This window comes from Panthera onca, chromosome A1 (assembly GCF_046562875.1).
Source record: "Panthera onca isolate mPanOnc1 chromosome A1, mPanOnc1 haplotype 2, whole genome shotgun sequence".
Lineage (NCBI taxonomy): Eukaryota > Metazoa > Chordata > Mammalia > Carnivora > Felidae > Panthera > Panthera onca.
This window is the reverse complement of record NC_138339.1, coordinates 158,323,435-158,537,339: the sequence shown is the minus strand read 5'-3', so window position 1 is coordinate 158,537,339 and position 213,905 is coordinate 158,323,435. Positions and strand designations below refer to the sequence as shown.

Below are 213,905 nucleotides of genomic sequence, written 5' to 3'. Positions count from 1 at the left end.
ACCAAGTGGGATGAAAGTGTGGGGGTTAGGGTCAAAGTGCGGGTGTCAGAAACAAGGTGTTGGTGGGGAGAGAAAAATTCTGCATTTCCTTCCACCATCACTTCTGTGGGTGATGATTTCAAGGTGCTGAGGCTGTTCATTTATGAATCTGCTCAATAAATCGATAAATGTGAGTTGAGTACTTGCTGTGTTGTCTTAAAAGGCAGTGTGGTGGGCGCTGACCAAACCAGTCATATTGGGTTTTCTTTGTTTTTAAAGCAGGTTTATTGAGGCATAATGGAAATATAATAAGCTACATAATAAGTTTTGTGGTATCTATGATGAACGTACATACCTGTAAACCCACCACCACATTCCTCTAGAGCATACCCATACTTTGAAAACACTTCCTCATGCCCTTTGGTAATCCCTCCCTCCTGAGTGTCCCTGCCCCACCCTCACTCCATCCCAGGCAAAATCACTGGCCCACTTTGTCCCTATAGACTAGTTTGCTCTTTTTGGAATGTTGCATAAAAGGAATCCTACAGAATGTGCTTTTTTGTCTGGCTTCTTTCACTAGGCAAATTCACTTTCAGATTCACTTACATTGTTGCACATAGTTTATTCTTTTTTTTATTCCTTTTTCTCCTCCTCCTCCTCCTCCTCCTCCTCCTTCTTCTTCTTTTTTTGCTCACCAGTATTCTGTCATGTGGATATGCCACAGTCTTTTTAGCATTCACCTGTTGATGGACATTGGCTTGTTTCCAGTTACTGGTTATTACCAACAAAGGGACTATGAGCATTCATGTATAAGTTATTGTATGCACATAAGCTTTTGCTTCTCTTGAGGAAATATGTAGGAAATAACACTGGACTGTATGGTAGGTATTTGACTTTTTAAGAAACTCACAAACTTTTTCAAAGTGAATTTCCATTTTATGTTTCCACCAACAGTATATGAAAGTTTCAAGTTGTTGCATATCCCACCCACACTTGCTAAGGTTAGTCTTTTTTTTTGAGAGAGAGAGAGAGAGAGAGAGAGAGAGAGAGAGAACGTGCATGTGCACATGGGCATGAGTAGGGGAGGATCAGAGAGAAAGGGAGAGAAAGAGAAGCAGGCTTTGAGCTGTCAACGCAGAGCTGGACACAGGGCTCGATCTCACGACCCTGAGACCATGACCAGAGCCAAAATCAAGTGGGGTGCTCAACCGACTGAGCCACCCAGGTGCCCTAGTCTTCTTAATTTTAGCCATTCTGGTAGGTGTTTGGTGGTATTTCCTTGTGACTTGAATTTGCGTTTTTCTAGGACTATGATGCTGAGCAGATTTTAATGTGCTCATTGCCATCCAAATATATTTTTTGGTGAAATGTCTGTTTTAATTTTATCATCTTTTTTTCCTTTTACTTGGGCTCTGTACTTTCCCAATTATTGAATTATTTGTTGAGTTTTAAGAGTTCTTTAAATCTTCCGGACACAAGACCTGTATCAGACTGTGATTTGCAAATATTTAGTCCAGTCTGTGACTTGGTTTTTCATTATTTTAAACAATGAAACACTGCTCTTTTTCCTCTTAATTTTGAAGTACAATTTATTATTTATCTTTTAATGAATTCTGCTTTGGAATTATATTTGCCTACTCCGAGGTCACGATATTTTCTTTCAGAAGTTTTATAGATTTACATTTTACATTTAGAACTATGACCCACTTTGAATTCATTCCCACATATTTTACATTTCTTTGTTTTATTGTAAATCTTTTTAATTTCAATTTCTGAGTATTTAAATGTTTGGTTTTTTGTACATTTATCTTTTATTCTACAACTGTGCTTAACTACTAGTTTCAATTTTTTTTAATAGATTCGGTAGAATTTTTTACATAGATGGTCATGTTGTCTGTAAATACAGCAAATCTCCTTTCAGAGCTGTGCACTTTTTGCTTCTTTCCTTGACTTATTGACTGTCTAGCGACCTCCACAACAATGTTGGCTGGAAATGGTGACAGTGGATCCCTGTGTTAGTCCTGATCCCACGTGGAAACAACTCAGTCTTTCACCATTAAGTATAATGGTAGCTACAGGGCTTTCATAGATGCTTTTTATCGTTCTAGTTTCAATTTTCTGTGAGTTCTTTTCATTAGAAATGGATGTTGGATTCTGTCAAATGCTTTTTCTGCATCTGTTGAGAGAATCATTTTTTTTTTCCTTTTTCCATTCATTAATATGTAATTACCTTGATTGATTTTCAAATGTGGGAAGAACCTCACCTGATGATGTAGTATTTTGTTAAGAATCTTTGCAACCATGGGGCCCCTGGGTGGCTCAGTCGGTTGGGTGTCCGACTTTGGCTCAGGTCATAATCTCATGGTTCACGAGTTCAAGCCCTGAGTTGGGCTCTGTGCTGACCGCTCAGAGCCTGGAGCCTGCTTCAGATTCTGTGTCTCCCTCTCTCTCTGCCCCTTCCCCACTTCATGCTCCTCATTGTCTCAAAAATAAATAAACGTTTAGAAAAATTAAAAAAGAATCTTTGCAACCATGTTAATGAGGGTATTTTCTTTTCTTGTATTGTCTTTTTTTTTTTTAATTTTTTTTTAACATTTATTTATTTTTGAGAGCGACAGAGACAGAGCATGAGCAGGGGAGGGGCAGAGAGGGAGACACAGAACGTGAAGCCGGCTTCAGGCTCTAAGCTGTCAGCATAGAGCTCGACACAGGACTTGAACCCATGAACCTTGAGATCATGACCTGAGCCGAAGTTGGACGTTTAACCTACTGAGCCACCCGGGTGCCCCTCTTGAATTGCCTTTATCTGGTTTGGCACCCAAGATATGCTGGTCTCATCAAATGAGTTGTTAAGTGCTTCCTCCTACTCAGTTTAATGGAAGAGTTGGTATGGAATTTGTGTTATTTTTCCCTTAAATGGCTGACAAATGCTGTCCGTGATGCCATACACACCTGGGATTGTCTTTGTGGGAAGGTTCTCACCTATAAATTCAGTTTCTTTCACAGATATAAATAAGGTCGTTCCGGTTGTTTCTTTGTGAGTAAACTTTCACAGTCTGTGTCTTTGAGGACATTTGCCTTTTCATCTAAGGTATTGAACATATTGGCAGGAAGTTATTCATAATATTCCTTTATATTTGTAGGTCTGTAGTGATGACACCTCTCATTCTCAGTATTGATAATTTGTGTCTTCTCTCTTTTTGTCTGAATCCTTCTGACTAGAGATTCAACAAGTGTTTCTATTTCAAGGAACCAGCTTTTGGTTTAATGATATTTCTCTATTTTTTTTTTGTTTTCTATTTTATCATTATCCATATAATTTTTATAATTTTATTTCTTCTGTTTACACTGCATTTCATTTTCTCTTCTTCATCTAGTTTCTCAGGATAGAAGCTGAGGTCATTGACGAGGTCTTATGTCTTTTTATTTATTTTTTTTTTTTAATTTTTTTTTTTCAACGTTTTTTTATTTATTTGTGGGACAGAGAGAGACAGAGCATGAACGGGGGAGGGACAGAGAGAGAGGGAGACACAGAATCGGAAACAGGCTCCAGGCTCTGAGCCATCAGCCCAGAGCCTGACGCGGGGCTCGAACTCACGGACCGTGAGATCGTGACCTGGCTGAAGTCGGACGCTTAACCGACTGCGCCACCCAGGCGCCCCTTATGTCTTTTTAATACAAACATTCCTTGACTTGTGATGCAGTTACATCCTGATAAACCCAGCATAAATCGAGAGTATGGTAAGTTAAAAGTGCATTTAATATACCTAACCTATCGAACATCATAGCTTCGTCTTGCCCTTTGTCTCCTTGTGATGATCAGCTGACCGGAGGGGGTCTCTGCAGGTCTCTGAAGTTCTTTCTCTGCATCGCCCTCTCCTACTTGGGCAGTTGGCTCTGCGTGTGTCCTCCACATATGGCAACCTCGTCTCTCCCTCTAGGCAGTGACCTTGGCAATCCTAGGGCCACCTCACTTACTTCCTGTCCCCCGGGGTTCACTCCTTTGTTGCCTAATGTCCAGTGTGTTGAAAACTGTTATTTTATATATATGTCTGCTTGCTCAGTTGTTCTAGGTGGGGAGGTAAATCTGGTCTCTGCTGCTGTCTCTTGTCCAGAAGCAGAAACCCCCAGTCACACTTTAATGAAGGTTTTTGGTTTTGTTTTTTTTTTAAGAGCATGTTTTGCAACCCACTGGTTTAGTCGGGTTTTTAATTTTGCAAAAGTTAGTGTTTTGTTAACCAGTGGTTTTTAATGATGTGGGTTAGAACAGAGGAATATATCAGAGTTTTATTGGCTGTGAGTTCCTTATTTTTCCAATATCTATTTTTGTGAATGTGGTCTGGGTTGTGATGTAAAATACGTTTATTACTGTGGGTTGTGCTCAGAAAATTTGAAGAACATTACTTACTGTCATGAATGAAGGTGGTGGGACCTCATTAAGGTGAAAGTCCTTCCATGGGTAAGTCCGCTGGGCTCCACCCTAGCTTTGCAAGGATGTTCCCAGTTTTAAAATCAAAAGTCCCAGATCCTAGACCCCCTCAGCGGGGGGCTACCAAGATGGTTACTTCCCCCGCTTGGCCCCCTAGGGGAGCACCTTTGCAGCCTGTGACTTACAAGGGGTGTTGTGCCAAATGCCCCCATATAAATGGTTTTGTGGAATGCTGTAGGGATCTTTACGTAGAACAGTGTCTGCTTCCGGTCAAGGGTGCCTACCCTAGCCAGGTTAACTCCTCCTTCATCTGAAAGGAGTTACACTCACCTGAGTCCAAGGCCCTGGTCTTCTTGAGTTTGCAGTGAAGACAGACGGGGAGGTGGGAAGAGGGACCTTGAGCTGGACAGATACATTTACCTCCTCCACTTAGAGCGATTTTCGGCCACTTTTCTCCACCACAAATTTCCTTCTCTGTGGCACACCCGGCTGGCTCAGTCTGGAGAGCGTGTGACTCAATCTCAGGGTTGTGGGCTCAAGCCCCATATTGGGTGCAGAGATTACTTTTAAGAAATTTTTCCTCATCTGCAAGCAGCATAGACTTACTGACTCTTGGTGCCTGGTGTGACAGGGAAGTGAGATGGTGGGTGGGAGCCCCTCGGCAGGTCCTAACTGACGGCCTGCCTGTGTGCCCTGGCCCTGCTCCAGCCCTGCCGCTGCCACTCCAGACTCCCTCCTGGCCTTAGGAGGGGAGAGAGGAACAACACTCTCTAGGAGCTGTCTGCTGCTACAGGGGCGACTGCGGTCCAGGCAAGTGGGCCCAGCTCAAGAGAACTGCTGTATAAGTGGTGTTGACGGGGGAGCCTCGGAGCTGAGGACCACCTGGGAAGGGTGTGGGTGCAGCTGGACAGACAGGAGGGTGTCATGCCCAGGATAGCCAGGTGGGATCTCCTCCGTGACTTGCGGGCCCGGGGAGGCCCTGAAAGCAAGCATGACTGAGGTAGCCCGATGCACCTGCATTTGGGACAGAGCACCAGCCCTGTAATGTCATTGCCCAGGGACTGCCCAGAGACTTGTGCATTTCAGTGCCGTGTTCGTCAGGGCTGGTCCTGCACATACAGACGCCCTGCAAACAGGAACGTCCTGGTTTCAGTCACTGGTCGGTTCAGACCTGTGCTGGCCTCAGGGTCTGGCCACACCATGACTGGGCCTTTCGCTCTCCTGCATGCTGTAAACGCTTCCTGTGTGAGCGGCTGGGACAGAACGCTGCCAGTGCAGGTGACATCCTCACACCAGGGGCTCGGCAGGGGGGCTCAGCCCTGCTCCTGACCATGTGTGTGCACAGCTCCAGCGGGGAACATGCCGAGGGACTCTCAGCCCTTCAGGGCAGGGCAGGGCTCCAAAAAGGCAAAGCACCAGGCGGACAAAATCCAACAGATGCCCCTTTTCTAGAAGAAAAGTTTTTTGTGTTGGAGGTGTAGATAAGTGTACATAATATGGAACGTTACCTTTTAGGGCATCTGGAACTGTAACTATTTCAGAAAACATTTTCCTCTCCAGCCAATAAAACATTTGCTGGGGAAGTCTGAGAGTTGGCTCAGACATATGTTTTCACGGCGGGAAACACTGCCGTTACTTCGTGGGGTTTGCTCTGCGCTTCACGGCAGTGACCGTCCCGTGGGAGGACCGTTGATGCACGCTTCCTCGGCCTGCCGCCGGCTTCCGATTCCCATCCATTGCCCCACACGACTACGTGTCAAAGAGACATTTTGCAAAGCCTACTAGAAGATGTTCTCTTTTCCATTTAGCGGCTCAGATAACTTATTCGCTAAGGAACTGAACACACTTCAAATGGATTTGGGTGGAAGGAAAGTCACCACAAATAGCAGCCAGAGGCTTCCTTCTGTTTGGGTCCTTCATCAGTGTGGCTGCAGGGAGGCTCCCAGAGCGGCCGGCGTCCGAGGCAGAGCGGGGACAGCCCCGGGAGATGGCGGTAGGACGCAGGGAGGCGGGGAGGGGGCCCGCGTGGCTGCCAGCTTCTCTTCACCGTGTGCTGTCGTGAGAACAGAAACAGTGAGTGCAGACGGAGCTCTCGGCCGAGGGCCTGGGCACAGCGGCCCCACCAGCTGTGTCCGCGACCACTGGTCTCACCGCTGTCACCACAGTGGCCTGCTGGGCCCGCTCATTAGCAGTGGTAGCTTTCGGGATTTGGTTACTGTGACAGTAAAGGCGAACAATGGTGAAGGTAGTGCAACACCAGGTTTCCAGAGGGAGCCTCGGTCTCTGGCTCTGAAGGAAACCCTTTTGGAAACATAATGTGCAGGGGCGCCTGGGTGGCTCAGTCGGTTGAGTGTCCGGCTTCGGCTCAGGTCATGATCTCGTGGTTTGTGGGTTCGAGCCCCACGTCAGGCTCTGTGCTGACAGCTCAGAGCCTGGAGCCTGTTTCGGATTCTGTCTCCCTCTCTCTCTGCTCCTCCCCTGCTCATGCTGTCTCTCTCTCTCAAAAATAGACATTAAAAAAAATTAAAAAAAAAAAAAAAAGAAACATAATGTGCAGCTCGGACCCTGCTGTCAGCAGCCCTGGGTTGGACTCCCTCTCGCCACTTGGAGGTGACGGAGCTGTGGGCGGGGACATCGGTGCCACGTGGTCCTTCCACCGTCTCTGCATTAAGTAGCACAGTCGTCTGCTCCGGGTCTTTCCTACTTTCCCTTCATGTGTCTCAGTAAGCTTCTCTCTTGCCCCACCTTTGTGTGACACACTCAGCATCAGGCTCCTGCCGTTGCCTCTCTGGCCTCCACAGCGGAGGGGACATTTCCCCTGCACGGCATGGCTGTGTCCCTCCAACCTGGGCCCGCTAGGGCCCACTGGCTGGCTGAAGCAGCTGGGAGCTCTGGAGGCCAGGAGGACCCCGTGTGGCCATATGAGGGTTCCCCGCCCCAGAGGTGGGGCGCACAATGTGGCCACGCACCTGCCTGCCTTCTCCCTAGCCAGCAGCCACCAGGGCCATGCTGAGAGCAGGGACACTCCCCAGGGTCGTGAAACATCAGGACGGGAAGACCAATCCTCTCTGCCTTCTTCCAGAACGCGGACACTGTGTCTGGGGGTGGACTCCGTGCGCCCCTGCTGGAGTCCTCCTGGGCTGAGGTGCTGGGCAGAGGATGGCTTCGGTCCCCATGAGATGCAAAATGCTGTCATTCTGGGTGTGGGGACAGCGCCAAGAGGGCTCTTTCTGGGTGTAGACAGTGCAAGAGCCGTCATTCTGGGTGTAGACAGCAGGAGAGGGCTCCTTCCAGGTGTAGACAGAACCAGAGAGCCATCATTCCGGGTGTGGGGACAGTGCAAGAGGCCTTTTAGGTGGTGCTCTGAAGACCAGACGCTCTGCCACAGTGGCTCTTGGACAACGTGACCTGGGGATGCCCCACAGGAGAGTCTAGTCACTGCTAACCCGCATCCACGGCCCTGGGGACATGCTCTGTGCCCTCACGGGCTCCCATCCGCCCACGGGGTGGCTCAGCTGTCAGTGTTAGGGTGCACGCCCTGTGACCTGGGCCTCCCAGACTGGACAAACAAGAATGTGAGTGTTCGTGCACACACAAACACACACGTACACACATGCAGGCACACACGTCTAGACACACACGCACACAAAGCGTGGGACATGTGTGCACACACACGTGAGCGTGCACAGACATGTACACATGCACACACATGTGCACACACATACAGATGCACACACAAGCGTGCACACACATACACACACGTACACATGCACAAATACACATGTGTACACACACAGACGCACAGATGCACACACAAGTGCGTGCACACATACACAAATGTACATGAGCACGCGTGCACACAAGCACACACAGGCACACAGGCAACACGCTCACACAGGCACACGTGTGCACACACATGCACAAGCACACACGTGTGCACATAGACATACGAGCGCGCACACATACACACACGTGCACACTCGCACAGGCACGCACACGCACACAGGCACACATGCGCACACACGCACAAACACGTGTGCACACACAGACACCCACATACACACAGATGCACACACAAGCACGGGCACACATACACAAATGCACATGTGTGCACTCTCACACACAGGCACACGTGTGCACACGCACACATGCACAAACACACATGCACGCAAGACACACATACACACAAGTGCACACACATACACACATGCACACACGCACACACTCACACAGGCATATACAGGTATGCACACACTCACGTGCACACAGGCACACATGCACACTCATGCACACACTCACGCACACACACGCATCGTGAAACGGTCAACATTGAGGAGCTGGAATTGCCCCACCTCAGGCATCTTGCTGAACCCACTGCTCACAACCCTGCAAGCCTCTTCCTTCCGGGTGGGCCCCTCCTGCCCCTGCCCTCCATCCACACCTGGCTTTCTTCCTCTGGTCCCCCTTCCCATTTCACGTGTGCTTTTCTTCCAGGGCCCTGGGGGTCGGGGGGTGAGGTGGGGAGAGGGCAGAAGGAAGGGCGTGTGTGCTGGCAGAGTCCTCATGGAGATGCCCAGAGGTGACCCCAGGGGCTGGAACGTGTGTGGAAGTCATTTCCGCATTGCTATGACTGGGGACAGAGCCAGGGGTGCTGAACCCCCCCCTCCGCCCTGGCACAGACTGTTCCAGAGAGAGTGTCATGTGTGCGTCTGTGGATGAACTGGGAGAAGAAGCAGGGAGGGAAGGTAGAGGCGTCGTGCTCCCAGCTAGGGCACTGGGACCTTCTCTGGTGATGTGTGGGACCCATCGAGCACTTTGGGAACAGAGGCACCATGGGGACTGCTTTGGTTTGGACGGGACAATCCTTCCAGCCCCAAGCCGCCCAGGACAGAGTTCCCCCGGCCCACATGCAAAACATGGGAATTTACCCTCAGGGAGGAGGCAGAACATCTGGTGGGTGGGGCGGCCTGTGGCAAGTGCTGGACACTGAGGCCTGAGGGGCGCAGGGTTGTGAAGTTTCCCCAAGATGAACCAGAGCAGGGCACTTGCAGGCGCATCTGGGTTCACAGACCTGAGAGGGGCCCTCCTGGCGGGAAGCCCTGAGCAGGTGTTTCCAGCATAGTGGCCTCTGAATGCAGGGCCTGGGACAAAGCTGTAGGAGGGAAGGACAGGATGGACACACACACAGAGGGGACCATGGTAAGAGCCCACCCGTGTGCAGAGACCCAGTCCTCGGGCCCGCTCGCAGGCCGCTGGCTGGCCTGGGACACGCTGCGTTTTCTGCACCTGCTACATTTGTGTGATGAGCATGTTACCGTTACTACAATACCACAGTGTGGCTTACAAGCATCAGCTGGCCCCAGAGGGGGCTAGTGCATGAAGAAGAACTGCTCCAGAAGCGGGAAGGGTGCGGCAGAGAGGATGGAGTGGGCTCCCTGGAATGTCCCCTGGGCTGTCCTCTGGGCCCAGGAGGGAAGCTGTGTGCCCATACTGCCTGGGGTATGTGTGACATGTTAGACGTCTCAGGTTAAAAGGCCTCATTGCACAGGTAACTAGGGTTGTTTTCCTTGTTGGGGAGAATTACTGGACAACTCTTCTAATTGTCCCCGTCTCTTGTGTGTAACAGCCATCAGGATCTTTGAAAGTCACTTAGTGAATTCATCTAGAAAATGATGCCGATAAGCACCTTCCTCCGTGAGCTGCCTCTGAAGACGGACGCGGTTCATTTATTTTCACAAAAGGAATGAGAAGGTGGTTCAGATTTCTCTGCCCAAAGGGCTGATGTTAGTTCTGAGCCTCAGCTCAGCATGAGGGCTCCAGGCTCTCTGGGAGAGGGGCCTGCGGAGAGGGCACCTGCGGGTACCCTGGGGGCACCAGGGCCATGCAGCTGTCAGTCACGGTTTACCCGGTAAACCCATGATCACCCGAGACTTACGGAGTCCCTGAAAGAAACTCTCAAAAGCCTCTTGTTTGGCGAGGGAGGGGAACCCAGTAGGTGGCCGGTGGTGGGAAGGGGTGCGGGCACCCGGCAGGATGAAACCGGGCCTGCACTTGCAGCCCTGCCCCCTCAGCGTCTTTGACGCTGGCTCCAAACCACCACATGGTGACGAGCAGGCCGACTCGGAGGGTCAGCAGTGACCTCAGTTGTGCTGGAGTCCTTGGCTTATAGGCAGGAAACCTCACTCTCTCTCTTGGTGTCTCCTCCCTTCTTCAAGGACACCATCCTGGGGTGTCATTAGGGTGTCTTTAGGGCCCCCCCCCCAGTCACTAGCTCCAGTCAGCACATCACATCTGCAACCACAATTTATCTGTGCCCTGCACCCCCCTGTGCCTTCCCACAGGTCGGCAGGACGCAGACCCGGGAGCGTCCGTGTGTCCCCAAGGCTGGTGGGGCCCAGACTGTACCATCTCTGGACGCTCCTGCTCTGAGCTGCCCTTGGGCCCTGCTTGCTGTGCTGTCTCAGGGGTAGGACAAAGTGTCCAAAACTGACTATCACACAAATACAGAATGAAAAAGATTTATTAACTCATTAAAGAGGGACCAGAAACTTGATATGGCTGTTGGAAGAGTATTTTAGGGAAGTGGGTGCTCACAGGCCTTGAAGAAAGTCGGGGCAAGGGTGCCAGGCCAAACGGGAAACTGGCTGATGGCCTTCAAGGCCATTAAATATATTCAGTACGTATTTACTAACTGATATTTTAATATAGTTACATTAATGTTTAAATAATAAAGCTTTATTTCAATTATTAATGGTTATTAGATAATTATTTACAATAACACCCCCATTAATATTTATTTAATATGAATAATACTTAATTATTTACTAATTTATCTCATATTAGCTAATTCCATTTATTTATCATTAACTGTTAATGACTAATTAAATGTTTTAAATATCTATATATTTATTAATATTATCGGTTCAACATGTATTTATTACATATGTAGTGTTAAATGTACACATAAGTACATATTTGAAGTTATTTTTTCTTGTGGGCAGAAATTACTTGCCGCTTCACAGGGAAAGATCTATGAGCCGACACGGAACTTGGGAGTCTGAATCTGTAATTCATGTTAAATAGCAAAGTGAGACAAGGCACTTTGCTCAGCTGGTGAACCAGGCCTGGGGGGCTCAGGAAAGGGCGCCCCGGTGTGACAGGGAGGGACATGCCCCCACTCTCTGGCCTTATCTCTACATCTGGGGTGTTGTTCTTGCCACAGACAGCAGCACCCTGTCCCCCAAGTGGCCCCTGCGGCACATGTCAGAAAGCATCGTGGGGACCCTTCTGCTGACCAACCCCCCCCCCCCCCCCCCCCCCCCCCCGCGGCCCGTGTCCTGTGCTGGTGGCTGGATCAGCGATGGCAGGTAACTAGACACTGTTTACTGGCCGGGTTCCTTCATGAGGGATTTGCACATGTCGCTTAGTGACCTCATGAACGTGAGCGTGGAGACGCCTGGGGACCATGCTGGACAATTCCTGATTGAAGCTACATAGAAAATAAGGGGATATTGTTGACATTTCTGTTTGGCAGCAAGAATAGCCCCTTGGACTGTGAGGCCCGTGAAGCAAACTCCAGTTGCCATAGAAAGATTTGGTCCAGTTCTGAGAATTTAGAATCAGCCACTGTGGCCCGACACGGACGACGGTGCTGCTGGAGTTCACTCGTGTTCGGTACCTGGACACTCAGACCTCGAGCGGGCCGTCCCCTAGATGCACTAGCAGATGTGGGCCACGGGCGAGGTCTCGAGCTCTCGTGCCCCCACCCCCTGCGGCCCAGCCCGCACACCCTGCGGCCTGTGTAGCCCAGAGGAAAAAGCAGTGCGCCCGGGACCCGTTTCCCTGCTTGGAGGCTACTGTTCGAGTCTCGGGCTTCAAAGTGGAAGCGTCTCTACACTAGAGGCCAGTGCCTCCCGTTTCCTTCAAAGGCAGAGCAGAGCCTCTCGTCCCTGACGCAGAGCCCCCCACCCTGCCCCCCGAGAGCTGAAGGTTTCCCCGCTTCCAGGGCTCAGGGTTTGGGATACACGTGATTTATCCGTCACATCAAAGAGGATCTTCTTTTACTGGTGTCTGTTGCAACAGGTAAAGTCATGGCTGGTCGGAGCCGCCCAAGGGCACAGAGAAGACGGCTGAGCGGGACTCAGGGAAGCACATGTCGTTGGACCCAAGTGCATAGAGACCCGCACATCCTGGTGGCAAGAATGAGCTAATGATGGCCAGCAACATCACAAAACAAGTGCTTGTGGAAGTTATACCCACAACCAAGTGTGTGGCCAACTCGTGCGAGGTTGGGGAGGCTGCAGCCAAGGAGACAGATGCCACCTTCCTCCTCCTGCGGCCGCAGCGGGGCCCCTGGGGGGCTGATGGCCTGCCGACTGCTTGTAGGTCGAGAGCTGTGGAGACACAGAGGGATCTTGCAAGGACACTTTGCTTTGTGCACAGACAGGCGCCTGGACACTGCCTTATTCCAGGCACCTTTGAAACGTGGGAGGACCCGTTCATGCTCTGTCTCTCTCTGTCTCAAAAATAAATGAACGTTAAAAAAAATTAAAAAAAAAAAAAAATGAAACGTGGGAGGAAACTCGACGGCCGCCCTCCTGTGTGTCCCTGTGAGGTAGGAGTGCGTTCATGCTCATGAGTTGTCTCCAGTTTACGCAGCTGGGGCTGAAGACACTGTCTAGCCTGCGACTGCTGTGTTCATCTAGTGTTGAGAACCGCTCGATGCTTTTCTCTGTGCAGGTCCAGGAAACAACGTCTCTTGATCGAGGAAAGTTGTGAGGGCCCGGGGATCAGCCGAGGTGGCCTTTGTGACGCCACCGTCTGCTGCACCGTCGGGGGCTTTGGTGCCTATTTCATGGCGAGCCCTGATGTCGGTCATGAAGTGGGTGAACAGAACTGGAATCCAGTCCTTCTTGCGGCTGTGGTGGAGTGGGGGGGGCGCCTCCACCTTGTGCACAGAGAGGCGTCTCCACCACTGGGAACATGTTCTGCTCCTGGAGGGTCCCGACATCCAGCCCACCATCCAGCCGATACTAACTTGATTGCCTCTTTGTGTGTGTGACACATCTTTAAAAAACAATTCATCCAGGTGGAAGTCACATAGAATCAACCATTTCATTGTGAACAACTCAGCGGCATTTAGTGAATTTGCAATGCACCTCTACCTAGCTCTAGAACATTCCATCAGGACCAGCCACTCCCTGTCCCCTGCCCCTGGCAGCCACGGGTCTGCATCCTGTCTGCAGACTTGCCTGTCTTGGACCTTTCATATAACAGTGTCACACACTGTGTGTGTCCGTTGGGCAGCTTCTTGCACTTAGCTGGTGTGTCCCAGGTCCCGCAGCCAGGCTGTAGACTGCATCGGAGGTGTGCTCCTTCTCATGGCTGAATAATACTCTGCTGTGTGGACAGACCACAGTTGGTCTGTTCACTAGCTGATGGACATTTGGGTTGTTTCCACTTTCTGGCTGTTGTGAAAACTGCTTTACTATATTTTCTTGTCTTTCCACAGGTACACCCTCCACACACGTCTTCATGTCTTTTTTCAGTCAATGGTTAATTTTTTTTCCAGGAGCCCATTTTGAAAATATTATTGATGACTTTATTTCCATTCCGTTGAATCCAATAAAGTTAAATTATAATAAATTTTATTTTTGGTGTAAATAAAATATTTAAACTGAAAATAATGTGAGTTTTAATATACCTTTTTAAAAAAGTTTTTCATTATCTTTCTCAAATACTTCAATGTTGCAGAAGAAATGTTAAAAATGTATATAAAAGCATCTATACAGGGTGCACATTTTTCCTTTTGTCTCAGGTCCCAGCATGGCCTGGCCAGGTGCTGGGGCCCCTGGGGGAGGCTTAGGGGAGTGTCACCATCCAATAGAACCCCTGCAGTGAAAGGTCATGGCCATCATAGTCATTGTGATAATGATATTGTCTGCTAAGGACAACGGATGTTTTCTTGCTGCTACATAAGGAATCGATTTTTAAAGAGTCCCTGGAAAACTGCTATTTGCATTTATTTGTCACGTGAAACTTAGCAGACGGCGCTAAGCCTTGGGCTGATGACACGGGCTGTGGGTGCAGGCTTTGGGGCAGTTTCTGCCATCCTTTCTCCCCTCTAGATGCTCAGCCCTGGGACTCAGTCGTCAGAGCAGGTCTGGGGGGGGCGGGGATGTGCCCATTTTCGTCCTCTCATCCTGGGGGCGGGGGCCACTCTGGGTGCCTGAGCTGTCCTGAGGCTGTCACTCCGGTGCCAGTTCTGCCCCTTAGTGACAGGGAGACTTCCTTGTTTCTGACAGCCACTGGATTTGGCCCTGAACCCATTCATGTGGTGAAGGAGGTGGGGCTCTATCTCAGGCATCTTTGAGAGCAAGGTGCATCAGGATGTGCCTTGGACGTGACCTCTGGGCAGCTCCCAGGCGTCTCCCACAGGCTCCCAGCCTCACCACGTCAATAGCCCAGGTGGTGCCTGGCCATGCCCCAGGCAATTGCAGCCCCTTCGTGGCTCCCCTGGGGCTCCCCGGTGCCCCAGGGGCCTCAGTCTCAGCCCCAGCCCCTCCCTGACCCCACAATCCGAGGGCCTTGCCAGGGAAGCTGCTGTAGGGTTTTGTGAGGTCATGTCCACGTGCCCCGGGGCCACAAAATCAGGGCCACACCCTGACCAAGTCTCTGGCTGAGGCTTCCCGTGTCTGTTGCTGAGGGACGGGTAAAATGCAGCAGGAGAATAAGGAAAGGGCAGTCTGCCTTGTCCACAGTTCCAGGCAAGGCCTCCGGGCGCAGCCGCCTGGAACCCCCGAGTGAAGCGTGGAATGCCAGGGAAGGAAACGCTTCTGTCCAACCTGGCTTATCTGACCTGACCAGCAGGCCACCCGTCTTACGATAACAAATCGCTTCCTCTGGTGAACAAGGCGGGGCGTTGGTAAACAGCATGCGCGCCAGGCTTAGATTTAGCGGGGTCTTTCCTTGGGGTCTGTGGCAGAGGACCCTCTCTTCTCTCGGGGGGGGGGGGGTGTGGGGACGCGGGTTCGGGTTTGGATTGGGAAGCCTCCTCCCAAGAGGGCACCGGGAGCCAGGCGAGCACGGGGCTCTGTATCTTTTCTGGGGCCTGTGTTTGTGTCCAGCCTCTCCCCCAAGGTTGTTTGAAGTGCCAGTGTCCTCCGTTTGTTCCCTCCCGGACACCCCCAGGGAATGGCGAGGAGCGGCTGCGGAGTCGGTGGCGTCCAGGCCCAAGGAGGACGATGGAGCAAAGGTCACACAGACACAAGTGGGGGAGATCTGTGAGAAGTGCATGTTCCTCCAAGGACTGTGGGTGGAGCCCCTTAGATGACCTCCTTGTTCTCGGCGACGAAGGACGTGCCCCCAACACGCTGCTCACGCCTGCCCTCTTGACTCGGGCGGTAGCCATTGGGAAAATTAGTTCACAGAGCGGTCTGCTGTCCACACGTCTGCGAGGTTCATGATGGAAACGCTGAGGCAGACACGAAGCGGAGAGGCTGGTGTCTTGAGCCCCGTCGCCCGTGAGCCCTCGCCATGATGCCAGCCCGCAGTGGCCAATTTTGTCGGCACCCCACCCACTCCCTCACCGGGCTAGTTTAAGCCAGTCCCATACATGATATTGTTTTATCCCTAATATATCAGAAAGTATTTATAAAAGCTAAGGGCTCAGCACAATTCCATGTTTGCACCTAAAAAAATGGACCCCTTGAGGCCCGCAGACGTCAGTGCTCACGCTTGCCCTGCTGCTGGTGACGCTTGTAAGTAGCTGTGTCTTCCAGTGAGGGCCTCCGCCTCCTCTTTAATCTTTCCGTCTCCCTCCCTTCCCTTTCTTTGTGATTTATTTGTCCTTCATCCCACGGCTTCCTGCGCTGGGTTTTGCCAGCCTGCACGAGGTGTTGCTACCATGTGCAGGGACAGCCTGGTCAGGGCCCCTGTGGCTGGCCCTGGTGGGATCGAGTCAGGCTGGTCTCTGCTCCCAAGAAGACCTGGTCTGCCCACCTCTCTGTGCCGCCCACGCCAGGCCCATTATTTCAGTGTCAAATGAAGGCATTCCGATTTTACTCTCCTTTTATCATTATTAGTCGTAAAAGGAGAGATGCCCTCCCCCCGACCCCAGCCGCTCGGCCACCCCTGGGCACCCCCCGTCTGTCTGCAAAAGGGAGTGAAATGCTTCTTTCTTCCCAATCATCATCTACCAGCTTTCAAAAAAGCAAGTTAGTGTTTTGACATCTGCAAAGGTGAGTTTTGTTGTTATTTTTAGTGTTGTTACAAAGTCCTGGATTTCACATATTTGATGTGTTTCTGCCCATTGTAGAGGCTCGAATTGCTGCACCCGTGGCCAGTGGGCGGTGTGCCCTTGTGGGCAGCCAGCACGCAGCTCTCCTTTCCTCGACGGCCCAGTCTCCCTCCACGTCTGTACTTCATGGTGTTGTTTTTACGGGCAGCTCGAGAGGTTTGGTAATTTTCCCGGGCTGGGATTTAGATGGCAGAAACGGGATGGGCAGGGTCACCAAACAAGGGGACAAGGTTCTTCCTTCTGCCTTAGTAACATTTCTCAAAAATTTCACTCCAAGAGCAGAACAGAGAAACTTCCCTCCCCACTGCCCTACCGTGGTTTCTTCTCACCTGCAGGTGTCATTTTACAACTCAACACACTTGCCTCAAAATAGAGGGAACAGGGGCAGAGGCTGGAAAAAGTGGGGGAGGGTTGGCCACAGAGGCAGCTGTGCTCTAGCCTCTCCTTGCAAAGCCTCCAAAACCCACAACCTGGGTGTGGCCCTTGGCGGTCAGGGCCTGCCCTTCTCATGCACCCCTGCTGTGGCTGTTCCCTGGGGGTCTCCCGTGCCCCACTGTGGGCTCTCAGCCTCATCCACACAGACAGGTTCAAGGGTACAGCACAAGAGTACTCAAGGGTGAGCGCTGGATGCAGGAGAGACTGGCAGGGCCCTGGAGGGTACCAAGCCCTCTAGGCACAGCTCCCAAGGCAGGGGCAGGCTGTCTCCACATCTGGGTGTGGGCCCGGGGAGAAGTCCCACTGGCCAGTCCCCAGGCCGCTGTCTGTGACTACCTCCTCCCTGCTCCCAGAGGACCCGAGGGAAGGGTGCTCAGCCTGCCCACAGATGTGCCATCTTGCATGTGAGGCGGCATTTCACAGAGAGAGGAAGCACCACAGGGAAAGGGGCGTACGCTCCGCCCCCACAAGGGTTTGGGTGCAGAGGAGCAGGACCGCAGTGCCCTAGCCCAGTGCGGAGTGCAGGGGTAGAGTCTGGGAGATGGGCCGGAACCCTCACTGGCATCTTGAGAGCCCTGCTTTCTCAGACCGCCAGGTGTGGCAATGCTCCCACGGGGCCATGCTGCATGGAAGGTTCTTCCAAAGTCTGTATGTTCCTTCCTCTGGCCATTGGCACCTGCCCCCACCCTCGTGCGCCTCAGTCCCATCTGGTGCCTCCATGAGTCCCCCATGCATCCCGCAGCCTGGTGGCTGCCCGGGAGCTGCATCCATGACCCAGTAATTTGCCCCCACAGAAGGTCGTCCAGTGACCCACGCGCCAGGCGTAGCCACCTCACCTGTGTGACTCATGTCTCCAGTGTTGGCTTTTACAGAGCCGGCATCTAGCGAGTACTCATGAATGAAAGAATTGGCTTCTGGGGGCCCTTAAGCCAACACATTTATTATCTCACAGTTCTGGAGGCCAGAGTCGAAAAGAATGGAATCATGGGGATGCTTCCTTCTGGGGGCCCTGGGGAGACCACGTTCTCTGCTTTTCCAGCCCGGAGGCACCTGTGCCCTCTGCCCACAGCCTCTTCCTTGATTCCAGACCAGCAGCTCTTCCCAGCCTCTCTCTGAGCCCTCCTGGCTCCCACCTCCCCTCACAAGGACCCACCCAGATAATAACCTGGATCACCTGCCACCTTAAAACCCTCAACTCAGTCTTACCTGCAGGTAACAAGGTTCTGGGCATTCAGTGTGGGTGTCTTAGGGGCGCAAGTCTGCCCACCACACGAGCCACACAGAAACCACCACACATATTCCCGTTCTCCACATCACACCCCCTCTTCAAACCAGAGTTCAGGTAAACCGTGAAAACTCACACACAGAGGGGCCAAGGTAACAAAACTGACGATTTTACCTGAGAACACAAACTCCCTTCTGCTGTCTGTGGTCTGTCCGCTCAGGGCTGCGCCAGCCAGAAATGGCCTTGCTTCGGTTCCGAGGTTCTGAGGGAGAATCTGCTGTGCCTCTGGGATGGGGTGGGGTGGGCGGCAGCATTTGGGGGCCCAGGGTCATGGGTAGGGCTGCCCTTGGCTCTCCCGAGGTTCTCAGAGAGCTGGTGTTGTCAGGTGTGAGTGTGGCCAGCAGGCCTCATCTCTGGACCCGGGACTGGAGTCAGCACGAACTGCCCCCCTGCAGTGGAGGACGCGCTTGGGCTCCTGAGACCCTCCCACCTCCCTGCCCCCAGGACCCTGGCCCTCAGTCTCTACTCCCTCGGGAATCTCTTGTTCGTTCGTCTATTTAGCAATTGTCAGGTTCACGTTACCTTCCAGGAGCCAAGGAGGATGCCGGAGATAAGGGCAAAAGTTAAGTGAGAAACATAGCCTTTCTCGCCGGCTTGACCTTTTTTCTAATGGGGGAAATTGTAACCAAGAAATGATACAAATGAACATAAAAATACAACTGGAAGGTGGGTCTGATGGATAAGGAAGGTTGGAATCCGCTCATCATGGCTGGAGATGGCCTTCCTTCCCACTTTCCCACGGGTGGACAGAGAGATTCCTCGGGGAAGGGGCAGCCAGGAAGGTGCTCCCTAGGAGACAGGAGGGCGGGCAGCAGTTGGGGCCCAGGTCAGTCCAGCTGCGTTTCCAGAAGGTACTCCAACAGGTGGGAGTCGGGGCTCGAGCGGGGGCTCTGGCGGTCTTGGTGAGAGGTGGCCCCAGGTGGTGGTCTGGGAAGAGAGGACCAGAGAGCCTTTTGGATATGTCACTTTGGAAAAGCCTGTGGCCCACTGTCTCAGTCAGAACAGGACACCAGACAATGAGGTCCAGAGGCCAGAGCCTGAGACCAGGAGGCCAGGTGGTCGGTTTGTGGGACACCCGTCTTCCTCACCAACCCCAGGATTTTGTCTCCCAGGGAGCCTGGCTCACCTGTTCACCCACCAAAGGGCGTCCTGGTCGCTTCCAGGATATAGAGTTGCTGTAAACATCCCTGCACACTTTTGTGTGGACACGTTTCCAACTCCTTCGGGTCAATGCCAAGGAGTGTGACTGCTGGACCGGGTGCTAAGAGCATGTTTGGCTTTGAGAGAAGCCTCTGGACAGTCTGGCAAGGCGGCCGCACCGTTCCGCACTCCCAGCAACACAGGACAGGGCTCCTCAGGGTGCTGTGTGTGCGGCAGGGTCCTCACGGGTGCAGGGTGGGGTCCTCGTGGGTGCCCGGCGGGGTATCCTGGTCGTGTCTGTGTGACATCCCTGGAATGCTTCTCATATGCTCAGCTGCCAGTGCCTTATGGGGTGAGTGTCTGTTAGGGTCTTTTGCTTCTTATTTGGGTTTGTTTGTATTTTTATTGTTGAGTTTGAAGAGTTCTTTATATTCTTTGGATCCCAGTCCTTTGTCAGATGTGTGCTTGTAAGTACTTCCTCTGTGACTGTGGCTTGTCTTCTCCTTTTCAGTGTCCTTATCAGAACAGAGCCTTTAATTCCCTATGTTAGGATCAGGGTCTGAGTCTATTTATTTATTATTTTTTGCACATGGACAGCCAGCTGCATCTGTCGAAGAGACTGTCCTTTCTCCTTTGTGACACGAAGGAGACACAGGCAAAATTCAGTTGCCTGTTTCTGGGCCTTCTGTCCTGTTCCACAGATGCATTCACCTGTTCTCCCGCTGATACTATGCTGTCTGAGTGATGTTGCTTCGGCGCAAGCCTTGAAGTCGGACTGCGTCTGTTCTCCAACTCTGTTCTTCTTCTTTAGTATTTGTGTTGACTACTCTGGGTCTTCTGTCCCTTCGTACAAACTTCAGAATCACAAAACACCTGCTGGGATTTTGATGGGATTGCATTGAATCTAGGGAGCAAGTTGTAGTTTGTGGTTTCCCTCAAGCAGATGTTATACATCTATGTGTTTTGCTAGGTTGTACCTAAGGACAGGGGCACCTTGGAGATACTGAAGGTCTGGTTCCTGCTTCCCACTAAAGCAAATGGCTCCATAAAGTGAGTCAAATGAGCTTTTTGGCTTCCCAGCACACATGAAAGTTGTGTTTCCACCACACTGTAGTCTATTAGATGTGTAATAGCATTATGTCTGAAAAACAATATACACACCTTAAATGAAAAGTACTTTCTTGCTAAAAAAATGTTATCATCTGAACTCTCATCTGAACTAATTGCTGAGCACAGATCACTATAAGAAATATAATAATAATGAAAAAGTTTGAAATATTGCAAGAACTATCAAAATGTGACCCAGAGACAGGAAGTGAGCAAATGCTGTTGGAAAAACGGCTGCTTGTCGCACAGTGGCCACAGACCTTCCATTTGTATAAAAGTCACAGTATCTGCAAAGCTCATTGAAACAGGGTATGTCTGTATGTCTCTCTTTTGCTTTTGTTTGTTTGGGTTTTTTTGGTGCTAATGTAAATGGTGTGTTTTTAATTCCAAATTTCAGTCATTCATTGCTGGTGTATGGAATAGCAATGGACATTGTTTTAACATACCTCGTGTCCTGCAGCCTTGCTGTTGTCACTTTATTTATTGTTGTTGCCACCGCAAGTGGGTTGGGATTTTCCACCTGGATGATCATGTCATCTGCAAACTAAGAGAGTCTTTCTCCTTCCTTCCCAATTGGTAAAATTTTTACATATTTTCCTGGTCCTACTGCATCAGCAAGGGCCTCCAGTATGATGCTAACTAGGAGTGGTGAGGAAGACATCCTTGCCTTGTCCCTGACCTTAGGAGGGAAGCTCTAGTTTCTCACCATGAAGTATGATGCTAGCTGAGGGGTATTGTAGATCCTCATATCAAAAGGCTTTCTTCTTAGTTTGCTGAGGTTTTTTCTCATGAATGAGAGTTGGGTTTTTATCGAATGCTTTTTCTCTATCTATGGATATGATCATATGATTTTTCCTCTTTGGCATACCTGGGGTAAATCCCACTTGGTCATGGTGCATATTCCTTTTATACGTTGTCAAGTTCAATTTGCTAATGTTTTTGTTGGGGATTTTTGCATCTATGTTCATGAGAGGTAGTGGTGTGTGGCTTTTCCTTTCTTATTTTTATGTTAGGGTAATGTAGGCCTTAAAAATGAGATAGAAAGTACTCCTTCTGCTTATATTTTCTGTGATAAATTGCAGAGAATTGGTATCATTTCTTCCTTAAACGTTTGGTACAATTTACCAGTGGATCCATCTGGGTCTCGTGCTGATTTGGAAGATTAGTAATTATTGATTCAATTTCTTTAACATACATATAGACCTATTGAGGTCATTTCTTTCTCCTTGTCTGCATTTTGGTGGACAGTGTCTTTCACAGAACTGGTCCCTTTCATCGAGGTTATCAAAGCTATGGGCTTAGATGTGTTCATAATATTCTTTTATAGTCTTCAACGGCCATGGGATCTGTAGTCTGTACTGATGGCTCCTCTTTCATTTTTGATGTTAGCAATTTGTATCTTATTTTCCCCCTTGGTTAGTCTGCCTAGAGATTTATCAATAGTATTGATCTTCTCCAAGAACTAGTTTTTGGTTTTGTTGATTTTCTCTATTGTTTTTCTGTTTTCGATGATCTTGATTTATTATTTCTTTTCTCCCCCTTACTTTGGGTTTAACTTGTTCATCTTTTTCCAGTTTCACAGTGTGGAAATTTAGATTATTGACTTTAGACTTTTGTTCTCTGACGTCTGTGATCATTGCTACAAATGTTCTCCCAAGAACTGCTTCCACTGTGCCCCACACATTGTGATAAATTTTCATTCAATTAATAAAAATACTTTAGGGACACCTGGGTGGCTCAGTCAGTTAAGCGTCTGACTTTGGCTCAGGTCATGATCTCACAGTTCGTGAGTTCGAGCCCTGCATAGGGCTCTGTGCTGGCAGCTCAGAGCCTGGAGCCTGCTTCAGATTCAGTGTCTCCCTCTCTCTCTGCTCCTCCCCTGTTCATACTCTGTCTCTGTCTCAAAAATAAATAAACATTAAACAAAAATTTTTTTTAATACTTTAATTTCTCTGGAGGCCTCTGCTTTGACCCACTTATCCCAATATTCTGGGACATATCTGCAAACCCACTGACCCTTTCCTCATCAATGTGCTAATGAGTCCGTCCGGGTGTACTTGATTTTCATGATGTTTTTATTTCATCATTTTTTAAAATTCTTTCTTAAAGTTTCTGTCTCTCTGTTTACATTATTCATTTATTGTTGAGTATTCTTTGTTTTATCCATGAACCTCAGCTTATTAATTGTAGTTATTTTAAATTCCTGGGCTGATAATTCTAAAATCTCTGCTGTACCTGAGCTGGTTCTGATGCTTGTTTTATCTGGTCATGCCACCTGAGCATCACCCAGGGTGACAGTGACATGGGAAATGCATGAGAACAGAGGGAGAGAGGTAGGCGGCTTGCTGGGCAGGTCTGCCAGCCCCTGCAGAGCCCCTCAATGGCTCTCTGTTGCCTTCGGTGATTGGCTGGAGCTCCTTGTGTGGCTCAGGGGTGTTCCTGCGCAAACCAACCAAGCACAGATGGTTTGTCACACAAGAACCTTAGCTCTTCCTTATTACTCTCACACTCCAAGGCCTTCATGTAGAAGTTTCTTTTTACATTTTGTCCAGAACTTACAACTGTTATTGTGGAAAGGTCAGTTCAGTGGGAGCTATTTGGCCGCTGCCAGAAGTGAGGCTGTTCCTGTATTCTTTTTATGTGATGGAAATCACCTCTTTGCCAAGTGTATGGAAAACTTCCCCCCAAGTTTTTCCTTTATGTATGATGTTTATTTCCACGAAGAGTTTAAAAAGTGTACTACGGTTGATTTTATCAACCTTTTCCTCAATGCCTCTGGATTTTGTATCCACAAAGTTGCCCAGATCCTCCCTAGAGTTGCCTTGTTTGTTCTAAGATAACAAAAATATCTGCCTCCTTGTTTGCTTGCTTTCTTCCTGATTTTTTTTTTCACATTTAAATCCTTGATTGCTCTGAAATGTATTTTAATACATGGACTAGGGGTGCCCAGATGCCTCAGTCGGTTAAACACTCATCTCTTGGTTTTGGCTGAGGTCATGATCTCATGGTTCGTGATTTTGAGCCCTGCATCTGTGGTGATAGTGCAGAGCCTGCTTGGGCTTCACTCTCTCTTCCTCTCTCTCTGCTCCTCCCCTGCTTGCACAAGCTCTCTCTCTCTTTCTCAAAATAAATAAAGCGAAATTTTTTAAAATTTAAAAAAATACATGGAATAAAGAGTAAGGAGTAAGAATACTATTTTACCCAAATGGATAATTGGTTGCCTTCATATCATTTATTGAATAATTTATCACTGAAATATTTTATTTTGAATCCTCAGTGCTCACCCTTAAATATAAGTATTTCTATCTTTATTTCACAGATGAGATCGTTGAAATCAAGTTAAGTAAGTTATTCAAGGTCATGCAGCTAAAAACTCCCAAAAGTCAGAGTCAAATGAGTTCTGCACAGTCCATGACCCACCTTCTTCCTTTCCAGACATAAAGCACCTGGTCTGATATCAGAGCACCAGGGGCTGTGGGGCCCATCTCCGGGAAGACCACCATTTGGACGAGTAGCCCAGTAGCACAAGAATCTTTGGTCTTGGGCCTATTCTTTGTAGGAGATGCTGTTTTTACAGGGATGGTTCGGTGGCACTAAGACAGCTAAACTCCCTTGGATGACCGAAGGCACCTCAATTGACACCAATTTTGCCTTTGTGGTGCACCAGCAAGATTCTACTGTTAGTTACAGAATCACTATTGTTCTTTGAGATGCCCCAATTAGATTCGGACAGAAAAGCTGGAAGAAGTAGGAAGCTGTCTGCTCCACAGAGAGTTGGCTCGTGGCTGGTACATTCCTTCCCCTTATCCCACACTTTTGTGGTGGGAAAAAGTATGCTTTGCTGAGAGGTGAGCTGGAGGAAGAGCACGTGGCCTGGCAGATGAGCCAGGAGTGATCCTTCCCAACTGGGGCCCACTGGGGGAGGGCCGGCTCATTTCATTGCCCATGACATTCCATGGAGGGAAATCAGCAGGGAAATAGTGACATCATGTTCGTGTCTCTGAGCAGCTGAACAATTCTGTGGCTCCTGACCCGTGTGTAAAGCATGTGCAGGCTGTCATACACAAGACCCTGGACACCGGGGGTCATCAGCACATTGCTCCTCCCTGGAGCCCTCGAGAGCAGTCCACACAAACACATATGTGAAAGCCTCCTAAGTGCCAGCGACTATGACAGACGCTTAATCTCAGAAGTGTACATTGGTAGGGTTGGTGGTGGAGCATAGTGTAGGATTACTATTGGAGCACGACACTGGGTTAGCGGGGAGCATGGTGTGCAGTTAGTGGGATGTGGGGTTAGGAGGCCAAACACACCAGGAAACATAGCAACATTTTGGGCAATCACTGAGCCCGGGTCATCAGGGCCCAGCCTCACTGCAAGCGCGGAGAGGCCGGGGAAGGAGTGACGAGGCTTGTGCACCTGCTCAGCCAGGTGGGCGGGTCAGGGCCCCGGGTGGGTCATCGGGGCCGCAGGCGGGTTGGGGCCGCGAGCTGATAAGGGCCGCGAGCCTGGATGCGCGGTCCAGCTGAGAGGCTGCGGGAGGCTACACAGAAACTGAGCATCACCCAAGGTGACAGTGACATGGGAAATGCGTGAGAACGGAGGGAGAGAGGTAGGCGGCTTGCTGGGCATGTCTGCCAGCCCCCGCAGAGCCCCTCAATGGCTCTCTGTTGCCTTCGGTGATTGGCTGGAGCTCCTTGTGTGGCTCAGGGGTGTTCCTGCACATACGTCCTCCCTCCCTTGTGCTCCCACTGTGGCCGCCCCCCCACCCACCCTTCTCTGATTTGCTGCATATTCTGTGTGCCCAAGTCCTTCAGACCTGCAGCTGCCCGGCCTCTCCTCTTGGCCCCTGGCTGTCCCGCTCCACCCTGCTGGCCCTGCTCAGAGACCCACTCCCTGGGACCCTTTCTGAGCCCCTGGAGGCCCACTTCAGGGTCCCTTCCATGTGTTGGGCCCTTGGAGTGGTGAGGGCACAGAGGCCTGGAAGCACATTCCCCATATTCGGGCCGCAGAGGGTGTGAGCTGGAGGGGTTGCCTGTGGGCACTGGGGCAGTGGAGTTAACAGAGATCAAGGTTGAGGCCCACAGGCCTGGGAGAAGTCACATGACCCAAATAGGTAAGATTAAAGCTTGCATTCGGTTGAAGACACCCTTAAGAAGATAACAACAAGCTGTAGATGGAGAGAAAATATTTGCAAATCACAATTCTGGCAAAGGACTTGTATCTACCCCAGGGGCGCCGGGGTGGCTCAGTCGGTTAAGTCTGACTCTTGTGGGACTCGATTTCGGCTCAGGTCGTGGTCTCACGTTGATGGGATTCAGACCCACCACCGGCTCTGCACAGATAGCACGGAGCCTGTCAGGGACGCTCTCTGCCCCTCCCCCGTGCTCTCTCTCTCTCTCAAAATAAATAAACATAAAAATGTTTAAATTCAGCTCAAGAAACAAATTGGAAAATGAGCAAAAGATTTGAACAGGCACTTCGCGGCTATTATTAATGAGGGAAATGCAAATTAAACCCACAATGTGGTATCACCACACCTGTCAAGACAGTGACAAGGCCACATGCTGCTGAGGGTGACAGGAAGAGGGTCTGTCGTCAGCAGTCGGTGGGAGGGCAAGAGGGCACAGACGTCCTGGAGTCCCTTATAAAGAGGGGTCCACACTCACCGTGCAGTTCTGCAGTCACACCCGTTGGTTTACGCTGGAAAATGAAAACGTGTCCCACGAAAGCTGATAGCAGCTTTACTCATGATTCGGCGGCACAACTGTGGGCATGGTCAAGGGTCAGTGGCGGCCAGGAGTGGGTGTGGGGGAGCCCCTTCTTGGGTGGCAGGCCCAGGCCTGAGGTGGCTTGCAGGAACTGTGAGCTCTGGTCTGAGTCGCTCAAAGCCCAGGCGCAGGGCTGGTGGAGGTGGCAACCCTGTGCTTTCAGTAAAGAGCGGGGGCTGCGATGCCTGGAAGGGGGTCCCTCTGCCGCTGGAGGGTCTGCCGGCCGCAGCCCCCACACAAACCAGCCACAGAACGGACTCTCTCTCCGCCGCACAGTCCTTGGCCTTCAGAGGCTGCTTGCTTTCAATCAAACAAAAATGGCTGAAGGCCCGTAGGTTTACTTGGCTGGAAAAGTTGTTTCAGAGGTTATATGTTTCAGTTATTAAAAGCTGCAGCCCAAGTAAAGGAAACGTGAGTAAGAGAGGTGTTTGGAGGGAAATTGTTTCTGGACCAGAATCCTGACAATGCAGAGCTGTTTTTAAATGTTTATTTATTTTTGAGAGAGGGAGAGAGACAGAGTGTGAGCAGGGAAGGGGGAGAAAGAGAGGGAGACAGACACAGAATCTGAAGCAGGCTCCGAGCTCTGAGCTGTCGGCACAAAGCCCGATGCGCGGCTTGAACTCACAAGCCACAGGATCATGACTTGAGCCCGAGTTGGACGCTTAATCGACTGAGCCACCGAGGGGCCTGACAATTCAGAGCTTTAAGCAGAATTCGGTTTTGGTTGAGAGAAGCCATCCGAGAGGAAAGAATCCCAGAAATTCTCAGCAGGGTCTGAGTCCCGGCATGTGGCTCAGGCCCAGTCACGCTTCCTAGTCCCGGCCTGTGCATCCTGGGGGACGCGGTGTTGGGAGGTAAGTGTACATGTCGCATGGTTGTGATAAACCGAGAGTTAGTGTTGTGCAACCTTCACCCAGTAAGACACAGGAAGCCCCGTCCTGCCAGAGGACGCCTCGCTCCCCCTGCTGGTGTCCCGCCTCCCGCCAGAGGCGGCCGGCGTGATCGTGCCGTCACTGGTGAGTGTGGCCTGTTGGACTTTGTGCAGATGGACACATCTGCACACTTGTGTGTCTGGCTGGTCTCTCTCGATGTGCCGAGAGGTCCATCCACGCTGTGCTGCCTAACGCTGTCGTCCTCAGGAGGGGGTGGGTCTCATACCATTTCCTCTGGAAGAAGGTGCTGCACCATAGCTGTTTGGCCGCATGGAGGTGAACCCCCTCTTCCCTGGGGCGGGGGCTCATGTCGGCGATGAAGGGCCCCAACTTCCTGGCCACTTCTAGCCAGAGAGCGTCTGTCCGCAGCCCCAGGGATGCCCGTGTAAAACACCCCCCCCCCCCGGGTGGTTTCCGGTTACGGAGGGTGACTTAAGAACCAAGTGCAGGACCCTGAGGTCCGAGGCTTCTCTGGGCATCGCTCCTGAGGCCCCACCAGCAGTTGTTGCTGACCAGACTGTCAGGTGCGGCGAACTTCACCTCAGCCGGAAGGCCCAAGCTCTTGCAGAGGGCTGGCAGGGGGCATTGGTGTTGGGGCACCGCCACAGGTGACCAAGGCATGCAGAGGTCTCCTGAGCAGTCGGGCCCAGACCCTGATGGCTGAGGCTTTAGTGCTCCTTCCGGCAGAGCAGGAATTTAGATGTTCTGAACTGTCAACAAACCCAAGGTTGTTGAAGGCTGGGGCGGAGGGGGAGGGGGGGGTCCTTATTCCACACTTGAAAGGCCTGGAACAAGAATGTGTCATCACTAATTCGACCTCAGGCTCCAAGGAGGCGAAACTCAGCTTTACCACGACCACCCACAGGCTGGAGGGAGATGAAGGGCGCAGAGAGGGGGCCAGAGGCCGAGCTGCACCAGACGCCCTGCCAGCTGGAAGCCGGCCTGAAGATCACGGGACCCCAGATCTGGGGGGAGCAGAATGGTCTCAGCCGGCCCCTCGCCCTCCCGCCCTCCTGCCCTCTTCTGCTCCCCACCCCCCCAACCTTCTGCCTTGTCCTGCTCCCTTCAGGAGACCAGGTACACTAAGCTGTCCGATCTGGAAGCAGCGAATAACTGAAAGTTAGAGTCGCCTTCCTGGGAAAGAGAGGAGGAACAGAGTCGCCCCTCCGGAGAGTCGTATTTTCTCTGCGCCATGAAATGGGGCTGAGAATAAACCCCAGCGGTACTCAGGGTTTGCTCTGTTGCTCCGCTGCAACGGAGGGACACGCTTGGGGCCTTTCCTGCCCTGGGGCTTCAGGGTTCCACGCCCTCCACCTCCTCACGCGGCCGGTTTTGTCCCACCCGGGCACCTACCTGGCCACTGCAGGCCCAGACCTCCCGGGGGCCAGGCTGCACTCACGGAAGATTCAGGCCCCGTATTCCTTTACATCACCTCAGCACCCAGCCTCGGGTGCAGGCAGGAGACGCTGCAGGAACACGGGGACGAGCCGGCCCTCCCAGGGGACCCTCCCAAACCCCGGGCTGTGCAGTGTTGGCTGTGCGCACAGTGTTTCAAAGTAGAAACATGAAGTCTCTCCCACAGCTCTCCAACAGGATACAAAGCTTTCAGGTTTTGAATGTTTTATTTAACTAAAAGCACTTGGTAAGGGGCGCCCCAGGGCTCCATCGGTTGAGCGTCCGACTCTTGGTTTCAGCCCATGATCTCACCATTCGCTGGTTCGAGCTCCGTGTCAGGCTCTGCGCTGACAGTGCGGAGCCTGCTTGGGACGCTCCCTGCTTTCTGCCCTTCCCCAGCTTGTAGCTCTCTTTCTCTCAAAAATGAATAAATAAATTTTTAAAATAATAAAATAAAAGCACTTGGTGTAAGTTCAGCCAGGTAATACGTGCCAAGAGTCAAAGACATACACATCCCGTGCCCCAATATCCTACTTCTAGGAAAGGAATTCAAAGGAAAAAATGTAAAATATGGGAAAAATCATTATACCCCAAAAGATGCATTTTGAATAGTGTTATTTGTAATAGTGGAAAATATAAACAACCCAAATGTCCAACAGGGAGATTACTAGCTGGACTGTGGTAAATTCTCATACTAGATGATGTTAAAACAATAAACACTGATGCTTATCCAGAGTTAATAACATCCACTCCTACACCCACATGTGGTCAAGTGTTCTGTGTAGTAATTCTGTTCCAAAGCAAATAAGATGATTTACATAACGTATGATAACGGGTTTTTTTTTTCTTGAGCTACAATATAAAAGGCCTCAAAGAAAATATGGCAAAAATGTCCACCGTGGATTTCTCTGGGTGATGGGAGTTTAAGTGATTTCTTCTTTTTTTTTTTTTTCCATTTGTGTTTTCATTTTCCAAATTTCCTATCATGAGCATGTAGAACGGAAACCTCCCCAGAGGATGTTGGCTTTGCTTTGCACGCAGCCTCTGCCCCTGTGCATGTTGGCGGCTGCCGTTCCGGCCCCACTTGCCATGTGCATCACTTCCTCCACGCCACGGCGAGTTCCTGCCAAAGGGGGTGACAACCTGGAGTCCCCGCAGGGCGTGGGGCTCTGCATGCGGTCGCCTCCTATCCCAGTCTTCAAGCGGGATGGATCATCTACCTGTGTGCTTCCTCTTTGCACAGATGAGGAGACAGAAAATGAGCTCAACTTGCCAAAGTACGCGGTGCAGACGGAGCCAGACCGTTGCTACAGCCCAGATAAACTTCAGTGGGGGATTCATATTTTTGGTCCGTTAATATAATTCCTGGATGCAATGCAAACCATTTCCAACACCTCCATTGTTTCAGTGCATACTTTCCTTATGAGGTTGCTTTTGGTGGCCAAGGGATTTGCACGCCACAGCAAAGTCCTCATAGCTTTCCAAACAATAGTCTCTCGTGTCTGCCTCTCTGGCAGAAGGACAGACAGTGCAGCTTTCTGGACTCACTTTCTTCCAAATATGCATAGTGTCCAAGACAGAAGACCTGTTAGTCCTTAAAAATCGGGACCTTCCTTATTGGAGTGTGTCACTTTTGTGACAGGCTTTTGGGAAGATGGCCAGAAGGACAGCTTTCCTTGGGCTACTCAGACAAAGCAAGAGTACTGCCCAAAATAAAGGACAGCCAATAAGGCCCAGCAAGGAGCTCTCCAAAAACAGTGAGGAAATTTAGAGAAAGAGACCATCACTGGCCCAGGTACCAATAACTGCTCCATGGGGAGGGGTGGGGAAGGGTAGGGGGATAGGATCGCTGTTCTGGGGCTGGAGCACCGGTTAAACACTGTTACTCAAGTTCATCTGGATTTACACTACTTTGAAAAGAGAGAAAAATGTGAATGTCTGTAAAGGCAAGACAGGTTGCTGGTATTCAAATACTAAGCTTGTAATTGTAATAGATATTTTAAAAGGTCAAGCAAAGACGTGCTGTGGATCATAGTCCAAAAGCAAGGCAGAAGCACGTGATGATGGTAACACCAAAGGAGCCGGCCGTCTCGGGGAAAATGAACCACAGAGGTTCCCCTTGCCAGCCCGAGGGGCAGTAGCGGTGGCGGGAGCCGCGATAACGAAAACGATCGTGGTAATAAGAACCCCACTCACGGGTGCATGTGAAAACATCGTCTCGTTTAATCTCACCGAGCCCAGAGGGGCAGGCACTGGGCACCAAGTGTACAAACACGGAGAGAAGGAAGGCTTGCATGGGATCACACCGCCTGCGAGCAGGGCCACGCTGCAACCCATGTAGAATTTTCAAGCCCTTACAGCAGTGTGGAAATGAATAATTCAAAAGTGAATTCCAGAAATTTTCCTGACCAAAAGCGAATCTTGGCATTGATAGTACAGGCAGCGAGCTTTGCCCACAAGCAATTTTAAAAGAAAGGCTCCACTCCCCCCTCCAACGCCAGGCACCTAGTTGTCAAGTTTTTAGATTAAAGAAAGAAAGGACCATATGAACACCATGAAGAAATGAGAGTTGAGATCTGAATATTCTGGAATTCATCCTTTAGACTTCTGGAATAAGAATGCTTTGGAAAATGTTAAATAAATAGGATTTAGAATATCACCTCTCCACTACATATACCCAACAGGTGCTTCAAACATAACACACCTCAGCCATCACACTAATCTCTGTTTTGTTAACCAGAGCTCCATCGACCTAGGCCTGGTGTCCTGCCTTCTCTGCTCCCTCTACAAGGGAGCAGACCCAGGGGCCCAGTTTCTTCCAGTCCAGTCTCTCTGAAACAGGTAATGAAACAGGCCCCAGCCCAGCAGGAATTCCTGGACCTGCTGTGGACACGCAGTCAGCCCAATCATTACGAAGCCAGTATGAAACATTGCTTGAATATGTGTGTTGGGTTGTCCAAACTTGCCCCAGTCACTCAGCCTCGCCAGACCACAGTCCCCACCTACCCATTTGGATATTTTGGGCCCCACGTGTGTTGCTGAGGTGGAGTTTATTCTATTTCAAGATTGTAGTAATTAGAAGAAAGTGATTATAATTGAATAATGCTAGGAAGTAACAAGGCATTTCATAAGTTCTACAAAACCTCAGTGTATCATACTGCAATAATATTGAAACCAACTAAGAAAAAGGATAAAAACATACCTAAGCAGAGGGAAATTGACTAGCTTCTTACATAAAAAAGAAAAGGTGCATATATGGAAAGCACTGTGAAGAGCATTTAAAAGCAATGAAAACACAGGTATAAAACACTACCTTTATAACATGAAGCCCAAGCATTACTTCATGTGGCAGTGTCTTCCAGATTTCAGTCTTCTGCATGCAAATTTCAGTTTTTTGCCATATCTGTATCATCTAAATCATTATTATTTACTTAATGCATGTTTAATAGATTCACTTTTTTGTCTGTCTGGAGCCATGTCTGTAAAGTCATGAATTCGTTGTACTGGCTGTGACTTTTCCTACAGTGCACTGAAATGAATTAGCAACTTTTAAAGTAAACAGTCTCTATCCATATGCCACCTAAAATCGTTTGCATAACGATTCCTGGGGACTTACGAAAGGGATCGTCGCACCTTCCCCTGTGAAGACGCTGGTAGCACAACAGAGGGACAGAGGCTGGTTGTGAAACAACCACCATGTTAAGGTTGGTGAGCACACTAGCACCTCACATAGTTACCGTGTGTATGGTAGACCTACCCTCTTAGCAAATTTCAAGCACGTAATACAGCATTGTTGACCATAGTCACCATGCTGTGTGTCAGATCCCTAGAACTTACCTTGTAACTAGAAATTCGTATTGTTTGATCAACATCTCCCCATCTCCCCCTCCCCCCAGCCCCTGGAAACCACCAATCTACCATCTGTCCCGGTGAGTTGGACTTTTTTAGATTCCATATATAAGTGAGATTATGCAATATTTGTCTTTCTATGTCTGACTTACTTCACATGTTGGAGGTTCATCTCTGTTGTTGTAAATGCACAATTTCCTTCTTTTTTATGGCTGGATGATTATCTACCTATCATCTATCTATCTCTCAACTATCTATCTATCTATTGATCATCTATTGATCATCTATCTACTCATCTGTCTATCTATTGATCATCTATCATCTATCTATCTATCTAATCATCTATCTATCTATTGATCATCTATCATCTATCTATCATCTATATGTCTTGATCATCTATTGATCATCTATCGATCATCTATCTATCCATCTATATTTTATATATATTTGTATATATATATATACATATTTATATATATATTTATCCATACACACACACACACAGATAAAGAAAATATACATCTGTTAATGCGATATTTATCAGTTGTGGACACTTAAATTGTTTCCACGTCTTGGTTATTGTGAATAATGCTACAATGAACATGAGGGTACTGGTTCTCTTTAAGACAGTGATTTCACTTCCTATGGTTATAAACTCAGCAGTGGGATTGTTGCATCATATGGTAGTTCTATTTTAATTTTCTGAGGAAAACTCCATACTGTTTTCCAGAGTGGCTACACAAGTTGATGTCCCCACCAACAGTGCACAAGGGTTCCTTTTCTCAAAAACATTTTTTAATGTTTATTTATTTTTGAGAAAGAGAGACAGAGTGTGAGTGGGGGAGGAGCAGACAGAGAGGGAGACACAGAACCCAAAGCAGGGTCCAGGCTCTGAGCTGTCAAACCCATGAACTGTGAGATCATGATCTGTGCTGAAGTCAGATGCTTAACTGACTGGGCCACCCAGGCACCCCTCCTTTTCTTCACATCGTCTAGAATATTTATCTCCTTTCTTTTTGATAATAACCATTCTAACATGTGTGAGGTGATATCTTCTTGTTTTTTTATTTTTTAAGTTTATTTATCCATTTTGAGAGGGAGACAGAGCGCAAGCAGGGGAGGGACAGAGAGAAGGAGAGACAGAATCCCAAGCAGGATCCACGCCATCAGTGCACTGCCTGATGTGGGGCTCGAACTCACGAACCGTGAGATTAGGATCTGAGCCAAGATCAAAAGTAGGACACAACTGACTGTGCCACTAGGTGCCCCATCTCCTTATGGTTTTGATTTGCATTTCCCTGGTGAGTGGTGGTGTTGAGCATTTTTTCATGCACCTGTTGGCCATCTGGATGTCTTCTCTGGAAAAGTGTCTACTTAGGTCCCTTGCCCATTTTTAATTAGATTATTTGTTTTGCTATTGAGATGTAGGAGTTCCTTATGTATTTTGGATATTAATCCCTTAACAGATATATGGTTGACAAATATTTTCTCCCATTTCATAGGCTGCCTTTCCATTTTGTTGATGGGTTTCCTTTGCTGAGCAGAAGCCTTTTAGTTTGATGTGGTCCCACTTGTTTATTTTTGCTTCTGTTGCTTATGCTTTTGGTGTCATTTCCAAAAGATCACTGCCAAGACCAATGTCAAGGGGTTTTTCCCTATGTTTTCTTGTAGCAATTTTACAGTTTCAACTTTTACATTTAAGTCTTTAATCCATTTAGGATTAATTTTTGTGAGTGGTATAAGACAGAGGTCCGCGTTCATTCTTCTGCATGATATTCAGTTTTTCCAACACCAGACATTATCTTCTACAGGCCTTAGGTTTCGTTTCTGTAAAATGTGCATGGTTAAGACCTACCTCATTGAAATGGTGTGACAGTGAAATGAGATATATGCATTTTCAGACATGTCAAGTGCAGACAGTGATCCTTTCTTTTCTTTTTGCTTTTAGATGTTGTATCTCTCATTTCTGCATCTGGTCTTACTACATTGGGTAGATCTTCTGGAACTCTGAGTAACAGGAGAGACGGAGGGCCTTCTTGCCGTGGCCCTGATGATGCTGGGAGATCTCAGAGCTTCACCACCAAGGTCTATGGTACCTGCTGCTATTTCCCGGTTCTCATCGGGAGTTCTTCATGGCTGCCTCCTCCCCGTAGACTGGGGAAGCTGTTTCTTTCTTTCTTTCTTTTTTTGAATGTTTACTTATTTTTGAGGGAGCGACAGAGTGTGAGCAGGGGAGGGGCAGAGAGAGAGGGAGACACAGACTCTGCGCTGTCAGCACAGAGCCTGATGTGGGGCTCGAACTCATGAACCATGAGATCGTGACCTGAGCCAAAGTCGGACGCTTAACGGACAGAGCTGTCCAGGCGCCCCCGGGAAGCTGTTTCCATGACTGGCGCGATCTAGGAACACTATTAAGGGAAAGGTAAGGAGTCTTTCAATGTTACGTGGTTCAGATGTTCAATTTTAAGTAGCTTACAATGATCTTGCTTGGCAGAGGTACAGGGTGGTCTCCAGATCAGAGGGGCTCAGGATCCAGGACCCCTGTCTGGTTCCATTGGTGCGAGGTGCCTCTCTGATGGTGCCCCCTGCCTGAGGATGTCCGCCCTCCCTCCCCATCCTCCTGCAGAAGGATCTGCTCTGGAGAGTCAGCCCAGTAATGCAGTAAGAGTTAACCTCCTCCTCCCCCTGCCCCCCCCCCTTCCCCATTGCTTATCTCAGAGTCTAAATAACACAGTAAGAGTTACCTCCTCCCCCTCCCCCCTCCCCCTTGCTTATCTCAGAGATGTTGAAATGTGTTTAGCAAAAACATCTGGGGAGCTTCCAGGTGGAGGCAGGCTTGTCTTCATCGGGAGGATTTATGACTTTAGATGTACAGCCAGGGAAGGAAAATGAAAGCTGGCATGTAGAACATATTCAAGAGAGGTTCCCACCAACTTAAAAAAGCAAAAACATGTTAAGGACGTTTCCTTCTATTTCTGTTTATCAATATTTTTATTAGGTAAATTTGCCAAATTATATCAATGCATTTTCAGCATAGGTGAAACAAGAAACAAAGAATTTTCCTTTTTTGATTTACTTCTTTTTTGTTTTCTTTATGGCGTCTTCCCAAAAACAAAAGCTTTAAATTCTTATAAAGTGTAATTCATTAAATTTTTCTCTTATGGGTCATGCCTTTTGTGTCGTAAGAAATATTTGCCTGCTCCAAGGCTGCAAAGATTTTGCTCCTACAAGTCCTATAGTTTTTAATTTTACATTTAGGGCTATAATCCATTTGAGTAAATTTTTGTGTGTAGTGTGAATTGAAGGTCAATGTTGGTTTTCTCCCTCCATATGAATATCTAGTTGTCTGAGCACCATTTGTTTAAAAGACATTCCTTTCTTCATTATCTTGGCACCTTTATTGGAAGTGAACTGACCATACAGATGTGGGTGCGTTTCTACTGAGAAGTTAAGCTACAATTAGTTTTTTATTTTATGCTTGAACCCTGTAACACTGCCAAATTCATGTATTACCTCTGGCAGTTGTCTGATCAAGCATCAATAGGTGTTCATTTCAAATGTTTTTATCTACTCAATATGACCATGTGATTTTTCTTCTTTGGTCCACTAATATGATGGATTAAGGGTCTGATTTTCAAATATTGAACCAGTATTCCATCCCTGGAATAAACCCCATTTGTTCATGGCATATAATTTTTTTTATATATTGCTGAATTCTATGTAGTAATGTTTTGTCAAGTATTTTTGCATCTATATTCATGAGAAATACTGGTCTGTAGTGTTTTGGTTTTTTTTTATATATTGTCTTTGCCTGGTGTTGGTACAGGGTGAGTACAAGCTTCACAAAATGAGCTGGCAAGTGTTTCCTCCTCTTCTATTTTCCAGAAGAGACTGCAAACCTGGTATTAATTCTTTAAACATTTGGTACAATTCTCCAGTGAAACCATCTGAGTCTGGAGATTTATTTTGGGGCAGTTTTTAAAGTACAAATTCAATTTCCTTAATAGTTACAAAACTATTCAAATTATCTAATTTCGTATTGGGTGAGTTGTGGTCATTTGTGTTTTTAATGAATTGGTGTAAGCCATCCAAGTGGCCATATTTATGTAGAATTGTTTGTATTCTTTTGGTGTCTGCAGGGTCCTTGATGATAGCCCCTGTTCAGTTTTGATCTTGCTAATTTGCGTCTTCTCTCTTTTCTTACTTTGTCTGTCTTGCTAGAGGTTTGTCTATTTTATTGATCTTTCAAAGAACTAGCTCTGTTTCATTGCTTTTCTCTTGTTTTTCTATTTTTAATTTCATTAATTTCTGTTCTTACCTTTATCATTTCTTTCCTTCTGCTTGTTTTGGGTTTATTCTGCTCTTCCCTGTCTGATTCCTTGTGGTAGGAGCTTATTGATTTGAGACACTTCCTCTCTGCTGGTGTATGTATTTACTACTAATTTTTCTCTCAACACTGTTTTAACTGTATTACTCAATTTTTGACATGCTGGGGGTCGCCTGGGTGGCTCAGTCAGTTAAGTGTCTGAATCTTGATTTCGGCTGAAGTCATGATCTCACAGTTCGTGGGATTGAGCCCCGTATCTGGCTCTGCGCTGACAGTGCAGAGCCTGCTTGGGATTCTCTCTCTCCCACTCTCTCTGCCCCTCCCTTGCTCATGCACACACCCTCTCTCTAAAAATAAATAGACAAATAACATGAAAAAAATTTCTTACCTGCTGTATTTTCATTTTCATTTAATTTGATGTATTTTTAAATTTTCTCTTGAGACTTTGTGACCCAGGGATTATCTAGAAGTTCAATGTTTAGTTTACAAGTGTTTGGAGGTTTTCCTGTTATTTTTCTGTTATTGATTTCTTTAATGATTCCATTTGGTCAGAGAACACAATCTGTGTAATCTCAATTTTTAAAAATTTGTTGGGATTTATTTATTTTCTTTTAAAGAAATATAGTTTCTTTTAAGTTTATTTATTTGCTTTTGGGAGAGAGACAGAGAGATCACAAGCATGAGCAGGTGAAAGGAAGAGAGAGGGAGAGACACAATCCCAAGCAGGCTCTGCGCTGTCAGCACAGAATCTGATGCAGGGCTCGATCCCACAAACTGTGAGATCATGACCTGAGCTGAAATCAAGAGTCAGATGCTTAACTGACTGAGCTACCCAGGTGCCCCTGTTGGGATTTGTTTTAGGACCCTGGATGTGGCTTATCTTGATATATGTCTCAAGGGCGCTTGGAAAGAAAGTATATTTGGTGTTGTTGGCCAGATGTTTGATAAATGTTGATTAGATTCTGTTTGTTGATGACATTGTTGAGTTTGGTGTCCTTGTGATTTTCTGTCTAGTTGTTTCATCAATTGCTGAGAGAGGCATGTAAAGTCTCCAACTGGAATTATGGATTTTGCCTTTTCTCCTTTAGTTCCATCAGTTTTTGCTTCACTTACTTTATAGTTCTGTTGTTTGGTGCACACACATTTAGGATTCCTATGTCTTTTTGGTGGATTGACCTTATTGTTATTATATAATGTCCTGCTCTCTCTCTCTCTCTCTCTCTCTCTGCCAGTTTTCTTTGTTTTGAAGTATATTTTATCTGATACAATATAATCACTTCTTTCCTTTGGATAATGTTTGCATGATACATCTTATTCCACTTTCAACTTTCAACCTGCCAACATTGTTATATCTGAAGTGATATTCTTGTTGGATGGCACATGGTTAGGTCATGGTTCTTAATCCATTCTGCCAATCTTCCAGTGTATTCCATGCCTTAGGCCATTTACATTTACTGTAATTAGTGGTATGTTAGGACTCATCTGACATGTTTGTTTGTTTTCTGTTTGCTTTTTGCTTCTGCTTTCTTTTTCCTGCCTGTGGATTACTTGAACAATTTTTAGAATACTTTGATTCATCTGTAATGTTTTTGAGCATATTTCTTGGTATGGCTTTTTCAGTAGTTCCTCCAGACACTACTTTATACATAATTAACTTATCACAGTCTATTAATATTACCATTTTACCAATTCAGGTGAAGTCTAGAAACCTTACCTCCATCTTGTCTTTTTACCCTCTTCTGTCTACGATGTAATTGTATTATTTCCTCTGCATCAGACAGTGGCATAATTTTTGCTTCACTTGTCAAACACAATTTGGAAAACACAAGAGGAGAAGGCTTATTGTATTTACACATATTTTTGCTTGTCATGTTCTTTCTTTCTCCTTGACGTTCAAGGTTCCTCCTTTGATCATTTCCTTTTGGTCTAGGGAAATTAAACATCCTTTTAGGGTAAGCATGCTGGTAACAAATTTTCTTGGTTTTCCTTCAGATGAAAACGGCTTGATTTTTTCCCTTCAATCCTGAAGGTTATTTTTGCTGGATACAGGACTCTAGGTTGACAGTTCTTTCAGTGCTTAAAAAAGAGAGGACTTTCTTCTGTCCTCTATGCTTTCTGATGAGAGATCTGCTGTAATTCAAACTGTTTTTCACCTTTGGGTAAAACATTGTTTCATTTTGTCTCCAGTTTTCAGAAGTTTGAAAAATGCTAGGTTTTTTGTGTGTATTTCTTAGGGTTTGTTCTGTTTGGGGATTTTTTTCAGCTTCTTAATCTTGTAGGTTTACGTTTTTGCAAATTTGCGGAGTTTTAATCCATTACATTTTTATTTACTTGTAATTTTTTCAGCCCCATCCTATCTGTCTTCTCCTCTTCTTCCAGGACTCTGATGTTGTGAATGTTAGATCTTTTGTGAGAGTCCCACAGGTCTCCAATTTTTTTTTTTTTTAAGATTGTTGTCTCTCTGTTGCTCAGATTAGTTTTTATTGTTTTATCTTTTAGTTCACTGATTCTTTCCTCTTTCCCCTCCTTTTTTCTGTTGAGACAATCCATTAAGGTTTTTATTTCAGTTCCTCTTGTCAGGAGGGCCACCTGCCTGGCTGGCCACATGGCCTGCTGAGTGTCACCTGTCTGGGCACAGCCTGGAGCTCAGCTTGTGTAGCTGGAACAGGTCACAGGAACTGAGGTTGTGTTGTTAGTTGCCTGAAGGACAGGACTAGAGTCTGGCTGAGTCAGGCAGGATGGAGTCTGGGCAGGCCACCTTCAGCTCTAGAATCAAGTGGGTGTTCAGACAGAACTGAAGAAATGCAAACCTGAAGAATGCTCAGAAGGCCTCTTCTCTTTTCTGGTCTTTGGTTACCATTAGTGGCTGCAGCTTCCCATACGGACCTCAGGCATATTGTGCTGCCCTAAGGAGCCCATCCAGCTGTCCCACCTGCTTCCCATTGGGCCACTTCCCAAAATGTAGACAAGCCACCTGGGCCAGTGTTACAGGTTGTTGTTAGGCTAATTGTTCTTTAAAAAAAATTTTTTTTATAAGTTTTATTTCATTTTTTGAGAGACAGAGCATGAGTAGGGGAGGGGCAGAGAGAGAGAGGGAGACAGAGAATCCGAAGCAGGCTCCAGGCTCTGAGCTGTCAGCACAGAGCCCGATGTGGGGCCCAAACCCATGAACATGAGATCCTGACCTGAGCCGAAGTCAGAGGCTCAACCAAATGAGCCACCCAGGTGTCCCTCTGTCTGCTTTTAAATATCTCATGGGCTCACAGAACCAGTTTATGGATCTTCCTGTAATGGTCATAACACACGCAGCAGCACTGGTTACAACTTTGTGTGTGGCTGACACAGTCCCCATTACTCTGCTCACGTGCCCTGGGAAGTTCTTTCTTCTCTGTGGATAAGGAAATCCATCCATAGGCATGGTGATGTCAGATGCCTCACCGCAGGTGATGTCTTAGTATGAGCCAGTCTAACTCCGGGCCCAGACTTGCAGCCTCTGTGCTCAGCACTGACCAGTTGAACACCCTGAAGACCCTCAGGTGCGGGACCCGCACACGGCACCTGCCTCGACAGGACGGCCACGCCGTGCCAGGAGAAAGGCCTTCTGGCTGATGTTTACCCGCTAGCTTGTGAGCAACATGATTTATCCTTCTTTTCCTGCCAAGCATTTGGACTCTTGGCATATCAAAGGGTTAAAGGTGTCTGCTCTTGGATCCACACAGTAAACATAGCATATTTTCTTAATCCCTTTCACCATGTCTGTACATGGCATTTATGTGCTAATTGTGTTTAATGGAAGGAGAACCCATGCTTGGTTCAAACAAATCCTTAAGATGGAAAGAATGTTCTTTCCTGTGGTGGATAAGAACACAGAGTGAGTGCTGAGGGAGTCGGCAGCCCGGGCGGGAGGGTGAGCAGGTTGGCGTACCACCAGGGTCGACCAGCACGGGCTTGCTGTTCTGGTGCCCCACAGCCCTGGCACGACCTGCTGCGTCTTATCCAGACACACCGTTCAGGGCATTTACTTCCTGGCTGGTCGTACCAGTTACTTACTATGTTTGCATTTAAAGAGCTGCCTGTTTTCCTCCTTGCTCACAGTCTCTGCTGCCTTGAGAGCACAATTCAGAACAATTTCGAGCTTGAAAGGCATCAAGCATACCCCTAATCACACTTTGAATCAAGAAGCTCTTTCCTGGCATCAGAGCAGCCAGGGCTGCTGGCTCAGAGTAACAACTCTTGAAGTCCCTTGCTGACTTTATCTTTCCCAAGACCAACATGTCCTTGACAAACAAGTTAGATAATCCTGCCGTGTTTCTGTGACTTTCTTCTTTGCAGCTGAGGTTCCAAACTGTAGAGTAGTTTCCTAGGAAACAAACAGCAAGGAGGAGAAAGAACATACGGGCCCATGAGCAGGTTGCTATGGGGTGGGCAGCCACCACTGGGGGGTTCACAATACATTTTGTTGTGCACACTGACGTGAAGCCGTCCTCACGGGTGTGAAGTTGCTGGAGAAGCTACAAAAACAACAGGCCTTCGGAGAATGCCAACTCTTTCAACATCTTATTTACCGTACGGAGAAAGTGCTTGTAAAATCTGGAAACTTCACAGTAGAGCTTACAAAAGTTTGGGTAATACTCAGAAGTCTCTGGTAAGCGAAGCCTAGACTTACAGCAGGATTCAATTACCCAGTGGAGGATTTGAGGACAGTTCCAGCAGAGGGACAACTGAGCTGGTGAATTACATCCTGTCTCTGCTTTTCTCTTCCTTCTGGATCCAGTAGTTGAAAACTGTCTCAACTAGCACTTAATGTTTACACAATGGCCTGAGGAACCTGTCATTTCTGAGAGGGGTTATAAAAATGGCTGCTGTCCTCCACTTGACGAAAAGAGAGAAAACTGAATTTTGCTGTTTCCAGACACACCATGGATCTGGGGGTTGGTAGAATGTCTCTCCTCCCCACGAGAAAAACAAATCTCACACTGTAAGTGAAGGACTGTTGGCACATCAAAGATATGGGGAAGTGGGGAATAAAGAAAAAAGGAAGAAAAGCAGGCACCATGGAGCCTAGAGGCAGGAGGGACACCGTCCCCCCGCCCAGGGCTGCCGTGTGGCTGGGCTGTGTCCTGTCACCTGGAGGAGAGCCAACTCTACCGCTGGGTGGGGGTCACACCTGCCAGGGAGGAGAACATTCCCAAGGAGGACGTGCCTGCACCCACTGCTGCTGCCACCAACCTTCTCAGCAGAACCCACCTTAGAAGGCACTCCCGAATTTAATGACCTGCACTGACCTGAGGCCTGGACAGGGCTGGGTGAGGGCCCTTTGCAGAAATCCGAGCAGAGAGCAGGCTCTGTGGAGGTAGAGGGTCCGAAGCCACAGTGATAACACGTCTGGGGTCCAGCCATAGGCTCAGGAGGCCCGGAGTCTGCGGTGACGGTGACGCTGTGGGAGAGGAGACGCTGGGCCAGCATCCAGGTGGCTCTCCAGTAAACGTGGCCTCAGGGTCCCCAACAACCCCCGACTCTGAGAGGTGAGCTCAGCCCCACCGTCCCGGGACAGTTACCCACAGGGCTGCACACCCAGGAGGCTGGCTGGTCTGTCCTTCAAAGGGCTCACCGCCTCACCATGCCGTGGCACTCAAGGTTGGTTTGGCTGCATGAGTTGTGGACGCCGTGTCCCCCTCCCATGCCCTTTCTCTCTGCCCAGGGTCCCCATTTCCTGTAGTTGCAGGCCCCTTCAGTCTGAGGCTCAGAATAGAGCCGGTGGGGACAGAGCCCCAGTTGACCCCAGGGCTTTGTTGGTTACGGAGCACAACCCAGCTCAGGCCGCCAGGCTCCAAGGCCACCGCACAGTCTCTGGAGCCCCGTCCAAGGCCTCACAACGTGTGGGAGGAAGTGTGGCCGCAGGCCTCTCACCCAAGGAAGATGTGTTGGGGCACCGACCTCCCGCTCTGGCCTCACTCAGTCCAGGGCTGCCCCGGGGAGCCCACCTCGAACCCTACCCTTCTCTGACACCATGACTGCCCTGCTCGGGTGGAAGGGCAGAGGGCCGGGCAGCGGGGAGCACCGAGGGGAGAAGGAGCCCACGGGAGCAGTCCTGCCTCGTGGAAGTGCTGTGGGGGTCGTCCTGGAGAGGAGTGCAGCCGTGCGGTGTGGACAGGCCCCTGGGTGCCCGAAGGCTCCTGCTGGTAGTCGCTGGTCTGGCACTGTGCTGTGTGGAGGAGCCAGCATCCGAGTGTCCTCATGTCCGTGCCTGTGCCCAGGCTGATCCCCTGGCCTCTCCTGGGGGTCACCTAAGAGCCCAAGAGTCATGGCCCCAGATACCACCTTAGTCAGCGTGCACACCGCTCCCCGCATCCCGGCCTGGGGTTGCCCATACCTGATTCCTCCTCCAGCCCTACCCCAAGGCGGCTGGGCAGGGCTTTAAGAGGTGGGTCCCAGTGAGAGGCTCTCGGGCCCTTATATCTAATTAACAGCATCTCGGTGGGCTGGAGGGTGGGACAACTTCCTGGTCCTTGCAGTGACAGCTCAGCAGGGTTGTGGAGGGGCCTAACAGAGAGAACTTGTGGAAAGTGCTTATTTAGTTCCTGGCACCTGGCAAATGCTCGATAAATTCCAAAGATCAACCCAAATCTTTCTGTCGCTGTTGAGGCTCAGCATTTAAAAACATGTGCTATCTTAGGGCACCTCCAGCGAATCACACCCTCGCCTACGTTTTACACTCCGGCCTGGGAGCTGGCCCACTGAGGGCTCTCCTGTGGGACACAGTGAGGCCTTAGGTGGGGGTTTTGGGATCCTTAATTGGTTCCTGGGGCCCTGCTGGAGCCCTACAGCCTCGTGTCCCTGGGACCAGCAGCCCAGAGAGGCGGGTGGGTGCCCAGACAGAAGCCGCAGACCCAGTGAACGCGGACATCCAAGACTCGGGATTAAGGCGATCCCGGTGCCAAAAAGCAGGCATGACTGTTCTCCTGCCAGGAAAATCCATTTTAAATACAGTGTGTTGCAATATGCCTCAATTCTTTCTACTGCCCGCCGCCCTCCCCCCCAGCTCCAAGTAAATAGTCATATGCTCGGATGGAGGGCTGTTTTCGTTCATTGTGAAACTCTCCTAGCAGAGCCCCAGGCCCTGTGTTCCTTCCTCATCGAAACCCTCAATTCTCCAGAGCCTGCCCTGCATCGCTGCCTCACCCCAAGCTGGAGAAGAGAAAGCTGCCCAGCGAGGAGGCTTAGGAAAAGGCTACACCCAATTAAACTTTAAAATGCAGGCATGAGGGGCTTCCGGGCGGCTCAGCCAGTTAAGCGTCCGACTCTTGATCTCAGCTCAGGTCGTGATCTCACAGTTGGTGAGTCTGAGTATGGAGCCTGCCTGGGATTCTCTTTCCCTCTCTGCCCCTCCCCTGCTCATGCTCTGTCTCTCTCAAAATGAATAAATAAACTCAAAAATAAATAAAATGCAGCCATGAGAGGTTTCGTCTTTAGTTTTTACTGCTTGGTAAAAACACGCATCATTTCCTAAATGCAATGTGTGCCCCTTTCCCTCACCTCCTCTGGGAAGCCCACCAACCCTTCCTCTGCAGCCCTGCTTGGACAGCCTGCCGCTAAGGCCAGCAGTGTTAAGGTCCCTGTGTGGCCACATTTATGTGCCTGCCACCGTTCAGGGCCCGGCCACCAGCTAGCCTCCAGGTAGAGCCCAGCAAGAGAGGACGGGCTTAAAGCAGAAAATCCACTTGGGTGGATGTCGGATTTAACCTAGTTATTTACTACTTGGCTACTAGACCACAGGAAGATGTAGGGCTATCCCTGCTACAAGGGAGATGCAGGGACATGTAGGCACAGGGCTCCAGGGAGACCGAGGAAGGCACAGCCCCCCCCGTTTGCCCCAATTCACCTAACTGTCCACCGTCGTCCCTCCCTGCCCATCCCTTGTGACCCCACCACATAGGATGGGCAGGAGAAGGGACACCAGTGGCTAGAGCCCCCACACATGGGACAAGCAGGGCCCTGCCTCACTGCTGCCCCTCTCATTCTTGCCCGCTCCCTCCCCAGAGGCTGGCTTAGCTAAAAGCAGTCTTTGCTGAGGGAGGTGGCAGTCGGGTGAATGGAGGCATAAAACTCCAGAGGCTGAGACCTTGTCTTCAGAAAGAATGACATCTTGCCGTTTGTGACAACACAGATGGACAGATGGACGTCAAGGCATTATCCTCAGTGAAGTCAGTCAGACAGACAGACAGACACTGCGTGACCTCTCTCACGTGCAATGTGTGTAGAATGTAAACATATCTATATGTAAAACCCAAGCTCATAGACACAGACAACAGGCTGGGGCTGCCAGAGGCTGGTGTCGGGGTGGGAGAAGTGGCTGAAGTGTTTCTGCTTAAACTGAATAAAAAATAGGGCATCTGGAGATGGTTGTAATTTTCTGTGCTTGGTGAGTTGGGCAGGAGTTGAATTACAACTTTGAATTTTTACTCCCGCTAATTCACTGCGGTCACATTTCCTCTTGTAAAGAATGGAGTTACTGACTTCTTGATAGGCCAGCTTTAACATTTACAGCTCAGTGAACAGGACAATTTCATTTTACTGGGAAAATATTAGAGACACAAAAGGCACTAACTTTTTTAAAAAATATGGTTTATTGTCAAATTGCCTAACATAGAGTATGCACAGTGTGTTCTTGGTTTTGGGGGAAGATTCCTGTGGTTCATCGCTAACACGCAACACCCAGTGCCCATCCCAATAAGTGCCCTCCTCCGTGTCCATCTCCTGTACCAGCCTTATGTATGCATTTAACCGTATGTATACACACAGTTACACACTTTCAATATTGTTCATACACTGCTTAGTGTTCTGGTGTTTTTTTTTTTCAGGTAAGAAATGTTTATTTGTATCTTTACAAATTTATATATTACCACTTACCAATGACAATAAACCATTAAATAGGTATGCCTTGATTTACTGAGTTGCCTCATTGCTGAATATTTTGAATTGTTTTCTATTTTGCAACCTCTGTACATTTTGTCAAACTGCATTCCCGGGTTTTGCTTTCTGCCATCATCTGAGTCAACCTTCGCTGTGGCCTCCTGGGCCTGAGCCCACATGTACACGTGGAGAGAAAAGGGAGGCACTCCTGCTTCATTTGCATTTCCTTGGTTATTAGTGATGATCTCCTTTGGCTGGGGTGTTTGGGGCACCTGTGCTTCTCGCTTAGTTAGCCCCCGTTTGGGCGAGTGAATCTTTTCTCCAAACCCTCACAGAGCGGTTTGCTCATGGGCTCCTGGACAGACCCAGGCCTCAGCTCTCAGCTTTGCACTTCCCTCCACGGTTCTCCTGAGCTGGATCCACTATTTTCATATCCCAATATTCCTCTTTCTTTATTTACTTCTTCATTTTTTCTGGAACACATCCTCCAGTAATTTTCTTTACAAGTGTGTGTGTGCGTGTCAAAAAACACCACCTTTTTTCTATCTTCACATTTGACCCATAATTTTTTTGGAATCAATTTCAAAGTTGAAAGCAATCCTTCAAGAGCTAGGAATTGAACCCAGTCTGCGTGATGGAAAAGCAGGGTTCTTTTTTGATCTATACACTCTCTGGCTGAGAAAGCAAGCCCAAGGTTATTACTATCACCAGCAAGTGACTTGAAAGAAATTCTTTGAAATGTAGTCTTTGATTCACAGTCAAAATAGTGTTTTCTTTCTTTTTTCTTTTTTCCTTTTTTTTTTTTTTTTTTTTTTTTAACAAATGGCTTCCTCTTACGATGACCCAAATTTACCTTTTGTGGAATGGAACCATTTTCCAACTGTTTCTTTTCTCTTCCCTGTGGACGTTGTGGACAGCTGCATGTGCAGTGTGGCTGAGAGCCTGTGGGACGTGTGTGACAGGTGGCTGTGCCCCAGGGCCTCTGGCCAGGAATGGCCACCATTCTCTGAGAGCAAGGACAAACGACCCCACAAGTACTGACTCAGCTCCAGTAACAAAACATCACACTCTGGGCCTTAACCAGCAGGGGTTTATTTTCAGGGTCCTAGAAACTGGAAGTCTGAAATCAAGGTCATGTGGGGAACAAAGGCAAAAGAAATACAGGAAAAAATTAAACCCCCTTATAACTTACAGCCCATTGACAAGTCTTTGGGACAGGCAGTGACCTTCCCTCGGGAGCTCAGCTGCCTCGATGATGACACTTTGCTGAGGGTTAAAGGCAACCTTAGCTTGACATTGTCCCAACCCCCCAGGATCCCGTGAATCTTCTCTAACATCTAAAAATCCCTTTGGAAACCTCCTTGATCTCTACCCCCCCAATATATGTCGGCAATCATCCTCCAAGCATGTGGCCCCTGCTACGCACCTACAGGGTCTCATGACTGAGGTTTTACTAGATGGCAGTAAATGACCTTCTCCTCATGGCAGCTGGATCCTCAAGGTCCGGAAACCTTGCTTCCAAATTCCGTAGAGACTTACTCTATCCCTACCCAATCCCAACTTAAAAGTATATAATCAGTCACTCCTTACAGCCCCAGTGCAGCTCTTCCTGCCCACGGATCCTGTCCTTGTGTTCTAATAAAACCACATTTTTGGCACCAAAGACATCTCAAGAATTCTTTCTTGACTATTTGCTCCAAGATCCCAACATTTCACACCAAAGGTGCTAGCAGATTTTTTCCCCCCGGGGAAGAGTGTGTCCTCACGGGAGAGCGAGCTCCAGTCTCTGCCCTTCCTGTAAGGACACTGGTGGCACTGGATGCCCTATGCCCATGGCCTCATCTAATGCTGTCACAAAGGCCCCACACCCAACAGCATCACACTGTGGGCAAGGGCTCCAGCATGTGGACTCGGGGAACACAGCTCAGTCCCCAACACCAAGCTCTCAACAGCGGGGCTTGTGTTTCTCTTGTTGACTCCTAATGAAGGTTCTGAGTCTGCCGTGAGCCAGCACAGCTCCAGGCCAGGGACAGACAGTGACAAGAATGGACATGGACCCTGCACTTGCAGGGCTCGCTCTGAGCCCTGTACCCCAGACCCTGTGCAGATGTGGCCACACTGGCTGGTAGGCCATGTGTCACCACCTGGCCTTCCCGTTCAGACACGCGGTCCAGCAAATCTGATGGCAGAAGTCTTCAAATGGGCTCTTCACAACGTGAGTATGTAACTTTAGCTTACATTCCCCAGTCAAGTTCAGAACATACTCTCAAGATCAGTGGCCAAGTTCTCCAGGATAAGGTTATCAGATGCACTCTCTCCTGGCCACACTGCATCCACTCCTTCCTGTCAAGAAAGGACTAATCTCCTGGTGGATTAACTCACCTGATTCCTGTGGACACTGGGTCCTTTGTTAACACGGTTCCGTCCTGCATTGTTATCGTTGTTATAAACCCACTGACTCTAAGTAGCCCTGAGAGCGCATTGTCATTCCTACTGGGTAGATATTGGGGCCAGGACTCAGAGATGTGTGGCTGCCTCCCTGCCCCCCCCCCCCGCCTGTGGTGGGGGGGTCACTAAAGAACTCACCAACAGCACTGGTGTTGCCCATCGACCCCACTCTGATGCAGGGAGAGCTGGGGAGCTAGGGGATGGTGGGAAGGGCCTGAGGCCAGTGGGGAACCTACCAGCCTACACCTGTCCTGTGCCAGGTGCACTTCTGTAGACAGAGGCCACTCGCTGTCAGACCAACCCCCTCTCCCCCGTCAGTGCACCTCAGATGCCCAGAGTCCATGGCATACAGCCATGCTGCAGGCTGAGCTGCTGTCACTGGGCAGCCTGCGGTCATTGGAAAATGCTTCTAGGGTTTTCTTTTCCATTTGCCCCCGGAGAGATCGAGTGCACAGCCCCTTGACTAATCACAGGGCAAACTGGGGCAGTAGAGGGCCTTGGCGAAGCTTCTGTCCTCCACCTGCTTTCTTCTCCCTTTGTAGCTAGCAGGGAGGCCCCCAGTCACATCTCACGTGCAGGCCTCCCCAGCACCAGCACTGACACTGTCCTCAGACGTTAGCATGGACCTGTCATCCTCAACCTGGGGGCTTTTCTCAACCTGATGCTGTTCCCTACTGGATCAGTGGTCTCCTTGTCCAGTCTGAAATGTTTCATCCCCTGGTTCATGGGTAGCCCACTGTGCCTAGCCTTCTCTTATCTCCCTGAAGTCTCCTCCTCCTGACACCCTGGCTGGGATACGCTTAGGCTCTGCCCCTGGTCCTGCTCTCTTCTCCAGCACCCTTCCATGGCAATCCTGTTTACTTGACAAGTTCACCTGCCTCTTAATTGACTGATCTCACATCTCCAGGCTTTATTGAGTGATTTCATATAGACAGATATTCTTTCCAGAAGACATCTTCATGCTGTATCTACCCGTCAAAGAGGACTTAACACCATGCTTCTCAAACTCTTCCAAAAACTGGAAGAGGGGACACTTCTTAACACATTTCATGAGGCCACCAGCACCCTGAAAACAAGGCCAGACAAAGATACCACAAAAAAACTATAGTCCAATATTCCTTATGAGTATAGAGGTAAAAACCCTCAACAAAATACTGGCAAATCAAATGCAACCATACATAAAAAGGATTAAACTCCATCACCAAGTGGAATTTATCAGGAACATAAGGTTGGTTCAACATATGGAAACCAATCAATGTAATACACCATATTAGTAGAATAAGGAAAAAAAAACCCATAGTCATCTCCACACAGAAAAGGCATTTGACAAAATTCAACACTCTTTCATGATTTAAAGAAAAAAAAAACAACACTCAGGTTAAAAATGCAAGGCATGATAAAGGGTATTCTCCAAAAAACCCACTGCTAACATACTCATGGTAAAAGACTGGAAGCTTTCCCCCAAAGATCAGGAACAAGGCAAGGGTACCTACTCTCACCACTGCTATTCAACACTGTACTGGAAGTGCTAGCCACGGCAATTAAGCAAGAGAAATAAATAAGCATATCAAAATTGGAAAGGAAAAAGCAATTTTCAGATGACATTATTCCATATATAGAAAGCCCCAAATAATCCACAAAAAGCTACTAGAGCTAATAAACAGATTCTGCACAATTTTAGGGTCAACTGAAAAAAAAATGACTTGTGTTTCTTTATACCATAAATGAATAACCCAAAATGAAAATTAAGAAAACAATACCACTTGTAGTAGCACCCAAAAGAATAAAATACCAAGGAATAAATTTAACCAAGGAGTCAAGAGATATGTATGCTGAAAGCTATAATACACTGCTGAACGAATGAAACAAGATATCCATGTTAATGAATTGGAAGAAAATATTGTAAAGATGGAATACTTCCCAAAGTGATTTACAGACTCAATACAACCTCTCTCTCTCTCTCTCTCTCTCTCTCTCTCTCTCTCTCTCTCTCACACACACACACACACACACATACATTACGAAAATTTCAATTCCCTTTTTGGTGGAAATGGAAAAGCCAATGTTCAAATTCCCGAACATCCAAAACAGTAGTGAAAAAGAACACAGTTAGAGAATTCACACTTTCCAGGATCAAAACTGATTACAAAGCTATAGTAATTAAAACAGTGCAGTGTGGTACTAGACCTACAGACCAATGGAATGAAACTGATAGCCCAGAAATAATCCCAAACACCTAGAACCAGCCGATTTACAATGAGGGTGCCAAGACCATTCAAATGGGGTAAATATTGTCTTCAACCAATGGTGCTGGGACAGCGGGGTAATCACAGATGAAAGAGTGAATTTGGGTCCCCAGATCACTCTATATTAAAAAATTAACTCAAAATGGATCAATGACTTAAATAAGAGCTAGAACTTACAAAAGTTTTAGAAAGAAGAAGAAGTAAATGTTCACAACCTCAAATTTGTCAGTGGATTCTTAGGCTTGACACTAAAGCATGGGCAACAGAGGAGACAATAGACAACGTGTGTATAAAGAGCTCTGATAACCCACAAGCATGAAGACAAACAATTCAGTTCCTAAAATGGGCCTAGGACTTGGCTAGACGTTTCTCCAAAGAAGATATATACATGGAAACAAGCACATAAAAAGAAATAGAACATCATTAGTCATTAAGGATACAAGTCAAAACCACAGCTGAGCTACATCACGCCCCTGAGGGTGGCTATAATTGTTTTTGGTGGAGAAAGTAGACGTGAGCAGAAACCAGAGCCCTCAGACGCTCCTCGTCGGAATGCAAAATAGAGCCACTGCTGTGGAAAAGTCTGGTGGCTCCTCAAATAAGTGATAGAATTATCATATGACCTAGCAAGTCAGCTCCTAGGTATCTATCCAAGAGAAACAAAATATCCACATAACGTCCACACAGAAACTTGTACACGGATGTTCACAGAAGGACTATTCATAGTAGCCAAAAGGTGGAAACTTGAATGTCCATCAACAAGTGAATAACCTGTTGGATCAACCAATAAAATACTATTCATCTATAAGAAGGAATGAAGCACTTCCCCCTGATACAACTTGGGTGAACCTTGAAAACATTACATTCAGTGAGGGAAGCCAGACATAAGTTTGCATATTATATGCTTCCTTTTATAGGAAATATCCAGAAGCAGTAAATCCACAAAGACAGAATGCAGATTGGTGGTTTGCCAGGGACTGGTTGTGGGGGACGGGAGAATGAGGAGTGATTACTTCATGGTTACAAGGTGTTTTTCTGGGGTGTTTTGAAAACGTTTTACACCTAGAGACAGTGGATGCTTGCACGAGACAGTAAATGCATCAATGCCACTGAGTTGTGCACTTCACATAGCTGTTATGTGAATTGTACATCAATAAAATATACAGAAGGGGGTGCCTGGGTGGCTCAGTCAGTTAGGTGTCAGACTTCAGCTCAGGTCATGTGTCATGGTTTGTGAGTTTGAGCCCCACTTTGGCTCTGTGCTGTCAGCACAGAGCCAGCTTCAGATCCTCTGTCCTCCTCTCTCTCTGCCCCTCCCCACTCGCTCTCTTTCAAAAATAAATGAACATTAAAAATATATACATATGTAAACTGGAGAGAGTTATATTTATGAGTGAACCTGTCTTTACGCTTGCAACGGTAAGTTCCCGAGACCGTCTCGGCTTCCAGAGCAAACTTCTCGCAGCCGTTTCCCCACGAGGGTTCCTGTTCTTGACCTGCTTTCGTGTCAGGGCCCCTGGGGACCTGGTTGGCCCTAGAGGCTGAGGTTTGTTGAAGACTCCCTCCTTCTGAATTGGTCACAGGAACCCTGAGCAGCGCCTGGCCACCTGTACCTGTGCCTTCTCTGCATCTGCAACCTTGGGGCCAAGTTTAGGGCCACGAGAGGCTTGCAGAGTCCTGTCTGACAAAACACCACCCATTACCTTTGGAGGAGAACATCACGCCCGTGGGCCTTATTTTCCAAGGAGGATATCATGTCCCTGACCAGAGCCCAGGATGCAGCTTCGGGTTGCCTGCTGGCGAGGCTGGAGGCTTGGAGGGTTCTGGCCAGTGAAAGTCCTGCAAGGGCTGACAGGGTGGGCACTGCTACATTGGGGTCAGCTGCTGGCTGCCTGGCGTGGCAGAGTGGCCGGGTCCTCAAGGGGACAGTGCTCCAGCATAGGCTATGGCACACCGCGGGCCCCAGCCCACCCCACCCTGCTCTGGCTGGCTCTCAGGCCCCGACCGATGAGTCCTGGGCCGTCTCTCCGTTTTCTCTCTCCTCCGCCGTCTGCCCGTGCAAGGCCTCGGGATGCTTGTTTGTGAGAAGCCACCTTCTGTGGCGGGATGGGCCCCCACCCCACTGCGGGCCAGTGGGACCAAAGTAATGGGCAGTGATGACTCAGTTGGCATATCTGGGCCTGGGGCTGCGGAGGCTGACAGTTCCCGAGGCCGAGAGCAGCATCACACACACGGGCAACGCTGAGTGGGCCATTGTATCAGGGCCAGCTGCCGCTCCGCCACCGTTCCTGCCAGTCCTCCCACGTCCCCCATCCCCGGTCAGTCCTCCCACGTTCCCGGACAGTCTTCCCACGTCCCACGTCCCCAGCCAGTCCTACCACATCTCCCGTCCCCGAACAGTCCTCCCACGTGCCACGTCCCCAACCAGTCCTCCCACGTCCCTGGCCAATACTCCCACATCCCCAGACAGTCCTCCCATGTCCCCGGCCAGTCCTCCCACGTCCCCTGTCCCTGGCCAGTCCTCCCACATCCCCCGTCCCCGGCGAGTCCTCCCACATCCCATGTCCCCGGACAGTCCTCCCACATCCCTGGCCAGTCCTCCCATGTCCTCCGTCCCTGGACAGTCCTCCCACCTTCCACATCCCAGTGAGTCCTCCCACGTCCCCGGACACTCCTTCCATATCCCCCATCCCCAGACAGTCCTCCCACCTCCCATGTCCCCAGCCAGTCCTCCCACGTCCCTGGCCTGTCCTCCCCCATCCCACATCCCCGGACAGTCCTCTGTGAGTCTCTGAGAAGTATGTGCACACGGCCCATGAGATGGTGGCCTGGCACAGCCACGTTCACCTGAGGCCTGTTCCCTGACACTGTGCAGTGACCCACAAAAACAGCGAGGCTCTTGGAAGAAAAACGGCCATGTTCCTCCAGATGTTTTGAAACGTTAGCTCTCATCGTGGCCCAGAGCAGTTAAGGCGGAACTTTTGTTTACTCTTCAGTGGTAACAACTTGTCACGTCTTCGCAGCCAGGAGTGCACCCAGTGCTGTTCCCCGGCCTCCGCACAGCGGACACGGAGAATTTGCCCTTGGAGAAGGTGGTCACATTCCTGACCTGTGAGGCTAGGGTTTTTGTCTTTATGGCTCGTGGAGGGGGCTGAGCCAGGGAAGAAAGTTTGTGGGGGTGGAGTGACCAGAGAGGACATGCATGTGCCGGGGTGGGGGTGGGGGCGGCAGAGAGGCTCTGATTCCCCTCCTCACGGACAGTGGCCTGGGAGCGGATTCTGTGAGTCCTGGAGACAAGGAAGCAGAAACAGAAGAATGAAACCAGCCTCAGGGGGCCCAGCTCTCCGCTGCTGCACTGAGACCACGCAGGCCCCGGGATGCCTCTCGGCCCCTGTTCCTCTTTGGTGGAGGGGACGGGGCGCCCAGCTGCCCCGGGGCACGGTCAGCGTGTTAGTGCATCCCTGCAACAGAAAGCATGAGTGAGCTCGCCTTCCCAAGATGGGACGGCACCCCGTGAGAGCCAGAGTGGCCTCTGATGCTGACACTGAGTGCCACGTTCCCTGGGTCACCATGCCCCACTGCTCTGTCCAAGACAGGAAATGGCCGGATGTCAAAGAGAAAGCCAGCATTTGGTTAGAGAGAAGTCCAAGGCCGTACCTAGGCCAAGGTCAGAGGAAGCTAAGCCCCGGACACACTAGCCAGAATCGGCAGGCTCCATCAAGTTGCACTGTAGCCTGGGAGGGCACGTGTGCTGTAGGAGGACAGGCGCTGCTTATAGCTGTGCGTCTTCCCCTCACGGATCTGGCTTGTGTCCCTCCAAAGGGGAGCCAAGGTTCCTTCTCCCAGAGGGACCACCTAGAGCCGGGCTGGGGGCAGCATCAGCAAAATGGAAGTACCTGGTGAAACATCCAGCCAAACGGAGATCCCGATCCCAGAGGGGGATTTCTGGTGGTTTCCTGTCACGTTCATGTGTGCGTTCCCCACCCAGCAAGGCAGGCAGCTGCCTGCTTCCTCAGGAGCCTCCAGAAAGCCCCCCAGAAAGCTGGCCTTACTGGGAAGAACCTCACCACACGTGTCCCGGGCCATCAGGTTAAGTGACCTTTTACTAGGAGTGACATCACAGGCCGATGGATACACTGGCCATCAAACCAGGCAGGGAAGAAGCCGAGGCCCAGAGCTCAGTGGTTTCTCCCATTCTCCCAACTGCCAGCAAGGTGGACCCCGAGCACGTTGTGCCACATGGGGCTCTCTCCTCCGAGTCAGGGCTCCCGCACTTTACAGGGGTTCCGAATCCTGGACTGTCAGATTCAGGAGCTCCGGGAAGGGCCTGAGAACTTGCATTGGCGACACCGTCCCAGGACATGTCGCCGATTCAGGGACTCTGCTTTGAGAACCGCTGCTCTAGATGGTCTTTCCATTTATTTACCGGGCACTTAACCGTGGCTAGTTACCTAAGCTCTCTGAGCCTCAGTTTCCTCGTCTGTAAAGTGGGAGTAACAACAACGTGCCATCAGAGGGGCCTGGGAGATTAAACACCTGTAAGCTGCTAGGGCAATCCCACCCCTTCTCCTGCCCAGCCCGCCTGCCCCCTGCTACCATCACCCCATTCACTGGGCCAAGCCCCTCCTCCCCTCCACATCTCCCTCCTCTACGGGGCAGCTCACCAAGGACCTGGGTGCAGCAGGCGGTGTAGACCACCAACCCCTCCCCCGTGGTTCAGCCCTTCGGAGCCAGGTGCGCAGCTGCAGAAAGCGGGGTGATCTTGGGCCGTGTCTCGGCTTTCCCCCGTCATAGGGAAGGAACAACAGCCAACATTTATTGACGAATTGTTTTCTTTCAGTCACCAGACGACACAATCTCTTCCCAAAGGCTGGTCACATCCTTGTGCTCACAGGGACCACTCTGGGCGTGCTGGACGTGACGGTCATGCCACACACACACCTGTCTCTTCCTGGAGGCGCTCTGCTGGGCACCCTTGGTGCCTGAGGACTAGGGGGTTCCGTGCTCTCCTGGGGTTGGGGTCCCAGGTCTGCCCAAACCCTGGCCGCTAGAGGACCAAATCTCTCTCCTCCATAAGTTTCTCGTCACCTGGGGACCCTGACACCAGAGCCACAGACCGGGATGAGGGCTCCCGAGCTGTGGCCCAGGGCCAAGGAGGCAAGGATTGTGGCCTGGGCCCCACCTGGTGTGATCCCAGGGAGGTGATGCCCAGCGGGGGCCTTGAGGGCTGGCAAGGGGCCAGAAACAGCTGATGCCCAGATGCCCAGATGCCCAGATGCCCTGGGAGGGAGTAGGTAGGAGGTGAGTGGGTGGTCAAGGCAGGCCCTCCACCCCCAATGCTTCTGTCCACCCCCTTCCTGCCCAGGCGTCTCCATCGTTTCTGTCACCACAGAAGAATTCGCACGTTGTGGAATTTTTTATACTCGGAATGATACATTACGCACACTTCTATTGCCTGACCTGGTTTAAGCTGCGTGATTATTTTCAGATGAACCCAACGATTCATCCCTTTTTAGTGCCGAGTAGTGTTCTGCCGTGTGACCGTGTCTTAATTTGTGTATCTGCTCACCTGCTGGTGCACATTTGGGTTGCTTCTGGATTTGCACTGTTAAAAGTGAAGCAGTTATGAACATTCATGTACCAGGAATGTCTGGATCATATGATCCTAAGTTTAACTTTTTAAGAAACTACCCAAGTATTTTCCAAAGTGGTTTTATTATTCCACAGTCCTGCCAGCAGTCTCTGACTTCCAGGTACCCTACCTGCTTGCCAAGTCTTGGCTGGCCGGCGAGCCTAATTTTAGCTGCTCTGGTTGGTGCGTGGGGTTCTCATTATGGCGGCAACTTGCATTTTCCGGTGACTGAATGGTACACATCTTCTTGTGCGGTTCTTGGCCATCCACATATCTGCCTTGATGAAGCATCCGTTCAAATATTCTACATGTCCTTAAATTGAATTGTTTTCTTATCGAGTTGTAAGAATTATTTATAAATTCTAGATAAAACTTCTGTGTCAGATGTATGTCTTGCAAATATTTTCTCCTGCTCTATTGCTTGCCTTTTCATTTTCTCTAGTGCCTTCTGAATGTTAGTACTTTCAGATTGATGAAATTTAATTCATCGATGGTGATCACATAGTTTGAACTTTTGCGCTATATTTCGGAAATCTTTCCCAAACTAAAGGTAACTATGATTTTGTCTTATATTTCCGCTCTAAGTTTTATCGTTATAATTCTCACATTTAGACTTAGGATCTCTTTGAAGTTAATTATTTTTCTGTGTGGTGTGAGGCAAGAGTTTGGGGGATTTTTTTGTTTTGTTTCATTGTGTGTGCATGTCTAAGTGACACAGCATCATTTGTTAAAAGAGTGTTCTTTCCCCCTGAATTGCCTCGGCACCTTTGTCAAAACCCAACTGACTATATCTGAGTGGGTCCATTTCTGGGGTCTGTGTGCTGTGTCCTGTGCTGCTGACCCTTTGCCTCCTGCAGTGATGGCAACAGAGTCTGGATTATGGTTGCCTTATTAATAAGCTTTGAGATCAAGTTATATGAATTCTCTGACTTTGTTCTTTTTTTATGTTTGCTTGGGTTACTTTAAATGCTTTGCATTTCTGTATAAACCTTAGAATTAGCTTGTCAATTTCTCCTAAAAAAAAAAAAAAACCTGCAAGGTTTCTGATAGGGACTGTGTTGATTCCAGAGATTAATCTGGGGAGATTGGCATTTTAACAATTTTAACAATATTGAGTTTTCCCTGGCATGAATACCATATTTCTTCATTTATGTAGGTCTTTCTTAATGTCTCTCAGCAATGTTTTTAGATTTCACCATAATATCTCTTGTTAAATTCATTTCTAAGTATCTGTATTTTTAACTTTGAATTTTGAACTAATTATAACTTCACAAGAAGTTGCAAAATAGTACAGAACGACTCCACATACCCCTGAATGGTGGAAACTTGCATAATGGCAGTAAATTGTCAAAACCAATAACTCGATGTTGTCACAACACAATTAACTAGCCTGCAGCGTTTGGATGACTTTAGACGGACAGTTATTCGGGTATGTCGCTGTGCAGTGATTCTGTGATGTATAGATTCCTGAAACCACAACCACATTCAAGACACAAAACCGTCTGGTCACACAAAGGGCTCCCGCATGCTGCCTCTTCCCAAACCCCTGGTTTCTTCTCCATCTGTGTAACTTGTCATTTCAGGAATACTATGTAAACGGAATATCGTACAACCTTTGAGGTCGAACCTTTTAGCCAGCACGATGCCCTTGTGTGTCTATCAGTATCTAATTCCTGTTTATTACTGAGTGGTGTTCCCTTCTGAGGGTGGCAACAGTTTGTGTAGCTACTGCAGGACATCTGGGGTGTTTGCAGAATTTTGTTAACACGAATAAAGCTGCTGTGACCATACGTGTACAGTTTCATGCGGATATAGATTTTCATTTCTCTAAGATAACTTCCCAGGAGTGCATTGCTGGGTTGCCTTGTGGAAACAATTCACATTTTAGGATACTTGGAGAAGGCAGTGTGGAGTGTTGGACGTGCTCAGCGTCTTTATGGGGCAAAGCCAGGGCTGTCTCACTTGATACACGCACACACATAATTGAACAGAGAGCATTGTCTACGTCAATTCATTTGCAAAGATTCCTCAGAACACAGAAAGCATGAAACAAATATTTAAATGGATAAATTTGCCTTCACAGAAGTTAAAAACTTTTGCTCTTCAAAGGACATCACTGAGGAAAAAGAAGCTGCAAATCATGTGAACATACACGACTATGCAGTCCGACCACCCCACTGATAGAAGTTTATCCGAAAGAAACAAACAGAGTCAGCAGTAAGATGTGTGCCCAAGGCCACACTTATGATGGATGCCACCACGACAGCCCCCCACTTGGCGAACACACGTGCACACCATCGTGAGCCATACAAGGGAGTGTATAAGAAGAAAATAAGTGTGTGCGATCGCATGGATGCGTCTCAGAAATGAGTCTATACAAGCCCAATCGTAGAAAATTCACATCATGTGAATGGTTACAGTGACCAGGGGCAGATGACTGGTTCCGGGGTTGGGTAGAGATGGGATGGGCAGCCCTTGAGGGGTTGGAAGTGCTCGTTATCTTGTGGTGATGGTTTCCTGAGCGCGTGCACATGTCCAAAAACAATCAAATTACACACTCTAGGTATATGCAGTTTATTGTACTTTAATTTTAATTCAATAAAGAAACAAACACTTTAAAAGCCGTGACTAGGTGGCCCACATCCACGGGCCCTATGTGGTCCGTGTGGACAAGACAATGTCCCTCCTGGAGCTGTCCTCCAAGCACCATGGGCCCTGCCCACAGGGTAGGGTGCCTCCTTCTTGTCTGGCATTCAAGGCCCTTGGCAGCCTGGTGCTAACCTGACATTTCAGCCTAATCTCCTCTGTCTGCTCCCTGGGCTGACTGTGGGCACATCCAGGGCAACTGCCTGGGGCCCCACGGACCCCCCCTCTGGCTGTGGTGCACCTGTCTGAACCCTACCATCCTTCACACCCCTCAGGTTCTGCACCACACCCCCACCTCAGGTGACCCGGTCCAGCTTGTAGGTCCTGATGGGTTCACATGTGAACTAACTCAGAGCTAAGTGGTGTAACTGGTGATATGGTAGCACTGGCCAGGAACCCTGGTTGAAGGTCTCCAGAAACCAGCTGGGAGGGGCTGTGATGAGAAAACCCCACTTCCTAAGATGGGGCCTGGGCCTCCATATCCCTCCAGAGTAAGGACAGGGCATGGTCTCCATGGGGAAACATCTTTGAGGTAAGTCAGCTTCCAGCTCTTCCCTCCAGGTCCAGGGAACTAGGGCCTTCTTCCCCTACTAGAGCCCACTCCTTGGAGTCTGACCTCACAAGTGACCTTACAACCCTCCTCCCACCACGCCCGAGATCCTGGCCACGGAGAGCGGGCCTCCTTGGGGTCTCTCCTCCCGAGTCCGGCCTGGTCCTCCATGCCTCAGCCCCCAGCGTCATCAGCTGGCCCTAAAAGTCTTCCTCAGCCCCAGGCCGACTTGGCCAGCATGTGTGTTTCCGCAGCAGACGTTTGGCTGAGGTCTGCGTGCTGTGAAATACGGCCTGGCCAGGCCAGAACAAACAGTGCGCTGGGCTGGCTGGCCTCCGGTCCCAGCCGCCTCCCTGACCCCACCAGCCCTAGCTTTGTTGCATTTCAAATTGTCCTCTGAATACCTCTCAGAAAATGAAGGTCCTCCTCTTCGGTGAGGAAGAAACTGGCAGCATGGGTCCCCTGACATCTGTCTCTCAGCAGCAACCTGTCTTCCAGCTTTCTCATTCCCACGGTAACCGCTGTTTGGGGGTAAACCGTGCTGTGCCCTCCAGGGTTCCTGGGTAGCGACAGCTGTTGGTGGCTGGGAATGTGTGCTCTTTTTCACGTCTTCCTTCAGCTCTGCTCTGGCAAGATGCCGGGCACAAAACAGGGGCTCCACAATTGCTTCATGGAGCAGCGAACATCATGGCTGCTTCCTGCCAGGCTCTGAGCCACATGTCTGCTAAAACCAGCAACTTTGTAAACTGCCTACAGCCAGAAAAACCTGTGCTGTACGAAACACACACAGACCACATGTGGTCGTAAGACCTGAAATTGTGCAGGACCCAGCTGACGAGGGAACGCAGGGTCCGTCACGGGTGATGCTTGTTAGTGCTGGCACGCTAAGACATCTTAGGGTGGCATCCAGTCCAAAAGCTCAGAGTCAGGAAAGGCAGACACACACTTAGGAGCAAGAAATGAGAGTCCTTCGGGGGCCAGACTGGGTGGGCGTGCCTGGTTCCTAAGTGGGAAATCACCTGGGCACACGCATAGGGCCCTGGTCCGAGAGGGAGTGAGCGGTGGCACAGGGTGTGGGCAGGAGCTGTGCACGTCCCCAGGCCACAGCTGGAATCCGGCCCACATCACGGCCATGGTGCCTGCCCATCAGGCAGTCTCAGGTATGCTGTTTTCGTGACAGCATCCGTGCCTGAGGCCTGTGGCTCCGGGAACCCAGACTCACTGACTGCGGGGATAACCTGACTGCTTCTCCCAGGTGGAGACGGCCCGTGGCTGCGGGAACACATTACGCAGACGCACCAGCTGAAGATAACACTGAAGATAACACTGTCCTACAAATCTGGAGGCTCCTCACTGACTAGTGGGGGGGGGCCCACCTCCAAGCCCTCCCCAACTTGTCTCCCTCTGCCTCTCACCAGCCTGCCCCTCTCACAAGGCCCCGGGGGTCACCACCCAGGACAATCTCCCACCTAAGATTCCTATCTTCACCCCACCCGCCAAGACCTTTTACCAGTGAGGGGGACACACCCACAGGTCCCTGGACAGGGAGACACGGGTGTCTCGGGGGAGACGTGTGCTCTGTGGGTATCACTGTGGTCAGGGCCTTCCTCACCCCATCTGGAACTACACACACATCCCTGCGGCCCAGCACCCCTTCCAAATAGCCTTTGCCGGGCTGACCTGCTCCCTTTTGGAAGCTCAGCTTCCCTCATGGCCAGGAAGCCTTCCTGAAGTTGCCCTATGCCCCTGGAGCCATGATGGGTCACCTTTCAGGACAGGGGGTGCCTGGGTACACTACCCAGAACAGAGGGTTGCAGACGTGCCTGAGGGAATCCTGGGCCTGAAGCCTTGAGGCTGCCTGGGTTTGCTTGTTTGTTTACCTGTGAAATGGACACAAATACCAGTCTTAGCCCCCAAAGCAAGGGAGAGGTCAGGCCCTGACTGACCTCATGGCCTGGAGTCCCAGACTCCTTTTGATGTGCTGTGTGTCTTGGGCCAGCATGCTGACCTCTCTATGGCCAACCTGTCATCTGCAAAATAGAGCTAATGACCATACCTGTTTCTGGAGGTTTTTATGCAAGGACCAGATGGGTCATAGGTCTGAAGTCTTGGAAGTGTTAAAAGTGGTTCACGGTGAAAGGGATTAGCTGGGGTCATAGAGAAACCAGGTGGCAGGCAGAGGGGACTGGGGGGTGGGGGCATGCAGACCCCGTGAGTGAGCTGGCCAGCGAGAACAGGTGGAGACACGGCCCCTGCCCGTGTCCCCAGAACGGCCTCCAAGTCCTCGCAGAGCAGGGGCCACAGCCTGGGATGCTGCTCCCTGCCAGCCAGCGCCTCCTGGTTCCAGCTCTGCCTGCGAAGGACTCTCGGTGTGTGAGACTGGAGGGGTCTGGGCCCAATGCTCAAGGGCCCTGGAGACCAGGGCAGTGCTGGCTGGTACTGGGCACAGAAGGACGAGGCAGCACCAGGTGCCCCCCCAGAGAAATCACCCTGAAGCAGGAGACCCTTGTCTTTCCACCTTTCCCTCGGAAAACGCGGGCTGGGGCTGGGCCAGTGAAGCGTGTCCTTGGAGAAGGAGGGGTTTTACGGCGCCAGGCCCGCACTGCCTCTGCAGGGACCATGCGCGCCTCTCCAGCAAGAGCAGGCGTAACTGTGCGTCCTCGTCTAAAAGTGCGCAGGCCAGGCGGCGCTCCGTCATTCCCGGCACACCGGAAAGGGCAGCTTGCACCTCACAGCGGCCTTGAGAGCACGCCGGGCCCAGCACCGTCTACAGTCGACAGCTTTGCCCGGTTCCTTCCTCCCCGCTTCTAGCTGCTGGCGCTGGTGCGCCCTGCCCTGGGCGGCAGCTGCCTGGGGAGCGAGGTTTGTCCCCGACCCCTCACCAAGTCCCTGTTCAGGATGTGTTCTCCTATGATCTTTTCTAAAAAAAAAAAAAAAAAAATTTTTTTAATGTTTATTTATTTTTGAGAGAGAGAGAGCACGTGAGCAAACGGGTGAGGGGCAGAGAGAAGACACAGAATCTGAAGCAGGCTCCAGGCTCCGAGCTGCCAGCACAGAGCCCGATGTGGGGCTCGAACTCACCAACCACAAGACCACGACTCAAGACGAGGTTGGATGCTTAACAGACCTTGACACCCAGGCACCCCTCTCCTACTATCTTAATCTCCTCTTTGAGCTTTCACTTTTCAGTGGGACCCAGGCCCTTGGAGAAGCGTCTGGGGCGCCCCTCGCTGGGGCAAGGAAAACACAAGGTGAGCCTGGATCGTCCTGTGGAGTTGGGGAACCAAGAAACACTCCTGAGTTTAATTAATTAGAAAAGTAAGAGCTTGTTGAAGGACACAGGGCATAGTGTGGAGGCACTGCCAGTGGCCACGGAAGGGACCCTGGCAGCAGCCACAGACGTGGTGATGCAGGACAGAACACCTGTGCCCGAGCTCGTGCCAAGGAATAAACACGTGAACGCCTCCTCTTCCAGGAGGACCCCTGTCAGCAGATAGTGGGGGTGGGAAATAGGAAGCCAGGAAAGGCATAGCACTCATTTCTACAGGCACAGCCACCACTGGGCACTAAAACCAGAGGGCAGAGTTTGCAAAGCCTCAGGATTTGTGTCCTAAGAAGAAGTGAGACTTCAGCATGAGACTCGGCAGACAGCCACCCTAACTGGGCACTCGAGGCAGACCTCGCGGTGAAGTCCTTGGGGCCCCCTCCCCGGCTCTCTAGCACCAATCACGAGGCAGGCTGGCCGCCAGGGCCGTCGTGAGCCCCGTCAGGTTTCAGGCTCTGATGTAGAAAAAGGTCCTTATGTGGAGTTGGAATCAGCGGCTCCTCCCGGTTGTACAGGAGCAAAGCAGCCTGAAGCTTCTTCAGGTGCTTTGCGTCCCTCAGGTGCTGTGCCCGAGGAGGAACTGTTTCCTTAGCTGTGTCTCACATGCTAGGTTTCAGCTGCTTCGACGCCCACACCACCTCCCTGCAAGTGCCCTCTGGATGGCCAATACTGTGGCTGATGGTTTAGGTTTTAACTGTGCTAATAGTGTGTGTTTGAGCTGGGTGTGACCCTTTGGGCACGAGACAGGGCCTTCCAGGGGTGCAACGGGGCCCTCGCAGGGAGAGCAGGCAGACTGCCCTCTCCCAGATACTACCTGGCCATACCATGGCTCATGTGACTTGTGGTCCACTGAAAACCACAGGATCTTCCTTCTGTGAACTGCTGTTGAGTCGAGGTCCCCAGGCTGGTTTCACGTGAAGCAAAGTATAGACAATTCACCTGTGTGATGCTTAATTGTGGGTTCACCCATTTGTCTACTGAGAGATGTGGAGTCTTGAGTCTACTTTCTCCCTGTTGACCCTCTCTCCCACACTTGAGAAGATTTATGTAGATTGTCAGCCTTGTGCCGTCCGCAGACAAGCCAAGACCTAAGGCAGAACCCAGTGGACATCCATGGTCACCACCCAAGGTCAACATTTGCTGGTTAGTCAATACTCAGAGGAGGATAATTCACCCCCAGGATCCAGTTCACTGCACGGTGGCCCAGAGTGCAGGGCACAAGCCCACAGCTACCTGCGTGTTAAGGGTACGTGCTCACAAGGTTAAGGATGCTCACAGAACTTGGCATTCGTTGCCAGGGTGTTTTCACTTTATCCTACAAAAGCCAGAGTGCCACATAGGCCCAGCTCTCCCCCTGGGGTCTGCCTGCTTTCTGGCAGAGACCCCACAGGTGCTCAGCGAGCACACAAGCGGGCAAGCATCTCAGGAGCGTGGCGCGTGGAGGGAAGGCACACACATCCCTCTGGATCACATGATTGGTGTGGCTCCCGCGGTTCAGACGGGATCAGGCCGTCCTCGTGATCACAGCGTGGCAGGCCTGCTCTCTGAGATGGGGCATCCTGAACACTGCAAGCGCTGAGTGCACACCGCCCCACGTGACAGATGGAACCCTCTCCCGGGGAGCCGCTGCTTTAGAGGGATGGTCTGGGGAGGCAGCTGGCTCAGGTGGTGCACAGAGTAGGTAGTTAGCTGGCTTGGGTGGTCACCTGGGTCAGATGGTCATTGGGGTAGGGGTTAGCTATGTTAGGTAATTAGCTGGCCTGGGTAGTCAGCTAGGTCAGGTAGTTAAATGGGTTAGGTAGTCAGCTGGGTTAGAGAGTCAGCTGAGTTAGGTAGTTAGTTGGGGTAGATGCTCAACTGAGCAGGTAGTCAGCTGGGTACGTGGTCAGCTGGGTCAGGTGGTCAGCTGGGGTAAGTACTCAGCCTGGTTAGATTGTTGGGTTTGTCAGCTCTGTGCTAAGTGAACACCCTGCACGGCCAGTCTGTCTGAGGCTGTGTTGCTGTATCCTATCTGGGAAGAATTTAAACCGGAGCATGATTCCCACAGAAATTCCCAGATCGGTGGTCACTTGAGTGGGAAGGCCACTGGGAAGGGTGACATGTGCTGAGAAATTGTCCAGCAACTGGGCTATCTTGGAGCTAATCATATGTGACACCCAGTGCCCTTTGCCCAGTGGGCCGCTGGGTGACCTTGATGACACCAGGGCTGCCCTGTAATGCCCTAAGTTATTTTGGCAAGAACAGGGGAGCTGCTGCTGTGGCCGTGCACCCCAGGCCAGGGCAGAGGCAGGACAAGGAGGGGAGGAGGCCCCAAGGCCAGACAGACACAGACAGGGTCCCACAGTGTGTGCACATCCATGTGTGCCCTCATGTGTGTGCTGCGGCCGTTCTCTGGAGGCAGACGAGGGCACTGCTAATCATAACAGGTGAGGAAGCCTCTGGGCGTGAGGGGCAGGGCTCTGTGCTCAGAGTAGGGTGCATGGAAAACAGTGTCCCTTAATGCTGTGGACACCCCTCCCTCCACAACCCTGCACAAGCAGAAGGCAGGGGTGTTTGTTGGGCGGGGGCCCATGAGCCCAGAGCACCAACCAGGGCAAGTCCGCGGTGCAGCCCCAAGCGGCCCTGGGATGGAGCGGGGGCTCTGACATTGTCTGCCCCTGAAGAAGTAAGGGAGCTGGTGACGGGGTTTATTCCTGCCTCCTGTGGTCACCAAGCGTTTGGCCGATGGCTCCTTGGGAAGCAGGGAGCTCAGAGTCTGACAGTCCTGTTTGTTCACCCAAGGTGATGGGACCCAGGATGAGCGAGGGCTTGCACAGATTCTAGAAGGAGCCAAGAGGGCCTGGGAAAAACATATGCATGGGGACTGGAGCTGGGACTCGGAAAGACTTGCTGAAAAGGCCAGGTGTTCCCCGGCAGATTCCAGCACACACGTGGGGCTCTCCTGCTGACCGTGGCCCTGGGCACCTACATCTGATTCTCAAACTGCCAATGCACGAACCTGTAGAGGAGATGTTCTGGCTGACAGGAGCAGGTCCCTGGACACACTGCCGTGGGAACAAGCAGGCAGTGGGGGTATAAGAAACCCCAAGGCAAGGCCCCTTTGGGTACCACCAACCAGCAGTCACCTTTGGGAGGGTCCTGGCTCCATCCCCTCCCCCAGTAGACTGTCTCTGGGAGTCAGATCTCCATGCCATCTGCCTGGGACATGTTGTGCAGGACCCAGGGGTTGGGGGCATGATGTGTGCCGTCCTGGCTCCTTCCCCTGTAATTCCGGACTGTGAGCCCTGACTGCTCGTCCTGCCTTTTCCAGGAACCCGCGTCAAGCCTTGGCACGCCGAAAGCTCCAGAGAACCAAAGCAGCCACAGGGCAGGGCTCAGCCTGTCTTCACGTCCTGCTGTGGGACCTGAGGGGCGTTTCTTATAATTCCCAAGAGCCGGTGTAGGAAAACCCAGTGCTGGACAGAACATACAGGCACCATGCTGCAGAAGGGGCTCCCCTGCTTATCTCAAGGACAATCAAACCCTGCAGACCATGGCCATGCCCCTGCTGTGGGGGAGGGGCCGGTTATGGGAGGGGCAAGAAAGACCCTGGAAGTGAATGTTTCAGGCATTGACAACATGAAATACTTCGGGATGAATCTGATGGAAGTGTGAGTGCCAGAGCGCGTTGCTGCGGGAGACAAAGAGCCAGGCAAGCCCAGGTGCCCCCTTTGTCCCCACTCCAGCACTGGGCTCCCCAAGCCCGTGCAGCCTCCCAAGTGAGCACAGTATCACTTGCTATCCACAAAGGACCCCTTTCTCCCACACCGAACTCCTGGCTCCCGGCCAGGGGAACACGACCCCGGGGAGGCTGCTGCTTGAGCCCACCCCCAGTGGCCGGAGATTGGATCCATCGCACCCTCACCATGAAGATAAAAACTCTTGGATGGTAAAGTTCACCAAGCTCTGCTTCGCAGTCCCTGGCAGAGCGCAGGAACCAGGGGTCTCCGCGTCAGTCAGCTCTGCAGTGGGGGAGCCTCTCAGGACGGAGCCCGCAGCCTGCAGGGTCCATGCTGGCTCCAGGAGTGCCAGAGTGGGATCGCAGGACAGCCAATGCCTTGGTGCCAGAGAATCGGGAAGTGGTGTTCGCACTGCCTGCTCTTGGCTCCCACACAGTGATGGGGAGGTCTCAGCAGAGGGAGGGGGCGCTCTGTTCTGACCTCTGGACACCCGCTGGAGCTCAGTCCTTCGTGCAGGGAACAGATGTGAGCAAAGCTGGGCACGAGCCTTCCCCTCCAAGGCCCCTCTTCCAGCAAGGCTTGTGCTGGGTGAGGTGATGGCCCCTCATGCTTTGGGACTGGTACCAGCAGGCATTGGACCTGGGGAGCCCATCACAGTCATGGGCTGGCCGGTGACCCTGCTGGCCCCACACCCCACCTGGATCTGTCTTCCCCTGCTCAGACCTCAGCCCCTCCACATCCAGCCCTCGTCGCTCACTAACCAGCCCTTAGCCAGGGAGCTTAAGTGGCCCCTCACCCCATCATGTGTCTCAAAGTTGGACATTGGTTTGCATTTTGCAAAGAAAACCAGCGACTGAAACAGACGTGTGTGTGTCAGAGGAACCAGGGAAATCACATTTCCCAATAATTTATGTAGAAAACCATGCCAAACAGAGACTGGAGCCCAGATTGCAATGGAGGGGTGCCGAGATGAGACTGAAACCTCAGGCGGAGGAAAACAGAGCAGGGGGGGCTGTCCAAGCCCCTCCTTCAGACCTGTTTCCTGGGATCTGTGTCCCCATCCTCTATCAGGAAGGAAACAGCACCAGGACAGCTTGTACACGACCCCATGTCAGTGGTCAGAGGCCCAAATGGAGGGGACCAGCTCTGACTGGCTGCTGGCTTTGCGGCCCAGCCTGGGAAATTTCCAGAAGGGCTCCTACATAGGTCCTGTGTGTGGCTGGCTTGAGCAATTCCCCCACAACAGAGATTTGCAGGGTGGGTGGGGACTGGGAAACAAGCTTCTCAAGGTCACACAGGCAAGTTAAGTGTTTGGGGTGTGACTGAAGGTATCAGTGCACGTGCCTGCCCCCCCACCCCAGGATTCCACACCTGGCCGGCCAGCGGCAGCCAACGGCGTGGCCCCAGGCGGCCCTGAGGGGCTGTCCCTGGGCTTCAGGTCCAGTCGGTTGAAGACAGAAGCCTGTATCCTGATGGACAGCAGTGAAGTTGCTCTGAAGCAACGAAGACAGAGACGTGATAGCGCCCGGGGTGCCGCTTTGAGAGGGGGGTGCTTAGAATATGAGGCGCAGGACGCAGTTGCCCCAGGGGATGAATCCAGAAGTGGGTGCATGCCCACCAGGGAGGGACAAGGCTGTCTCCCCGGGGATCCAGCAGCTGCGGGATCAGAGGGAGCACAGGGTCATTGGCGTGTGTCTGAGGGACCCTTGTGGGCGGGGCATGAGGACCCTGCCTTTTCCAGGTCCCCAGGGACCTAGATGGAGGACTGGAGGCCAGCGGGGCATCCGGACTGGCTTGGTGACATGGTGGGCGCAGAGCCAGGATGGGGACCTGGCTCCCTTGGAACCTGTGCTCCCTGCCGCTGCAACCTTAGTTTTCTTATCTGTGTAATGGGATTGCCCACTCCCTCTGGGTCTCAAGGCCTTGTCGGAATAGAATTCATCTAACCCTGCAGCCCAGAGGGCACATTCTCCTGCTCCCAGCAGAGGTCACGTTGGTCACAGACCATCACACCGTGGCCAGGTCCTGGGCCCAGCTGACCCCAGCATGACCCAAAAGTTGTTGAGTGGCTGCAAACCTCCTGCTTTGTGGACACTTGCACCTCCCTGAAAACCTGCCCCTCAAAACAAATGGAGGAAAGACCTTGGGGAGGCCTGGGCCTAACTAGGGCTCATGCCTCCCATCCCGGTCCCCATCCCTCTCTTCTGTCTCCAGGGCTGCCCTCCTCCTCCCCCTCCTCCCAGGACACCTGGCTGGGAGTCTCAGGCAGGCTGTGCTCTGGGGCAACAGGCCAAGGGGACAGGCTCCAGGCATATGCACCTTTGCCTCTGCCCAGGCTCGGGCTGGCCCCAGACGACCCCCCGCGGGTGCTCTCCCTGGTAAGCTTCTCACCTCCCAAGGCCTCAGCAGCCTCCGACCCTCATGCAAGGGGCAGTTCGCCCTCCCTGAGCTCCTGTCTTTCAAAGCAGACCCTCCAGCTCCCCACACGGCTGGGGACTGGGGCACCTGGCGACACCAGGGCTCATAAAAGGCCTCAGGATGACCGCACCGTGAGGGAGCTTCACCTGTTGTTTTATGGAATGAAATACTTCAGGGCATCGTGGGAAGGATCCATTTGGGGTGAGTTTCCACATGAACCAAGGATTGTCCAGGCCTGGGAGGCACCCAGGATGCTCTAAACAGAGGTGCCAGGGACAGGGCTGGGGGGCCTCGAGATCATGAGGTAGGAGGGCAGGGAGTGCCTGCTCTGGGAACTTGACCACAGAGCACAGAGTGTCTGGGTCACTCCCCTGCCCCTGAACTGATGTCCAACAATGCATTTGCATTGCAGCCTCCCCTTTAGTGAATAATGAGAGCTAAAGTTATCTACTAGTAATGAAGCCACTCGCCATCGCCTCCTCTTGGGTGGTGGCGGTGACCTGCCCGCTGAAGGGCAGAAGTGGTGAGACGCCGCACCGAGCGTGCCACCAGGGGGCGCACTGCTCAAGCGCCTTCCGCTTTCCGGGCGCGGTGGGAGAAGCGATCCTCGTGCCGCCCGGATCGGAGGCCAGGGGAGCAGCAAGAGCGGAGACAGGTGGGCGCTGTGACCCCGCTGTGACCGGTGTCCCCCGGAGTCCTTCACCACCCTCCCCCGCCCCCACCCCACTCAGCTACAAAATGGGTCTGAGAGTAGATCCCAGCTTGTGGGTCGTTGTGGAATTAATGACTTAAAATTTGCAGGACCAATCAGGACGGTTTACTGGGCCTGGCGCAGAGCAGACAACGGCTCTCAGCCCTTGCTGTGACCCGCGCGACATTTTCACATGGCAGTGACCCTGGCAGTGCACCGTGTCCTGGGGCGCCGCCACCACCGCAGGTCACTTCAAGTGACCAGGTTCGCTTCTGCGGAACGACGTGGAGATAAAGGAAACCGCGCTGGCCGCCGTCGTCTGCCCCCCGCCCCCCACTGGAGTGGAAGCTCCTGGAGGCGCTAGGGGCTCATGCCGGTGCTCATGCCGGTGCTCAGCTAGGGGCTCATGCCGGTGCTCAGGGGCGGCGCCGAGGAAGGTGCCTGTGACATGAAACCTGGTGAACAGAGGTGGGTGCGGGGTGACCCCAGTCTCATAAACATTGTATGTATCCGTCTCTCTCCATACAGAGATCTTTCTAGAGGAGAGAGGGCACGCTCCAGAGAAATACATTAAAATATTGAGAATCTGCAAGTAACTAGAAGAAAACTTAAATGCTTTTTGTGAGCTCCCATATTACCCACAAGCAAGATGCATGTTGGATTTGGGGGGGAACCACCACTAGAGAGAATAGGCTGGGGGCGAGGCTGCGGGGTGTCTTCAGGAAGGGCCCTGTGTAGCCGGTGCGGCCCCATCAGAGGTGTGGAGGCAGGATGCAGCCTGGCTTGTCCCTGCCCCCGGAGGGCTCTGTAAGCCTCTCTCACAGGTGTCTGAGTAGGAGGGGGCCAGCGGGGCAGGTCAGGCCTGCGGCCAGGGACAACAGAGGGTCACCACCTGGGACCACTGGCCAAGCCTGTTTGTGACAGAAAATGCCACCAGGGAGACTGCTTCAGGGCTGCTGGCAGGCTGAGGCAGGGGACCCAGAGGACCAGGGGGCCCCTGAACAAGGGGAAGCCAGGAGAGGGTTCGCAGGCAGCCCGGACGATGGGGTTTTCATTCCCCCCAAGTTTACAGGGCCATCTCATTGCCCACACAGGGGGCGTCCTGTCCTGCCCTCACCACCTGCCAGGTCACTCCACCCTGACCATGCCTCCCATGCTTCCGAGAGCTGGGACGGGGCCGAGGCAGCTCCCCCCGCTGCCAGCAGATGGCAGCCCAGGGCTCAGCCCGGACACTCTCGGTTCCCTCCCGGTTCCAGCAGCGAACGAAAGGCCCCACTGCTGCACGGGCTGCACCTCCCCTGTGGAAGCCTCGGCAAGGGCAGGGGTGCGGCTGGCAGGTGTTGGCAGGTGATGGATGGAGGCTTGGAGCTTTCCTTGTGTGTCCCCACCTTCAAGAGCCACCGCTGCCCCCCCCCCCCCCAGGGGCTTGCTGTGGGAGCAGAAGGCCAGAGCCACAACCACCACACCTGCAAGCCAAGTCCCTCTGGTTACCCCGGGGCCTGCCCTGGACCGGCTCCCCCGAAGATACCCCCAATGACATGTAATGAAAGTACCTCCAACCGTGAGGTTCAGAGGCCCAATGAAAAGTCAAACATGCATCTGATTTGGGAGAATTTATACCCTAAACCAGGGAAAGGTCACAACCAAGCACACGTGGGGTGTCTCTGCTCCCCAGGCCCCTAGAGGCCAGCAGCCACGTGCAATGGCAAGGGACAGACAACGAAAAGATAGTGGGGTACATGGCCAGGGCCCCCCCCCAGGCCCAGTCACCCTCCTGGCCTGTGGCTGAGAACCGCTGTGGCCTGTGCTGCTCTGTAGCAAGGGCCCTGGCCCTGAGGCCTGCTCCTCCCATCCTGGCCAAGGGGCAGACCAGCCGTCTGTCCAGAAGCTTCTGAGGCACCCTTTTAGCTGGTGGTAGCAGTGAGGGGTTGGACAGGACAGGGGCCGTCTCTTTGGGGGCTGGGAAGCAGTATTCCACATCTCGTGGTGGGGGGGGCAAGATGGGGATGAGCCGCGGCCCCCAGCCTCCAAGGTGTGGGAGGTCCTCTGTGTATTGCTTGTCTGAACCCCCAGCACATGGGGAGCACTCAGCAGGGCGGCCTTTTCTGGGACCTGGTCACGTGACAGCCCCACCCGACTGGCCAGGGAAGCGGTTTCCGTGATTGGATCAGCTGCTCCGGGGCCTCCCTGCTCTCTGGTGGATGCAGCGAGAGATGGAGGCGCCCGCCCACCTCCCAACCCACCTGCGCACACAGCGGGCGTCTGACTCCTCCAACCTTGGGGCCCCGATGTTCCTCACCCTCAGAGATGCTTGTCGCTGGCCCATGTCCTCTTGCATGCTTGAGGTTGCTTTATGTGCGTGTATGTATGTGCACGTGTGTGTGACCACCTGCCCATGTGTGTGTGTGTGCATGTGTGTATGTGCATGTGTGTGTAGGTGCACGTGTGTGTATGTGCACGTGGGTGTGACCGCCTGCCCAAGTGTGTGTGTGCATGTGTGTATGTGCACGTGTGTGTAGGTGCACGTGGGTGTGACCGCCTACCCACGTGGGTGTGTGTATGTGCACGAGGGTGTGACCACCTGCCGGCGTGGGTATGAGTGTAAATGTGCACGCACGTGTGTAGATGTGCATGTACAGTGTGCACTTGTGGGTGTGTGTGCATGTGAGTGAGTGTGAGCCAGTACATCTGCTGGGTTCTCAGTCGCAGGTCAGACCACATGAAATTGAAGTTCTTTGCCCACTTGGCCTGTGGCAGTTTGCTGAGACCTGGATGATGGACGCAGGACTCCCCACCCTTTGCTCAGCCTCCCTCTGTGCTCTGCCCCCGCAAGCCCCTCCCCCTCAAGTCCCTACCCCCTCAAGCCCCTACCCCTGGAGCCAAGCCGGATGAGGCAAGGCCCTAGTGCAGCCTCTGGCGCTGGGAGCTCCCACTCCGGCTGCACAGATGGTCTGCTTGTGGCAAAACTCACCCCCAGGTCCTCAAGGAACAATGCCTACCCTGCCTCGGGGCCCCTTGTGTTGGGGCTTGGACCCCTCGGTACACCTGGGGCCAAGTCTAGGGCTGCGTGGTCACGGCCACCACCGTGCACATGTGACCTGGGTGTGGGGGGCGTCAGTCATCTGTCACTGAACTCACCTCCCTCCCTGCAGTTACATTTCAGGGAGTGAGATGCATGGAAGGAAGGGGTAGGGATCCCTCCAGAGGTACCAGAGAGAGAGAACACCTTCTGTTCATGCTTTATTGTGTCTTTTTAAAAGATGGTGTCATTGCTCACCCAGCGGGTCAGTGGCTCACACCTGGGTGGTCATCGGGGCCCTGAAATGGTTCAAGTGGCGTTTCTTAGAGCTTCCTGTCTGCGTCCCCCGTCCCTCCCTCCCAGGTCTCTGTGGGACTGAGAAGGCCAGGAGATCAGGTGAGCAGCCCAGCCCCCTCTGTTCTGCTTCCTGTCCCCTCTAGATGCCCCCTTGGCCCCCAGCCCTGTCCTGGTGAGAACTACCTCGTCCAGAGCTGTTACACACTGTCCTTGGCCTTCCTTCTGGTGGAGTAAGGGATGCAGCACACCCAGCTGGTCCTGGTCCTAGGGGCCGACAGCGGGCCGAGCGGGGGAGAGACAGGTGCCGCCCCCACTGAGCTCAGAGCCCAGGGCCACAGGCAGCACCCCTGTGCCCCAGATGCATGCTGCCCATCAAGCCCAGGGGGCCCGGGGCCCGGCACCCACAGCCAGACTCCTGGGCAGGCTGGCTGGCCCTCCCATCAACTGCCTCCCACCCACCCAGTGCCTTTGTCCTCTGCGCTGGGAGGCCTGAGCCAGAAGGGGCCCCTGAACATGAAACACCTCAAAGACCAGCCGAGCCAAACCACTCCCCTCGGCCCCACGCCTACCCCTGCCCATTTCCAGAACACCACAACTTGAGTTTTTCCCCAGTGGTGGTCTCTGGGGTCTCCACTTCCAACTGAGGCTGCCTCTGGGGTGGGTCAGCTGCCCCCCTTCCCTTTGCAGGGACCCCACAACTCGGTGCTGAAGCGTCCCACTGGGCAGTAAGCAGCAGCTGGCCCACAGGTGCCGAACCCCACCATCTGAACAGGCCCGAAAGAGCCTGGACAGAGAAGCCATGGCTCTGAGAACTGTGAGGGCAGGTGAGCAGGGCAGTGGGACAGATGGTCCTGACACCACCTGGTGGGGCGTGAAGGCCAGGCCCACATGGAGGGCCCCCCCTACACCCCCTTCCCACTGTCCAGCAGCCCCCCAGCACACAAGCTTGGTTATGTGCCAGCCCTGGCTTGCGGGTTTTCTGAGGCCACTGAGTCAGCAGGTAGGGAGCTGAGATCATGAGGCCGAGTGGGTGACTTTGGGATTGTCTGGCCCGGGGGCGGGAGGTGGGGGAGGCAGCAGGTCAAGCCACTGCGCTGCACCACCCGTGCGGCTGAATCCATCACCACATCCGTTCAGAGACAATGAGAAGCATGGGGGCAGCCTCGATTTGGGGTGTGACAGGGCGGCCCTGACCTCCTCCAGCCTGGATCTGGGGGTGTGACAGGGAGGCCCTGACCTCTTAGCAAATGCTGGCATGAGTAGACACGGGCAGGGACGTGGGAACGTCTGAGGTCAGACTGGGTGACACTCCCTCACAGAACATACACACCTGGGGGAAAGTTTGTGGTAATAACAACACACCAAGTAAGCAAAGGCTTCGGGGCTACAGCTCAAAGCTACTGATGCGGGGTGGAGGGGGGGTGTGCCAGCGAGAGCTCACGAGGGGCCCGTGTGCCCCCGTGCCGCCCTCCCTGCTCCCAAGAGGGGCCTGGGTGACTCAGAACCTGTCCTTTTCATGAGCTGTTCCTCACTGGGCCAGTTACTTAGAAGGACAGGTACCAGCTTTAGAACAGAATATACTTTTATCTAAATATCTGTTAGAATTTCTTTTAAAAAATGTTTGAGCTAAATAAGCCAAGATAGTAACATAGTTGTTAATTCCAAGTGGGAAGTTGGATAAATTGCTATTTTCTTTTTGTGTTTCTCTGTATTGTTTAAAGTAAACTAAGCGTGCCTGGGGGGCTCAGTCGCTTGAGCACCCAACTATTGATTTTGGCCCAGGTCACGATCTCACTGTTCATGGGTTCGAGGCCCGCGTCATGCTCTGTGCTGACAATGTGGAGCCTGCTTGGGATTCTCTGTCCCTCCCTCTCTCTGCCCTTCCCTCTCTCTCTGTCTCTGTCTCTGTCTCTCTGTCTCAACAATAAACATTAAAAATATTTTTAAATAAAAAAGTAAATGGGGCGCCTGGGTGGCTCACTAGGTTAAGCATCCGACCTTAGCTCAAGTCATGATCTCACGGTTCATGAGTTCAAGCCCCATGTCGGGCTCTGTGCTGACAGCTTGGAGCCTGGAGCCTGCTTCAGATTCTGTGTCTGCCTCTCTCTCTGCCCCTCCCCCACTTACAGTCTGTCTCTCTCTCTCTCAAAATGAATAAACATTAAAAATAATTAAAAAAAAATAGGTCTAGGGGCCCTTGGGTGACCTAGCAGCCTACCCAGCACCCTTTATGACCTCAGGACTTCATGGGGGTTGACTGGCCCTACCCAATCTCTCCCCTAAGAGGGTGTAGGTAGTCAAGACAAATGTGTCTCCTACCCTAGCCCTGGGGCTCGGCCTGCGTGGCAGAGACACTGGCCAGGTGATGGGTCCTCCCTCCCAGTGACCTCTGTGGCCAAAACCCCAAACTGAGAGGCTGGAAGGACCCTCACAGCAACACTTCCCTCTCACCTCTGCCTCCTCCCACTTCACGGTCTGGCCAAGCTGTTGGCTGATGGGATGGGGAGAGCGGGTCTTGCTGTGGGGTGAGGGGGCCACAAGGTAAGGGTCATGCCTGAGTCCTGCTGCTCACGTCTCAGCCCCTCCGGGCTCATCAGTGCTGGGTCTCTACGCACACAGGTGAGAGGGGGAAGGCACGCAGTGGGGTTCTGCCCATCCTGCATGAGGTGGGGCCAGCAGACACCATGGTAGAGGAGAGCCCCCCATGTCTCCGTGTATAAACCCATAAGCATCACTCACTCGTCTTCTGATGAACCCCCCATGTCCATCTGGGACTGCTTCTCTTCTTTCATGGTGCCTGTGACCACCTGTGGGAAGTGGGAGGAGCAGTTTAGGGGACAAGGGAAGGGAGGCAAGCATAGCCACTAAGGCCGGAACTGATGCACCTGCCCGAGGATCAGACGGGGGCCCAGAAACTGTGCCGGCACTGGGTATCTTCCCATGAGTTTGGGCACCGTGAAGTGAAAATTGCCAATCGGGGGACCCTGGCCAAGGAACTGTGCCCTCGATGTGGGCCACTGTGACTTCTGGACTGTAATCCCAACTCTGCCACTGGGTGACCTTCCTTGAGTCCTTAAAACCCGTGGTGCCTCCAAGACAGCCTCATGAGTAGCTAATAACGAGCATTCTTTACTGTACGGTGTGTTCTGAGGGCAAAGACTTGGAAGAGGTAATTAAAAAACAATCCCTGGGTAGCAGCTTAAACATGAGAGAGCTGGAAAACTTGCAGAGGTAGCTGCCCATTACAGCTGAGAACTGGAGGACATTGTGGGATGCTTGTGTTGGGGCCAGACAGGCCTTTGGTCAACCCCTTCATTTCACAGAAAATGATGATACTATGACGATGAGGATGAGGATGGGGACGAGGTGGCAGTGGTGGTGGTGGTGATAATGGTGATGGTGATACCTGCTACTGAGGCTTTCTGGGTCTAGGCACTACTCTGAGAGCTTTACAGAACCACCCTGGGATGTGGGTGCCGCTAAGATCCTCATTTTGCAAACGAAACCACCGAAGCACTGGGAGGTGTGTACTCAAATACTTGAGTATTTACTGGCAGAGCCAGACGTGGAGGCCAGGTCCTTGACTCCCAAGCCTGTGCCCTTCATTCCACCCCAGCATGATCCCAGAAGAGGTTCTTAGGGCCTGGGGGTACCCTGAGGGTTGAGCCAGGCCCTAGCATCTCTGGTGATGCTGGAATGCATGCAGGTTGGAGGATAAGGAGGGGGCAAGGGTGGCCTTTGGACCCCTGCCTCTACCTCAGCCTCCAACACATGCATGTGGGGCAGGTCCCCTGGACAAGCCTCGTGGGCCCCGAGCACCAGCATTCCCGGCAACAAGCCTGGCTCTGTCGTCTGAGGGCTTTTACCTCCTCCGCATGGTCTCCCAGATCAATCTCCACAAACACAGATGGTTTCTGTGAATGGAAACCAAAGAGGTGTGGATGGTGGGCTTGGGTAGGCTGGAGAGGAGAGGAGCCTTCCTGGGAGGGGCAGTGGGCTCCGGGCCCTGGCACAGCTAGGGTCTGCATGACCACCCCCAGGACCACCACCGGTGGCTGTGCTCAGTGGGGGCTCCTGAGGAGCTGGCAGAGAGCTGCTGGCAGTACGGACGGCAAAGTGCCCACGGCCAGCTCTGGCAGAGAGGAGGGAGGGGTACGGCCTCCCCTCTCCCCCTGCTCACTCCCTCAGTTGCCCTGTCTTCACCTGTCTGAGGATGCCTCAAGGTGATGCCCAGAGCTGCGGCATCCCCTCTACATCCTCTCCAGACCTGCACGTGGCCCCACAACCCTCCTGGGACCCTCACCCCATGCCGGTGAGGACTTACACTGAGGTGTGGAAGCAGCTCGACCCAGGAGGGGTTTCCAGTGGGAGTGCTTTAGTGAACGCCACAGGTATTTGTGGGTGAGCTCCTGGAATCCCAGGGACCATCTGTCATAGGCCCAGCTCCCCCTCCCACGTGGATCAGGAAGGGGAACGAGAGCCTTCTTCCTGTGGGATGTGGCCAGTGGGGATTCCTACCGCAGCGCACATGGATCTCTGGGCAGAGCGTCAGGACATGGGACTGGGGACACTTCAAGGCTGGGCTTTCCACGGCCACCCCCATCAGGTCCCAAAGGCCTCAGGCAGCCACGTCAGGAAACAGGGGTGCCCAGCACCAGCTGGGAGCATGGAGCTTGAGCAAAGGCTCTTGGGTAGAGGTCGTGCTCGGTCCAGCCTACACGTGGTCCTGCCAAGGTGACCCCGGGCCCACGTGTTCAGCCTGCTCGTGGCCCCACAGGACTGTGCCTGTTAGCCCTGTTTGACAAAAGTCAAACGCTCTTGCCTCTTTTCCCAAAGGCTCATCCAGCTTTATGGACTCCAACTCCGGTTCCTGGGGAAGACACCAAACAAGTAAATAGCAGGGCCCGAGGACGACGGACGTGTGTCCACACTACAGGCGTGCCCGGCCCGTCCTCCCGCTCCTGCCACTGGCCTCTAGGTGGCCTCACCGCCGGCCCCGCCCAGCCACCATCAGGGTCCAACTTCCTGAGGGAGTCCTGATTCTTTTCCTGCTTCTCTTCCTCTGGGTCTGCCTTACTGTGGGAGAAGCGGGGACAACGGGTCAGCATCAGTGCCCTGAGATGCAGCTTTGGGGTGGCACTTTCTCCCCCTGGGTGTTGGGAGGCTCGGGGATGCACCCCACAGGACAGGGAGGGACAGGGTGTGGAGGACCTTCCGCGTGCCTGGGGGTGGGAGGGTGAGTGGGCAGAGGGCGAGGCAGAGGTGTCCCTTGCTAGGCATCGAGGAGTAGGCGGTGTTACTCGAGGCTGGTTCTGTGGCGCTGGGGGTGGCGCTGGGGGCCTCTGTCTGTGGTGATGATGGTGGTGCTGGGGGGGTGTCTGTGGCGAGGATGGTGGCGCTGGGGGCAGTGTCTGTGGCGATGATGGTGGCGCTGGGGGGCTCTGTCTGTGGCAAGGATGGTGGCGCTGGAGGCAGTGTCTGTGGCGATGATGGTGGTGCTCGGGGGCTGTCCGCCAATGATGCTGCACATCCACATCTTTCCCAAACAGTGAGACCTCTGGCACGACCAGTGGTCTGGAGTCGAGTGGGAACGTTTGCTAAGACAGGTGCCAGCTCCCAGACTCCAGGCCATGGCCAGCTGGGGGGCTGCCTGGGGAGGCAGGTGCTGTGGGGTGTGCGGCTTGCAGCCCTGGCACTCCCTCCCACCTTGAGCCGTCGGGGTCTTCTCAGGACACCCCAGGACTCCTTTGGGGTCCAAGCGTCAACCTTGGGGCTGGCCCCAGCCCCCACCCTGCTGTGTCCTGTGTCCTCCTCACGTCTCTGAAAACCACCTGTGCTGGACAAAGACCACTTACCAGTTGGCATCCTCAGTGTCACTCTGTAGGTCTCTTCCCTGGTCCTCGGACTCTGGGGAGGAAGGGGCAGCGATCGTCGTCAGAACTCCTTGGCCCGTGGCCGCCCTGCGAGCACTGACAGTGCATCCTACAGGCATTGAGTCCGGGAGGACATTCCAGGTCCCATTTCCCCGTGGCCACATCCAGGCCCAGAATGCTAAAGGTGGCTGCTTCCCTGTACCTGCTCCCCTTCCTGCCAGCAGCTCGGCACCCCCGTCCCCCAACCCAACACACATATGGGGCCCAAGATCCAAATGCAGTCCTGCTGCGGGGGTGGAAATTACAAAGCCTTAAATTGTCCTTCGATAGGAGGCCTTGTGGGGTGCCTTGGAGCACCCTGATCCTGCAGGGAGGATTTTCTCACAGAACTTGGTGGTGTCCCGTCCATGTGGCTCCCAGGCCTCAAGGCCGGGGGCCCCTGCAGACCAGAGAGCTGATGGCTGGGCTCCGGGAGACAGCCTGCAGGCTGCTTCTGCGTGGAGACCAGTAGAGTAACTGGGTCTCCAGCTCTCCCATGCCATCTCTGCCCTGGGCCTGGCCTCTCGGGGCCCCCTGCCTCATGTCAGGAGGCCTGCCTGGAGGGAGACCCATCTTAGCCAGGCCTCCCTGGCGCTCAGTGCACACAGCCTTGGCTGTGTTGTTTGGGCCCTTTTCAGTGACTCATGAGCCCCCTGTGGCTAAGAACTAGGGTCTTCCTCCTCCTCTCATCCGTCGCACCCACACCGGTGCAGGGACTGATGCTGATGTGTGCTCGGGTCTTCAGAGAACATTTCAGAAGCTGGTGGCTCTCGAGACGTCCTTTGGGCCAAAAAGGCTCAGCCCAGTCCCCACCTCAGAGAGAAGGACTCGAGTGATTCAGAAGCAGTAGTTTTGGGGTTTTAAAATTGACTTCTTTTGGAAAATCTTCAGCAGGCCCCTACCTGTAGGCACACGTGTGTGTGTGTGTGTGTGTGTGTGTGTGTGTGTGTTTTAGAAGACACGGCTGATCCCTGAACCTGCTGCTCCCTATGATACATATCTGGCAAGAAGAGAAGAATCACTAAAAAGAGAGACATGATTTTTTTTCTCCAAAGTAGACCCTCTGGGGCATATGTCATACGGAGGAATATTAATACTTATGTGTCTGCTGGTCTCACCTCCTTTCCCTCTTCTAAGAAAGCTCCTGAGATTATCAGGGCTCTGGGCGTACGGGGCAACCAGTGACACCTTAATCCGAAGGGCTCAGCCAATGGCCATCCACCAGGCAGAGGCCTGGGGGCTGAGGAGTGTTGCCTCAGAGCTGAGTGGGGTCTGAGGTCAGAGAAGCGGGGCCTCCAGAGGTTTAGCAACAAAGGGAATAGAACGTTTCCTTTGGTTCTGCTCTTCAGCCGAGATGTGAACATCGTCAAATGTTTGCAGATTATTTTTGGGGTGTGAGACAGCCCCTCGGGGTGCAGTGGGAGTTGGGCCTCAGCCACCTCCTGTGGGAAGTAGGAAGTCGCATAAAAGGCACTGAGCTGCCTGGGGAGGGGAGACCCTCTTAACCGGTGTTGATCCTGTGATGGGGGTCAGAGGCCTGACTTGGCCTTGCAGCCTGGCTGTGCCCACCCTGCTGACTTTATCCCTTGGAGAAAGCCCGCCTCTCAGGGGCAGCCCTCCACTTCCTCTCTGGACACACCCTCCCTGGAGCACCAGCTCGGTGGAGGGACGGCGGTGGGGGGCAGGAGGGGCGGCAAGGCAGGCCTGGGCTCTGGAGTCCGGTGGGGCATCGTGGACACAGCAGCGTGAGCCAGGCAGCTCCTGTGGTGGGTCCCATGCTGGCGGCCGGTGGCTGGATTCCTGCTGTCCCCTCCTACACCAGGCTGGTCCTGGGGCCGGCTTGGACCTCTCATCTGCAGACTTAGTCTGGCCGCCCCTCACCTGGAGCATTGGGCTAGCTGGCCTGTGTTCTGCGTCCATGGCATCTCAGTACCTGTGGGTTCGGGGGGCACCTGCCTCATTGCCCTTGCTCCCTGAAGGTGTGCAGAGGTGTGTCCTGGGCACCTGGCAGGGCCACCTCTTCTGGTCTCAGTTTACCACGTGGACAGTGGGACCGGAGCAGCCCTCCCCACTGCTCTCCATCCTGCAGGCTCCAGTGAGGCTGAGCCCCGCTGCTGAGTGGTGTCTGAGGCCACCTGGGAGCCACGTGGGGATCTGCCATCCATGCTGTTTCGGGGAAACCCTGTGGTGCTGGCGGGAACATCCAGAAATAGCGGGCACCGAGCCTGTCCTCTCCTGCAGCTGCCCCGTAGTGGTGGCATTATCAGGACACGTCTACTTGCTTCTTTGGGGAATTTTGCTCCTCTCAAGTGAGCCTCGAGTGAGACAGGGTCGCCGTGTTCAGAGGCTTTGGGGGACAGAGGGTAAGAGCCCGGCGGTGGCTCTGTGCTGCTGGCCGGCACCCCTTCCCCCGAAACAACACTTCTTTGGATGTTTACACTAAAAGAACAAATATTTTTACACCCCTACCTCTCAAAATCATCCATAGGTCTTGAACAAACAAACCACATTTCCTGCTTACTGGGTTTCATTTCCAGAGTCCTGACCTCAAAAAGGGCCGCTCGCTGGGTGACCTTCCCAGGAGAAGCAAAACTCCTGGGGGCCCTGCAAATGACTGAACCAGTCCCCTCATCTCAGCCAGCTCAGGGCCCTGCTCCTCTGGGGAGAGGACCACGAGACACCTACCCACTGGGGAGCCCAAGTGGCTAACGTCAAGGAGCGTCCATGCAAGCACTAGGTATTCCGCACCCCCGCCCCCGCCCCGCCCACGACCGCGTGTTGAGGGATATCCTAGGTGGCAAGAACTGGCACATGTAACGTTACCTAGCTGGCCTGTGTCCTGTCTGCCGGCCCCATGGGCTCACGGCTGACCTGGCCCGGGAGGCCCCCAGGTTCCCTGAGAGGGACTGACCCCCACGCTTCCCGTGGCCACGGCCCGCCTGGCCCCCCTCCTGACCTCAGCAGAGCTCACCGCGGCCCACTCAGTGGGCCCTGCCCTCGGGCTGGCCTGGTTCTGTCACCTGTAGACCCCGGCCCTTTTGGGTGTGGGCAGGGGCGGCGGGGCCGGGCCGGAAGGAGGGGCGTGGCTGGCCTACCCAGCTCCCTGCTCAGCTTCTTGACGCAGCGCAGAGGGTCCCCCTTCTGCAGCAGGCCACCCACGCTCCTGCTGCGCTGCAGCTCGACCATCTCGCTAGCTGCCTTGAGGTGTCTGGGGGCTCCCCCCGATGGAGGGGCCCCGGGGCCCGGCCTGTGCCTCCTGTGTGTGGCTGTGTCCTTCTCCATCATCCTCCCTCCGTCAGGGCTCCAGAAAGAAGAGGGACGTGGGTTCCCGAGTGCGCCCTCAGACGCAGAGCATAGCTTCCAACCTCCGTCCGATCCAATGAGCAGCCCAGTGTGCCCTGCGGGCCCCTGTTGCCAAGTGGCCCCTGTGACATCATTGCAAAGTCAGAGGTCAGCCCCACCCCCACCTGAGAAGGAGGAGGCTGAGGCCCCTCCTTGTGGACACGGCAGCACTTGTGGTGCTGGGGCCTTTGGACGATTTCCTCGTATTGAGCATCTTTGTCCTGTCAGGGACATGTCATTGTGGACCAAACTCAGGCAAAGGGACCAGGGGCTCAGAGGGGAGGGGACAAGCTGACAAACCCGGTTCTGCACCCCCCCCACCCACCGCCACTGTCAGTCCGCTCATGTGGCCGTGGAGAACAGCAGGCAACCGGGACAGATAACACTTGTCCCTCACAGTCTGGGCGAGGACCTGGGACAGATGACACTTGTCCCTCACTGTCCGAGGACCCGGGACGGATGACACTTGTCCTCACAGTCCGGGTGAGGACCCGGGACGGATGATACTTGTCCCTCACCATCTGAGGACCTGGGACGGATGACAGTTGTCCCTCACTGTCCGAGGACCCGGGACGGATGACACTTTTCCCTCACAGTCCGGGCGAGGAGCCTGCTCCCCTGGGACTGCTCTCCTGGCCTGCGTGCCGCCTCCCCGTCCCTTACTCACTTGTCTCTCTGCATGTCTGTGTCCTAATCTGTTTTTCTTCTTTTGAGTCTAGTTGACACACGTTACATCCATTTCAGGAGTACAACATAGTGACCCGACTTCTTCCTGCCATGCTCCCCGCACACGTCGTCCACTGTCATTGGCTTTATTCTGTTTCATCCTGGACTTGTCCACTTGGTAGCTGCAGGCCTGCACCTCCCCTGGCAGCCTAGTTTGTTCTTTGTATTTAGGGGTCTGAGTCTGCTTAAATGTTTATTATTATTATTATTTTTTTGACAGAGTGCAAGCACGAGCAGCGGAGGGGCAGAGAGAGGGAGACACAGAATCCGAAGCAGGCTCCAGGCTCTGAGCTGTCAGCACAGAGCCCGATGCAGGGCCTGAACCCACAAACCGTGAGGTCATGACCTGAACCAAAATCTGACACTTAACTGAGCCACCCAGGCGCCCCAGATTCTTTTTTTTTGTTCGTTTGGTTTTTTTAGATTCCACTTATGAATGAAATCATATGGTATTTGTCTTTCTCTGACTTATTTCACTGAGCATAATACACTGTAGGCCCACCCATGCCATCACATATGGTGCATCTTTCTATGGCCAATACTCCGTCCTATACAGACACATATGTATCCATTCATCTGTGACAGACACTTGGGCTGCATCCCCATCTTTGCTATTATAGATAATGTAACCATCAGAGTGTGTGCGTCCCTTTGAGTATTTTTCAACTCTTTGGGTAAATAGTGCAATTGCTGGGTTGTATGATAGTTTTATTTTTAATTTTTTGAGGACCCTCCACACTGTTTTCCAGAGTGGATGCACCAGTTTGCATTCCCACCAACAGTGCAAAAGAGATCCTTTCTCTCTGCATCCTCGCCAACATCTGTTGTTGCCTGAGTGGTTAGCCATTCTGACAGGTGTGAGGTGGTATCTCATGGTGGTTTTGATTTGTATTTCCCCGATGATGAGTGATGTTGAGCATCTTTTCATGTGTCTGTTGGCTGTGTCCTAATCATACGGGATTAGGGCCCACCCTCGTGACTTCATATAACCTTAATCACCCCTTTAAATGAAGATCCAATCTCCAAATACAGTCACAGTGTGAAGTGCTGGTGCTATGAGTTTCTTGGGGGGGGTGGGGGGTGGACACAATTCAGCCCATAACACAGCTTGACAGAGGACATCTGGTGTCATCCCAGCACATGCTTATCTGCAAACTTCCAAGGCCACGGGGACAAATCACAGTATGTGCTTCCCCTGAGCAACCAGTTGATCATAAATATTCAGAATGGGGCAAATGGTACTCCCTGGCTCCACACGCACTTCTACCCCGTCCGAAACTCTTCAGAGCATCTCCGCTGACAGGAGGGCTCAGGTCACCCAGCCGAGGGGCCGGTGCAGGTGCTGGTGTGGGGCCTAGATTCCCGAGTGCAGAGGGCTAGTCTTGGAGAGGCCAAGGGACAAAAGCCAGGATGGTGGGTCGCTTAGGTTATCTGGAGGAAGAGCAAGATTGAGGCCCCTCCTGAAAGCCACTGTGACCTGTCACTAGGGGTCCTGGGAGAGGACCTTCTGGTTCCCGTGCTCCCCAGGCTTTCCTCCTTTACGCCCTCCTGGTTCCCTGGGTCCCACATGTGTCTGAATCAGCCAGGAGCCGCCCTGTGGCCCTGTCGTGGCCCTGCCGTGGCTGCTCGTGTCCGTCCTGACTGATGCTGGCAGCCTCCGACCCGGCGGCCTCATGGGCAGGCGCTCCTCTCTGCACCCCTCAGACCCCTGGCACCACCCCACCACACTGAGCCACCAGGAGGGGCCAGAGGGAAGCAGTAATGGCACTTCACTCCCCAAGTCCATGCCCCAGGGAAGGGCTGACCCCCCACCCCCCCACCGGGTGTCCCCAGAGCCAGACCATTGGCTTCTTTCATAACAGCCGACTCAGGCTGGAACTAAAACAGCAGCTGAGTGAAAACCGAATGGAAAGAAGAAAGGACCAGGGAAAAGAGAAGGTCTGCTCTTGCCCTGCAGGCAGGGTCTCCCCCAAATGCAATGCAGCCTCCCCTCCTCCACCCACCCAGGTGGGACTGGGTCCTCAGCACCTTCCGCCTCCCGGAGGCACCTGCCCCTACCTTAGATGCTGGCCTGTGTCCGGTCCTGGAGCACGAGGCCCACTGAGTCTCAGAGACTGTGGCACAGGACAGAGCCCACCTTCCCCTCCTGGGGCTGGATGCCTGTCTCCAACCGCTCTGCAGGTTCCCAGCAGGACACAGGCCATGGCAGTCGCCGTGCTGACCCACATGTCTCCATCCTGGAGAGCATGCAGTTTCCAGCTTGATCTAAAGGCCCACAGCTGCACCTCACCTATCACAGGGATGTCACCCACCATCACAGAATGACACAAGGCTCGACCACACACCCCCAGCTCCCACGCGCTGTTATCAGCGCCTGGGAGACCAAGCCAGTCCTCAGAAAGAATAAAAGGTCTGTTTTAATTGGCCAGTAAAATACATTGCAAATCATTAGTATCTTATAAACAGAAACATTAAGTTACAAATCCATGTTAAAAATTGCAGTTCTGTGCAGCCTCATAGCTGTGTGTCCCAAAGTTTTTGCAACATTTTCCTCCACCATTTTTGTGACAAGTAATGCTTGTCTGCCATCAGTCAGAGTCTGAAGGACAGTATTTGCAAAGAAGGGCAGATACGGGCACAAGGTCTACGTGTCAGACAGTGCTTTCCAAGTGTCGAGGGCTAACTGCTCCTCATCAGGGGCCCCGACCCCTAAGAGATGCCCCTCCACTGCCTGGCAGCTTCTAGGAGCTTCAGAGACACAGCAAATTGCTGCTGCTGGGGCCTGGGGTGGGGGTGGGGGGTGTCCCGGCTCAAGCTCAGGACATCCTCACTTCCCCTGGGGACTGCGGAGGGCCTGGGACTGGCATCTGGGGGGTGCACTGCGGGCCCGCTGTCGCTCCGCCGTGGCGCCCTCCCCTTTCATGAGCACAGGTTTACATGTTTGAGGTACTTGATATCAAAGAGCTCATTAGAAGCAGTCCTTTAAAAACATTAAGAAAACCAGCTTGAAAATAATGTACATTTCTTACCTTAAAAACCTTCCCCAAACTCCCACAAGGGGCAGCCAGTGTGGATTCTACTTTGAAGCCCCACAGACGGCAAAACAACCACAGCTTTTGCTTGAAGGGGCACGCTCAGCCTGCTGCTGGCTCCGGCAGCATCTGCAGGCCACGGACTGGCCTCTGCGGCCCACGGGACGGGACTCCAGCGTCTGGGAGGCCAGACTGGAAACCCCGCCCAGGTGCTCTCTGCAGGACCCTGTACCTCCAAAACATCAGGAGCATCCTCAAATTGTGACTTCGTGCGGTTAAGCACCACGAAGCCACAAAGCGGGCCCTCCAGCCAGGAAGAACACCACCAGGAGGCAGGCTCACGGGAAACAAATCACGCCACTAGCATCCCGTCTTGTGGAAGCAGGATGTTAAGGAAGAGTGCCGGAGGGCTCCGGGGGTGCGGGCACACAGAGCCCCACAAAGGCAAAAGCACACAGACGCAAGCAGTGCTATGGGGCGCCGGCCAGCAGGGTGAGCAAAATGCACAGCCACCACAGGCAGAGTCCCCGCGGTCCCCTGAGCCCGGTGCGTGCCATCTGTGTGAGCTGAAGACGTGTGGGTCCCTTTCCCTGCTGGCTGCGGCCTCTCGTCTTTCCTCTGTCCCCTCCTTCCCGGAGACCGCGGCTCTCCTGGGGCAGCACAGCCCGGCCAGGACAGCCTGCAGGCTTCAAATGGAATGGGTGGAGGTCTCAGATTGCTGCCTGACGTAGTTCTGGAAGCTCTTGTCTCCGATGGGGTGCTCCCTGCAAAGGGGAGATGGAGGAGAGGAGGGAGTGAGGCACAGCCCCCATTGTCAATTGTCCATCTGCATGTTTTAATACTGTTTTTTCTATGTGCTACACATTCACTGTAATAAAATGAAAAATACAGACACGCAAAAAAACAAAACAAAACAAAAGCCAGAAATCACCTGTAGAAGCGTAGGTGTAACCTGGAGACAAAATGTGTGGAACTTCTGGCCCCGGAAATCTAATTTCGGAAGCAAGTGGGTTGGGAAGCAGGAGGGTCTGGGAGTCTGGGGGTCAGGAGGTCTGGGGGTCAGGAGGCTCTGGGGGTCAAGAGGTCAGGAGGGTCTGGAGGGTCTGGGGGCAGGAGGGTCCAGAGGGTCTGGGGGGCAGGAGGGTCAGGAGGTTTGGGGGGCAGGAGGGTCTGGGGGCAGGAGGGTCTGGAGGGAGGAGGGAGGAGGGTGTGGGGGGCAGGGGGTCTGGGGAACAGGAAAGTCTGGGGCGTAGGAAGGTCTAGGGGGCTGGAGGGCAGGAGGGTCAGGAGGGTCCAGGGGACAGGAGGGTCAGGAGTGTCCAGGGGACAGGAGGGCCTGGGGGGCAGGAGGGTCAGGAGGGTCTGGGGGAAAGGAAGGTCTGGGGGACAGGAGGGTCTGGGGGGCTGGAGGGAGGGGGCTATGGGGGACAGGAGGTCTGGGGGACAGGAAGGCCCTGGGGGCAGGAGGGTCTGGGGGACAGGAGAGTTGGAGGCTCTGGGGGACAGGAAGGTCCAGGGGGCAGGAGGGTCAGGAGGTCTGGGGGGCAGGAGGGTCAGGAGGGCCTGGGGGACAGGAAGGTCCAGGGGGCAGGAGGGTCTGGAGGGTCTGGGGGACAGGAGGGTCAGGAGGGTCTGGGGGACAGGAAGGTCCAGGGGACAGGAGGGGCTGGAGGCTGAGGGTCTGGAGGGAGGAAGGTGTGGGGGGCAGGGGGTCTGGGAGGCACTGGGGTAGGCTGGTGCTGTCCCCAGGACACTGTCCAGCACACCCTGGAGAGTGCAGTAAGGCCGCTCTGAGATGGGAAGCCTGCCTCAGTGGTCATGGCTGCATACAGGTGGCTTCAGGTCAGGCCTCATCCCAGCAAGCTCCTCTCAGCCACTTCCCCTGCCCCTGCCATCCAGATGCCCAGTACTCACTGGCTCCCATACTTGGTCTTTTTGAACTTGTCCCTTCGGTACTGGGCATGCTCCTGCTCCAGGGCCCCCACCCCAGTGATAACCTGCTTCAGAGTCTTGTAGGTCTCCTGGGGGTCGTCGATGATGAACGTGGAGTACTCCTCCTGCTCGGGGCCGTCGTACACAGATCTGCTGCCACAGGCCTCTGCAGCGTTGGGAGAGGCCAGAAGGTCAGGTGGGACCTCTATGGGGCAGCCTGCCAGGTAAGGGCTGACCATCCCCCCCCCCCCCCCCCCCCACACACACACACACGAAGAAGCAGAGGCTGATGCCTGTTTCTGACCAGCTCATCTCCGGGGCAACCCGCATCTGTCCATGCCCCACCGTTCAGCAAACCAGAGCTGGCAGATGTATGCTTCTGGACGATCGGCCAGGCTGGCGCAAGGGCCTATGGGGCCACCTGGGGTCAGTTTGGGGAGGTGACCTCAAGGAAAGCCCTATCTTAGAAAGGGGGTTCCTGGGCTTCACTCACTTCGGTGACCCAGCATTTACGTGCATTCCCCATGGCTGGACACGTGGGCACATGAGAAGCCATCCTCACAGGCGTCACTTCTCAACCAGTCTGTGTTAGCAGCTTCCTAGGACCTCTGTCACCCCCACCTGCTAGACAGGTGACTTTCTCATCAGATCACCTCACTCCTGCTGAAGACCATGCTGTGGCCTTCAGGCATCCACAGGAAGCACCCAATCACCTAAGCTGGGCCGGCCCCCCCCAAACCTGTCCTCAGTCACCTGAGCTGGGCCCACCCCCTCAAACCCGTCCCAGTCACCTAAGCTGGGCCCTACATTCCAGGGCCACAGAGCCAGGTTGGAAGACATGCCATCTGTATAGCATCTGGCCTAGATGAGCCTGGATCTGCGGACCCCTCACCCGTCTGTACTGCTGTCTCATTATCACAGAAGCTCTTATGTACACTTTACTGTCTTTACTTCCAACTCAGGAAAGATCCCCTAATTCTTACTGAGAAATCACAAGTTTGTAGAAAGGAAAATTGGGAAGATTTAAAGTTTCAAAGGAAAAGAGAATCTGACGTGAAGAAGATAAGTAACTGTAAACATGTGAGGAAAATGGGGGGAGAGCCTGGTGGATGCCCAGGGTGTGGAGTGTGAGTTCAGCCTTTCCCTTTTTATGTAAAACGTGAGGTTATGGTCTCCAGAGCCAGACTAGCTGGATCCCTTCCCCAAAGCCTCCACTTGTGGTAGTGACCTGGCCTTGAGCAGTTTACTTAAGTCCGAGCCTCAGCAAACCCCTCTGGGAAATGGGGGCACCGGTGTTCCAAGAGGCCCCTGCCTGGGGCCTGGCAGTATGTGTGAACTGTGGCTGTTATAAAGACAGAGGAACACAGAAGAGGGTCACAGCCGGCATGGACAGGTCAAAGAGGACACCCCCTGAATAAGCACATGTCTGTGATCAGAAGGCAACCAGAAACAAAGACTCCCACTGCCAGGGTGATGCTGGTGGAGTCAGGCAGACACCTTCAGAATGCAAGGATCTGCAGCTACCTGCATCCTGTGGGGCCCCGGAGCGGAGGGAGGAAGGCAGCGGCGGTGGCTGGGGGAAGGACACGGGCGGCCGGGGCCAGGCTCACCTCACACCTGTGCTAACTGCCTCACAGGGGTTGTTTCATCGGACCCCGGATTAACCCAGGCGGGACAGCACCGTCTCCACCTGTTCCACGGAAGAGGACATCAGGGCTCGTCTCTGGATGGAGGCCTGGGAATCCCAGACAAACCCAACGCAGGGCACTGAGGACTGTGGCCCACATGGGCCAGGGCTGGCAGCGGCTGAGAGGCCAGACCCAGGAGGAGGCCTGAGGCCCGACGACAGGCAGGTGAAGTTTGGGCTTGAGGCTTTGTGAGTCCTCCTGCTTAATCTTCCCAACACCCTGATGGAGGGGCAGGAGGGGCACTCGTGCCTACTCTGCAGAGGAAGAAGCCGGCTGCTATCCCAGGATGCACCACAAGAGCAGTGACCTGCTGTCACCTTGAAAACCTCATCTGTACTATTCTCTGTCCAGTGGCCCAAGCCCTGCGATGGCTCTTCAACCAGGACCCCACCAGGCCCCGCGCTAACCCTTCCCTGCCTGATGCACTGGGTTTTGTGGTTGGCAGACATCAGGGGCAGGGTTAAAGAACCAGGGGTGCCCAAAGGAGTGTGGCCAGGTGAGTCCATGCCACATGACAGGGGCAGAGGTCAAACCCCTCGCACAGGCAACTGTAACACAGCTTCCTCCGAGGGCCAAAAGGCTGCTCTGCCCAAGAGGCAAGGACTGACGACATCAGATAGAAATAAGCCCCATGGTCCCAGTGCTCAAGAAGACAGTTTGACTAATATAAAGGGAGTATCTCAAGATGATTAGGTTGCTCTGACAACAATCTGCCTCAAAGAAGCACTGAGACTCCAGGCAGAGGCCTGAAGACTGAGAAGTGAGTCAATGCTACAATGCCTAGGTGAAGTGTAAGGTGTCCAATCATGGTGATGCTCTATGAACACCTATCCAGATGATTCCTATACTGGGAGGGAGGCTGAATGTGCAAGACCTCTTTCCATTACTGTCCATCTACCATCCATCTATCCATCCATCATTCACCCATCCAACCATCATCCATCCATCATCCATCCATCCATCATTCACCCACCTATCATCTATCAATCCATCTACCATCTACCCACCCATCATTCACCTACCTATCATCTATCCATCCATCTATCCATCCATCCATCATCCATCTATGCATCCATCATTCACCCATCCAACACCCATCCATCCATCATCCAGAAAACAGGTATTCACCATCTATCCATCCATCATTCACCCATCCAACACCCATTCATCTATCATTCATCCATCCATCCATCCATCCATCCATCCATCCTTTACCCACCTATCATCTATCCATCTATCCATCCATCATCCATCCACCTACCATCTATCCATCCATCCATCCTTCACCCACCTATCTATCCATCCATCCATCATCCAACTATCCATCCATCATCCATCCATCCACCCATCATCCATCCACCTATCATGTATGCCTGTCCATCCATTCATCCAGAAAACAGGTATTCAGTTCCTCCTCGATATCAGGCACTGGGGTAAATACGACCTGCTTCTGGTCTTAAAGGGTCGAGTACATTGAGGGTGAGCAGATCAAAGCTGATTATCACGGCAATGAGAGATAAACACAGGGTTAGGAAAAGCTTCCCACAGCGGGAGACTCAAGACAAGCAGGTATCAGTCAGACTAAGGGGGTGGGGGTGGCATCAGGGGCAAAGGCACAGGGGCTTGCAATGGTGTGATGCTGGAAGCAAGAGGGAGGCTGTGCGTGTACAGAGGCCTGGAAGGTGGCTGATCACGCAAGGCTTAGTCAGCCTCCTTCAGGAACCTCACACGGTGGCTTCAACCTCTGTAACTCCTTGACCCTACCCTCCTCTGTTCTGGTCATTCTTCTTGGAGGGCTGGGAAGGAGCTGCCATCCCTTGGCTCCAGTGAGGCCTGGTGTAGCCCCGCGGCCACTTCTGCACGGCCTCCGGGAACCTTGGATCCAGGTGCCGTGTGTGCCACTGGGGTAGGTGACTATGCACACGTGCACAGTTGTGTGCATGTGCGTACACATGCTGTTGTCCATGCACATCTGCACGCGAGCTTGTGTTCTAGTGTGTAGACACGGTTGTCTTACATGTGCATGTGTGTGCGCACGTGTGTGTGTGTGTGTGGCTGTGTGTGCACGCACATGTGCCCAGAGCTGGGTGTGGAGTGTGATCTGAGGCTGCCAGAGGGGACTGAGCTCACAGACAGGAAGCTCACCACGTGTACCAGACCAGGACTCAGTATGGTCCAGGCTGAGGCCACCACAGACGCCGCTGGATTAGAGCAGGAGAAGGAAAAGGGAAACTATCTAACAGGCCTAATTCCAGGTCCACGAGCTTTACTTCGCATTCGGAGTGGGCTGAAGGGCCCCTTCCCAGAATCCCTGAATGTGGCTCTGAGAACGACCAAACCCCACTTGGGGACAATGCAGCTCATCTGCCTCCCAGTGGGCTCTTCTCGTGTCGGCCTCTCCTGAACGACAGCCCCAACCAGTCAGGGGTCACCTAATCTGCCCCACCCGCACTGCTACTCTCTGTGGGACATTACGGCAGTTACACGTGCAGGATAATCTAGCTGCAAAATATTACAGCTGGAGCTTCCAACACGCACATGCACACGGCCCTCTGCAATCTGGTGTCGGGGGGTATGGAAGGTTATTACACGTAGGATCTTCTCAAGAATTTGGCAGTTTGGAGATTGCAAACGAAATTCCATTTTGAAATTATCTACAGAATCTGTTGTTAAAGTAATTCTGCCACAGAGCTGCCCAAACTGCAGAAAGTGCTTCCCCTTGGTGCTGTGAACGGTAGCACACGGGCCACGGGGAACACTGCACGTGGACCACAGAGGCCCAGAGCACCCATCATCTCTGCAGAAAGCTCCAGGTGTCACTGTCACCGGGACCCAGAGCCACCTGCAACCATGTAAGACAACACCCCAGACCATGTGTTGCCTCACCTTGCATTTTCTCTAGCTTGCTCATGTACAAGTTGAAGAGGGAGTAGATACGCTCTGTCTCTCGGTCCCCATCGATGTCCAGCTGGATGTTTGCTGGGAGGCCACTGGCCGAACACAGCAAGACAAGAACAGAAAGAACGATGTGAACTGTAACATTTCTGTTTTTAAAGACGCTGAAGATGACGGAGTGACCCTACCCTGAGCTCCTCCCTGATGGGGCTGCAGAATAGTTCAGGAGCACTGAGAAGTGACCACGCACAGCCCAGAGGACCAGAGGCCTAAGAGCTGCTGTGACAGCAAGCCAACAAGCTTGTTTTGCCATGGAAAGAAATGATCTGGAATAAAAAGCCGCCCCCTCCCCCCCTGCCCCCACCGCCCTGATGTTGCACTTGGGCCACATGCCCTGAAGGGTCGGTCTGCTGCCCCAGGAGGGGCCAGGCCAGGTCCCTGCTCCTCCCTGAGCCTGCCTGCGGTGGCCCCAGCTCCTGCCCCGGGCGTGGCAGTTTCCCATTCCCCAGACACAGTGCTCAGCCTCTCCTGGGGGGGACCTGGCAGGGATTTTCCCGGGACTCAGCTTCTTCATCTGTGAACCGGATCCTCCCATTCCCACCTCCGTGAGCTTTGGGGGTATTCCTCATACCCACAACCACAACAGACGAGTCACATGGGGCACCCAGGCTGGCAGAGGGGAGCCTCTCAGGACCCTCAGGAGGCCCGGGAGATAAGGGCTGATCTGGTTTCCAAAGCAGGGGGGTGTGCAGATGACAGGTGCACAAACCAAAGCGGGTGTGAGCAGGTGGTGGGAAACGCCCAGTCTCTTCTTAGCGGAAGCCTGACAGCACCCTGCCCCTGGGAGTTTCCCCTCAGCATGGAACCCCTTCCTTCACTGCCACCCACCCCCAAGGATCACTAGGACCCCGGGCAGAGACAGGAGGAGAGTCAACAGTTGACAGAGCCCTCGTGAGGATGCAGTGTCCTGCGTGGACTCCTCAACAATTGCAAGAACAGCCTAGGAGATTCAGCTACATGTGTGCAGCTAGGCGGCAGCTGGATCTGCCCCCCAATGCAGCCCCTTGGCCAAACTTCCCTGTACAGTGCACAAGCTGGACAACTGTGCTTGGCCACACTGGGTGGCTGTGAGACAGGGGACTCTGTGGGACTCTGTGAAAATATAGCCATTTTTTCCCTTTGCTCCTTTTCCAGCTTCTATTCTTGCTAGGGCCTGTGCGCCTGCCCCACTCTACACCTGCCTTGTAACATGCATAGCATACGTCCTCCTTGTGAGGGACTGGGAAGTAATGCTGTCTTTGGAGTCTTCCAGCACAACAGGTGACAGCTAAAGAGAGACCCACTGGGGTTGTTGTAAATGTTCTCTAAGACCACTGACTCCAAACACCTTGATGCCAAGACCCTGGCTTGAGGGAATAAGTGACTTATGACACCTGGACCCTGTCCTTGCACTGACCAGTTCCTGGACCCTGAGGGGACATGTGCACCAGACCACAATCGTCAATTAAAATGCCAGGCCCCAAGCGAAGAGGAGACTCCTGCTCTTTTCCTCAATCTCCTGGGCGCTCTGTCAGTCTTTCTCTCTGGTCAACAAACTGCGTTTTCACTTCCTGCTGGCTCATGTTTGATTTCCATCCTGCATGAAGCCCAGGGCCTTCGCGGCTGGCCCGTGGGACCCGGGCTGCCGGCATCAGCGGGAGGGTCCCAGGGGCCGGAGAGGCACAGACCTACCCGGTGCAGGGGGAACAGCCAGGAGCTGTGTCTGACGAGGCCCTGCAGCAGAGCCAGTGGCCGTTCAGGTAGGCGGAGGGGTGGTAGACGGTGAGGCGCTTCTTGTTGCGCTGGCTCACTTTGGTGAGGATGTCGATCCAGGCCTTGGCCTCCACACAGTTGTTGGCCTGGATGTACAGAGCTCGCTCCGGCTGGATGACCTGGAACATCTGAGGGGGCAGTGAACTGGTTCAGAGAAGCCACATGGCAAGACATCCTGCCCAAGCCACAAGGGTCATTATTATTGATGCAGACCAGCCCAGGGGCCATGGAGGGAGGGAGGGTAGAGCCCACCCAGAGGCCTGGACAAGCCCAGGGGCCATGGTGGGCACAAAGGGCTTTCTGTTGCCCTTGAACACGATGGAGTCACAAGCCACAGCCTTCCCCCTGGGTGATTCAGGAGGCTGGGTCACTGCTGGTCAGCCCGGCCAAGACACTTCTTTTCCTGGTGTCTCAGGGGGCTCCCTCCAAGAAGCAAAGAAGTAGAACTGCTTATCCCCTAGGGGACCTCCTGAAGTTGACTGTGACCATTACATAAACGGGGCTCTCTCTATGCTGAGAGCAGAGAGCCTGATGTGGGGTTCGACCTTACAAACTGTGAGATCATGACCTGAGCCGAAGTTGGATGCTCAACTGGCTGGGCCACCAGGTGCCCCAGGTCTCCTGACCTTTAAGCTGTGGCAGGCTTCTGCTCAAGGTGTGTCCGAGCTTACCCTGCCCGTCTTCCTGTCCTCACCCCCACACCAGCCTTAGGACCTCCGCATGTGCTATTGTGTTTGCCCCACCCCACCTGACCACCCGGGGGCTCTTCTTCCAGGTAGGCGTTGCTTCCTCTGTGAGTGTTCTTAGAGCCTCCACTACCTTTCTTATTATTCATTCGACAAACATCCCTGCATACCAGGCACTGTCCTATATTCTGGGGACACAGTGTGCCCCAAACAGAGTTTCTATCTGCATGAACTTCCAGCCAGCAAGGATAAAAAATAACACAAAGTTCAGGGGCTGTGTGTATGTGTTGGGGGGGGGGGGGGTTGGAGGAAGGGTCAGGAGTCAAACTTCTAAATAAACATCCCGGCTGAGGTCAGAAAGGTGACTAAGAAACAATAAAGCTGAAGGAGGAAGCAGATGAGGAGTCCCAGGCAGAAGGACCAGTAAGTGCAGAGGTCCTGGGGCAGGTGCAGAGGTCCTGGGGCAGCGGGGAAAGGAAGTGCAGAGATCCTAGGGCAGTGGGGACAGGAAGTGCAGAGATCCTAGGGCAGTGGGGACAGGAAGTACAGAGATCCTAAGGGCAGTGGGGACAGGAGGTGCAGAGGTCCTGAGCCCAGGGAGGGTCGGGTGTTCCCAGCAGGAGCAGGCCAGGGTGTACACAGAAGATGGGGGTGGGTGGGTGAGGTGGGCAGTCCAGGGCCCTGGAGGGCTCTCAGGCTGACTTGTCAGAGGGCCCCAGGGGAGGCCTGGAGTCAGGATGTCAAAGGTGATGGTGGGCTTTTCCAAGGGGAGACAGTGTGTATGGAGAGGAGGAACAGGAGTTGATGGTTCTGGGGAGGAGAAGTTGTGTGTCTGAGCTCCTGAGTGAATAGCTTACTACAAAGACCTGGGCCCCCTGACCCTGCCCCACAAGGTCCTGTTCCTACTGCCCCAGGACCTCTACATGCACACATGCACTGTTGCACAGGCCTCAGACTGCATGAACCTGTGTATGGCTGCAATCCCCAGTGGAGGGTCAGCCTCTAGACAGGAGTTTTGTCTTAATTGTCCTCACAAACTGGCCCCTCTGATGGGGCCCAGCGTGCCACAGGACTGTCTCCCAAATGGACATTAGCCTGGTAATTAGTGAGCACTGTCAGCAGGGGAACTAGCTGATGAATAAGTGATGCTAAAATTAGGTGATTTTCTAAAGCTAAACTGCAGGCCTGATGGAATGAAAAGGCAGGCAGCTGTTTCTCGGACACCGTCCACACTTGCCCGCTGCCATAACATCTGGGAATGCCACCGGCTGAGGGCGCAATGCTCCCAGCCTGCCATCCTGGAGACAGCAGAGTCTCAGGCCCGGGAACAGCTGGAGGTGAGGGAGGCGCAGACACCCAATGCTACAGGATGCCAGTGTCCCAGTTCCTGGAGCAGGTGCATGGTGTGAACACCCCTCAAGCCCAGGAAAACACCCCACCTGCCACGGGGCCGTCTGCTTGCCCAAAAAACTGCCTCAAATAGTCCTGAGGGAGGGACGAGGAATCCAGCTGGGGACTGTACAGGCTGAACGGGAGCTTCTGTCTGTGTCTGCTGTCTGTCCAGCGGGGCGGCCGCCTCCTCTGTCTACCCAGCTAGCACCGCCCACTGGACCATGGGGTCAATCTCAGACCTAGGCGGAGATGCAAGTTCATCATGACTCCTCCTCTGCGACCCTGGGCCAGGACAAGCTCTGAAACAGACCTGCTGTGTCCCCCACAAACACAGGGTGGCCTTAGGCACCTACTGACTACTGACCAATGAGCAAGAGACAGACAGACAGACACAGAAGGAGACAGAAGACAGGTCAGATCCCCTGTCAGCTCCCAGGAGGCAGAAGCGGATTCGGGGGCCAGTCCTCTAAACCCTCAGCTGGGTGTCTGCAGCAGGGCCTGTGGGGTGAGACAGTGTGCAGGGGCCATCCTCCTGGGGCCAGTGGTTGCTGTGGATGGCTCCTGGTATCTGAAGAAGGTTCTTACCACATCCAACTCTTCTGAGGCCCCAGCCCAATCTGTGGTTGGCAGGAGGCAGCGCTCAGGAGGCACAGTGAAGCAAATGACCAGAGGTGCAGGGGAGGGAGGGGCTGGCCTGCTCCAGATGGACAGAGTTCAGGCTCTCAGGACAGGGGGTTGGGCCTGAGCTCCTGCTCCCACACGAGGGGTGCAAGCACCCACAAGCCCTTCTGAAGCATCCATGAGCCTGTCTGCTCACTTGCAGATTGGGCCAGAGTCAAACCCCAGACCTGGTGTCCAAACAGCCCTGGTGGCCTTGGAGAGCACAGACTCCAGGGTCCAGAAGGTGCTCCCGCTAAGCGCACAGAGCACCAGCTAAGCCAGCTGTTTCCCCGGACAACCACTGCTTCCGGAGCACAGGAAGTTGTCTGAATTTCTGTTTATTTGTTTGTTTGTTTGTTTTGGTGGGGAGGGGCAAAGAGAGAGGGAGAGAGAGAGAATCCCAAGCAGGCTCCGCACGGTCAGTGCAGAACTCGACACAGGGCTTGAACTCACGAATCATGAGATCATGACCTGAGCCGAAATCAAGACTCAGGCGCATAACCAATTGAGCTACCCAGGTGCCCCATCACCTGTCTGAATTTTAAAGGGAATAAACTTTAAAATAGTCAAGGCCCTGAGAATACCTCTATGCTTAAGGGACCATGTCTTCCTGTGCAAAAGGTTCCAAATTAGCACCCTTGGTTAGGACCATTGTGGGGTCCTGCTCCACTGGACCTTCCCTGAACACATTACGAGGGGAATGAATCAGTGCTGAGGAGGCCTCGGGGTTGCCCTTTATACACTATCAGCTGAGCATCGAGCCAGGGCTGGGGTATGAGCACTGTCTGCAGGCCTGGGCACAGAGGCCACGAGGGGCCATTCCCACACCCACGGAGGGCAGGCCCATGTCAGTGTCACAGGGAGACTGGCCAATGTGCCCTTTCTGTCCACTCCAGCTGCAGCCACAAGTGCAGACAGGCAAAGAGCTGCAGAGAAATGCCCGAACCAGGGCCACTGGCGGAGGCTGGCTGTGGAACAGCAGAGAACACGCACACTCTCTCCCAGGGGAAGCAGACTGTCCAACCCTCACAGCCCCACATCACAGGCTGGGGTTTCTTGAAGGCTGGAAGGCCATGGAATGAGTGGTGTTATTATTTACTCCCCACCATGCTCTACAAAAGACTGCAGATGACTTACATTAATACGCCTAATAAAACAGAAAAATGTAAAAAGTATTTAGAAAATTAGGAACAGAGGGGCACCTGGGGGGCTCAGTCGGTTGAGTGGCTGACTTGACTTTGGCTCAGGTCATTATTCAGGGTCATGGGATCAAGCCCTGTGCTGAGCTCTGTGCTGAGTGAGGAGCCTGCATGGGATTCTATCTCCCTCTGAACCCTCCACTGTGCACCAGCTCTCTCTCTCTCTCTCAAAAAAGAAAGAAAATTAGGAACAAAGAAACAGAAATGGGAACAGACCAGGGCAAAAACAGGACATACATATGCAGATTTCTGGGTGGAAACATCAGGCTCCATGCTGAGGGCCCTGGGGGTTAAGGGCGGCCATTGTACCCCAGGCACCTTACCACCCAGGCTCAGTAGGGATATCATTGTCCAGGCAAAGCCACCAGGGTGAGCAAAGCCACAGGGAACTTTCCTACACACAGAGTCCTCCCCAAGAACAAGGCCTCCAGGTGCACAGTGTGACCTCATGGTCTCCTGTGACAAGACCTGACCCAGTGGCCAGAGTGAGATACGTGGAGCAGGGCACTTCCTCCGCCACGAGATCCAAGGTGTGCAGCAACAAGAAAACTGAGACGTTCATTGCCCTTGCCTGATGCAGCCACAGCAAGTCCAGGGAAACAATATAAATTGTGTTCGCAAATCAAGTGAGAGGTCTTACAAAGATTCTCCTGGGAGCACACAGGAGGTAGCTCTGACCACGGCCTTGCTCCAAAGGTGAACTCCATAATGACTAAAAATACCCAGAGCCCACTGAGGCACGCCTGAAAAAGTCACCAACAGCCCCTTGAAACCCGCCCCGACCTACCCCGGCCCGAACAAAGCGTGTGCTGGGCAGCGGAATGAAGACACCGTTAGAAGCACTGTGAATTCGCATAGCCACATTGGGCAGGGAAGAACCTCATTCTGAACGAAATGTGGCCCTGCTGTCCTAGAGCCCTAAACCTAACCCGAAACCCTAACCATAAACCCTAACCCAACACTAACCCCTAATCTTTACCAAACCTTAAACCCTAAACCTAACTCTGCCCCACACCCCAACCCTAACCCTAACCCGTAACCCTAACCCCAATCCTAACCCCTAACCACAACCCTAAACCCTAACCCCAGCCCTAACCCCAACACTGACCCTAAACCCTAACCCTAACCCTAACCCTAAACCTTAACCCTCCATGGAGGACAGAGCCCTCCGTGGCAGGAAGCCAGGAAATAGTAGCGAAGGAATGAGGGAGGCAGGGAGCCACTGTGGATGGGCAAGAGCCTGAGGGGGTACTGATGTGGATACAGCTTGGTGTGTCTCCCACAGTCACTGCGAGTGAGCCTCCTAACAAGATGCACCCAGGGGACGTGCTCACCTCTGTGGGATCCCTGACAAAATGTGTCACCTGAACCTACCACGGTGGACCCCCCGACACTCCCAAATTGAGGGACGCCCATAAAAAACTGCCCGTGTGCTTCAAAAACACCAAGTCTGCAAACCACAGAGAAAGGCTGAGGAATGTTCCAGATGAAGGACATGACAGAATGAATGCATCACTGGGTGCTGGTTTCAGGACACACAATGGGTGTAAAGATCACTACAGCACAGCTGATGGCGAGGGGTAACAATGCCACCCCAGCGCTGGCGTCCTTTGGTGGCTGTTCAGGTCATACAAGGAAGTTCTTGTTTTTAGGGAATGAACCAAAATATCTATGTGGTTCAGAAACACATACACACGTGGAGAGAGATGAAGAGATAGAAACAATGGAGTACGCTCAGCAAATGGGAAAATGAAACAACCAGCAGTTCTGGGATGGGGACGTGGGAGCCATGAGAGACACGGGATGGGGACGTGGGATGGAAATGCGGGAGCCCTGGGATGGGGATGTGGGATGGAAACGCGGGAGCCCTGGGATGGGGACGTGGGATGGGGACGCGGGATGGGGACGCGGGAGCCCTGGGATGGGGACGCGGGAGCCACGGGATATGGACGTGGGAGCCCCGGGATGGGGGACGTGGAAGCCCCGGGATGGGGGACGTGGAAGCCCCGGGATGGGGATGTGGAAGTCCTGCTCTATTGTTGCTGCTTTCCTGTGAGTTCAAAACCAGATCAAAATTAACACTTCCACAGAAACCCCACAGGGTCCCAGAGCCGGTCCGTGGCCCCGGAGCTGCAGGGAAGCACTTTCTGGCAGGTTCTGCCTTCCCCAGCCAGCCTAGCTGCTGGGCTCTACAGCAGGTACAAGTGGGGGCCCACCATGGAGACACAACACTCACGTTCTTCATCTTGAAGGACTCCTCCTCCAGTCTCTCCACTGCCAGAATGTTCTCGATGGGAATGCTGCACAGAGGCTGGTCTCCTGTAGCAAAAAGGGGCTCTCTTAAGGGGGCGGGCGAGAGGTGGCACGGGTACGCAGCACGCAGACCACGGGCTTAAGGGGTTTGGAGTCGGGATGCTGTAGAACACCCCAACCTCACACCGTGTGCCAAGCAGGACCCGGTGCCGCCTCCCAGGAAGCCTAAACCCTCTAGCCACACACTGTCAGGAGCCACGTCAGATCTGGGGGGACACAGCCGACACGGGACCCTGATTCCTACACCTGGCGCCCACCTGCCCAGGCCACCCTGGTGATTATGCTCCGGTGGTAAGAGACGGCTTGCTCTGTGGGACACTTACTCTTTGTCCTTCATTTCACTCCGGAAAAGCAGGTGGATAAACCCATCAGGGCCACAAACAAGGCTCTGGTCTCTCAGAAAAAAGTATGTGAAATCAAATAAAAAGCTGATTTTTCCTGTTACCTTTGCTTTTCTGGTAGGCAAACTCATGGTTGGTCAGGCGGAACCATCTTTTCTTAAAATTCTTCATTCCAAAGCGTTTCCGTCCCTGTGCCCTCTTAATCATGAACCTGTGTGAGCAGGACATCTTTTCGGAGGATGCTGGGGCTCGGGGCACATACCCTGCCTTCCCCACCCCACAGCCTGAGGTCATGTCTGCAACATCAAAATAAGCTGCCCCTTTTGTGTCTGTGACACAAGATGCAGCCTGCAGACTTTCAACATTGTTCTACTTCCAAGTGATAGGATTAAAAATCAAAAGGCAAACATCTCTACTTTGGAAACGTTTAGTCCCTGTGCTGGTGTTAACTTTAAATTACAAGTTGGCAAGGACACCAGGTTCATCAGTCCCTAAGCAAGCAGCTGCCTGTCCTCATTTCCCACACTGGAAGCGTCAACTGCAGATGCCATGAGGAGAAAGGGGCCATGGCAGGTGCACCCCAGGAGGGAAAGAGGGACTGGAACCCCTCCTCCCGGGCAGGCAGCAGATGCTTCAGGAGTAGGGGGGGTCTGATGGAGGGCTGCACCAAGCTGGGTGGTTCAGCCTCCTTCCCTTCCCTTCTGCTGACGGCGTTTCTCCGCTCAATACGGTCCGCGGAGCACAGGTGTGCAGAAAGGGAAGTGAACAGCACCACGTCTCAGACATGCCCTGCGTGCAGTCTTGGTGGATCTGAGACATGCACAAAGGCCACGCTTCTCCGGTCTGGCCGCCTCTGACCTGGGAGGCCACCAGCCACGTGGCAGAGGTGCCCGGGATGCCACAGCAGACACGGGACTTACCCTTCCTTGAGCAGAATGGGCTGCTCGATGCTCTTGGGGTCTCTTCTCCCAGAAGATGAGATCAAATCTAAGAACTGGTGTGGGATAGAACGCAGATGCTTAAAGGCAAAATGGCTTGAAAACACTCCTTCTTGCACAGAAAGTTCGCCAGGACGCGGTCTCTCTGACAGCACAGCAGAGGGGAAGCCGCCCCTGGGTTCCTGGGTCAGAGTCCTGCACAATTCTCCACTGCGGCCGGAAAGCTTTGGTCCCGACCCCCCAGGGTGGGTCTCCCCAAACCCCAGCTGCTGCCTCACCTGACGGCTGCCAGGCTCAGTGACACCCAGAGGCCTCCCTGCGTGTGAACAGGTGACCCGAGGACACAGCTCTGCTGGAGCGTGAGGCAGCACAGGGCCCCTCCCGCCTTAGCCTGACTGTTCCACCACCCACCTGGATCCCCTCCAGCAATTACCACGTGCCCCCAGCTCCTGCCCCTTTCTCCCTTCTGGGTCCTGGCTTTTACGGTTTCTGAGAGCTAAACATGTGTGACTGTTTCCAAACACCACAGAAAAAGTAAAGCTTCTCAGAAGAGATTCTCCCCACATGCCATGTCCCTAACTCCGGGCCTGGGTCCCTGGGCTCTGTGACCCTGAGGCGTTTGTGGGGGTGACCAGGAGCAGACAGCCAGGAAGGGCAAGGTGAGGGGTTCACAGAACAGACGGGGCACCCCACCACTTGGTGGGGGGGGGGGTACTCAGGTATGAGATGCTGGGTCCCGAAGAGGAGTGGTCAGGAAGGAGCTGGGAGGGTGGCCACCGCCACTATGAATGCTCTGAACTCTTTAAAATGGTTAACGGTCAATTCCATGTTACGTGAACTTTAGCCCAATCTTTTTAAAGCCAACTATTTCTCAGGAAAGATGCACAACACAGGGGTAGTAAGTCCACGTTAACCGACGTCCGTACTTACGTTTTTTACTGCATCAGCATATTTTTGCTCATTGAAGAATTCATAAAACGCAGCCATGTAGGATTCCTTAAAACTGGCCTAAAATGGAACAAGTCACTTAGCAAAGGCCCACAGGTCTCTCGGCTCATGGCCCAAAACTGAGAAATCTAGAGGCACGGGTCATGACCAGCTTCTGTTGTGGGGACTTGGCGAAGGGGAGGGAGCAGGTCTCCTGGTGGTGGACCGTGAGGGCACAATGCTGCCCAGCGCTCAGCCTGGGCATGGCCCATGGCAGCCACACAAGCCACCAAAGCTGTGTTTGGGAAACTCAACTATGGAGGGTAGGGGGTCCCTCAGTGAGTTCTTTGCTACAAACGACCCAACACCCCTGCTCATGTGGACACTAACACCTAGGTTCCAGGTCTAAGGAGCCTACACTGGCACCCAGGTGAGGCTGCTGCCAGAGCCCCTTCTGTGACTGGGGTAGGGGCGGGGTCTCCCAGAGCCCTATCTGTGATGGGGAGCAGGGGCGGGGGCTCCCAGAACCCCTTCTGTGATGGGGGCAGGGGCGGGGGCTCCCAGTGTGGGGAAGTTGGGGCACCCCTCACGAATGCATGTAGGGACTTCAAAAGAACCACTCCTGATACTCTGCCCCAATGAGCACCCTTTACACACGTAGGTCACTTTACTGTTTCTGGGCATGCAATGAGGTTTGTGCAGACCTCAGACCCAGCAGGAGCTTCTTTATCCAAGTTTCCAGCTAACACAAACTGGCGTGGACGGGCAGAGAAGAGCAATCGTGCCCATCGGCTGGCTGTTGGCCACCACACAGCTCTTATTTTACTCAGTTCATAGAAAGCCAAGCGTTTCCCCAGAGGTGGCTGCTTGTCTGCCAGGGACTGGACCCCACAAAGAACAGAACGAGGGGGGCTGGGCTGGGGGCTTCTGCACATCCCCACTTGAACCCTTTCCAGACAGAAGGGGCGGCCTCACTCCACCCGATCAGCCGTCCCTGCAGATCCACCCATGGTCTTCAGCCCCAGGGAACACGCCCAGCTGTCCCCACATCACTATCACCAAACATAATGTCCTCGGACCTGCCCATCAGGACCCTTGTCCCTGGGGCAGACCCTCAGGGCCAGGAGGGCCAGCACAGGACTGCTGGCTGCCCATGGGCCACAAGCCTGCCTCTGGCACGCATCCTCAGATGCTCAAGACCAAGGCTGCTGCGTGGGGCTGGGCCCCATGGTCTCTGAATCCTGACACAGGCATGGATGTGATAGCCACCCCTTCAGGTGATGGTAACGCAGCATACGCTCCTGTGATACCCCCCAGCTGCGTGTCGGTCTGACATGATCTCAAATCTACTTATTTATGGCAAAAATGAAATTGTAGCTGGGAGCATGGCCTTCCCAGTCACTGGTAAGCAGCCCGGCCTCACTGACATTTGTCAGCAGAAACACAGGAGAAGCTCTGGCCTGGGGACAGTGAGTCTGGGAGGGCCTCAGCAGCTCCCCTAGGCTGTGTTCCCTAGCAACAGTTGCTCTAGCAACAGGGACTTTTACTTTTGTCTGGGGCCTATGTCATTGCTGACCTTTCTCTGGGGAAGACACGAAGACACGGAATTTGGACTTTATTCCTTCCCCCTCCCCTTGCCTGGAGCCCAGTGGCATTACTCCATCACTGGTTCGGGGTATGTTATTTCTTTACTGCTTATTAACAGACGCTATCCGCCATGCTACTGGGCTTATGAAATATCACTGTGAATTACAATTCCCACTGTGAACCTGCGTTAAGTACAAGATTCACAGAACTGAACTCGGTCTCTGAGGATAATTTGCCCCAAACAAAACAGTCTCAAAAAGCAAAGTTTCACAGCTCAGCAGGGCAGAGAAGCACTCGCAAGCTGCTGGAATGTTCTATGAGCATGCTGGGTGGGCATTTGGGTGGGCTATTCCTTCTCTTATAATTGTGTTGAACACACTCTCTTTTGTGTTAAAAAGATGAGACGGTTAAAATAAATGACTTACAGATTTTGATTTGGACAAGCTGCCAAGCGTTTGAATGGTCTTCGAGATAAGCGTCAGCGTTCTCGATGTCTGCGGGTCCTGCCAGGCGGGAAGGGGCAATGTGAGTTTCATTTGTTTTACAGAAATGCTTGACTGAACCCAGAATCACACAGCCACAAATGGATGACGCCACCTGAAAGCCCCCCAGCACCAGCGTGCTGCCAGGAAGTAACAGGAAGCAGACAAACACTGGATTTGGGAAAAGTCCCCCTAGGTCCCTCGTCAGCGTGTGTTGGGACCTGCTCCTGATGCAGGCTCCCAGGCCATCGCGGACTGGACCTCAGCACGTCCACGCGGCACCAGCCGGGGGTCCCCGCAGTGCAGGGTGAGGACAGTGGCTGCGAACAAGCACCCAGCCCGATACGCACGAGGGGATATCCCTGTGTGGTTCTGAGTCCCTTCAGGTGGCCTCACCCAGGGTGTCCCCTCAGGGTCTGGAGGTTTAATCTAAAACCAATAGATGGAAAGGGCCGCTTGAATCCCCGCCGCCCTGCACTTCCTGCCAAGCGCAGTCACCACTGGGCGCTCTCCGCTGGCGCATCACTAGTGTGAGCGCTCAGAGCCTGTGGCCCTGAGGAGCTCAATGTTTGCTGATTGAGTGAATATGTGCCTGAATGTATCCAAGATCACAAATGCTCCATTTTTCTCAAGGTGGGAGTGAAATCCTGGTCACAGCATCCAACTGTGTCTATAGGCACAGCTTAGAAAGGCCACCAACCCTTCATGTGCATAGAGGGGTTCAGGGCGCGTGGTTGTACAATGCGCTGCCCCTTCCCTCTTCCTCAGCACACCTGCTGGCTCAGGAGGGCGGGTGTACTGGTTTACGGGGCTGGCACTCACTTACCGTGTGGTGAGGCGTGAGCTGGAAGAGGTTGGGGGACAGGATAGCAGGAGCGAAAAACCTCAGGAAAATGAAGCTGCTCACAGCTGTGTACCGCACATCCAGGTCATCTGTGGCCAGGATACAGACAGCCAGCTCAACAAGCCTTCTGGGGGTGACAGCGGCGAGCCCAGGGGTCTGTCCAGCAACCCTGCCCCTCCTGAGGGTCTGTCCCTGCCCATTGCTGCTCTCGCCTGACCATTACTAAAAGCTCGGGACCTTTTGGTGGCCGGGTTGTAACACACTGGAGCTGGTTCACCAGCTGGCCAAAGAGTGAGGCTTGGGTGCCTGGTACCCCCCTGCCAGGCAGAGTGAGGCCTGGGTGACCGGTAACCAACCCCCCAGGTTAGAGTGAGGCTTGGGGGCCTGGTACCCCCCCCCCCCAGGGCAGAGTGAGGCTTGGGTGCCTGGTAACCCGCCCCACCTCCACCCCCGCCCAGGCAGAGTGAGGCTTGGGTGACCGGTAACCACCCCCCAGGGCAGAGTGAGGCTTGGAGGCCTGGTACCCCCCCCTACCCAGGGCAGAGTGAGGCTTGGGGGCCTGGTACCCACCCCTCCCCTCCCAGGCAGCAGTGCTCTGACATGTTTGGAAAGCAGGAGGTCCTGTCCACAGAGTGGGTGCAAGGCCCAGGCTCCAGTGCTGAAGAAGCTACCCCGGTGGGTAGGTGGGACGGGGTTTCTGTCAGGTCCATGGGGACTGCTCTGGGGGCTCAGGGGTCCCCTGAGGCAGCAGGATGCATCTGGGCTGACTCATGGACTCCTTGGGGAAGGATGGCACAGAGCCATGGGTGGGGACAGGTCAGGGCATCAGGCCCCACACTGCCCCCTCAGCCTTCCAAGCCCTGGCCTAAGCCTGCATCCTGATGCTGAGTTAGGAACCCGATGCTTCCCACCAGGGCAGGACACCGCTGTTTTGCCCGTGGTCAGGTCTGCACAGGGTGGCTCCGGTGCCTCCCTGAGGAATTGGCAGAGTTTGAAAAGAGGCTCAATCCCTGGGATCTGTCTTGCCCCAATTCCAGAAAGGGCTTCTCCGGTCTTTCTTGAAAATGCAGCAAGCCTGACCTGCATGACACTGGGCACTGAGCAGGGCCTCGACCTGCCACAGTCAGAACTGCTGAGAGCCAGGAGAGTGGCTTTTCTGACCAGACAGGCCCAGAATCAGAGAAATTCATGCTCCATCCCAAATAAACCACTGGGACAAAACCTGGCCAGCTGCCCTTCCTCTCTGGGATCGGGGCTCCCCGGGGGCAGCTGCAATTGGGCTCTGGCGCTGACTCAGCGGCTACAGCTTACAACCACCTTTACGTGAACTCTGAACGTCACTTCTTGGCCTTGTGCCATCCAGGAGAGGTAAGAGGAGCCGCCCAGTGAGGGGCTGTGGGTATGCCCGCACAGAGGACTCACCCTGGAAGCGCTTGGCAGCCGCCTCCCGAAGAGAGAAGAAAATGTCACACATGACGGTCGGGCAGCTCACTCCCGATTTGGTGATGATGTTGAAGATGCGGTCAACGTACTGCCGAAGATTCTCCTGCAACAGGATGTGGGTGGGACACCCTGCCAGTGCCTGTGCAGGTCCCGGGCCGGCCACGAGGAGCACTATGGCCACACCCGGGAGGGAGTCAGAGGCCGGGGACTGGCACAGAGCTTCCCACCGGCATTTGCAGAAGGGCCTCTCTATGCAGCCACAGTAGCCCCGTGGGGAGATACTGGAGCTCTGGGGTGCAGGGCAAGCCCCACTGACTCCCTCCTCTGCGCCGACCTCATAACTGGGCGCAGAGATACAGTTCCCTGGAATGCACCTCCCTGACGGCAAAAAGTGTTTTTTGTGAAAGCATGAAAAAGACTTAGCATAACCTGCCAAATCAGAGTTTTGCTGTTTTGAAAAACAGGACACCACTCTGCAGGGACACAGGGGCAGGTGGCCCGGGTTTGGGACCCAGGTCTGTTGCAGCTGGAGGACAGACCAGGCCAAGAAGAAGCCAGGCCATGAGGCCAGCCTGGTAGGGAGGCTCCCATGATCCCAGGAGAGGGGGAGGTGCAGGGGCCTACTGCGCCAGGCCAGGAGCGCCACTAGCCAGCAGAAAGCGGCGGAGAGTGGCGGTGCACGGCAGGTGAGATGACCAGTCCCCCACCACAGGCTCCGGTGGCATCCTGCAGGGCACATCCCAGTGGGGCCCCCACCCCAAATCTTAGAGAGATGCTAAGCACCCCAGGTGGCCCCGGGCCCCAATCCTGCATACGGGTGACGGGCCCCGGAGGGTGCTGAACAAACCAGAAATCCTTACCATGTTGTTCTCAAGGTTTTCTCCGTCTTTCAGTTTCACAGGGTCAATTTCACAGGATTTGTGGCTCTGGCATATCTGGAAAGAGAGGTTAGGGCAGGGAGTGAGGGACACAAAGCCCTGGGTCTCAGGCAGGTGCAGGTCAGGGGCATCAGCCTCAGGAAGGACACCAGGAGCCACAGCCAGCCCCCGAGACACAGGGTGGGAGGGGTGGCGTTCAGAGCAGCCAGACACCGGCCTCGGTCCGTGAGGACACAACTTCCTTGAAGACCCTTCTGGGTCAGCTCACGTGGCATCAAGCTTCATAAAGTTTAACAATGTGATTACTTCAGTGTGGCCAAGCTTGCATATGGATCAAACTGTGTGATTTTAACGCGAGTTTAAGCTTCCTCACGTTGCAAAGAGCCTGCATTTTATGAAGCTTTTCTGGGGAATGCTGCTGGGGATCCCGTCCGAGGTCAGGTGAGGAGCTCAGAGCCACGTGGAAAGGAAGTGTGTGGAGCCCCCGGCTGTGCCTGGCAAGACATGACTGGCTCACAGATTTGGGGGACCCCTGCCTAAAGAAAGGGGTGCTCTCCAAAGAATCAGTTTTTCTCTTGTATGTCCCTTTGTCTTTACCAGAATGATAGATTTTCTGAAGTGAGCAATTTTTATTTTTTTAATGTTTATTCGTTTTTGAGAGAGAGACAGAGACACAGAGAGACAGAGACAGACAGAGACACAGAGAAAGACAGAGACAGAAAGAGAGAGAGAGAGAGAGAGAGAAAGAGAAGGAGGGAGGGAGGGAGGGAGACAGTGCGAGTGGGCAAGGAGCAGAGAGAAGGAGACACAGAATCCGAAGCAGGCTCCAGGCTCCGAGCTGTCAGCACAGAGCCTGACATGGGGCTCGAACCCACGAACTGAGAGATCATGACCTGAGCTGACGTTGGGCACTCAACCAACTGAGCCCCCCAGGTGCCCCAGCCCTCCGTGCATTCTAGAGTGAGCATGGCATTTACCCTCAAGTAAGCATTTTCTTAATTTGAGGAAATGAAGGAGGTTCTGGAATACACACGGAAGGTCCCTGCGGGGATGCTGGGAAGAGGGTGACCTTAGTCTTCACGCAGGTGTTCCCCCCCCCCCCCCGGGTGCTGCCTTCTCTGCATCCGCCTATGGTCCACAGGGAAGCGCCAGTGTGGTGGGGAGGGGTCCGTCACCCCCTGACTCACTTCCTCTATGGTGGGGAGGGGTCCGTCACCCCCGTGCCTGTGGGCCCTGACTCACCTCCTCCATGGTAGGGAGGGGTCCGTCCCCCCATGCTCACCTCCTCTATGGTGGGCTTCAGGGTCACGTGCAGGTAATGCATCCCTGCCAGTTTCATTGTCTCATCGATACACTTGGAGGTCAAGGAGTTTCCTCGGAAGATGGTGTTGGGGTCCCTGTAAAACAATGGTGGAGACAACTGTCTTTCAGGTAACAGGTGTCAACAGAAGCAGAGCCTGTGAGCATAGTCCAAGGAGGAAGAGACCAGCTCACCCTGTTGAGTCTGCTTACAGATGCCCTGGAGGAAAACAGACCCGCCCCGATGTCCCACAGCTGGGAATCCTGAGCCCTGGGCCCTATCTGTGTAACAAACCCCTGTGCAGAGAGCTGCCCCACCATTCTACAGAACATCCACCTGCCCACTGCCTCACCCGTGTGAGGCTCAGTTCTGCATAAGTTCAGGCTTCTAAGGACCAAGCTGGGGTCACACAGAAGTGCAGCAGGACAGTAACCCTAACAGGCTGTGCTCCACACCTTCTTGCAACTAGGGTGCATTCTAGATCTTTCTTTTTTTTTTTTTTTTTTTTTTTTTTTAATTTTTTTTTCAACGTTTTTTATTTATTTTTGGGACAGAGAGAGACAGAGCATGAACGGGGGAGGGGCAGAGAGAGAGGGAGACACAGAATCGGAAACAGGCTCCAGGCTCCGAGCCATCAGCCCAGAGCCTGACGCGGGGCTCGAACTCACAGACCGCGAGATCGTGACCTGGCTGAAGTCGGACGCTTAACCGACTGCGCCACCCAGGCGCCCCAATTCTAGATCTTTCTAAACCAGGAGCTCCAGGGAGACATTCTTCTTGGCAGAACCCACCCCCACGGAGTGGGCGCAGGTCCTGGGGCAGCAGCGACCTGGCCTTCTGCTGCGGGCCTAATGTCAGCCGACAGGAGCTGAACCCACCCCCAAGGCAACTACAACGGGTGCCCTGTTTACCCCCTTCTCGCTCACATACCTCGGGATTTCCAAGAGAAAAGGTGTGTTTTTGAGGAACAGTGAGGGTGTCTCTGGAAGAAAACCTATAACGGTCACTTTAGCTGGCCCAAACCTGCGCTGACCAGCGTTGAGGGAGACTGCTGCTGCCCAGGTCACCCAGACTGCCCCCGCGCAGCCCCTCACTCACTGGGTCCTCCGGACCTCGGCGTTGGCGATGGCGCTGATGAAGGGCACGACCCGGCCATAGTGCAGGAAGAGCCTCACCAGCGGGATGGCGGCCTCCTGCTTTTCCTTGCACACCTCGCCCAGGATGTGAGCTGCGGATGCGGACACCGGCTGTGGGAAGGAAAGACACCATGGGACCCCAGTTGGAGCCCCCCAGCCGTTGGGGGCTGGTCAGTGGGCTGGGATCCCGACGGAGGCTGAGGGGTGGAGTCGGGCTGGGGGCGGGGTCTGGGGGTGGAGCTGGGGAGGTGGGGTGGGGGCAGGGGGTGGAGCCGGGGTCAGAGCCGGGGCGGGACTGGGGGCGGAGCCAGGGGCGGGGTGGGGGCTGGAGGGAGGGGTCCGGGGGTGGAGTCGGGCCAGAGACGGGCCCGCAGGAGAGGCCAGGGTCAGGGCTGGGGGCGGAGCCAGGCTGGGGGAGGGGTCCGGGGGCAGAGCCGGGGGGGGGGGGGGGGGGGCAGGGAGGCAGGGGGTGGAGCCAGGGGCGGGAGCAGGGAGCTGGAGGTGGAGGGCCAGAGGCTGGGGTGGAGCCAGGATCGGGAGAGAGGGTGTTGGGAGGCAGGGGGCTGGGGGTGGAGCCGGCGGGGGGGGTGGAGGGGCAGGGGCTGGGGGTGGAGCCAGGGTCGGGGTGGGAGGGGCAGGAGGCTGGGGGTGGAGCCGGCGTTGGGATGGGGGCTGGGGGCTGAGCCGGGGTCCAGGGTGGGTGGGCACGGGGCTGGGGGTGGAGCCGGGGTGGGGGGCAGGGCAGGGCGGTCCGCTGGCGTGCAGATGGTAGCAGGTGGCCCAGGGCGCAGCGCGCACAGGTACCTCCACATCCGCAGACTTCAACAGCAGGTCCCGCAGCGGGCCGTAGTAGTCGGAGGAGAAGACGTGGTCTTCAGTGTAGACCACGTTCAGCCGCAGAGATCCCAAGTCCCCTGGCTTCAGGCTCTTGCTGCCGTTGTCTCGGGGCTGAAGGAAGTACCTGGGAGCAGAGCACAGGGAAAGGGCTGTGTGAGGCGGCAGCACCAAGGGGCTGGTTCCCTCCAGGCTGCGCCCAGGGCTCTGCTCTGGCTGGTGGCCCGTCATGCGCTGTGCCGGGGTCTGAGGTAGGAGGGAGCTCCAGGGCGATTCTGCAGGACACCTCTCTGCTCCCTGTGCCAGGGGTGTGTGGATCGGCATGTTTGTCATGGGAGACCCCCCCCTGCAGGGTCCGTGTGTGTGTGGGGGGGGGGGAGGTCAGTCATTCCCCACGGCCCCCCCCTCCCGCCAGAGGCCTTTCCAATGGAGACCTGCAGGGTCTGTGCCCCGGGGCACCCCCCACAACACGTGGACTACGGGGGAAGAGTCTGCAGAGCCACAGACCTAGAAGTTAAGGTGGGAAAGTAGGGAAGGGTGGAGGGAACTGGGATGAGCAGGGGGAAGCAGGTGTGTAAGTAGTCAGGGGAGACTCTGCAGTACCAGAACTGTCCTGTGATGAATGCTCCCCCGCTAGCAATCCGCGGAACAAAGCTGCGGCTGTTGTAAGGAATGTGTGGGGCCCTGAGCATCCGAGGGGCCTGACCGGGCAGGTAGGCAGGCCAAGCACCAGAGTACATGGGCACTTTCTCGCTGTGTTCTAACCGGACGCTCTTCCCTTAGGTCTTCCGCAGTGTGGCCATGCGGGAACACTGCTCTGAGTCTAAGGGCCAGACAGACATGGGTATGGTAGCTTGTGTCTGGCCAAGGCACCTGGCTAGGGGTCCACTGGGGCTGTCATGTGAATGTCCCCTCCTGGTTATAGAACTAGGGACAGTTCAGCTCCTCAGTGCTCCTAGCAGGAACCAGAAGCCAGCTGAAGGCTGTGCTGGTGCTGTCCTCAGAATTAAAGACACAAATTCTAGTTTCCTGGTGACAGTAAGCCACCATTAGGCAGAACACAAAAATCTACCCACACGGTGAGTTTGTAGATGTGCAGGGCTCTGGTATGTGGCATATGGCCTGTGACACCCCTTGTCCCCATCTTGTGTATCTGTTAAAGGAGAGTGTCTGTGGCTTCACAGTAATGACATTCACTGTGATATAAAGTGATTTATGAAATAATCATGAAATAAAACCAAGGCACATTCCTTATGCCAAATACAAAGTACCCAGAGAAAACAGGAGAGGAAGACAGAGAGTAGTGAGGCCTGCCTCCTGGGACACATGAGTGAGGCAGGAGGCCGAGCTGAGGGAGATCTGTCTCAAACAGCACCTTGTTCCCTTCCTCAGCAGGTGACACCTGTGACAATGGGCCACGGGGCAGCCTGGAGCAGCAGGGCTCTCCAGGTCAAGGCCCTCAGCCACCATGGCACCCGTGTGCTACCTCTCACCTCACCAGAGCTAGCTGGGAGCACGTTCAAAACCGAGGAGGTGGCTAGGAGGGGGCTGACCCGTGTCATCTCATTCTGGCTGTTCCACACTGCCTCAGCCACCCTGTCCCTCCACCTACCAGGAGGGCATGGGGCCAGGCATGCAGCCACCTTACCAGGCTTCGTAAGAGCTGGACTGTCGCAGCACGTTCAGCGGAACCCTTAGTTCTCCCAGAAACTCATCTCCAAATTTCAAGTTGCTGGCATTCCAGAGGTCAACTCTGAAAAATAGCCAATGAGGCGCAGATCTCCCATCAGGGATGGCCTAGGGAGGGCAGGCCGACCGCTGTGTTCCTCATCTTCCCCAGAAGGGTCTGGGACAGGGTAGAGCCTTCAGCCCCACAGGCCAGCCTCCATGAAGAGCCACACTGACTGAGTACATTTGAGATGTGAGGTCAACGCAGGATGTAACTTTGGAATGAAGACATGTGTTCCCTGGGACTGGGGGATAGGGAGAGGAGCCGAGGGCCTGGGGTTAGGGTAAGGGGCCTCCTGCCTTGTCAATAGGATGGGAAGACCATTCACTTGGGTGGAATTCTTGCTGTTCCCTCTGATTTGGGGCCATGGTGACTGTACATGTGGGATGGAAGGATGGGATGGACGGACGGTGCTTCCGGGTGCTGACAAGCAAACATCGTGTGTCCCCCACAGTAACCAGAGATTACTCCATGAGCTGAAAGTCTACAGTTCTCACCACACTTGGTGGTCACGGGGAAAATTTTGGAAGACCATACCAGCCCTCTGTTGCCCCTGAGGTCTGAGCAGGAGCCGCAGGCATCGTTGGGGGGTATAGGGTGTGCCACAGGAATCCAGATGCGTCAGGGACATGGAGAGGAACAATGTCCCATGGCATTTTTAGCATAAACAAAGAGCCTTTAATCTGCCAAGCGACACCTTAGCAATGGGCCAAAAAGTTTCCAGCCAGTCTTTTCTTCTTTTTAATAAGAGAAGCATTTAAAAATATTTTGGGTTTGTCTGTTTACAATACAACAGCTAGAGGGGCGCCTGGGTGGCTCAGTCGGTTAAGCGTCCGACTTCAGCTCAGGTCATGATCTCACGGTTCGTGAGTTCCGGCCCCCCGTCGGGCTTTATGCTGACAGCTCGGAGCCCGGAGCCTGCTTCAGATTCTGTGTCTCCCTCTCTCTCTGTTCCTACCCCACTCACATTCTCTCTCTCTCTCAAAAATAAATAAACATTAAAAAAAATTTAATTTAAAAACAAACAACAGCTAGGGAGGGCTTCACTCTTGAATTTAAAGCCAAGTCTTGTATAAACACTTCTTTCTCTGAACAAGAAAGGGGACCCGTGTCTGGGGGAGCTGGGGGAACCTCTGAGCCCCAATGGGACTTGCAGATGTGTTTGGAAATGGAACACTTAACCTAAGTCTGTGCTCAAGCCAAGACCAGTGTGTGGAGGCTGGCTTCCCTCAGGACTCGAAGCCACAAGAGGAATGGAGAAAGAGGCCAGGGGTCCCACATGTGGGGGAGGGAGGGGCCTCAGTCCATGCCCCACACCTGACAGCCCCCACCGGCCCAATCCCCACCCTCTGCCCCCATGGCCTGGTTATGGTTCAGAGGCCTGAATTGTCACTGGAGGCTCAGGAGACACCAGGGTGCCCCCCAGTTGAACGTCTGTGGTATGTCCAGTCACATCTCATGCCCCTCAGGAAGCCCTGACCCTACAGGAAGGCAGATTGCAAACCATGTCAGATCTGAAGAATTCCTCAGGTTCTGGTGAGCAGGTCAGACCTAAACATGGATGATGGGAAAGGACGCCAGGTGATGGTCTCACAAGGTGCTGGGAGGGAGGCCGTAGAGAGGCTGGGCTCCCAGGGGCTGCAGCCAGTGGGCATGAAGCCTCGGAGTAGCCCCTAGAATGGATGCCAGGGGACCTCTCGTGCAGTCTGTGCACACCATGGGCTTGACCGTGAGCACCCCGAAAGCAACAGGACCTCGTGCTAGGCTGGGTGAGGCCACCGGGTGGACGGAGCCTCACACACACTAAGCAGCTTGACCTCGCCTCTGAAAAAATACTGCAGCGGAACTCCAAAACCACATTTGTCCCTTGGGTTAAGTAAATGTCCTCTCAGCCACCACCCAACAGCTGGGAAGTTTACACCTCTTACTTCAAGCAACTCCCAGTGTCCTACTGTTAAAATTAGCAGAAAATTGAAAATTCCTCTCTCTCCTTTCCCTTATTTGTAGAAACAAAACGAAAACCAAACAGAAGAGGTGAGTTCAGACTGCAACCCCCAAGCAGGAGCCTCAAAACCCCAATTCTCGCTCACCGGATTTCAAGTTTGTCTACGTCTTCCTCCTCAAAGTCAAAGTGGGATTTCCGGCTGTAGCTGCAGGGTCTGGTCACCTGGAGGGACAGACGGGCGGAAGCCTGTGTGTGCCACATCACTGCCCACTGAGCACCCCCACGGGCTGGCCACCCCAGGCCCAGGGGAAGAGGCCAGGGGCCCCACACCCAGAGCTGAGGTGGGATCCCAGCCTGCAGGCACACCCTGAGCCCCATCTCCAGGCGGCTGGGGCGCAGCAGGCAGGGCTGTGCCAGCACTCCACACACTCCGCCTGGCTATCCTCCCAACACCCCCTAAGCACCTGGGCCGGGCCCCTTCCTCCTCAGCCCCAAAGCTCCACACACCTCCCCTCTCCCTCTCCCTCCTGATCTCACCCCTCCCCAACCTCCCATGTCAGCACCTCCACCCTTATGGCATGTTGGCAGTCCATGCCTCTGCCTCCTGAGCAGGGCTCCCGTCCATCCACAGCCTAGCCTGGCCTCAGCCACATCCACCTTCAGCTGAGCCTTCTGAAGGCCCCCTGGAGCCCCCACTAGTTCCCCTCACCCAGCATAGGGGGAGTCTTTCTAAACCTGCACCCCCTGCCTGGCTCACCGTTGGACCTCTTCCTCACTGGGAAGCCTGAAGGTGACTGTGAAATGCCCCTTCTTCCAGGAAGCCCCTCAGAGTCTCGACTGCCTGATATGGTTCACAGTGCTGATAAGGTCTATCATTTGCTGTCTGGCTTCCAGTATGGTGGCCATGAGGTTCCTGAGTGGCACCTAATGTATCCACTGAGTGAATGAATGTGGCTTTGATAGAATTTTAAATAATTTCAATGAAACATTTAAGGGTTTTTATGTAAGTCTAGCCATTATCCTGGGACAAACTGGTCTGGAGGCTACTTCCTGTTGAAACTCCTGTAGGAGGTTGTGTGCCAGCCCAAAGCCCACCACTGGGACACCCTGCTCCTTCTGCCAGGAGCTCAGCCTCAGGGTGAGTCAGAACTGTGGGGCTGTTTGCAAGCTGAAGCAGAAGGCATGCACAGAGAACCAGCCACGGGGTGTACTTTTTGAGCAGGGCTTGGCCCTTTGAGTCTAAGACCATAAAGTCCAGCCAGAAGCATGCTCCAAGGTCCTGTGGTCTGAGGCCATGGGAGAGGCAGGTGCAGCCTGAGAGCCTACATCTAGGCCTGCCCTGGGTTCCTGTAGGATGTAGGCCTATCCCTGTGCTCACCTGTACCTGGGTCTTACTGAATTACTCTAGGGAAATGAGGCCCACATTAATGAGTGAAATATGGGTATATGAAATAGAAAACAAGCCCACAGAAGTGGACGTAGCTCTCTGGGTGATGCAGGCTGCAGCAAAAGCCTATGGCTTTACCGTGTGTTATATTAAAACAAGTTTGGAAAGTGCTGATTTAACTATTCTAGGCAGCCTAGATATCGAAGGCTCTGGCTGCTTTTAATGCTTTCATATTAAAAACTGTTCCTTATTCTCTGTTCCAGATCCCTCCCTGTCTCTGGAGCCCTGGCATGGATCCCCCTTGAAATCAGGTTGACAACATCAGCTTCCTGCCTGATCTTGAGTCTCTTAAAAACCATTTTCTTCACGCGGCTATGAAACAAGAATGTCCTTCTGGGACAGAAAATGGTGCTTTGCCTTCAGCACTCTGACCCCCATACCCCTTCTTACAGCTGCCCCAAGAAGCCTGGCTCCTCCGTTTCAGAAACCCATGGGCTTTCTGGACACCGGTCAGAAAAGGTCCAGGTTCTCTGCCCATGAGCTGCTTGGCTCTAACCCATCTGTCCAGCGTCATTTACCAAACTCCCCCTTCTTGCACCAGCCCCACTCTACATCTCAATACACTTTCCTTCAGCCTCATGATGCACCTTCCAGACTCTACTCAAGGGTCCCTGCTCTGCGAAGACTTGCTCTATTTCACCAGTTGTTTGCTTCCTGGTCCCCAAAGCCACTGACTTAGCAGCACTGAGCAAGTGCAGGAACCCACTTGTGTGCTCTCTGCATGGAAGCAAGCTCACGAAGACAGGAGTGGAGGCCTCATGCCACGTTGGCTGCCCAGGACCTGGTGTGTAGGAAATGTGCAAGAGACCTTTACAGATGGGAGCACATCAGCCTCAATGTATTTCCTACGGGTCACGTTTAAACTGAAGCATCTGCGTTTGCTCCCTGCTCTGTTCCCGGTCCTCAGCCCTCACGGCTTCCATCACACTAATTTCACTGGTTTACAGTTCTGAGGCAGCCAAGGGGTCTCTTTGTTCACATACGTTTCCTTGGGGCACCTGGGAGGCCCGGTCGGTTAAGCCTCGGACTTTGGCTCAGGTCACAATCTCACAGTCCGTGAGTTTGAGTCCCATGCCGGGCTCTGTGACAACAGCTGGGAGCCTGGAGCTGCTTCGGATTCTGTGTCCCCTCTCTCTCTGCCCCTCTCCCACTCATGCTCTGTCTCTCTTTCTCAAAAATGAATAAACATTAAAAAAAAAGCAAATACATTTCCTCTTTTGCTTCAAATCCCCTCACTATTTCTGGTCAACAAGTGTCCCTCCACAGCTCAGGAAAGACTAGTGAAGCAGGCAAAAAAAAAACCAAACCAAACCAACCAAATAATAGAAAACCACCAAATCCTGATCACTTGGAAAGTATCAGTTTGTCAGCATTCAGATCAGAACTGGGGAGGGGAGGAAAGTTCCTCCGAACACAGCACAGGCAGGAGGGAGGGGTCGTGTGCCGCGAGGTCACTGTGGGACCTATGGAAGGAAGGTGACCCTGCTTGAGGCCTGTCAGATCCACCTCCTCCCACAGGGTCTCAGTGTGACATCTGTGGCACTGAAACACCAACCTCAAAATAAAACACTTCATCAAACTGCGGGTTGTTGGTCTTCTTTTTCACCTTCGTCTTCTTTGCCTCTGATCTGAACCAGGGAGGAAGGGTGAAGGTTAAAACCGATGCTGCTGATGCCAAATCTCTCGCCCATAACTTACTGCCTCTCTTGTCTTGTAAATATTTCTGCCTGGTTACCCTCCCAACACCCCCTAAGCACCTTGGCCGGACCCCTCCCTCCTCAGTCCCCAAACTCCACACACCTCCCCTCTCCCTCTCCCTCCTGATCTCACCCCTCCCCAACCTTCCCATGTCAGCACCTCCACCCTTATGGCATGTTGGCAGCCCATGCCTCTGCCTCCCAAGCAGGACTCCCATCCGGCCACAGCCTGCAGACGAGGAACCCTTACTGAGCCAAGAATACCCAGTGTGAAGAAGCTAAGGGCTTTCTTCACAAAGCAGTTTTAAGGCAACAAAAGAAAGAAAAGTAAGCCAGAACAATATATTCCACCACAGGGCCCATCCTGCACTTCCCAGAACAAGGAGGCCTCAGCATCATCGCACCAGAGTACAGCTCGCCAGAGAGGCCTAGACATGGTACTTGCCTGCACGGTCCTGCCAGGGCCACGGTGGCGTAGGGGTCACACTGCCCGTTCACGATGGGAAGGCCTTGGCACTCGAGGATGCTGCAGAGAGAGTGGGAATGTCAGGGGCGGGAGCCGGGGGCCTGCAGGCAGCTTCTCAGGGCTACCCTGAGGTCCGAGAGGACAGCAGCCTCAACAGCCCAGGGCCGAGCGTCCTGAGTTCTGGGTGGTGGTCCCGATGCCCGGAGCTCCCGTCTAGCGAAGAGTAGTGGGTGGTGGGTGCACCGATTATCAATCCAGAAACATCTGGGGGCAGGGGACAGTGGTGCCGCATTCAGGACACCCTCCTGGTGACTCCCATGAGTGACACCTTCCAGAGCTTTCCGCGACTCATGAGCTCGCCTCCCCAGCAACCCGACACAGTAGACACTACTGCGTGTCCTCGTTGTAGGTGGGGGACCTCCGTGCCACATGGGCTTCTCGGCAGCAGAAGCTGCCACGGTGTCAGGGTCTCCTCACACCTGATCCCACCTGCAGGCCCTGGTTCCTGGTTCTCTTTGCATTCTGGAACACGGCCAGCCACACTAGTTCTGAGCACCTTTTCCATGAATTCTGTCCTATCACCCTGGGTGTGCTTCCCTGGACTGTCCCTTCTCCGGGCTGTGGGGCATGCCGTCCTGCTCCTGGCATGCAGGCTGGAGCACGTGCTGGATGTTAGGCTCTCAGGCTGCTGGAGTCCAGATGCGCCGCGTTCCGGAGAACAAGGCTGCTGGGCCTCCTGCTGCTTGGCAGTTAGCGATCTCCTGCTGCACACTGATTATGGCCATTCTTGTTTGAGGCTTTGTCGGGATAGGCACCAGGACAGGCTGGCCCCACCAGCAGGCTCTGTGCGGAGTGCCGAGTGGGAACAAGGATCTCCACTGGCGGAGAATCAGTGCTTCCCAGGGCCGCAAGAGCCCCTTGGATCCACAGACCCCACGCTCTGCCCGACCCCGTGGCGCTCGCCCTATGGGTTCACACAGGCCTGTTGAGCGCTGTGGGGCCCCTCCTCTCCAGAAACACCCATAGCGGCTCAGGCCCCCAGCTGCAGTCTGTCTCCCCACCTGCCTCCAGGCTCCACTTGGGACTCCCCCTGCCCCTCGCCACCCACACGGCTCCAGGACAAAACCAGGACCACTGTGGCCTCCCTGTCTGCTTCCCTTACTTGGGGTCAGAGAGCTGAACTGCCGACTGCCCGCCATCCAGAATGTTCCACCCTTACGGCATCTGGCTCTTTAGTTGACTGTGGTGGGGGAGGGTCCAGTTCGCAGCAGGAGTCCTGCTCCCATGGAGGGGCATCACTTTCACCGTCTCCCCTGCGACATCTCAGGGCTCGTTTCTCTTTGGTGCCGGAAAGCCGGAAACCAACCTGCTTCTCATTCCTTCCTACGTTGAGCAATCTGAGCTGCCCCTCTCAGGAATGCTTTAGCCTCTAACACTTAATAGAGTATTTCTTTCTGGGTGAGAAGTTTCATTTCCTTCGTTTCTCCTTCATAGTACTTGTGCGCCCAGAGCGTGTGCCATGCCTCTCCTGGCCAGGGCACTTTTGTACACAGTTCTTCTTTCTTCCCACTTCCCACCGCATTTCTCATGGAGCCCGTTGGGTGGGCTGAGCCTCACAGACTGCCCTGTTACTCCGATCAGCTGTACCTGGTCTTTCAGCTCTCTCTTTTACCTACTTTATGGACCATTCCAGGGTTCCCTCTCAGATTACTGACTTGGTCTCTGGTTTCCCTCCTCCCTTCACTGACTGATCATTCCAGAAACATATATTCGCCCATCGACTCATCACACATCAAATATTTGCTGAGCTCTTCTCCACTCAGGCCCATCTCCCCGAATGGGCGAGCAGCTGTGAGGAAGTCAGAGGTTCACATCTGAAGCTTGGGTCTGCTCAGCCGGCTCGGCAGCAAATACAAGACGATAAACACGTGACATGCAACTGTCACGTGTGATCATGCAAGGGAAGAAATAAACTGGAGACAAGGGCAGAGAAGTACAAGTCGGGGTCAACCTCTCGGGTGGTTGGAGGTCTCGGAGAGCAGGTGGCCTTGGGTCACGGGAAGAAGGTCCAGGATCGCCTGTCAGAAGCCAGGAGGCCCCCAGGGAGCAGCACTGTGAGACGCTGGGGAGGCAGCTTGCTCAGGATGTGTGTGGGGAGGCCCGAGCTCTCTCCCTGAGCAAACAACTCATTTAATGCAAACACGTTTTTATTACGTTCACTTGTTATCAAGAAGGTTTACATGGCAAGTATGCCCGCAGTTTGCAGCCTCAGAGATAATGGGTTTTCATGGCCATGGACTAGATGGCATCGCTAAGCATCAAACTGAAAGCAAGTTTTCTCACATCTACATCCTAGGGAAGCACCACCAGATGTGGGCAGCGGCCACCCTAGAGCAGTGAACATTGCTGTCTTTCCTTCTCCAAGAGACCAGTCTGAGAAACACTCTATTCTCTAACTCAAAACGAGGGTTGGATGCTGACTGCAGTCACACAAAGACACCTCGGAGGAAAGAATCAACACCCTCCCATCCGGCATGCCACAAGTGGGAACCACAATAAGGACGCCAGCCTTCCTGCGCTCTCCTGCAGACAGCTTCCTGCGGCTACAGCCCCGCACACAAGCTGGCAGGGGGCTCTTGCAGACCACCCGAGGCACACGAAGCCGAGGTTCATTTTACTTCACACACAGTCTGTGTCTCCAGGCCCATTCTCTTTGAAACAACTTCAACAAATGCTTCGGAAAGTTCTAGATAAATAACGGAAAGGGATGAAATATTTACCAGGTCCTGGAAAGGCACTGTGAAACATACAGTGACCCAAACAGTCAACTGAGCCGGAATCTAACACACCCCAAGTACAATATTTTGTGTGTATTTTAACATTTATAGGATTTTACCTTCAAACTGACCATTAACGCATGGTTATGCCTCTTAGCTGGAGTGACAGCCTGCAGCTTCAAACTCATTTCAATTTCTCCCTTCCCTCCATGTGGACACATGCTGGGGCCTCTGCTGCCTGCCCCACAAGGAGGAAATGCTGAACTGGGCAGTGTGCAGGCACGAGAGAGCTGGAGACACGCTGGCCGTGCAGTGACAAGGTGTCACCGGGTCACCAGCCTGCCATCTGCTCAGCCCTCTGCCCTCACACTTCAGCTTGAAAGGCTTCCTGCCTCCAGAAAGAGCCACATATCAATAGCCTGTTGGCTACTTTTTTCTTTTTGTAATTTCCTAATAACAGAAAGCAAGATCTCTGCTAGATTTGAGGTGCTATTGGAATTCCCCACCGGGGCGCACCTGGGGGTGGGGCTGCCTGCGGCCTGTGCCCGCTCCCCTGGCCATCAGCCCTGCAGTCTGGCCACATGAGCAGGGCCCTGGCCGGTCAGCACGCGCTGCTGCCAACAGGACTCTCGTCAGCTTGGGAGGCGCTGGAGCGTGAAGGCAGGAAAGTGCGGAACCCTTGCTTTCAGACAAAGCAGGTGACCACGGGACAGCAAGAGAAAGATGCTCTGCAGGGACAAGAGAGGGAGGACTGTGGAAAGGGGCGAGCAGAGGTCTCGTGCAGCGCCAGCAGAGCCGAGTGCTAGTGCACACGTGTCTTCTCTCCCGCTCATCTTCTGGCACACGTGGCCGCTGCACATTGCCCACACGCACCACTGTTCTAAAGGAAGCGGTGCATGGTCCACAGAAATGTCCACGAGCAATCGCCCCCGATGCACAACATCATGTCCACTGGCCCTGGCGTAGACCTCAGCGGTCTCACGGATACTTGCAGATCACACACATCGACTACTTAATTCACTGCACAAATGGCTTCAGAACCCTGCCTCCATGCTCAACAGGCTGGCTCACATCTGCCAGCTTTTCCAACACTTGTCTCCAGTGCAGTGACATGCCAATGCCCTCACGTGTTGACATGCAGCCAGAATGCAGACCCCGGGAGGCTGGGAACAGCCCTCAGCCTGCAGCAGGGGTTCATGAAATATTTTTGAGTGAGTGATAAAAAGGTACATTAATCTTTGTTGGGGATGAAAATAAAGCATGAGATGAGGCCCTAGAGTCCAAGCCTGAGATCATGCATAGGCATCTGTGTGACATGGGGATTGGCAGATGCCGCATCCACATACAGACGAGAACATGAAGGTGGTGGCTCACCAAACCATGTGGGCCTCGTCAGGCGTCCAGGCCAGCAGACTTGGACATACAAGTGAACAGGACAAAAAAGAGGGGTTACAATCAGGAAAAGCCATGTGTGGAAGGAACAGGGAGGTTTCCGTGAGCAAGTCCAGCAGGTGTTCCGTCCACATGACCACACGAAGCCTGGGTACTGACGGCACCACCCAGGCAGGTCAGGGAGAGGCGATAGGAAAGCCCACAGATAACAGCCACTACCAGCAGGACGCAGGATAGGTGAGGGCCATGAGCCTCCAGCCTCCCGAAGCCTCCAGGGTGTACACGGGTAATGGACACCCTCAGGAAAGAACTGCAAGCACTCACGGGACAAACTGTGGTTTTGGAGGGGAGACAGCCTCACCTTGCTCTTCAGCCTGGCAGGGAGGTGCTCCCAGCAGAGAAGGGTGCTCCTGGTTGGCAGGGAAGGGTGCTCCCAGTGGGGAGGGGTGCTCCCAGCTTGCGGGAAGGGTGCTCTCGGCTGGCGGGGAAGCGTTCTCCCAGTGGGGAAGGGTGCTCTCAGCTAGCAGGGAAGGGTGCTCCCAGCTGGTGGGGAAGGGTGCTCCCAGATTGCGGGGAAGGGTTCTCCCAGTGGGGAAGGGTGCTCTCGGCTAGCAGGGAAGGGTGCTCCCAGCTGGTGGGGAAGGGTGCTCCCAGATTGCGGGGAAGGGTTCTCCCAGTGGGGAAGGGTGCTCTCGGCTGGCGGGGAAGGGTGCTCCCAGCTGGTGGGGAAGGGTGCTCCCAGATTGCGGGGAAGGGTTCTCCCAGTGGGGAAGAGTGCTCTTGGCTGGCGGGGAAGGGTGCTCCTAGCTGGTGGGGAAGAGTGCTCCCGGCTCCAGGGAAGGGTGCTCCCGGCTCGCAGGGAAGGTTCTCCCAGTGGAGAACAGTGCTCCCGGCTGGTGGGGAGGGGTGCTCCCGACGGGGAAGGGTGTGCCAGCAGCAAAGAGGGATACGCTGGAAGCAGGGAGAGAGAACTCAACCTGGCCAGAACACCCCCAGGCACCCCATGAAAGACGACCTAGGCCAGGTGAGAGGTGACGGGAGTGGGGAAGGACCTCACAGTGCTGGTCCTGCAGCCTCTGGGTGGGTGGACTGCCGGCCCCAGTAGGAATTACTGGCTGTGTGGTGTGCTGGGTGGTGGCCCCAAAAGAGATGTGACCTTATTTGGAAAAAGGTCTTTGCAGATTTAATCCAGCTAAGGATCTTGAGATGATGAGATTATCCTGGATTCAGGGTGGGCCCTAAACTCGATCACTAGTGTCCCTACAGGAGGGAAGCTTCACAGACACAGTGGAGAGGGTCACGTGAAGGGGGAGGAGAGAGGGAAGGGACTGCCTGCAGCCCGAGAAGCTGCGGAAGGGGTCGGGGGAAGGGACCGTCCCCTGGAGTGTCCAGATTGCAGATCTGGCTTCCAGAACTGGGATAGAATAAAGTTCTGTTGAGTTAAGCCACTTAAGATTGTGGTGTTTGGCCTCAGCAGCCCTAGGAAAGTAACACCCCTGCAGTAAGGGAATGACATGTGTCAGGAAGGCTGAGAATGCATCCCCATCACGTTCTAGAGAGGAAAGTGGGGATAAATCACGGTGATGGTGCTGCCAGCCAGGAGGGAGGGCCTGGGGTGATTCTCAGGCAAAGAGAGAAGCGTATTGGAATGAATCTGCTTCTGCCCAAATGACTTCAACGGCCCATCGTCCCAGCTCTTACTTTCTCCAGAGCCCAGAACACACTGTGAGGTTGGCCCAAGCCCTTGCCAACCTTTGAGATGCCAGGGCACAAGGGGAGAACGCACACAAATAACCGCGTGTGCTCCTGCACATATGCCGGCATAGATGCCATTATTCCAATCTTACACAGGAGGTGATAGCAGAGAAAGTCAGAGTTTGCAGGCTGTTACATGGCCAGGGGAGATTCTGCTGTCTTTGGACACCAGGATTTGGGGTCCTGAGGCTTTTACACTTGATAGAGTGTCCATTGTCTCCTGTTCCATCCCAAATCAGGGCTGTTTGTGGGAAGTCCCAGGTGCACAGAACACACTTAGCTCTAAGGGAGAAAGTGATAAAATACAAAATGGCTGCAATGTCAGAGGAGACCTAGTGGCCATGATGCCCACGTTAAAAAAGAAAAAAGGATCACAAATCGATCATCCTAACTTCTACCCTAAGAAATAAGAAAAGCAAAAAACCCACAAAGGCAGAAAGAAGGAAATAGTAAAGACCATAGCAGAGATAATGAAGTAGAAAAATCAGTAAAACCAAAAGCGAGGCCTTTGTAAAGATCCACAAACTTGACAAATCTTTAGCTAGGCTGACTGAGAAAAAGAGAAGACTCATATTACTAAAATTATTAATGAAAGAGGAGACATTTCTAATGACCTTAGAGAAACAAAACCATTTTTAAAAAACATTACAGAGGAGCTAACCAAATGGGAAGGCAGTGTTTCAGGGGTTGGAAGGTTTAGTATTGCTAATTCCCCAAACTGACAGATTCAATACAATCACGATCAAAATGTCAACTGCTATTTTTGTGGAAATTGACATGGTGACCCTAAAAATCACATGGAAATGAAAAGAGCTCAGGATAACAAGTCACCAAAAAAAAAAAAAAAAAAAAGGACCAAGATGGAGACTCACGCTTCTTGATTTCAAAATGTACCACAAATCGAAAGTTGCCAAGACTGGGTGGTACCAGCATAGGGACAGGCATGCAGGTCAACGGGATAGGTTCTGAACTATTCTATTGAACTAATACATTCATCCATTCATAGCCCAGTGGTTTTCAACAAAAATGCCAAGATAATTCACATGGAAAGAATGATGCCAAGACAACTGGATATTCAAAAGCAAAAGAATCAATGCTGGCACCTTTCTAACACCACATACAACAATTACTTCCAAACGTGGTGAGGACCTGAAGCTGAGAGGCCAAACCGTACAAATGTTAGATTGGATTAGGAAATGATTTCTTAGATCTGGACCTAAAACACAGGAAACGACAGATAACTTAGAGTTCATTGAGATTTAAAAGTCTTGTATCACAAAGAACATTACCAAGAAAGTAAAGGCAGACAGCAGAATGACAAAAAATGTTTTCAAGTTATATATTTGACAAAAGCCTAGCATCCAGAATATACGAAAAAATCTTACATCTTAACAATAAAACACTAATAACCCAACGAAAAAATCAGCAAAGGACTTGCACAGACATTTCTTCAGAGAAGAAACAGAGCTGGCCAACAAGGACGAGAAAGGATGGTCAGTGTCATTTAGGGAAACGTAAGTCAACGCCGCTTCACACCCATCAGGAGCCTGCAAAAACAAACATGGAGAATCACGTGGGTTGGCAGGCATGCGGGGGGACCGGAGCAGTCGCACACAGCTGGCCGTGTAAATGCGGCGACCACTGTGACAAAACAGTCGGGCATTTCTTCAAAGAGTTAAGCAGAGTTAAGATATAATGCACTGATTCTACTCCTAGGTTACGTACCCAAGATAAATGAGAACAAGTCTGTACAAACGCTTATACAAGAATGTTCCCAGCAGTATTCACAATCGCCTCAAAGTGGGAACAACCCAAATGTCTACGAATGGACGATGATAAGAAAATGCGGTGTACGCACACGATGAACATTACTCGGCCCTAACATAATTGAAGCCCTGATGCCTGCTACTGCATGAGTGAAACTTGCCGACATCGTGCTCAGTGAGAGAAGACAGTCCCAGAGAACCACACGTTATGTGACTCCGTTTATGTGAGACATCCAGGATAAGCAAATCCATAGGCAGGAAGCAGGTCAGTGGTTGCCAAGGGCTGGAGAGTATGGGTTACAGCTGCTCCTGGGGATGGGATTTCTTTCTTGTGGTGATGAAATGTGCTGGAACTAGACAGTGGTTAGTGGTGACGGTTGCACAACCGAGTGTGCATTTTACAATGCTGAATTTTATGGTATGTAAAGGATATTTCTTAGTGAAAGAAAAATCTACAGTGCAAGGCAAAGTGAAGAAAGAAAAGTCACTGGTCCCTCAGACACCTTTGACTCATGTGATTGGAGGATATGTGCCCCTGTGGGACTCTGTGGCACCCCCAGCCTCTTTCTCCCTCATTGCACCCCTATGGGGGACCCTTGTGCCCTGGAACTCTGAACAAAGTGTACTAGCGTGTGGCAGTATGTGCCGATGGGTGTGCTGCTTTGTGCATATACGTATAGGGTGTATATACGCCAGCATGTAGACGAGTGTGTGTGCTCATGTGTACTAGCAGGTGTACCAGTGTACGTGCTAGTGTGCGCTAATGAGCATGCTAGCATGCGCCAGTGTATCCTAACATATGTACTAGTGTGTGTTCGTGTGTGCTAGCAATGTCAGCGTGTGCTAGCATGTGTGCCGGTGTGGGAAGTCGTATAGGCTGGCATGTACCTGTATGTGTAGTAGATGTGCTGCTGCGCTAGTGTATGTAGAGTATACACTAGTACATCTATCAGTGTGTACTCACGTGTGCTAGCGTGTATGCTAGTGTGCGTACTAGTGTACGCTAGGAAGAAGCAGGCAGGATCCCACCACAAAGATGCAGGAACCAGGCAAACCCCTGGTGCTCTAACCAAGGAGACTTCCAGAAGGCAGTGTCTGGGGAGCTCCCGCGGTTGGTTGGCAGGGACAACATGGATGGCAGGAACTCTGGGGGTGGGTGGGGACCGGTGGGGATGGCAGGGTGGGTAGTTGTGAAGTATCGCTCCGTCTCCTGCTCTGGGCACCACACCTGTCCTCTGATCAGGCCCACTCCCCCCACCTCTCCCTGGACAGGACCACGGCTCTGTGCCCTCCCCAGAGAAACAGCTTACTTCCACCCTCCCTCACCTGGACATGAGGCTGGACGGGATGGCTGTCAGAACAGGAATCCTGGCCCATGTCTCCTATGTTCACCCTCCTGACTCAGTGCTCTGCCCAGCCTGGTCCATTCTGTCTCCCAACCTCTAAAGCGCACTTCTTATCCTACGTAAGGCTCTTTCTGAACAGCCTTAAGTTGTTTTGGAACACGGTGAGATAAGCCTACAAATAAACAAGGAAACAGGCAACTCTCTCTCCCTGCTACAGGGTCTGAGAGCACAGCAACTACTTCAAGAACAGGAGCACAGAAGCAGCGAAGGACAAAGCTCACGGTGTCCTCCCCATGTCCCATACCAAGTCCTGTGCACGTCCTACACACATTCCCATGCGTGTCCCCCTGCAGCCAGAAGTGACCAGATGACAGGTTCCAACAATGCTGTGGGAAGCAGGCCAGGGCTCCCCAGGGTGGCAGACGATGTAGGATCCTCCTCGAGCCCCCACCCCGGGCCCTATGCAGGGACACAGGGAGCACAATCCTAAAGTGGAACTCGCCCATTCTCACTGAAGCCCTTTCTGCCAGAGATGGTTAAGAGATGAATTCAGGAAACTGTCTTCTCCTAAGATGAAGCACGCGGAAACGTCTGGTCTCTCTCCTGGTTTCTGTGAACCTTCACTCTTCACTTCCTCTTCCGAGACTCCTTTCCCACCGCCCTTCACTCAGGACATACCAGAGGCTCCAAACATGCCAGCCACAGACAGATGGGCCAGATGGCACTCTGACGCCCTCCCACGGGACCCCCAACTACTGCAGGTGTCGTCGGTAAAAACAAATGTGGGGCCCATGGGGCAAGCAGTGAGAGAACAGGGTCTTGGCCAGGGTGTGTGTGCCCCAAGGTCTCACTGGGGTAACAGGGCAAGGACCCTGCACACAATGTGAGCTTGTGCGTGTGTCCGGGCATCTCCCAAGAGTCCTCGGCCCCCTCCTCTATGGGATCCGTGACCCTAAATGTCAAGAGCCTCACCTGCTTAGACACGTGCACAGACATTCACACTCACCAAGCGTTGCAGGGTAGATGGAGCCCTGGATTCGGAGTGCAAGATCTGAGTTCAGGCCCTAGCTCTGCCGACAGGCCTCAGACACACCTCTGCACTGTTTCCTCACCTGTATTGCCCTGGGTGAGACAGCACCCGCTTTGCCTAAATGTCCCCCTGAGTAAGTATGGCTATTCACAAAAGCCAAATTCATTACCTCTAGCATTTGCTTTACTGAGGATTTCAAGAACAATGTGCCAGAACCTCTAAAAACACTGTCACTGTGGGGAATCACCGACTTTGGGATTTCTGACTCATTTGTTTGAAAAACAAGGACCCGTCCTGGGTCAGAGTTACTACTTCACGAAGACCAGGTGTCCATGTCTTACCGCGTGGCCAGCTTGTGGCAGACGACGCCCGTGTCGGTGATGACCTCACTCAGCCTCAGCTCCAGGTGGACCTTGCCCTGAAAGGCATAAGGACACAGGGTCACGAGGGGCTGGCCACGCGTAGGGGAGAGCTCCCCAGAGTCTCTGCTCATAAACGTGAAGCTGTGTCTGACCGCATGCAGCATCCACAGCGCTGCCCCCACCCTACTCAGATCCCAGGGCTCCAGATGAGGCACGGCTACCCCCGAGTTAAAGGGTCCAACCCAACAGGCACATTGCAATCCCAGCTTTAAGGACAGCAGACCGCTGTTTCAGAAGAAAGAAGTCAAAAGGCACAAGGAACAGGTGCCAGAGAAAGCAGCCTCCCCAACATGTTTGCTTGCTTTTATCTGCGTCCCTTCATACAACAGATGCCTGCGTCAGACACCTGCCCCATCGCCTCAGTACATGTGCATGTGTGTCTGTGTGTGTGTGGCCTGGACACCATGCCAGGGGAAATCAGTCCTGTGCCCCAGGCAGGAAGTTAATGCCCATGGATGCTTCTGAAGGACAGGGGAGCAGAGGTGGCTGGAATTTTGAGAGCAAGACCAGTGCTGTGTTTCTGCCTGCATCTACATCTCTGCCAATGTCAGCCCAGCTGGAGGACCCAACCAGGTTACCATCAGGGGTCAGGGGTCAGGAGAGGGAAGAGGAGAGGGGACTGCGAAGAAGAGAGGAGGTTGTTCCTAAGAAACATGCAACAGTAGCAGGTGTGACACACTGACATATTTCTAGGAGTACACACAATGTTAAAATTAACGCTCTTTTTAATTAGAAAAGTGGCTGAGCTGGATAATCTCCAAGGTCCCTTCTGACTGAAACTTCTAGACTCTGCAACTTGGGGAGGGCCCTCTGAAGGCTGCCTTGTGCTAGAAGAATCCAGGGCCCCAGACTGACAGACGGATGGATGGATGGACTGGAGGAAAGCATAGGCAGGACTGCTCAGCAGCGCCCCCAGTGGCCTCCTGGGTTCTCCTGCAGCTGCGGAGACACCTGCACAGGGCCCTGCTTGCCCAGCGGCGTTGAGGCCAGCCTCCCGGGTCCTCTGGCTCACCCACGACACTGACACGGGAGACCTGACGTGCCCCTGATGTGCCCCAGGCGCTGCCCTTTCTGGCCCTTCCCTCACCTGCAGGACAAATGGTCTCAGGAAGGGGAAGTGATGGATGATGGGTCCAGAGCAGCATCACACCTGCGTGACCCTGGACAACATCCGGTGTCCAGGGCACTGACCCCGTATCTGCAGAGGCGCTGACGGGCTCCGGCCACGCACATAACTCCAGGAATACCTCCTGAGCACCGCGCTTCCCAAGGGGTCAACGGGCCCTTCCCAAAGCCCTGGGAGCTTCTGGCCCAGAGCGCCCCTCCCATGACAAGCGTGCACACAGCAGGCTCCAGGACGCACACCACCCCATCCACCCAGCCTGGGGGGGGGGGGCGGGGGGGCTCGGTGCCGCCGGCTCTGCAGGTGCGGCAAACACACGTCCACGCTGCCAGCAGTGACCCTGGCGGGCCGCATCCTGCAGCTCCCTTGCGCGGAGCCGGGTCAGGCTCCGGGCTCCCCGCCGGCGCCCTGAGGCAGGCGCTGCCATCTGCCAAGGTGAGAGTGCGAGGCGCAGGCCACCCACTCCCCCTCGTCGCCCACGCCCCTTCGTCGCGCATGTCCCCCTCCCCCGCTCCCCTCGTCGCGCACATCACCCATGCCCCCTCGCCCCGCACGCCGCCCACGCCCCCCTCGCCACCCTTCAAACCCGACCACTCGGCAAATGCTCCACCTGAGGGAGCAGAGGAAGGACGTACCCCTAACAGGCTGCTCCCGGTTAACGCCCGCAACCTGCATTCCCAGCCGCGAAACAAAGTCCCCACGGCCGTTCGGAGATCACGTCACTACTTCTGAGAGGCTTCTGACAAGTGGGGACGTGTCCGGGCTGAGACAACCCCACCAACGACGACCGACAGCCCCATTTCTGGTTTGTCCCAGAAGAGGACCCGCACATCACACGGCAGGCCCCGCTGCTCCGCTGCTGAGCTTCCTCTCCAGGGGGTGCACCTCCGCACCGAGGGGGGCAGATGCTGAGAGGAACACCTCCCCGGCCAGGGGGCAGATTTTGAGGGGAGCACCTCCCCAGCAAGGGGGCAGATGCTGAGGGGAAGCACCTTCCCACTGAGAGGGTAGATGTTGTTGGCTAATGCATGCTGCCACCATATTCGGGAGACTAGGGAGAGGACGGGTCGAAGTTACACAAAACAGTACAAACTCAGAACATCACTGAAAGGACTCCTCCCCCCTCCTCCCAAAGTTAAGGCAATAAATCTGCAGTTCAGAAGTTCACATCCGAAGCCAGACACAGGTTAAGGGCGTGCCCCGTGCCCTGTGGGTGACACACCACCGCCCTCACAAACAACCCGGCCACAAACACCTACACGCAGGGGCACGGGGGCGCCACACCCTCCACCCCCCCGGACAGACAGGAAGTGTGGGTTCTCCAGCTCGCCTCTGCACAGCATTTGACACCCGCTAAACGCCACCCCGCCCTCGAAGAATCTGACCCTGGGCTTGTTTTGATCTCAGCAGAGGCTCCCCCCTTAGAGGCCTAGTCACAGGCGCCACGTGCTGAGCTGAGGGCAGGAGGTGGGGCCCGGCTGGGCAGGCCCCCTGAGGACTCCGCCCAAGGGCCCTGCATCTGTGAGGAGAAAAGCCTTGGAGCAGCGCGTTACAAAATGCTGACTGCATAGCTTTTCCCATTTTTATTCAATGTGAACGGTGATAGTAAGAAGTTTAAAAAGCAACTGGGAGATGAACACCTGGACCTGCGGGCCGGCCGCTGCCCATAAACACCCTGTCCCGCTGCAGAGAGGGACCCATCCACATCAGGACCCACCAGCGCGGCCAGTCCTGGGCCATAAATCACACAATGTCTGCTCTTGGATCGGAACTTGAAATACAAATCACTATCAGAAAGACAGCTTAAAATCCCCAAATATTTGAAGATTGAACAGCATACTTCCAAATAACAGACCAAAGAAAAAGTCTCAAGAGCAACTGAGAGATATTTGATTTTATTTCTTTTCATAAGTGAAAATGAAAATAAAACTTATCACAATGTGTGGGATACAGTGAAAGCAGTGCTTGCTGAGAAATTTATAGCAGTGACCGCACACATTCGAGACAAAAGATCTAACCTCAATAATCTAAGGAAACTGGAAAGAGAAGAGCAAGAGCAGAAATCAACAAAACTGAAAACAGAAAATCAATAGAAAAAAATCAACAAAACCAAAAGCTGTTTTTGTTTGTTTGTTTTTTAATGATCAATAAAACTGATTAAACCTCTAGCTAGGCTAAGAAAATAGAAAACACAAATTACTAATAACAGAATGAAAGAGGGGCCATCACTGGTGCTGCCGCGAAGCCATCCTGTGGGTTCTGAACCGGCAGTTCTGGGGGCACCTTTGTCACACCAGTGGAACTCAGGACAAAGAATGACCCTCCGTGAATGGAGGATAAGAATCTCTCGTATTGTTATACTCTAGCTCCTGGAGGCAGCTAATGCGCCACAGGGATACTAATAATAGAGGCCTAGTGGGGCAAGGACACAGGAGTCCCTTCTACTTTCTGGTCAGTTTTCTGCGAACATAAAATTGAAAAAGTTTATCACCTAAGAAAGAAAATCACAGTGGTTCCCACACATTTTTCTCAGGAAAGCATCAGATCCCTGGCCTGGAGAGAGGGCCTCGACCACGGGCTGCGATGACAGCAGCAGACTGCACCCTCCCGGTCAAGCCCCGGTCCGCACGCCTGGAGGTCGGGGCCGGAGTCAGCGCACAGGAGGGCCCCTGGTCACCAAGCACTCGGACCTTGGTGGCGCTGAGAGCAGGCGTGAGACTCCCGTGAACACAGAAGCCAAGGACCAGTCAGAAACGGCACGTGGAGGCCAGCCCTTGCCTCCCTCACTTCCCCAAACCCACAGGAAGATTCAGAGCTGGGCCCTCAATGCAGACAGCTGCTGGCTCTTGGCAAGTCCTTCAAGCAGGGTTGTCTGACACAGAGGACAGACGAAATTCCTGGGGTTTCCAGCCACGCTAAAGGTGCTGGAAGACGGCCAGAGTTTGCTGTCAGAGTTTTCTGGATGCACACTTCAACGGCAAGTCTGCTGAGACCACGGAGCACGTGGCAGAGCTCAGTGGCAGCCGGGTGTCCTCAGAGGAGCTGGGGAAGGGTCCCTGGGCCCGCTCAGGTGATGGGTGGGGACCGACTCCCTCCCCTTGCAATACGGAGAAGCACCTGTCCCTGCCAACCGCGTGGTTCTGATCCTCTCACCCAGGGTCAGGGAAAGAACAGAGCAACTAATTCTTGTGAATAAAGTGATTTTCCAGAGACTTTAACAAACATCAGTTCCAGAAGGAATCAAGAAATTTTTAATTGCCTTTCCCCCCATTACTTTGATTCCTTGATCTCTTGTTGGCCCCAGTTTTCTGGCACTTTCTTTCTGACACATGCCTTTACATATGAATTGTAGAACCGATGGATTCAAGAAACCATATACCATCCTCTGCCCTTCTAAAAATTGTAAATGAGACATTTCAGGATGAAGCAGCTGTAGGCAAAAGATTGTGCTGCACTTTTACGGGCCAGTTTGAATGTAGGGACCACTGCTCCCTCCACAGTTATGACCGCTTCCTAGGCAGGTACTCTGAGATCGAAGTACCCTAAATAAAACCCTCAGCACAGGGCCTGGACCTTGGCGGGCACTCAATACACACAGTCCTTCCTCTGTCTCCCCAGTACCAGCAATACCCATTTGCTGCTCGTAACGCTGATCCCTAGGAAGCTGGCCCAGCTACAGGCACACCCCATCTGGAGGGTGTAAGGGTCGGGCTCAGGAGGACAAGGTCCTGGTCCACAGGCACATGAAAGGCACCAGTTATGAAACAGTCTGGATGCTCCACACAGCACAGTACAATCAACACACACACCGCATTTATAAGGTTTGTGGTGACGGAGTGGTTCTGGACCCTGATTGTGGTGGTGGTTGCACAGACCTCCACACATGATGAAATGCACGGGATACACATGTGATTTGCACGTGCACGCACACACTGTATGTGTGCAGACATGTGAAAGTGGTGGGATCTGAGGTCTGTGCACTGCAGAATGTCTGTGTCCCGGCTGTGGCCAGTTACGCAGGATGTTGCCATGAGGAAAACGGCATGAAGGAACACAGGCCTTTCTTCACTTGGTTTTGTCTTTAAGGATAAATAGGAGAGCACACAGTTTGCTAATCATCATTGCCTGTGTACTATTTTCTGGGACTGTCTATGAATCTGTAAGCATTTCAAAATTAAAAGTTAAGTTTAAAAACAAGGGGAGAAAAAAGAAAAGCTACACTTGACAATGAAGTCAGACTTAAACCAGGGCTGGCCCAGTGTGAAGAACGCAGTGAAGACACATCGTGGCCGGCTGCTGGCGGAGGAGTCCTCGTCACCGCCACAGCCTGTTCCACTGCTGAACAAAAGTCATGGGGAAACCGCCAAATCAAAAGGCAGGAATGGCACGTGGCCCTGTAGCCTTCCGTCTGCAGACGGGGTTTCTGGGCAGCCCGTGTGCTCCTGGTGTTAATTAGCTCATTGTCACTGCTACAGCTGCTCTTGGAATCTGGGCACACACGGGGATTCTGCAGTAGCTGTGTGTCTACTGATTTCTGCGGCACGTGTGGGCCCCTTGGCCAGAATTCAGTGTAAGCCACTGAGACAACATCTTTCTTGGGCTCAGCTCCTCAACCCTTCCCTCCCCCTGCCTCTTTCTCCAAGTCTGTGGATTGATCGCAGGGGCCACCAGGGGCCCCACAGCACATGGAAACTGGACGCTCTGCCTTCACCCTCACAGCTCAACCAAGGCTGAGGGTCTACAAGGAACAGCAGCCAGGGGGACTGTGGGTGGGATGTGCCGGGCAGAGCGGGGTGCTCAGCAGCTACCTACTTTGGGGATTCTGTCCGAGGCACCACCTTGCCGCACATCAGGTCCCGTCCAGTATTCACAGAACCCCATTTTACATATGAGGAAACGAGGCTTGCTGGGGGCCCCGCCGACGTATTTCACTGGTGGATGGGGGCACTGGGCTTGGATCCAGGCCTGCTTATGCCAGACCCTGTGCTGGCTCCCATACCCTGGCCAAGCCCTGGCGACTCCCAGGACCGCTGACGACAGTGCTCCCATGTCCTGGTGTCACAGCGGTGCGCTATCCTCCCGCTTGTGGATTGCAGACACCAGCGCGGGCTTAGGAGCTCAGCTGGAAGCCACACAAGCAAGGTCGAGGGAGAAGAGAGGCTGTGGGCCACCCTCCCAGCGTGTGTTGTCCCAGATGCTTGGTGTGGGCATGGGCAGTGCCCCATCACAGAGAAGGGAGGGTTGGGAACTGGAACCCCACAGCCTCCCCACACCGGGGCAGGGGGTCAGTCCCTGATGACACATGGCCGAGAAGAGCCCAGGGGACACTTCAGACGACAGGAAACTCGGTGACTGGTCACTTCCCTTCTCTCCAAACCCTCCTTTGCTACATGTGGGAGCTGGAAATGCACGCGGGCCCTTCCAGCAACTGGGACCCGCAGTGCGAGGCTGTGCGTTCGCTCCTGCCCCAGCTTTGCTTTTGCTTGCCCATATTTTCTGTTCACCTTCAGTTCTGTGTAATTACTGTCCTTTCCAATTTTATGCTTCACACATGTCAAAGTGCGACAATAACCGAAAGAATGAACACAGTGAACAGGCCTAGGCGCATCGTGGATAAGAGGACGCACTTGCTAACCATCACTCCCTGTTAGGATCCCAGTCCTGCATCTGTCTCTGCAGCCACCCCGCAGCCCCTCCCACAGGCCCCACCGAGGCCTCACCTGCACTTCAGAGTCTGCATCCACGTGCTGCAGCTGGAACCATGTGTCCCTGTTGTGGTACTTGGGCAGGTCCTCCTTCTGGATGGCCACCTTCCCTACAACACACACACAGAAGAAAAGCAGTCACACGAGGGGACAAACCCCCGAAACAACAAGCGGGGCTCTCCACCACCACCGCCAGGCTTCGCAGAGGCATCGTCCAGAACAGGTAACTGGGTAACCCAATAACACCATGCTGTCTTCCTTCCAGCGGGTCAGTACGTGCCACATTTCCTCTGGAAAGCCTCACATGGGACCTGGCTGGGGCTACCCATTCTGCTCCTTGATTCGAGGTTTTAGGAGAAGAAAAGCCTGCCCATCTGTCTGGTCCCAGGGAGCTCAGAACAGGCTGCCTCAGAATAGGCCGCTCTGAGCTGGAGGCAAGTGAGTGCCAGCAGGTGCAGGAAGAAGCCTTCCCAGAGCTCCCTTGGCTGCCCGCCCCCTGCAGCCCAGGAAATGTCTGAGGAGCAGAGGCTGCCATGGACCCTCGCTCAGGAGGTGTTATGGTGAGGAGGTCAGAGGGGTGCCCCCAGGATGGTCCTGCACAAACAGCCCTAACTCCACTAACCCCCATGTGCTCACCTCCCAGTCTGCCACCCTTGGAGGCCCAAACTCTTTCCCCCTCGTCTGGTCGCTGCTCTGGACACAGACTGTCCAGCCTGCTCTTGGAGCAAGCCGTCACTGAGGTGTCCCCTGCGTGACATATGCCACAGGTGTTAACTCTCTTGTTAATCTCTCTATGAGTCCAGTGTCACAGGGAGAACCTCGGTGGGCAGAGAGAAAGGTTTCCTCCAACCTGGGACTCCAGACCCCATGAGACTTACCCACTGGGCACAGAGGGGTACTTGGAAGGCAACACACGTGCCAAGAAGCCTGTCCAAGTGCCAGAGGGCTGGGCCCTCGGGACTTGGGACAACTGACTCCCACCATTGCTACCTTCAGCCCCCATGCACCCGTCCATTGGCCATTCATCATTTCGGCATATTTGTGTGGCTCCATATTCCCAAAGAGAAGGTCACAGCACCTCGCACCTCCCAGCCGGAAAACAGCCCTGGGAAAGACCCTGGAATCATGCCACTGGGCTCACTGGCACGGCCAGCACCAGTGTCCCCCCCCACCCCCCGAGAAGCAGATGCAGTGGCAATGCCACTGACCACCTGGACCCCACTGGTTCAGCTCTCACCTGGAGGACCCTGCACAGCCACAGACCGCACGACATATCAGAGCCACTGCTGGCAGTTGACAGGTGGCCACAGAAGGGAGAAGACAGACGGCGAGAGGCAGGTGCAGAGCCAGGGACATGCAGCACACAAAGGCGCTACAGAAATGCAACAGAAGCCCAACTTACAGGCCACACGGGATCCCCTCCAGCAGCATCGTCATGGGGCAGGATGGCTCCCTCGGGACCCCCACTCCTTCTCCACCTCGGTCCTCCCTGCCCCCAGCACCTGGCCTGCTGGGTCTCGGGCCTCTGACCACCCCCCACCACCCCCACACACGGCCACCAGGCAGACTGGCGAGAAAACACTGTCCTTCCTCTCTGCAGCTCTTGCAGACCGATCCCTTTTCCTCGCCACGGGAATGTGATTCTGAGTCCATGGAATAAAGCCATGTGAAAACAATTCTTGGAATTGAATTGAGCAATATATTTCATTGAAAAAAAAAAAAAAAAAAAACCTTCAGACTGTGATTAGTGCAGCTGGATGGGAGGGTTACGTGTGAGGTTTGAAATTTTAAGTAACTGCAATGTTTTTATGAGCTTTAGTCGGAACAGGGAAGAGCCGCGTCTTTAATGCTTACGTGAAACCTACAGCTTACACATCCAGGCTTACACAGAAGTATACTAATGCGTCCTTTTTAAACGCATATATTAGAGTTTCTAAGTGCCGTTTGGAGACAATACCTAACCCACAAACTATAATATCTACTTAAATGTGTCCCCATCTATCTGAGTGACAGCAAAAGGTCACTGAGCCGCTCTGGGCCTCGCTGTCTCACAGTGGTGGTGCTGCCTGCCTTAACACAGTAAAAAGTCCAGGCTTATTTCCTCTCTGGGGTGCTACATCTGTGAGGGTCTGTTCAGAACACAGCATATGCCAGGTGGCACAAGAGGGCAGGTGACGCAGAGAACCTGGTACAGAGGGTGAGAGGACGTGGCGGAAGATGGATACAGAAACCTGCAGGAAGGTTAAGCTGACTTAATGAGGGACAGACAGATGCTTCCTGAAATGAGCCGGCAGCAGGGATGCTGCTCGTATCACTCCAGTTCACCCCGGCGTCCTAGCTAGTGTACAGAGGCAAGAAAAAGAAGCAAGGGCACGTACCCTAGAAAGGAAGAAATGTTTGCAGAATCTATAGGAAAAGATAGTAGAACAGGTGTGTTCAGCAAAACCACAGAATGCAAAGTAATACATAAAGATCAATTGTACTTGTGCATGCAAGCAATGAGAACAAAAAGTGAAATAAAGGGGCACCTGGGTGGCTCAGTTGGCTAAGTGTCTGACTCTTGATTTTGGCTCAGGTCATGATCTCAGGGCTGTGAGATCAAGGCCCACATGGGGCTCTGCACTAACAATGTGGAGTCTGCTTAATATTCTCTCTCTCCCTCTGCTCCTCCACTCACACACTCGTGCCCTCTTGGTCTCTATCTCTCTCAAAAAAGAATTGAAATAAAAAAAAAAAAGTACCATTCACAAAATGATGCTTTTATGGCTTGTGCCTCTGGTGTGCTACCTAAGAAATCTTTGTCTGCTCCATCAAAACCATAAAATACATAAGGATAAATACACACACACACACACACATGTGTGTGTGTGTGTGTGTGTGTGTGTGTGTATTTATACATATGACGCGTATACTGAAAACCTATCACAAACGCTGATGAGAGAGGTTAAGAGAAGACCAAGCATGTGCTCTATTAGAGGGTCCAAAGAGATGTTAAGATGTTAATTCTCCTCCAAATTAATCTACACACCTACACAATCTCAGTGGTGTTGGAAATTGAGAAGTGGATTAAAAAATGTGAGTCACAACTCGAAGGGCCTAGAACAGCAAAACAAGTTTGGAAAAGAACAGTTGACATGCTCACACCGCTGACTTGAGACTGGATTTGAGGCTACAGGCGCCGAGACAGCGGGCACCAGGGCCAGGCAAGGATCACAGACCAACGGACCAGGACAGAGGACCAGAAACAGACCCGTGCATATGAAGTTGGTGGTTTTCAGGAAGGCATCAGGGTAACTCAATGGATAAACCATTGCTGGATGGTCCTTCAGCAAACGAGGGTGCCACAACCCGACATTTATGAGAAAAAAAATGAACTTTGTGCCACGTGTGCAATTCACCTGGAATAGATGTAAATGTAGGAGCTAAAACCATAAGCTTTCTACAAAAAAGAAGGAGGAGGATGAGGAGGAAATCTTCACAGCCCTGGAGTAGGCAAAGATTTCTTAGATATGACATCAAAAATATAAACTATTAAAGAAAGAATTTTGACTAATTGGACTTCATCAAAATTAAAAACTTCTGGCCTTCAAGAGACACTGGTAAGAAAATGAACAAAGGGAAGAAAATATTTGTAAAACAAATGATCCAATGAAGCACTTGTATCCAGAATACACAAAAAACTTTAACAACTCTGTAATAAAACAACCCAGTTAAAAGGGCAAAAGATTTGGACAATTCACCAAAGAAGAGATATAGACGGTAGACATATGAAAACATGCCTCATTCTTCATCATGAAAATGCAGTAAAAACCACAGTGAGATCCTACACACATATTAGAATGACAAAAATGGGTTAAAAATTAAAAGTGCCAACTCTGAGTGTGTGGAGAGGCTGTGTGGTTCCTGAGGCTCTCACGCAGCTGCGGAGAATTCAAGATGGCACAGTCACGGAGGAGCACGGCATGGCAGTCTCTACCAGGGGCAGACACACACCACAGCGGAGGGGGAACCTTTTTCCTCCTACCCTTCTAGGTTCTCTAGGGCTCTGCAACAGAGGAAAGATGAACAAGAGAACAACAAACAGAAGTTTACCAATATGTCTCTCAGATCTACATGGGGGAAACTCAGCAGTGCACAGGCACTTGTGCTAATGCAACATCTTAACCTGAAACAATGACAAATTTCAGAGAAGAGACACCAAGGAAAGGCCTTCAGGTTTCCAGGGCACAAACTGCAACAAGGGGTGAGTGGACTAAAGGGTGTCATGTAGACCCCTCTGGTGTCACCTTGAAGCTAACTCTAGGGTCATCTCGGTGATTAACTTCTGGCAAGTTCATGTCCTACTTTTAGGGCAGGCTGGAGATCTTTTCTTGTGCCTGCTTATTCTCAACTGCCTTCAGCTCAAAGTAATCCTTATGCCAAAGTGTGTATTTGGGGATGGCAAATTCTGCCATCTTTCAACACTTAGACGCCCTGGCAATCTGCCTCTTAGGAATCTTCCAAGAGAAACAAAAACACGTGTCAATATAAAGACCTGGTATAACAATAAGAGTGTTGCCAGCAGCTTTATTCACAACCACTAAAAATTGGAAACAACCTTCACTTCCATCCAGTGCTGAAGTGGTAAATAGCAGCACATGTGTACAAAGGGATGCTAGGTGAGGGGAGCATACTAGATGAAGGGAGCCAGACATGGCGGCCCACGTACTGTGTGGCTCCATTTGTGTGATACTCTGGAAAAGGTAAGACTGTAGAAATAGATGCCACATGCTTCGTTGGGGGCGCTGAGGGTATAGGGAGTGCGTCAAAAGAGGCTGCAGGGAAGCTCTGGGGGATGGAAAGAAGTCTTAACTGTGGACCATTAACACGGCTGTCAACACCTGTCAGACTCCACGCCTGAAGAAGGTGCATTGCACCGCATAAAAATTATACTTCAATAAACCTCGTTATAAACAAAAGAATAAAGGTCTTGTTTCTGCCTCTCCCCTTTGGTAGAGAATCTGGAGGAAGCTGCTGCCAGTCCTGGGCTGGAGGGACAGCTGGAGAGACAGTGGTTTGAGCCAGGTCCCCCAGAGGAAGAGGGGCCTTGGGAGGACCCTGGGCAGGGGTGGCCACCAGAGCCAGAGGCTGGAGAGTGGGGAACGCCCCAGCCTCTGCCCCACCTCCCAATCCTGCCAGCCCAGACCTAACTGGAGGCTGGGTGGGTGGAGGGGGAGAAGGGGAGCCCAGGAGCGATCCAAGGGGCACAGGGACCGTTCACTAGAATCCCCCGTACCAAGTAGCATGGACTAAACACACTTCCTTGTTTTGGTCACCAAAACCATCAATGCCGTTCAGAGCCTTGGTCTGCACCACAGGACGGCTCTGTGTTGGTGCAATTCTAGCCCAAAGGAGAGCAGCCACACTTCAGTGTGTCTAGCAGCCGCATCCCGGTTAAAGGACGTCCCCTGTGCACGAGAAGCACTGAAAGCAGCTACTGGACCACGGCCCCTCAACACACTGAGGCCACCTGGCTGGAAACCCTGCCTGATATCAACTCCTTCTGGTGCTAACCTTCTCTGGCCCAGGAAACCCCAGGCTGCCGACCACATGTGATGGAGGGATCGCAGCCGATGTGCACCCTCCCGCGCAGGTCACTTCCAGTTACCCCCAAACCCACTCTGGATGTTTCTCGCCTGCAGCTGACCTTCAGCCCACAGGGGCACAGGGTGGACTGGAGGGAGGGCACCTGGACCAGGTCGCGGCACCCTGCTCCTGCAGCTCTGGGTTCTGTAATCAGCCCTCGCTATTAAGCTCCAGAGTCTGGACTATGTGTTTCCAGTGGGCACCTCCACCGGGACACACGTGCGGCACCAGGGAGCCTGGAGGTGAGTGCGGTTTCCTCCAGGTGTGCGATGCCATCAGACCCGACATCAGAAACCCCAAGAAGTCAGTGACACTGTGATTGATCCCATGGCAGGAATTTATACTCTCATCGTGGTAACAACATAATCACTAGTCCTAACTTTAGTCTCTCCCTGGAGACCCAGGTCGTTGATTATTTCTACAGCTGCAAAAATGGTGGCGGGGCATCGACATCCAACTGCTGACATAGCAGTTTCAACGCCACCAAGACTGCTAAGCCATTATGCTGCTGGTTACCTTTAAAAATGGCAGAGGCCCGGGGCACCTGGGAGCTCCATTGGTTAAGTGTCCGACTTCGGCTCAGGTCATGATCTTGCAGTTCATGGGTTCGAGTCCTGCATCAGGTTCTGTGCTGACAGCTCAGAGCCTGGAGCCTGCTTCGGATTCTGAGTCCCCCTCTCTCTGCCCCTCCCCTGATCATGCTCTGTGTGTGTCTCTCTCTCAAAAATAAATAAATATTAAAAAAAAATTTTAATGGCAGATGCCTTAAAGAGGATATCAATAAACAGCTTATTTGATTATTTTGAGGAGACATAACCAACAACCATTTGAGCAGTTTCTCTGGTTGAAATGTGCAAAAGTAGGGCACCTGGGGGCTCAGTCAGTTGAAAGTCCAACTCTTGATTTCAACTTGGGTCATGATCTCACAGCTCTTGAGTTCGAGCCCTGCATCAGGCTCCATGCTGCCATGAAGCCTGCTTGGGATTCTGTCTCTCCCTCTCTCTGTCCTTCCCCTGCTCCTGCTCTCTCTCTCAAAATAAATACACAAACATTAAAAAAAAATTTAAATGTGCAAATATAATTTTTTATCCTTAAGATTACCATTCAAAAAAGCTTTCCTATGTCTCCAAAGATAAATCAAATCTTCTTCATTATAGTGTAATCTGAGTCAACACGGAAACCATCTGGGAAGCCTCTGGGTACTGGATGACATCTGATGCTCACACTGAAGACCTATCACACACCAGCAGGATGAAAAGGGGATCCAGAGCGAGAGCAGGTTCTGGGGTGACGCGCAGGAGACCCACTAAAGGGTCTTTGGCAGGGAGGACCAAAGCGGGTGCGGACACACCCCCTCCTCCCATGCCTCTGCTAACACTGGTAACCACTCCCCTACAAAAACGACAGGAGATGCTTAGCACACGTGCTAGCTGTGCATCTTCAGGCAAGTATCTTACCCTCTCTGAGCCCACTGCTTCTTCTTTAGCAAGTGCAGGTGGTACCTACTTCCAGGGGTTATGCCCATGAAAATACTGGCACAGTGTCTGGCATGTACCTGCGTCCAATACGTGTTAGTTTCCTTTTAACTGTTAGGATCAGCTGAGGAGCCCCACAAAACCAGGGAGTTTCAGGCTCAGCCCCCGAAGACAGGCTGCACACGAGCTCATCACCACAGGCTAGTCAGATGTCAGGAAATGGAGGCGCGTTTAGAGACTTCTTGCGTTAGGAAGGTGTGGCAGGCACCCCCATGATGGTGGTGGTCTGTGTGGATGCACAGTGGGGGCCATGCTTGTGTGTGTGAATGGAGACAGAGAGGCTCCTGTGGACATTGAGATGTTTAGTCCAGATAACAATTTGAGTCAGATTACGAAAGGTCTTCAATGCATGCTACGGAGTACAGACTTTCCTCTCTGAGCCACATCCAGCAGTACAGCTACAAGCTTGACAATTTCTCCCTCCCTTCCCTTCTCTCCTTCTTTTTCTTCCCTCCTTTCTTCTCCTTCCCTCCCTTTCCATTCCTTTCTTCCTTTTTTTTTTTTTAAATATTAATCAGGCTCTACAATGGAAGCACGTAGCCCCAGAAAAGGGTTTCTTCAGGAGGGGGAGTGTCTATAAAACACTGAATTTCTAAAATGGGATAAATATAACGTATGGAGGTACGTTATATTGTCTTTCAACAAATGTTTGGTGACTGTCTCCCAAGCCAAAGCCGGATGTTAGGGAGAGACTGGGTCCAGACTGTCCTGAGCTTTCTCGTAGGTGCAGAGGGATGCCAGTGGTCAGCTGCTCACAGGGAGGAGGTGCCAATGGCCGGCATGAAGAAAGGGCAGCTCTGGAAGCTGTGGGAGAACGGAAGGATGGAGGGAGAGAGAGGCAAACTCTGCGGCCACGGTCCAAGCAGAGTGCAGGGGGTCGGGGCCACCCCTGGGATGGGAGAAAAGTGGACTCCAGGGTACTCCAGGGTACTGGGTCTCAGTGGGTCAGTCAGGAAGGTGAGGAAGGGGCAGGTGTGGGTTTTACCTGGTGATGAGGAACCTTGGGCCACCACCAGTTCAGCATGACAACCACAGGGGGCTGTGGGGCAGCCACACTTAAGGCTGGGCACCAAGGACGCAGCAGAGAAACAGCCAGCTGGGGCGGCAGCTGGACAGCATGAGGCCGGAGGCTGCGGGGGGGCGGGGGGGGGGGGGTCACCACTGCCTCGGGGCTACTGCCTGGGACAGAAATACCCCTCACTGGCTGTGCAGGTGACCTTCTCCGCAGCCGGATGCCCCAAGAGAGCGCAGGAGAGAGGCATGAACACTCCATGATTCAAATGCTCTACTGCAGAGCTAAGTCCCCCAAACGCCGCCCCAGGAGCAGCCATGGCCACAACATGGGCATCACATGGGGCCTGGAATTCAGAAACTACACTTGTGCCCACACTTAGCCTCTCAATTCCTAGTTTTCGTGCCACAGGAACATGAATAGGGTCTTCCTGGGACAAGTACCCTCTTGATTGGATAGGCCCTCCTTCCTCTCCAGCAGTGCTCCCCCGAGATGCTCGCGCCTCTGAGAGCCCCAGTACTATCCCAATCTCCGTGGAGGAAGTCAAGAGTCAGGGACAGGGACAGGGACAGCCTGGGGAAGTGGGAGGTGTCCTCTATACACTGGTTCCTCAGAGGAGCCCTTGGAAGTCATTTGGGGACAGGCTAGGGGGTCTCTGTACCCTGACTTTGAAGGACAGTTCTGAAGCCTTTGCCAGTGTGGCCTGGTGTCTGCCATGTGAATTCATGGTGTGAAGTTTCTCTACACGCCGATGGGTAGGAGGGACTTAGGCAGCTTGTCCCTGCCACGGACGACACAGGAGGCCCATCCAGGGAGGCCCATCCATGCCACAGAGGACTCAGGAGGCCCATCCAGGGCACGGGGGACGTGGGAGGCCTGCCCCAGCCACCTCGCCAAAGCTAGGCCAGCCCCGTGATCACTGCCACTCCCCACCGCCACTCTGCACGGCCAGAGAGGCCAGGCCAAGAATGCTGATGGGCACTGCTGGCTCCAAGCAGAGGACCTGGAGGAGACACTGGTGGCTGGCCAGAATGAAATCCCATCCAGAAGAGGCAGAAGAAGTGAAGAAAACATCCATTTCAGTACCTACCTATGATGGAATCCCTCCGGAAAACATCTCTATCGAAAATGTAAAATGACAGGTGCCGAAAATTCCGAGGAATTTCGCAGTAGAAGTCTTCTCCGTAGAAAGGGCTGAGAAATAAACAGAATGGGCTCTGTTAGACTGTGGGAGCCGTGGCCTTGCTATCTGCCGGCAGGTGTGGGAGCCTGAAGACTGAGCACCAGCCTAGGGCACACGTGTGTCACCTCACCTTTACATGTCACACTGCGCGAGTGGCCTGCTATGCTGGCGGAGAGCTCCACGCAGTAAGAGTTGCGCCCACTGTGTGTGCCCAGGACCGCTGCGACACTCTGAGTGTCTGGGGCAGCAGCTGGCAGGCCCCCTTTATGCATTCAAGGAAAACTCGGCGTCCCAGTTTCAGACCACACCCCTTTTGTCCCAGAAGTCGGGGTGAAACCCACACTTCTCACAGGGGAGAGGACCCCTGCCCACCAAGCTGAGCCTCCACACAGACCCTGTGCGTGAGTCACTGCGCAGGACACTCAGTGGCTTTTGGGCAGAAAGCCAGAGGCCCTGTCATTAAACAGACCCCAGGTGCTCTGGGTGGGCAGGGCTGAGGTCAGCAAATGTGGCTTGCGGACAGAGGACGTACACTGAAAACAGCCCTGCACCAGGCCGGTTGCAGCTGCTGACAAGGTGGTCAGCAGATCACTGCAGCGCACACACAGCTGCCTCGGACTTTGGTGTGTCCACCCCACGCACGCTCATGGCAAGGGTCCACAGCAGGAAACATAATCAGTCAAGGAAGAGCTAGAACAGCATGCTACATTGGTTAGAAAATGAGCCACGTTCGTTCCTGCTCAAGCTGGAAAGGTGAAGAGGGACAGTGGTTCCCGGAGTGGAAGTTTACGGGGAGGGACACAGACGTGCCCCAGAGAAAAAGGGAGGGGGCGGTGTCAGCTCACTCATCACCAGTCCTGAGATGACCCCCACCCCATGCTTAGGCATCTCTGAAGTCAGATGTCCCCTGCAGACAGCGTAAGGAAGGACTGCTCACACGTTAATTAGCCGTAACAAGATGGTGCCTCTCAGAACTGACCAATGCCACAGACCCCTGGGATACGGTGTTTCTGTGGCACGATGTGCCATGGTTCCATGTGGCTCAGTTGGTGTCTGCTTCCTACCATTCCGCTCCAGCAGGAAATAATGAAATATCCTAAAACACAGGCACTTGACACGTCAGTCAAAATTACCCAGCTCCTGAAGCTCACGGGCCTCATCTCGACTCACTCCGTAGTTGGATCAGCTCAGCATGGAAGGACAGACAGACGGAGCGTATGGGCCCTGGGATCAGCTCAGCATGGCCCGGTGGCCCCAGAAGGATGGAACATATGGGCCCTGGGATCAGCTCAGCAGGGCCCGGTGGCCCCAGAAGGATGGAGCGTATGGGTCCGTGCTGGGGCTAGAAGGAGACCCCATGAGGAAAACAGACCCACGACTGTTGGTTTGTTGATGCCAGCCCCCCAGGTAGGGGATGCACCAGCCCCTGGATGGGGGGCAGAGGGTGCGGTCAGGCCAGCCCCCCAGGTTGGGGACGCACCAGCCCCTTGGGGGGGGGCAGAGGGTGCGGTCAGGCCTCTGTCCTCTCTGCATGGCCGGGACAGGCTGCCTGAGTCCTGTCCCAGGCTCATGCTTGACATGAGGCAGAAGCAAGGAGCAGGTCAGTGCCCTGGCCTGGGCCCCCAATCCCAGCGTGTGGGACTCTGGTGTTTGCTCTCCACATGGAGCCGTCTTCACTCAGGTTGCAAGTCAGAACTACCTGCACAGGCTTGGAGAAAACGTGGCTGCCCTGGCCCTGTCCCCTGAGAACCCTCTCCAGGGTGAGGGGCCACAAAGCAGGAATCTTTAATCCCACACCCACATGAGTGTCTAACACAAGCTGCCAGGTCATTACGGTCTCTGAACCAACCACACGTTACACATGGGCAGCATACAGATCCCTTCAGTGGTGCAGAACCCCACCTTGTACCCTCAGGCATGCCACGCGGGGCCAGGCTTCATCTTAGAGGCCACAGGGAGCCACACTCCAGGTGATGCCCGGCCCTGGGCAGCAAGCCCGTGCTCCTGAGGGGCTGGTGGCATCTGATAGAGCCCAGGCCTGTGCTCCGAGGCTCTGTCTGCAGGTACTAGGTCCCTGGTGACCACACCTGTCCTTCCCCAATGGAGCAAAGGCACCCAGGAAAGACACTGTCTTCCCCGTGTGTTGATTCCTAATTAGACTTACACGGATGTTCTTGGAACTGCCCTGTGCTTTGCTCCCTTTGGCCTGAACTGTTTGCTTTAAAAAACACACACATTCGTGGATAGGAATGTTACCTATAACTGTTAACTAAAAGCAAGAAATAGCTTTTTCTTCTTAAGAATGAAACCGTATTGAGAATTTTGCTTTATAAAATCAAAAGTAGGCTCACGAGGATGGCCAGAACTGAAAAGACAGAGAACAAGTGTGAACCCTGACATGTTGCCTGCAGGAACATAACACGGGGCACCACTTGGGCAAACAGTGGCAGCTCCTCAAAGCGGTAAACAGAGTAAGCATGTGGCCCAACAACCCCCACGCCCAGAGCAGGGGAAACACACGTCCGCACAAATACTTGCACATGAAAGTTTACAGCAGTGTTCGTACCAGCCAAAAAGTGAAACCCAAAAATCCGCCAACAGAGGAACGGATACACAAGGTGTGGTTCAGTCCACACAGGGGAATATCATCAGCCGTGGGAAGGAGACACGATTTGCCACCTGCTGCCACGTGGGTGCACCTTGAAATCATGACGCTCAGGGAGAGAAGCCACAAAAGGCCACACACGGTGTGATTCCATCTGCATGAAATGCCCCAAACAGGCAAATGTGGGGAGACAGAAAGTCTACTGGCGGCTGCCAGAGAGCAGGGTACCGGCAGGAAATGGGGGGCAGCAGAGGGGATGGGTTTCTTTGAGGGAGACAAAAATGTCCCGCATTGACCGCGGTGTGAGCTACAACCCCAAATATACTAAACCCACAGAGCTGTACATTTTAAATAGTTAGTTGTATGGCATGTGGATTATGTCTCAATAACGCTATTTTTTTAAAAACCAAAATTTCAGGGGCGCCTGGGTGGCTCAGTCGGTTAGGCGTCCGACTTTGGCTCAGGTCATGATCTCACAGCTCATGAGTTCGAGCCCTGCGTCAGGTTCTGTGCTGACAGCTCAGAGCCTGAAGCCTGCTTCTCACTCTGTGTCTCCCTCTCTCTGCTCCTCCCCTGCTTGTGCTCTGTCTCTCTCTGTCTCTCAAAAATGAATAAATGTAAAAAAAATTTAAAAAAAAAACCAAAATTTCAGGGCGCCTGGGTGGCTCAGTTGGTTAAGCGTCCGACTTCGGCTCAGGTCATGATCTCGCAGTTCGTGGGTTCGAGTCCCACGTCGGGCTCTTTGCTGACAGCTCAGAGCCTGGAGCCTGCTTCGGATTCTGTGTCTCCCTCCCTCTCTGCCCCTCTCCCCACTCACGCTTTGTCTCTGAAAAATGAATAAATGTTAAAAAAAATTTTAAAAAAACCAAAATTTTAAAAATACATAAAGAAGTCAGAAAGTGAAAGCCAGAGTTAGCATTATAGGGGATATCCTGCTAGATTTTTCCTCTGGAGATATATGAATAGATATAGATGGGGGTGCATGTTTTTAGATAGAAGCGGGATTACATGATGCATCCTTATACACAGTCTGCTTTTTCCTTTGATATCATGCCAAGGACCACTTTCCAAACAAGTACATAACAAGTCTGTTGCCAAAGAGCACCTGAGGTGTGAGTGAGCACAGCAGCTTGATTCGCCCTCGCCAACCCTGACGGGCACGGGCGCCTTCCTGCCTTGCCGTCGTTGGGGGGGCGGGGGGGGGGGGGGGGCGGCTGCGGGTGGCCACCCGCCCGAGAAGGACCCCCACGGCAGAAGGGTGCTCGCGGTCTGAAGGCTGTGGTGTGGAACGCCCCTCTAGAAAGTGGGGACAGATTCAGCCCACACCTACCCACAAGATTCTCAGCAGCATTTACAAACCTGTCTGGTCTGATGGCAAACTAAGCATGCTGCTTCCACCGGCTCAACAGCAGCCACACAAGCATGAGTGTGTCCGCTGAAACGCCTCTGGCCCAGGCTCTCTTAACGCCCATCTGTGTTCAGGATATTCATCCACTGAGAACTTTCAAATTTGTGTTGCAGCTTAGGAGACAAATAACTGACACGCAGCACGTGAGAAATGCCTTATTAACTGGAAACACCACAACGTGGTTAATAGTATCGGTCATCAATGGGCAAGGATGGGCGTGTGGTCCCGCCTTTTCCGAAACGTGGGAGGGACCCTGCCCTCAGGAGCTGAGGCCGCCCAGGCAGCAAGGCCTTTCAGAAAGACCAGCTGTGGCACTGTGGGGGCAGGACGGTGGACGGCAGCAGACCCATGCGGGGTGTGAGTGGGCCGGGCCTCGCCGTCGGTACCCTTCCCCTGAGTGTCCCCCAGCCCAGGACACACTGGCATGGTCATCCGGACAACCCCACCCCCTTCACGGGCAGCAGAAGTGGAAGTGTGTTTGCAAAGAGAAGGAAACTGAAGCCTTCTCCATCCCTGCCCTTCTCCGTGTGCCCGGCAGGACAGTATCTGCCTTCTGGTGAACTCAAAGGGGCCCCAGCTCCCAGCCTCCCCTTCCTTCCCATTAGTGTCTTAACCTGGGGCATCTCTCTGCACAGACCCCACTTTGCCCCGACCAAGGTCAGCAGCTGTCAGACGTGCGATTAATGCCCCACACAGTCAGCCCGCACTTGCAGCCTCGGGGCTCCAGAAAAGCAGCCCGAAGGACCCGGCTTGCCCTAAATGCTGCTGCCTGACGGAGGAAGTCACGCGTGCCGCGGCACCCACCTCTGAGGCTGGCCAGGGTGACGAGCTCTTTCCCTCAGTAACAGCAGGAGAAACTCGGATGGAACTTCACAGCATCAAGGGATCACACACAAACAAAACACCTCCAGACCAATCTTCAACAAGGAGGAACCACCTGTGGCCCCTCCGCTCCTCCCACAGCCCAGCGGTTCACACGGGGCCTCGGCTGGGACCCGTGGGAAACCTTGTGCTTGTCCCTGAGTAATTTCCTAACGTCCAGGGTTGGGGCAGGGGGAGGGGCAGGGCTGCCTCAGCTGGGGTCGCTGGCAGATTTGGGGGAGACGGGAAGGAAAGAATAAGGAATGCCACGGAGTGACTCCGTGAGACGTCCATTCTTAGGACGGTCTTCATAACAGTCTGAGCGATGGATGTGCCACGGAGAAGGCCCGTTAAGGTCAGAGCACCCAGAAGCAGCAGGTCCGGGCTCCCAGCGGGAATGTGGGGCCCACCTCATGGCCCAGGACGAACTGGGAGCCAGGTGGGCAGAGCAGGTTTTCTAGAAAGGGCTGCAGCCCATCTCCAAACAGCTCCGAATTCAGCTAATAAAACGTGCGTGTGGTTAAATCATTAACTGAAAGCTAGATTAAAATTTCATTAAGCCAATTCATTGCATTTCATTGCATGCAATTTCATTGCATGGGGGGTCACACAGCACTCTTGCTGCTGGGACTGGAGGGGTGGAGCTACGTCTCCACCAGGAAGGAGAGAATCAGATCAGTTTTCGTCCCAATGCTGGGTGGGCAGAAGTGTCCTGCCTGGACCCCACACACTTGTCACCTGGGTCAGTCACTGCCTGCACTGGCAGTGCAGCTCCGAAGGGTCCACGGCGGCTACTGCTGACCACAGGGACACCGAGGACACTCAAGGGTGCTGGCCTGGCAGGTGGGGCCGGAGGGGCCTCAGGTCAGCACTGGGCAGGCACGGGACCAGGCAGGAAACACACACAGGGGGCTGTTCACACCCTTCCCGCGGCACCAGGACCCAAACTAGAGATATCTCCTGGAGCGCCCCAGAACCGGGTGAAGGTGAGGGGAGGGAACGATTCCCTGCCTGGTGCGCCCCAGGACCGACCATGGTGCGGGGGACGGTTCCCCACCTGGAGCACCCCAGGACCGTTGGTGGGTTAGGATCCCTGCCTGCAGCACCCCAGGATCTACTCCAGCTGGCAAGAAATGTCTGGGCCTAAAGTCCGCATTTATGTCCAAAAAACTTTTTTTTTTAACTTTAAGTGGAGAAATTGGAGATAAGAGTAAACATCAGGAGAAAATGTTACGCATGTAGCCTCATGAGTCAAAGTCAGTGTCTGCTCACCAACAACTTGGTCTTTACTGACAACTTATAGAAAATGAAGTGTGTCTTCCCAAATCACAGACCCCTTCCCGTCCCTTTCAGATTCACCATCTGGGGTCTTCCCTGGTTTAGTCACCCCCACCACATTGCAGTGCTGTCTTCTGAGCAATCTGTACCTTTCGGGGTGAGCAGAAGACGCTCCCGGGTCACAGGCCCAAGAGGCACACACGCACCCACTCCACCATCTTGCACTGGGACGTTCTCAGCAAGAAAGATGTGAGATGCTGTCACCACGCCCATGCCCGCCAACGCGATAGCGAGCTAGTGCACCTTGTCACTTGGCTCCAGAAAGTGGTTATTTTACTGTCTAACTCCTAACTTTATGTAAAAAAGCAAAACCAAAGCATACAAACAAAAGAACAAAAAAACCTCCCCAGAATCCCACTCTCCCTCCCCCACAAATAACCACATTGACATTTATGGACATAAATGTCCATGACCATAAATTCCATAAATTCCAGACCGTTTGGGGAACACAGCCTTGTAACCTGCCCTCACGACTCAGCAAACGTTACCACCCCGAAGAGCGTGGGCAGCTCCCACGTTAAGGGGCCACCGGAGCCCCCGCTCTGCAGGAAGACAAGACGGGGGCTGCAGGCCAGGACCGTGCGGTCGGCCCCTTCCCCTCACATGGCGACGCAAATGCGAGCAGGTGAGAGGAGGCAGAAGGTGGCTGCACCAGGGCCGGGTCCTGGAGCAGCTGTGGGGACAGGCTCAGCACCGCGGGCACGAGGGCTGCCGGTAGGAAAGGCGAGGCTCACATCAGGAGCCTCTCCGGCCAGGAGCTGTCACACATCCTGGGGGAAAAGGGAGCCAGTGTCACCCTCACAGTAATCACCTACACCGACAAAAGGCAATGAAGACACTAGCACTTTGTGGAACCTTCTTGCAAAGGAGTGGGCTAACCCAGCACTTAAGAGGTCTTGTTTTTAACTTCTTTTGTGCCTGTAGCATCAGTACCCTCCTTCTACTGGATAAAATGGTGATTTCCTCCAGGGTAACCTTCCCCACCCCTGTAGTGCAAGCAGGAGGTGACCCTCCTGAACGGGACCAAAGATGTGCTCGGCAGACGTGCCGTGCTGTCCAGGACCCAGTCGGTCCAATGTCCTAGAGCCTTTAGTTCAGGTACACAGTAAACAGATAATGAGGTGCCATTTAAGTGATGACACAATCACAACACTAAAAAGTTACACAAAGTTCGCTGTCAACATCAGGAAGGTTTTTTCCGAGTAAGAAAGAAACTTTGCCCAAAACCACCCTTCAGAGGAAAGGGCTCCTTCGCTCTCACAAGCGGGTCTGCAGCGGATGCTCCCCCACCCCCGCTCCCCCACATCAAAAGGAGAGGAAAGAAAAGGGAAAGAGAAGAACAAACTAGGCCCTCTCCCTAAGAAATCGGCTGAGTAATCACCAGTGAGTGCTGGGGACACCACGCAGTGTGGTCACAGCCTGCTGCCGCCCCAGAGACCACCATCTGCTGGTGAGGAGGAGGAGGAGGGAGACACGTGTCCCCTTCTCTCTCACATTCTGTCTGCACTTCCTACAGAGTCCAAACACATGCTGTGCAGCAGCTAAGCCCGAGGCTGACCTGCCCCAGAGGCTGCGGAAACTCCCGCTGGAGCTCCGTGTCCCTCCAGAGCATGAGGCCTGGCCAGGCTGCCAAGCCCTTTGGCTCTTCGAGTTCACAGACCAAATGGAGGCTCCTGTTTTCCCGGCGACTCTGCCACCTGAAGCATCGGACCCGAGAGGAAATGCTGGTCCTGGTGGAGGCGTGCTGGGGGTGCAAGATGCCACGGCGCAGTGAGGCGGGACCTCCTTGGAGGTGACTACCCCTGGGGTGTGGCGGGCCGAGCCCACACTGCAGACTGTAGGTATCACCAGCTCATGGCCCAATGTGCCCACTTCCTTCTGTCTGGCAGCCGCCGTTGGAGTTGGGGCCTTCTTCCTCCGGCCCCCGATAGCGGCAGAGGCCTACACACGGCCTTCTGCTCCTGGGCTCTGCCCTCCGGCCACGGCTGCTCAGGCCGGAATCTTAAAATACCGTCTTGTTCCAGCTGCTGTCCCATGCGGGCTCCTACCGTTCTCTCTCCCCTCACTGTGGGAAACCTCAGGACACACGTTTAGACACCATTCTGTTTGGTCCTTAACCCTCTCTTCATCCTTCCTTCCCATTTCTTTGTGCACCTGGGGTACGGCTCCACTAGGCCTTCTAGTTTACGAAGTCTCCCTTCAGCTGTGTCTCAGCAGCTATGTATTCATGCAGAGTTTTTCACTTTAATTCGTGTCTTCCTCATTTCTAGAAATTCTACCTGGTTCTTTTGTAAACTGGTTCATCACTTTACCATTTCTCACCCCGTGCCTGTTTTTAATCTTGTCTCTGATTACTTCAAATTCCTTAAACTTTGTTGGCTGACCTGCAAACTCAAAGGTCTGACTCTGTGGTCTATTGTTTCAGCAAATACACACAACACTTTATCTCTTGTGTTCCTTGTGAATCTTCTCCTCGGAGAACACAGACGAAGATTCTTTAAGGTGTGAACTGAAGGATATGCTTGAATTTGCTTTGACTGGCTTTTCATCAGCTCGGTGGACGTCACAAGCTACTAATCCAGGACTACAGTAATGTACGTGCATGGACTGAGGTTTCTGGACCACAGACACAGTATGGATTCAGGCCTGCAAACTCACAAGACAGCTGATTTTCGGTTTCAAACATTTGGCGCCAAGTGGAGGCAGCAATTTTTCTTGCCAACTTCTTGGATGGGGTGGATTTATTTGCCTTTTGTAAATAACTACTATAGAGGAGAACTCCGGGCTACCAGCTCACAAGGCCCACCAGTGTGAATAGGGTTTTGCCTCGATACTCAATGACCAAACGCACCCATGTTTTAAGCTCCTGGAATTATACTGTTGGTGTCTTTCTTTGCTATCAGCTTTCACTTTCTGCTTACAGCACCCTCTCCTTGTCTGGCATATTAGATAAGCACTCGATAAATACTCATTGAGCTAATAAAGAAACAAACAAAAACAGCCAAGCTTGTTGAAACTGTGTGTAAGGAGAGCATGAACATTCCACCAAGAGTTGGATGCTCTGATGAGCTCACGAGAGCTCACTGGCTTCTTGGGACACCATTTTGGGGGTTACCACTTGATTCTGGCTATTTCTCAGAGGGCTGATTCTCCAAACAGAACATATTACCACATCATCACTTTCATTTAGCTCTCGGCCTCCGTTTCCTTCTCTAGCACACTCTCTAGTGTCACCAAAGTCAGAAGCCACCATTTCTATTTCTAAACTTGTGTGAAATGCTTTGAAGACTGTGACTCCAATTCTCAGCCTTGTCTAAAACAGAGGCTCCCAAACACAGTCCAGGTCTGGGGGAGGTCCAGCTTCCCCGGGACTACAGGAACTTTCCAGGTGTATCCCCATGGGCCTCCAACATCAGCTGTGTAAACACGGGAAGGATTTATCCGACATCAGGACAATGGAAATAACCCTGAAGGTTCCCTGGCACCACCTTCGCCATCAGCCCCAAAGCCGGACTTGACTCCTGACAAAGTCCTCAGGCTTCTGCAGAGAATCTTGCATGAAACAACCACGCCCACTTGGCCTCGAGGGCGGCCCTGAGTGCTGGTGGCCCTGGTGCAGACGGAGCACGAAAGGTGTCCCCGAGTTTCAGGGCCAGGAGATCCTCAACAGTCAGTGGTCTGGATGTGTCACTGGCTCCCACTCCAGGAGCAGTACACAAGGATATAATTCATCTGCTAACACGTTCTCAGATCCCAGCTGTTTGCAGGGATCCACATGACAGGCTTTGCCTGGATCCTTCTCTGCTCCATCAACCGCGTGATGACAAACACTCGTGCAGGAGCGGCCTCGGTGTGCTTCTCCCCGGCCACAAACCGCAACCCCAGCCCTTGCTAACACTCGCATTTTGGGGGCCCCTCTCCCCGCCCCCAATGTGAACTGCTGTGACTTTTAGGGCGCCCTCACCTCCCATCCCTGGGTGTGGTCTAGGGCAGCAACCCAGGGAACTTGTTAGGAACGCAACTCTTCCAAGTCCTGGGCAGACATCTGGGTCCCAACGAGCCCTCCAGCGATGACAGACCCTGAGCGCCTGACCTTGAGAAGCCGTCATGTGGCCTCCTTGGTGTGAGGCCTGTTAGGTGCCTGCTCCTTGACCTGCTCTAAAGCTATCACTGAGCGGTTCCCCAGCCTCTTGCCCCCCGTGGGCATTTACCTTCTCGCCCATCTCAGGTATGTCTCTCTAGGAAAACTGAAAGGAAGGTGGTAAAACAAAAATATTCACCCTCTCAAAATGCTTGATTTGTGCTCTGCGCTTGTACACACCTTCTGGCTCATCTCTGACCGGGAGGTGCCTGCATGTGTCCCCGCAGGAGGTGGGCATTGCCACCAGCACTGTGCCCCCGTGCCACGCAGTCCTGGGTGCCGCAAGCACTTGGGAACAGTGGCGGTCCGCCCCCAGGTGGAAGCACATTGCCCGGAAAACCAGAGCTCGAGGGAAGGTGCCAGCTGGCCACGCACACGGAGCAGTGGACGGCGGCCCCAGGCCCGGGCGCCCCCCCCTGCAGAGGGAAACGTATCCAGTGAACCATCAGCAGACATTACCAGAGTGACTTCTCCACAATTTTGGTCCTAAAAACCTCCTCCTGGTCCAGGTTTACGGTGCAGTAGCAGTCTCGCATCTTGTTTGGCCCCGGGTACGTGGGAAGGTTTTTGGCTTCACCTAGAAAGAAAAGGTACATAACACTATCAACTGGGCCCGGAATTACTCACAGACGCATCTCCAAATCACGGCTTTCTTTCAGAGCAGCACTGCTTTCTCTTGTGTATACTTGGTAGCTCTTTTGTTTGTTTGTTTGTTTGTTTGTTTGTTTGTTTTGAGAGAGAGAGAGAGAGAGCAAACAGGAAGGGGCAGAGAGAGAGTCCCAAGCAGGCTCTGCACCATCAGCACAGAACCCAACGTGGGGCTCGAACTCACAACATGAGATCATGACCTGAGCTGAAATCAAGAGTCGGACACTTAACCGACTGAGCCACCCAGGCGCCCCCCATTAACTCTTTGTAATGTCCTGGTTTTCTTGTCACCACAAGTCACAATGTCACAGTGAATACCATTTGCACTATTAGAATGCAAGGGAACACACACATTAACCTCCAAAACAGACTGAAAAAGTAGGGATCCATGGGCCTACCATTTGGGGTTATTAGTTTTATTTTATTCACACTAGCCCCCTTAATTTTGTTTAACGTTTAAATGATAGTAAGGTACATATAAACTAAAATTTATCATCTTAACCACCTTCAAGTGTAGAGCTCAGCAGTGTCAGGTGTATTTACACTGTTGGGCAACCAATCTCCATAACTTTTTCATCTTGCAAAACTGGGACTCTGCACCCACCCTACCCCCAGGCCCTGGCACCCACCCTCCCACTTTCTGTGTGTGAATCTGGCCAGTCGAGGTTAATTCACAGAAGTGGGATCATTCAGCCTCTGTCCTTCTGTGACCGGCTGACTCCCTCAGCACAATGCCCTCAGGTTCATCCATGTTGTCCCAGGTGTCAGGATCTCCTTCCCTGTCAGGGCTATAGGTGGGTCACACTGTATACAGATGGGCCCATTCACCCACCCTGGGTCACTTTCTAGTCTGATTTTGATTTGATAGCATTAGAACAAAATTGGGGCAATAATTAAGGAGGACTCTCTTTTATTGACAAGCTGTTTAAAATACAGAGTGATTAGCCAGTTAGAAGTGAGTCCCGAAGGGGGACCTGCGGCACAGATGTGGGCCGAGTGTCTCCCCCTCACAGCCCCTCCTCCACATGGAAGTGTGGCTGGAGTGAAGGAGAAACCCACAGGCAGCAGCACGGCCGGCCAAAAATGCCAGACTCCTCACTGACCTGGGTCTGTCTAGAGGCCATCATCAGAACCACAACCTATGTCCTCCACTAGAAATGCACAAGCGTGAACGGCAGGCCCAAACAGCCCCGTCCACTTGCAAACGGAGAGTGATGGGTAGCTTGCAGCATGGACAGCTGATGTCCAGGTGACGTCTCCTCCGAGGAAGAAAAGCCTCAAACACACTCTTGCCTCTAAGTCTTCTGGGGGGCGTCTGCAGGCACTGGACCCAGTGCTGGGGAGACAGAGAGGTTCTGAGAGCCCAGCACCACGCCATCCACCCAACACGGCCAGTAAATACCTGTCACACTGTAAGACCAAACTACCTCATTCTTGCCGAAACTGAAAAACACACCAAAAACCAACCTCAAACCGGAGCCCAAGTTCCTCCGAGCTCAGCGCCAAAGCCACCTGGCACACACCATCCTCCACAGAACTCCAGCAAAACCAGACATCATCACTCACTTGGGGGAAATGAGCTCATTTAAAAGATGCCACTTTGCAAACAGACATATGCAAGAGTCCCCAGGAGGGCAGAGAGTGCCTTGATTTGTTCCAAGCTCTCAACTTTTCATTTAATGTCATTACAGAGTAGAACAAGTTGGGAGAGGGCGCTGACCTGGGTGGGCTTTCTGTGCCCAAACATCGTACTTCTGACCAAAGTGTCCTTCAGGACTCCTAAGAGCACCAGGTATAATCTGTGCGGGTGGCCCCTTCCTGCACACGGCCAGAACGTGAGACCCACTTCCGAGCCTCAGTTTCACCAACTGTAAGAACATGAGAACACACTAGCTCTCCAAGGCTCCTCCAACACCAAAAGTGTTTTAATTTCAAAGATTCCAGAGGTTTTTCTTTTGGGAATCATCACTGGCTCTTAGTTGGTAAGGAAAGAAATAACAGATGAGCGTTTTCTTGCACGGCCACCTCAACATTGCAATGCTCCGGAACACACCATTTTTAACATGAGTCCAACCCATGAAAACATGGCCAACCGGGTAAAAGGCACGTGAATCTGAGCCAAGCTTCAAGTCAGCTGTTAACATCAAAAAACAGACTTTGTGAAGACTCCTGGCAGATGTGAAAGGTCAGAAAAACGTGTGCGCAGGGTGGGGGACCAATCCCAGAGCCAAGGGCTGTGGCGGCGTCTTCAGGGACAGAAGGGCAGGTGGGGAGGTGCAGGATGGACATATGGCTCCTTCCGCTGAGCTGACCCAACAGGGCAGTCACATCACACACGTCACCCTGAACCAGCCCTTTCAAAAGTCTTCTGGTTCTGGACTGGGAACTGATCACTTTTGCCACGTTCACAAATCTTTAGCCTCATAAGCAGCCCAAATCTGTGGACGTCCCAGCTGACGCCTGTATGATGTGAATCAGGGCTTCCCACACTTCCCTTCGGAATTTCTTTTTGCAGCAGATGAGATACTTAGCTGCAAGTTCCTGTGTTCCTTAAAAGGAGAAGAGAAACTTGTCTGAAAGCTTCATGGGAGATGATGGTTGGTGGAAATCACAGAACTGGGATTTTGTTCCTGTTTGTTCTCCAAAGAACTTTGGAGCAGCAGGAACAGTGGCTGACACTCCTCTTCAAGGTGAGCACCGTCAGGGCACAAGAGAAAGATGAGCCCTCCCTGGACAAGATGACACTTGACACTGAAAGTGCCTGTGTGAACACAGACTGCCGCGTTCCTCCCACCCTGCTGGCCCCAGGCGGAGGGTTACAGAGGCATCCTGGCCGCCATGACGAGGGTGCCACAGAGAGCCAACCTTAACAGGCCACTCAGATCAGCAGCAGTGGGGGCAGTGGGCAGCATCGCCAGCCACGTCCTATGCCCGGGGTCCTCACAGTTGGGGCGGAAAGGTGGAGAATGATAAGCTACCCCAAGTCTCTGCGTGGAGCCCCGCTGCAGAAGGGGTGGGGGTGTCTCAGCTCTCGGGTGGTCCATCCAACCACATGAGGAACCGGCACCAATTCTTCCATGCTGACTACTTGTCCCACAGTCTAGAGGCCGTTTCCCTGGCTGACTGTGTCATGGTGCCTCCCTTTTCCTAGCATGTGGAGACACTTACCCAGGAAAGTAAAGCCCTCCTGGCATACAGTAGGTGCTGAATTATTTGTTGAGCGAACGGATAAACAAATGACCACAAGGTAAAAGAAGGTTTCGTTCTAAGAACCAGAGTAGGATCATTTTCCTCCATCTGACCACATCTGAAATGTACCCTCGGCACCAACAAGAGCCGTGTGCTGCAGACGGCAGCTCTGTCAGCCCTGAGAAAGCAGCCCCTGCCCGGTCCGGGTAGGCCGCTGGCTTCAAGGTGCCGAGAGAGAGACAAGTCCCCATCCCTGAAAGCGGATGTCGGAGGTCACAGACCCCAGTGCCCCAGGAGAGACTCTGGCGACGGCGGGGGGGGGGGGGGGGGGGGGGGGTCTGATCCTGCCTGCTGCCCCCAACACCCCAGAAGAGAAGGATAGAGGGAAGCAGGTGGGTGGAGAGCTCCGCTGACAAACCACCTCTCTTCCAGCTGTGAGCCTCGGGCGTCCTTCCTGTGTGTGCTCTGAGCCACCACATCCACACCCCTTAGTGGCCCCCCAGCCCGTGGCCTCCACCTGTGAAGGGGAATATTGTGGGAGAACGCAGGCAGGTCTCTTGGCCACTCTGGTTCAGAATACTCAAACGGGCCCAGAGATTCCGGTCACTAACTTATGCTAACAACATAAAAGTCTATTTCCCCAAAAAGATCAATTCCATGATTAAAATATTCTCTTTCCCTGAGTATATATTTTTGAATACCTTGCTATCTTATCTTGATATTAAATAGAACACAACTGCATAAAAACAGACACAATTGGGATTTCTAAATGAAGCTACATGCGATCTTCCCTGCTGCATGCAGATTCGTCCTGAAAACCCCACGTTGAGCTGCCTGGACCCCCGCAGGGCACGACCTCACAACCACTACCGCCTGCTTCCTCTGCCTTCAGGAGGGTCACAGCCCAGGAAGGGGTACTGACACACCTTTCAGATTTCCTCAAGTAGATAAGAGACAATTCACAGGGAAATTAAAAGCTCAAAATACAATGAAAAGAAGGAAAATTACACGTATCCAGCTGCCCCTCCCCCACCACGTGTGACTCAGCGGTCAGTTGAGCTCTGAGTTCCCTAGTAGCTAAGGCAAGAATGGAAACAAGGCAGAACACACTCTTCAGACTTTCTCTGAAAATAAAGCACACCATTCTCCCTCGGGAAACACTGTTTTACAGCAAGGAGGTGACGGACTGGGCCTGTCTTCTGTGCTCCTTTTACGAGAGATCACATGGCTACTTCTCAGCCCGTCTGTCATGAGATGAGGCACACAAACTACAGTTGCTGTGAGAGTCCCGGTGAACGAGGTGGGGCAGCCCCACTCGGCTCAAGGCCAGGCCTCCACGTGCTTACCACAGACTCAGACGGCCATCTCCACAGCCAAACCGTCCCACGGCCGAGGCTCCTGGAGACATCTGGATGGCCCAAGTTCAGTTGAGGGGCCTGGTAAGACCCCCAAGGAGGACAGCAGAGCCAGGCCCCAGCGGTCCTCAGTCAGGCCTCTGCCCTCAGATGGACAGCTTCCAGCCACACGGCCCCTCACTGGGCTCCTCTGTCCTCCCCGAGGAACCTGGGACATGGCTGGGTCTCACTTCTGTCTGCCTCCAGCATCTAAAACAGCATACTACCCTGGCAAACAGTAATGATCCTGTAAACGTTAGCTCAAACGAAAAGTGAGTGAATGCACTAATAAAATGACCAGCTGGGCAGGGCTTTGGGAGTACTGATTCCACACCTCTGCTGGGTATTTCGCAGGCGTCTTTGAGAGCCAAGGTGCATAATCAGGACCAGGGAGCTGGACCGTCCAGCAGTGATTGGGCAAGGACAGGGCCCTGTGGATTCCACCCCAGTCCAGGATGTGTGCTGCACCCTGAGCCAATGATCGGGCCCCTGGAGGCCACTGCTGGAGGGACAGCACAGCTGCTCTGGGAGACTGCATGAGCAGAGCCTGAACTCCCAATACCCTTGCAGACCCACAACACGTGACAGAGGCATCTGGGATCCCCAGCTCCTCCACCAGCAGACTGCCATAGCCCATCTGGACCTCACAGTACTGAGGATTCACCCGGCCAAATCCAGCCCAACCCACCAGCCCCAAATCCCTGGCCCCAAAGCTGTGAGATACAGGTGGCTGTTTCTAAGCCTTAAAACTGTGAGGAAGCCTATTCCCAGGACACACACAAGTCCAAAGCCTCACAAGCTCATACAGGTCTACCCAATGCACACACAGCTTCCTCGTATCACAAGCTCATACAGTATGAGTATCACAAGCTCAGCCGGGCACACACAATTTCTCACGTTAGAAGCTCATAGAGGACTACCCAGGGCAAATGCAATTTACTCATTTTCTGAGCTCCTATATTGCTAACCGGGGCACACACTATGTCCTCAGGTCCTGATCTCATACACTGGAAGTCAAGTGGCTTTCCTTTTCCTCCCCCTCCGGCACACTGCTGATGACCTTAATCATGCGATTACTCCAGTGACAGGGTCTGACCCCATCCAGCCATCATCTTATCTGTGTGTCACAGCCCTGAGGGGCTCAGGACATGTGTCCTGTGGGCGGCACGGGGTGGCTACAGGAGATACTTTGCACATGCCGTGGCGTGATTCGGTTCCTATTGTACATCCGTTATCCCAGATTGGAGAGGGGGAAATAAAACGTGATAGACAGACACCCATGGCGAGCCAGATGACGGCACAGCCCGGTCTGTGGGGACCTTTGAAGGCTGAACCAGCCAGAGCCACAGCTGGTTGTGACCTGACCAGTCCCCTCCTAAGAGGTCATCATAGCAGCAAGAGAGAGCAGAGCAGGTCTGTCATGATGAACTGTGCCGGCTTGCTTTACAATTTCAGGATCCAACTGCTTTTTTTAACATTCCTTAACAGACCAAGAGACTGGAACAAAGAAGCTTAAAGCCCCCGAGTGAGTGTGCAGGAGGCCTGCCTGCTCTTGCCGAAGCCACATCAGACAAGGGCTGTGTTCTCATCAGGGCCCACACAGGACCCTGGACCGGGGTGGCCCTGCTGGTCCTTCGCCTCATGGTCACCTTACGTTTACCCCCTAGAAAAGGGGCTGTTGCCCCGACCTTGATTTCCATTTGTCAGGAAGGTAGCATTCTGAGCCTGTGAGTAGAAGACGCTGTCCCCCTGCCAGCCACACTGTCATAAAAACACATAAATCAGGTGTCATGTCCTCAGGCCATGGCTCCACAGAGGCCAGGGAGACACCCTGTATTGGGTGCTCCCCTCAGGTCTCAGCCTGGGGCCCTTACCGAACACGGCGCTAAGACACAGTCTGCTCTCTAAATGCTGAGTTAGTGGATGTCATTTAAAAATGGAGTGATTTCACATTTATTTTAAATCCTTTAGAAAACTCTGAGGATCTGGCCATGCCCATAGCCACTTCCCCTTGCTGAAACGGTTGCAGCAGATCTGGTGGGGTGGCCCCTCTCAGGGGGCACCTGCTGGCCTTGTGCATTTGGAACCACCGTGCCACACATTTGGGGGACAGCCCAGACCTGTTCAGGTCTTTTTGTGCATGTGGTTGTCAGAATCCATCGCTCGAGAAAAGCCACCCCATGGTGGAAATGTCGTCAAAATACAAACCCAAGGGCCCTGGCTTCTCATGCAGTCTGCCCTCCCTGACCCCTCACTGAGTCTGCCTACACCCCACTCTCCAGAGTGCCTGTCAGCCAGGGGGCAACCGCCCCAGAGCCCTCCACCTCCCCAACAGTGCAAGTGGCATCTGGGGTCCCCTTGGAAAATGGAATCTCTAGCTGGAAGGCCACCTGTGGCAGACTGCGGGAGGAGGGGGACTCTGGGGCAAAGGCCTATAGTGCATCTGCAGGGACGGAGGGCAGGCTGGCGCCCACCTGCCGGGAGCGCCTCCCCCCTCCACGCCCCTCGCTCTGGGTCACCCCTGGCATCACTTAATCCCATGGTTCCCGAATGGCCGGGCAGACCCCTGTGCCAGGACCACTGCTACAGGTGCACGGAGCCCCCTTCACGTGGCGCTAGGGCTGCCAGGACGGGGTGAGAACGGAGGAGGCGGCCTCAGAAGTCTGAAGAACGGCCCCTGAATGAGAAACAGAAGCCTAAGACACTACAACGCCAAGACAGAAAATCAGTCACTTCTCCATTTTCCAATTAGTTCTGTACACAACAGCACATCCTCAGAATTATTTACATGTTCAATTTTGAACCAAACTCAAACTATTCAGCACCAAAAAGACACAAAACAGTAGCTAACCTCACCCTCTCACTTAAAATCTAGTCTTTTCCCAAGCGGGGAGAAATGCATGTTCTAATCTCACACTTTTCCAATGAAGCTAGAGGTGAAAACAGTGTTCTTGGACAATACCTCGATGCTGAAATAAAAAGCTGGAAAATCAAGAAAAGTGAAAAAGAAACCACCAGTTTCCTCTTCATTTTTAAAATATTGTGTTGAATGGGCCTTTGATTCCTTGGAAACTAAACTCTGTGTCTATTCGCAAAATACCTTTTCACCTAGTGCTGCATTTTCTATCTAACAGCCATGAAGATCAGAAAAGAGTAAGCAGGCCGTCGAGAGCACAGCCACTTTGCATGCTGAAGACACACTGAGTGTGCCCTCCGTGCCCGTGACCCTGACACCTCCCCACAGCAACGTGGAGACGTGGTCCCCCCAGGACCTCACGCCCCTCCCAGGCGGCACGCTCCGGGCAGACAGGTGTCCACACCGGCAGGAGGGCCGCGCTCTGGCTCTGGTCCAGGCCAGGGCTTGGCGTGTCCCCACGGTGTGTCCCCGCAGCTCCGGGTGCCCCGGCCCCTTGGCAGCACACGGGCTGCCCCCCGGCCCCAGGAGGGGAAGTCCAGTTAGGGACCCCGCGCCTCTGAGCTGCGCGCCTGCACCTGCTTGGCCCTGGCGGGGAGGGGGAAGGGGAGAGAGGTGCCACCAGCAACAGCGACTTAAACCAAAGCCCCCAGACCCGGTCCCGTGTGCCGGGGGACCTGCACATTCGCACAAATCACAGACTTTCAAAGTCACAGAAGTTATCAAAAAATACTGTTTTAGAGACATAGATGCTCCCATGCCCTCAGGTTGCAAACTGCTGTGGGGACACATGTCACCTCCCCACGACCCAGTCTGGGGCATCTCACACCTGCGAACGGCTCCATGCAGTGGCCAGAAGGGACCGTCCCTCACCGAGCTCCCAAAACATGTGTTTGCGTCCCGTGTAGGCGATTCTCTTGTGTCACTTTGCCCAGTGCCTCTCCCCCTGCAAGGGTACACCTCCAAAAGAACCTCAGAATTCTCCAGAGAACATCCTCCTGCGACCTCCTCATCTGAGGGAAAGACGACAGATTTGAACAAATCTGCATAGTGCAATTTCCCAAATTAATGTTCACATGATGAAATGTTAGCTGGTTACTAAGATCAATGAATAAGCTTCCTGAGAACACAGTAGGGACATACATAAGAAATAAATAAAGAGGGACGAAATGTCAGTAAGTGTGAAACTATAATTACTAAAACAGCAACTGTGCCTCGCTGTAAGTAATCAAACTGTAAGACTTCCCGAGTCGTCTACACCTTCCAGCACCGTTCCCCTCCCCAAAGTCTCCTGCTCCTGTCCACTTTGTTTCTACTAATCACAGACACATTCTAGAAGGGGTGAGGATGTCCAGGCAGCTGAGAAGGGTGAAGAGAACAACAGAAACAGATGGCAGGAATATTCTGAGGTGGTGTTTTTAACGTAGGAACTAAGGTGAGGCTACTATGCAAACGTATGAAAGAGTGGGGGGGCCTAGACACTGGTGAAGATAAGGATCTGAGCTGTCTTCAAGCTGAGCCTGGGCCCTCCTGGGGGCAACTTGCAGGGAGGTTACCCCACGTTATCCCTGCCCATTAGCACAGTAAACAGGAGGTGCCAATAATCACAACCACACAAAGAGCATGCAGTCTGTAGGATGCCCCTGTGCCACAGAAACCTCAGCCTGGGAATGGTTTTCACCTGGTGCTCCCACCTACAGAGGAGGTAGAATGTGAATCAAATAGGGCAGAACAGCTGGGAAATCACCTGGGAGGTCACCTGAGAGAACGTCTGGGTCAACACCTGAGAAAACACCTGAGAAAACACCTGGGGGATCGGCTGGGAGATCACCTGGGAGATCACCTGGGGGAACACCTGGCGAATGTCTGGCAGTGGACACCAGTGCCACAGGGCCACGCCCAAGGCCCACCGTTTCCTCCGGTCGAGGTGTTGTACACTTGCTTGTATGTGTGCATGTCTCTGCATATGTGTGTACACGTGTGTGTTTTGATTTCTGGTTTTTCCTTTAACAGCTTTATTGTGACAGGATCAGAATACCAAAAAATCCACCTGTTTAAAGTGTACAACATGTTTAAAGTGTACAACTCAATGTTTTTTAGTATATTCACTAGATTGTGCAAATATCACCACAATCAGTGTGAGAACATTTTCGTGCCCCTGAAATCAACAGCCTCACCCCTTCCGCCTCCCCCAGGCCCTGGCAGCTCACTCTCCATCTCTATGGTTTTGCCTGTTCTGGATGTTCATATAACACGTGACGTTTGGAGTCTGACTTCTTTCAGAAGCATAATGTTCTGGGTTCGGCCACACTGTGGCCTGTGTCAGGACCCTGTACTTTCTCAGGCTGAGTGATACTCCCCCGTATGGATGTACTATTACATATATACCCAGTTCTTCAGTCGACGGACACTTGGGTTGTTTCCAGCTTCGGACTGCTCTGAACCCTGCTGCTGTGGTGACTGTGTACAGGCTTCTGTGTGGACAGGTGCACCTGGGAGTACAGGTGCTGGGTCATGTGGTATCCCTGGGCTCTGGCCTCCGAACTGTTCCCTACGGCGGCTGCCACACTGCATTCCCGCTGGCAGTGGATGAGGGTCCAGTGACACTCACGACTGTCTGTCTTTTCAGTTACACATTGGCTTGGAATCAAAGAGATGCCTGTTCCTCAATTTGTTTTATGATGTAAAATGAGGCGATTGTGGTAACAGGGTTATGAAGACAGTAACATTTTTGGCACAGATTTCTGCACTTCCCACACAATGGCCGGACCATTGCACTCTGGTTTCATGTCCCAGGTGACTGGGCTCCCCAAGCCTTCATCCCAGCATGAGAGATTCTGGGTTTACACTGCCTGTGTCCGAGCACTGACACTGAAAGCACGGGGGGCTGGGCCTGAGAAGCTGGTGTGCGACGACAACCACGCACAACCCAATCCACCCACAAGCCTCTAGGCCGCCGGAGCTTAAGGAAAGATCCAGCTTCTTTCCTAGAGAAAGTGTGAGGTTCCCAAGGCTGGTCTACAACTCTGGCTCAGCCTCAGGGGCCAAGGAGAGAGGCGGAAACACTGTGTGTATAGGTTTCCTTTAAAATAGTTTCTTTATATGTATTTTGTCATTGCTGCTCAGAAGTACCGGTAACACAACTGTGGGAATCCAAGATTAAACACTACAGTCTTTCCACAGCCCCAGGCCCAGCCATAGACCCACCCTCTAGAAATGTCACTGGTTTCTGTTTCTTGGCCCTGGAGCAAACATCACCAATTTAAATAACAGCATCACTGATATTTCTTGGTTTATCAATTTAAAATCAACTGTTGACTCCCTGCCATGAAAGGTGAAGAATTTAGGGTCATGCACATCCCCCACTCCTGCCTCCCAATCATTTTACTACGTCAAGTAATCAACACTTCACGCTGCTCTGTACCTCTCACTGTCTCACCTACTCTCTCAGTAAGTTGACTCCAAACATGCTAACTCCACAAGACGCCTGTACATCACGACCATGTGGCTGTGTGTTGTGACCAGACACCACTGCCCCCTCCAGCTCACCCTTCACTTCGTCCCCTCCCGCTCGGCCTGAGAGCCTGCCTTCTCCAGGCTGTGCTCTGGGCCATAAGGAGGACACCCCCCCGGCCCATCCAAGGGCCTTTATCACTTGACAAAGTACGAATTCAGCATCCAGGTCCTCTCACCCTGTTTAAGGCACAATTCCATTTCTAAGAGCTTTTTAAATACATTAAATGGTCCAAATTTCCATTCAAACCTGTAGCCGCTTCCACAAATGACAATTCCTTGATTCATAAAGTAAGACCCTGGCCTGGCAAGGACGACCCCTCCCAGCCTGTGCTGGAAAGAGAGCCAGCCTCTGCAAGACCTAGGGTTTGTTTGTTTGTTTGTTTGTTTTCTCCAGAAACAACCAACATAGGATTTCAGGCTGTTCTTTTCTGCCCTGAATACTTTGGTACTTTTCTTTCTTTTTCCCACACCGTTCTCTGTAAGAATCCGGCTTGAACTTGAGAAAGAAAATTTCTTAGATGTTAACAAAAGATTAGAAAAACCATTTTCTTCCTTATAAAATCAGAGCCTGTCACTCATACCTCTAATGCAAAACCCAAAGTTCTGGAAAGACTTTTAAATAGATGATGTTCCTTTGTTCATTCATGTCTGACCCAAAGGGAAACCGCCTGGGTCCTGACAGACCCAGGGTCTGCACCAAGAGCAAGATTTCATGTTATTCTGGGGTAAAGAGACTCAGAGGCCTTTCTGATGAAAGCTTGCCCTTTTCATAAGGAACTTATTATCTCTTCGGTTGGCCATGTCTCAGGCACTTCAAATGCTGCAGTCAGGGTGGTCTCCGACTCTGCTGGGGGGTCCCCAAGTAGTGAAGGCAATTATGACAGGTGAGCACAGGGCCATGTGCTCACAGGACTTCACACATAGGTAACATCCGTGTTAGTAAGTGTCAATGCAACAGTCCTGTGCAACACCTATGAGATGCATGTGTGTGCCACGTGTGGCTCCATAAGGAAGGAGGCATTGCGGAAACCCTAGCGGTGCTAACATCTGCGTGCAGACGGCAGAGGGACTGCTCCCCCCAACAAACCCATAAAATTCCTTCTTCTTTTCCTTCCTCTCAGCGGCCAGAAGAGAGGCACAGAGAAGACAGACGGTGGCAACCCCCAGGCAGGGGCGGGGGGCTGGAAGAACCCCCCCGAGCAAGGCGCCACGACCACCAAGGCTGGCTGGCTCTGCTCCTCCGAGCCGGACAGAAAGAAACAGGCGATGAGAGCAGAGGTCTGCGGCAATGCAGAGTGTGGGAGACAGTTACCACAAAACAGAACCTGCTGGCCACAGATCTGGTAAGCATTCTGGTATCCAAAATATATAAAGAGTTCCTACAACTCAACAGCTACAAATGACCCAATTTAAAAACAGGTTGGGGCGCCTGGGTGGCGCAGTCGGTTAAGCGTCCGACTTCAGCCAGGTCACGATCTCGCGGTCCGTGAGTTCGAGCCCCGCGTCAGGCTCTGGGCTGATGGCTCGGAGCCTGGAGCCTGTTTCTGATTCTGTGTCTCCCTCTCTCTCTGCCCCTCCCCCGTTCATGCTCTGTCTCTCTCTGTCCCAAAAATAAATTAAAAACGTTGAAAAAAAAAAATTAAAAAAAAAAAAAAAACAAAAAAAAAAACAGGCAAACAACCTGAAGGACATTTTCCCCAAGATATCCAAACTGGCACACGGACAGGAAAGGACGCTCAGCATCGTGTGTCCAGGGAAACGCAAGACAGACCAGCAAGGAGAGACCCTCCACCATGAGGGCAGCTGGGATGTCTATAACACAGGAAAACACCAGGTGTCGGTAAGAAAGTGTGGCACTCCTCCACGGCCACTGGGAGCATGAGCAGCGCAGCCCTGTGGGAAGCAGGCGGCCAAATGCTCACAAGAACTGAGAACAGAAAGGTGCAGGTGAATGTCCACGGCAGCGCTGTTCACAATACCCCGAAGGTGGGGACAACCCAGACGTGTGCACCTGCCATCCAGGGACCAGCGGACATCATAGGCTGTGCAGGGGCAGGTGGGACGGGCTTGCTGGAGGAATACACACTGCTCCTGTGGGTGATTAAAAAGTCTGAAACTAAAGGTGAGTGGTGGTTGCACGACAGGAGAATGTACTAAATCCCACTCAAGTCTATACTTAAAAAGGGATAGATGGTGATTTTTTTTTTTGAAAGAGAGAGAGCCTGTGTGTGCACAAGCAGGGGAGGGAAGCAGAGGGAGCCCAACACAGGGCTTGATCTCTCAACCCTGGGATGTGACCTGAGCAGAAACCAAGAGTCCAGTCAGAAGCTCAACCAACTGAGCCACCCAGTGGCCCGAAATGGTGAATTTTATGTTATGCACATTTTATCACAATTTAAAAAAGAAAAGTAAAGATGCCTACCAGTGTTTTGACAGAGGCCATGGCTGTTCTGTGTGACTGTGGTTATGACACAGGGGCCACATTCCACCCAACATCCTTTTCTGGAGCAAGAAAGGGTATAAATAAATTCTTTTAAATTTTACATTTAATTTAATTTAATTTAAAAAATTTTTTTAATGTTTATTTATTCTTCAGGGAGAGAGAGAGAGAGAGACAGAGCGTGAGTGGGGGAGGGGCAGAGAGAGAGGGAGACACAGAATCCGAAGCAGGTCCCAGGCTCTGAGCTGTCAGCACAGAGCCCAATGCGGGGCTTGAACTCACAAACCTCGAGATCATGACCTGAGCTGAAGTTGGACGCTCAACCGACCAAGCCACCCAGGCACCACTAATTTCATTTTTATTCGTACATTTTTGTTGGGAGTGAACATACACTTGGTAAACACAACTCAGCGAATTTCACATATGTGCACAGTATGTAATCAGTAGCCAGACCAAGATGTGGAATGGTCCCAGCACTCTAGAATGTTCTTCCAGTCTTCCCAGGTCAATACCCCTCCCAGGAGGGCTTAGCACTCTTCAAAATGTTATAACATTTGTTAGTTTTGCCTGTTCTGAACCTCATAAAAATGGAGCCAGACCTGTTAAAGCACTAGATGTTGCACACTGGATTCGAACTTCATCTTTAAAAAAATTTTTTTAATGTTTATTTATTTTTGAGAGAGAGAGAGAGCACGAACAGGGGAGGGGCAGAGAGAGAGGGGGACACAGAATCCAAAGCAGGCTCCAGGCTCCGAGCTGTCAGCACAGAGCCCCATGCGGGGCTAGAACTCACAGACCATGAGATCATGACCTGAGCTGCAGTCAGATGCCCAACCAACTGAGCCACCCAGGCGCCCCTCACCTCTCATTTTAATTTATAAACTGAAGTAATTTTATACAGAGAAGCTTGCCCCTCATCTACCATTTGATAACTCTTTCGTGAAGCTCACACAGAAAGCTGGGATAAATGCTTGATTATTCCACTTATTTACCAGATTTTCAAGTAACAAATTAGTGTCCTGTCGTCTTCGAAAGGTGAATAATTTAGGCTTTTTTGTAATTTTGCAATTATTTTTTATTGACACAATTTACATATAAAATTCAACATTTTAAAATGTACAACTCAGTGCTTTTCAGTAAATTCACAGAGTTGTACAACTATCAACACTAATTCCAAAGGATTTTCATCAACTGCAAGTGAAGCCGCCCTGAGAGCATTCACCCTGTCCTGGCCTCCGCCCCCAGCAACCCACTGTTGGCTCACAGATCTGCCTCACTGGGGTCTTTCGTATAAATGCAATCATGCACATTCAGCCTCTGGCTTCTTTGGCTTGACATCCTGTGTTCAAGGGCTTCCCACTGTGGCCTCAGGACAGTGCTTCAAGGTGTGGGCACAGCTTCATGTGCAAGCACGCACACACACACACCAGTCTACACCTGCACCCCAGAGACTCAGGAGAAACAGCACGAGACAACACTACCCAAACCACATGACCTGGGCACATCAGCCTGCCTCCCTAGGGCTCAGTTTCCCATCTGTAAACTGGGTGGCCAATCATCAGGACAAGCAACACTCCGGTGGCTCAGAAAGTGGTCCCAATCATAGAGGACATGATGCTCTATGTGGAAAACCTGAAAGACTCCACCAAAAACCTGCTAGAACTGATCCACGAATTCAGCAAAGTCACAGGATATAAAATCAATGTACAGAAATCACTTGCATTCCTATGCACCAATAATGAAGCAACGGAAAGATAAAGCAAGGAATCGTTCCCATTCACAACTGCACCAAAAACCATACAATAGCTAGGAATAAACCTAACCAAAGAGGTGAAAAATCTATACACTGAAAACTATAGAGAGTTTATGAAAGAAATTAAAGAAGACACAAAAAAATGGAAAAAGATTCCATGCTCCTGGATAGGAAGAACAAGTATTGTTAAAATGTCGATACTCCCCAAAGCAATCTACATGTTCAGTGCAATCCCTATCAAAATAACACCAACATTCTTCACAGAGCTAGAACAGACAATCCTAAAATTGGTATGAAACCACAAAAGACCCTGAATGGCCAAAGAGATCTTGAAAAAGAAAACCAAAGCAGGAGGCATCACAATCCCAGACTTCAAGTTATATTTCAAAGCTGTAATCATCAAGACAGTATGGTACTGGCACAAGAACAGACACTCAGATCAATGGAACAGAATAGAGAACCCAGAAATGGACCCACAAACGTATGGCCAACTAATCTTTGACAAAGCAGGAAAGATGGAATAAAGACAGTCTCTTCAGCAAGTGGTGCTGGGAAAACTGGATGGCGACATGCAGAAGAATGAACCTGGACCACTTTCTTACACCAGACACAAAAATAAACTCAAAATGGATGAAAGACCTGAATGTAAGACAGGAAGCCATCAAAATCCTCAAGGAGAAAGCAGGCAAAAACCTCTTTGACCTCAGCCACAGCAAATTCTTACTCAATACGTCTCCGGAGGCAAGGGAAACAAAAGCAAAAATGAACTATTGGGACCTCATCAAGATAAAAATCTTCTGCACCACGAAGAAAACAATCAGCAAAACTAAAAGGCAACCAAAGGAATGGGAGAAGATATTTGCAAATGACATATCAGGTAAAGGGTTAGTACCCAAAATCTATCAAGAACTTCTCAAACTCAACACCCAAAAACAAATAATCCTGCGAAGAAATGGGCAGAAGACATGAATAGACACTTTTCCAAAGAAGACATCCAGATGGCCAATTGACACATGAAAAAAAAAATGCTCAACATCACTCATAATCGGGGAAATACAAATCAAAACCACCATGAGATACCACCTTACACCTGTCAGAATGGCTAACAACTCAGGCAACAACAGATGTTGGCGAGGATGAGAAGAGAGAGGATCTCTTTTGCATTGTTGGTGGGAATGCAAACTGGTGCAGCCACTCTGGAAAACAGTGTGGAGGTTCCTCAAAAATTAAAAATAGAACTACCCTACGACCCAGCAATTGCACTACTAGGTATTTATCCAAAGAATACAGGGGTACTGATTCAAAGGGGTACATGCACCTCAATGTTTATAGCCATGCTATCAATAATAGCCAAAGTATGGAAAGAGCCCAAATGTCAATCAACGGATGAATGGATAAAGAAGATGTGGTGTATATATATACAATGGAGTATGGAACTAGAGGGTACTATGCTAAGTGAAATAAGTCAGAGAAAGAGAGGTATCATATGATTTCACTCATGTGTGGGATTTGAGAAACTTAACAGAAGACCATAGGGGGAGGGAAGGAAAAATAAGATACAAACAGAGAGGGAGGAAAAGAAACCATAAGAGACTCTTAAATACAGAGGACAAACTGAGGGTTGCTCATGGGGGGGGGCAGGGGAGAGGGGAAAATGGGGGACAGGAACTGAAGAGGGCACTTGGGATGAGCACTGGGTGTTGTATGTAAGCGATAAACCACGGGAATCTAGTCCCAAGCCGAGAGCGTACTGTATACACTGTATGCTAACAAACTGGACAATAAATTATTTAAAAAGAAACAAAAAAGAAAGTCGTCCCCAGGAGAGCAGCGGCAGCCACACCGCGTCAGAAGGCAGATTTCAGGGCCACCCAAGGCTGGTGTGTGAGCACAGAACCTGTGTGCTACCAGCCCCAGGGGGGTTCTGGGCTCCCGGGTCACGGTCCTAAGCTCACCTTGCTGCATTTGAGTGACACCCAGCTGTTCTGACACTGTCCCTAGCCGGAGTGCCTCCTCGTTGCCTCAGGAGACCCTCCCTGAACGGACCACCCTCCTCCGTGGCGGTAAAGACCCAGAAGCCTCAGCACCCTCCCTAGGAAGAGCTGTGCTTCCACGGACATCTGTTCCGGCTGGACCACCGTTTCGCCAAACCTCCCCACATGCCTGTTCTGTACTGACAGCAAGTGGCTGACGTGCGTGGGGCACTGTCCTTCCCTCCTCTGCCCTCAAAAGCACCCATTGCCTACCAAACAAAGCACTTCTGCCCGCCGAGCATTCAGAGATCCCCACCAGCTAACACCCATCTGTGTGTGCAGGATGACCTTCAACGACTCACCTCCACGAGTCAAAACGCGGTGCTGGCCCAAGCCCCTGTGTCTCCTCTACCACGGGCCATGCTGACCCACACTCCCAGCATCCACATCCGCCCCATCCCTGGAGCCACATGGCAGGGTTACCCTGTGCCACTCCCAGGGCGTGCAGGCGCCCCCTCCCACCCCACATGATCGCTGTGTTCTGTGCACGGTCTGCCCCTGCTGAGAGCAAAGGCCAGGCCTCACGGGCCCCTCACTCACTTCCCAGAGCCAATCCTCACTCTTGGCAAACACATGCTGAACAAAAGAGCCATCCTTGGAGCTAACCAGGAACCACCCAGAGGTCAAAAGTCCTAGGCCTGCCAAGATGACCTCAGATGCATCACCCATGGAACATTCCGGAAGACAGACTTCTTCATGATAGGCTGGCAAGGAGAGAGGCAGCTGGAAGGCCCATGGGTTGAGGAGGCAGGACCTTCAGAGGGATTTTAAAAATGAAGTAATAAAAGCTTTAAAATTATTTCCAAAAGGCCACAGACTGCTGTGTTAGCTGATTCATGCACAGGAGAAAAGAAAAGGTCTGCCCATCTGCCAACCGCAAGAAAGCAGGAACCCCTGCTGGATTCCAGGCCCACCCGGCACATTTGGGCTGTGTGTCCCCACCTGACTTCACGCCCCAGACTGCAGCACAGGCTGTGGTGACCCCTCCCTCCCGGGGGCCGAAGCAAGTGTCCTTCAAACCCCTGCCCCCAACACCTCGCACGGAAGCCAGGGATCTCTGCTCAGCTGGATTTGTTTAAACTCCAAAGTTATTTTTAACGCTGCCATTGGTCTAATTAGGCAGGAAACACTGGCCAGCGTACAGGCCGGCTGTCCTGGAGGAACCATGGGCCACTAGGAATGAGGCCACGTGGACGCACACAGGATGTCTTGCAAAACTTTGCTGAAATAGTGAAAAAAAGTACCTGGAGACTCTGATTTCATCTCAACATTCAGATCACCCAGCCCCCCTCCCAGTGCTGGACTTCTATGTGGCCACTTGCCCATCCCCTCGAGCCCAGATACCTTATCTTTAAAATCCAAGGGCTGTTAGGGGCGCCTGGGTGGCTCAGTTGGTTGGGTGTCCCACTTCAGCTCAGGTCATGATCTCGCAGTTGGTGAGTTCAAGCCCCGCGTCAGGCTCTGTGCTGACACCTCAGAGCCTGGAGCCTGCCTCGGATTCTGAGTCTCCCCCTCTCTCTCTCTCCCCCGCTCATGCTCTGTCTTTCTGTCTCTCTGTCTCTCTCTCTCAAAAATAAACATTAAAAAGAAAAAGAAAAATCCAAGGACTGTGGAGAGGTCCTCTGCCTGGAGGGAGTGACACGTTGATCACAGGTGTCACAACACCCCCAATACCAGTGACCTCGCAGAGCTCACCAGCCACGGGCACAGCTTTCTGAGCATGACACCCATCTCGAAGCAGAACCGGGATTCAAAACCCACGGGGCTGTTTGGGCTCCTCACCACACCGCGGTGGCATTTTGGTCAGCACGCCACCTCCGCCTTCCTTGCTGCAGATGGCCCTCTGACACACACCAGAGCCTGAGGTGGCCTGTGGCACACAGGCAGTGATTCCAGGGCCCGGTAACACGGGTGTGGTGTTGCTGCAGGAATTTCTCAACAGCGGTCTGCACTGGGCCCACCTGCTAGACGGTGGGGATGGGGGCTTTCCTGCCGAGGAGCCTCACCGGAACAGGGCTGGGCAGACCCTGGTGCTGGCCAGGGCGGGAACCAAGCCCACAGGCAGCGCCCCTCGCCCTGTGCCATGGCGACCTGGGAAGTCTATGGCCCTCAGAGGCCTGACAGTACACTGACGTCTCCCTTCTGGGCTTGAAACTCAGGCCCTCTCTCCCAAGGGAACCGGGCATCACCCTCTCAGGGTCTGGGAGCTGTGGGACAAGCAAAGAGCAAAAGGCCAGGCTGTGGACCTGCTTCACACGGAAGGCGTGTGTTGCTCTGGGTCCCCAAGGAGTAACCAGTCCCAGAACAGGGACTAGAGTCAGAGCCTGTAGCTCCCAGCCCCTCGATGTCCTCATCTGCCAGAGTAAGGCAGCACTGCATCCTCTGCAGACTCGTGAGCCCGACCTAGGGAGTGATTGAGGGGTCTGCTTGCCACCAATGTCTCGGGGGCGTCTGGCAAAGACACGCAGCCCACCACCTCTCTGATGCCATGAGACATGTGCCTGGTTGCCCGCTGGCTGCTGGACTTTGGGTCCAAGCGGATGCTCTCTGAGCAGCACTTCCCATCAGGGTAGCTCTCCCCTGATCAAAGTGCAAGCGTCTAAAAGGCCCCAAGGCACCAAAATGTGCTGCAGAACCCCAGAGGCCCCTGTATCTATTGCAGAGACCACAGTCCTCCAAAGGGGGCTGCAGGCTGGTCACACAGACCTGGGCCCCGGAGAGAGCTCCTGCCACAGCCCGGCCCCCCGCCAGATGCAGCCAAATCTTAGGAAGGGCCTGCAGTGGCCACCAGCAGTCACCCACCACCCGCCGGCAGAGCCACTGCCGCCATCCAAGCCCGGCACTGCTGGGTTGTCATCACCTGAACCTTCAACCGGCAGCAATATCAGCCACTAGGGGTGACACCGAGGGCCTTGCCCCCAGCACCACACAGTGGGAGCGGCCACCCTCCTTGGGTCACTGGCCACATGGACGGACGGCTCCAATGTGCTGCGCCCCGCGGAGAACCACAAACCAAAGCCTGTGCTGGCCCCTGGGTTTGCATCCTAATGGCAAGTTTAGAATAGGAAGCAATGGAAAACTTGAAACTTTGGTTTTTCCTTCCTCATTTATCAGTCCGCAAGACTGGCCAGGAGAGACAGATGTACCTTCCTCTTCAGCCTAACACCACGAGGCCCCAGCTGGCACAGAAGCGCAGCCGGGGCGCCGGCGCCCTCTCCCGCCCAACAGCACCAGTCAGCCCTGGCCGGCCCTCCGCTGCCCAAACCCGAGGGCCCCAGACAGAGCCCTCCAGGTGGTCCAGGGCTGGTGGCACGCTACAGGCCTTCCCAGCTCACAGGTGAGACCAAGAGGCCCTCACTCCCTCAAGGCAGAACAGCCACCACCCACGGTCTGAAACCTCTGCCCGCAGGGGTTCCTGGCCGTGTCCCCAGTGGGCCACCAACCATGTGCTATCCCTGTGCCTCACACCCTCGTCCCAACATGCCACGGAGGCAGGCTGTGTAGCAAGCGAGGGCCTGGTGTATTTACACAGCAGCTGAGACTCTCAGAGCTTGGAGGCAGGTGCTGGTGAGCTGGCACCTCGACCGCGTCTCTGAACCTCTTTATCCTGGAACCGATGAGCAGCCACGGCTTCGGGACGGTGCCCAGGGCAAGGGGCTGTGGTGGAAAGGGGCTCGGGAGCCCCTCAACTGAGAGCAGAGCAGCCCCAGCCTCCCAGGCAGGGGCAGGGATGCTCTCCCACTTGTCCCTGAAAAGCCACCATCACATCAAGGGGCCAAGCCTGACAAAGCAGAAGTTCACTTTCCACACTTTCAAGGACCCGCAGCTTGACACTGAGGCGCCCACACATTGTTGCTATGCCATACAAGAGGCCAAGGAAGCTTCTGTCAGGCACACACTACTTTTCTGCCTCCCCTTATACCTGGCTGATTTCCATAGTTGCCATAGCTGCTCAATCTTCTAAAATATTTTTTTGAAAGCCATGAATAAATCAATATCTAGATCTCCTGGGAAAATACAACTTTACCCTTAAACAACGAATGCAGTGGTTACAGGTGATGCCCCCTGTGCAGTCACAAATCCACATATAATTTTTGATTCCCCTAAAACTTAACTACTCTTCTCAAACTATTCCAAAAAATAGAAGAAAAAGGAAAACTTCCCAATTCATTCTACGAGACCAGCATTACAAGCCAGATAAAGAGAGAACTATAGGCCAATATCCCTAATGAACATGGATGCAAACTCCTCAACAAAATACTAGCAAACCAAATCCAACATACATTAAAAAAGAATACCATCCACCACGATCAAGTGGGACCTATTCCAGGGAGGCAAGGGTGGTTCCACATCTGCAAATCAATGAAATACATCACATCAACAAGAGAATTGATAAAAACCAGAGGATCACCTCAATAGATGCAGAAAAAGCACTTGACAAAATACAACACCCACTGATAATAAAAAAAAAAAAACCAAACCCTTGACAAAATAGGTTTAGACGGAACACACCTCAACGTTATAAAGGCCATGTATGAAAAACCCACAGCAAACAACCTCAATGGGGAAAAACTGAGATTTTTCTCCTAAGATCAGGAGCAAGACAATGATATCCACTCTCCCTACTTTTAATTCAACATAGTAACAAAAGTCCTAGCTATAGCAATCAGACAAGAAAAAGAAATAAAAAGGCATCTAAATTGGTAAGGAAGAAGTAAAACTTTTAGTATTTGCAGATGGCATGATACTATTTATAGAAAACCCTAAAGACTCTACTAAAAATCTATTACAACTGATAAATGAATTCAGTAAAGTCACAAAATACAAAATTAATGTACAGAAATCTGCATTCTTTTACAGTAATAATGAAGTAGCAGAAAGAGAAATTAAGACAACAATCCCATTTATAACTGCACCAAAAATAATGAAATACCTAGGAATAAACTTAGTCAAGGAAGTGAAAGAACTACACTCTGAAAACTATGAAACTGTGAAACATTCATGAAAGAAACTGAAGACAACACAAAAAGATGGAAAGACATTCCATGCTCGTGAGTTGGAAGAACCAATACTGTTAAAATGTCCATATTACCCAAAGCAACCTACAGATTTAATGCAATTCCTGTCAGCATTTTCCACAGAATTAGAACAAATGATCCTAAAATTTGTATGGAACCACAAAGACCCTGAGCAGTCAAAGCAATCTTGAGAAAGAAGAACAAAGCTGGAGGTATCACAATCCCAGATGTCAAGAAATACCATAAAGCTATAATAAAACAGTATGGTACTAACACAAAAACAGACTCACAGATCAAGAGAACAGAATAGAATCTAGCAATAAACCTACACTTATATTTTCAATTAATCTATGACAAAGGAGGCAAGAATATGTGATGGGAAAGACAGTCCCTCCAACTAATGGTGTTGGGAAAATTGGACAGCAACATGCATAAGGACAAGGCTGCACCGCCCTCCTCCACCACATACAAAAACAAACTCAAAACAGATTAAAGATCTTGGGCGCCTGGGGGGCTCAGTTGGTTGAGCATCTGACTTTGGCTCAGGTCATAGTCTCACAGTTCGTGAGCTTGAACTGTGAGCTCAGACTCTGTGCTGACAGCTCGGAGCCTGGAGCTGCTTCGGATTCTATGTCTCCCTCTCTCTCTCTCTCTCTCTCTGCCCCTCCCCTGCTCACACTCTGGCGTGCTCTCTCTCTCTCTCTCTCTCTCTCTCTCTCTCTCTCAAAAAGAGAAAAATAAAAATAAGCATTAAAAAGGTAATAATAATAAATAAAAACAAAGTGGATTAAAGACCTAAATGTGAGACTTGAAACCATAAAAATCCTAAAGGAAAACATAGGCAGTAAGTAACCTCATGAACATTGGCCAGAGCAACATATTTATGGATATGCCTCCTCAGGCAAGAGAAACAGAAGCAAAAATAACTCCACCAAAATAAAAATCTCATGCACAGCAAAGGAAACCACCAACAAAATCAAAAGGCAACCTACTAAATGAGAGAAGATATTTGCAAAGGACATAATCTATAAAGGATTGATATCCAAAATATATAAAGAACTTGTACAACGCAACACCAGAAAAATAATAATCTGATTAAAAATAGGAAGAGGACCTCAACAGACAATTTTCTTTTTTTTTTTTAATTTATCTTTATTTTCTTTTGAGAAACCTTCATGCAAGCAGGAGAGGGGCAGAAGGAGAGGGGGAGAGAGAATCTCACGCAGACTTGGCACTCAGCATGAAGCCCAACATGGGGCTCCATCCCGTGACCCTGAGATCATGACCTGAGCCAAAATCAAGAGTCCGATGCTCAACTGACTAAGCCACCCAGGAGCCCCTGAATGGACATTTTTCCAAAGAAGGCACACAGATGGCCAACACACACATGAAAAGATGCTCAACATCATCATCATCGGGGAAATGCAAATCAAAACCACAATGAGATACCACCTCACACCTGTCAGAATGGCTAAACTCAAAAACACAAGAAACAACAAGTGTTGGGGAGGATGTGGAGAAAGGGGACCCTCATATACTGTTGGTGGGAGTACAAAATGGTGCAGCCACTGTGGAAAACGGTGCGGAGGCTCCTCAAAAAATTAAATATAGAATTAACCATATGATCCAGTAATTCCACGACTGGGTATTTGCCCAAAGAAAATGAAAGCGCTAATTTGAAAAGATATATGCACCCTTATGTTTATTATGGCTTTATTCATATTATGTTATGTTATTCATATAATATATATTATATTAACATTATTATATTATGCTATTTACATTACTGTTATACATATATATTACTCAACCATAAAAATGAAAGAAATCTTCCCATTTGTGACAACATGGATAGAGCTGGAGGTGCAACGCTAAGTGAAATAAGTCAGAGAAAGACAAGTGGCATACAATTTCACTTATATATGGACTCTTAAAAGCAAACAAACAAACACCAGACTCACAAATACAGAGAACAAACCAGCGGTTGTCAGAGGGGGTGGGGGGGGGGGTGTGAAACAGACGAAGGGGGTGAGGGGTTATATAAACTTCCAGTTATCAAATAAGTAAGTCAGGGAGATGAAAAGTACAGCACAGAGAACTGTAACAACCCTGTATGGTGACAGATGGTGACCACACTTATGGTGATGAGCCCTGAGCAACCCGTAGGACTACTGAGTCACTATGGTGCACACCTGACACTAACACAGCATTGTGTGCTAATTATACTTCAATTAAATAAAAAAACAACTACTAATAGCCTACTGTTGACCAGGAGCCTTACCAACAACACACAGTTGATTAACACATGGTTTTTAGGTACATGTGTTACACATTGTGTTCTTATAAAGAAGTAGGCCAGAGAAAAGAAAATGTTATTAAGACAACCATAAGGGAAGAGAAAAAATGAGATCATAAGGGAGAGAAAATACATTTATAGTACTGCACTGTATTTATTGGAAAAAATCCACGTGTAAGTGGACCCACCGAGTTCAAAGATACATTGTTTGAGGGTCAATTATAATACATAAAATGAAGATTCGTAAATGATCAATGTTTATTATAGCAATATTTGTGTTGGCAAAAAAACAAGGAAACAATTAAACATTCAATAATGGAGACTGCGACAGATAAAATGCCTTCGACCAGCGCTAGGCCAGGACGCGAGGCTTCAGACAGTGGGTTGGACCCCTGAGGACACAGGCAGGAAGCTCCTGGTGCCCCGAGCAACAGAGCGGCCAGGTGAGGGAGGGGAGGACAAGGAAAGCGAGGCTAGGAGAAGGCCGCACAGCAACCAAAGTGGTTTTTACAAAGAACTTCCAGAAATAAGTAGAAATGTTTGGAGTAAAATTCTCAAAAGATGTATGTAATATAGATGTATACATGTGTGTAGTTAATATCTAATAAACGTATATGTGCCCACAAGGTATCTCCCTAGGAAAAATAAGAATGGAGAAGTACCTGAACAGAAGAACCGAGATGTTACCCAAAGGCTGGCTGTGAAGCCTCTCAGTGGGGGAAGGAGTCTCTTTTTTCTTATTCTTGAAAACCTAGAACTTAGTTTTTTAAAAACATGCATTATGTTTATAATTAAGTAGAAGTGCTTATGAATTTAATAGCCAATAATACCTGTCTTTGATATTAAACACTGACCATGTCAATGTATTATGTGTAACAATAAAGGCAATTTCTGATAAAGTTTAAGTGTAAAATGAAACCTAATTCAGAGCTTTGTGATTAAATGCCCATTTCATTTACCTTAAATCAGAAACTCACCCACAAACCACAGTTAGGCCGGGCCCTTCACAGTGCAGAAAGTGAATTCCTGGTGAATGGTAGACATGCCAGATCTACCTGCTGAGTTAATCACTTAGTTATTTTCTGTTTAACTCCTGAGCCACGTGGGTCCAAATTGTAACACATGCTACAAAATCATCTATCCCATTTCTGGGAATACGGTAGGCACATAATCCACAGTAACTAATAATATACATCATCCCTTTTAGAAAGCTCTGTGTTTAACATGAAGAGTTTTAGAGGCGCCTTGGGCTGCTAAGTAAGTTGGCTGTCCGACTTCAGCTCAGATCATGATCTCGTGGTTTGTGGGTTTGAGCCCCATGCCGGGCTCTGTGCAGACAGCTCAGAGCCTGGAGCCTGCTTCAGATTCTGTGTCTCGCTCTCTCTCTGCCTCTCCCCCACTCATTCTCTCCCTCTCTTACTCTCTCAAATATAAATAAACATTTAAAAATTAAAAAAAAATTATTTTTGTTAATGTTTATTCATTTTTGAGAGCAAGACAGAGACACACAGAACACGAGTGGGGGAGGAGCAGAGAGAGAGGAAGACACAGAATCCGAAGCAGGCCCCAGGCTCTGAGCTGTCAGCACAGAGCTTGATGTGGGGCTCGAACTCATGAATGGTGAGATCATGACATGAGCTGAAGCCGGATTGCTTAACTGACTGAGCCTCCCAGGTGCCCCTTAAAAAAATTTATTTTGGGGGGTGCCCCTGGGTGGCTCAGTTGGTTAAACGTCTGAGTTCGGCTCAGGTCATGATCTCACGCTCTGTGAGTTCAAGCTCCGCGTCGGGCTCTATGCTGACAGCTCAGAGCCTGGGGCCTGTTTCAGATTCTGTGTCTCCCTCTCTCTCTGACCCTCCCCCATTCATGCTCTGTCTCTCTCTGTCTCATAAATAAATAAACATTAAAAAACATTTTAGGGGCGCCTGGGTGGCGCAGTCGGTTAAGCGTCCGACTTCAGCCAGGTCACGATCTCGCGGTCCGTGAGTTCGAGCCCCGCGTCAGGCTCTGTGCTGACAGCTCGGAGCCTGGAGCCTGTTTCCGATTCTGTGTCTCCCTCTCTCTCTGCCCCTCCCCCGTTCATGCTCTGTCTCTCTCTGTCCCAAAAATAAAAAAAAAAATAAAAAAACGTTGAAAAAAAAAAAAAACATTTTAAAAACAGATAACTAAAAATTTTAAAATATTAAAAATTTTGGGGGGGGGGGGCGCCTGGGTGGCTCAATCGGTTAAGTGTCCAACTTCGGCTCAGGTCATGATCTCACATTTCATGAGTTCAAGCCCCATATTGGGCTCTATGCTGACGGCTCAAGAGCCTGGAGCCTGCTTTGGATTCTGTGTCTCCCTCTCTCTCTGCCCCTAACCCGCTCACACTCTATCTCTCTGTCTCTCTCAAAAAAATTTTTTTAAAAGAGTTTTATAAAGATGGGAGCCTGGGTGGCTCAGTCGGTTGTGTGTCTGGCTCTTGATTTCGGCTTAGGTTATGATCTCACAGTTTATGGGATGGAGCCCTGAGTCTGGCTCTATGCTGAATGTGGAGCCTGCTTGGGATTCTCTCTCTCTCTCTCTCTCTCTCTCTCTCTCTCTGCCCCTCCCCTCTTCGAGTGCTCTCTCAAAATAAACCAGAGAGTTCTATAAATAGATTGTATTCTTTATCTATCTTTGAACATTTTTAATTACAAAGGAAATACAGATTCATTGTCACCATATGCTACAAAAGCATATATGGACACAGTAAATCATCTTTCCTCCCCTCCAACCCCCCCGCCCCCCACGCTGCTGAGTTGACCATTTGGTTGGAAAGCCTCCAGAGCTATCTCTGGTCTCACAACTGCATAAGGGTTACACGCATGGGAGGAGGTAGTTCTGAACTTGTTCACTAAAACGATAAGCTCTTTCTCTTTGCTGTGCAATAAATACGTTACTACCTGTGGATGTACCTCCATCCTTTTCAGGAATGACACAGTGTTCCACAGGCAGACCGACAGGGATGGGTCCACCCAACTGCTGTCTGGAAACAACCTGCCGCTGCTGCCAGTGGCCCTGCGTGCGCACCCCCACCACGCCTGGGTTCCTGCCTCTAGGATGGGGGCGCAAGCGAAGCACCAGGGGAATGTTGCTGCCGTGCCACTGAAACCAGACACACCTGTGCATGTGGGGCTCCTGGGGTCAGGTCCCAGACGCGCCCTGCAGATCCCGTGGCCCCCTCGTGGTTAGCGTGTCCAGTGTGAGCATGCCGGTTGGCGACAAGCAGGTAGGTCATGAGTGGGCGTCACAGACACTTCCCTCAACTACGTCATTTGTCATTTGCGGTGTCTTGCCATACTCTCATTTTTAGCTCTCATGTAGTCAAATCTGTCATGGTGTCCTCCTGAGCTCCTCCTTTACTGGTCACTTAGAAAGTTCTCCCACCTTCTAGAGGTCATTCACAATAGTCTCCAAGGGGTGCCTGGTATTCTTGTGCTATTTTTTCACATTCTAACCATTAATTCATTCAAATTTACTCTGTGTGGTGTGAGTTAGGATGACATTTTTTTCAAGACAGATGGCTAATTAAGCCAACTCCACTTACTAAACTACACGACCCTTCCTCAGTGAACTAAAATGCCATCTTCATCATAAATTAGGCTCCCGGGCATATTCTGACCTCCTCCTGCGTTCTCTGTGATACTTTTTTGTCTATTAGAAACCTAAGAATATCCTGCTGAACATTTTAAAAACCGACCACACAGCACATGCAGTAAACACCTCCTCCGTTAGTGAGTCCAGCACTTTCGTTAGTCTCCACGTTACAACTGCTCCCAGCCGCTGACTTACATACAAAGCAGGCACCCTGCCCTTTGACCTGAATAATTTTTTTTTTTTCTGGTTTGAAGTCTGGCTTCATCTAATAGAAAACCAACACTGCAATTTCACATTGATTCTTTAGTTCATCACAATTAGGCTTAAGCTGTCTGCTCCGCCCCTTAACATGCATGGTTGCTTGATGAGAGAGGGCTGTCTAGGCAAACCTGGACTCGCCCCACTTCCTCTGCCAGCCTCCTGGAGCTCAGGGCTCTGCTGTCCCTGCCAGGGCCAGCCCACATGCCCCATCTGGAGCCTCTACCCCTGCCAAACTGCCCTCTACTCCCCACTCCTATTTTTAGCTCCTAGAATCTGAGCCTTTGGCTGGCCTGAGCTGTCAATTTTCCATGAATCAAAATAAGTTTAATTCATAGAAAACCCTCAATCTCAATTTCTACCACCAAGACCTACTGCTGGCCCGACCCTGCCAAACACTGAGGAAGAAGGCAGGTTCTGGGTAGCCGGGGTCAGGGGGACCAGGAGGCAGAGAGGAGCAAAGAGGGCAGAGGGCAGGCCTGGCAGGAGGGCGGGACAAAGGCCACGACGAGGTCAGAGGGCAAAGGGCCCAGTCAGGGCAGGTAGATACACAAGGGCAGAGAGACCCAAATGTTTTGCACAACCTGAATTAGACACAGAGGAGGCCAAGACCTGTGTGTTAAGATAGTAAACGACTGCCTGGAACAGCTAAATCACAGGGAAAGGAGAAGTATCACACACAAGCCCGGGCACTAGCACAGCTCCTGGTGCCCTGTGGGGTTTCAATCACAGATGTGACATCTTGGGCCCTGCCTCTTCGTGCTATCCTTCCACGGGGTTTGCAATCCACCCTCGTAAACTGCTCTGGGAATGTCTACATCTCACGTCCCGGAAAAGTGTGTAAGTCTTCCCACGGAGCAGAGGCCAGGCCACCCCCGACCTGGATGCCTACCACAGCTAGGGAGGGCCCGTCACTCCCCCAGGAGGCTCCCCTCCCACTGAAGGCTGCCCTGGCCCCTCCACTCGCATCCCAATCCAGGGTCAGAGGAGACCAGGGTCCTGCAGGGCTCACACTACCACTGCACTTCCCGGAACAGAGCCAAGCATGATTTTCCCCAAAACAGAGGTTCACAGGGATGGCCCGCAACTAGCCAAACTGCCCTCCCCCGCTGTCACCTCAGATTGTTGTTGTTGTTGTTTACATTTCCTGAGTTTTTGTTTTGTTTTGTTTCATTCTGTTTCAGGGAAGGAGGAAGAGAGATCCCTGCAAGACCCCTTCCCAGGCTGGGGAGGGGTCAAAATGCCATCATAGTAACATGGGGATAACAGTGCCTGAGAGAGGCCTGCAGAGCAAGCACCCAGCGGTGTTCATTCTGAATCTTTTACTCCCATTCAGCCCTCACACCCAACACAGAGTTTCAGCAATTAATGTGTGAGCAGGGACCAGTCCCCACTGTACAGGCCTCTCGGCGCTCCAGCACAGAGTACACCCGCTGAGAGTACACCCGCCAAGGGTACACCCCCTGACAGTATGCCTGCTGAAAGTACACCTGCTGAGAGTACATACACTGAGGGTACACCCACTGAGGGTACACCGGTGAGAGTATACTCGGTGAGAGTAGACCCGCTGAGGATACACCCACTGAGGGTATACCCACTGAGAGTACGCCCACTGAGAGGAGACCCACTGAGGGTACACCTGCTGAAAGTCTGCTGGGGGTACAGCCGCTGGGGGTACTCCCGCTGAGAGTACACCTGCTGAGGGTACTCCCACTGAGGGTATGGTCAGAGGAGCCACGGAGCTGCAGGTCCATCAGGACACAACGTCACCTCGGGGGCTGCCATCCACAGAGGGGTGTGGACTCCAACCCCGACAACAACTACTCCACGGGAGCTTATCGCCATCCCCAAACGTCCCCCCAGTGAATCCCCATCTTCCCATAAAAATCTGGTTCTGCTCAGTTATCCGCACACCCAATTTGTCAGAGAGCGGGACTGCAGGTCACAGAGCCAGTGGCAACTGCATGCGTCACCCGACTCCCAGCCGGCCGCCGCGCCCATCTCAATCCACTCACAACTTCCAACGGGATCAAAACCCCGAGTTTCCCAGGGGAAACTTCTGGGAAGCCGTCGACCCCTCGGGTCTCTCGGCCGGCTCCACTGCAGGTTAAGCCCCTGGCGCCGTGGTATCATATGGAGAAAGGGTTACGTAAACAGCAGGTGCTCTGAGGCACAGGTCACCTGCTTCTTCTCTCCCTTCATGCCCCAGACGGGCCATGCTCTGCCTGTTTCCTCCCTGCCCACACCAGGCACCAGGAGCGCTATTCACAGCCTCCTCCGGCCTCCAGTGTTGGATGCAAAGCTTACCTCCCGTCTGCACCTCAGTCACACTCACACGATCCCAAACCAACAACAGCCCGAGGACACAAGGGTAAAACCAAGCGACATTTACCGTGCACTTTGCGTCCACAATCCGGTTCCACCTTCTCCCAAACCAGGAAACTGGCAAACCTCAACGCTAAAACTGAGCCCTAAGCACCTGACTCTAACTAGTCCTCTTAACACCTGCCCATGCTCTTGCAGAGCCACCTGTGAGGCTGAAGCCGGGCCCTCAAATCCACTGGACACCGTGCACAACCTCTTTCCGACTTCTAAAGCAGAGACTGCAGTGGGTCCCACGCACCACGGTGGGGGAGTCCTCCCAGCTTTAAGCATGGGATGACAGCTCTGAACCCACATGGGACATCGGCACGTGGAGCATCCTGGCGGCAGGTGCCCCATAAACACGCCCTGTGTCTTAGCCACCCACACCCGCAGCAACAGTCCAATCTCGCCCCCAGAAAGGAAGCGTCTGGGGGTTTTATCCATAACAAAAGACACTCGATGTAGAATAACAATTTTTCATATTCTCACTTTGCTTTCTATATCCTCCAAATCTTCTTCAGTGAGAAAACACACACACACACACACACACACACACACACACACACACACACACACAGTATCCAAAAGACACAAAGCCAACAGTTGCTGGAAACCCTCAGGAGACCTGGGTAAAGTGCACCTGTGCCAGAGACCCTTAGGGCAGGAAGAGGGGACAGAAGGCAAGGTGAGTACTGGCCCCCTAGGGGCCTCTCCTCCACTTTGGGGGACTACTGCAGCACGACTTGCACGGTGGTTAGGGTGTCTGGTGCCCTGGGGTGGGCCCCTGTCCAGGGGGGACCGGGAGCCCCTCCTTGTGTTGAGGATGAAATTCCTGTACTGGGAGGTCAGCCTGCAAGCAGCAGGCTGTGACACACCCACCAGCCTCTAGCCCCAGGCTCCTGGAGGACCCGGAGAGAGCCTCACTGCACAGGGACCCACTCCTCCCACCTGGTTTGTGGTGTCTGGGGACTGTGAATCCACCCTAAAAGCCTGATCAGCCAGTGGGACCGACCCGAGGTGTCCCGGTGCTAAAAGACCCCGGGCGCATCAATGCTTCCCCCATATGGCCCTGGCAAAGCCCTCCAGGGCTGCCCAAAGACACAAATCAGAACTACAACACAGATCGGCAAACTGGTGATGCCGCAGCTGAGCTGTCACAAAAGCCCAGTGGGCTGGTGACTCTGGGAAAGGGGTGTCACTTTCCACCCCCACACAGAACCCCACCTCCCAACAACTCCTCAGGCGAGGCTCAGGGTTTTCAAAGACATTCGTGACAACCTTCCTTTCCAAAATAGCTCCTCACCAACACAAGCTGTTCAAAAAACCCTCCAATGTAATAGCAGAGTATGTAAAACCTCCATCCAAGGTCAGTAATCAGGGCTCTCCCTACTTGTAATTTGAGCAAAACCAGTACGTCTAGGGGCGCATCAAATCCCAAGTCGTGGATCAAAATAGAACATGATCAACTTCAAGTGTCTTCTATTTATGCTGTCCGAGAAGGCACACACTTCACCCCACCCTTTAATTAAAAAATGGAGTGCGGCTGTTAGTGGAAGAAACAAAAGCAAAACCCAGATGAGCCCCTCGTGTGGCTGAGCCCGTGGCGCTGCCCTGCCCTCTCCTGTAAACCCTGGCCCTGCGCTCCCCACCGGCACTGACGTCTGGGCCCACCACACAGTCTGCATGGAGACGCCGGGGTCCTCGCCCCAGCCTGGTGACCGCAACTGCTTGTGAGGGGAACAAAGCACTCTGTCTACACAGGCTCGCTGAGGGCTCCCGAAGAGCTCCTTCCCTGAGCTGCTTAGTGGCCACGGGGAGCTGGCATGTGGCCCAGGCAGGAGGACCTCCCCAGGGACTGTGCAGAGTTCCTTCCACAGATGACGGTGCTGGGGGCACTTCTGGGTTCTCAGCTGTAAGGGGCAGCTCGCCGTGGGCCAGGGCACTCACTTCAGACTACATGGGAATGAAACATGGGTCTCCGGGCCTGGCCCCAGAGTTCCTGATTCTGTGAGTCTGGGGTGGGGCCCCAACATCTACACGTCCAGCCAGCCCCAGGTGATGCTGCTGGTGTGGGGACCCCACTGGAGAGCCTTGGCAAAGGGGCAAAAACTTGAGGAGGGGGGTGATGGACATGACCCTCTACCTCCAACTCCAAGGGGGCCCAGCAGCCTCCTCTTCCTGTAAGGCAGCAGAGCTGAGGCAGCCCAGCCACAGACTCGGCAGTCAGTACACAGTATTTCATTTACACTGGTTTTTTTTTAATGTTTATTTATTTTGAGAGAGAGCATGTGCACATGAGCAGGGGAGGGGCAGAGAGAGAGGATCCCAAGCAGGCTCTGCACTGTCAGTGAGAAGCCCGATGCAGGGCTCGATCCCACAAACCATGAGATCATGACCTGAGCCGACTGAGCCCCCCAGGCACCCCCAGTGCACAGTATTTCAAAGAGGAACCTCAGTGGGCATGAGACCCTCTCCTGGGGGGTAAGGGAGAGTGAGTGTCAGGGGGGCTGGAGGGCAGGGGGCTGGGGGTCTGGAGGGCAGGCGGCTGGAAGGCTGGAGGGCAGGGGCAGGGGGGCTGGAGGGCAGGGCGCTGGAGAAAGCACTGGGAACTTTCCTGACCTGGGGGAGGGGCTCGGGGTAGGCCTGGGACCACCCAAATGAGCAGGCCAGGCAGCTTTCCCTGCTCTGTGGTCTGAGGCAGAAGTTGCTCAAGGAGGGGCTCCCGGTCCCCCCTGGACAGGGGCCCACCCCAGTGCACCGGCCACCCTAACCCAATAGTCGCGTCCCCATGCACCCTCCAGGCAGGTCAAGAGGTCACTCAGAGGGTGCACTGCCTGTGTCTGCAGAGTGGCCCCGACGGAGTGGGATCCCTGTTAAGCCCACCTGGGGAACTGCTGTGGACAGACTGTCAAACACACGAATGAGGAAACCAGATTAGTGGGCTTGGTCACCTGCATTTCAAGATTGTGAGACAGTTTATGCTAGAGATTTCTACAATGCCCGTGAACTTACCCCACGAGCCGCTATCGAGCATGTACAGTGCACCAAGCAGACATGTGCAGGAGGCCTGCGTGGCGCTATCAGAAAGCCAGACGGCAACTTCATCCGCGGAGCAGAAAATGATTTCCTCTCGTCATGTGCTAGCTCCCTATTCTGGATTTCCTGGGGCTTCCTTTCTTAGGCTCAAGTCCAAACCAGCCTGGGAAGGATGCTGGGTCATCCTGACCTTGCCCCCCAAGGGGGGAGGGGAGGATAGGGTGGAGGGCAGACCATCACCAGCCATGAGCTCATCACACAGGGCCCAGGGGACTAAATTGTGCAAGATGGGCCAGGACCCTCATTCTACCTTGGAAAAAATAGCACCTTATTTTTGGCTGGTCTTTAAACTGCACAGGCCAACATGAGTGGAACATTATTATGTGTTTAATTTTACGTATCAAAGCAACTTGTTTTTCTTCATTCTTCACTGATCTCTGTTTACTCTCCTCCATTAATAAAATGTGGGCAAGTTTTTAGTATAAACCTAAGAGTCCATAAACACTCCCTCACCCTTGTTTGGTGTTGACCCCTTGGAAGCCCCATGTCCGTATGCAGGGAGAAGGCACTCTATAAATGACCAACGAAATTATCCAGAACTCCCAGTTAACCCCGGGGAGGGGAGAAGTCAGCTCCAGGGCTGGGGTCCTCAAGCCCAGCCAGTGCCCATGTGCAGAAGGCCCCCAGGCGCGGAGTTCCAGTGCACAGAGGTCACCGCTGCAGGAGACACAGAGCAAGGCCTGACCACCTGAAACACCTCCAGCCTGTGAGGCATCCCTTGCTGGTGGGTAACCTGCAACTGTGTCCAGCAACCCAGCATCTGTCCCTTGGGAAAGGTCACAGTTCACCCCGGCGTCTCCCCTCGACACGTGAATGTGGTGCCTCATATCCATCATGAGAAGGCCAGTGGGGGCCATGGGAGGTTGCTCAGCTCACAAAAGCAGGGCCTAGGGCGGAAGGAGGGTGGCTGCACGTTGTACATGCTGTCTCATCACGAGACAACTTCCTACAGTTTCCAAAATAGTTAACTGATTCATTAGTACCCACTTCCCACCATCAGGGCCTGTGCCACGGAGATAAAACCATGAAATGACCCAGAAAAACGCTACAGAATTCAAAACAACATGCCAAATAACTTCACCATGCACCTAGCAGGCAGCAAGGCCTGCTGTTTCTAGCTTCTTCCATAGCACATGCAGCCTCGTAAGAGTTGTTCTAACTACTCTAAATGCTTCATAAACTAGCCTAGAACTCAGGAAAACCTCCCATTTCCTACTGCACCCGCAGGGAAAACACGGCCTCCTAACGACGTTCCAACAGGCACAACTGTTCCTGCAAAACTACATTTAAGGGTGAGATTACGATTCTTGGTTAATATTTTACTTTTAAGTCACAAGCAGCTGCTTAAGGAAGATGCACAGAATGGATGGTGTTGGAAGCAGCCTGCGGTAAAGCTGGAGCTGGAGACACCTCTGGGTCCCCTTGGAGGGCAACCTGATGGGACAACCGGGCCCCAAGGCCTGTGGGGCGGGGCAGGTAATGCAGCTGAGCCCACAGAGCCAGGAGCTCGGGGACCAGACCCCAGGTGCCCGCCACCAACTCGTGCTCTCCCAGCCTGGCCCTCTGCACAGCCACGTGCTGGACGAGACAGGGACAGGCACTCAGGCCCAGCACATCACCACCACTGTCACGCAACCCTCTTAGGAACCCTAGGAAACAGCCATTATCCTCTTTTTACAGACACAGAGAGGTTAAGTGACTTGCCAACGATCACACAGCAGGTAAGGTGCAGAGCCAAGAATGCCACCAGCTGTGTGGCCACATTGCCCCTCAGCTGCCCTTCTGGTCCACACCCTAGACCCTCAGGCCATATCAGTTTGGTACACGCTGCAGGGGTCTTTCCATCTGGCCAGCATGAGATCTGTCTATGCCCTGCCCCCAAGTGTGACTGAGGCACTTCAAGGCCACACTCCTGGGGAAGCAAAGAGCTAGTCAGACACAGCCTTGGTGTTCACAGGGATCCAACATGATGCCCCCAAAAGTCCCCCCTCCCCACCCAGTGCTGATGTGCTTGGGGTGAGCACCCTATGTGCTGTCAGGGGCGAGCTGTGTGGGTGCCCCCCTCTCCCCTCCCAGCCATGACAGACAAACACCGCCAAACATGGCCAAATGTCCCCTGGGATGCAAAACTGCCCAGGTTTAAAACCACGGCATTAAAGGACAAGCTGTGTGTCTGGACACGCTCCTGGAGACCAGCGCTGCCTAGGACCAGATGTGGGTGAGCCTAGGATACCTCTTGCAGAGGTGGGGTGGAGACGATGGTGGCCCGTATGTAGGTCCAGCCCCCACCCTCTCAAGGAAGGGGCAAGGTTCACTAGTTCCCCAAGAACAAACAATCTAAGAAAACCTCACAGGCCCCCTCTCCGTTGGGTTTTCCACTCTGCTTTCACAGGATCGGTGACTCTGAGTAGTGTTTACTAAAAACCCAGGAAGCCAGGGGGCTGGGGCCTTCCCCCTGTGCTGTCACTCAAGGCCTAGAGGCCGAGGTTGAAAAACCCCAGGATCAGGAGGACCTCCCAGAAAGGGGTGAGCCTGCTGTTCCCACATTTCCCCAGTTGGGAGCCTCAGCTCTGGAGCAGCTGAATGACTGCTTTCTTCCTCTTGCTCCCGTGCCCTCCCAGCAAGGACCCTGCAAACTACAGAGGGGTCTGGAGAGGAAAAAGAAACAAACGACCCAAATCTGTGTGTTTGGGTACAGCCTGCTGCCTGCGGGCCTCTGCTGTGCCACACGGTTCTGCCCTGTCCTACGGGCCCTATTTTAGCTGAAGACGGTTTGCAACTCTGAGATGCACATGTGTAAACACAAACGTAGGAAACACTGTCCAGTCTCCAGGCCCGTCCCTAGCCCTCCCTGCTTCTGCTCCCCACTGCATGTCACTGCACCCCGTCTCAGGGAGTCCACGAAGCCTCCGTTACAAGACAGGGCGCTGTCACATCCTGCCAAGGAAGGGGAAGCAAATCTTCAGAGCTTCAAATGGGGGGAAGATTGCACTTGAGAACAGATAAGCCCTTAGAGAAGGTAAAACACTGACTTGATTTTTAATTTATTTTTAAAGATAAAATAAATGCTATTCTTATTCAATGTGGCCCGTTTGCATAATGACAATCCCGCATACATAGTTTCTGTCATTTCTAAGGGTTCTCTAGCTTTGGGAAGTACGCTGTCAGCATATGTAGTGTGCACACCCAAGTATCTGTGCCCCAGAGAAGTGGCAGGTCAGACCTGTCCAGTCTTCTTAGCACAAGGGAGAGCTCGCCTCCCCAAGACCTGAACATTCTCCACTCACTATCACTCATAAATATGAGACTACTTATCCTTCAGTCTATACAACTTGGAAGGCAAGGCCTATATTTTCTCTGCATCCTGTGAAATCCCCAGTGTATATGGCTCCATAGTCCCATATGATGGTAGCAGCCAACTACCATGGGACAGTCGGAAACGTCAGACCCCCTGGGTTGGCTTTGGTTAATGGTCGACCTGTGTGATTCAGAATCAACGCCTAAGCAACCCATGAGCAGTTTACAGCAGGACAAAATCTGAAAACTAACTTTTCCCCAACTAGCATTTGTGATTAATACATCAAGTCAAACTAAAAGTTGTTGGGGCACCTGGGTGGCTCAGTCAGTTGAGCGTCCGACTTCAGCTCAGGTCATGATCTCACACTCCATGAGTTCAAGCCCCGCATCAGGCTCTGTCTTGACAGCTCAGAGCCTGGAGCCCGCTTCAGATTCTGTGTCTTCCCCTCTCTCTGCCCCTCCCCTGCTCATGCTCTGTCTCTCTCTGTCTCAAAAATAAATAAAAACATTAAAATTAAAAAAAAATAAAAGTTGTTGCCATTGTCTTGCAGTGACCCAAGAAGTCCTCTGTCTGACACCTACTTCTGCATGCCACCCTTCCTGGCTGCCACCCCTCCCATCCCATCCCAACTCGTACTTACACACCCCATAGAACCCCCCAGATTAGGTGCCTACAGAGATTTCCCCCAACAGCCTGAAATCTCTTCTGGGAAAACAACGCCATCACCACCCTTAGGCCTCAGTGACACCGAACTCCAAGCTTCTGAGTGTGAGGCGGGGCTGTGGGCCCCGTGTGCTGTGCTGCCTGCCTCTCAACGCCAAGTGCCCTCGCCAGCCTGCCAGTTGCCTTCTCTACCGCCACTCGGCAGATATAGCCTACTTTTTCAAATCAGCATTCCCGAATTCACAAAACCGGCCCACAGGAGAGCTGACACAGGCTGTGGGGACAGCAGTCCAGAGAGGCCAGGGGCGCCTTCCAGAAGGAGGAGAGACATACCATTACACTGTCACTGATCACAGTGAATAACGACCAGGGGATGAGAAGGCCCGGACACTCTGCCGGCCCCTCCTGCCCCCTCCGCCCCCCTACCCCCTTGTCCAGGAAGACAGGAAAGGGGTTCCCTGAAGAGAACACCGGGAAACACTTTAGGAAACAGTCACAAATAGAAAACCAAGATCCTGAGCAAAAACATCATGACAAGTGGTTTTTTTCTCTCCGTGTGACCCTTTATTTCCAGTCAGGACACGCATAAACACATTCTTGGGTCCAAATGCTGAGAAAGTCTTTCTCCACACGCTTGTCGCAAGCGCTCGGAGCAGGAAATGATGAACAGAGAAAGGAATGCCAGAGTCCAGATGGATGCGGCCAGCCGGGGGCTCGGGAAGCCCAGCGGCCTCCTGCCCGGGCCTCCCTCCTTTCTCAAGGCGTGCCCTGCAGCAGGCGGCTCCGACTGAAACGGTGACCCACCGGCGAGGCCTCCTCTCCCCCAGGGAGGTGTGTGCGGGCTTCCCACCAGCAAGTCGCCAGTCCCAGGGACACGAGAGCCCGTGTTCGTGCCCCCACCAAGTTCCCAAGCGGAAAGAACTTCTCATCAAAACCTACAGTCGCTCAAGGACGACCTTCTCCTGGTGCCACCCGGTGCCCCACGGGAAGCAGGCCCCCCCCACCTCGACCCAGTGCCCCACAGGGAGCAGCCCTCCCAACCGGTGCCCCACAGGGAGCAGGCCCCCCCCACCCCGACCCGGTGCCCCGCAGGGAGCAGGTGCTGGGACCAACGCTGGCAGTGCCCCTTGTCACACCTCCCTGGAATGACAACCCTCGCACTCACTTCACTACATCCCCGGAGTCCCTGGAGAGGAACTGCCACCGCGGGCAGCCAGCTGACAAACAGGCCAGAAGCAAGTAGGAGAAAAAGCCACAAGAACACCCCAGGATGTGGGTCTAAAAAGCAAAGGCTTTTGATTCAAATACAAAAAATTAAAATATCAAAAACAGAGAAAGCTCTCAAGGCAGAGAGGGGACAGGTGGGCTGTCCCAGCATGGAGGCCCCAGGTAGGCTCAGACTAGCTGTGCCCCCAAAACACACCCGCAGACCCTGGGGGGCCAGCCCAGGGAAGCCACACCAGGCAGAAGAAAAAGGACTGATTTGCTTGAGAAACAGGAACCCTTTTTAAAGGCCACACACATTACCAAGGCAGGCAAGGCTGGCTCCCTGGTGCCGTGAGTCTCAGCGAATGGGGAGGAGCCATCACAAGTTAGTGGTAGGAGCCTCCCTCACGTCTGTGCCACCACTACACTGGCACACAGCACTGCGCTTCTACCCACAGACAAGCTCTGGGGCCCGTGTGTGTGCCCGTGTGTGTACTGTGTGCACAGGTGTGTGTGCACGTGTGTGTCTCTGTGCGTGCGCCCATGTGTGCACATGGCTGTGTGTATTCTGTGCACGCGTGTGTGCATCTGTGTGTGTGCTGTGCACACATGTGGTGGGTGCCTGTGTGTGCACGTGGCTATGTGTGTGCCTGTGTGTGTGTTCTGTGCCTGTGTGTACATCTGTGTGTGTGCTGTGTACGTGTGTGTACTGTGCACACATGTGGTGTGTGCCTGTATGCAAGCATGTGTAATGTACCTACATGTATGCATGTGTGTGTGTGCTTGTGTGCATGTGTGGTATATGCCCATGTGTGTGTTCTGTGCATGTGTGTGCACATGCAAAACCATGTTCCAACAGGAGGATGCCTCATAAGAAAGTAAAGATGGACAGCTGCCCCTCTAAGCTAAACCCTCTGCCTCATGTGGTGCAGCTCTGAGGAAAGTCCGAGAACACCTGGCCTTCCATAAGCCTGGCCAGGTCCTGGGCATGCTGCATGCTGGCAGTATGTACTCTCCACATATGTACCATACGGGCAGAGTTTATTGCCCTGGAAACTCAGCCCTATAAAGTAATAAAATATCCAATTGTTTGACCCCAAGTTAAAGACTGTTTATGGCAGCCAGCCCTAGGACAGGCCAGCCTCAGCCCTGAGTGGTCTGGAATTCCCCAGTGGGGCCCTTATCCCGAAGGCCATGGGAAGACCAGGCAGGTCACAGCACCCACCCCAGACCTCAAAACAAGTAGTAGGCTTGGCCAGGCCCCCTAGGGTCTGCACACTGATGGGTTTTCTGGAACCAGCCCGTCTTCCTGGATCTCTGCTAATAGCTCTACACCACAGTCTGACCCCAGCCTTGGAAAGCCCCAGTTTAGCTGGGCCAAAATAAACAGATGCCCAGAGGCTTAGGGGCCTGGGGCTAAATTCCCCCCTAAAGTATCGGGAGTTTAACTGCCCTGCTCAACCCATCTTCCACCTGCTACGAGGCCAGGCCCTCACTGCCTGCCTCGCCCAGAGAGCTTTCCCTGCATGAGGTAAGGTGGCACCTGGAGGAGAGAGTGGGGCCGCCCTACCAGGAGCAGATGATCAGCCAGAAGCCAGAGGGCGGGAGTCAGGAGAGGCAGTGCTGCCTGGTCATGGCAGGCCTCCTTTGGAAGGAGGTCTCAGGTGTTTTAGGCAGGTCAAGACACTCAGCTGGGAAGTGGCTCAGCAGGCTCTGAGCCCCTGGCTGTCCACATGTTCATGCAAAGGGGTCGCTCTGCTGAGTGAGTCCCATAAATGCTCATTTAAAGATCCACCACGGAACAGAAGGGTTCGGGTGGGAAGGCAGATAGCTGCTGTCTGAGGAAGTAATTTGAGAACACACCCCAGAAGGCAGTTCCTCGTAAAGGAACAAAATGCCTGGGTCTGGGGCAGATGAAGTCCCTCGCAAGCCAACACGCACAGCCACAGGCTCTCTCGCTAGTGTGATAGTGGCAAAGTCACCAGCTTCTCCGAGCCTCGGAGGCGGGGGCCAGTTAAAACAGCTGTTCTGTGCTGCACAGAATCCTTACAAGATCTGACAGGGCAGTGTACTACTTTGGCGGACACGTCCACGGCTCCCTAACCAATGACTGATCTGGTGGTGTGAAAATGGACAAAATCAAACAGTCTGTTCTTGTACCTCCCAGAAGTGGATTCAGGAACAAAGAGAGAAACCACAAGAGCTAAAAAAGGAAAACGAATCTTTTTCCTCAGAAGAAAAGAAACACACGACAAAGCCACAGAGCTCTACAGGCACATGTAACAGTCCTCCAGTCCTGCATGGGCCTGATTGTGCGGCCTCTTTTAACGGACGTGACGAGAAAGCAGGAACCAGCCCTGAGTCAGTGCACGGACAAGTGGCCCACACGAGGATCACACCTAACCAGACCCACAGTGTAACTTAGGAGACTGTGAGTCCAAAAACAAAGCTCCAGAAAGATATACACGCATAATTAACACTCTCAACTCTGTTAAGTGTCCTGAAGAATCCAGAAGCCTGAGCTCAGTCCCAGGAGACCCACAGAGGGGGAAGTTGGTTCTCAGGAAAGGCCTGGAGACTTGGTCCTGCTTCTGGTGCTAAAGGAGGCATCGACGGCACCTGCAGCTGCTGAGGAGAAAATGCTGTGGTGGGTGCACCCTGTGGTGGGTGCACAGGGGTCCGGCCAGCCTGGTCGGGAAAACACTGCCAGGCGCGGGTCTCCAGGATGAGTCACCCTGAGTCTAAGAAAGACTTAGCCACTCTGTTTACCTTTGGGTTTTATCCCATTGGTGATGAGTGGGCCAAGATAGAACAATGCTTCATATTTTGGAAATTATTCAGACAACAGGAACAGAAACAATATGAAGAGGAAAGAGCAGGCACTAGCGTCATTCCTCAACAGACAACAGTGAAGGGTACTATGGTCTGTTGTGTTTCTAGAAAAGGTTCTGATTTACAGTGTAACCCTGAGCACAGATTCCAGCCTCCTCCCAACCGTTGGAGGAGCGGGCTGCCCCTCACAGTGTGGGTCAGGTGCGTGGGATGAGGCGGCATGGGTCAGGTGCGAGATGTGGCACTTACCAGCTGACTCTAGGGCCAGGATGCCGCTGTCCCCAAAAAAGGATTCAAGCTTACTCAAAAACTGAACCAGGAACGCCAAAATTTCAAGATGAACAGAGCCACAGCCCCAGGGAGCCCAGCTCTGTGTACAGAAACACACCTCTGCTTTCAGATGCTCATCGAACAAGGAATCACTATCTTTGATCCCACAGTCAGCTTGATAATCCACCACTCCCAGCAAAGACTAAATACTCCAACCTAAAGCTTCCCAGATGCTGAGGCCCTGGTGGTCCCTGAGTCTGACCTGACAACCCTCTTGTGAGAACCACTTCCTGTGTTCTATCCCACAGGGCAAGCTGGGAAGCCAAGATGCGGGGCCATTCATCTCCTTATTGCTAAAGATGATCACGGGCCTGCATTTATACCAAAGCTGGAATGTGCTGACTGTTCATTCTGAACACTGCCTCACACTTAGAGAAAAGTACTGGGCCATCTGTTGTGACGAAATTCCCTTGCATCCATGTCAATTTCTCTGAGGGGCCAGGCTGACCGGAGGCCCGTCGCAAGCCAGCCCCTGCCCAGGGCTCCGACAGACTTGCCTTTGCCCCACTGTCTTGTTCACTGGTTCCCAACTTCAAGGGCAACTCCGCCCCAGACTCTCCCTCAACTCTCAGCAATCTAGGCAAGTTATTTTACCTTTCTGGGCCTTTCCTCTCCAGAAAGTTCTTTCCATTTTAAAGTTGTGATTTTTAATTTTTTTTATTTCTTTTATTTTTTTTTTTAATTTTTAATGTTTATTTATTTTTTGAGAGAGACAGAGACAGAGCAGGAGCAGGGAGGGGCACAGAGAGGGGGAAACAGAATCCGAAACAGGCTCCAGGCTCTGAGCTGTCAGCGCAGAGCCTGACGCAGGGCTCGAACTCAAACCGTGAGATCATGACCTGAGCCGAAGTAGGATGCCCAACTGACTGAGCCACCCAGGCACCCCAAAAGTTGTGATTTTTAGACTGTTCATTTGCCAATCTATATACATAAATCCACATGCCTGAGTAATAGTAACGCCCTTGATTTTCTGAAACCGATCTTTTCTTTTTCACTCACTTTCCTCTTCCACACTTCCCACCACAGGGAGCCCAGCTGATAGGCTTATGTGGAACTTTATCTCCACATCTGCACGTGCGTATCTGTGTTGTACTATTCTTCATAAGGAATATCTTGGTAGATTCTTCTGCATTTTGTTTTTCTTTCTAGTCATACCCCATGGAACTTCCTGCACGTCACATGGCCTGGCCTGGCTCTAACTCATTCTTCTGAAAGCTGAATAATATTCCATACTGTGGAAGCCCCATAATAGAATCACCCTTTGAAGCGGCATTTACTTCGTTTCCACATTGCGCTATTGTTCATTCAACAGTGGACTGTGGTGGTGCGCCAGGCAGTGACCCTTCGCATACACCCCCACCAGCTGGTCAAAGCAGTCTGTCCTGCGGTAAGCCCCTCCTCCACTGTTACAGACCCCCGTTCTGACGTCGGGGCGCAAAACACCAGACTATCAGTGAAGACTTCCTGCTCGGGCACCAGGATCTCCCCTCTTCTCTTGAGCGTCAGACCATCCAGGGGTGATCAGCACCACAAGGCAGGACGTCAGGTCCCCACAAGGCTCTCCCAGAGTCTGGAGGCCTGTCAGCACACAGCATTGGCTGTGCTGGCCGCGCTCGCCAACCATGTTGTCCCCCCAGGTCCACGCAAGTCTACGCCACACGCTGACTGCACACTTCTCACCGGGCAGGTTCACACCTTTCCTGATATTGCTCACGTGCAAACACACACGTGAAAGTCCAGCTCTCTCTTCCTGACGAATCCACCTTAATTGGAGCTAGCTCCACTCCGTCACCTAAGTTACAGGAGAGCCTCAAACTGCACTGGCAGGAACACCCAGAAAGATCGAGCAGTGAAAGTGCCTTTGCTCACACATGCTCATTAAGCGCCACAAAAACAGCCTTACTCTCCACTCTGACAAAGGAAGAAACTGAGGCAGAGAGGGTTTGGGAGATTCTGCTAAAGTCACAGAATCAGTGAGAAACACAGGTGGGACTCACTCTGGAGTCTGGGATCCCAAGTGCCCTTAGTCATACCCTCCTCTTCTAGGCTGATTCCCAGAGGCTTTTGTCCCTACAGCACCCAGGGATGCTTGTCTGTGCCCACAGTGGCCTGAACCCACCTCCAAGGTCATTAGGAAGTAGGGGATGTGCACTCACAGCCTCACTTCCAAGGGCAAATTGCAAACCTCAATTCTCCGGCATTACCAGCTAGCACTTCCGCTTGTTTCTAGCAAATACATCCATCTCCTTTCTAAACATGTGCACGCGCCTGGGTGGCTCAGTCGGTTGGTTGAGCGTCAGACTTTGGCTCACGTCATGATCTCAGGGTTCATGGGTTCGAGCCTGGTGTCGGACTCTGTGCTGATGGCTCGGAGCCTGGAGCCTGCTTTGGATTCTGTGGTTTCCCTCTCTCTCTGCCCCTCCCCTGCTCATGTGCTCTCTCTCTCTCTCTCGCTCCCTCTCTCAAAAATAAATAAATGCTGAAAAAAAATTTAAACGTGCACATCTATGATTAAAACATGATGTGTGATGCTCTGATTCCCCAGTGCCTTCAGGAAGGTGTGAGTGTTTACATACTCAAATGCCTCATTAGTTTCAGAGGAGCAAATCCAAACGTTCCTACCAAATGCCACCTTCCAGCCAAGTGATTCTACCTGCGGGAGCCAATGCTCTGCTCACCTGCCCGATGCCTTCTCCCAAACGTATGGGCTGCCAGTGAACCTGCTTAACGAGCCATCTCTGGATTTCTGTGCTTAAGACCCCATCGCCACAATTCCCCTCCTCTCTAATGTCTACCTCGGCAGCCTCTAGTCAATGACCACAAGTCTCAGAACAACCAGGCCGGTGTCCCTGGCTGATCACCCACAAAAGACTGTGGCCCTGTCCCCCCACCTCATGAACATCAGCTGCCTGCTGGCCCTAAAACTCAGCACTGCTCTGCTTCCCAGCACGTCACTGTACCCAACACCACTCAAACCCAAGATCACACAGAAAGACCATAACAAGTGGTGTGGAGAACAAGAACGTCACCCAAACATGGATTTAAACCCCAGCTCTCTCTTACAGGCTAGGTGACTTTGGTTAAGTTACAGGAGTCTCCCTCAACTTCAATGTCATGGAGTTGTGAGAATTAAAACGAGTTAATACACGCAAACTAGATCCCAAAAGTCTGCAACCCTCTCCACCCCACACATATGCATGGCAAACCCACTCCTTCCCAGGTAAAACTTGGAATCGAACTAAAATCACCCTTGGCCCCTGAGCCCGGTGCTCCCCAGACATAGCCCAGAGCGGCACACTAGTCCTTAGGGTTAAAAATAGTACAGGCAGCTAGCTGAGCTCGGTTAATAGAATATCCAGGTTAATTTTAGCATCAGAGAGCTCAAGAGAATATAAATCCCTGATGCCAAGAACCATGTGTGGCCCGCACGACCCCTTCTTTCACCGTCAAACACACACGATGAAAAAGCCAACATCACTGATACCACTCCCTTATACCCACAAAATGGCTTCTCTAATTGGGGAAAACCATTTCTTCTTAGCCCTGTGAAGACACTACCACTAACAACTATTTTAAATTATCAAGCAGGACAGCACCTCATCTGACCCTTACAGGCCTCTGTGATGGGCACACTACTGCTTCCCCTGTAGGAAATCCACATTTAACAGAGCAGACCCAGAACCCTAAGCTTCCAGCCCCTGTGGTCTGGGCCTTCTTCACCACACCAAACCCCTCCTAACCAGCCATTCAGCCGAGGGAGGTGCAGGCCAGAACCCTCAGCCACCACTTCCTGTTCCCCTCTCATTTGGTCCCTGCCTGACAGACCTCCTGCTTCTGGTCCCTGGGATTATGTTTGGCGACCAGTTGCGGGGAGAGCACGAGGTTTGTGGGGCGCCCCCCAGGTCCCCAGCACCAACAGCCTGCAGGGCCACGGTTTGTGGGAGGAGCAGTCAGTTCTGATGTGCTTGCGCTGGACCCAGACAACCATCGACTTCTTGGTGGACAAGTTATAATCTTCCAGAGAAGGAACACGAGAGCACGCCCTGGGCCCGGCACAGCCCAAGAGGACCGAAGGAGAAGGAAGGGAGAGCTGGGGAACGGAGGAGAGCCCGCGGCAGGGAGCTGGCGTGAGACACAAATGCCAACACACCAAGCGGATCCAAACTGTGCCATCAAACCTGATGATGAAAACCAGTGACAGAGCACGAGGGCTCTTCTCACCCCGGAATGCAGGCTGGGATTTTTTTTTTTCAGCTAGCCAGAAAAACCTTTGTATATCCCTCTTAATTGAACACATTTATCAAGGTGATACTTTTAAAAACCAGTAGTAATCACCATGGAAAAGGCAAAAATCACTGGGTAGTGACCGTAACACAGCACCTAAAGGAGCACCGTGTCCAAAATAACACTGCCCTGAAGAGCTCTCGTGGGTCCCTCGCACAAGCTCCGACAATCTCTGAGCAGCCTCCCTTCCAGCACGAAGGTCCTGACTCATGGAAAGTCAGAAGAGCGCACTTCCTCAAAATTACCATCTCGTAGGAAGTGCACTTGGCCTTACCCGACACGAGCCACTGGTGTAAAAACAGTCACGACTGTTACCAAAGGTGGACAAGGTCTAAGGTTTGCAAGTGTGCAGAAGAACTACCCAGAACGACTGTGACATTTAAGTTGGGGGGAGACAAGAACTCACAACAGTCACAACACAAATGCCTCACTCTGATCCGGCATTTGCAGAAGGTGGACAAGCAGGAGGAGGAGGAAAACGAGGAAGAGACTCTGCCCAGTGTCCCCAGCTTCTCAGTGATACCAAGTCCCATCACGCAATCCGAAACTACTTGAGACAAGAGGGCCAAGGCCCAGGCACCTAAAAATCTCTTCATCCTCCCAAACATGTCCTGCCTTTTTTCTCAGCAACAGGAGCAGTGATACTGCTTGTTGGTGTCAGCTTAGGAGGAATTTTCTTTCTGTCCTTTTCTGGGATCGAGGAGGTGGGCATCAATGTGGGCCAGAACAATACCGTCTTGTAAGCCCCCACCGGATGCAGCCAACAGCTATTGCCTGCATTTTGCAAATGGAAAAATGAGTCTATGGAAGGGGAGGGCACTTGCTCCGGGTCACCCAGCAGGCCAAGAGCACACAGGCATGCAGCCAGCCAGCCTGGAGACGAGGCTCCGAGATGAATGGACAGCCTGGCCAGCGTGTCCCCGAACAAGGAGGGGCGAGCGTGCATGTGACCGTGTGTATGATTCATGCACGTCTGCCCCTCCTCCAGATCAACTGTGGTGTTCCTCGTCATCTCGCGCCTTCAAGACCAGGACATTCAGGCAAGTCAGAGCCGAGACTGACCAGAGCAGACCAACAAAGGAAAGAAATCAAGAGCTCAGCACACCCCCTTCCAAGCTCAGGATCACCCTCACCACATTCTATTAACAGGTGTCCCTCAAGTTCAAGCCAGCACACCCACAGTTCACCTTCAGGGTCTCCAGCCCAGGCCCGAACTCAGAAGCACAGCCTAGGCCATTTCTGTGCTCAGACACAGGAGGCTGCCCTGCCTGTGCTAGGTGGAGGCCCCTGCTCCCTGAATGCCCCCCCCCCACTACAAAGGTGAGACACAGATGTCTCCCCCTTGCAGCCCAGCCCCCGCCCCCAAACATGGGGAGGGAGGGCCCCAAAGGGTCCCACGTGGGGGTAGACACGGCAGATGGGCCGGGTCGAGGCACTAACCTCAGCTGAGCTGGGTGTGTTTCTCTTGCTTGTTTAAAGTGGAACAGAAAGGACAGAAAGCCTCGCCAAGCAGCATCTTCAAAGCCCTTTCCTTCCACCCCAGGCCCCTCCTTGTCCGGTCCAGAGCCCACTCACGAACGTGCACCAGCAGGCTAGTGGAGATGCTCTCCTGGATCTTCAGGTGTCTCTCCTCACTCCCCTGCGTCACATACTGTGCCATTCTGGAGAGAAATCAACCTCTCTGCTCAACACACCGGTGTTCCAGAACGCTCCCAGGATGAGTCTGAGACTGGCTGTGCCAGGCCTGAACCATAAAGTCCTCAGACCCACTCCTGCCTGCTGTGCCCGGAAGCCTGGCACACTCCTCCACAGACAGACCCCCACCCAGGTCCTCTCCTGCTCCCCTTGATTAAGGAAGCACCTCAAACCCTCACACAGCTCAGTGGACCCAGCAACTGATGAGGGTTCTTGGCCAAAGGACCCTGGTACAGGCACCCTCCCTGCCCCCACGTCAGCAGGAAGGTAATGCCGAATCTCTCAGTGCGAAAGTGACAGCAGATCCCAACCAAGCGAACAGGGAAATGGTTGCAGGCAGCGTAAGTCCGCTTCTCAGCCAAATATCAACAGTGTCTCAGTGACGACCCATAAACCAAAATAAAGCAGACAGGAAACAACACGCTGATTTGGGGGAGCTGGAATTCCTCAGGCAGCATCGAATGTCATCAACAACTGACACTCAGTCACTGGGCGCCTGGCTGGGTTCCCAGCGGCCCCTTTTCACATGGGAATAGAAGGGACTGTGGAGGCAAGAAGGACCTGAGGACAGGCGACACTCTGGGTCCTCGGGAACCCTCTTCAACATAAACTGCCCTCCCAGCCGCACATTTATGGCACCAACGTCTAACGGTCACTCGAGGCAAGGATCTTGTTTTGGGGGGGAGGGGAAGGGGACGTGCACATCACCCTCCCGAGATAAAATGAATCCTCCAGATAAACCCAGGAAGTCCAGATATAGCCCTCCAGCCCACTCCAGAATCCGCCTGTCATTTCCCTCCCCCAGCTCCTGGACCCAGTGACAAGGGCAGAATCCTCCCCAGTGACACAGCCTGAATGGCAGGCGCTGGTGGCCAAAAGCTTCCCCCCCCCCCCGCCCCGCCCCGGCCAGTTCTCAATGGAAGGGGGGTGCTGGGGTGGCTCCCCGTCTCCCAGCCCGACGGAGCCCCGGACCGAGGGCACGCCACACACATCCGCCTACACGGACGCGCACGCCCGCACCAGTCCGCAGCCCCAGCCGGCCCCACGGCCCTGGGGGAACGCGGGGAAGGAAGTTTCTGGGTGCAGCAGCGGAGGGCAGATGCGGAACCTGAGGTCGGCGGGTCGGCCCCCGGCCATGCACGCACCCAGGGCCCCCACTCGCGCACGCTCCAGGCGGGGACGGGCCCCGTGTCCTGCACCGCACCGCCCCCCACCCCGAACCGCGCCTCCAGGGAGCCGCTTCCCCCGGAGCCGCCGCAGCCCGGCCCGTCCTCGGGGGGAGGGGACGCGCGGCGCCCCGCCGCCCCCGGCGCTCACCGATCTTGATCTTCACGCTCTGGAAGACCCGGAGCCCTTCCTCCTCCACCGCCATGCTGGGTCGCCCGCCCGGGAGCTCGCGGGGCCTCGCCGGAATTCGCGCGCCGAGCCCCGCGGAGCAGCCGGAGCCCGAGCGGCGGCGCAGTCCCCGCGCTCTGCGCCAGACCCCGCGCGCGCCGGGTCCGCGGCGCCACCGCCGCCCGGCTCCGCCCACCGGCCTGCCCAGCTCCCCATTGGCCGCGATCGCAGAGGGGCGGGGCGTGAAGGTTCCGCCCACAGCGCGACTCCAACTGCCCACTGGCTGAGGTCTAGGAGGCGGGAGCGAGACGGCTCCGCCCGCAAAACAGCCCCACCTCCACATTGGCCAAGGCTCGGAGAGGGGCGGGGTCGGTCTCTGGGAGGGATAGGAAGGGACCCCGCGGCGGTGGGGGGAAGGGGGGGCGCGGAATGGAGGGGGAACCGGGCGGGGCGAGGAGAGGAAGAGGGGGAGCTGGGAGGGGGATGAGAAACCGGCGGGGGCGTGGGGTAAAAGACTGGGCGTGGGGCGAGGGGCGCAGGATGAGAGGATGCCGGGCTGGGGGTGGGCACAGGACTGGGGGGGAGCCAGGCAGAGCATGGGGTTGGACCCTGCAGGGGCACGGGGGTGGGGGGCGGGGGGACGGGAAGAAGGGAGACCCTGAGGCTTGGGAGGGGATCATCCAGATTAATGCGCTCAAAAATCTTGAATCCTAGATGTCCCTAAATCTACAGGACCTGAAGACGTGTCCCATTTCTGCGTGTTAGACAGCGGTGCTCTCTCTGTGGTTGAAGATGATTTCAGAGACCTCTGAGACAGTAGTACACCCCGTGATCAGCCTGCAGCTCCACTCCTCCACCATGTCACCATCACCCAGCTGGAGAAGCGCCAGGCCTGAAGAAGAAGGTCCTATCTGCCAGGGAGCATCACGACCTAGGAAACATGTGCCTAGGGACTGAGAAAATCCACAGAACCGGATCCAGAGAATATTGGATTCTGGCAGGCAGGACAAGAACGTAGATCAGGTTAGAGTTTATTGATATGGGATCTTTCCATCGTGATACAGGATTTGGCACCTTAGCAAGTACCCCATGCCACTAGCGTGACCTTTGGAAGCTTATACAAAGTGGTGCCCCACACTAAGTGGAAATGCCAAACAGTCATGGCAGACAGCGGAGAAAAGCATCAAAATGCTCAGAGAAGTGGCACAGGAGAGTAAACACACTCACTAAGACCCGGAAACCTAGTTGTGAGCTAGGTTTCCTGGAAAGCCCAGAGGACACTCCATTTACAGAAAGGAGTGTGCAGATGACACCCTGAGCGGTAGCTGGCATTCTAGGACTGGTCGGGGAGTCTAGATGCTGCTACAGAGAACACTGGGCTCCCTGACAGCAGTGACCATGATCACACAGTGACAGAGGGCGAGCAGTGATGTCTAGCCACTAGAAGCAAGCCAGTTGCTATATTATACTGAGCAGCAGGACTGGAGTGGTGGCTGTGCACTCTGAACTGCAAAGAGCTACAAGATGGTCAGCTAGATGTGGTGTCAGGAGGGCACTTAGCCAGCCAGCGGGGTACTGCTCCATTCTTGCAACCAAAGGAAATCAAAGATAGGTATGAGGAGGCTGAAGGAATTTGCCCCAATAAAACCTGTGAACCAGTTCTCATCTCCAGAACCCCCTGACTGGAGGAGAGGACTTGGCCACACATATGCATAAGCGTTCCCTTAGGACTTCCCCCAATGGCAGCTGTGGCCATTTATCCAGACATTTCAAGGGCAGTTTGGCTTTGAGTCTGAATCGACATGATACCCAGTGACCCAAGATGTCATCATGCCCCTGTTAGAATAGGACTTGTGAGGTCCAGGAAATAAATGGAGGCCTGGCCCGGGGAAGACTCACAGTAGGCCCACTGGATCCAGGGACCCACCTAGTGACCATTTATTTTCTCTGGCACTGAAGGTAAAATTGGCATAGACATACGTTACAGTTGTCAGAAAACCCATATTTGTTCCTTGGTGTTGGGGCTAAGAGTCACCCCAGCAGGGAGGGCCAAGTGGGGTGCCAGGATGGAAAATAAAAACCATAACACATCCTAGGGAAGATTGGGACGAAGACTCCCCTTAAAGACCAGAAAGGTCATGTAACTCACCAGTCCCACCTATGACTCCAGACAGATTCTGGAGGGTGACAGTGGACCACACAAGCTCAAACCATGCAGTAGTCCCAATTGCAGCCACTGTACCAGAGTTGGTGCCACTGCCAGGCCACGTCAGCACAGCCTCTGGCCGTGCGCTGACATGTCCACTCTTCTCCATCCTGAAGGAGAAAGAGAATCGGAAGCAATTTACATCATGTGGCATGGACTAATGCACACTTACAACCTGCCCCACTGCTAGGCTTCCCTGCCCTCTGTTATAAAACAGTCCAAAGAGACCTGGACCATCTGGTCAGGATTCAGAATGTTAATTGGCTCACTATATTAATGACATCATTTTAATTAGGCCAGATGAGCAAGAAGTTGGCAGTTCATTGGAGGCTTTGGTAAGACATGTGTGGTCTAAGACACATGTGCTCAGAGGACAGGAAGTAAATTTGTGAAGATTCAGGGCCTCCCCACATCAGTGAGGCAAGAGGTCCACGACTATGGGCCTCTCTTTCCCTCTACAAACCACAGAGACCAGCACAGCATACTTCCAGGATCCCTTCCTTAACAAAGCCCGGCATCCACAGAACTGTGCAAGTACCCTGTCTTCTCAAAACTGTGTTCTGCACAAAGGACTTGATCGCTAGTTTTCCAAATTAAACTCAGTTCCCTTAGAGCTTATGATGATAAGAAACAGGAAAATATTGGGGGATTAAAGGAAAAGATGAGACTTTGTTGAAAGTATCTATAATCTCTTTTGTTTATTACTCACTGTTAAATTTTTCCCTCTTTGATAGAACCCTCTTTTGTGACACTCCGCAAAAAAATATTTCTTGAAAAGTATCAGTCTATCAACAGGTATTTATGAATTGCTAAGACAGCATAATTAGACCATTTATTAATCATATCTGATCAATAGACTTTCAAAGTGGCATAAAATAAGTGACTAGTATATAATAGAAAAATTTTTATTATTTTTAAAGGTTTTTATTTATTTTTGAGAGAGACAGAGCACAAGCAAGGGAGGGGCAGAGAGAGAGGAAGACACAGAACCAGAAGCAGGCTCCAGGCTGTGAGCTGTCAGCACAGAGCCCGATGCAGGGCTTGAACCCATGAACTGCAAGCTCATGACCTGAGCCGAAGTCAGACACTTAACAGACCAAGCCACCCAGGCGCCCCTAGAATAATTTTTAAAGGGTCCAAAAAAAGTAATGAAGGAAGAAGCTATTGTATCAAACATCTACAGTGAAAACAGCTACTGCAAAGAGTTCACAGCTCTGCTTCCTGGTTTTCAAGGTGAAAACAGAAATATGGAAATATGGCATTTTATACAAGTTCTATTATTTAATACACAGAAGTGTATTAGTTTTCCAGAAAAGGCTATTTTAACCAACTAAGCAATGTAAGGAATTGTTTTCATAAGGGACATTCAGCACCTTGGGGAAGGATACTTTCAATCTCAAATGACTAAGTAACCTTTGCAACAAGCTCACTTCAACACCTGGCTCAGAGTAAAAACTCAACTGGTATTTGTTGGGTAAATGTACTGGAATCTCCTATTGTCTCACAAAAACTTTAGGAACATGATGTTAACTCATAGCTTTCTGAGAAGATTCATCCAGCTCTTGGGAGTTAAGGAGCTCAGCTCCCTCATGGCCCAAGTGTCTATGAGACATGACACCACACACCTTTGGATGATGATGTTTGGGCCACACAGAGCACAGAGGCGTGCGGGGACACATCTACACTCAGGTTCCTTGTGGACACTCGAAGCCCGGATGTGCTGCTGGTAGAAAGGAGGCCCTGTGCTCCGGACGCAAGTGGACCAAGAGGCCACACCGGAGGCCTTGGTGGTGCATAGCCAAAGCTCTTCCGGGCAGCATGAGGGGCCACACTGCCTACCCTGCTCACGCCTCAACAAGCAACTGTGTGCCTGATGAGGGGAGGGAAGGGATGTCACATCTGTCTGGGAGCTGGGAAAACCCACTGGGATATTTTTCAGGCTCTCCTCCTGCTGTGGCAAATGAGAGGCCTCATTTTGAAACTCAGAGATAGACAGAGGCAGCCTGGATCCCTAAGTCACTACTGGAGGGCCACTGGGATCTGCGGCTGTGAAAGCGACAAGTGTGAAAGTTCCCTCAGGTAAAGCCGGTAAGATCTGGGAATCACGTAGCCCAAGCCTGTCCTACCCTTGCTAATAAAAACCTTAATGAAGCGTGTATGGTAAAATCCACAGCACAGGAAGCACCAGATGTTGGTGAGGATGCGGAGAAAGGGCATCCCTCCTCCACAGCTGGTGGGAATGCAAACCGGTGCAGTCACTCTGGAAAACAGTATGCAGCGTCCTCAAAAAGTTAAAACTAGAACTACCCTGTGATCCAATAGTCGCACTACTGGGTATTTGCCCAAAGAATGCAAAAACACTAATTCAAAGGATACATGCACTGGATGTTTATAGCAGTGCTATCTACAGTAACCAAATTACAGAAACAGCCCAAGTGTCCACTGACTGATGAATAGAGAAAGAAAATGTAGCATACCTATCTATCTATCTATCTATCTATCTATCTATCTATACGCACGATGGAATATTACTCAGCCATAAAAAGGAATGAGATCTTGCCATTTGCAATGACATGGATAGAGCTAGAGGGCATTATGCTAAGTGAAATAAGTCATTCAGAGAGACAAATATCATATGACTTCACTCATATGTGGAATTTAAGAAACAAAACAAATGAGTGAAGGGAAAAGAGAGAGAGAGATAAACCCAGAAACAGACTCTTTTTTTTTTTTTTTTAACATTTATTTGTTTTTGAAAGAAAGAGACAGAGACAGAGCATAAGCAGGGGAGGGGCAGAGAGAGAGGGAGACACAAAGTCCAAAGCAAGCTCCAGGCTCTGAGCTGTCAGCTCAGAATCCGATGCGGGGCTTAAACCCATGAACCACGAGATCATGGACTGAGCCGAAGTCAGATGCTTAACCGACTGAGCCCCCAGGGACCCCCAAGAAACAGACTCTTAACTCTAGAGAATGAACTGAAGGTCACCAGAGGGGAGGTGGTGGTGGCGGCGGGGGGGTGGTATGGGTGAGATAGGTGATGGGCGTTAAGGGGTACACCTGTTGTGATGTACAGAAGTGTTGAATCACCATATTGTACACCTGAAAATAGTATTACACTGTATGTTAACTAAAATCTAAATAACAACTTAAAAAATAAAGTTTACATGGTATGCTATTTTATTAATACCAATGCAATAGTAATCAATATCAATTCAATCATCTGTGAATTTGAGTTAATAATAAAATACAACCCCAGATGTCCAGTGGATTTACCCATTAAATAGATTTGTGTAATGTCTTGATTGCTTATTATGAAAATATTTGCTCAAAATAACTTTTTATCATAATAAAGTTTAATTTGCTATTTTTGACCGAATTAGTCAAATATCAAAGTACTTTTTGAAGACACCCCCTGAAATCAGCAATTAATTAGACTCCAAATCTTGTCTCATTAGCTATGGCAGGAATATATGTATTTTTTTCCTTTTAAAATCTCCATCAAATTACCCCAGAAAAAGTTAAAAGGAGGAGGGCCCCTAATTCACACCATTTGGGATGGGCATGTGCTGTTAAGACCATCGTGACTCTCAGTATTCAACAGAATCACAGCGCAAGCTCCACAGGAGAGAGAGCCCAGAACTCTAGAAAACCCTCTGTCTGCCCCACAGGTGCTTCCTGCAGGGATCCAGACACAGAGGCCAAACACAAGTGCACCAGCAAGTCCTACCCTGTTCCTCAACACCGTTACAACCCGGCAAATCAATTCATCAGCTGCCAGGAAGACCTGTTCCTTCTGTAAAACGTTAGACCCAACATAACAGTAAAAACTTTCAAAGGGTAAAAATGTATGTGTGTGCCCATCATTACAACACAAGTGTTTTTATTTCTCTTTATTTCCTTCAAGGTTTTATTAGTATTTATATGCATATAACTTGTTTAAATGCACATCTCTTGTGTTTAGCAGTTCATTTATTTAGCAAACCTTTATTGAGCACCTAGCACGTGTCCAGAACCTGCCAGGCCCTGCGGGAACACCAGAAAACAACACACACCCCTAACCTCAGGGCCCTTGAACTTCCTGTGTAGTGACTACCACTGACAGCTTTCCCTCTGGCTGCACTTAGTTCAGTTTGGAACAATATGGAAAAAAAGAGAAACAGAGGAGAAAATCCTAGAAGTAGGCACAGTCTCTGAGGTGTAGACACAACAGCAGCACTGCACAGAAAACTCAGAAAACTACCTTTGAAGCTGTGGTGGGGGGTCTGGGAACCGAAGAGCCCCCTCGGGACAGCCCCGCCCCAGGCACTGCCCTTCTGCCTCCAAGGCACCAAAGGGAATGGATGGTCGCAACTGCTGAGAAGGAGATCTGCCAGAGTGCGTGTCATGGGAGGCCAGTGACCACAGAGAGGAAGAAAGACGAAGCCGGGGGCTCGGGAACAGACGCGGTCTCTGTGGGCATGGGGACATTTCATTTACCTTTGGGCACAATGTGAGGGACTAACACTGCTTCTCCACATCTATGGACTATGACAGGCCACTGATTTTCTATTCCTGCCAAATAATGCGATGTGAACATAACCGTTCCCCACGGTGATCTCCAAGTGTGTTTGTAAAGTGGGCATAACAGCACCAGTGCACAGGGCTCTGGGACCACCAGTGGCATGGGGGGGATGGGACCACAGTCAAGCCAGACACCGCCAGTTCCTGGTGGCTTTTTCATCGTTACTCCCTGCGGGCAAGGGTGGGGCTCTTTCCTCCCTGCCCTGCTGATGCTGCAAACCCCCTGAGCACCTGGTAGACGCCAGCTGCCCCCCAACCACGGCAGGAGCCGGTGAGAAGCACAACTCAGCTTTCGTTCTGGGGTCTCAGGATATGGGTCCCTGCGGGTTTCCTCAGCAGGATGTCAGCTGCCCCTCTAGGCCCCCACCCCCTTCTGAGCACAGAGCAAGAGCCCTCTGCCCTCCTCTGGGGTGTGCTTGAGGCTAGTGTAGAGGGTGGCTTCTGGCGACCAGAGGTGATGGTGAGCTCACGTTCCTCTGCAGGAAGAAAACCTCATTCCAAAGACATGCACACAAAGCCTATGTGTGATAGGCAGAACCCAGAAACAACCTCCAACCTGTCCCCCGACGGGGAGGATGCTGAACAAGCTCAACTTAGCAACAACAAGGAACAAACTGCTGATACAAATGACAACCTGGGTGGACCTCAAGGCTGCGAGGAGAGCCTGTCACACACACCCTACAATTTCACTTACAGCACTGTTCAGGGACAAGCTGCAGAGATGGAGAACAGACAACGGGAGGAGGGACCCTGTGGGACAGAAAGGGTCTGTGTCTTGTCAGCCTTGGTGGCCACGGGAATCTGCACATGTGCTGGAATCATGCAGATCTGCACACACACGAGTGCATGTACAGCGTGCCCTCTGTGCACAGCAGGTGCATGGGACCATGCAGTCTTCTGGCTGGGGCCTTATATGCAGTCACTGCCATCCTAGAAGGTGTCACCGCTGGACTGGTGGTGAAGAGTACACAGGATCTTTGCCTTGCTGTCTACAATGCATGTGAATCTACAGGTATCTCAAAATTAAAAAAAAAAAACAAAAAACTGAGGAAAGACAATATGGCAGTAGATACCAACGTGTCGACCGTCCCCCTAGGGCTCCTGCTACAGCCCCACCTGGGCTTACATCCTCTCCTGCGGGGAGGCTGATCTCGGGCTACCCACAGGAAGGGTGTGACCTCATGTTTACCACCTGCACCTGAGGAAACTGTGCCCTCCTTGTCAAGAGGGGACAATCCTCGCTTGCAGACGCTGCCATCTGGCGTGACCTCAGGACACCCGATCCCATCTGAAGACAAACATGGTTCCCGCTGGATCCCTTCCTTTTCCAGAATTTCCTTCATCTCTCAGAGGCTCGTTTGCCCTGCCTGCCATGGAGGGACAGGCCGACGTTCAGAAGCTCAACCGCCCCAGTCCCTCTCTTACACTGATGGATGGGGTGGCCCTCCTGGGAGTCACTCTCAGACCAACATTGATGGCAAGGCAGCCAGAGGTCCCAATT

The 213,905-nt window shown here is 52.5% G+C and overlaps 2 protein-coding genes and 1 long non-coding RNA gene across 10 annotated transcripts; 1 reads left to right on the top strand and 2 right to left on the bottom strand.

The window, feature by feature from the left end:
• Nucleotides 1-72,762: 72,762 nt before the first annotated feature.
• Nucleotides 72,763-82,180, bottom strand: CA1H13orf46 (chromosome A1 C13orf46 homolog). Of its 6 annotated transcripts, XM_060636599.2 has the most exons (9): nt 81,859-82,177; nt 78,707-78,758; nt 77,840-77,927; nt 77,674-77,721; nt 76,718-76,765; nt 75,591-75,658; nt 75,303-75,369; nt 73,035-73,115; nt 72,763-72,853 (listed from the first exon to the last, which is right to left on the bottom strand). In XM_060636599.2, exons 1-9 carry the CDS (start codon nt 82,046-82,048, stop codon nt 72,821-72,823), a joined length of 675 nt encoding a protein of 224 aa, XP_060492582.1. In that variant the 5' UTR covers nt 82,049-82,177; the 3' UTR covers nt 72,763-72,820. The 6 variants fall into 6 exon arrangements, with proteins under 6 accessions (XP_060492582.1, XP_060492583.1, XP_060492584.1 ...); XM_060636600.2 differs by lacking the exon at nt 76,718-76,765 and having other exon boundaries at nt 81,859-82,180; XM_060636601.2 differs by lacking the exon at nt 75,303-75,369 and having other exon boundaries at nt 81,859-82,175.
• Nucleotides 82,181-85,230: 3,050 nt separating this feature from the next.
• On the bottom strand, nt 85,231-205,810 carry RASA3 (RAS p21 protein activator 3). Of its 3 annotated transcripts, XM_078452632.1 has the most exons (25): nt 205,621-205,810; nt 169,542-169,621; nt 155,918-156,035; nt 145,013-145,116; nt 135,766-135,860; nt 128,842-128,918; nt 118,414-118,494; nt 117,827-117,899; nt 114,970-115,046; nt 112,799-112,903; nt 111,121-111,277; nt 110,279-110,427; nt 109,163-109,277; nt 107,863-107,937; nt 106,982-107,105; nt 105,542-105,648; nt 104,659-104,736; nt 102,650-102,727; nt 101,702-101,775; nt 100,886-100,992; nt 100,364-100,446; nt 94,110-94,318; nt 92,370-92,473; nt 87,778-87,961; nt 85,231-86,627 (listed from the first exon to the last, which is right to left on the bottom strand). In XM_078452632.1, exons 3-25 carry the CDS (start codon nt 155,992-155,994, stop codon nt 86,552-86,554), a joined length of 2,409 nt encoding a protein of 802 aa, XP_078308758.1. In that variant the 5' UTR covers nt 155,995-156,035; nt 169,542-169,621; nt 205,621-205,810; the 3' UTR covers nt 85,231-86,551. The 3 variants fall into 3 exon arrangements, with proteins under 3 accessions (XP_078308758.1, XP_078308757.1, XP_078308759.1); XM_078452631.1 differs by lacking the exon at nt 169,542-169,621 and having other exon boundaries at nt 205,621-205,791; XM_078452633.1 differs by lacking the exons at nt 128,842-128,918; nt 155,918-156,035; nt 169,542-169,621; nt 205,621-205,810.
• A 96-nt stretch (nt 205,811-205,906) lies between these two features.
• LOC132681787 (uncharacterized) lies at nt 205,907-211,677 on the top strand. The gene is made up of 4 exons (XR_009611243.2): nt 205,907-206,006; nt 206,353-206,661; nt 209,784-209,923; nt 211,513-211,677. It is a non-coding gene; the product is annotated as an uncharacterized LOC132681787 (long non-coding RNA).
• The last annotated feature ends 2,228 nt before the right edge of the window (nt 211,678-213,905 follow it).

Bases quoted from the DNA above. Each gene is read 5' to 3' on its own strand.
- CA1H13orf46 (XM_060636599.2), bottom strand. From the start codon at position 82,048: ATGATGGAGAAGGACACAGCCACACACAGGAGGCACAGGCCGGGCCCC. The intron at 77,928-78,706 runs GTAAGTGGTCTT...CTTCTCCCACAG, and splicing joins GACACTGAGGATGCCAACTG to TAAGGCAGACCCAGAGGAAG. The intron at 72,854-73,034 runs GTAGTTCTCACC...GAACCATTTCAG, and splicing joins GTGTAACAGCTCTGGACGAG to GGCCCCGATGACCACCCAGG.
- RASA3 (XM_078452631.1), bottom strand. From the start codon at position 205,675: ATGGCGGTGGAGGAGGAAGGGCTCCGGGTCTTCCAGAGCGTGAAGATC. The intron at 102,728-104,658 runs GTAAGTCATTTA...GTTCCATTTTAG, and splicing joins GCTTGTCCAAATCAAAATCT to GCCAGTTTTAAGGAATCCTA. The intron at 94,319-100,363 runs GTGAGTGTTGTG...CTGCCCCCTCAG, and splicing joins AGTCCTTCAAGATGAAGAAC to ATGTTCCAGGTCATCCAGCC.